This window comes from Typopeltis vanoorti, chromosome 8 (assembly GCF_054136105.1).
Source record: "Typopeltis vanoorti isolate ZY-2024b chromosome 8, IOZ_Tvanoo_1.0, whole genome shotgun sequence".
Taxonomy (NCBI): domain Eukaryota; kingdom Metazoa; phylum Arthropoda; class Arachnida; order Uropygi; family Thelyphonidae; genus Typopeltis; species Typopeltis vanoorti.
In genome coordinates, this window is record NC_143556.1 from 54,469,341 (window position 1) to 54,757,698 (window position 288,358).

Here is a 288,358-nt window from a genome sequence, read left to right on the forward strand (position 1 = left end):
ACTCTTAGAGACACTTTGTCTCTAAGTATAAACAACCACACCGCTTAGGCAAATGAACTCAAGAATCTGCCAAAAATATTCCATTGGGATTCTCGTCTGACTCGATCATGTTCCGTATTAACTTCTCCTACCGCATGCCACAGATGAACAATTGTAATGAGACCCGTGAATCTGAACAGTGAATATGATGAAGTCCCATTCGTGTCCTTGGAACGTTCCGAACGGTCTTCGTCTTGTAACGAAGTGCATTATACTGTAGAAATTGTAGAAAGTAACCATTACTAGGTGGATAACAAGTGAAAATGAAAAATAGCCTTCAAGGAGGCTGTAACATTCATAAATTACTTGATGGATTCGTCAGACCTAATTTGAGCCATGCAATTACTTTCTCAAAAAACTCCTGTTGTTATCCTTCCTGTAGTGCTGCCACAAGGATGAACCTATTGATTTACGCTGTTTCGCCATACTGTTGTCCTGCTGCCAGCGTGAAACAGTTGAAACTGGGATCCGTAATTCCATACTTGGCCATAGAACTATTATTGGCCAGATATTCTGGAAATGTTAGACCATTTTAACGAGCTTGTGACAATATTAGGCGCACATGAACTCCACTAAGGCAGCAGTTTTAATGAATCTTTTAATGGAACGTTTGCCGCCAACTATTGACATAGGATTTAGGATTGATTGTTTAAAATTAAAGGCCATTGGGCTAACGTAGAATGTTGTAATTCGTTCTGCCAGCCACTTTGTATGTTTTGTGAATAAAAAAATTTACCACCTCCATAAGAAATTATAAAGATTCTTCACACCTTAGAAATGATTCAAACCTAGGTATTTCCTACTGCAGGATGGCTGTTATGGGCGTCCACGCGACTAAGATATGAAGATGTGACATGGATAATAGAAGTTTGTCGTTGAAGATGATTACAATTTTGTGAATATTCGGGTTGTCACGATGAGAGAATGTCAAATATTAGTAATAGAAATGTCTTTGGTACCGTGCAAAATAAAAAACAGTTACCTTTTTAAATTTTTTTCTAATGCTATACAATTGAATAATCCCATGCCAGGACTAACGGGAGCACTTCGTAATGCTGTTCTTATCTTGCTCTTAAAGACTGTTCTTATCTTGAGTTCATAAGAGTTAGCTAGTCCACAGATGTTTAATATTTACATCGTATCTGTTTAATATTCACATAATATTAGTTTTAACATAATAATATACTTTAAGACTTTTCTTGATGATTTGAACTACTGGAATTCACTCTTACAGCTAAAATATTCTGAGTTCACAGTTCTTGCAACGAATGTTTTATTTATTTATTTATATAGAAAGAACAAAGTATACTCAGATGTTAATTTTCTATGCTTTTATGTTTGTGACAACGAACAAAGTACGTTGAGCTTTCTGCAATGTGGAAGGAAAAGATAAATCGGGAAGTGAGCTGAATAAATGTTATGATCCTTAGCTTTGCCATTCTTGGAGCAATGCCTACTAACGTGTTGAGTAGATGGGATCTCATGTATTAGATTCCCGATACCACGACAGTAGTTTTAAAAAATATTTTATTGTCAAAGTTTGAGTCGGAAAACAGTAGAACTTCGGTTCTCCCATCCAAGATTAAACAAAGCTGCTTTTTATGTATGACTTACCAGAAACCTTGTAGAAATTTTTAAAAGTTTTAAAAAAAATTTCTACAAACATTCTTGATGAGTGAATCAAGAATGCTTTTAATATTCTCCGTTGTATGTAGAAGAAAATGTATGGATGGGGTAACATAGATCTATAAGCTCTAATCATGGCAGTAGGGTAACAACAAAAGCCGAGCCGCAGTTAAAACTTCATTGGCTACAGCAGTACCATCCATTACCCTCCATGGGTACCCATTTTAGTTGCCTCGTACGACATGCATGGGCTACAGTGGGACTATGTGTAAATAAAGCCCTCTCTAAAAACTAAGACGATCCCCGGACCACTCCATTAAATAGTATTAGTTTTAATCCATAAATAATAAAATTATTAAATAAAACACTTATTTCATTTTTAATGTACGTTTTACAACACTTCTATATATGTTTAATTATTTTCTGTATAGTAAATTATACATTTTTGAATATTTAAAACATGACTTTATAATTCAATGTTTTCAAAATTTCTTTATAAAGACAATGAAATATCTGAGGCCACATTTTTAAATTATTAATGCATTTGAATTGGCATTTGTATAAGATTTATTAATGCGTTGCAACACTATTATTTAAGAGAGTTTTCGATATCCACATAATGCTTCAAGTTTTTGTGACGTTAGATATACAATATAAATCTAAAATCCTTCTTTCATACTTGCTGAATATGTTAAAGAGTTGCAATATACGCAAATTATACTCTCATTTATATTTCAGAAAATGATCTCATGCTCTGTTTATCTTCTTGTAACAAACTTCAGATTCCTGAAGCAAAGATCTCAACTCCACTTGACATCCTTACCAATTAGTTCTACAAATCTTACTAATGAAGGTTTTAACTTTAATGAGCAGCTAAGGAAGATTATTTTAAGTAAAGAAGTATTTTTTTAAGTTCAAGAGATGTGATACGATAGAGAAAAACTGATAAAACTGCAGGTAAGTTTTCCATTACGATTAATATTAACGAAGGTGTAATCATAATTATGCTTCTTAGCGGAGCATTAAATAGCGACAGAAAATTGCTGAAAAAAGAAAAAAAAATAAGAGAAGGGGGGGACAAATAAAACGGTCTTCAAATTTTCATTTTAATTAGTAAACTAAGAATTAAAATTCATTGAGATTTCTGTGGAGATGTTTGAGAGATTTTGCGGCTATAATAAAATCTCTCCATAGTAAAAATGTAGCAAAGTGTGTGTGTGTGTGTTTTCCTTCTTTTTTTTTTTTCATTCCTTCTAATTATTCAAGTTTTACCTGCGAAGCTGTATGAGGCCTTTCATAACTAGTACTCACAAAAAATAATTAACTAATTTAAGGAGAAACATATATAGTTGTGTTGGGCTAGTCAGTTAATATTTTAAACCTATTTTTTTTTAACTTATTGAAATTGAAAAAGAGAGAAAAGTGCAAATATAGCATAAGTGATCCCCTTCTTATCGCAAACGATGCCGTAAGTTTTCAATTATGACTTCTAACTTTCAAACAATAAATTTCAGAATGTGCAATTTAATTTACAAGTAAAATTTAATACAATTAAATGTATCATTAAAGTTAATTAACAAGTTAAGAAAGGCATCCTTTTGGATGCCTTTTTCGCAGTTTATTGTCAACTCGTGTGGATAAACCAAATACTTTGGAAAATGTGGACTTTTGTAAAATAAGGAAAGCGAATATTAAAAAAAAAAGCATAAAAGAAATATTTAATGTAGAAAGTTATATTTAGTCTTTATTAACTATAATTAACAAAAAACAGATATCTGGATTATAAGACCAAAGGTTTAATACACATATGTACAAATTCGTCGACTACTTTCGCTAGCAAAACTGACTAGCTTTGTCAAGACTAAACGGTGAAAAAACTAATAAGTGCAAAAAAAAAAAACACGAAAGAATGCAGTAACGGTTTACAACAGTTAGACAACAAAATTGGAAGACACCGCGTGACATGGCATGCGTGAAGCGATATACTTCAGTCATTGTTATAAATACGCGTTACATAGTTTTTGGCGGACTGTAGTTCCGCTAAACTTAATGAGTTAATAAGATTTTTCCATATGTCCTTTAATATTACCCCTTGGTTTCTATTAAGGTTGATTCCTGTTCGTAGCTTCTTTAAATATTCGGCATCTGTAATCTTCCTCCATGTATGGCATAAAGCTCTTATCCCAATCTATAGCGTGGTTTGAAGTTGAAATATGCAGGTGTTTACAGCATACCTTGTACATGTGGACTATCATGCATAGGCCAAACTTCGAGAGGCTTAGAAATTAGACAGAAGGAACATGTCGGAGACGTTAACCATAACAGAACAGACCCCTCAGGTTTGGCGCATCACTTCTCAACTTCAAACCACGCTATACATTGGGATAACAGCTCAATGCCTTACATGGAGGAAGATTACAGATGTCGAATATTTAAAGACGCTGCAGTGGTCCCTACGAACAGGAAACATTCTTAATAGAAAATAAGGAGTAATGTTAAAGGATATATGGAAAAATCTTATTAACTCATTAAGTTTAGCGGAACTACAGTACGCCAAAAACTAAGTAACGCGTAAATTAAGGATATAAAAATCCCTTATTTTACAGCCAGTATGCGAAACTCTGAGATCGAAAACTACGATCTAAGAGTTTCATGCCGAAAAACTATCGCTGAATCCAAGCGTAAGTGAACACCTGGTAGTACAACACCAAGGCAACTCGAAGCAAAGGTGGTCCAATAATCCTATGCCTCATGAGAAATGCCTCATAATGTAAGGCAATATTACATCTCCTAGAAGCTGTTTTACATTATGAAAAAATATCAAGGATAGTGAGGGAGCTTGCTCCACCTTTGCTTCGAGTTGCCTTGGTGTTGCACTACCAGGTGTTCACTTACGCTTGAATTCGCCGATAGTTCTTCGGCATGAAACTCTTAGATCGTAGTTTTCGATCTCAGAGTTTCGCATACTGGCTTTAAAATAATAAGGGATTTTTATCCCCTTAATTTAATTAACTTCGCCAGAAAAAAGTCGTTTAGCTTTTTATGTAACTCGTAGTTTTTGGCGTACTGTATACTATAACAATGATTGAAGTATCTTGCTTCATGCATACCGTGTCACGCAGTGCCTTCCAATTTTGTTGTAACCCGTTACTGCATTCCTTCGTGTTTTTTTTTTGTGTGTGTTTTTTTCGCATTTATTAGTTTTTTTCACCTTTTAGTCTTCACAAAGCTAGTCACTTTTGCTAGAAAGTAGTCGACGAATTTGTACATATTTGTACATATTAAACCTATGGTCTTATAATCCAAATATCTGTTGTGTTAATTATAATTATGAAATATTTAAATTTAAAATAATTAAATAATGACAAACTAGCAAACGAACAAATTTAAATCTACTTTATTTTAATTTCATTTTATTTTTATAAAGTATCTATATGTTTCTTTCCGTTTTAAGCAGTAAATATAAAGTTCTTTCTTATTATTCGATGTTTTTGATGTTACCCCAATATCCATTTAGAATATTTTTTTCTCTGAACATTAATATGAATTGAGAATTTCATTTATTAGTTGAGAATTAATAAATACAAATGGCATTATAAACTAAATTGTATAAAAATCGAAAAATTGTTCACATTTCAAAGATTGTAATAATTATTGAATGAATTATATCCATGAAAACAAAAAGGAAAGAAATTATTTCAATTATTATTTCAAAAGAAATTATTTGAATTTATAACAAACGAAATATGTATTTACGATGTCGTTTTTTTACAAATGCATTTATAATTTTTCTTATTTTACCATTGAGTTAATAAGACAATAGTTCAGCTAAATTTTTGTCTTTATTGTTGTTAACATCAGTAATGCTGAAAGCTAGAAAATGACGAATCACAGAAAGGAAGCAGATTAAATAAATTTCATAATGTTTTAGTTTACATAACAAATAAACGACGTGTACAAGTAAATGTATAAAACATGAGATTCGCTGATCAAATAGGTAGAACCTGAGCTCAAGTATATCACGAATAACTAACATTAAATGAATATCGTTTTCTTGCACAGTTCAAATATATTAATTAACATCTCATTATATCAGTTAAATGAAAACACATTGATACACACCTCAAATTACTTCTAGCAATGCTTTAACTTTACTGACTCCAAGGGTGAAGCAAGATGCTTTTCATATTTCCCGCTTTATGAAATGGGTACAGTGATGGAAAAGGTTTATGAGCAATATGATCGCCCTGAGAGGGCTGGATTAACGATTAACATTTCTGGCATAAATGGTGAAGCAAAATGCTTTTCATACTCCCAGCTATCTGAGTCGAAAAAGATTTGTGAACCAACTGCTCGCCCTGAGCGGGCTAGTAGATTAGATATCGGGATTGGAGGTTAAGATGGATTTTGGTCTTTTATGTTTGTAGTAAACCTTTTCGTCGTAGTTCGCAGCTAGTTGAACCAATTTATTGGGTTGTACAGATGCTTTTGAAAATAATTTTGTTGCTATAGTCTGCAGGAATGTATAGATAAAGAGGATATCTGTGTCCCGGTGTAGTTGCACATTTCTTACGTACCATGGTGCGTTTAAGATAATTCGTAGACTTTTATTTTGCACACGTTGTAACTTGAGAATATTAGTGTCAGCGGTATGACTCCAGGCTGGAGAAGCATATGTGAGTATAGAACGAACCTTCAGTTTGTAGATGAGTAATTTGATTCTGGTGTTCAGCTTACTGTTCCTGTTGATTAGAGGATAAAGCTGGGCAATGGTTTTGATATCTTTCACAGAGAGCCTTGATATGGCAGCTGAAAGTTAACCTTCTGTCCAGTTTTACACCAAGGTATTTCATCTCTGTTTCCCACGGGATTTTTGTGTTGAATAGGAAGATGTCTCCTTTAGGAAGCATCATTCTTCTGGAGAATAGAATGGCTATGCTCTTCTGAGGATTCACTTGCAGCCTCCACCTGGCGAACCATTTCTCAATTAGTAGTAGGTTTTCTTGCAGTTTCTTGGTGGCGAGAAGCGGCTGTAGAGATCTGGATAATATCGCTGTATCATCCGCGTAAAGGGCTTTGATAGATGAAATTGGATTGTGTGGGATATCATACAAGTATATGAAAAACAGAATAGGTGCCAGTAAGGATCCTTGTGAGACTCCTGCGAAGATGCGCTTTTGTGCTGATACCACGCCTCCAATCTTAACTTGCAACCGCCTGTCAGACAGGTATGATTTATTTAAGTGAACCATTTTCAATGGTATTCCAGTTGAGATAGGTTTATGTAGTAGAGGGCAAGTGTTTTTTTTTTAATTTTATTTTTTTTTAGCTGGGCGAAGCAAGAATGCTTTTCATATTCCAAGTTATCTGTAGAGGAGAGTGTAATGAGGGTGTTATTGAGCTATGAGCTCTGATCATGCAGGATGGTAACAGCAATAGCTGAGCCTCAATTAGAACTTCATTGGCTACAGCGTTGCCATCCATTATCCTCCCTGGGTACCCATTTTAGTCGTCTCGTACGACATGCATGGGCTGCAGTGGGGCTATTCTTATCCTGGTCACCACACGGGGAGGGAAAGTGATCCTTATAAGGACTGGCTTAAAGGGGCGAAGCAAAAATGCTTTTCATCTTCCCCGTTATCTGTAGAGGACAGTAGCGATAAGGTATTATTGAGCTATTGAAGCTCTGATCATGGCAGGAGGGTAACAGCAATAGCTGAGCCTCGGTTAGGACTTCATTGGCTACAGCATTGCCATCCATTACCCTCCAAGGTTATTAATCACCGCATCTCACGGCTCCTCCCTCAGGGCAAGTGGTATCTTCCATAAAGTTATATAAATCATAATTAAACAAAAATAAAAAAGGTGTATTGTACTTCAATTTAACTGCAATAAGAAAAATTAACTAATAATTAATCTAATTCAGTAGTACTAAAATAAATATTTTTTTTAGAATTAGTATAATATAAAACAAAGCTAATGATAGTTTAACAAGTAAATTAAATATTGATTAGTTTTTGTGAACGCATAACTGATTAATAAATATGCATTTATCTACCCTAGGTGATGTGCGGTGTTTATGCATATATTGTAACAAAAAAAAAACATGCAATACTTTTACTTTTAACAATTTGATGGGTTATTCAATAAAAATACCCACTCTTTTATAGATTTATTTTTAATTAATAATTAGTAATAATCAATAATCAGTCAATCAAGAACTGACAGAGAAAAAGTAACTTACAATGGCGCGAGAAGCTCATAATATATAAAATGACCTTGGTAGACAAAGTGGATTACATGTTAAAGATTAACATGAATAAAATATAAAAAAAATAATCCTACAGAAATTATGGTCACTAGGTTTATCTCGGATAATTAGCTTTAAGGAAAAACAAGATAAGGAAATAAATGGAATAATCACACTAGAAAATAAAGTATCTATTAGAAGAGTTATTTGCATTCTTAAAAAAGAAATATTTTTATTATCCTTTTTCATACGGTAGTGATACTTGTACAACGACTGAAAACAGGAAGATAGACTGAGTGTGGTCCAAGGAGTCTTGAAGAGAAGAATGGTCCACCTAACAAAACGAATGGGAAGTAGAATCAATAGAATTAGAGATGACTGGAGTAGAGGATATTGTGAAGTAATGTAATGCACGAAGTGGCCATATTAGTAGATTAACAGCTGAAAGATGGTGAAAATTACACAATGGATATCAAAAGAGGAAATAAGAAAGAAATTAACCAAAGAACAGAATAAGATAGAAGAATGATCTGTAAAGGTTTGACATGAGATGGCAGATAATAGCTAAGGAGAGAAATAACTGAATATTTATAGAGAAGGCCTATATCTAGTATTGGATGGAAAGAGACTGAAGAAGAAGAAAAAGATAAAGAAATCTAAAACTGATTTTCTCATGCAAATCGTTTTTGTGATTATCCTGCAGCTTTTGTAGCAGAAATGTTTTCCTCTTTTTACTTTTTGTTATCGAAATTTTTTAAACAAAAAGTCTAGGAACAGAAATTAGTATGAATGTTTTAAAAATTTAATCAAACTATCTTTAATACTAAATAATACTAAAATAATAAAATGAAAACGAAACAAAATTTAAACCATGTATTAATTCGAGAGAGAGAGACAGAGACGAGAACACGTGCATATTGGAAGAAACATAAAATGCAATGAATATCAGATGAAAATCTTTATGAGCCTTCTTCGGCTGTTTTCTTGTATGTGTGCATTATATGGGTTACGAGCTACGTGATTCGTGATCGGAAAAATAGCCGAAAATAAAGCGTGCTGGCTGTCATAATCGATGACATCGTGAGGCTTTATGATCTCTCTCCGAGAAGCTGCACTTATCATTGAGGCAGACAAAGAAACAATACTGAAAGTCCGGAGAGTTGTTTATTACAGCAGGTCTTCGATAGGAGACGGAAAATTGATTAATCTTCACAAAGAATAATATCATTTCGTCATCTAAATTATCACGATAACTCTGGAATGATCTGTTAATAGTCCCGTTCCAGGAAGCTTTATTATATCATACAGAATCATTTCATATTTTAACCCAAAACTTTCTATAGATATATAAACCCCATTCATATATACATTCCTGAAGAAGAATCATAATTCTTTAGTACTTAAATTTTAATGCTTGCCGATTAGTTGGTAGTTGGATTTATTTTCCCTTTCAGAACTCCTTTGAAATTGATATACCCGAGAAGGTTAGTAAATTCAGAACATTAAATAATAGAATAGAATTACAGTGCTAATTCATAGCATAGAGAGAGAGAGAGAGAGAGAGAGAGAGAGAGAAAACACAATCATTTTCTGTTCGGTGTATTATCAAATGTTGCCTGCTGCAATAAAATTGAAGTTATGACGTAACGAACTGCAACGTCTGTTTTTTTATCTGATTCTGCAAGAAGAATGAAATCATCATAAACCTCGTTTACTTACTCTCAAACAGCTTGACGGTTGCTGGTTCTTTACCCTAACATTTACCATAAAGTTCTGGATGCGTTCCTTAAAATATATCAAGCATTGATAGAAGCAGTGAACAGGATGTCTTATATTTGACAGGTTGTTGAATTAGGCTATGGATGGTTACAGAGTTGTTCAATGACCAGGTATCACTAAGCTTCGTCATTCTAACTGATAAGCATATAAACGGAATACATAAAGTGCATATACACTATCTGTACAAAAGTAATGACTATTACAGACTTTGGACTTCTACACTGAAGTCTAGAAATGCTATATTTCATGCAACAGTTTAGACAACTCTTCCAACGATAAATCTTGTAAGCCACAGATTAAAATTATAGAATGCTTCTATTGTGTATATGTTTCTGAAGATTCTACATTTCCATAGTATTCATAGGAAGGTTTGACTTAACCTGTTCTCTGAAAAATTCTTTAACCTTTTTAGTGGAATGGATGAAAATGTTGACATCCAAGAAGATGTCAAAGAATCACTTGTGAGGGAGAGATGCGATCAACCACAGATCGTACGCTGTAGAATAAAAGTTGCAAGGTACTTTTATGATGTTATCAGACTATCAAACAACACGCTATTTTTTTTTCTTCAAAACCATTTCACAGATATAGCTGATAATAGATTCGCCAACGGTTTAAACCTAGAAACAACTCGTTCTGAATTCAATTGTTACCCATGCCAATCATTATCGATCAGAATTGTGGTTTATCAGTCACCTCTCTTCGTTGAAATAACAGTTCAATATCTGTGCGCCTGTTACTACTTTAGGTGTCATTTAAACAGTTACACTGCTTTATCATCAGTATAACGACTAGAAAGACAGAAGGTAGGAGAGTTATTTATTTCACTATACTCGCCTTATGATATCTTTAACTCAAAAGCCTTAATTAAAAGCTATCTTATGGTTCAAAAGAAATTTATTAATTCTCTGACCATTCTCTATTGGTGATAAACTGGAAATGATATTTCATTATTTTTAAAAGCTTTTCATCATGCATAGCCATAATATTTATATTAATTAGTGATATGTAAACATTAAGATTTGCTTCTTAATTCAAAGTCTGTAAACTCTAAACTTATTTTATGAGTTTTTATCTGCTGTCTTTCAAAAATAATTCTTTCTGAAGAAGACTAGTTTTGACTTCAGTTTTTATTACAGAAAAGTTAGTCGACGATATTTATGAATGCAAGTCTCATATTATTATTATTATTTGATTTGCTCCAAAAGTAAATAAAATGATTTAAATCTCGCTTGCAATTCATGAACTATTCAACGATTATTCTGTTAATTTGTGAATCTAATCCTCTTTGGTTGAAAAGAAAGTGAGTTCAATTCCCATCTAACCCATAGAAAGTGTATGGGTTTTTCAAACTAAGGTCAGTTATTTGGGCTCATGTGAAAATAGTAGGGTTTTTCTTTGTGTAAATCGGAGTTTTGAAAGCACAGTCATAGTCAGACTTACTTTGGATTAACTCTGACAATGACTATGCTCAAAATTATACATAAACAACTAGCACCGACCCTTTTCCACTATTTTTATTCCGCTGTTTCGAAAAATATTTACTGATATAAATCTTTGTGATGTCCAAAAGTATTTTAGTCGAATTTCGTTCAATGACCTCAAAATTCTTTTTTTTTTTTTTTTGTGGAGAATCAAAGCTGATTAATATGGAAGTTACTGTGCTTTCGTATTCTGCTTGCTGTCTTTTCAAAAATATTGGAAAAATACGATCTGTAAATCGACGCTTCATCCTGATGAAGTATCTACTCCTCCATACTGGTTCAACTAAACTGCTCAAAACTTCAACGTAAAATTACTTTTTGATTGTTTCCATTCCCTTCCCTGTGGACTACCTTCATGGTGCACAAAACCTTCACGAATAACAAAAAATTGAAAAAAAGCAGCATGTCTTTGGTGTTGATATTCCCTCATCATGTTGTATTCTGGTCTTGTGGAAGATGGATCATTTCGAACTGATGATGTTGCTTGGTTGCGGAAAGTTTTCTGTCCGTACTCTTAAAACCCAAGTCTTATCATCTATCAGAATCTTTGTTTCGTTATTAGGTATGCACTGAAAATATCAGAGCCCAAGAAGTAAATTCCTCGTTATCTCTCTGATAGCAGGCATTTCGATATTTCTGTCCATTGTTGATCTACTGTAGAGCATTTGGATCACTCTCTATAGAGATTGTGATTTTCTTTTTTTGAAATAGCTGAACCGCTCGAAATACTTTTAGAATTCTGGTTTCTTATTACAATAATAAATTATTATAATAAAACACAATCAAAGAATGTTACAATTTTTATAAACCATACTGTGATCAATATTCATCGATAATCGACAACCTATATTTGGATAGATATAATTTAAAATGGTTTTTTATTTAAATAATTCGATACGAAATTCCCCACATGAATCCTTATCCATATCGATTGCTATCCAATTTTCGGTAAAAATAATACATCATGTCATGCAAAAAAATAAATAAATAAATACATAAAAATAAAACCTTTCGTAGGCTCAAACGTATTTCTCAGATTAGAAATTAATTTAATATTCACGGACAACACCAGAATTTTTCCATTTGTTAAAATTTCCAAATTTGCATAGAATTCAGTTCCTGCCCTTTTATTCAGAGACACACGCGATTTATAAACCTTCTGGTTTACAGACATTAACAAAAATGTAAGTAATCAAGTTAAAATGCATTTCTGATAATTTTCATTTAAAATTTTTGTTGAAGAATCTGATTGAAAATTAATTCCTGCTTTAATCGAAGTAGATATAATTTATTTAGATTCCGGCTTGGTAAAAATTAAGACTGTTTGTATAACAAAGCAAAAACATTACAAATTTCACACAGCAGATTATAGTAAAGTCCAAATATTTCGTCTTCGCTATCCACATACTGAATATTTTGATTTATAGATGGATGCTTTCAATGAAATCAATGCTTCCAGCAAATGCTTCCGCATTTTTCTTCCAGCTTGGTCAGTGGAAATGAAACTGGGGGATCAGTTGGAATTGTTGATATTAGACAACGACAAAAGATAAATTCACCTTTTGGTAGTAGGGCTGCAGAAAATCAATAAAGATAAAGTGTCAAAAGAGGTCAGGATGATTTTCAGAATCTAGATAGGGGTAAGATAGCAAATAAATTATTCAGAATGGAGGAAAATGAAAAGAAAAGGTTTTGTCACAGAACAGCTATAAAGGTGTATTTTAGAGATAGAATTCTCTGATAGGAAGTACTGGATCATATGAACGAACATGTACAATACTAGTTGCGAAAGCATCATTCGGATATTCGTAATGTAAACGAACTCGTACATTTTTTATATTTCTAATGCAATAAACAGGGAAATGTAAGTGCAAGAATAGTTTTTCTTGTTGGATTTTATGGTGTTTTTTTTTTTTTTTGGCTTTGATATTGATTTTAAGTGAGAAAAGTTTTATAACACCATTGTAATTCTATTAGTATATGCTTTTTTTCATGATTAGTTTTAAAAAAGAGTTAATTAAAAGTAGAAAAATGCAGTGAGAGAGGAAAATCTCTTGGATGTCTCTGATGCAGATACCACCCCAATTTTTTTGCCATAACATGTCCTCGACAAACCTCTCTACATTTTACACTACACCGCTTCCTCCAAGTACAGTCAAGCAAAGTAGATGGAAGCAGGAGTTTGTGCGCTATGTAATCTATACAAAATTGATGTGCAAATATTATAGATAAAAGTATTCTGAAAGAACGTACTTGCATTAAACCTCAGTTTTATCCTTATAATTTTTAGTTAATAGTACTTTCTCAAAATAATAAATGAAGTAAATCCATTTAATCCATTTATTATAATTTAGTAAATCCATTTAATTCATTTATTATTATTTAAGACATTATCAAAGAAATGAATTTTTAATTATGATTTATCTTTATGATTTGCATTTTGCGGGTAAAACGTTCAACATCCGCTTGTGAATTGCCTTTTTATATCCTTGGTAATACTCTGATACGGATAACGTTCTTCGGCACATGTTTTGGCAGTTAATCCAAACGACATGTAAAAAAATAAAAAAAAAAAATAAAATAAATAAAAAAAAACGCTGACTTCAATGCATCAGCTGTTTGGATTTTTCGTTACAAAACAAACTTGTTCATAGAGAATACACCGCATGCATTATCCGAATTCTACTCCGTCAAACAGAAGAGAATTCTTTGTGAACAAACTAAACATGCCATTTAGGATTAACCATGAAGCCATAAAAAGCAGGTGGTGACTGTAACCATAGTAACAAACCGTAATATAAGTTTTACGTTCTCGGTGTGGTGCACGTTAAGAGAACAGATGTGTGAGTCAAGTAAAATATAGATGTCCTCGAAACAGACTGCATGGAAAAGCACAACCTTTGAAGCGTAGAAAATGTTTGGTATATGCAGAGAAATTAATCGCAAAGTTCACAATTTAAACATTCTTGACAGCTGGTAAGTAAAAAAAAAAAAAATCAGTTGAGCAGCCATCCAGATTGGAAAGTGTCAGTTGAATCATTTTAGACATCTGAAATGACTGACATTGCAGTTGTCCCTCTATAAGTAATTACAGAGTAAGACATTAGCCTCTATAAGTAAGCTGCTGTCATCATTCATTTTTGCTCAAATCTGTTATGTTGTGTAGGCAAATAGCGAAGTGAACAAATAAAAAAAAATTTAAACCGCGATGGTTAAGGTATCTGGAGAGTAATGTATAACGTCGAAACTGAATATTCTCCTGAAAACGAATATAAAGATAAATATTAGAGAAACTGTTAATCATAAATCATTAATCTCATAATCGATTCACTGGAAATCCAAATTTTGCACAGCTATGTGCTTCATCATCATAGTAATTATACGCTTCCATTTAGTGGTATACGTCTTTCATTTTTATCATTTTATGTAGTTCATAGGCTTCAGGATTCTCAGTTTAAGCTGAAACTGAACATTCGTCAACTTTATTCATTTTATTAGGTAGTGGATAAGACAAGATATGTGATGAAGATGGGAGGGGAGGGAACTCGAGTTCCTTTTTTTTGGGGGGGGTATCATCATCAAAATGTGTTTTCCCTGACTAAATTCAGCGATTTCAGACATGTTTTCTTTGCTTTCAATAGATTTATTGTAGATCTGTTTTTAAAAGCCTACAACTGTCATGTTAAGTTCCATTGTACAGGGTTGTTTATAAGGAACGAATGGGATTAAATATTAAATAACTTTTATTTATTAATGATTGTTATTATTTTTTGTTACAGTGAAACAGAATCTGGAGATTTTTTATTAGTTATGAAAACCCACATCACGTGAATGCCTTCGATTTTCGGCTTCAAAAAGTCAGGCTTTTTCTACGGCATGTTCCATGAGACAGCTATTAATGTTTCTGGCTCAGCGCACTAATTTCTGCGCACTAATTAAGGATGTTCTTCAGCTTTCGGATTGTCTGGGGTTTGTTCACATACACATTTTCCTTCAGGTAACCTTTTTCCCATAGGAGGAAGTCGGGAGCGGTGAGATCTGAAAAAATAAAATTTAAAAAAATTAGTAATCCAAAAAGTAATTCACATTTTTAAACCTCTTCATGAATGGGTCACCCTGTATATCCTTGACAACTTGAAATCGTTTCCTCTTAGGAGTGTTTTCAGTCTAGGGAAAAGCAAAAAGATCGCAGGGTGTTCAAGAAGGGTATAGGAAATCATGGAAATGGTTTGGATACTCCAGTCCACATGGCACAGCACAAGGATAAGAAACAAGACCTTGAGGACCATTTGGAGGCCACTTCCGACGAAATGCATATCGACATGGAGAACTGTCATATAGGTAGATTAGTTCATATAGGGGCCTAGTCTAAAAGAAGGAAATAAAAGTCTAGATAAAACACACCATTCTTATCAAAGAAGCCGATCCTCATTTTGTTGACATTTGACTGGGGGAAGTCTCAATTTTTAAAGCGAGATCGGAATTCTCCTTAGCACTTAAATGCAAATTTTAAAATGAGAGTAGCACTCAAATTTTGAATTGATTACTGGATATTTCCTCAATTGCTTTATGACTATTTTCTGTTCGTTACTATGATGGTCTTACCAAGTTTTCTGCAGAACTTTATACACATGTGTTGCTTCATACACACACGAAGTATTATGAAGCACGTACATTTTTATGCATCATTCGTGATGCCAACTCTTATCACAGATTCTTTTGTCGAATTATCCCACATTTTCCAAGTAATCCTATATCTTCTTGTGTACAGAAAACTACAAAAAATCATCAACCCGGATATTTTGACCAATCTCAGTATCTTGAATCCCAATATTAATAATATTTTTCTGCTTTTCTTTCCTTCATTCTTTTTTTTTCCCTTTCAGTACGTTGAAGGTGCTAGATAACTAGAAATTTGTAAATCTATCATATTTGGGTCTACGCTAAAATTGAATATAAAATAAGAGTTTTAGTTGTTCATTCACTCTAGCTCTTCGAACTAAACCACGTGCAGTTTTATCTGTACCCCTATGTAATCCATGATAGACGTTATAAAAAGAAACAATAAATGGTATTTTTAAATAATGACCCAAGTATACAAAATCTACTACAGAATTCCTTATCACTGTCTGGATAAAACTTATAATGTGCAGTTTCCACTTGATCATTCATGCGAAACCAAATCTTCCTCTTCAAAGTAAAAAGTAAAAGGCAAACTGACTTATCTCGTAAACGGTGGAAAGTCCAAAGGAGTTTATCCTTGAGTAGATATGATTAATGCATTTTGAAGATACTGAAACATAAATCTTTGTAACATTTTGTAAAACTCTTCAAACATTTGTATTTAAAGTAATGAAATTACTTTCGATAAAATCAGAACAAGTAGAGCATTAAAAAAAAAAACTAAAATTATTTTTCTGTCAGAAAACATGAGCATGCAGAATGATGTGCCATTTTTATTTTTATTTTTTAATTTTCATCGTAATTATCTGTAAGTCAATAGGATGGGTTTAAGGAATAATAATAAGATAGCGTATATGATCTTTTCATTATTCAAAGCAACGTTTAGTGTGGTAAAAACGGAATTATTTCAAATTTTAATTACTAGTTTAAAGGACAACTAATCTGTGAAAACTAAGACGGAAATAATTTAATCATATGTATAAAGTTAACAATTAAATCAGAACTAAGATTATGTGAAACTCTTTCCCGAAGTATCGAGAAAATGCGCCTTAAGTACTCTGATTTTATATGTTTTAAGCCTATAAAACTTCGATTATATCATTGTTTGACCATGGTTAGAATAATAAACTCAACTGAATGCAGACCAAGTTTTCTTCGTTATATGAAATATATGTAAATTGTTATAAATATATGTAGAATTTATTTAAACAATAGATTCAAACAGGTAACTAGACCGAGTCTCATTTGTGATTATGATATGCTAAAATCTTCTCCCCAATAAAAGAATACTCTAGCACTTATTTGTAGCTGACACATTTAGTGCTTCTTCAGCACACTAACAGCATTCCGTTCACTACAAAGAAACCCTGCATGTCGCTTCACTTTACAAAAAAAAGAAGACGCAAAAGATGTGACAAAAAGGAAACTCTTTGCTTGGAAACTAATTAATTAGTTTCGTCTTCAAAAAGATAGAACGAAAAGGTTAAAGATTCACAGCATTTGCGGTGTTGAAGAGAGATATGAAACATAAAGGAAATTACAATATACTCGTACATATATAAAAATTTACGAGAAGAGAGGATCGCTATAGAAAGCTATAGCAGGGTATGTTATAAACTCCAGCATATTTGAAGAAAGGATGGCCATCTTTTGGAGATGGTCATCCTTTAAGAGTTGTCTAATCGTTTCCGTAGGTTTGAAAGTCACCCTTATTCTATGGGGTTTGAGGAGTCTTGCAACCTTATTAGAAACTATCCCCACGTATGGAATGACGATTGCAGAAATATACTGTGTGTCGTCTCGTTGTCTTTGTGGGGTGGGGGGTCAGAGAAAAGTATCTTGTGGACGAGTCTCCGAGGGTAGCTATTCATGGTGAGGTTGTTAGATATCAGAGATAATGCATCCTGGAGATCTTGTTGATCTGTTGTAATGCGGAAAGTCTGTTTTTTTAGCATGTATACAATGCTAAGTTCTTGAGAAATGTGGTGGGAGGAACTAAGGCAAATAACGTCCTGTATTTCTGGGTTTCGGTCAACTAAGAGGCTGAGACGACCATTCGTTTGCTTCTTAATTAGGGTGTCCAAACATGATAATTACTTATCTTTTTCAAGATCTAGAGTGAATTTGATTGTATGGTGTAATATGTTGATCTTGTGTAGAAAATCAAACAGGTCCTTTTTTGTGTGGTTCCAAACAATGAAAATATCGTCTACGTATCTCCACCATACTGTGGGTTTAGGGTCTACTTGAGATAAAATTTGCTAATTATAGAACGTTCCTTCCTAAATAACAACAAGTGAAAACATACAAGCGCTATGCATGTATCGTACGCGTTCTGTTTTGTCAAATATAATTGGAATCGGTTGATTTATAGTCTGTAACAGTTTTTAGCTTTAAGTGCCTTATATCAGTTATGTACCCTGAAGATGCCAACAGCCTCAGTTGGTGAAACTAGTTGGTATAACATAGTTGTTCTAAAAACATACTTGATCAATAAATCCCAATAGAAGTTATTTCCATAGTTTTCGTGGTCAAGAAAATAACGTTTTAACATAGACTTCAAACTGTTATGGTGTAGTATTGTTTAATAAAGAAGAACAAAATTTTCACCATTGAAAATCTGTTTCCCACAGTGGTGACAGAGTTTTTTCCTCATGGAAACTAGGTTTATGTTTCTTTTTATCCCGAAAAATAGGCAAACCACCAAGAAAAACGCAGACAGCAAACAAACATTATACATTATTCGCACAGTCGCTGTGAGAATGTTCGACTGCCATTGAGCAGGAAGCACGCAGGCTTAGGCTGCCATAGGAACATTAGTGTAATTGGTCCTTACAAAATCTGCTTTAGATTTGCTTATGATTTTGACAGTGCTGATGGGATGTAGTATTAACTGAGTGAGAAGCTGAAGTTTTTAACTTGACCCATTGAATTTCTGCTGAGGGTATGTCTTGGATTCTTTGTCAGATTAGTTATATATATATATATATATATATTTCACGTAAACCTAAATACTGCGTTTATAAGGCCTCTAATTCTTAATAGTCTGCGGTACGTCAATTGTGGGGGTCCTGTAGCCTTATTTCATGATGGGAAAACCGAGTTTCTGGTTGGCGAGTTCCAGCATATAGTTGTGAGATCGGTCAACTGATCAGATGAAAGGCCCATAAGGGAGTTTTTTTTTGTTCTAGATTTTAGAATTCGATCCTGGGTCTTTCCAATCAAAAGATATTATCGCTATCAACTGAGCTGCGAAGACCAAATGGAAAAATCTGTATTCTGAATATATGGATGAGTACCACCATTCTCCAATAATTTATCTGCAGTTATTTAAACAAAGTGTCAGAAGAAAGGAAGAACCAACAATAATGTTTAGGTTAGAAAGAACATAAAATTGATCTGGTGTCCGATTTCTAACGCAATCTCAAGTTTGCCTTGCAATGCACAGGAATTTGTATGAGCTTAGCATAATAAAGGCTAACTGATTTTTCATCTGCATCATGTGTTCAATATTTTGCTTGTTGCTGAATTTTTTTGTTATCAGTATTATCCATTTAGCCAGATGTGAACGACATATTGTCGATCCGATGTAATGTGAAGTCGCAGTCGATGGTTCGCTTCCAGTTTGTGTCTTTAAAATTATATAAATCCACACTAGAGGAGGAGGGATAAAAGGCGAAGCTAACCTACTGCAAGCAAAGAGCAACTCTAATGCTGGTGAAGGTCTTTAGTGAAAGATGATCAGCACAGTAAAGAATAACTGCTGATCAACACCATGTTCAGAGGGTATACGCAAGAGTTTCAGAAGCAACACTGATCTTAAATGAAATCTTCAAAACTCAAGTTGAAAAATTAGAGATCGCTAAGATAAAACGACTTATCTATTACAATTAAAAGTTATCATAAAAAAGTCGTGTACGTTAACCAATATAAGACTTTGTTATCCAACATGTTATAGTTATTTACAGATGATAAAATATTTGTTGAGTATTTTTTCCTTTACCAAATAAATTAAAACAGCTCATCTTACTCGCTAGATGCAGATTTATGAATATACTTAATCATCAAACGCCATTTATTATTTTCATCACACTTTTCATATAATAGTGTAACGTTTCGTTGTTGTATTAGTAGGCGTTAACCTGCAGGAAAGTACAGCTGAAGTAGACTTAAAAATCAACAAAAAATACATAGAAACCAATATTATTTTCAAGTGGTTTAAATGTTTAATGTTTTGGGAGACAAAACTGAAAGAAAATTTCGATGACAAACATGAACAAAATTGCAACTCCAAATTTCTGAGAATGAATGAATGAAAATGTTTCACCAATATTATTAAGGATTATTAGTGTCGTAGAATTAATTCGTTATCATCATCATCGTCATCATCGTCATCATTATCCTGTTTCCTGAACGTATTTGATTTGATGGTCTGTCACAGTCAAATAAGTTGGTTTTACACAAACCTTAATTTTATAATAGTGCTGTTAAGCCTATATACATTTTTGCATATGTTAATTGCATCAATTTTATCTTTAGGTTTTGTGTTTGTTGGGATGGAAACGTAAGATTCAGTGATGTAAAATCCTGCCACTTCCCATATACATCTATTAATTCAAAGTCCGTATAAACTTTTTCGCATTCTTGACGGATTCGAACCTGTGTCTTTCTTAACAAAGTGTATTGATGCTGAGCAGCCACTGAGGACATTTTTGTAGGAATACTAAAAAATACTAAAAAATAAATGAAACATTATGTCCAATTCGAAAATAGAAAAAAGACAGCTTTTAATGCTCACAACAGAATAACTCAAGGAAAACAAATTGAGATGTCAAAAATAGATTTTTCACGACTCGTTCCGATCGCGCATCTAAATAGAATTAGAATTCTTTGTCGTTTATCAGAGCATAATTCCTTCCGCGAATTTATTTCAGTGTTGCTACATTAATCATCAGTTTAATAAAGTTACAATCTCTTTCTCTTTAGATTCTTTCCCGGGAGGAATATAAACCTTAAGACCGATATTGGCACTAAGTACAATACCTTTGATCTCGCTCCTTTATAAAGCGACTATCTCTATTGGGTATAATAATGTTGTTTGTTAGGAGTCTCAGTTGTGTTCTACCGAATTCCACCAGAGAATAGTCTATCGTAGTAAATGTGATGACAAGTAAATTAGCTTCAAGATATCCCTCGTGCAGTTTATTAGATTTTATCTCCATTTCCTTGTCGCAATTCAATAAGGACGTGCAGAGTGATATTCTCTACAGCGCGGCTGTTCCTTTTAAGCTACTCAACAAATTCCTCAAGAATGTCTGAAATATCCAATTGAACACAGTTGTTCCATTTTTTTCTTGGAATTCGAATGATGAATACAGTCACTATACTGTAAACAGTTTTATTTATTCATATGGAGTTTCCTCCCTTTTCTCTTCCGTCCCTATTGGGGAGAGTTGAGCCCCCTCATGAGGGGGTTAAGTATTTATGGCTGTAGATCCGTGTGTGTTCACGGGGCCGGGTTGCCTGCTTGCGGGATGAAAAATCCCAGATAAACTGGGGGAAAAAAAACCTGCTGTCCACGCCCAAGACCCGATAACTTGGCTATGGACGAGGAAGATCCTTAAGCTCCTCACGTCGTTGACGGGAATCGAACCTAGGCCACTCCTTCCCCAGGCATATGGTTGCGAAGCACAAAGCCACTAAGCTAACCGCTGTTAACTTAGTGACCTACTGTGAACACTGAACTGCTTTTTATCATGCATGCTCATTGATGTTGGGAGGAGCCATAGCACTGGAGGAAAGTGGTAATAATCCCCCCCCTTTTAATTTGTTCAGATGTGATTCATTTTCATTTTATTTCTACAGAATAGGAAGTTCTACAGAAGTAACAAGAAAGTTGCTATTTCCATGCGTTACTGTTATTCAGAATCCCAAATTTATAACCACCTACGAACATCTCTATTATACAGTCGGGGGGGGGGAGGCGAAGGGAAACACCTGGGTTCCGATTAGAAACATTTTATAAGGACTCGAAATGACAGTGAGTTATGCATTCTCATAAAGGAATCGAAGGGATTAATCATGCAAAATAAACAAATCAACTGAACAATATACTTACTTATGGTTAACCGAGTGATAAGCGTATCCGCTCTGCAATAAGAAAACAAGCTATGGGGTTCAAATCCCATCATAGACGTTGTGATTGTATTTAGCTTGAGGATAAATTTAATCCCCTGGTGCAAGATCGCTGATCCGTTTACTGGAGACTGACTTGCAAATGTTTCATGTTTGGTCTCTAGAGCAAGGCTTTCGGACACTAAAAATACGATACTTATTTTACAAACTGTAAAATAAGTTGCACATTCTACAGTTGATGACAGTGTGACATCATGCATTTCATAGTGTAAGTGCTATTTGGAAAATTGAGGAAAATGATTCTGAAATGTGAAAAAAGATAGCTTTCCTGGATAGAGTTCCGATTGCAACCGAATAGAACATATTCAGAAAGAATTGGAACTTGGAGTCAGTACGAGCCAGACCAGTTACGCCAATGACGGCGCAAGTAGTGGTTGCGCCATCATTAGAGCCAAAGGAGGATCCCCATTTTATTGAGGCATGTGAAAATTAAGGATCCCCAAATATAGTCGTATCCCAATGTTTGTTGTAATATATTAAAATATATTACTTTTGAAAATGTATTACTTTTAATTATAAAGCATAATCTATATAAAATCAAATAGTAATATAAATAATATTTTTTATTTTTCATATTATTTTTGATATACAAATAAAACAATTTTTATAATTATGCAAAGACTGGAAATGAAATCGCATTAAATAATTTTATAAAATAAATTTCATGTGGAGAACTGCTTGATTGTGTTCGTGTATGCTTTCGTTCTACAACTTAGAGCTGCAGAGATGCGAGCTACTTATCTAGTAGTTCAATCTTTCTCTCCTTTTAGTGAGAGGGAGACCGTGAATAAAGACCGTGACCGTGAGACGGTGATTAATACCCTTGGAGGGTAATGGATGGCAATGCAGTAGCCAATGAAGTTCTAACTGAGGCTCGGCTATTGCTGTTACCCTCCTGCCATGATCGAGCTTTAATAGCTCAATAACACCTTATCCCTACACTGTCCTCTACAGATAACAGGGAAGATGAAAAGCATTCTTGCTTCGCCCCTTTAAGCCAGTCTTTATAAGGATAAGGATTTTCTTTTTAGTACTTTTTTTAATATCCTATTAAAACATACTTAATGGTGCTAGAAAAGATGACCTTGAATAGAATAACCTTTAGAGAAACCAATATTTCTATCATGTAGTCAGTCGTAATGTTTACACTTTAAAAGTATTATCCGAGTCATAGCATCAGTATTTTTCAAAAGGATATTTCTGTAATTCCTATGTTAGCTACATCCCTTTTCCATCGATGCTTCATACATTGAGGCTACTGCGTAGATAAATTATCAAATTAAATTTATGTCGAGTCATTTTTATTTTACTATTAAAGATTTCATTATTTTAATAACGTTATCGTTAGGTTTTTACTCCACTTTTAATAATTAATTTCAAGAGTTAGTTAAGCGAGTGAAGCATTGTTTGTGTACTTGCATATATAAACACGAATACAGTAATACAAGTGAAATAAAAAGATACATCTCATGAAATAATGAGAATCACAACATCCAAGAAGCATAAATTGCATTGTTTTATCTCAGAAGTATCTTTGCCGTCCACGTGCATAGATACTTCCGCTAGCAATGCGAAGAGATGGATCGATAACAGCAATTGCTTAACTTAGGCTTGCGTCAAGAAACATTTGCAGATGAAATGACTGCCTGGGATTAGCAACAACAAATTCCAGCTCTCTCATTGTGCATCACAAAGTAAACGTGAAGTGCTTGTTTACGCGCTCCAGGTTGAATGGAGTTCACTAGAAGAGTACATACCTTCGCTAATGAATCTGAGTCTCAGAGCTATCATTAACATTCGGTAGGTGCATAATCGACTGAGATGCTCACGTCTTCCAGCAATGTTAATTAAAAGAAGATCAGAAATGTACATAGCAGCATTAGTCCTCATTCTTTGGGAATTACACCAAAATTAAACTTCCTAAACAGCTGCTGACCTCGTTATGAGGTTTCTTTATATAGACATAACCAGTTGCAAAATTTTCTTCTCTGTTTTTGAACTGAGTAACGCTTTTTTTAAAACACTTTAAAGTAAAGAAAGCCAAGACATGAATGGTAATTCACCCAACTATGTTTGCAAAGTTGGGTGAATAAACGTGTTTAAAATTACTCTAGGGTATAGCTATCAGCACAGAATAAACGAAACATGAAATTAAATAATAATTATAGTTTATGTGGTAACGAGATATTATCTAGTTTAACTGGTAAAATTTTGATATAAGAATTGCTGCTTTGCACAATGAAAGCTTTTATTATCGCTACTATTACTCTGATAGAATTTGCTTTCGTGATATGGCCTTCGAATGCTTTTCAAAGGCAAGTAAAGCTCTTCGAATATCTTTTTTTTTAATTGAACACTTTAAAAATTATTCATTTTATATTAAATGCAATTAAAATTTCAAAGTATATTGGAAGAAAATATTACATACACTATTAGCCCAATTACAAGCCATTGACTAGCAATCTGATTGTATTAACACAAATAGCATAGGATGAACGTCTGTCCCGATTTGAACAGGATAGTCCATTTTCAGCTAAATTGTTCATGCGGCCTCAGAAATGCTTTCAGAAACCCAATTTGTCTTTTTTTTTAATATCGATTTCCAAGATAAAATATTTTCATATAAATTATTCATAAAGCAAACTGTTGTAGAAATAAATAAAAAAAGATTGTCATATTCTGATAATTTGTATGTCTCATATGGATGTTTTTCTGTTAACAAAATGTTAACGTTTTTTTTTTCTTTTCTTTTTTGAATGGATGCTGCATTCAAATACGTTCAGTAATTTTCGTTATATTCAACAATCTCATAGATGTACGTTGCAATTCCTAAAATGATTTAAAACCAATGGAGGGAAATAAACATGCAGATATTGCGGTACGTTTATTTCCCTCCATCGGTTTTAAATTATTTTAAAATCACGGCTATGTAAAATCCTAGCAGTAGAAAGTCATAATAGATGTCCTTGCAAATGCTTAGAAATACTTAACAAATACCTAAAAAATACTTGGAAAAGACGGGAGTGTTCTCACGCTATGCCATTATCTAAAACAGACTGTAAACTTCTCTTTACGCATATGATAACTATGAGTTGTTTATTATGATACATTTTTCTATTCTTTATTTAACAACTCTTAGTTTCACAGTCTGCAAGGACATTTATTATGCCTTTCTACTACCAGGACCTCTTTCTTGTCATAGCTGTGATTTTAAAATAATTTAAAACCGATAGAGGGAAATAAAAGTACAGCAAATCTGCGTTTATTTCCCTCCATCGGTTTTAAATCATTTTAGGGACTCCAATGTACATCTATAAGATTGTTGAATGTGTTCGTTTGCATCTGATTAGCCAGCCTGGTTGGCTGAGTGGTTAGCGTAACCGCTCTCCAGCCAAGAGGCTGCGGGTTCGAATCCGCAGTGGATGTTTGTGATTGTTCTTTACCTTCATGCATTCATTCATCTAAGTATATATATATATATATATACCTCTCCCAAGATGGACTGGGTCACCATGGAAAAGTAGACCCAACCATTCCGCAATGGAGAAGTCTTCACGCTGTAGTGGGTGGAAAAAGACAAGCTGATCATCATCATCATATCTGGTTTATTCGTAAACAGTTAGAATATTACAAGTTGTTTGAAATTTACCCGTTTCGGTTGCTTAATTTTCATGGAAGTGATCATGGGATAATTTTGCAATATTATCATGTTGTAGTGATTCAAAAAAATGCAATGTAAACCTGCCTGGTTGGCAGAGTGATTAGCCTATCGACTCTGCAGACAAACGGTTGCAGAGTCGAATCTCGCCATGTGAAAGGATGTTTAGAATTTCTTTGCAAGGGAAATAAGTTCATTCATCGCCGGTTTGAGATCATGGCTGCTCTGATTAGCGGCCTGATGTGGCTTGAAAAGTTCAATGTTTCATCTCTAGAAGAGTTTCCGGACTATTTAAAAATAAATGAAGCAATAATAATAATAACAAAAAACAATCCTTAGTCCATTCATGGTACTGATGTATTAAACTCATACAACCTTCTATGAAGAGGAACCACCGAAAAATCTGCTGCTTAGCAGTGGCTAAATGATTTAAGGTACACAGAGTTGCAAATCAACATCGTTCACTGCTGAATACGAAGATCTATGAAGAAAACAGCATTCATTCCTCACTGCCGAGGACATTGTTAAACAAACACGAAGATATTAGTGAATGTTTGGAACAGACTGAAAGCCCGGTTATTAGTGAACCTAAAGTTTAAATAGCTAACCAGTTAAGAAGAACAGCTTACTCAACCTAGAACCCTGTATTGGTACCAAAACAGCACATCTGTAATTAAAATTGCCATATGCCAGAATAGAACTAAATTCAATTACGTACAAAATGGATTTTCCTACTTAAAATGCAACACAAATAATAAATCATTGTATATAGTATCTATTAACAGTTAAAATCTTCGAGTGTTTCTGCTGAGTTCGCTTGATTTTTAAGAGCAAATGCAGATACTAAATTAAATAATTTCATATTTGAATGGTCTACGATGAAGCATGTTAGATTCTTCCATTTTATTCAGTAGGTGGTGCCCAATACATCTTCGCTCTACCTAATTGTCAGTGAACGTGAAGTAAATGATACATATTTTATGTTCCGTCAGCGAATGTTGGTAGATCTTCCAGTCTTTCAATGAAAGTCTACCTTACAGGAACAAACACCTTTACACAAACCAGGAATACAGCAAGAAAGGAATTGTTCATCAGCGAAATGGATGAAGATGCCCAGTTCCAAGAGATATTTCAAAGCAGTAGAGAGAGAGATTATATTACTTTACGATGTTTCAGATGTACATTGCCCTGTTATTAGGAACAGGGAAAACACGATTGTAATCTACGTATATAGAGAAGGTTGTGGATTTGGGGGAGGGTGGAAAATTAGGTATTTTTAAATTCTATTTGAATTGTATCCATTAGATAAGACTACACCACGCATATGGTTACGTTCAGCTATGAAGAATGGCTGCTTATATCAGAAACTGGGGTAAACATTGCTTGGAGTAGTAATGAAGATGAAGCTTCTCAAGTTGTTTATCAGCATGCATGAGTAGGTTTTCTGTATACTGTTCAAGAAATGTCGCAATTATAATTATGTATGAAGTGTCAAAGGAAGACAAATATATACTTATTTTCATTTTTATGGTAAAAATGATTCTTGAAATGGAGGAGGAATGAATTTACTGTCTGGTCATGAGGCAAAATTGAGAACTCGTCATATATATAAACCCTTAAGAGAAGCTGTGTCAATGGTTGGTTGATTTTCCAAAAGTCTACGTCTAAAAACTGGGAGGGAGAGGGAATCAGTAGCAGATCCCTATCTGCTTCTATATTTTGTATTTCAATAATGGATTGGTAATATTTTATCTTTAAATATTTTAAAGATAAAATATTTGTATTATCAGGTGGTTCTTTTTATTTTAAGTGATAATATGTTATTCAGGTGAATATTGGTAAAGAGAGAAATAATTTAAACACTGCTCATAATTATCGGAATTACTTAAATTGGTAATTTTTATTTTTCTATATTACGCCAAATATAATTTTTAAAGTAAGAAAAGGAATGTCAGTAAGAAGAAGGGAGAGGAAGGTAGGAAATTTACTAATGGTTGGGTTAATCTGCAGGAGGAGAAATCAGAAGCACCCGTTGTGGTTCGGCAAGGATTAATAGATTTGTAGAGTTTAGGTCATTCACAAAACTGATAATCCTGTGTAGTATATGATAATAAGATGGTTTTTTATTATTTAGGAAGACAGGAAGAAATTTTTTTGAAGTTCTTTTTAATTTTTAACAGAGGGCGCTTCCCAGCAAGTACACTATTTTTTGTTCAGTTGCACTTTGTTCTGTGCTGCATTGGGTATTTGTTAGAATTTATTCTCTACTGTTCTCCTGAATATGTTGTTTACTTAATTACTTATGCTATTTTCATTAAATTAAATGAGCAGCATCAGTTTTAACCAGCGCCAAAGCCAAAGCCCGGTTGTTTTAATCTTTGCAATTAAAAGAAGGAACTTGCGACTCGACAATAAACTATGCTGTAGTCTACTTGGCCGGAAACTGGCGGTCCTCTGAGATACTCGATTAAAAATGAATAAAATTGTGTTAATATATTTTAAGAGAATTGTATTATGTTTCATCGTATATAATTTATATACTTATTCCAGAGATTATTGTACCGTGAACGTGTCTTAGAGGTAATTATGCAGTCGCGGTTCTGTCGAGTTCAAAAGGTCGCGCAATCAATTTCATTAATCTGTCCTTGTCTTTGCCAATTTCCGAAACCATTAATTTTGGATGAGGCCACCTGGTGTGTGTTTGATTTACGATGTTTATACAAATCTTATGGACTTAGAAGGAAATTCTGATAGTTAATGATTTCGTTCACAGGCTGAAAAATGCTTAATCCCAAATCCAGGAATTATCGTATAAGTGAAAGAGGGCTCTGATAGGAATTTAGCCTTCAAAAATATTGGTTGTTGGGGGAGTGAATCCAAAACTTCAATGATAATTCAACTTCTGTTAATCAGGTGCATGTGATGTGAACCGACAGCGAATATACGAAGTTAACTTTCTTATAAAGGAGAGAATTAAGTCGCTGATAAGATGATACCTCTTTCCGGAGATGGCACCAACGCTAGTGGAAGTCTATTGTCAAAATCAGCATTATATTATTTGGATGTGTAAATTAATTTGATATCTTTTACTGATAATGTATGGGATAATGATGATACTTTTTACATTTCAGTGATGCTCTTTTGAAATGTTTTGAATACTTTTTTAAATTTTTAATGATACTTTTTTTTATTTTTTTATGAGAATAATTTCATTGCCAGGGTTGAGACCACCTCCCAGTATTTGAGGCCGAAGTATCTTGCAAATTTCGAGACTATGTAAATTATAAATAAAAATACTAAAAAAATGAAATAATGAAAAAGTTAAACTTTTGATTCCGTTCACGTAATTATGTACATAGGAAGAAGACACATAAATAAAAACAAAATAGAGTATACAATCTTTTTTTTCTCGGTAATTTTATAGAATGACAAATAACTATATATAGGGTAAATAATAAAATTAGCAGATATAGCAGACTATACGGATAGGATTGACTGCCCTTTCAAGCATTAATTACATTCCTGTAAAGCCAAGTTTTTTTATGAGGCAGTGGCAAGCGATTGAGAAATGGGAAGATGAATAATAGAGGAAAACACATTACTGGAATAGCACGAAATGAACATTAATATTACAAATGCATTTATTTTTAAGGTGCAATATTTAAATAATCATAAGGAAAGTTCAATTAATAATCTAAACGAATGTACAGATTTTGTTTCAAAGTTATAACAGTTTTTATGAATGGGAGAGAGAGAGAGAGAGAGAGAGAGAGAGAGAGAGAGGCACACTCCCATGAGCAAGTTGCATCGTGTCATGTAACGAGTCGCGCGGATTTGTAGCTGGTATAAATTAGAGGAATATGATGCTCCCGGTTCGATATAACTGTGTCCGGGTGAAATGGCTGCGTGAAAGGAATTGACGGAGTTTGAAACACGTGTTGTTATAGGAGGTCATGTTTCAAGCCTAAAGTTTTGATACATTGGGCCATCCCAGGTCATCAGTCAGTGATATCATACGGTGATGGACGCGCAGAGAGTTAACTGCAAGTGTTATCCGCAGTGGACTACTAGCCATGCTCACCGATCTTGACCGTGGGGCGCTACAAAGAATAATATGTCAAAATCGTCATTTGTAGACCGACACGTTGAATGCAGAGTTCCGGGCATCGACTAGAATACGAATCTGCACAAAAGCATTCAGAACCGAGACTCACAACATGGGTTTCTATGGTAGGACCGCAGTTGGCAAGATCCACATTACCGGAACCAACATGCAGCTCGTGGTCAGTGGTCGAAAGAGCGCGTACAGTAGGAGGTGGAAGCTTGTAAATTTGTTTCATGGAGGGATTAATTAATCTTCACGCTCCTACCAAGCAGATGGAGGTGTGTGGGTGTGACACATATGTAGTGAACGTCTCTTACCAGAATGCGTAATAATCCCAACTATGAAATTCGGAGGTGGCTGTGTAACGGCATGGTTCAGTTTTTCCTGGTTTGGCCTCAGACCTCTGACTGTGGTGTCATGCACATTGAACTCCGATAGGTATCTGAATATTCCGGGCAATGTAATGTTTCATACTTCGTGGTGTAGCTACGAAACTGAACCATTACATCTTTCATCAGGACAATTCACCTTTTATAAGGCTTCTGCTGGTTTGTGAGCATAATCATTACTATATTTCACTTGCCTACACAGAGCCCTGATTACAACGCTGTGGAAGATTTGTGGGATGAACTGGAGCATCAGAATAGATCAAGGGACATCTGCCCCTCACAAACGACCACGATCTCATTACACACACAGAGGAAAAATGGTCCAAAATTCCAATTGATCGCCGTCGTAGACATGTGGAAAGTATATGTCGTAGTACGCAGTCATCGCAGCGAAAATAATGTCGTACATTTTATTAAGGTGTACGCCATGCCTATTTGTTACGTACACTATGGTGTCCTTTGACTTCTTTCCAATTAGTGTATATTGTAAGAGAGTGCAGGTAATTATATATATGGACATCCTGCATAATCTCTAAACCAATTAAAAGTGGAGCACAACTTTTGGTTTTATAAGCGTCATGGAGAGAGTACGACATATCACGCCGCATCTCGAGGTTTGAGGACTAAAAGCTATATCTTATTGTCTGAAAATAGTGGAACTTCTGCAGTCGATTTCTTTTACTATATATATATATATATATATATATATAGGATGACAGGACATTTGAAAATCATCCAGATTATCGAAACTGCCAGCAACGTTAGTGATTTAAGATTGTTCTTAAAGGAAATCATCGCTGATGGTCCTTACGGGTGAAAATATTTTTCATTGTCATCACAGAAATCGCGCGCACACACACATATTCCTACGCTTCCCACAGAATTGGTTCCGTTAGTGGCGCAGTTCGCATCCAACATTTGTGTGTTTATCTATCTTGTCTATCTGTAGTTGTCAATCTGAACATGCAGTGGAAAACTTATGAGAACCGTGCAGCTGTAATAGCACTTGACAAGGTTGGACACGCTTGATACGCTAAAACACTCGAGATCAGTAGAATGGTTGTGTGTGGGACTATTAACCGTTATAACGATACAGGAGACGTATCTGATCATAACGATAAAGGAGACGTATCTGATCATCAAAAAACAGGTTGAACATGCAGCGTTAGGACGAAACAGCTTATAAGGTCTGTAAAGACCCGCCTCCGACATAATCCTGTGAAAACGCAGAAAGGAATGTCGTGAGAGATGGTCATTTCACAGAGAACGATGTCACGTGTACTAACTGATAACCTGGGGTGAGGGCCAATCGTCGGTTGTACTGGACACTTTCTAACACCACAACGTATGCGGCAGAAGGTGATATCATCAAAGGCACTTCTCCAGGGGGTACGCGAACAACACACATACAGAAATATCCTCTTCACAAATGAGAAGATTTATATACTGAATAGTCGTTTAACTCGCTAAAACGATCGGTATATGCTCCGGATGATCGCACAGTACGTATATCACTCAGGACTCATAGAGGTCAAGTGACAATTTGGCGGGGGAGGGGGTCGCGTATCAGGGGAGTATCCAAGTTGCATTTCTGCGAGAAAGGAATAAAAACTTCCGCCAAAATGTATCAAGATAGTGCATAAACCTGTTGTATGGCCCCTGAATAACGACTTGTTTCACGTCAGGCGGTGGACCTTCCAACAGGACTACCCCTGCGCACAAGGAGAGGACCACACAAGTAGGTGGAGGCGAATGTGTCCGATCACATGTCACCATTTGATTGGATGTCTGGAAATCCCGATATGAATCCGTTGGATTTCAAATTGTGATCAGAACTTGCGAAATTAGCCTGAAAGAATCGACACCCCAGCATCACTATCCTGAAGGCGGATTTGGAGCGAGCAATGGCAGAATTTTTGTCGGATGTTGTGCGTGCCGGCATCGATATGTAGCCTCATAACCGTCTGGCGTGGGTGAAGGCAAAAGGGGAACATTCTAACATCGAGTGCTGCTATATGCACGTTATACATGTGGTTTGTATGTGTTGAAAGCTATAAATAATCTACTGATAGATTAAAGGTCTATGCGCTGTTTGAGTGTAATATTATGGCTAGACTAGGTATTTACATTTTCAGATAGATTTTCTTATGATGAATTAACGCCTTAACGCAGCATACCCGAATGCATCGTTTACTAACAGAAAGAGCACTGGTGCTCTGGTTTGCCTATTAAAATCTCAGTGCTTTCTTGTTTCGGTAATTTCCAATATCGAAAGCCAGATATCTGTTAAGTATAACAGATAACTGTTACTTCGAAGTAACAGTTATCTGTTACTTAGTAACAGTATTTGTGTCTTGAATTCCTATTTCCTTAAGAATATTTCTGGAAAAGAACAACGTGAAATAAATGTTCGAATTTTAAATTTGCTCTGTATTAACATTGAAAACTTTGAATTTACTGTTTCTTAAAATTTGTTCTCAATATAGAACACTATAGGGCATTGCAAATTGTTTGTTTGAGATGAGAGAGGTATAACCTATTAATATTAGATATGCGGATTTCGTAATTTACCTTATTCACTGTCTCTGATCATTCTGATCAGTCGATATTTCTGTGTGTTTGTAATTCAGTGTATGTACGCCTGTCTATGTTTGTCTGCATATAATGTATTTGTAACTCAAAAAGTACTAAATAATAGTAACCAAACGTTAACCTAAAATTTTCAGACGATTACACATGAATGCTTATTTGGTTCACTTGGGTAACATCACCTCGAGGAAATTTTTATGCAGCGTATGTAACATATCGTGTTAAACATTTTCCCCCCAAAAAAACTGTTGATCTATTCGCATGCAAAACTAGTATAAGAATTCTGACTTTACATATTCCTCTCTTTTACTGGGAAAGCCGTTGGCTATATCTGGCGGTTGTCTTGTATAAATGGATCTATTTACCATAGATGAATGCGATTTAAAGTTTTCTTTCTTTCCTTTTAATTATCTGTCAACTGATTAATACAAATATCCAGATGATGGGGATAACCTTAAATAATTCAACAACTGAATGAATTAGTTTTTGGCTGGCCTTTGAAGAGAAGCAACTATTTTGAAACAGCTGTCAGCCCAGAATAACATTTATAAAATGCATTAATAAAAGGCGAATATACGAACGCCAGTACAGCGCTCGTGTCTTTTAATTAATGCTAGTGAAGGCAAACCCGATACCAAGAAGTGTATTTTCATTAGCTCCTCTGATCAAAATGTCGAAACTTTCAATTATTTCTACATATATTCCGCTTTCAAATAACGATGACTCTTTAATATCCCCCATCATATTTTCATCGTGCTGTATAGTGGATAAAAGGAAACGGGAGCCTAAAACTATTGTCAGAAAGAATTAGAAAACGTTTATTTCTCCAGGCTACTGCAGACGTCGCATATGTTTGACATGACATATAATAAATAGAAGATCAAGATTATAATAATTTAAAAAGATTAAGTTTTCGTCGTTATTCATAAAGTAATGGAGTATGTTCTTCCACCCTTATCAAAATACTCCCCTATTAAACCGCATAGCATTTAAAATAGCAATGAAAGAAACTACTAAAAATTTTAAAAGAAATGAATTTTCTAGCGAAGTTTTTGAAAAATTTTCCGACTAATAATTTAAATCTAATATTTCTTAGTGAACAATAAATTTAACAAAATAATATAATAATATAACAGAAGTGTAAAAGCTTCATTGTTTAAGGAAATTATGGACCACCAACAATTTGTGACAGCTTGAATGGAAAGGAAAGTAAAGGTTGCCTTTTTTTCTGTAACAGTCATTGGCTTCAAACTCAGCACAGTATTAATTTCATTGCCGTTTATAAATTTTCTTCATCTCATTTTATAAGGAAGAGTTAAGGAGGGGCGATGTCACGAAGAAACATAGGTAGGGAAGGGCAAACATCGAAGCAGTCGTCAATTTTTTGGCGCCAATCACAAGATCGGTTTTTGGATTCTTGTTTTTTAGTGGTTTTTATTCTGAGTTATGCTCTTACTTTTATATAATCGTGATGTTTACATTTAATGTTTTAATTTTTATTTCCTGTCTACACTTTATATATATATATATATATATATATATATATATGGTCATTTTGGATTTTTCCATTGAAGTTTCAAACGACAGTTTCATAAGTAATAAGCTAACCATATATTAATATAATTACTAGGATATTAATCGCTCATAGTCCAGAAAATGTATTTCGCATGATATATTCAGAACATTTTATTTTTACTCTAAAATCACTGAAAAAGATTTCACGAAATGTTTGATGAGATTATTTTAAAGCAATGAAGATTATGAAGCAAATGCATTATTTGTGTAAACCGCTTGCTGGTGCTTTGGTCACTTTTCATGTTACACGGCTTAATTTGAACCAGGTGGTTCCAACTAAGGGCGTTCTGACAACTATACTATGGAGGCACTCTATTTGTAATATATCAGACCGGAACTTCATATAAGTATATTCGTAAGTTATTAAGTCTTAATCAGTTAACAGAGATATAAATGTATCCCTGAAAAAATTATAAAGACTTTCGTCTTATTCTTCAAATGGCCTGAATTGTATATATGTAAACACGGTGTATAATAATAAATTATGATATTGATATGGAAAAAAAGATTATGTACATTTATATCAAAAAAGAGAGGTGGAGAAGTTTAAATACCTTGGGTCCGTATTCACGAATGATGGAAAATGGGACGTAAAGCTAAATAATCGAATTGGCTTAGCAAGCTCAATATTGCGGGAACTTGGTCGTTCGGTAGTATTGAAGCGGGAGTTAAGCCATAAGGCAAAGCTGGCTGTCTTCAATACACTCTGTCCCCATCCTCACCTATGGTCATGAGAGTTGGGTAATGACCGAAAGAATGTGGATACGAATCCAAGCGGCTGAAATGAGGTTCCTTCGAGGGGTTGCAGGGCTGACAAGATTCGAAAGATTCAGAAGCTCTGCAATTCGGGAAACCCTCAATACTCAACCGCTGCTTCTCCGTGTTGAGAGATCACAGTTACGCTGGTACGGGCACCTGGTCAGAATGCCACAAGAGAGGCTCCCTCAGCAGGCCCTCTTTGCCAAGCCAGAGGGTGGAAGGCCACGTGGAAGGCTAAGGACTCGCTGGATAGATTATATTCAAAACCTTGGGTGGACACGTTCGGGATTCCCACCAGAACACCTGAGCTTGGTGGCAGAGGATCCTGACCATTGAAAGTTCCCCTTGCAGCTGTTGCCCCCACAACCCAATTAGGAAAGGTGGGCCTTGAAGATGTATGTATGTATGTATGTATATCAAAAAAGAAAAAGAAAAGAAAAGAAAAAAAAATAATGTAATCTACATTTTTGTAATAAACAGAAATCTAATAATACGTTTTATTTGTATATATGTAAATATATATATATAGTGTATTTGCATATATACAAATGTATATACGCAAATGTATAGAGTGTAATTTTATTATTCAAAAATAATGAAACAAACAGTGGTGGAGTGTTGTAGTGTGAGTATCCTCCCTCGATGAGTCTTGTCTTTGCATTCCCCGTTATGGGAATGTAGTATGTATATTTACCTAACAATGTACTTTTTACTGCATGTTTGTACAAAAACTGAAAATATAAAATGCGAAGGACGAATAACAATAGGATTCCCAAAATAGCATATAAATATAAACCTACAGGAAAAACAAATCGCGGACGTCGCGGAATTAAGACTAAGATGGAAAGATGAACTTCATCTGCAGAGCAGAAACAGGACATAAAAAGCCTATACCTGAATTACTCAGACGACGACGATAAAATGCGAAGTGTATAAATGTAAATATTCTGTATGATAACACTTTTGGGAAATCTAAATAATGCACCATTTAATCATATCATATTATCTGTCTTGTGTAGCTGTAAACTATAATTGCAAACCATTACTGTGTTTGTGATTATTCTGTTATATGAATCGTACATTGTGCAAAAAAGTATTATTGCTTAAAATTTATATAATATGATGAATGTAATTTATTTGAGAGATAATAAAGTGTTATTAATAAAATTATTATTATTAATTAAAGTTACAAAGAGACATCAGTGGTGCATATAGGTTATGCTATTTTGAAAGAAATTGGAATATTTAAAATGATTAATTAATTAATTTAATTGATTGTCTTTTGGTATTACTTTGCAAAAGAGAAATTGCGATACAGAATTATATCATCAAAAATTACCTGGTGTTGACACCTGAAGATATATTTCAAAGTAAGCATTACAAATGCTAGCCGCAGCTTGATGTGTTTATCTTAAAGCAGTTTTATCAATAATTCCATATCTAAATTGTCTTAAAAAGTCGTTGATTAAACTTGCATTTCTTTATTCATTTCTTTGGTAGCTTATTTATATTGTGCTTAATTATTTATATAATGCTTCGATAATATACAACTATTGGTAAAATTTTTATCACGTAATACTCATTATTGGCATTTAAGAACCTAAAATAATGAGTTCTGCAAACTCTTATATAAATGTCAATGTTGGCCTTATCCTTTCTCCCTTATCTACGCATCGCTCCAATAACACTGGCTCTTTTTCATATATTGGATCCATTAAGCCTTGTGTACAGAGTTCAGCAGAGGGTGAGCCTCAAGTACATTGTCCCGTAATAAAACAGCTTGGTACTACTGACAGATGGCTAGTTGTCAAATAAATCTTTTTTTTTTCCCTTCCCTACTCAGATAGGAACTTACGAACTCACTATCGGTTTGCTATAAACATGAGAGAGATCACCAGAAGAAAAATATGTATAGTTCGAAAAGAGTCAGACGTTAGTTATCAGCTATTGGTAATATTGTTTTAATTAAATTTTTTTTCCTTATGATGTCAAAAGCGCAAATTGTGAAATAGCAAAGTAAAATAGCAAAGCATGAACATACTTGTTGTTTATTTTGCTAAAATATAATAATGAATATTTATTATCCTTTTAATATATAATTTAAATAGAAAATAAAGCCTTTTCTGGCTTTTTTTTAAATTAAAGATAATATGTTTTTATGCATACGAAATGTACATTTCTTAGCGTTATTGATAGAATCTACCTATTTTGCTCACTGATAGAAGAGTATGTGATCCAACAAATATATATTATATTTTATTTACTGGTGTGTGAGCAGGAAATTATGATGATCTTTTTTCATGTGACCCTTCCTATTATATCTGTACCTTCATACTTGTTCTTCCAATTCAAAAGAATTTGTGGTGTTACTTCGTGGCAATACTTTGTTTGAAAAACAGCGGACAGTATTTTTACCATTTAGCTACAAATGCGGTATAATTCATTCTTCTTGTCAGAATGGGCCGAACCTGCTGTTCCCACGGGAACAATATGTCTTATCCGTTCCAACAAACACATGAATATCTCCTTTCTCGCCCTACTGCCTCGTTGTAATCAGCGTTTTACATGTGATGGTTCCACTACCAGTATACCTTCAAAGTTTTCTGTGTCTGTAGATTGTATGATCGCTCTGACAATTATGTATATTTTCCGAATTAAAAACAGTTTCCGAAAGTTCAAAGTGTACCATCTCTGTATAACACTAAGTTGCCTGTTTTGCAGGATTAAAGACTCGGGTTTTCAGTAGGAAATCTCTGCCACCTCTATGCTCGACCCTATAGACAAACAAGCTTTCTTGGTGGAATTCCCATAAAAATACTGCTAACACGTTTATAATTTGACAATTTTCTCTATCACGGTTCGTTTACGGTATTTTGTTCACAGGTCTCTAAGTACAGATTAATTATAATTATAATAAGCTGATTATAATAGTTCAAATGGTTGTGAGATAGGCACATGTATACAGTAAGTCTAGGAAAATAGTTACATTGCCTGCAGAAATTGTTCAAATTCTTTGCTAGCAGCAGCGCAGTAGCCCGCTATCTATGACCTATTTTTCGGCCGGTTGTAAAAATAACATCTTTAGCCTCGAATAGCAGCATTTTAAACCCTGAATCCCCTCCCCTTCAAATAATAATAATAATACGAGTGCTTCTGTTTAACTTTACGAGATGGCATAATTTCTCTGATACTCCCTCTGAACGCCTTGATTCACAAAGAGCTTGAGCTCACCATCAGTGAGGGTCGAAGGCTGAACACTGGTCACCCTTTAAAGTTGGCATTATATATGCCATTATATATAGCAGCTACAGATAATTAGAATTAATTTTTAAATTAAATAAACTAACTAGAACTAATTAATCAAAGTTTGATGAAAACTTTTATAATTCAGGCAACCAAAGATTTATTGCAATTGCAAAAAACTAAGTATTTGCTACTGTTCGGATAAACAAAGATACTGAATACTGTTGAGTGCAATTAATAAAAATAGATAAATGAATTTAAAAAATATTAAAGGCAACGGTATATTTCAATGTCTAATCTAGATTGAATCTAGAATAATGAAAGCTCAGGGAGTTTGACTTGAGATATCGAGTTTTATTTTTCGCTTTATAAACACGATTCAAAATTAGTTTACATTTAAAAAATAAAATTAAATAAAAATAAAATAAAAGCAAATAAATCCACTCGCACGGGCTAATTTCATGTTCGGGATATTGAACTTTAATATATTTTAAAGAACTAATAAATATTTCTGATGTAAAAAAATATTTGATGAAGAGAAATAAAATGAAATAAAATAAAATTCTTTCATTAACAGAGGAGTTTTCCCCATATTTTATACGCTGTAATCATTCCGTATAATTAGAAATTGGCAAATACAACATTCCCGTTAACAAAAGTTGGTATTTTACGCCTAAGAGTAAATTTTGGTAGAGAATACAGATCTGAAACGGAATTTCGAAGATTTACCTGCTCTGAAGATATTCATTTTAACCATGAAAGGAAGAAAAATAGAAACGCACATAGCTGACGATGGATGGTTTTACTTGATCTTAGAAAGCAGTTGTCAATATACACTGCGTGGAAAGAAGTCAACGGACCCTCCCCCCATCAACAAGGTGCACCATACCATATAACAGGTCAGGAAGTATAGATTGCAGGAATAAACTGCTCCCAAATCAGTGCAACTGCGCCCGGGTAAAATGGCTGCCAGAAGGTAATTGACAGAGTAAAAGAGGCGTTGTGATAGGATTCTATATTGCAGGCCTATCTGTTCGCAAATTATTGACAAATTGGGCCATCCCAGGTCAACAATTAGTGATGATATACTAAAATGGAAGTGCAGGGATTCGTATCAGTGACTGTGGTGGGTGGACGACCCACCACACTCACTGAACGTGACAGTAGGATGCTACAAAGGAACACTATGCAAAAGTTGCCATTCGTAACCGACACATTAAATGCGAAGTTCCTGGAATTCATTAGAACACGACTCTGCAGAATTATTCAGAACCGAGGCTCACAACAAGGATTTCCATGGTAGGACCGCAATTAACAAGTCCCACATTACGTGAATCAAACATGCAGCGTCGACTTCAGTAGTGCAAGGAGCATGCACATTGGGACGCGAAATGCGGAAAACTGGTTTTATGAAGCGACGAATAAATGACGCTATACCATCTAGAGAAAGGTGTAGATGGACGGGTGGAATAGGTGAGGCGGATGCCTGGTGATCGTCTCTTAGATTGCGTAATCCCAGCTATGAATTTCGCAGGTGTCATAGTATGGGCCTGTTTTTAATGGTTTAGCCTAGGAGCTCAGTTCGTGTGTTACTACGATCATTGAACACTAAGAGGTATCCGAACATTCTGGACAACGCACCTTCAGAGGGTCAGAAACTCAATCGATGAGTTTCTATATATATATATATATATATATATATATATATATATAGCTTATGCCTTTCTTTCGATTCTGCTGTTCGCCTTATATACCATTCGTCTGAACTATCTTAAAACTTTAAAGAAGTTTTGGTGACATTTTGTTAAGCGTGTGTATAGTTCAGAGCATCTGAAGAGATGCTTGTTACTCTTGCCCTGCTAATAAAACTACAAACTTTGCAGTCATTAATTTTGAAATGGAAGAAAGTCATAAGCTGTTGATAGAGAAACTAAACTAATGTGGATTGACTTAATATTAATATTTCTCAAATGCAATTAATATTTTTATATAATCACGGATTACTGTATTACTGTAAAATATACCGTGTGAAGGTGGGGTCAAGAATACAGTAATCCGTGATTATGTGTTATTAAAATAGTGCATCACTGAGGAATCCGTACAAATTTAAGCATCAAATGTATCTGCTGTCAGTTGTGATGACTAGGATTTCTGTCATCCAGATTATTTAACAAATACTGCTGAACCGAGCTCGTTAAATATAACGAAATTACACCCGCAGCAAATAGATAGTTATTTTTCTCCAGAAAACTAACAGAAATGGTAGTTATCTACTGAGGTTCATTATTATTCGTTCTGTTCTGAAGAGTGAACTGAACACAAATGATAATGGATATCATTTTTCCCACGGCTCTGTCAATACTTTATTAAATATACAATAAAAATATCGGATATCTAACTTACATCTATTTTGAGAGACGTAACAAAATTTAATTCTAGAAATCTGTTGCTAAACTAATAAAATTCGTACCAACTGCATTTCAGGAACTTCATATCCGTTTAAAATATTAATGTCATTTAAATTTAAAAGTGAGTCATTTATTACATAACTATGTGAACTAGCACATATCACCTGTTAACTAGCATGTCGTGAGAGTGTATTCAACCTAGCAAATGGCGAGAAATAGAGATTGGCTGCCTATATATTTTCGATAAAACGTTATGGTAAACGAGGACCCCTAGTCTTGAGGAATGAAAAGAATTAGAGATTTTTTTTTATTATTTATTTATTGTATCTCCTTTTGCTTACACTGATAAGCAAGAATAATATTCAAATAGGTTCCAATATTCTAATATTCAAATATTCAAATATGAAAGCATCCTTTGAGGATTTTAATGAGAAATTGATAACCTGGGAAGCCATATTATCTATAGGAGGGTTGCTATGGCGAGCTCTTTTTTTACAATATTCCAGACTAAGTGACTTAAAATACATTGCATTTTTGAAAATAATGCTAAATTTAATTCAAGCATATCAGAATCCTTTATAAACTGATTCGCAAAGATCTGTCAATTCGACATGCTCGAAACTGTCTGAAAACGATATATTGTATTCGAATTTGCACAAATCTACCATCTGAAGTATGCACGAGTTTATTTTATTTGTGTCTAATATAGGGAATTTTTCCTTCAAACATGTTTCACAGTCTGGTAAATTGTGTCACTTTGTATTCAAAACAAATCATGAATTTATACATTTTAAACTTTCAGAGAGTTTTACAAATATGGAATTTATGATTTATCGTGCCAAAATATATTACCACAAATTGAATGCTAGAAACTGTTAACATGGTGTCATATCATTGAAAACATCTTTGAAGGAGTGGGCAGGAAAAACTTGAATCTCATTATTCGCTGAATAATTAATAATGAAAATAATTACGAATAATTAAATAGATAATATTCAACTAGCATCTACCTGAACCACTAGTGTGATTCTGTGCTTACGTGTAAGCTTCATTAACTTTAACTTTAAAAACATTTAAATACTGGTTGACTAACTGTTTGGTCATTGAAAGAGAAGAGTCACTCAACCCCTTCCCTTCTTCAGAACCTCTTAAAATTCAGGAATTACATTAAAATGGACTATCGGGTGGAATGATGGATGTGCTGACGACTTACTGCATGGATTTCGATAAATTCGGTAAGCAGATCAATTTAATAAATTATACGACTTCAGAAAATTATACATCTAAATATATCACTACGCTTATAAAAGCAGTCAGTCGATATTAAATGCAAATTATTTGATGTAGCATATTTACTTCTTCAATAGACCAGAAGACAAGAAAATTCATTCTATCAAAGTATGTGTTTTTCGATTTTAATCTGCTGAGTAGGGCTACTTATGCAAATCTTTTGAACAAAAATTCTCTCTTCGGCTTTTTAAGACTCAACAAGTCATTTTCGTCATTTTTTAAACTCGATTACAAAAAAAAGGAAGAAAGGGTTTTATGTTTTGTTTTGTTTTTTGCTCTCTCACAAGCTTAAATTTAGCAACTTACATTATGTAAAGATTGTTGGGAATTTAATAATTTCCAAGTTCTCGGAAGTTCTTAATTAATTCCGAATAACGAAAAAAAAACTGAATTAGAGAACTTTGGTTTCCATTTAAAAGATTTTGTTCGACAGAAGAAATAAAAAAGGGATGAAGTTTTTCAAACTCATTATTATCGTTTAAACAGATCAAGCGGAATTTCAATAACCGTAAGGGCATTAATTATTTCCACATGACTTGTTCTTCAATTATAAGAACTTCCTTATGAAGTAAACGGGGTGGAATAATATAAAAAATATTTTAAACTACAACACATAATGCATCTAAAAATTCGAACATTGTTGTTTAAATTTCTCATATATAAATTTTTTTCTGATTGTATTAAATAAAGAAAACTGAATAAATATTAAACTGTCAAGAACGTTCGCTTTCTAATACATGAAATCTGTTCAGAAAGTTTTTGGATATAATTTATTTCAAACATATAAAAAGCTTATGAGCTATATGGATATCCGCTTCGAAATATTCCCCTTCTGCGTTAACTCAGTATTCCCATTTGCAATAATAATGTTTCATTTACCCTTTGCCCGCGCGGTTAGCCTAGTGGCTTTGCGCTTCGCAACCATATGCTTGGGGAAGGAGTGTCGTAGGTTCGATTGCTCGCCGACGTGAGGAGCTTAACGATTTGCCTCAGCCATATCCAAGTTATCCGGTCTCGGGAGTGGACAGCAGGGTTTTTTTCCCCCAGTTTACCTGGGATTTTTCATCCCGCAAGCAGGCAAACCGGCCCCGTTAACACACACGGATCTACAGCCATAAATACTTAACCCCCCATGAGGGGATGAACTCGCCCCAATAGGGTTGGGGTAGAAAAGGGAGGAAACTCCATATGAATAAATAAATAAATTTACCCTTTCGGCAGTAGCATCTCTGGAACTGATTTGAAGAAATGGCTTTGAATTCGTTCTCTCAGATTCTAATTTCAGTTACTTCTTGACACCTTCCTCCTTTAAGGAAATATTAATTTAGGAATAAAACGAAGTTACATGTGGGCCAAATCTGGTCAGTAGGACAGGGGAGATGCGACTGTGAGACGATGATGTTCTATGGACATCTTTAATCAAAGTTCGATTACCTTTAAATCATTTGAACCCGTAGAATGTCTTTGAACGAAATTGGGACATAAAAAAATAAAATAAAAAACAAATAAAAACTCATATTAATTCATAGCAGGTGATTGAGTTGATTTAATGAGTTCGAGCAGATTTTTTCATTTGTTGCATAATGAAATCTGTGGAACATTCATGACCAAACATATAAACTTAACAACAGTAGTAAGATTTGCTAATAAGTAAATATTTCGTCCTAAGTACTTAACTGTAGTGAAGATATATATATATATATATATATATATATATATATATAAGAAATTATATAAGTTACTTAAGTATAAAGAGCTAATAAGCTTCATTTCGGCAATGAAATCATTACTTAAATGAGTTTCTTATTCGATTTTAAAACTATGTGGGATTTAATATCCCGTTAATTTAAGTAATGTTTTCATTGCCGAAATGAAGCTTATTAGCTCTTTATACTTAAGTAATTTGATGGTTGCACCTGTTTGGAAAACTCGTTCGCAGAGTACATAAGTCCTTTTCGCTATACACTTTGGTATTAGGTCTAGCTACTCACTGATGAAGCCTCAAAAAAGGCTGAAACCGGTCTGGGTAGTGACCTCCCTCCATAATGTAATAACAGCATACATTTCCTAGGAAATGTGTTTTTACATTATGGAAAATACCTACGAATAGCGATCTGGACTTCCCCCACCTTTGCAACGAGTTGCCCGGTATTGTACTACGTACTAGGATCACTTGCATTGGCTAACGCCAATGCAAGTGATCCTAGTTTGAAGGGGGTAACCATTAAGTTGTACAATTGTAATGATAAACCACATTTTTTGCAACCAGTCTTGTTATTTAACAGCCACACCTCGTATACTTAGTTTTAATTCTTTACCCGAGGAAGCAAAACAATGTTTTGCTCATGAAATATATTCATGACTGAGCTACTTGTTTATATGGACTAATGACTTCACATCACATTCTTAAGTGTGTGTCCCATAATGCAACGCGCACACACCTTTTCAGACGTGTAAAATGATATGCATAATGGGACCACTACTCAGACCGGTTTCGACCTTTATTGAGGTATGTTTAAGTGCGGGGATACCTCTCCAAAAACTGGAGAGATCCCTGATAAAATGATATGCATAATGGGACCACTACTCAGACCGGTTTCGACCTTTATTGAGGTATGTTTAAGTGCTGGGATACCTCTCCAAAAACTGGAGAGATCCCTGAGATTTCCCAACAATGAGTTACGCGAAGAATCATTTAACTCACTGGTAGTTCCACTCAGTGACAGGCTCACCCCACCACCACCAAGAAGAAAAATCATCATCCGTAGCTCTGCCCAATGTCAGGCTCACTTCCACCACCGAGCAGAACCGCTCACATCTCAGAGAAAGCGACCACTTCAATGCAAAAATATATCACCATCTATATCATCATCTAATCCAGACCAGAGAGACATATATATACAAAATCCTTATCCTTATAAGGACTGGCTTAAAGGGGCGAAGCAAGAATGCTTTTCATCTTCCCCGTTATCTGTAGAGGACAGTGTAGGAATAAGGTGTTATCGATCAATTAAAGCTCTGATCATGGCAGGAGGGTAACAGCAATAGTCGAGCCTCAGTTAGGACTTCATTGGCTACAGCATTGCCATCCATTACCCTCCAAGGGTATTGGATTGAATGAATCAATCCCCTTCACAACCTCATATACAAAATTAAAGTATTGAAGATGTTATATATATCTCATATGCAAATTGCTAAAAAGGTGCTAGAACTTATTAATAAGTATCTCTGGATAGGAAAAGAAACTATTTTTTTTTTAATTTATTTCTACTATATATTAAAGATATCAAGAAATTATATACTTGCTTTTAATCTTTGACTTAAGAAAGCAAAAGAAAGTTTTGAGCATGAAATTGGTTGGTTTGGCTTTTTAAAAAAGCTTTGATCTTTCTCTCATCCAGTGACTTTTATTAATATGGTCTAGCTCCTTTTGGCTACTTATGCATGAGATATATATGACTTCTGCATTAATTTAAACTTGGTATCTCTCCCGGGTCTGGTTCCCACTGATGAGACCTCAATAAAGGTTGAAACCGATCTTGGTAGTAGCCCTTCCCATTATGCATACCATTTTACACGTCTGAAAGGGTGTGTGTGCATTGAATTATGGGATACATACTAAGGCAAGTGATGTGAAATCATTAGTCTTTATACACAAGTAGCTCAGACGTGAATATATTTCATGCTCAAAACATTGTTTTACTTCCTTGAGTAAAAGATTAAAACCAAGGATATAAAGTATAATTTCTTGGCATCTCTAATGTATAGTAGAACCGAGGTAAAAGAACTTTCAACATTATATATATATATATATATATATACTATAAAATGATAAGCTGAAATTGGAAACGGATGTAGGCTGTAACATTTTTATGTAACGTTTTTGTGGAACGTTTTTGTGTAATAACATTTTTGTGAAGTTATTTGAAACGTTTTGAAACTCAGGGGTTACCCTGGGTATCGAGTCTTCAAAATTCGATTCATCAGAATTCAAGGAGAACCGGCCTACCAGTCCGGAACACGGGGGGAGGGGGGGGGCCGTATACGGAAAGAATTAAAGTACGCAATATATTCCAAGATATTCGCAAGGTATGCTGCTGACACAAAACACTTCCTGTGGACTCCAATAAACGTCTCTCAACTTTTCTAATTATTATGTCGACTTCCTACTAATCTGTGTTTGCAATCAGGTGTGGAAAGTTAATTCATTTTCGATATCCTCATTTGTTTCAATATTAGCATGTTTCTGGTAAGTGAGATAAGTCACTTCTTGTTGTCAACTCCAGTTATGCAATTTAGCATTATTTTTTGTTGGTGATCTATTATTCTTGTGACTTTTGGCACGAATTTATGATGTATGTATATTGTAATATTAAAGTGGTGTCATTTTAAGGAGCTAAATTAATATTACAATATCTCAACCAATATATTAGGGAATGAAGTGCACTAAAAACCAAAATTAGGAGTAACAACTAATTATATCTAGAAAAAATATATAAAATATATATTATTTTATAATAATAATAATAATAATAATAATAATAATAATAATAATAATAATAATAATAATAATATAATTGAATTAGAATATAATTTTTCAGCTGAACTTTAACTTCAAATAGCTGCTAAAATATTGAGTTGTGAGTATTTGAAGGCTTTAAAGATAAAAATGGAATTATTATTTATTTTAAAAAAGATAGCCCGAATACTGATTCTTAAAAATGAACATTTTCCTAACATTCTTCTTGCACACACGTAGTAAAATAATCATAATCGTTAACAGAATCCATATGAATATGTCAACTCTTATTTGTCGATCTATTTTGGAGATTAGCTTCTCAGAGACTGTCAATGGTAATACGAATTTAATATACAGGGGTGTTTTCTTTGGAATAGTTTTTTTTTTTTTTTTTGTATAAAAATCCAATGTTTACAATGCGAAAAAAAGTCCTTCCTTTCTTCTGCAGCTAATCAATAGGCTGTTCTATTCTTACTGAAAATGGATTAAAAAATTCTTCCTTTCGGATGCTTTAATCATTCACTCATGAAAGACGCCTATAAAGATCTAATACAAATTCTCTGTTTAAAAAAAAAAAAAGTGATCCAAATACTGTGGAAACAGGAAATTACGAATTTTATCAGGGAATTTACATTCTCAAAATTACTATTACTATTATTACTATTATTACGGGCAACTCCAGGGAGTCATTGGACTCATCGAGGGAGGCCCCAAATCATATTCATCACAACTATTTGACATTCATACAGTATCTATCATACCTCGCCTTAAACTCATTCACTGTCACAGCATCCACCACAGACTCAGGGAGCGCATTCCACTCATTCACTACTCTAAAAGTAAAAAACCAGCTCTAACACCTTTACTAACCAAACGTTTGCCCAGTTTCCATGGATATCCCCTAGTCCTCCCACAACCAGCCCTGTTCTCAAAAATATCTTCTGAATTAATTTTATAGAAACCCTTCAGTAATTTGAATGTCTCAATCATATCTCCCCTCCTCCGCCTATCAACCAATTTTTGCAACCCACAAATCCTCAACCTGTTCTCATACGGTTCATTCCACAGACCTGCTATCATCTTGGCCACTCGCCTCTGGATCCTCTCCACCTCCTCCCCATCAAGAAGAAACCTAGGTGACCAAATCTGAGCACAGTAGTCTAGATGGGGTCTTATCAAGGCTCGATACAGAGGAACAATAACCTGCTTGTCTCTGCTTGTCATCGTATTCTTCAGCAACCAAGTGATTTGATGAGCTGTTTTGGTCACTTTTGCAATGTGTCCCCTAAATTTCAATTCCTTATCTACCAACACTCCTAAATCTCGTGCCTCATCAATTTCCTGGAGCACGGTTCCACCAATGCAGTAAACTGCCGCCAATCTTTTCACCCCAAAATGCATAACCTTACATTTTGCCACATTAAACTGACATCCATTCTCCTTAGCCCAGACCTCCAATCTATCCAAATCATCCTGCAAAATTTTGACGTCATCTGCATTCACTATTGCCCTACCCAACTTCGCATCATCCGCAAACAAATGAACTGTTCCTCTCAGATCATTTCCTATATCATTTATGAACAAATTAAACAGCAGTGGTCCAAGAACAGATCCTTGTGGCACACCACTAGTCACAGGCCGTCTTGTGGACTCTACTCCCGAGTAAACCACTCTCTGATATCTCTCCGTCAACCACCCTCCTATCCATCTCACCAACCCTATGTCCATTCCCATATGCTGCAATTTACTGATTAGAATTCCATGTGGAATCCTGTCAAAGGGCTTGGCAAGGTCCAGTAGAATCACCATAAACCCATTACCCTTATCCAGTTCAGCCGTCACTGTGTTATAATACGTGAGCAAGTTACTGAGGCATGACCTACCCTTCACAAAACCATGCTGTCCCCGATACAGTATCCCATTTTCTTCTATCCAATCTTGTATTTTCCTCTTGACTATTTTCTCTAAGACCTTGACAATGATTCCTGATATGCTAATCGGTCGGTAATTTACTACAGCAGTCTTGGAACCACCTTTATGCAGTGGAACTATTTTCCCCTCTTTCCACCCGCTCGGGACTAACCCAGACCTGAGACTCAAATTAAACAAAATGGTCAAGGGTACTGACAATTCTTTAGCTGCTTCTCGTACAACACGAGCTGGTATACCATCCAATCCCACAGATGTATTGACATTGAGGTTATGCAATAGACTACTCACCTCCACTTCATTAACCACAATTCCCGTATAATCTACTGGTTTATTCGTTTCTGCAATGTCACCACCTGGATGATATACTTTTGCAAAGTGCTCACTCAGTAACTCAACTATCTCAACTGATTCAGTTACCTCCCTACCATCGGCATTCTTTAAAATCAATCTGCCATGTACATTTTTCCTTTTACTTGCTACATATCTAAAAAACTGTTTAGGATTCTCTTTAGCCTGCATGGCCTATGTTCTTTCGTAATCCTTTTTTGCTTTTCTTACCACACTCGTCACCCTTCTGGTCTGTGCTTTATACCATTCATGTGCCTGCCGGTCACCCTTCTCCTTAAATTCCCTCCATAGTTGTTTCTTTTTTTGCAACTCAAGCTTAATGGTGTTATTCATCCATTTAACCCCTACTTGATTTATTATTCGGACTCTAGGTATACAGTCAGCCATTGCTTCATGCAAGCACTTCTTAACTACCTCCCATGCACTATCAACTTCTAGTCCTTGCAGTTGTACATGCCATGGCACTGAACCAATCAAACTCCTAAGCTTGTCATACTTTCCAGCCCGATAATTCCACATGTACCCTGTCTTAATTGAAAATTCTACACCTTTAGCCACCTCCCAAGTTAAGACCCTATGATCACTCTCACCGATTGGTGACAATGTGGTCATATTTGTTACAGCCAAATCCTCAGATGTAATTACTAGGTCAAGCACTCTCTGACCCCTAGTATTTTCCATTACATGCTGTCGCAGATAGTTATCCCTTAATAACCGCATAAAATCCAGTTCCTTCCTTCCGTGTGTCCTCTCCTCACTCCAATCAATGCGACCATAGTTGAAATCTCCCATAATAATCACCCTCCTTCCACCCATTTCTTCTATTTGCTTGTGCATACTGTCACCACCATCTTTTCCATCACCTGGTCTATAGCAGCACCCAATTGTATATTTAGTTCTGCTAGCCACAGTCTCACACCAAATGGCCTCAAATGTGCTCTTTTCTCTATCCTGCAATTCAACTTCTATTCTCCTTGGCTGGAGCTCATCAGCTATCATCAACAATACTCCTCCCCCCATTTTATTCTCTCTGTCATTCCTGAACACACTATAGCCATCACATTCAATCCCACTAGTTATATCATCTACAGTCAGCCATGTTTCACTAATACCTATAACCTGTGGTCTGGAAGTGCCAACCATGGCCAAAAACTCTTCCTTCTTGTTCCTAATACTCCTAGTATTAGTGTACATGAATTTAAGACCCCCATTAGCCCCAACCCTACCTTGATGCCTTATATTAACTATCCCACTCAGATTTGTTGTCCTTATTTGCTCTGGCATATTATATTCATTCTTACATTCAACTGCCTCCATAAGGACTGTATCTCTACTCCCCCCCCTAACAAATCTAGTTTCCCTGAGTTTGCACATCCACTACATTCAGCAACACTTTCTCAAGTCTTCTTACACCGTAACCATTCAAATGCAAGCCATCCATCTTATATAGATCCTTTCGCCCATCAAACTCACTCCACACATCCACAAATTCCACACCACTCGTCATACATAACCCACGCATAAAGTCATTTGCAATTATAGCCCTCCTTTTAAACATTTCACTGTCATACCGTGGCAAAAGACTAATCATTCTAACTCTCTCACTCTTTTCTTTTGCTACCTCAAACAATTCATTCAGGTCTTCTATCATTTCCATTTTATCTCCTTTCAAATCATTCGTACCTGCCACAACAATCATTTCTTTCACCCTTTCCTTTTGCTCTCTAATAGACGCAGTTACGTCCTTTATGGTCGCACCAGGTTGGTACGATTTTGTCAAATCCTCTACTAACACACCTCGTACTAACGAGTCTCCATACAGCACTCTATCCTTCATTTTGTTCATGTTCACATTCATACGTCTAGTTTTCCTGTCATACCTTTTATTATTGGTTGGTTCATTCAGTCTACTTTTGTTCATGCACTCTAGCTGCTGTTTTGCTCTTTCTATCGCACTATTCAACAACGCGATCTCACTCAATGTATCTATCTCATCTTTTTTGTTCTCTGAGAAACCATTTATACTATCATTCACACTCTCACAATTTTCATGTACAACCTTGCCGTTTCCTGTCATATCCCTGTTTCCTTCATTCTGAAGGTTGACAAAAATATCACACTCACGATCCGAAATACATTTCAATTCCGCATTCTCCCTACATTTTCTACACACATTCAATCCTTTATTATCATCTAACCACACACCGACCGCACTCCTCAAAGCGTACATTTCACAGCTAGTACACTGACTCATTTCTTTTATGCTACCGTTCTTTGATAACGATGGCGAACCTTCATTACTGGCCGCCATTTTCCTTCGCACAGGTGCCATTATTATCTGTGACGTGTTTTGTCAAATTATACCCTAATCTTTAATAATTATTCAATTAATAAATAAGAGGAAAAAAAGTACAAACATCAGAACATTTAAGTACTAAATATAATTAAATAAAATGAAATATAACTAAATACAGTAACTTAGCTTCGTTTTGTCTTCCACCGTTACGCGTTCGATTCCGACGGTACCAAAATATATTATATCGCGACAGCAACTAACTTCCAAAAAACAACCACTGAAGTACACTCGTATTCAGAGAAACAATTTAGCACTCAAAAACGTAGAAAAACGGGGGGAAAAGCGGACTATTCACCGATTAAAAATCACTTTCTTCTGAGTAGGGGAAATCACAAAAATTTCTTTATATTTTAGTCTGAAAAGGGTGATTTTTATTGAGGAACTTCAGGAATGTAAGAATCAATAGTAGTCATCGAAATCACAAGTTCCATAACGCAACTTGTGGAGACGCATTTGAGAAGGAAGAGGAGAATGAAAAGGGGAAAAACAAACTGAAGAGGAAGAGGGAAAATAATAAGTTGGAAATTTTCCGATATTTTCAGTTCTTTTTTTTTTTAGTTGTATTTTTATACAAACTTAGCACGCAGCATTTATCTAAATACTTATGCCAAGTAAAGGAGGTGGATTGATAATATTAGAAGTAAAAACAGGAACTAAACAGATCGAATTCTCGAATCGGTTATTAGTGATTATTTTAATAAGAATGGTCAAAGACTTGTAATACCTGTCTCAGAGTCGCAGCAACAGTTTTAGTAGCTAATACTAATTTTTAGTGATAAAGTCTACGCTGTCGTTAATTACGCGATTTCAGGTCAATTTACGTCTTTGGTAGGAATAATGAATGGGAGATTCTCGATTAAAAATCATGAGACCACAAACTGGTATTTCTATAAGAATGTCTAATAAACTTATTCCTCTCTATGATTTTTTTTTATTTATTTACTAATTATATGAAGATCCAAAGGCTTCAATTCGGCGACGTGAAATCATTTTCATGCCGATTAGTTTCTATATTAGGCATGAAACAATATGGGATGTAATATCCCTTAACTAAAATAATTTATTTATTTATTTATTAAAGGAAGTGAAATTACACTTTTTCAGAGTTATTGAAATAAAACAAATTCTTTAGTTAATCGTTTATAAGAATCCCAGCTGATTCAGTGGAATACTTATGTAATCCATGAATAATAAATTATTATGAACGGTAACTATACCGTAATCGAAATTAAACTAAAAAAATTCGTTAAGTGTATTCTACTTGCCTGCCTTAATTATGTTCTCAATAAAGAAATCAGTAATGAAAACCCAGCAAGGAAATTGCAATTATTAACATCACAGTATATTATAATTGCAGATTTTTGGAATCATTGCCATCCCTAAAGTAAATTTGTCGTTTGGTTCATACACACTGTCATCTGTTGCACTTTCCTTGTTGTTATATATGTCAAAAATGATTCAAATTGACAATTATTTCTTAACTTCATTTTTGTGTACCATATTGCGTAGTTATTTATACATTATGGTCAACAGAATCCACTACAGAAACAGACATAAAAGTCGCATTGCGCTATGGAAGCGGACAATTCCAAGCCTGTAAGCAACTACTTGCGTCAGTTTTACTCAACCAGCGAAAAAGATAAATGCTTTAATTGCTAAAATGCAGTTCGTATCTGAGATTCTTTTATAAACTGTATAATCTACTACATTTTCCACTCAGGTTTAATATCCTTTAAACTATTTTAGCATTTTAACTGGAAAGGCATTCGAAAATGGGAAATTTGATACTAAATCTGATTTCCAGATTCTTTACTTTGCTTTTAATGTAAAAGTAAGTAGGCTAACAAAACATGACCTAAAACGTTCGTTGGAGGTATTAAATGCTAAGCATTTTAAAATATTTATTATTTTGATGTTTCTATGATGCATTTTCTATAAAGGCTTATGCCTTTATATTTATGTAAATTGTATTGCAATCCGAAGAGAGATAATTCTAAGTTCGATTCTAGTTGACTGTGAATTTAAATGATGAATAGTCAATTATATTTTGATTAATGCGTGTGTGATTACAATGCATATAAAATTATTGGACTCATATCACGAGTATTATTTGGTTATCTGCATATTCTTTCCGATATATTTATTTACTTTTAAAGAGCACTCGTACGGCACTAAAATAATTATACCAATATAATTATTTACATAGAACAAAATTTAATTCCAGGAATAAAAAAGATGAGAGCAAAGAAAAGAAATAAATTGTTTTGCTAATGCTATTCAGAAATTAACTTTCCACAATTTTGGCTTTCCGATACAATCACTTCCCAAATAAGAGTCCTTGCTATGATTCAGATCAGCATTCTTTCCAAATAAAGAATCTTGTTCCAACCTCAGTAGATTTCAGTGTAAACACTTTTCAGAAAAATTACTCTACTTCAAAACGTTATCCACGAAGAGAAAATACTTAAAATACGAGTGCACTATTTACACCCCTCTTAACAATTCCTTCATTACTAGTGATGTAAGTTCAATTACTTCTGTGTAAATACAGTTACTTTCTTGTCTTAAGTATTCTCTAATGCATAAAATATAATGAAGAATACTGTTTAGAAGAAAGCACAACTTCTGCTTGATAACAAATGTTCCTTCGTCGGTTTCATCCTTGACAAAAACAAATGAAGGGTTAAATAAACAAATGCTACATCAAAACTAGTAACGGTCTTTAATCTCATCGATGATTATTATTCTTCCAAAAGGGGGAGAAAACAATATTAGAGCCTTTTTTTTATACTTTTATCTTCTGATGGTCGTACACTATTTGTAAGAATTTATTTTCTGATAAACGTATAGATTTCCAAAGGCGTTAGTATAATTCTTTCTCTTCTCTAAACAGGAAACCATATTCTCATTCTAATTTCCGCAAAGAAGACAACAGAAATAGTATAAAATAAACAGATAAAATAAACGTTTTAGATAAGAAAGGCAGTTTTATTATACAACTGTTTTTTTTTAAATAATGAATGATAATTCCTTGATATGATATTAATCGGCCAAAATTATGTACAGTTCTTGAATTTGAAATTTCTCTGTTCTATGCGTTGTATCGGTTGCCATTAGAAAACGTTGCCAAGTTTAGCAATAATTTATAAGATAAACTAAAGTTACAAGAAAGTCTCCAAGGAAGCATTCAAAAATATGCATTCTTTCTCAGCACACGTCCGTGACTCAAATACAAATTATCAATGAGTTTGGTGTTAGTTTGAGTACTGGTAATGCGATTTTAAAGAGGTTAGAGAGACAGCTACCTTTTCCTCTAACAGAAAAGGTTAGAGGAAAGGTTGGACTTAAAAGAAAAACTACAAGTACTCAAGATCGTTTACTAATTACGAAAACAAATATGAATCCAAGATTGTCTGCTGTAGACTTAAATAAAGACTTGGCAGCTAGTGGGATTAATGTTTCTGACATGACAGTCCGTCGAAAATTGTTGAAAACAGGGAGGACAATCCACAGACCAAAAATAAACAACTATTGACGAAGGCTATGCAAAAGAGAGGCTTTAGTGGGCAAAAGTGTACAAAGATTGGACTGTTGAAAAGTGGAAGATGGTGATATTCTCAGATGAGAGCCATTTCTTTGTCCAAGGAGAGTGAGTACCGTATGTCGCAAATCAAATCAGCAGCTGAGAAGACTTCTCCCACCCACCTTTAACTAGTTGCTAAACACCCAGCTGTTCTGGGATTGTTTTACACATAACGATCCAGTATCACTTATGCCTGTTACAGTATGATGAAAATTGATTGACCGATACATAAAAATATTGGAGAAAGGAGTGGGTCCACAGATCTAGAAAATCAAAGAACTCATCTTCCAACAGGATCTCACTCCATTCCACATTTCAAAAAGTGAAAGAATTCCTCAAAAATCACAACATCCAATTGCTTCAGTGCCTAGGTAACTCTCCTGACATTAACCAATATAAAATGCGTGGGCCATAGTTACAGTGACCATATTTTTTTGGAGAAAAATAAATAAAATTTAATTCTGATACTTTCATAAGAATGAACTTTTTTAATAAATTAGGTTTGTGTTTTAAAAATTCATAAAACTGTATTCAATTCATGTCAAAGTTGCATATGGTATAAATGCATGCTTTCAATGTTTCGATTTTTAATTGGGTATTTTCACTATTACTAATGAAATTAGTAAACAATATTCAGTGGGGGCATTAGATCCAGGGACACATAAGCATAATTCAACAATTTTTAAAATGTTTTTAAAAGATACGTGTTTACATTCACTTACTCCTACCACAGCTTCTACACTACACACACACACACACACACACACAGTGTAGGTAGTGTAGGAGTACGCAGCTATATATGCCGCGCCGCTAGCAAGTACCGGTGAAATGACATTTTCACCGGTATTGGGGCCGTGAGCTGCATCCCAATATTCAGTTTACTATTTCTTTTCACAAAATAAAGTAAAAATGCCATTTTAGAAAGAAAAAAAAATCTAAAAGACAGAGCAGTGAAATAAAGAACTGTCCTCTTAAATAAATGACGTATAATCATCGTCGCTATAGTGAAAAATAGAGTTGGAATGTGGTACAAATGATAACTTAATACAATTCATTATAAAAGTATGGTTTCGAGATGCAAAAATAAGAAAAATGCGTTCTACGTTGGTAAAGTGAATGCATAAGCGAATTAATGAACTTATTAGGAACACACATAAATTATTAGGTAAAGTTGGTGTATATTTTTGGTATTAATTTTCTTGCAAAATTAAAATGTTTCTTTGAAATGTGAATGTTCGGATTAATTTGTTCGCTACTTTAGGACTAGTAAAATATACAAAATAGATAATTTCAGTTATTACCAATTCTCTATAAATACTATTACAAAGTTCTAGAGGGAAAATAGATTACCGTTTTTATATAATTGGATTTTTCCATGAAACTTCTTTAGAGTAGATTTAACAGAGATATGGTTATGAAACATTAACCTGTTGTTACGAACGCTATATCTGAGCTGCTGAAATCCATGCCAGTATTAAATGACAGTTCCCAGTTCCACCAGTAATTTAAAATTTGATGCAATATGCTGAAATTCCATTTATCCACAAGTGTAAATACATCGAGCCAGTTGTTAATTAACTATTAAATAAATTTCGTCTGGAATTAGCACGGTGGGCTCTCTCTCTCTCTCTCTCTCTCTCTCTCTCTCTCACACACACACACACACACACACACACACTAGATACTTTGTAGAATCTACTACATAAAAATAATAATTTATTTAGTGGTACATTAAAATACTTCTTTATTTATTAGCTTTATACCTAAAGATCAATAATAAGTGCCATAATATTTATTTATATCAAAGAACCATCATACCAACTCTGAGATTGAATGACGTAAACCAACTCATAAGAATTATGTAGTTTCAAAGATTGTGAATGAAGAGAGTGTCATTGATTCTGCAATCAGAGAGTTTTCCGTCTGTATATTAGGATTAATCCTGACTTTATTATTTTGAATTGAATTACGCCGTTATCGATAAGTAAGTTATTATAAAAAAGAAGTCAATAATAATAATAATATTAGTAGAGTTACTATTAAAAATTTATGTGTATAAGTCAGAAATAAGATCTTATTTAATTAACCTCTTAATAAACACATGAAAAAATAATAATAAATAAACTTGGAATAAATCCAAAAGATAAAGGATAATAAAATTCCCAAGGTCTCTTCCACCTGGAAACATTAATTTAGGTGTATGGTCATTAACCTAATGAGAGATATCGCATGATTTTTCCTATTTTATTTGTTAATAAATATTCATCTAAACTTCGCTTAAACCAATGGGAATAGTAATTGCTTCATCTCAGTTATTTGCAATGAATATCACCTATTACACTCTAGTGCGTGCGTGCGTGCGTGAATCGATGTTTATAGGTGTTATTCTCTTATGCAGCCATTTGGACTGTAAAATCATGTTTTAGTTCTGTGTGTTTCACTAAGGAAAGCCGAAAAAATCTTTACTTTTTCAGATATCCTCATCTTATTTCTAAAAGGGCAAGCGTCCATTTCTGAGAATGAAGTACAAAATACCGTATTATAAATTAGAATATATATATATATATATATATATATATATAACTTGGTAATTTCGGTCTATAGTCAACCATACGTATGAAAATTTCAAGCCACCTCTGGCCTCCAATAAGTGGGATGATGATGATGATGATGATGATGATGATGATGACGATTTCATAGCGCGTGATGAAAGACATCTCCCGATGAAAGGCATTCACATTAACAAACATCTAAATTAAAGCGAGATTCAAACCCACAGCCTGTTACCTGGAGAGGGAACTCTCCATCCGTTGTTGAAATAGCAAGGGTGGCTCGTTCAAGGGTGAATGAGTCGCCATTGGAATTTAAACACACTTAAGGCATTCCTGAGTAAAATATATCATAATGTAGACAACAAGCTCCCGCTCTCTTATATAGTACTTATAACATTGAGTCTAATAATAGACTTATGATTACGGTAAAAGCATTATCGATAATTTTGTCGCCTTCTTAGCGAAATACTTAGTAATATCCTGGTACTAAAATCATAACTGCCAGCATACATACCATCCTTCTCTATCTCCTGCAATATCCGACTTGAATTTCAAAGAATCATTCTCGTTTTCGATAATCCTTTATGGGAAGGTAATTTATTTGTGGCAATTTCTAAAATGTTCATCATACCTATTAGATTCTGTTAAATATTTAAAATCTTTTCGTTCATGTCAAGTAGTTGTCTGTAAATAATTATAATAAAAAGTAATCATCAGTGCTCGTATTCCTTAATAATTATTTTTTTCTATAAATCACATTACTACCAATTCCTTAATAATGAACCAAAACATGAAAATGCTAAATGTTTATTTAGCATTTCGTGAGGTAGATGTTTTAAAATTAACAACACGTTACTTGCTGTTCGATGAGTCAATTTACATCAAAATTTCAATATTGCAGAGTTGTGCAGGCATCCGCATTGTCTGCGAATTAAGCTCATGTTTAACAGTTAGTTCTCTATAGCCAAACTAGGACTGCAGCAATTACTATGTGGGCATATCTGCATTGTGACTGCAACACTGCATTAGACGCCGGTTACAATTTGCTAATGACTATTAATAACCTGCATAATGATTTATTAGTATACTCCTCGAATATTAAGCACGTAGGACTATAACATTCACCGTGTTTGAATAGATCCCAGCAAAGCCCAATATGATATAAAGTGGGTTCCTCTACTCAAGTGTAAAGCTTCCAGAGCAGTGTCTAGGTTCGTGCAATTACCGGTTATTTTCTATCACGCATTTAAATTAATATTTACTTAATAAATAATGTAATAATGTGAGTTTGTGATTTTTAATATATATATATATATATGTGTGTGTGTGTGTGTGTGTAAATAATTTATTTTGTTATTCAATTCTTCTATCATACATACAGATGGCGTTACTGGTACTTGAAAAATTTTAAATTACGTAAGTAAATTAAAATTACGTAATTGAAAAATTAAGTGCATATTATTAAATTAAATTAAATGTTTTAAAGATCCACCGTAACTCCTTTTGTGTTTGAAAAAGAGAGAAATTCAAATATGCTTTTATCATTTATTAAAAATTATTGACATGTTTAGTTGCTTTTCGCAAAACGCATAAAGTACATATTAGATTCGATTATCCCCCCCCCCCAAAAAAAAACTGCGATTTGATATTCGGAATCGTGAAATACACCATTTGCAGGGGCACAAAAGGGCAAATTCGCGTCGAAATTATATAAACATAATATCTTATTATAAGTAATAAGCCCTTACTTTTATTAAGCAATTATTATACGTATAAGATGATATCCATGTTATTCAATTTTTGTTTCATTACAATAATTTTTATTGCCTAAATCAGTTTGTAGAGTGTGCTATGAAATACTTTGAGGACACTACTTTGCTTTGTAATTTCTAACATGTTCATAACTGCAACATGACAACTAAAATATTTAAAATAATAAAAAAAAAACTATTTTGATTTGCCCTACTTTCATATCTATGGTTATGTTTCACATAACCATAGATATGCCGATATCATCGGCAACCTCTACAGTCATATAGTAACCGGAGTAACCCCGTCTGTAAGAACGGCGAAGTAGTTCCACAGAGTACACTTTGGAGGGGAAAGATTGAAATGAAGTCCGTAAATGTAGGAATCCGCCTTGGATGTAGGCTAAGGTCGCTTTGCATTGCAATTTTTTTTTTTCGCGCTACTGAGGTAGTGAAGTAAAATGGATTCTGTGATTTGCTGATTCATTGAAAAGTATTTAGAAAAGTTGTCCTTGCTGGAGACGGACGTGGGAGAGACACAAACGAGTGAACGGTGTTATTAATCTGAGAAAGTTTGGAAGTTATAATTATATATATATATATATATATATATATATATAGAAACATATATATATATATATGTAGAAAGTATTTTACCTTGGGTATAATAAATGTTAAAGATACCAAGCTATTTTAAACCTGGATTTTCAAAACTTTCATATACTCCTTGCCTCAGCAATAAAATTCCACATTGCTCTACCCCCACTTTTTCTTAATCCTCCTCCTTTTATAGCAGATCAATATATATATCGCCACAAGGTGGGATGCTGCTTAATAAGAAGACAGCCAGCAACATCCTACAAAGGTATGTCCGAATTTTCCCTCTTATATTCTTCATGTATCTATCTATGTAAAGGCGAATAAAATATATAAAAGTGAATAAAAACAAATGACATTATAAAAAGGGAAACTCCTAAACAAAAATAGGCTAAATAGCCATAAAATTAATATTTACGTAGAGGAGTAACATGGGAATTTTTCCAGAAATAATATCTATAATAAATGTTTTTGTTTTAAATTTGTATTTAGTTAATAAAATGCATTAATAAACTATGTGGTTTTGAATATAATTAGTCATAAATAAAATATATAAATTGTATGTAATATTCTTTGTAGTTCGTTTGATTAAAGACATAAAAGTCTGAAGTAAAAGTACGGGTAATGTTTATTTTATTTTAGTGCTTTCATGACAGCTAACGCCTTTTTGTTCCCGTATAGGGAGTAGGCGAAGCCGTTTTAGCCCTATCTAACTTTTGCAGACTGTGTGGGCAGTTCAATCTCCACTGGTAGCCAATCCGCGATAGCTGGCCCAAGGCCATCACTAATTAATTGGTACGCAGTGAAGAAGGGACTAAAAAGTGTCGCCATCTCATGGTCCTTAACCCTAACACAATATTTTTAATGTTTGAAAATAGTGTGAGTTCCACGGCCCATTTTCTTGAGTTTATGGAATTAAAAACCCGAGTTTCCGGGAGAAAATCTCGCTTGCCTGAGATCGACTAACTAGGGAACCGATCGAAAACAGGCTTCGAAAAATGTTCCTCCAGTCAGCGACTAGACGCGATCATATAATTCTTTCTTCGTGCGGTCAAGCGTCATGGAGTGCAAACGCCACTTCTACTGAGCTACACATGTCTTTTGATTTTTTCTGGATTTTAGTCTTCACTATTTATTATACATTTTTGATGTTCTTTTATACTTTATTCCATTTGCACAGATTAAGATATTTCCAGTATTTTTGTTATCTTTTCAGAGTGAAAAGTAAAACGACGTTTTAGAAGTAAGTTTTTCTGAAGGAAAATCTTCTGTTTATTATGACACCTGAAAATTAAAACATTTTTTCCTCAAAACTGAAATTTAGAAAATTATGCTTAATTATTTTGGGTAACCTATCATGAAGAGAGGACATTTTGTAATTACATTATATTACAATTATCATAATTTTTCTGAAACTTAAAGATTATCTTAGAGTAGAAGGATTTGATAGAAAAGGGAGTTGTTTCAATATATCAGTCGAATCTGTTTTTAACCCTGACGAGAAAAACCTGCTCTAGTTACTTTACTCCTTTATCATTTTGTTATACTTTTCCTTTTTCCTATTATTTCCAGAAATTTTATAAAGCTTAGTCCTTATAGTCCTTATAAGGACTGGCTTAAAGGGACGAAGCAAGAATGTTTTTCATATTCCCCGTTATCTGTAGAGGACAGTGTATGGATAAGGTGTTATTGAGCTATTAAAGCTCTGATCATGGCAGGAGGGTAACAGCAATAGCCGAGCCTCAGTTAGAATTTCATTAGCTACAGCATTGCCATTCATTACCCTCCAAGAGTATTGGATTCCAAAACGAAATCCTCCTTTATAAAGCTTTTGTTACTTTTATAAAGCTTTTGTTACTTTTCGGGTTGCAAGTGAAATGCCAACAAAATAGAAATGGTGTGATAAACAATTCGCAATACTTTTAAAATAAACAAAGAATCAATTAAATTTTGAAAAAAAGTACAAAACAAAATTAAACTTACTATTATGTTTATTAATTAAAGGTAATATAAATGCAAAAAATTAGACTGAAACAGTTCATTCACGTATACAATTTTGGAAACTGCACTATACAGTACAGTTTCAGTCAAAAACTTACTCGGGAGTTTCCTGCAAATAATCTGCCGGTTATCCATAAAATATCTGAAGCAATTCCCCGAAACTATTTGAAATATGCTAAGAGAGTACTAGTTGGATTTATACGGAGGGGTGGAGGCTAGAACGTACAAGGGGAAAAAAGAACTTTTTAGATGATATTTGTAGATCCAACGGTGTTTGAAAGGATTTATTGCGATGCCTAAATATTAAGATAATACACGAAATTTGATGTATTTTTATGCGACACGCATCCGTTTATTTCATTAAAAGAGGAAACTTAATTTTAAAATAAATTCTTATGTTGACTGGCAACCCACCATGTGCAGATTTCAAATTTAAATTGGAAAATGGAAATTGAAAGTCTCTCAACTGTAAGATGAGTGAAAGCAGTTCTGCTATTTTTATTATTTAATTTTAGCCAATACTGTTTTCAATCACACGTCAAACATGAGGTGCTGTTAAACTTTATGATGCGTTGTTCAAAAAGTTTTCTGTTTGCTCTAGGTGAACATTTAGTATGAATAACACACGTTGATGAGTATACACGCTCTTGTACTGTAAGGCAATCTCTATTTCAAAGTATGAATATTTATTATTTCGTTTTGTTAGGTATCCTTGGATATATGAACTCACTGCTAGACAAGATAGCAAGTTTCATTGATTGCCTTGCGAAAAAAGGTACACGTCGCGATCAATACAAACAGTCTCTTACTTCCGTTAGGATATTCATTTCTGTCGACGGTCCTTGCAAAGAAGCAGCTGTTTCCGTTCCATATATAGAAACTGATTCTTGACTGAGGTTCAGAATTCGATGTGAGGAAAAGCTTTTCGTATGATGGACACAAATGTTATATTTAAAATTACTCATTACTAACATTGAAAATCCATAAATTTCAATGTTAGTAATATAATTACTAACAGAATAATTTGAATTTTAGTAGAATGATTAGAATAATTTGAGTAATTTAAGCTTTAGTAAGATACCTGAGGCAAATAAAGCTCAGTGTCTAATAAAGCCCGTTTTTAAAAAATCAGATTTACTGTAAGTTGCGCCGATTTGGTTTTTTACACACACACACACACACACACACACACACACACACACACACACAGAGAGAGAGAGAGAGAGAGAGAGAGAGAGAGAGGGCGCAATAAGCAATGGCAAATCAGTAGCGCCGTATTCTGTAGCGACTGTATTGTATCAGTTTGACCTAGACCTTTGTGGGAGGTGGTTGTGTCTTCCAGTTTAATAATATTACGCCGCAATAATTCGTGAATTTTAATTTAAAATATTGTTCTTTTCGCATTGTTTTTATATTTAAATTGTTCTTTCAACATTCAGTTTTATGATAAAAAATGTTTTAAATGATCTGAATTCATATTTTACGTGAAAATAGATCTGATCTAATCTACTTCGCGGTTAATAAGGCCCAGTACATTTGTTGATGGGCCTTATTAAACTGCTATAATTTATGATTTTATTTTTTTGGCGATTTCTCATAATAGTTACTTATTTTATTGATAAAGGCCTCTGAAAATGTCAGAAGTTAAGAAGAAACGGAGGCTTTGGACTGATGAAAGATTAGAATCAGCTATGAAAGCTGTACAAAGAGGACAACTATCACAACGTGCAGCATCAGAATGCTATAGAGTACCTAGAAGAATATTGAGAAACCATTTAAAGACAGTGAAGACGACGAAAAGATTAGGAAGAAATACTGTGCTAACAAAAGAACAAGAGAGGAACTTGGCAGAAAGAATAGTAAAGTTTGCTTCAACTGGCGTCCCTTTAACTCCAAAAGCTATACGCAGGCAATCTTTTATATTTTGCGAAAGAAATGAAATTAGGAATAACTTCAACAAAGAAAGTGGTCTATCAGGAAAAGATTGGTTGAAGTTATTTTTAAAGAAAAACCCACCAATTTCTAAATGTAAAGCTCAATTTTTGGAATCCTGCTCGAGCTGTAAGAACATGTCCTAATCCTCTATCTTGTGATTCAGATAACTCCGATGATGAGATTCCATTGGGAAATCTAAAAACCAAGAACTCTTTAAAGCCATCGTTTCAGGGGTTAAGCCAAATTATGCAGTTTTAAAGGCGACACCAAGAAGAAAAGCGTTAATTTATAAGGGCCAGGAAGTGACCAAAGATCTTTTCAAAGAAAAGGATAGTAAGAAAGAGAAGGCTGCCACTAAAAAACAGGAAGAATCAAGAAACAAAATAAAGGAACAGAGTGTCAAAAGAGGTATTGTGTGGTATTGTCATGGATGCAGAGAAGAAAAAGGTTGCTGATATGAGGAAATGCACACTGTGTCTTAAATGGTACCATGAAGAGTGTGTTGGTCTCACCAAAGAAGAATATGGCTTATTTGTATGCCATTATGACTGTTCTTAAGCTAATAATTACGATTAAAATTATTAATAATTAAAAATAATTGTTATATTCTTTTTTAAATATTTAATTTTGTTCAAGGGCTTTATTAAACTACTATGGTTTAATAAGGCCATTTTTTAACCAGGTCTTTAAAAAATACAAAGTGTTTTTTAAAAACTTGGTTAAAATATAAATTACTGCAAGAATTGTTCTTATTTGTGTTTTTTTTTTAAATTAGTGATAATACAAACTTTAATATGAACACTGTTGTTTCAATTAATCTAAACAATTGTCTAACTTATTCAAATTTTAAATAAGGTGGGCCTTATTTGCCTCAGGTGCCTTAGATATATCATATGTGCCAGATATACTTACCATTTGATTAATGTTTACATGACAGATGGTTTTCATACCATGCTGAAACCACCACCCTGCTTAATGGAAGTTGGAAGTGGCTTGAAAACATACCATGTTCCCTCTATATTTTCAACAGATTTTATGACTCATAGATAATCAAAAGAACTAATATATGCATTTTTCATCTCTCTTTCAAGACTGGATTGTCATTAAAGAAAAACTTAATGTTTGATGGTCAAGTTGGCAGATCGTATTTTTAATATTTGCAACAAATATCAACGATCTGTTTTTAAAGATGAGCTATATTTTGTGCCTTTTGCGATTTCGTAGAAAAGGTTAACCATGTATTTTTGAAATGTAACATCGTTTCATGAAATGTAGTATGGAAAAGTATTGTTGATATGGCGTAAAATATTTAATTTCTCTCTTAAGATCAGAATCGAGATAGTACACCTGAGTAAATAAGAAAAAAATATTCATTTTTTATAGTAGGTTGGCAAGCTGAGCTATGAAACATCTAAACAATTTCAAAAGTGATAGATGGCTAACTTCCACGGTATACGAGTTGCATAGGATTCATATTGAAAATATACGATCTCCGAAAATTCTGTATTTTTTATATAATGCTTTTGATTAAAGGTTTTACTATCTAACGCTATTTTGAACATCTCTGTTTTGTTTTGGTGACTGAATGATCAAAGGGATAAACGTTTTCTAAATGAACAGTGCATTCCATTTTAAATATGCAATTGGTACCAGCATAAACCTGTTCTAAACATAAGACAAACATATAAGTTATTCGGAATGAATAAATTATAACCAAAATGTATTTAAATTCTTCACTCAAGGATTCAGCTCATGAAGAATGTATGCAGATATACGTATGTAGGATCTAATAGAAGTGGCGTTTCTTTGCTACTGCTATCTATATGAAGGTTTTAATCTTAATATGAATCCAAGAAAGGTTGTAACTTTTCTCTATTAAAGGGATTGTGATCAGGAATAGAATATAAAAAAACTCGAGATTCGCATGGATGTTACTTTTGCAGTACCTCGTACTGTCCATTGTTTGTGTAGATGGGTGAGTGGCTAGGCGTTTGAATCATTACAGCGTCAACTAAGATTATCAGGAAAGATATCCATCTTATCATGAAAACAGTTTTTTTTCTTACTGATTGAATGAACAAGAAGAATATAAATACTACTTCTTGAAGAAAAATTCCTTACATCATCGTCTCGGATCAGACTAACCCAACTTCAGACAAAAATACAGAATGTTCTTCTCGTTCTTGAAGGGATTATAATATGTCTTACCCGTGTCCGGACAATTCATCGCGACGACAAATCATATCGGGGACAATTCACCGCAGGGACAATTCATCGCTGAGACAATTCAACCGTTATACGAGGATAAGGTGGTTGGCCGTATTCCTCCCGCTGTATCTTATATCCGTAGAAGCGTTAACTTCTCAGGATCCGTTTGCTGTTTGCTTGCGGGAGGAAAACCCCCACATTAACTGGGAAGAAAAACCTTCCAGTCCTCGCCCAAGACCGGATAACGTGGCTATGTCTGAGAAAGATCCTAAGCTCCTCATGTCAGCGACGGGAATCGAACCCAGGACACTCCTTTCCAGGCATATGGCTGTGAAGCAACCAGTCACTCGGCTAGTTGCTTCACTGCGCGGACTGATACATAGATACATAATAAAATTATATTTTATGAAATTTATCTTGCACTGCATTTAATTTATATATATCGGTATCAATGCAATTCATTTCAGTTTTCTAGCGAATAACATTTTCAGCGAATTTGTTCAGCGATCAATAGTTCGGCGATGAATTTTTCTATGATGAGTTTTACTTGCGATGATTTTTCTTTGCAATGAATTTTCCTCGCCATGAATTTTCCCTGCGACGAATTATCCCCGCGATGAATTGTCCATGAACCTGTCTTGCCAGTTAAAGTTGATGTGCCACTATACAGACTTCGCTAAGATTCCTCTTACGGAAGGTGTTCGCTATTCAGAAGAGCCGACTGATGTAATCCCGTAGTCTGCGATATTCGGATATTATTACAAGAGATCTAATATGAATTGATTACAACATATACAACATAATTGCAATGCTGAAACGAAAGTTCACATGTAAAAATAAGGATGTTATTTTACCTCTTTATATGGCCTTGATAAGACCTCACTTGGACTATTGTGCGCAGGTCTGGTCTACTGGTTTCCTTTGTGATTCTGATATATTGGAGAGAGTACAAAGGAGAGTGTTAAATATGATATCTGTATTATGGAATACTGATTATGAAGACAGGTTGAGAATTTTTAGACCGCAGACACTAGCAAACAGGAGAAAGAGGGGGTGATATGATTGAGACTTACAAACTTCTGAAAGGGTCATACAGGATATCAATTAACAGGGCATCCTTGGAAGCTGAGAATGAAGGTCTCCATGAAGGGTGTGAGGGCTAGAGTTTTCTCTCAGAGGGTAGTGGGTGATTAGAATGGGTTGCCATTGGATGTTGTGAGTGCAAGCAGTGTGAACGAATTCAAGAATAAGTATGATAGCTGGTGTGTGTAGTACGTGATCTCCCTGAGGCTCTGGAAGTTCACTGACTTCCTAGAGGTCTCTCTTAATAATAATAATAATAATAATAATATTCGAAAATTAATAATTTTGTCATATTTCATTTCAAAGCCTTTTAATCGCCTTCAATTCAGGTATATTTCTCATTCAGTAAACATTCACTCGATATTCAATTTATGACTACAGTGAGTCTTTCCTTTAATTGTTCTGAAGCATTTATTTTTTATTATATAGACAGTTCTTAATGCATCTCTCTCTCTCTCTCTCTCTCTCTCTCTCTTCAACAAAAAAAATAAAGAAAAACGTTTAATGGAGTTCACAGATCAGCAATAACTTTCACATTTTTCGATTTGATAACCACAGAATTTTGCCCCTAGAGTGGAAAACTTCTCTAATATTTACTCTAACATTGACATAGGGCGTTAGCTTTTGAAATATTGGCGTCATGTTTTGGCGTCGTCACCTCGATTGAAAAACAACAGACCTTCCTAGTTGAATGGCGTTAATTTGCAGAGAGATATGTTTCAATAAATCATGCTAAATTTCATTAATATTGATAAAAAAAATGCTATAACGATTTTGTTTTAATTTGATACAAACATTTATGCTTTGAATGTTGTTCACCACTAAATTTATCATCAGCTATTAAGTTCTACAAATACAACGTCTTACTAAACTGGAATTTGAAATGAATTTATTAGTAATGAAAAAGAAATCAATAAATTCGACTAATGAACTTACTGGTTAATATATATACGCATTTCTGTGTGACGTTATCCCAGGGCCTCTGACTCCACGACCTGTGATTGTTAACCTTTCAGAATAGTGGAGATAACAACGGGAATGCATATAACTATTAAAATGGAAGGAAGGAACCTTTAACATTTTAGGAAATTTTATCTCTATGTATATCATTATTTTATGACACAGTATGCTTCAAAGTATGGGAATTTTTAATAACTCTTTATTGAATGAAACAAAAGCACGAAATCAGCAGTTATGAATTTGACATTCTATTTTCGCGAGAAATTCTGTGTCGTATCCCTTCATAAACTCTTAGTAGCTACAGCCATAATTCCTTTACACTGTCACATAATGTCAGCATAACCTAATACGTTATAATGTTCGGCGCCATGAATTTTCTGATTATCGGCTGTTCGCAAGCTGTCAGTATTGATACATTCTACTTCCAGCACATGACACTAAGGTTCAAAGTCTCTGTGTTTATCGTAGAAAAGAAAAAACAAAACATTTCGTGCTATAGCAAAGTTAATAAATATTAATGATACAAACTCCTTAGTTCTTTTTTCGAAAACATGGAAGTCTAGAATACACAAACTACAAATTCAATTCGAGAAAAGCAAACAATTCGCTTTGATAACATATATATATACAGGGCTCGACAAATCCACACGTACACTCTCGCCTGTGACTGGTAGATTTTGCCAGCTGGAAAGTAGCTGTAGATCGGACAAAACAAAATATTTTTGTTTAATTTAATAAGAATATCTTTCTAAAAATCATTTTTAGCTTTAATAAAACACAGAAGAATGTGTGTAATATCGAGAGCAATGCTAGAAACAAACATCAATGTAACAAATTATATTTCCAAAAAAACAGAGTTTTGTTTTTACCGTTCTTCCAATTCTTATATTATTTATTAATTTCTTGTAGAAATGGTTTGATACACAAAAGAAATCTCCAACAGGATACAGCACTGCTAATGACGTTATGAAATTCTTATTGACGTATTTGGACACAGCATAATAATGTTAAAAAATAACTTTAAAAGAACAGTACGAAAATAAATATTTATTCACACAGTATAATATTTCATTAATACTCTAGAATAAATAAATTAATAAAAGCCAAAATGCGAATTACTAAGTATTTTTTTCATATTTAGCTTAAATGCCTAATTGTTAATTAATGCAATTAAGTATTTTATATTCATCGTAAATACTGAATTGTAAATTAATGACATTAGATGTTTAATATTTCTTATATTTATCTTAAATACAACGCGGTAAATTATTGAACCTTTCTTATCTCGTATTTGAGAAAAAAAATACTTAATGATTTTAGATAACTTATTTTGGCGACATGAACTCGACACTCAGAAACGATCAATGACAGACTGAGATGAATTGTGCTTGTGATATGTATGTTGTATTCATTTTATTTTTGTTCCTTAAAAATAATAAAGTATAAGGGAATTACACTATTTTATAAACTTATTCATCAGAACTATTTGACCTGAAACAAAAGCTTTTTTTTGTTTTAAACAGAACGAATAAGGAAAAAAAACTCAATTCGGATTTTATTATAAAATTATTATGAAAATGTTATGTAACAATTTCAGTAACATTAAAAGAAAAAAAATCAGAATTAAATTTCGCAAAAAATTAAAACGCAAACAAGTGATTTAAATAGGAGACATTTGCTCGAAAGGTTGCTCAGTATCTGTCATGAGACTATTTTTTTGAATCCGGTAAGCGATGATTAACTGCGTCAATGAATAAATTACACAAGTATACCAGATGATAATTAGTAAAAATGCATTTATGACTAAATAAAGAAGCACAAACAGTTCTTGGAAACAAAATAATAGAATGAGCAGTGTTACATTGGTTAAGGTCACAAGAGCATTGTGACGCAATGAATTTCTTTGACTCAAGCAAATTCATTTGAAAGAGCAACTAAGTGGCTTATTACGTCAAAAACAGAGGTATGGCATAAAATCAATTCCGTGCAGATAGTAAAATGAATCTCTTCTTTGCCCTTGACTGGTAAAAGAAGAACACCGACGCCTGTATGGTGTAGCAGTAAAATGAATTCATGGTTTGAACTAGGGATCTGAATATTCGGTGTTTTTTGTTTTTCAGTTATTCAGCGTCGACAGAATCAGTAGAAAAAGTCAGTATTCGCCTTGTCGAAGGAGAGAAAGTGCATGCGTAGTAATAAACGAATCCAATCAGGAAAAGTTTCTCTTCATCTTCCGTGCCCGTATCAATTACACCTGTTTCCAAGACTAATGAGAAACATATTCCACACTGTAATTTCTCAGAAAACGTTTTTCGGTATCAGCTATCAGAATATTCCCAGAAAGAGTTTTTTTCAAATCGGAAGTATTGTTCTAGTTGATTTTTGAGAAGATGTATGCTACTCCCAAGAATACTGAAAAAAATATGACTTAATTTAAATTCTTCATAAGTGATCTCTTGGTGAGTGCATAATTAAATATTAAACAATAAAGGTGCCTATATTTATCTTATCGTATCTTATCTTACATAAATTTTATACATAATTATACAAATACATCCATATTTTATAATAAATATGAAAAAAAAAAACAAAAGTAAGAAACGTATAAAATTTTTTCTTACTTTCGATGATTTACTAGAAACTTATGAAAAGGCTATGTTCTTAAAAACCGTCTGATAAATTTTCGAAATGCTTAAGTTTTCTTTTAATTTTTCTATAAAATATGGATGGATCCATATTATCCATTATTTCATTATCTCACTTATTTCAAATTGAGGCTTTTCGGCTCTGTACTTTAATATTTCAGTCAAGATATGTAGGGAAAGCAAAGTTTATTTTTCTTCATTTCAAAGAATATCCTAAAAGTCTTCATTTTATAGAAATACGAAATATTAAAGATATTTCGTATTTCTGCACGTACCCCTTGATGACATAGGCGATGGAAATCATACTTTCATTGCTAAAAAGTAACTTTATAAAGTCCTCTTGACTCTAGTTGCCTTCACGATGTTCTTCAATCTCCTCTCTTGCAGCGATTATTTTGAAAGCTCCGGTTATTAGAATACTGTCTCCCTACTCAACTAACAATCGCATGAGGGCATTTTAATGCCTTAGCTATAAACTGCTGAGTTTGGCTTCTTTCTGTAGAGACACCATACGAAACTTCTTATCTTCCGATATGTCACTCGTTCGACCCATGTTTAGCAAACGATTGCCTGAAATCCACGCGCAAACGATTCCTCACTCACGAATCAGTCCCGCAGCTACTGATGTGTATGCTATGTCTATGCTCTCCTCAAAACCAATCGGAAAAATTTGGAATAGTCTAATATTTTAAACCATGTTTAAAATTATTCTAATTTTGTGAATGATTTCGAATAACAGCTTTCTTATAATTTATATTATATTTTTGTTTTTAAATGGTTATATAATTTACAAAGTACGTAGATTTAGATTATGCTAATTCATATTTGGTAATAATTATTTTCTATGCAATAAATTAGAATTGCAAATCATTCAACACATTTTCTTTCATTATTCTAATTTGTTTTGATTTGAAGGTGTAATTTCGACACTAGTAGAGTGTAATTTCGACCCCATAGCACAGCTTTTGAAGTTTTCACATCTCACCGCACACATTCTTTCCAGTGGTGCACTAAAGACGACGCAGCATGTTGTTTCAGGTAATGTGACGCTTGCATATCGCTGTCCTACCATGGAAACGCATGTTGTGCGCATCGACTCTGAATGTTTTTATGCAGATTCGTGTTTCAGCGATGACCAGAACTAAGCATTCGACCGACGAATAGCGGTTTTTACATATTATCCTTTGTCGTACCCTATGGTCAGATTCGATGATTGTGGTAGGTTCTCCACTGCGGGTAGTACTTGAAGTTGACTTCGACTCCCTGCGCTTCCGTCTCAGTATTGTATCAGTGATGGGCCCAATTTGTCAACAATTTCGAGAACAGATAAGCCTTCAACATGACATCCTAATCACAACGCCTCTTTCAAACTCCGTGGGTTTTTATTGGCACAATCCACCTTGCCCATAGGGGATTCCCGTTGATTTCTTTCCAAGCAATGTCTTTCCTCTATAGGATTAGGACTTTTAAAAGAACTTTATCTGCTTCCTTTCATTATATCTACTAATTTCTTGATTGAAACATATTATGATTATTATTATTGGTTACACATCTCCATGGTGTCTCCAGGACGCATCTCTGAAGGTCTCCACTCCACTGGGAAATCGCAGAACACCATCTCATCTTTTAATTTTTTATTGTTGTTGTTTTTTAAATTTATTTTTCATATTCGTTTGCCTCATTATCTGGAGGAAATCCTTATATTTATGGCTTAGTTTGGTTAATTCACTATCAGTTGAAAAGGGTCTTATAAATCTGTCTCACATCATGACGAGATTCTATCACAAGTTCTTTCGACCAGATAGCGGACATGTCGCATCGTTCTTACAATCCTCTATGGATATTATAATAAAATAAATATATCGGTTTCCATTTTAATCCACTAGGTGTGCGATGATCCAGATACTTGAATTTCCTCCTGTCGGAAGTTTGAATTCCTCCGGAGTACAGATTTCATGATACTTTCATTTTATTTTCTGTTAGTAAAATCATCTTACAGTTAGCGATGATGTTTGCCTGAGTATTTCCTTAAGAAGTGTAGAGAATGGTATATCGAATATTAGAGCCCCCTTAGCTCAGATGGTATAAATAAGTCCGTTTGTTGGAAAGACCTGCGTTCGTATCCCGTGTATGGCGTGAGGAACCTTTATCAGAGCTTTCCATCAAATTTTTAGTCGTTTTCATACGGAAATGGATGATTTTGTTCCCGGAAAATCAGGTATTTCATCCCTCAAAACATGAAAACTGTTCCCGTGCACACAGATCTATAGCCAAAACCACTTACATTTAGGAAATGCATCTGAGGAGTGGTATAAGTTGAAATATATCTCATAAATCTGTTTAACATCATGACAAGATTCTACAACACGTTCATTCGACCACGTAGCAGGTCACATCGTTCTTAAAACTCCCCTATGGATACTTATAATAAAATTTAGATATCATGGCTGCATTAATTTGCCTAGAAACCCCTAATTAGGGAAGGGGGCTTAACCCGTCTTTGTCGGATGAGAATTCATAATGACATAGAAAATGTTACATGATTTTTAATTATGTCTTATTTCATAAATTTACTCATTTAAACAAATATCAACTAATTCCGAAGAGTTTAATGGTAGCATCCGAACCAAAATTCATGAGATAGATTTTACGTGTTAGCTTACATTCTCACCACAATCGCATGAATTAAGGATTATCCAATGTTTTAACATCAATGTTAATATCTCGACATATTTAAATCTATCTTGTCATATTTAAATCATTCCTTTCTTCCTGATTTACACTTACGCGTAGAGCTACACCCCCACGTGAAGGTATCCGAAAACGAAATTTGACCCAATAAGTTGTTTAAATCCTTATTTCCGAAATGTCTTATGTATGTATTAAAAACACCTAATAAAGGGCTTCTATGGCATTCAAACCCTGGCCTTTACAAACAAAGGATTAGTTTAAACCAGTTGAGACACAGAGCCTCATATTTATATAACGTATTAAAAAATAATATATATAAATTTTTGTGACCGCCTATTTTTCTTCCCACTACACGGTGAAGGCCTCTCCCATTGCGGGAGGTTGTGAGTTTCCTACTCCCATGGTATATATATATATATATATAATTTATATATATATAATTTATAAAATTAATGTTTAACTGTCTAGAACCCGAGAAAGTATGACACAAAAAACTTTAATAAATCACAACCAGTTTCATCGGTGTTCCGACTTCTTCAGGTGAGTAAGAAATAACATAAGACTTATAAAAATAACAAGGTAAAAACATGGACTTTCCAGCTTAATAAAAAGAAGCAGAATAGTATAGGTCATATTTGAATTGGTGACCGCGTGTTATTGTTAGCATGAGTTGAAAGTGAGTGACAGCTAATTTTAGAGCGCCAGTACTGGATTACTGCGTTATGGGAATCAGGAAAATTGCAGCTTAGATTGATGTTCACGTGTGAAGGTTCCTGAACTATTTCTTTGGATTCTACAATTCGTCTTTCAAATTCATCTTTGCATATATACATGATGTTGACGTTCTTCGAGGTTAGAGTTGGCGGAGAAAAGAACATGACTGGAAAGGGCACTCGCGTTCTACTGTAGGAGATATCACGTATATGTTCCTCAAGACGTAGTGAAATAGATTGATCTGTCAGGCCAAAATAAGGTCGACCACAGTCGCACATAACTTTATAAACACCAGGAAAATGCAGCTGGTTGTGTTTTGGTTTTGGTCGTCTCAGAAAAGAACGAATTTTGGCAGAATAGTATAGTCGGTTTTTATATTGAATTTCTTCATAATCCTAGATAGTTTTGGAGTAAGAGAGCTAATAAATGGTAACTATTGTGAGAGATAGGGTTGGATTCATCTTCTTGTCGAGGCTGTTGGCGTGATCTCAAACGTTTAGTGATGTTACGAGATGAATATCCATTATTTAATAAGATGTTTTTCAGGAAGTTAAGTTCTGTTTGAAGGTCTTCTTCTGTGGAAGTAAGACATCTTGCACGATGGGCAAGGGTGGAGATGATGCCAAGTTTTTGAGGAGGAAAGTGATGAGAAGAGGCATGCAATATCTATCAGTGTGGGTGGTATTTCGATAAATTGAAAATTTACTACAGTCAGGTATTCTACTATTCTTTAAATCCAAGAGGGGGAGAACGCCGTTAATCTCTATTTCTGATGTGTATTTAATGTTCTGATGTTGATTATTTAAATGGTTTAGGAGGTTTTGTACTTCCTCTAAACCATATAAGGAAGACGTCATCTATGTAACATAACCACAGTTTAGGTTTCAAAGTAGCTAAAGCAATAGCTCTCTCTTCAAAATCTTATAAAAAGATGTTAGCTAAGATTGGGGATACAGGGCTGCCCATAGCTAAACGCTTATTTGTTTATATGTTTTATCTTCGTAGCATATGAAAATAGCCGGAAGTAATTCAGTGTGTTAGTATAGCAAATATTTTCTTAGAAACCTTGTCCTTAAGAAGAGTCAGAAATTCATCTGTTGGTACATTCGCAAAAAGAGACACGATGTCAAAACTCACCATTCTGTCAGAGTCTTTGAGATTTAAATTTTTTATTTTTGAGATGAAATCTTCAGAGTTTTGGATGAAGGAGGAGGAACTGCCAATAAGATGTTTTAAAGACGCTGCAAGATATTTAGACAGATAGTAATAGGTGAGACAATACCTTCCACAATATGTCTTAAAGGAGGGTCAGCCTTGTGGATCTTAGGCAGGTCGTACAAACGAGGAAAAAGGGAATGTAAAGAGAGCGGAGAGATAGTCTTGTGTGTCTAGGAAGTTCAGATTTAAGAATATTGTTTGTACAGTTATGAAGTTCTCTTGTGGGATCACTTTCTAGAATAGAATAGGTATCAGAACTTAATAAGTTCTGATACCCTTTCCAATCATGTTCTTTTCTCCGCGAACTCTAACCTCGAAGAACGTGAACACCAAGTTGAATAGGAACGTACAACCAATTTATATATATATGCAAAGATGAATTTGAAAGACGAATTATAGAATCCAAAGAAATAGTTCTGGGCCCTTCACACATGAACAACACTCTGAGTTACAATTTGCTTGATTCCCAGAGCGCAGTAATCTAATTCTGGCGCTTCTAATATTAGCTGTCATTCACTTTCAACTCATGCTAACAATAGCACGCGGTCACCAATTCAAATATGACTGTTACTATTCTTCTTCTTTTTATTAAGCTGGAAAGTCCATATTTTTTCCCTTCTTAGTTTTATAAGTTTTGTGTTATTTCTTACTCATCTGAAGAAGTCGGGACACCGATGAAACTAGTCGTGATTTATTAAAGTTTTTTGTGTCATACTTTCTCGGGTTCTAGACAGTTAAACATTAATTTTATAAATATATATATTTGTATAAAGAATTGAAAGACTAAAACCGAGATTTAAATAAAAAGGTTTTAATATAAAAAAAAACACGACTAGTTTCGGCTTGTAACAGCCTTCATCAGGTGGCATTATAAAAGAAAGAAAAAAGAAAAAACACTAAAACACTGAAGCTCAAGTAAACTATGAACATCATAGAGAGTCTCCATACATAATTGAGATTAAATCGTTGTGGTTGTATTTAAAGCTGTTCTTTCGTTAGTTGTATTGTCGGGAATGTGCGTGCTAGTAGCATCTCATGAATGAACGCCAGTGCATGATTACAGCTGAATGACTATCTGGGAGGTTGTAGCTCAAGTTATTATTTAGATGAACAGGATTGAAGATTATTTCTCTAGATTCCACGATTTTTCTCTCTAGTTCAGTAAAGATATCTGTTGGTATGTGTGGACTTTCTATATATCGATATTTTGTGTTTACCAGAAGAGCGAGTCAGTTTGACATCAAGAAAAGGCAAGGAATTATTCGTTTCAAGCTCGGCAGTAAACTTAATACTTTGATGTCGGCTATTGAGATGTTCGAAGTAAACCATAAGGGAATCATGTCCATGGCTCCAAATAATGAAGACATCATCTACATAGCGTTTCCAAACTTTAGGTGGAAACGCTATGTAGATAATGTATCTCTTCCACGCTATGTTTAGGTGGAAGGGATAGCCTTTGGTTTCAAAATCCTCTAAGTAAATATTGGCGAGTTCAGGGGATAAAGGATTACCCATAGCCAGTCCATGATTTTCCTTGTATATAGTATCTTGAAATTTGAAGTAACCGGACCTCATGCAATGTGTAAGCAAGACTAACATATTTTTGGATCACTTGTCCTTGAATAATGTTAGGACTTCGTCTGTTGGGACATTACTGAACAGAGAAGTTTTGTCCAAGCTAACCATGAATTCATCTTTATTAACTGTAATATCCTTGATGTATGTAACAAATTGTTAGTGTTCTTGATAAAGGATCGTGACCTTGCCTGTAAAACGTTTGAGGTATTTGGCAAGATATTTTGAAAGGTTGTACGTCGGAGAATTGATACCTTCTACAATGGGGCGCAGTGGGGTGTTCTCTTTATGGATTTTACGAACACCATATATGCGAGGAATTAACGGATGGAGAGAGCGTAGAGATAAGCGAACGTTTCGGGATAATTTAGTTGCTATTTTTAATAAGTACGATTTTGAAGTTCACGAGTTGGATCTCTTCAGCTGTAATCATGTACTGGCGTTCATTCACGAGATGCTACTAGCATCTCGTGAATTTTCCCGACAATTCAACTAACGAAAGAACAGCTTTAAATACAACCACAACGATTTAATGTGAATTATGTACAGATACTCTCTATGATGTTCATAGTTTATTTCTTCAGTGTTTAAATGTTTTTTCTTTTCTCTTTCTTTTATAATGTCACTTGATGAAGGCTGTTTCAAGCCGAAAGTAGTCGTTTTTTATATTAAAACCTTTTTACTTAAATCTCGGTTCTAGTCATTCAGTTCTTTATAAAAATATGTATGTTAACCGAGTTAATGATCATTCTTTCATATATATACCCTATCCGTAATAATGAATAAACAAGAACGTATATTTGTTGTAACATCCCGTATCAAAGGAGTGCGATTTAATGAAATCAGAGAAGGATTTACAAGGAAATTTCACAGAACTGGTCCTACAGACAAAGCGATTCGTGAACTTGTAAACAAATTTAAAAGAACTGGATCCGTACACGACGAGGTGGGAAGAGCACGCCCAAGGACAGCACGTTACAATATCGAAGGATCACATTCAGGAACTGCCCTAAATGAAGAGGATTGTCCAACTCGAGCAGCAAGGTGTGCAGAATTAACATCTTATTCAGTGATGAGGCGCCTTTCCACACGTGTGGTAAAATCAGTCGACAGATGTTTCGTATCTGGTCCAATGAAAAACCATCTGAAGTCATAAATGGCAAAGAGACTCTCTGAACGTTAACGTGTGGAGAAATTATCAGAAAGCAAACTACAGAAAGGGGGGGGGGACTGGAAGGTTTTCAAGATTGGCTCACGTATCCAGGATTTTAGGATAAGGTAGGCTTATGTTTAAATAAAAATACACACACACATATGTTCTCCTAACCTCTGGATGAAAAACTATTCCACTGATAGCTCGTCTTCAATATGAAAGCCAGGATGAAAGTTCTTCACATCTCCAGAAGAGATTCAAATCTACGTCTTTAAACCAAAAGGCATCTTGGGAACTCAGTAAGCCACGTAGAATTTATTAGAACGCGATATGCTAAAATATTTTATGCTAAATATCAGAATATAACAATTTATGATCATTAGAATAATGTATAGTATAATATCAGGAAATAAAAATACAAATTTAATGTACACTCTATAGGATGCAAGGGTTACATGTATTAATTTCTTCCGTTTTATTCAGTGACGTCTTTCTTAAAGTGTAATTATTTTTCTTCCTTTTCAAATGAGTTCTTCTCATGCGTATATTAAATAAGATTTTATTTGCTTGTTAATTGTAAAAGGAAATATTCAAATTTAAAATTCATGAAATACATAATCAAAAAAGAGTACTTTCATATGATATTATTCTTGAGATTTGTTTTTTAATTTGTAAAACATTTTTTTCAATTAAATACGTTGAGATTTCTTATTTCTTTTATTAAAACAAGAGTAGAATTTATGGTTTTTTCTACACTTTCGTTCCGAACTAAAAGTGGGCATAGCTGACAAATTCTATCTCGTTAGTTGAGACAGGTATCCTGGTATTAGGTTATCTTCAGTGATTACTTTTGTTCCCGTGTTGCCTAGGAAACCGCCGTTCATTTACTTTGTTGTGGATTTTTGTTTTATGTATTTAGTGTTTGGCGAGTTACCGAGAAAATCCTGAAGCCTTCATAATACGTGACGGTTAAGTTAAGAAGTTGAAATTTAATTCAACTTCATTTTAAACTGCGGAAGTTTCGTAATTGGAAAAGAAAGAAGGAAAAGCCGAGTATAAAGGATGAGCTATCAAATCAAATTTCATTGGATGATGTTTACGAATTTCATATTATGTTATTTTTGTTTGTGATATTTGTTTTATTACTGCACTAGAAGTTTGTCGATTGGAGAGGTATATTGATGAATTTTATTTCTTTCAATATTTAGTGCACCAATATGATAAAAGCAAAAAATACTTTTTTATCAGATATACAGGGTGTCCCAGAATTAGCTATTTCAGTGAAATGGGACGAATGTTTTAAAAACTCATGTTTATTGATGTTTGTCATGTTTAATAGTGTTACAAAAGTAAAAATGTCGAAATTGTTTCAGAATTTTATTTTCATTTCCTTTCAGAACTCTAACCCTAATAAAGAATGCACAAGATACAAGGAAATCGGACAAGGAAATCTATTAAAAAGTGACATAATTTCATGTTTATTACCTAATTATGATGCAAAACCAGATACAATTAATCATAAGTCAAATCTTTACTGAGAGCTTTCAATATGTGCTCCGTCTCTGTATCCCTGCAAATTTCAAATCTATCCTTAGCATTGATAAACACATTTTGGAGCATTTCAGGAGTTACGTGCTCCACTGCCAACTGAATGGGTTCTTTAAGTTTAGCTAAACTATTGATCTTCTGGCGATAAATCTTTATTTTTATGAAACCCCATGCAAATAAATCCAGGGGTGTAAATTAGGAGAACGCGAAGGCCAAGGTCGAGGTCCTCCACGTCCAATTCACCGATTCGGAAAGAGTCTGTTGAGGTATTCTGGCACAATTAGTGTATAATAATATGGTGCTTCATCTTGTTGAAACAACAATATTATCAAGAATGCCATCAACAAGAAGCTGTGGTTCTGATATTGAAGACGAGCTATCAGTGGAATGGTTTTTCATCCAGGAAATTGGAGTAATTCATCCTGAGAAGAGGTTAGGAGAACACATGAGTGTGTATATTTGTATTTAAACATAAGCCTACCTTATCCTAAAATCCTGGATACATGAGCCAATCTTGAAAGCCTTCCAGTCCCCCCCCCCCTTCTGTAGTTTGCTTTCTGATAATTTCAGCGTACAAATTAGCAAATACGTTTTTGTATCATCAAACCCAATTAGTGTTAATTGGGTTTGATGAATTTTGAAAGAATGAAATTCTTTCAAAAATTATGAAGAAATACAAACTTGCTACTACCTACTAACCAATCAACCAGATCTATAACTTGTTACCTTCTCCTGAAGACAAACTCTCACCTCTGATGTTACCTGGCGTGTACGAAGTTCCATGCTCCTGTAAATTGTCTTAATATGGACAGACAGATAGATCTGTTCATAAACATATTTCGGAACATCAAGACCATATCCGTCTTATCAAACCGCGGAAATCCGGCCTCATACAACACGGAGTTAAAAATCCAAACCATAGGATCCATTGGAAAAAGACCAAACTTCTACATTCTTTATATAGACATGAACGTTTATATAAAGAAAGTGCTGAAGCCCTACTTCACAGACCAAATCTAAACCGTAATGACGTTCTCGCTGTTACTTAATAAAGCATGGGAAATTGTCATCTAAAAATTGTGTAAAATAATAATTTTTATATATGTTATCTTATTTTAATGTAATCTATTTATTTCCTTCCAGATATATTTCAATTTAATTCTATAACACGCTACTGCACACATATTGGAATTCCATTATAATCATGCTCCCTAACTGTATGTTTTTCCTAGTATTGGTGGAATTAACTGTACTGTCCTAAGATACTTAGGATGAAGTATTTACTTATTAAAACTTATTACTGTGGTTATTACGTGTGTTTGTTTAGTCATGAATCTTCCACAGGTTTCATTGTACAATAAATGATCTGAAGGAGGATTTTTGTAATTCTATTAAAGATTATATTTTATATACCAAAGTGCGACGCTTCAACTGTTTTGGTGTACTATGCATGAAATGAAATTTTCCCCCAAAATAAATATGGCAGTTTCGCAATAAATAAAGATAGGAACTAAAACTAAAGGAAGAAATGAAAGTATAATCCATATGGCAATAGCCAGTGAATCCAACGTGCATACTTTGTGAAAATTAGATTCACATAATATTAAGCTTTCAAAAAATATTGTAATGTAACAGGCACGATATATCATGAGCACTATTTACTGTAGAATAAATTCATTTTATTTTCCATAAAAGTTACACATGCATCGCTATTAAAAAAAGAACAATAGAAATACCAACAATGCTCTTCACTGTGGAGTTTTTTCATCTTGTAAACAGATGTAACACACGATAATGAGGTAATAAGCGGTCTGGAAGTATTTCTTAGGAATAGGGCACTAGAAAATCCAGCAATCTCTCGCGAGAGTTATGTAGGCAGAAACCCTTTTCATTCCCTTATTTACCAAAGCAGAACCGCATGAAATTTTCTCTGATATTCAGCATATTTGTGTCTCACCTAGAAATAAGAAAAATGACAAATCTGATAAGTAATAAAATAGACCTAAACCATTTATCACTCTATAAATGACAATGAATCAACATTCCGTAGATCTTCACTCGAATGAAAAATAATTCAGAAATATATTTATTAAATCTGCATCAGTTAAAACATTTTAAGCTTCCAGAGGAAGAAGTTGAATTCTATGACAAAACAGTATTGGGAGATATTAATGCTCTACTAGGAAAGAATGAAAATGAAATTGTAAATGCATATAGGAAAATGGAATAAGGGAAATAAATGAAAGCCAAAATATGCTGCTAAACTTTATGATGAGAAACCAGTTGCATGCTATGAAAATGGACATGGTTAAGTCAAAAATATATAAACACAAAAAAGTGAAATATATTATATTTTATCATCTCATGTAAAACTATTTAAAGATGTTTCAGTGTTTAGTGAAATCAAACAGGCATGGGACTAATAGAATAAAGGGAGTAACAGTTAAAGCAAAAAATACAGGATGAAAGAGAATGAAACAAAATATGTCATGGAAATTAACGATACATTGACAATTGTGTGTATATATATATATATATATATATATATATATATATATATATATATATATATATATATATATATATACACACGTATATTCAAAGTAGCAACATGAACGAAAAAAAACTCAAATGAGTAATATACAGGAAAATCTTAATCTAATCATTATACAAAGTGCACGTAGAGTTGCAAAAGACAAAACAGGTTAAAAATAAAAACCTCACAGTGAAAACAAAAAAACCTGTTGTTTTAGAGAAGGAAAGAAATAGATTAAAACTTATAGAAATATATAAAAGAATTAGAAGAAATATCAAAAGAGATAAAACAAGAAAATATAAAATGATACAAGAAACAATAGATAACAACAAAAACATTAAAGTCACCTTTTATATGAATGGTGGCTTTCGTAAGAAAAAATCTCACAGTAGGAAAACATCTCACAACGAAAACTAGTAATAATACTAGAACACGAAATTGGACGAGATATCAAAGATAAGAAAAGCGTACTAGAAGGACTACACAATGTTTTGAGAAATGTATACCACCACAAACCCTGTTCAAAACTCTATTAGATAGAAACGAGAAGAAGAGGAAGGATAGCAGAAACAACATTTCGAAATACGAGAGCAATGAAATGTGTAATAAAATTCCAGGAGAAATGAAATTACAATAGAAATCATGAAAGTAGCAGAAAACAGAAAAACTAAAAATCTGATTAAGAGATGCATAAAAGTCAAGAATATACCAGATATCTTGAAATGCTCTCATGATCGTTTTCTACGAAAAGGTAATAAGAGAAATATAGAAAATAACAATGATATAAGCTTGCCGTCAAAAGTCTACTGCTTGGAAAGAAGTCAACGGACACCCTATGCGAAAGCCGCATCGTGCCATGTAATGAGTAGCGTGTTTGTAACCGGTATAAGTTGGCGGAATATGATGCTCACAAGCCAGTAGAACTGAGTCCGGGTGAAATAGCTGCGAGTAGGGAACTGACAGAGTTTAAAACATGTGTTGTTATAGGATGCCATGTTTCAGGCCTATTTCATCACTAAATTGTTGAAAAATTGGGCATCTCAGGTCAACAATCAATGATAGCATACTGAGTAGTAATAAGCGTAAGGAGTCAACAGCAAGTGTTACCCGCCGTGGAGGGCCCACCACATTCACCAAAGGTGATCGTAGAATGCTAAGAATGATAATATCTAAAAACCGTCATTACATTGAATGCGTAGTTCCGGTCATTGGTTGGAACACGAATCTGCACAAGTACATTCAGAACCGAGGTTAAAACATGAGTTTCCGCTCATGTACCGCAATGCCCAAATTACCTGAACCAACATGCAGCATCGCCTTTTGTGGTACAAAGTGCGTGTACATAAATGTGCAAACTTGGAAAACTGTGTTATGGAGAGAAGAATCGCGCTACACCGTCTACCAAGCAGATGTACTGGTGTGGCGGATATTCCGTCACTGTCTCTTACCAGATTGCGTAACCCCACTATGAAATTCGGAGGGGGAACTGTATATTAATTATTTATAAAAATAATAACAAAGAGAATGCCAGGTTATTATTATGGAGCTCACCCTAATAATGACAAAGTTGAATTCAGAAACGGATTAAGCTCATTCAATCATCTGGAGACATTTAGTAAACTGTAAGAGAAAGCAGAAAATACAGCTTACCATTTTAATTTGGTAAATTCCAATATATACAAGCCTTTGAATCGGTTGAAAGTCAAGCAATCTTAATAACGATGAAAACAGATGTAACAATGAAAATTACGTACAACTAATAAGCAAAATACATGCAAAAAAGAAACTGTTACTATCCTTATATATGAACAAAACAGTACATTGAAAATTAATAAAGGATTTGCAAGGAGATCCTATTTCACCAAAATGATTCAAGTCCTACTCTTCGCCATTTTAAAATTGAAATGGAGACGGAGAGGACACATTGTATGGATGAACTGCAATAGATGGACAAATGCCCTCATCAAGTATTTGCAAAGAGAGAGAGAGAGAGAGATATGAAAGAATGACCTAGTGGAGATTGCAGTAAAATTTGATATTGGAAAGCCTTCAACAGAAAAAGATAGAAAGAAATCTAAAGTGCTATGACCAAAAATATTCATAAAATTGCTTAGCAAGAAGGTGAAAATTTATAGCAATAATTTATAATATTAATTTATCTTATTTATGATAAAAAATTAAAATTATGATAATAAGTTATCATTTATTATTATTATTATTATTATTATTATTATTATTATTATTATTATTATTATTATTTTATTCATATAATTGATACACAGTCAAAACAAGATATCATATAAATAAAAATTTGACTGGTGATTCAGAACAATTCAGATTCTACCCAAGAATCTAAGAATAGTCCTTCAGGTAGCGTAGTAAAATGTGGACTGTTCTAAGTGATACTGTTTTTTGTAGGTCATATGGGGTCACTTCATTGATTTTTAATTGCTTGCTGTAAATAGTTGAATAGCTTCTGTGAAGTTGCACCAAGTGCACCGATAACTATTGGGATAACTTTAGTGTGTTTAAGCCACAGTCGGCCAACTTCGATTGCCAGATCTCGATATTACTAATTTTTTCCAGTTCTTTGTTGTTAATGTTATCACTGGGTACTGCAATATCGATAATCCAAACCTGTCGATGTTCGATAATTGTGATGTCAGGTCTATTGTTTTCCAAATGCCGATCAGTTTGTATTCCAAAGTCCCAGAGAATTAGGAAAGCCACATTTTTTGCATACCTGCCAATGAACAATTTTGGCCACTTGATCATGGCGGTATTTATTGTCCGTTTGGCTATTTTGCTGCAGGCACTGATTAGATGTTTTACAGTCTCATCTTTCTGATCGCATAATCTGCATTTGCTGATATTATTGATGTTGAAAATTTTTGCTTCGATTGGATTAGTTTGTAATGCCTGTTCTTGAGCTGTTAGAATAAATCCTTCTGTTTCTTTTTAATGTATCCGTGTTGTAGTCATTGCCATGTCTTCTTCACGTCAATGTTGTCCTCAGTATCTGGAAGAAATTGGCCATGAAGAATTTATTTTTCCAGCCGAGATATCGGGTATTTTTTTGTTCCTTTTTGTAATCGGATTTGTTTCCTGTTGCTTTTAGAAAGCCCTCTTGTGTAATTGCTTGAAGCATTGGCTCAGAGCTATTGTCGATGTAATTATTTAAACCAATTTCCTCTTCTTCCACAGTTTGTCTCACTTGCAGCAGACCCCGTCCACCTATTCTCCTCGGTAGGTACAACCAGTCAACATCACTTCGTGGATGCAATGCCTGATGCATAGTCATTAGTTTTCTAGTTTTGCGGTCTAGTTTGTCTAGGATTTCTTTTGTCCAATTTATTATGCCAGCTATGTATCGGATCACTGGTATAGCCCAAGAATTCATTGCTCCAATTGTGTTTAACCGCTTAACATACAAAGACGTCTGTGACAGGTCTTTTATTTATTGCACCAAAATTGATTTTGAATTTTGGTTTCACATATAAATACAACCGAATATAGACGCTAGACAATCTTGTGCTTATTTCCGTTCAGTCGAGAAAAGTTGCCAACGGCGTGTATCGGCTATTTCGTTTGCGTTTGCACACATTCGTCATTATTTTTCAAATAATGATGAATTTGATCCAGCAAATCACCCTCGCCCAAAACTCGCCCAAAACATTGGCAGCTGCTTTCTGAATTTTAATTCGTACGTTAAGGGGTTAATCCATTTAGTTTTGTTTTAAGAATATTTCTAACTCTTTTGATGTATTCTGATGCTGCCTGTTGTTTAGCTTTCGAGTGGAGAATATCATTGGCTTCTAATATTCCAGGTGTACGTCAGATGAAATTGATTTTATATACAGGGTGTTCGGGATAAATTTGACATATTTATAATTAATTATATTTTTCCGTAAGTGACATGTATTAACACACACCTCTCTTCATTTAAAAGTTTGGACCCTTCTTCATTCATATACAAGATGTCAGAAAGGATGGATAGCTGGAACCCACCTGAATCATGGAAGAGAATAACTTGTATCATGATGATTCTTGCCCGCCATCAAAATAAGGATATTACGACTGCTGCCCAATGCTCCCTGAATACAGTAAAAACAATCAGGCATGAACTAGAGACTTGCAATGGTGACTACGAGGATGTAGCAAGAAGAAAGATCCCTAGCAGACGATCTGATTGCGTTCGTACAGCAGAATTCCTCGCAAATCTGCAGGAACAGGTGTTGAAGAACCCTGGCATTGGAATTCGGGCTTTGTTCGTGGAGTTGCTAACTGTAGTCAAGCCGTGGATAACAAGGGTAGCCAATGGAGGCCGTATGTATGGCAGCAGGATTCGGCCCCTTGCCACACCTCTGGGAAAAGTCAAAAATGGTTGTCTGAAAATTTCTACGACTTCACCAGTCCAAATGTTTGGCCTCCAAACTCCCCAGACCTTAAAACCATGGATTATTTTGTATGGGGCGCAGTTGAAAAAGACACCAATCGCACTTCCAGTAATACAAAAGCCCAGTTAATGGATAAAATTAAAACAGTTTTTGCGGCCCTTCCCAGGGAGACTGTAGCATCAGCTTGTTCGAGGTTCCGAAGCAGAATTGAAGCTGTGATCGATGCTAATGGTGGTTATTTTGAGTAAATCTTGTTGATAGTATTGTAATTAACTCTGCCTGTAATGTTTTTTGTCAATTCATTAAATTTAATAGATACAAAGAAGATTTTCTTTTTCCTTACGAAACTGTCAAATTTATCCCGAACACCCTGTATTTCTCTTGATCAAAATTCAAATTGCTAGTGTGCTTAATTTTTCCTCGTTTAATAGATAAAATCGTTCATTATTCACTGTTAATGTTGTTTTCCATGATTTCATTGCAGCAGCCAGAAACGAACATATGTTTTTGTTAATTCCAAATATTTTTATTGATTTTAGGATTCAGGAGTGTGGGAGGGATTTTAGGAACCAGGAGTGTGGGAGGGAGGGAATCGAAAGCTTTCTTCTAGTTTATCCATGTTATGTTTAAATTAGATTTTCGTCTTTTTGAGTTTCTTGAGAATCATTTTATTAATAAGGATCTGTTCTTTTGTTCCTCTGGATTTTTGAAAATTGCCTTTTTGTTCAATCGGATAAATCTGATTATCTGATAGGTAGTGGTATATGGAATTTTCTGTGATTGCAGTGAACCGATTAAGCATAGTTGTTATGCATGTTATTGGATGATAGTTACTTGGGTCTGCATCCTTATCCTTATCTTTTATGAATAGAAAAGTGGCCCAGATATCATCCAGTGTTCCACTGCTCCTGACTACAACAAATACTTAAATTGTTCTGCCATTCGATCATGTAGACTGGTTAGATGTTTTAACGAAAATCCATGTAGTTCGTCTTTGACAGGTGCGCTACAGTGTTTTTGATTTTCTAGCTTGAGCACCGACCATTACTTCAGTGATAATGACATTTTGAATTTGTTATTGTTTCTGATTCTATTTCTTTATTTCTGATTTCTGATTCTATTTCTTTATTTCTGATTTCTGATTCTGTTTCTTTATTTCTAATTTCTGATTCTATTTCTTTATTTCTGATTTCTGATTCTATTTCATTAATCCATGAAGCATTTTTATTGTGTATAGGATTATCCCAGATTGACTTCAGAAATTTGAGTGTTTCTTCTTTTCCTGGTGAATGATGGTTTGCATTTGTATTTCTCTGGAGAGACTGGAAGAACTGACGTTGGTTTTGTCGAAATTGCATATTTTGTACATATTGGTTTATTCTTGCTTCATATCTTTTAATTTTCTGTGCAGTCACTGTAATTCTTTGTTCAGCTCTTCGGTAACTTCAGCAATTGTTTTGTTGGCCAAATTATATGTGTTAATCAGTTTGTTTTTGATGTTATTATTTTTCAGCTGTTCTTCTTTAAAACTCTTTAAGCTGCTTAGATCAGCACGAAGTTTGTTGACCTTTCGTTCTAACCGAATTTTCCATGGTGCAGAGTGTTTCATCCTCGGATTTTGCTCTTTTGGTTTGCAACCAAGCTTCACTGAAATGATGCTGTATAGGAGCTGATTTTTTTTCCTTTATACTGTTGGTTGTGATGGTTTCAATTACAGCATTTTCAATTACAAGAGGAGCTGTTTTAGCTTAGATTGTTGTAAAGCTTTTAATGGTGGTAGTCTTATACGATCATTTATGGAGTTCATATGTTCCAATATCCCTGACTTCATTTTAAATGCCCTTCTGTCAAAACATTCTGAGGTATGTCGTCAGCTTGATGTTTACTGAGTTGAATTCCAAGGTTTTTGATGTAGCTACCTCCTGATGATTTTCTGTTACTGGAATTGTTGGTTTATTACGTAACTCTTGGAGCTCAAGTTCAGTAAGTATTTTGTTACGGAAAATGAAATTCTTTTGGTCCATAAGTCTTTGTTCTCTTATTGCAGATTCTGGGAATTTGTGTTTCCAAATTAAATGCATACGCTTTCTTAAACCTCGTTTTTATGGTGTTGATCTGTAAAAACATTTCATAACTTCTCTGGTTTCTTCTACAGTCCATTTTTTACGTTTGGTTTCTTCCAATCGCTTTTCAGCTTCCTGCCTTGATTGCACAGCAAGGAGAGCTGGGTCCTGTAGCCCACTTGTCACCTGATGCCCAGAATCCCCAACATCTGACGCAGTTCTTGATGACCCGGCGTCGACTGATACGGTATGGATCTCTTCTTCCTTTTCACCATTAAGATGGCGGATGGAACACTGTTAGTCTGGCCTGGCTCCTCACTTCAGACCTATCTGACAAGGCTGATCCTGCTGGAAGCTATGCAACAGCCAGAAAAGCTCTCAACATCGCTGAAGCACGCAAGCCCCACTCAAGGCTGTGTTCCTTCGGGGTTTTATTATTATTATTATTATTATTATTATTATTATTATTATTATTATTATTATTATTATTATTATTATTATTATTATTATTATTATTATTTCAGACTCCATACAAGAACTATACAGAAATATTCTCCCAATCACAAAACGTGATCGTCCACTTGGACTACAATCAAAACAGACATTATGGTTCCCAATCATAAAAGAAGCAGAACTTCTCCCTGTAATACATCAAATCAAACCAAACAAAGGCCCAGGAATTGATGGTATAAGACCTAAGGATATCAAGCAATATGCAACTAGCTTAGGTCTTATCCTACTAAAATTAATAAATAAAATATTTAAAACAGGACAAATACCAAGTATGCTAAAGACCGCCATAATCCCACCCATAGACAAACATGAAAAAAGAAATTTAATCAGCAATTACAGACCCATAGCAACATTACCAATTATCAATCAAATTATGGAGCGTATCGTACTGAACAAACTCACAGCATATACAGAGACTTTTCATATTATCCCCAAAACACAATATGGTCTTCAGAAAAATAAGGGAACAACATCTCTCTCGGAAGACTTTACAGACGTAATTAATACCGCCTTAAACAAAAACAAAATTGCCATCGTATTTATTGATCTAACTAAAGCATTTGATACACTCACACATCAAACTTGTTAGAAAAGCTCAGGCATGTTGGAATAGACGGGCCTCTGCACAGGTGGTTTACAAACTACCTCCAAAATAGAGAGCATATCACAGGTATCGGGTCAAACCGAAGTAGAGAGCTACCAGTAATCTGTGGAATGCCACAGGGAGCTGTGGCATTAATGATATTCAGAAATCTACTGACTCGACCAGTTGATAACAAATATATCACCATCCAACATCCACTCTCCAACGTAAAAAACACACAGAAAACCACTACAATCACTCAGATTGAAACAATACGATACTTGGAATTTACCTCGATGCAGATATGAACTGGAACATCCACATAAATCGTCTACACAACAAACTCCGAACAATAACTGACAAACTCGACAAGTTAAACGATATAGTTCCCACACACCTAAAAACACTAATATACAAAGCACTATGCCGAAATATACTAAGATACGCTGTAACAACGTATGCTTTCTGTGCACCCTACAAACTAAATAGATTAATGTCTTTACAGTAAAAAATGATAAAAACTAAATCTTTTGGAAACGAAGAGACAATAACGACTTTATAAACACTGCAATGTCAGAACACAAAATACTGACAGCAAAACATTTATGTCACTATGCAGCTTTGCTAAAACATTATTTCGATGCCAACTACAGGACAGCCAGAAATACATACCGTATAACAAGACCTCAGACAACTAATTATATCACATATAAATACAATAATCACCACGCTAAATTTCTACATCCCAGACATTTGATAAACAAATTACCTTTTGAATACAGAATCCTTACAAACTACAATAACCTGAAAACAGCTCTAAGGAACTATATGAACAAGAAACACGCACCCAAAATGCCATACAAACTTAATGAAACACAACATATTCGTTCAGGCTTCCAGTTCAGAGACGCATCAATATATTCCAAGTTTCGTGTGTGTGTGTGTGTGTGTGTGTGTGTGTGTGTGTGTGTGTGTGTGTGTGTGTGTGTGTGTGTGTGTGTGTGTGTGTGTGTGTGTGTGTGTGTGTGTGTGTGTGTGTGTGTGTGTGTGTGTGTGTGTGTGTGTGTGTGTGTGTGTGTGTGTGTGTGTGTGTGTGTGTGCGTGCGTGCGTGCGCGCGCGCGCGTGCGAATTTCTCAATCATAGATTTCGTAGCTTCCCAACACAGCAAACAAACCAATAAATAATAACCAACTGGTGTCATTCTCAGATAAGCTTACAAATAAGCTTCGAGGATGAAAGCTGAGAAATTACACCTCATCCAAGACAAAAAATAATAAATAAATAAATAAAAATTTTATTATTATTATTATTATTATTATTATTATTATTATTATTATTATTATATTGCGTGACATCTGTTTTGTCCATACATTAGGGTGATGTAACAAAACATAATGTCCATACATCACCCTAATGTTTAATTTTAGTAAAATGCAAATTTTAAATTTGCTGATTACTTACAGACAAATACAATTAATGGATGTTGGTACATTGTTAAAATTTAATGTATTTAAATAAGTATTTTATTACTGAGCTGTGTGGCGAAAAGAATCGAACTTATACTAGCCTTTTTTCATGCTGCCTATGGATATGAAAGTTAGGAGCAGCCGCAGCAACACCAATTCCAATTAAGACTATACGCGAATTAATGTAGTAAATAAAGCATTCGTTATTCTTTTTTTTTACATTTCTTATAGTCTCGAGTTTTATAGTTTTATAGTCTCGAGGCTTCTAACCATTCCCATTATATTACTATTTATGAACCAGAGATGGTGCAGCTGCCCGAAATCGGGCATCACTACAAATTAAAGAACAATCCCTGCTAGACGTTTGCGAGCTGTATTAAACTGTCAACGTCAGTTGACTTGTTCGGGAGTAATACACACACCGTACGAACTCCGTCCTTTCATAGGATGCATTAGTAACGCGGTCTCCGTAATTATTGCGAGAGCATCCTTCTAGACATTTCCCAGACGTGACTACAAGGAATAAACTAATACTATCACTGATTTCTCGGATTTCCCAGACGTGACTAGAAGGGATAAACTAATACTATCATTGATTTCTCGGATACTAGTTCTTGAGAATGTTTCTTTGCCCATCATATACGATATTTCTATCACCGATCCGTCTCCTCAACACCTCGCGAATTCCCTCAACGTATTGTTTTTCAATATTACTTATGGAAACACATTCTTAGAAGCCAGCAGTTTAAGATTTTAACATAATCTCTTCTTCTGAGGTTTCTGTGTCTGGAGGCATTTCTATGTTTATTAAATTTCAGACAACACCTGAAATTTGACAAATACCTTCGTAATACGTGACATTTTCAACAAAAAAAAGGATATACTATTGGCAAACTATATGTGTTTAATTCGAAGATAGTTAATTCTTCAAAAAAATAGCTTCTTTGAAATTTCGCTAAATACAAGAATTATAATTGGGAATGATAATGTTCCGTTTAAACCACAACCCAAACAACTAGGATGCCAAGTTTCGATATTTTTAATTTTTTCCAGTTCTTTGACGTTGATGTTCTTTAGTGCTTCGCTGATGTGTTGTCACTGCATAGTCCATTTCAACAATCCAAACTAGTCGCTGATCAAAAACATCAGGTCTATGCTTTCGAAGACCAAAAATCCACAGACACTTTTTACACTTTCTTTTTCTAGTATCGTCACGATTTCGTGCTGCAACCTGTGATTGATTAGAAGTAAAACAACTGATTTTTTTACAACTTCCATGGAATTATCTTGATCCAATACCAAAGATTTGGGAATGACCTTAATTTGTTCAAGCTACAACCAAACAATTTTAATTGTAAAATCTCAATGTTCTGTTATTTTCTTCTCATGCTGTTTGCTGCCGTTGTTGTTGTTGTTGTTGTTGTTGTTCTTGTCACTAGGTAATGTGTTATCAATCTTCCCAACTCGCTAATGTTCAATAATTGTAATGTCAGAACTACTGTGGTCTAAAGGTCAATCAAATATTCTAAAATCCTCCTAAACAATTTACTGCATTAATGAAGGTTTATTTTCTTGATCTTGAGAATTAGTAATAATATTTTTGGTTTATAGATCAAGTGTTGATCGATTTTATTAACATAACCAACTAGTTTCGTCAAACTTTAGCTGTTGGCGTCTTCAGGGCACTTACATATAGGCTGAAACAATCTCACAATTATGTGTAACTATAAAACTGACAAGAATAACTGAAACACTCTGACTAGAATAATTACAAATAAAATAGTATCGAACGTGCGTTAAATACCTATCGCGTGTACAAAATTAGCTAGCTGTTGCTAAGGAACTTTCTGTAGTTTGTATTAAAGTTCCTTTCTTTTGTTTTTAAGCATTTGATTAGGGTTTTCCATATCTCTGGAAGTATTAGGCCTTGATTTCTGTTAAGGTTGACAGTAGAACGGGTGACTGGCTGTTTCTTTGAAAATTTTTGAATGGTAATCTTCCTCTAAGTAAGGGGAACAACTTTTGTCCCACTCGATGACATGGTTAGTTGCAGAGAAATGAGACGATAGGCCAGAAATGTCCTGTCTGTTGTTTTTGACATAGCCAATGTGCTCTTTTTGCCTGATTTCAAGGCTTCTCGAAGTCTGTCCGATGTAACTAGAGCCACACGAGCATGGAATATTATAAACTCCAGCATATTTATAGAATGGGTGGTTGTCTTTTGGAGTTCTTAGTAGTTTACGAATAGATTCTATTGGTTTAAACGTTACTCTTATTTTGTGTTGTTTTAGGAGGCTGGCGAGTTTGTAGGAGATGCCACTTACAAACGGAATTGCAATAGTTTTTATATATTGAATATCTTCTTCTTCTCTTTGTGGTGGTTCAGAGAAAAGGATTTTATTGACTAGTCTTCTTAGATAGAAGTTCAAGTACAGGTTGTTGGAAATTATCTTTAACTCATCTTGAAGGATCTTGTTTTCTATTGTGTTGTGAATAGCTGTTTTCTTTAACATGTGTACAATGCTGAGTTTATGTGAGATGTGGTGAGAGGAGCTGAATTGTAGGTAGCGACCTGTATTGGTCGGTTTTCTGTACACCGATAGATTTATACTGCCATCAATTTGTTTTTTGATTAAGATGTCTGAAAACGGTAGTTGTTTTTCTCTTTCAAGTTCCAGAGTAAATTTAATAGAATGATGGAAAGAGCTGATCTTTTTGAGAAAATCATATAGGTCATCTTTGCTGTTGTTCCATACGATGAAGATATCGTCCACATATCTGAACCAAAATTTAGGTTTGGGAATAATTTGGGATAGGATTTTATTTTCTACGTCTTCCATAAAGAGGTCCGAATATGAAGGTGAGAGTGGGATCCCCATCGCCAAGCCTGTTAATTGTTGGTAGATCTTATTTTTCCACGAAAAGTAGTTAGAATTTAGGCAGTGAGCAAACATTGAGGTTATATCTTGTGGGAACAAGGTACTTAAGATGCCAATGACCTCCACTACAGGAACGTTTCTAAAGAGAGATGTGACACCTAGGCTGGCTAGAAGATCATTATCCGATATGTTGATGTTATTTTTTAGCTTTTCCACAAAATGTTCGGAGTTTTTAATGTAACTCTCTGAGTTGTGGATGTGTTGTTGTAAGAGTTTCGAGAGATGTTTTGACAATAAGTAGGTAGGAGAGTTTATTGCGTCAACGATTGGGCGTAAAGGAATACCATCTTTGTGCATTTTTGGAACGCCATAGCATCTCGGAGTTAGAGGATGCATGGATTTTAGTTTTTTAATCAAGTCTGTTGGCCAGTTGGATAAATTGTGTAGTAATTCATTGGTATCATGGTGGTTTTTTAATGTCGGATCTTTCGTTAAAAGACGGTAAACGGATAAGTCAGATAGTAGATGGTTTACTTTGTCCTCATTGTCCTTTGAGTTCAGTATTACAGTACTGTTTTCTTTATCTGCTTTAAGTATTATGATGTCCTTGTTGGTTTTTAAATTACGAATAGTTCTTCTATCTAATGAGAAGAAGTTTTGTTTTGTGGAATAGGGAGAGGAAAGTATTATACAACTTTTTAGTCTTAGATCATTGCTGTGTGAGGCGGTAATAATGAGATTCCTTTTTCTAGACTACATATCAAATCCACCTTCTTGAGAATAGCGATTTCAGGTTTCCTTAAGATGTGGTTTGAGAAAGTAAGAATAACTTGGTTGTCCGGTAGAGAAGATTTAGACTCATTGTGGATGGTATAAAGGTAGTTGAATTTTTTAATCTGGGTCTGTCTGCGTTTGTTGAAAGCTTTGGCGAAACTGGTATTAATCATTCTATCTACGACTTGCCAAATTTCCTCATCTAAAGAGCTGGAGAGATCCATGAACAGTTCATAACATTGTGAGTCAATTTGACTAAGCACAAATCTTGTGTGATGTAATCTTTCACGAATGAGTAATATCGATGCCTTGAAATAAATATTTTTAGCTTGTCTAGTATTGAAAAGAGGTTTAAGAAGTAAAAACTTAGGAATTATACAGTTTTCTTGGCAACGTTTTAAAAAAGTAAGTGGCTTCTCCTACAAACTCGCCAGCCTCCTAAAACAACACAAAATAAGAGTAACGTTTAAATCAATAGAATCTATTCGTAAACTACTAAGAACTCCAAAAGACAACCACCCATTCTATAAATATGCTGGAGTTTATAATATTCCATGCTCGTGTGGCTCTAGTTACATCGGACAGACTTCGAGAAGCCTTGAAATCAGGCAAAAAGAGCACATTGGCTATGTCAAAAACAACAGACAGGACATTTCTGGCCTATCGTCTCATTTCTCTGCAACTAACCATGTCATCGAGTGGGACAAAAGTTGTTCCCCTTACTTAGAGGAAGATTACCATTCAAGAATTTTCAAAGAAGCAGCCACAGTCACCCGTTCTACTGTCAACCTTAACAGAAATCAAGGCCTAATACTTCCAGAAATATGGAAAACCCTAATCAAATCTTTAAAAACAAAAGAAATGAACTTTAATACAAACTACAGAAAGTTCCTTAGCAACAGCTAGCTAATCTTGTACACGCAATAGGTATTTCACGCACGTTCGATACTATTTTATTTGTAATTATTCTAGTCAGAGTGTATCAGTTATTCTTGTCAGTTTTATAGTTACACATAATTGTGAGATTGTTTCAGCCTATATGTAAGTGCCCTGAAGACGCCAGCAGTTAAAGTTTGGCGAAACTAGTTAAGTTAGGTTAACTTAAGTTAAGTTAAGTTAGGAAACTGGTTAGGTTAAGTTAATAACATTGATCACCACTTGATCTATAAACCAAAAATATTATTACTAATTTATTGCATTTTCGTTTTTCAATATTGTCTCAATTTTAGGTTTTCACCAGTTATCAGACGTAGGAAAGCATGACTTATCTTGGCCATTTGATCACGTATGTGATCAAATGGCAGTATGTGTAATCAGTGTCAAGAAGTTTTCTGCAGTTACTGGGTAGATATGTTTCAGTTTCATCTTTCAGATGGCATAATCTGCACATACTGCTTCACCGATGTTCTTAATTTTGCATTAATTTATAATGTCAGTTCTTTCGCAACTATAATACAACTTTTATTGTATTGCAAGTGCTATTTCCGAGGGTTTATCTTTTGTGATTATATTACTATTCTTCCTCGTAATTGAATTTATTTCATATGGCGTTTCAAAAATCGCGTGAAATGTCTTGTGGCATTTGCTGTATGCTGTTGCTTATTTCTTTCTTCTTTTTCTCCTGCTTCGACGTTCTGTCTCACTTGCTGTAGATCATTCGTATTAGTAGATACAGTCCCTCAACATCACTATTCGGATATAAAGAGCGGTGCTTAGGCATTACATTTCGAGGTTAATGTTTAATCTAAAAATTTCTAACTGTGCAGTCTAATAAATGAACTGTTTATCTGATCCCATGAATCACATTATAGCCGAAGACTTCATTGCTGGGATTATGTTCAATCAATTAAATGTTGTTATCAGAATATTCCCGACTCTTTCGATGTATTCAGTAGCTGCTGTTTGTTTATCTCTTGATTGGAGAATATCACGGGCTTCTAATATTCCTAGATATGTATAGTGTTCGTTTGCCGAAATTGCTTTTAGACATTTTTCGTACTCAATAGTAGGACTGTTATTGTCATTAGTTTTTCCCAGTTTAAGAGATAAAACTACGTATTTATCGCAATCGAATTTAATCTTGTTCTTCTGACTGAGATCCAAACCTATTCAGTGATGGAATCTGCTTGTTGTGCCGATTTTACAAATAACTTTGTCATCCATATTTTTATATAGTTCCTACCCATGAAAGGTTATTAGTAAACTTACTAATACATACACACGCACATACACACACCCACATACACACGCTGCTCTGAGAACAAACATGTACCTTTTTCAAGCTACTTCAGGCTTCCAATAATCGGGTAGATGATCTCACACCAGGCGAATCATGATTCGAACCTGCCACTTGTTGGTTGAAAAACAGGTACAATAAGTATGCAGCGAATCAGGCCGCTACTACACAACAGACTGAACATTTTAAAATAATATACAAAGGTATCAACAATAAATATATTGCAGAGTAACGGGGATAACGTATCCCTTTCAAAAATGTCATTTCTAATGCTAACACCTCAGAAATTTGTTATTGACTATTAAATTAGTTTTCGTGTTTTCATAGCAGCAGACAGTAAACAAATGAACAAATGTATCCTTATCCTTATAAGGACTGGCTTAAAGGGGCGAAGCAAGAATGCTTTTCATCTTCCCCGCTATCTGTAGAGGATAGTGTATGGTAAGGTGTTATTGAGCAATTGAAGCTCTGATCATGGCAGGAGGGTAACAGCAATAGTCGTGCCTCAGTTAGAACCTCATTGGGTACAGCATTGCCATCCATTACCTTCCAAGGGTATTGGATTGAATGAATCAATCACCGCATCTCACGGTCGATTGATTCTCATTCTTGCTAATTCCGAATATGTTAAGTAATTGTAGGATCTATGAATGTGTGAGAAACTCGTCTTCTTTCTTGTAGCCTTATTTTGTTTTTTTTTATTCATTTAATTAATAAAAACGTCAGTTTTTATTTATTCAGTTTTATTTTTAAGGATTTAGGTCCTCTAGCTCTTTAAAGTTCCCTTTTGTATAGTTGGATAAATCTGATTATTTGGTAGGTAATGAAGATTTCACTATGATTTCAGTCAACAGCTTAAACGCAGTGGCAGAAGATATTACTGGAAGATAGTTTACATCCTTGGTATGTATTGTATGAAGATAAGAGAAATACGCCCATATATCATCCGATTTGCGATTGATCCTCACTGGTACAAATAATTATGGGATCTGCCATTCTATCATGTGAATTGGTTAGACTGCTTTGACTAAAATCCATGCAATTTTTCTTTGTTAGATTCGTTATAATTTATAAATTTTATTAAGTGGTAGAGATAATCCCAGATTGCCTTCCTAAATTCGAGTGTTTTTCCTTTTTCTGCCGATTGATTGTTTGCATTCGTGTTTCCCTGTAGAGATTGGAAGAACTAACATTGATTCTACACAATCCAACATTTTGTACATTTTTGTACTAATATTTTTGTATAAGGCTCTTGATGTTAGTAACTTTTGTCACTTAGTAAAATTCATATGCTCCACAATATATACGAATTCAGTTCACATTACATTTCTCTAAACACAGCCTGAGGTTATTTCCCCATGTTGACAACCACTTAGTTTAGTTTCTAGTCTAGGTACAGCTATACCCAGATGATTTGTTATCATTATAGCAGCTTCTTTATTACGGAATTATTCCAATTCCCATACAAAAATTAGTTCCTTGCAGTTAATGAAATTATGTTTTCTATTAAATCCATAGACGCTGTGAATTGCGAATTTTTGTTTCAAACTGATGTGCGTAAGCTTTATTTCTTATTATTATTTTATTTTTTATTTTTTTGAAAATTTTCGATGTGCATTCTTTGCATGCCGGAAAAGTTGAATAAAACGATACCTCACCCCGTATATCACGTGTTCAACCCTAACAAAGGTGCAGGTACGAATCTTCACAAAAAAACCACTACATGGAAATAGAACCATCATGTGTTGGAGAATTAAAAAAAAAATTATATTTTTAATTTGTAGACTCCAAAATTTCTATAATCCGACTGTTTTCATTCTCGTGTTTATCGAACGTACTTTTAGCGTTTTTCAAACAATATTATACACTAGCTTCTAATGTGGAATGTGACGTCATGAAATGGTACAGTAAGAAGTCGGTTAGTATAGATAATGAAGTAAATGTATATACATTGCCATTACTTATGAAAATAGGCACATTTTCTTTCTGTGTCACGTTGGTATTTAGCTACATACGTATTACGTATACATTTTAGCAGTGGCAGGCACGATATTTGACCATAATTTTAGTCGTAAAGCCTACGAGCAGCTCACATGGTGCTATAACATCCTAATTACGTTGTCTTTATATCACAAACTACCCGCCTATTTTATGTGCTCGCATATCTATTTGAAATTTCATATTAAAACTGCTAAAAGCATTCTAACTATGTAGATTATGCACCCGTATTCTAGGGAAATTCCAGCACTACAAAAAGCATTGATCAATCAAGATTAATTTAGAACTTCACTTGTCAATAATTAAAATTTAATTTAAAAAAAAAGTTTCCGAAATGTTTAAGAAGTGGCATGTAATTAATATACGCCGATTTTTGTGTTGTTTACATGCGCTGTTTTTCGTTCTGCCTCCAACTAAAATGTCCGATAAATACATATTCGATTTCGTATTCAGAAAAATCTGATTATCGCATTGATGTTTTGAATAAATGTTTTCTCCCACAAATAAATGAAAATTCTAAGCTAAGATAACAATGATCGCGGTGTTATGTTAGGTTAGGCTTGCCACTGTATAATAAATAATAATAAGAGTATGCGGTAAGAGAACAGTGTTGATAATCACGCATAAATAAAACTATTATCCAAGGAAAATGAATCAAATGAGTATGAGTTTTTAAAATCGAAAATGAAAAAATATGAAAACTAAAAAAATTGGAAGTTAAAAATTTAAAGACCAAAAAAGGAAGAAAAACTGGTAAAATACATACAGGACCAGCAAAATGAAGACACTGCTGATCGTTTCGTGATAAACAATTTAAAACTATAACCTGTAGTGTGGTTTAGGAATATCACAATCTTTCCTTGCAAAAACACTTCACTATGTCGAGGTCTTTGTTTTTCACAATTTCTTTTAGTATTGCTCCTGTCATATCTTCTGCCACATCCAGACTTGAGCTTTCGTCTGAGTAATAACCAGACAATATACCAGTTATGGCACTCCCATGACAATTTTGAAATGCATTCGCTTGTTGTAAAGTTTTGATAAATCATGATAAAAGTACTCTATTTCTTTACGGTATGATTGTTTGTGCGTAGACCTGGATAACTTTGAGTGAATCTTTTTTCTTCTTCTTCGGATCTGTACAAAACGAGGATGTTCTGAAAAGTTCTCGGCCTACCAATGAAAAAGCGAATTTATAATTTCAAAATTAGTTTTATTTTTCAACATAATCTCCCTTAACACTAATACATTTATTCCAGCGATGCTCCAGCGGCATTATCCTGTCCCTGTAGCGGTTCTCAGTAAGATCTGCAAAATATCCCTCTACAGCTGAAATCACCTCTTAATTCGAAGAAGAACGCTGACCAGCGAGGAAGAGATAGAAGTCAGAGAGAGCCAAATCTGGGGAATAGGGTGGATGTTCCGACAATTCATAGCGCAGATCCCTTAATTTTCCCATTGTCAAAACACCTTTGTGGGCAGGTGCATTGTCCTGTTGTAAGATGATTTTTTTTTTCTGCAAACCGGGTCTTTTCTCACGAATTTTTTCGTCTAGTCTGGTTAAAAGATCGGAATTATATTCCCCGGTTATTGTTTTCCCTTTCCATGATAATTAATAAACAAAACACTAGCATTCCAAAACACTGATGCCATGATCTTTCCTTCTGATGGAACCGACTTTGTCTTCTTTGGCGCTGAACAACTGGCTTCTGTCCAGTGTTTTGACTGCTGTTTGGATTCCGGTGTGTAATGGTGAATTCCAGTCTCATCCATAGTAACAAATCGACGCACAAAATAATCATTTTTATTCTTCTTAAAACCTCCTAGCACTGTTCGGAGATTTTGAAAATATCTGAACAGTTTTAGGAGGTCAAATCAGGAGATCAAAAATGCGAGTGCGTTTTTGATCTGCTGTGAGCAAGCGCGGCTCCCCTCTTGCGCAAAGCTTTTCCATATACAATTCTTCATGCAAAATATATCCTACACGTTCTTTTGAAATGCCTATAGTCTCAGCAATTTCACGAAATTTGACTCGTCTGTCATCCAATAACATATCATGCATTTCATCAATGATTTCTGGTGTTGTTGCACTTTTTGGATGTCCTTCACATGAATCAACTTCAAGGCTGGTACGGCCACGTTTAATCTCGGCAGCCCCTTTCTTAATTGTCGACAACGAAGAAGAAGAGTGCCATAAACATTTATGAACTTCGAATGAATTTCGTTTGGCGTTACACGTTCTATTACAAAGAATTTTATAACCGCACGATACTTATTGTTATCCATTTCAAGGGATACAGACAACACTGTTGCTTCAGACAAACTACTTAATAGAATGACTTGCCATTTCAAATCGGTAATTTCACATTATGACAGATGTACCAATACCAACTTAGAAAAAAAAAAACTCTTGCCGATAGTGTTGCCATTTATGGTCGAGGCCTAGAACTTTTCAGACCATCCTCGTACTTTCTATTTGATCAGATATACCATGAAATTCTAAGATGACAGTACTTTAATTTTTTTGTTGATCACGAAACCAACTTCAACTTTTACTGTCAAACATGTTTCCATTTTTAAACTGATGAATTTCTTCTGCATAAGCTATCACTTTAATCCTGAAATGAAGGTCATTTTATTCTTATCCGATTCAGTTTCGAAGTAGCGGCCACAGTTCACCATTTCCTAATATAACACGCGCACAGATTAGATAAATTTTATTTTATAATTGAAAACGCAAACATTCTTTATGATATTCGATATTTTCGAAATTCACAGCAGAATTGTTTTCTATTCTTCTGTGTGGCGGCACGTTAGTTCCGGTTTTCCTCTCGACGCGGGTCGATTGACCAGCGAACTCACTTGCTGGACGTCACAGACGTTGCTCTATCACACTACGTCACTTTGTTTTTCTTACTTCACGGCTATCGGAAAGTAATCTATCTTCGTATACTTATACCAATTCTACATGGCCCATTATGAAATTATAATTAATAAATAACTTCCTACACTGCGAACTGAACCTATCGCTGTTTTGAGCACAGCGCTGTAAACAGTAATAAGGATGCACAGTGATGAACTGGATAGAAAGTTACCCAACTGTATTTCTGAGCATGAGCAGAAGGAAAAGAATGCTTTAGGATCCCGGTAAGCGTTCAGCTTTTCGGTCGGAGCAAAGAAACACAGCAGGAGGAAAATTGTGGTGTGTGCGTTCAATATATGAAGACTGGGAAGAAATTTGCATAAAATTTAGAAATGGAAGACTAATAGACAGAGAGAGAGGGAGAGAGAGAGAGAGAGAGAGACAGAGGTGGGTGTTTCCTTTAAAAAAAAGACAAGTGAAGTTTATGTAATCAGTGCATACAGGATTTATGCTGAAAGAGACTTTATTGATTGCCACTTTATATGAAAATGGATCCACTGAAGATTATTTGGCATTTTCGGTCTTAAAGGCAGTTTAATGCTGTTGACATATTTTAGTTAACAGCATTAAATTTAGTCACATTTCGTTCTTAGAGAACGAAAAATTGTTCTAGAGTAAGAAAACTACTGATAAGAGTTTTATTCAGTGAAGTTTTTCTTCATATAAAAAGTGGTTCAAGTTATTGAAGAATCTTGGATGAAGACATTTTCTTTAGTGTTTCATGATTTGAGAAACAAGAAGAGTTTGATTTTTTCTACTGTGATACAGAGAGAAGATTCTATGTTAGCCTTTCTTCTGTGTGAACACAAGAACGAATGAAAGCTCTGGAAGTGGTAAGAGACTAAATTTTCATAAATTTTATCCCCAAAGGATAATAAATGTTAAATTATGTAAATGAAAAGGAGGTGGTCATATTAAAATGTTTTTCGTTTTTTAATCTGAACAAAATTGCGCTTGCATAGTTAAGATGTATTCATTTTGTATTGTATATATTTCTGTCATTTTATGGATTAAATTTTTTTTTTACTTTGATTTCAAGGTGTCTGATGAACCAATCTCTTAAAGAATTAAATGGATATCAAGGATAATTAAGATGTTAATTTATATGTGTGTATACTTGGATTTGAATTTCTGTGCAAGTATAGTATTTAATTACAGTTCAGTTTCAGCTGTTTTCTTTTTGTTTTGAAATTATGAGTTGGAATGGAGGAAATAATTTACTAATCGGAACAATGACATGATTAAATGCACAAACAAGAAAGTACAAAAATCTGTTTTTTCTGTGGTAGTAAGAGAAGAGAAATTAAAGGTTAACTAAACTTTGTTCTAATCCTTCAAACGTCATTTGCATAACACACAGCTGCGATTAACATCTCTAATTGTGACAACAGTTATAATATTGGTTTTCAGCTTCATAATTGATCCATATAGATGATTAATGATAGTACAAATAACAATACCCTTGTGTCATATATAGACTTGTATCTGCTCTTAAAAATTAAAATGAAGTTTGATCCTACTAAATAATACAGGGTATTCTATTCTGGAACAGTGGGGTTAGGGAAAGGAAGGATTGGTTCTATTACCCCATGGTTCCATTAGATGTTTTCTAAACAGATTTGTTAATAAATCGGATTTGTTAATAAATCGGATTTGTTCATAAATAATCGGATTTGTTAATAAATCCGATTACTCCATAACATATATCGTTGTTGTTATTCAGTACTGTTTTTGCGCCATAATGTACCTTGGAAAGGATGCGCTGGTGGATAATGGAAATGATAACGGAAATGACTCTACAATATCGATTATGAGCAGGATAGACAGAAGCTATAAGCTACACAGTTTGCTGGATAGAAGAAAAAGAGAGCATATTGAGTCATTTAATCTGTTGAATAGTTATTATTGGATTGATATTGGGAAGTTTTACATCTAGAAGAATGAAGTAAAGGGAAGAGGACAAGGAGTCAGTAATCCCTAGAAGTTGCAATAGTGAGTAGTGAATAAGAGGTTAAGGAGAGCGGTCGTTTTTGTATTTTTGCATCGAGATAGCGATTGGAGCATGGAACACATTTCCTGACAGGGTACTAAAAATGCATATGGGGGATAACGTTATACAGGATACAGTAGCCTGTGCTGTCTACCGTTGACCCTTATAATGAGTCTTATGACTCCATGGTGTTCAGGCAGTTGATACAACAATTTCTGGTAACTGGATCAAATAATAATAGCTTAAATAAAGTATATATAACATTAATAATGTCATTTGTTCTCCGAAAGAAAACATTTTCAATGAAACCATAAATTCTTATAAACTTCAATTATTTTCCTTACTTTACCAGAAATTGTTTTCTCATGTGCCTTATGCCAGGCAAAACTGCATTTACTCTGTTTATTCTCTGACACTTTTCTCGCCTCTGGTTAAAATGACAGATGTCACTTTCCCCCCTACGGTATAAAAATTGTACCACCTTTGAGAAATTCCAGGAGTTACGCGCAATATTCCAAAATGTTTACAGTTAGTGTTTATAAGGCAAACTGATAGAAATTGAACTTTATTGAATTTTCAAAATATAAATGCCAACATTTCAAAGAAGATGGAGCGCATATGTTGACTTAAGTTTTCATAGAGAGAAAGAGAGAAATAAGATGTGTTTTGCCATTTCTGACTGGTATATTTAAAATTCATATTGGTGTCAAACAAACCACTAAAGATGGAAATTTATTTCCTCTCCAAAATAAATATGCAGATAAAAAATGACAGTAGTATATTTATAATACAGCGAATTTTTTATCAATACGTTATATTTAACTTTTAAGGATCCAAGAATTCCGTCTCTCTCTCTCTCTCTCTCTCTCTCTCTCTCTCTCTCTCTCTCTCTCCCTCCTGACTTGGTATTATTTGTAGGAATCCCATTTATCTTATCGCTGATCTCATGAAATAGAAAGATAGCTGAAGTACACAAAATAAAGTATATGCAGTAAAATATTAATTGCACAGCGATGCATCACCGTGTTGAAAACTGAACTATCGAGAACGTATAGCCAGTCCTAGGAATAAGAAATAAATTTGGGTTAAGGACACGTTAACAGAATTCTTTATGGCAGAATTTAGAATATTTCCATATTCTCTATTCCTTTGTTCTTCGTATAGATGGCTCAGAGTAATGAATTTTACTCTGAGCCATCCAGACATTAAAGCCAATACGAATTCAGCAAGGTCTTGAATTCGTATTGGCTTTTACTTTATGCTAACTAGTAACAATCCTTTTAGTTACTTTCTAATTGATAAATAAATCCAAAACTAGATAAGGAATCATCATCATCATCATGAGATTGAATCATCATCAGAACCATCCAAAAACTTAGGATGGGTCTAATGAGAAGACACGATTTTTCAAGGTTTTACTATCTAATTTCATTTGAACAATTTTTCAGTAACTTCTGCAGAAATTACTTGAATTTGTAAAATTCAAAAATAATACTGTGAAAGGATAGAAAAACATGTTAATACAACATGAAGAAAGGGTCTCGTAGGTCAAGGATTCCGATGTTTGAACAACAGCAAATCGTGAACAGGATTGATCTCCTATCACCAGCGGCATATAAAAGTGAATTTTACCTTTAACAAGGGTTAATAAGAACGTTTGCTCTCTGTATGAATTGACCTTCATTGTGTTTTCATTGCAGCGTTGAAGTCCAGAAACATGGTATCAACGAAAAAGAAACTTTTCAATCAAATGGGTATACAGTAATAAATAAGAATTAATATATTTTAAATGGCTAATTATATTCATATCTACCTATCTGATGAGCAGCTTTTTCCATGTTACGATGGTTTGGAGTGGAGAAAGATACTGTTTTTCAATAGTTACTCTTGGGTGATCGAAAATGGGTTATTTTCATTGGTATATACAAATTAAAAAACGAAAATGTAATTAGTTTAAAGTCGTTAAATCAATGTTATAATTAGTGTAAATATACGATAGGTTTCGTTTTTTCGAAGATCAACCTTGTGAGATTGTTTTAACATATCAAAAGGTAACATATTCCGGAAAGAGTAGAATTACTTAGGATGCTTTCTGTATTGTATTATTTATAGAAGAATCGGCTTTTTTATGCAATTCAGAATACGATGGGAGACTGGAAAGTTCTAATAAACGCCTATGACAAAAATATTAATGCAACTGACATAACCACAAAAAAGAACATACTAATAGCAGAGGTACGAAGGTAACTTATGTTCTTATATTCTTATATCCTCTATGTTCTGTCTTGTGGTTTTATCAGTTGCTTAAATATAATTTTTGTTCTAGGTATTTATCAGATTTTTCAGTCCTTGTCGTGTTTGACGTTTTAACTCTGTAAGGTTATTTTCCAAATACCTCTTCGTTTCTCTAATTGAAGAAACGTTATTTGAAAGTAGGAGCATATCTTTACCGATTTATTTATAACTAGGAATGAATTAGTTTTTATACCTCTTTTCATGAATATCGCTAATTTATTTTACTTCATAGGAAAAAAACAAAGGGCTTGTTTGAATGAATTCGGTGTCTCAGTGCATAAATTTCTTAAATTTCTCCCTGAAGTGTAATTTGTATACATATTTCCTATTGATGAAAGAGAGATGTACGTGATCACAACTTCTACAAGGACCGTAAAATGGACTGCAAAATGCCCGGATGAATTTTGTATATTCGCTTTGTATACTAAATTGCTTCCGAGAAATTTGCAGCGTATTTTTATTACAGTAATATACTAATACAAGGCTATAGCAATACAATACATAGAATACAATAACAGAGGAATTCTTTTGTCACGCGGTCAGAATAAGGTGGATTAATTGTGGATAAATGATTCTTGCTAGAAGGAAGAAGTGGTCGGGTGAAGAATGAGGATAAGTAGTGCTGTCTAGCTAATATGTTACTGGTAAAGCTGATTACATCCCAAGAAGGTGAGAAAGAGAGATTAAAAGTGAGTGAAGCAAATATATTTAGAACACTATGCGCCTGGACGCCAGCACTGCGGTGTCAATGAATTGGATTTTGCAGCGCGCGCATTGATGTCCGTGTATACGTGATGCTAAAGAACTAACTGTGCCATTGATCTAGGTGTCTAGTGAAAGCTTTGGAACTGAGAAGTTGTTAAGAATTGGAAGAAGGATAAAACTAGTGTCACTGTATAATAGTGGTGATAAAATAGAGGAATCAAACTAAGGACCGGTTTTTATTTCTTTTATGGATGCCAATATTTTAGAGAAAAATTGGTAAGTGCTGGTGTATAAATTTGGGTAGACGAAGGCAAAGTCATCTGTGCATGTTAATGTGGATCTGTTAAGGGCCACTCATTAGCTCCTAGCCAAGAGCCAACCTGTATGTTGGCTCTTGGCTCTTGGGTAGCATTTAATATTTTTAACTTTTTACATAATCCAGAACCCCTTCTCTAGAGACCAAATATGGAAGTTTTTGAAGCTCTTTCCACTTCAGACGTCCAGTTGGTTATCTTACGCGGGGCGAAAATATTCACCTCCCATCTAAAGTACATCATAAGCATCCACGCTCATGGTGCAATTCGAACCAACAGCATTCTTAAAAGAGACAGGGTACGTTAACTTTTCTTCCAACCAGGATGAGTGTTAAAAGTGATATGAAGCGAAGGAATATTATCAGGCGTACAGGTTCTATGTCCGCACACTTAGCCTAGTGGCTATGCGCTTCGCAACCATATGCCTGGAGAAGGGGTGTCCTAGGTTCGATTCCCGTCGACTATGTGAGGAGCTTAAGGATCTTTCTCATCCATAACCAAGTTAGCTGATATTGGGCGTCGACAGCAGGGTTCCCCCCCCCCCAGTTTATCTGGAACTTTTCATCCCGCAAGCAGGCAAACCGGCCAGTGAACACACAGGCTACAGTCATAGGATATAGTATGGCAAGGAAGGCAACGGAAATAACCACCTTGCTCATAGTTATTTCCCTAGATAGTGGCGTATATATAGCTGCCCGTAAACAGCCGAAAGGCTATAACCACAACCACAACAGGTGAATTGCTTCAGAAAGATCTGAATATGCGAATGGAAGACAACAGCTTAAAGTCGATAAGTATGATTTGAAATTTGGAATCCACAGATGAAAGATCTACATATTACTTTTTAGGGGATGATGGCTAATATCGTGTGTGTTAAAAAAGAATGAGAGATTTAATAATAATAATAATAATAATATGACAACATCAAGAATATTATATGTGCTTTATTGACATAGCAATACTATGGAATGATACATCTGAAGAAAAATCGCATGAAATTTGACCAAATATAATGCTCTAATGGAATTCAAAGAATTTGAAATAAAAACAGCAACAACGATTTTAATCATCATAGGAGCACTGGTACTGTTGCAAGAGAATATGTGAAGCCCATGAAAATCTGCGCTTCCCAGAAATAACACAATTTCATCTCCAGAAAATGGTACTACTAGGGACATTTCACATTTTACAGGATATCCATTCGCTTTCTAGGCCTTCGGATAAGTCTGGAATTGAACACGACTACCAGTCTCTAAGATGTTTATGTTGATAGATGTTTCTTGTATTATTTGAGTATGAACTCTGTTAATTGAATATAGAAATAAGAGAGCATATTTTTCTAAATCGGATATTAGGACTTTTTTTTTTCTATCCTCTTTTTTGAAGGGTATCATTAATATTTCGTACTGAGTTGGCGCCACCAATTACTGAATTAATATTATTAAACCAGTAATTGTTAATATTAAAGTAATATTAAGCACCATCATTATCAAATTTCTCATTATCAAATGACCTATGGGGGGGGGATATATAGGATAGGTACTACTGTAGTACTACATGAAACGTTTATATTATTATTAATAGCCTATCATTAGTATACTGATGATGACCTTGGTAGTTGGCTTCTGTTTGTCAATCAATGAAGTAAAGTCTGGGTTTTATGGATAATGTTGTAGAATTTCAAACTGTAATAATATTGCTTGGATCATTTCACAGTCTTACCGTAGAATGGAAATAAAGTTTTTTTTTTTTTTTTGCTTTTTTTAAAGCAAACCTTGCTATTAACAGTATTCTGGGTTTAATCTAAATCAGGCGTGGGCAAATTTATTCTATACGAGGGCCAATACATGATTAGTGGTTAGCATCACGGGCCGCACACTTTTAGACAGAACTTAAAAATAAAATGGAAATAGTAAAACGCTACCATACCACAGCCATAACTCTTCTATGATTTCCTTGCAGATTTCTTCCTGTCTTTAATAAATTTGGTTGGCACTATGTAATTAGGAAAAGAGTCCCTGTTTTTTTTTTTTGTTTTTTTTAACGTTTGTCATAGTGTATTAATTTCTAGAGGCTGGAAGCTAATCTACTCTGACTTATAGATTATTTCTCACTGGCAAACATCGATTGATATTAACGTGAATGTCATCTCTTTACATACCCGTGTCGATTGTGTATTTCTTTGTATTAGTTTTATTAGATATGAAAATCGAATATATTTGCTACTTAAAGTATGACGAAGCCAACACAAAATATGTGTCCTGCAGACATTTTAATGAAATTTTACAAAATAAAGATTAAGATTAAAGATAAAATTTAGATTTATTACTGCCATTTAAAATTATTTAAAAGATCCAATTTTACTAAATAATTAATAAAAAAGTTTAATTTTTTTTTAATTTTGAAAGATTTAAAATTTACCTGTAAATTATTTACATAATACTCTAATACATGGGTGTAAACCTCGCTGCTCTGGAGTGTTAGTAATGCGGCCCATAAGGTCTTAAAACTTTTAATATTATTATGTGGTGCGAAAAATATGCTGCCTTCCTTTCAGTTTTGATACAGGAATTTCAGAATAGGTTTCAAGATTTCAGAAAATATTATCCATTATATATATATATATATATTTGCGACTCCATTTTCAGTCAACATAAATACATCACCTTCGAATTTTTAAATGGAATCTATAGAGTTGCAATCAGATATTCAACTCAAAGAAAAATTTGATCATGTCTCTTTGCTAGATTTTTATGAGATCTATCTTCCCAAAGAAAAATATCCTTCGCTTCACACTCACGCTTTATTCATGTCATCGCTTTTTGGTAGCGCGTGCATTTGTGAAGAACTATTTTCAAGAATGAAGCATACGAAGAATAAAGTTCGATCCAACATTTCTGACGAGAACCTTAAGAGCTCACGACAAATTGCAACCATTTCCATCGAACCAGACATTGATGCATTGGTTTCACGTAAAAAAGGTCACATATCTCACTATTTTTGTGTTTATGATTCCCTCTCTTTTATTGTTATAATACGTTTACTAAAAAAATAAGGAAAGTTTTATTATGCATTTTATGTGCGGCCTAAGAGAATTCCTCTTCACACAATGTCGCCCAGGCAAGCCAAAAGGTTGGACACCCATGCTCTAATATTATTATAAAATCAAATATGCTCTTCAAATTAAAATTTAAAACAATTATTAAATACGATTTTAAAAGTAAATTAAACGATCCAATGATCTGGGAATAATTCCTCACAATAAATATAACTAAATGTATTTTGACCAGAAAATAAATCTTAATTTTCTCTTTGTGTGTGGGTGTGAATGTGTGTGTGGGTGTGTGCATAAATTTAAATGATTCCCACTCGCGAAAGATTGTAAACCTATAGGGCATTATTAGTACCTTGGGTAAGCTAAGTTTTTCATCCGTATTTACATAATTAATCCGAAAATCTGCTCTAGCCCAAACACAGAATTTTTGAATCAGCATCAGGCTACCGTTAGCGACAATGGTCTCGCATCCGATAATGATGGAATTCACTTCCAGCCTAAAGATATTCATTCACAAGCGTAATGGCCACAACAACATTATTATGAACGCTTTCGCTTATAAGGAATTTCCACTAATCTCTGAGTGATCAGCGGAGTTCTTTCTCGTAGTTTCTCGTAGTTTTTTGATAATAAATTTTGTTTGAATAGTTGCTATGAAGAGGATAAGTTCTGCCACTGAATAGGAAATTTCATGAAGAAAAAACTTCTAAAGTTATTGATGTGAGTATGGTTTTAGTGTAGATTGAAATGGTAAATATCTTTTATATTTAGCTACAAAAATTATTGAAGAATGATGTTATTTCAACCATTCACGGATTTCTGACAGATGTTAACATAACTCAGACTGTTTTAGAAATACTTACTATACAGCGGAGTAAGGAGGACCATAAGCGTTATTTCTCAATGGATAAACGAGGACGACAGAGGATACAAGAAATGTTGAAATGTTATATTTCATATTTGAGGTATTACTATACTCATAAAAACCTCTGAGGGAAAAGACGAATGCAGCTGACCGAAATAGGAAGAGTATTTAACACAAAAGATATTTTGGCGGACCTAACAAGCTTATGAGGGGAAAAACAATTATTCTCTGTTTCTAAAAGGGCTCAATGGATGTTTGTTGTTGTTGGGGGGGGGGGGGTATCATCTCGCTGGTTCAGATAGGGTAGACAATGTTTAATAGAAAAACGTTTGATTTGATATATCGTCAGGAATTTAAGAAATGAAGTTATAATTAATTCGTCAAAAATCCAACACACGAGAATATCATGTTTGACCTAACTCAACATATTTTTACTGAAAATTTGGAAGTGAGATTTCTATTAGCTATCTTAACATATGAAAAAAAATCATATAGTTTCTAAGTAATCTGTCTTATATTTCGAGACTTAGGTTTCTATCTAAATTTGTTTTATTCTTGGCGAGTTTCACTGACAGAGCATCAGCGATTGATCAGGTTAACGTAAGCAAAAGATCAAAATAACAAGTCTCAAGTCACTGCGATCCACGTTGTGTTGTTATCAAAATAACAGCACTTTTCAAAACTTTGCAGGCGTTTAACATGAGGTAGTAATCTAAGCCACCACTTCATGTTAGAGTACCACTTCTGTTAGCTTTGAAGTGGCTTGAAAATATTCCATGATTGGTCTCAATTTATTGAAGAATTATTATCAAATTAAAGACTGAAATTATCTAACCATCGTAACGATGTATGATAGGTTTACGAAGGAGGATAAATTTCGCATAAAATAGATACTACACTGTATTATTTATGCTACTTATTCTATAATTTTCAATTATGCTTTCAAAAGTTTACACTTCCATTGCTTGTTTTACTCGTATGAACAGAAAAAAATTATCATACATCTAACAAATAAATAACAAATATCTTAATATTGTAATCACACAACACACATAACGAAATTTACTATTTATGTGGAAAACTGGAAATATCAAGAAAATCCTTAGAACATATAAAAAATTTAATAATCAAATTTTAAAATATCTATAAATTACGTCTACAATTACAAAATATTATGATTATTATTATTATGAAATATTTCTTATTAGGACATTGAATTTAATCAATAATTAATTGATTTAGAAAAATAATATTTATTTAACGAAGACAATCTTGTCCAGAAAAAACTATTTTAGACAGTTATTTATTTCTCAAATAAACTTCGAGTTTGGTGGCGCCACTGGTATATTACGATGTAGCTGTCTATTCCCATGTTTTTCATGAAGTAGAAGAAACTGATAGCTGCAATTTCGAGTATTAAATCGAGGCATAGAAACAAGCCCCAAAAGTCAGAAATGCTATAAAGCGAATTCGTACCGTAATCTAGATAATGCACACAAAAAAGGAAGACGGTTCTAAAATAGCAATACTGCGAATATTTTTTCAGATAAGAATTGTGCAGTAACGTTATGTAGCGCGCGCGCGAGAGAGAGAGAGAGAGATGATATATTTCATTGGTTCAAAACGTTTCTTTTCTTTGAAATACAGTAAAATATAACTGAATATTCTTATAAGTCCACAGCAACTGAATGATGAAAATAGCACACTGCTATGACGTTTCTTTTATGAATAATCTCCCGGACTTCCAGTTTAGCATATTACAATATATTGTAAATATATTGTGATTTTTCTGTGGTGTATTTATATTTTACGTTTATATTTATTGATGACGCAATCTAAATATCACTCATGTAAAGAAAGCTGAAATTTCCAACTTCACCTCTAGTAGAGAAAAGAGAGATGCAAAGTTCTATTGTAGGTATCGCTTTTGTAATGTCTTTAGCTCAATCGGTATAAACGAAGCTCTTTGATTGGAAAGACCTGGATTCGAATCCTGTCTAGGACATGGAGAACCTTTATCGGACCTTCTCAACTGGAGGTGAGCTAACCGCTCTCATACGGATGTGGAGGTAATTTATTTCCAGAAACTCGGTTTTTCATCAGTCCAGCAAAACACACGCACTTTACAGACAAAAATATTTATATCAGATGGGGCTGATAACTTTATCCTCGAATTATGCGAAAACCATGGATGCTTGGTAGATCATGGGCACTTAAGCTCTTGTTAGCACCACCTATGATGAGGATGATGTTCGCTTTTAAATACCCTTACATGATATATTATGTATATATATGAGGCATAATATTAGTCATTTAAATATTTTACATTTAATATTTCAGAAGCGGAAAATAGTTTTTCAGAGTTTGAATAAAGAAAATCTTGCTTTTGTACTAAAAAAAGAATAGAATACAAATGACTCAGTAAGAACCTGCTGTTGAATAAAGAAGTTTAAAGAAATACGTTTGGCTAAGAAAAACAATAAATGATTATATTAACGAAAACGAAACACCCACTAACAGCAGATGCATCATTTAATTATATTTTAATTACTGGCTACTGCTAATTTTTATCTTCTCGCCCCTTAATGAAGCATTGTGGGACTTCTAAATTTATTTTACCTTTGAAAGTCTATTAAATCAGACTGTAGTGAGTTGTTTACCTGAAGCAATCGTTTCATTGTAAATTTGCAAAAAGTCATGTAGTTTATAAAAGGATGCTAATTTAAATTCACAACCGAGCCTACTTTCTTAACAAGTAAGGAAAATAACTAGGTAATTATAAAGAGGTGCTTTTCTTTCTTGTAGAGTGACACTATCCATTACCGTAACAATTGAACTAGAACTATTTCTGCCGTATATGTAATTCAGGCATAATTTTATTTTGCTTGAATTTGTGATTCAAATTCGAATAACTTTACAGATTATTGAAATTAAAAAAAAAAAAACTATATGGATATGTTTTGTGTGCGCATCTTCAACGAGAAATTTGATTAAACTCCATACAGCAGGAGGAGAATTATTATAAAATATAATTTCGATATCTTTTGCATCTTAGTGCTACTGAAAGTGATCTTGCATTACATCATGCAAATTGGATTTCTGGCTCTAGACAGAACATCTAATTTATACTTTTGCAAATGACAGTAGACTAACCTCCTGTTTTTATTTGACGCAATATTCATTTCAAAATTATTCACAAAAAATTCTGTTTTCCTTCTTACCTTCAATGTCATTTAAATTCCTAAACTAATAAGAGTTCCTTCCTAGAAATAACTTCAATTTTTATAGAAATAAAACCATCAAAAGAGCAGAATCCTCCACAAAGTAAGTAATTTTTCTCTTTTGTGCCAGGCATTGCTTTTCTTTACTTTTCAATAACTATAAATCATAAACAAATTGCAGATATCTTCATGAAACATTATTCTCATATTTGCAGTGGTTCCTCTTTGATAGCTGCTCAGTACTTTCCGTTTCACGTTCTTTTATTTTCTTTTATTTATTTTTTTTTGTCCATTATGTAATCAATTTGCATGTATACATTGCACTGTAGTGTAAAAAAAGCTGGATAATTATAACAAAAATTTTAATGAAAAATTGGGTAGAGAAAACAGCCATATACTCACCCTTTCCCACTTCTCAATATGATATAAATTCTCTAAGTATCCAAAGAGTTCACTAAATTAAATATTAAATTGAATCACTCATCCGCTTTTAGTAATAAACTTATTCAGTTTCGAAATCTCAAAATAGGCAAAAGTTGCATACATGTACATTGTTGTCCAAAACCTAGGATGAACACTATTTGTGATGATTACAACAGCAAATTCATGCGAATCATTTTGTGGCAAGTTGTGTAACTGATGATTTCGACTAGAAAGCGATTACTCAGTCAAATTTTTGAATCACGAGCAAAGAGTTCACGTGATATCACGGAACAGTATAAAAGGAAAAAGACTGAGCTACGCATACTGTGTTTGAATGAAGCTCCTTTTGTGAAGGATAAAGTTTCAAACTTCGATGTCTGGTAATGTCTCAAACACAGCATCTAGATGATTATACATGAGAAAGAATTATTCGCAAGTTAAAGAAGGCTACAGAATTACTGATAGTCTCAGAGAGTTTGGATTCTCACCTAGCGTTGTATCCAGACTCTGGTCAGCGTCTTGGGTATGTTCAAGACGTTCGTAAGAGGTCTCCCTCAGTCTATCACGGAGCATAAAGACAGGTGTTTGATTATAGCAGCAAAACGTAATCGACGCGCAAGAGCAGGTCATCTTCGAAAGTTGGCTCCATTCAAGTACACGTACGCAGATATCTCTAAAATCTATTTATCCCTTTATTAATTATTATTTATTATAATTTATTATTAAACAATATCTCCCTTTATCTACAACTCGTCGTAGAGCACCTTTTCAGTGGTGTTACATCCATAAAAATTGGACAAGACACCAATGGGATAATGTACTCTCTACAGGTGAGAGTTGTTTTAGTCTTTCCTCCGATTCTAGACGACACTTGATCTGGCCTGAAAGTTGGTACTACTTACCATTGCGAGAATGTTCTTGAAAGAGATAGATACTGCGGTGCTGGGGTCATGGTGATTGGAGGCATTATGTTTAATGGACTCACCGAGCTACAAGCGCTGGAAAAAGGGACTATGAAGGTGAACAATATTGCAACGAAGTGCTTCAACGTCATGTTCGCTTGTTCCGTGCTGCTGTAGACGAAGAATTCATTTTTGTGGATGACAATGCCACTCCACTACCAACCAGCGCATATACTCCTGGAGATCACGCTTCCCAGCTTTCAATCAAATAGAACCCGTTTTTGATGGAATACGGAGCGGCACTGCTGCTCGAAATTCGCTTTCAGTGACCAAACACAGTCTTTTCCTTAATCTGAAGGAGGAGTGGCTGAGTTTGACTCATCAACTCCTAAATCACTTGGTGCTAAACGTGGGAAGACGGTGTAAGAACTGCATTGGTTCAGGATAGGCGGCGTATTCCATACTGAAATATGTCTCCGTATGGTTTATTTATCCACTGTACATTATTCCTTAACTACGAACTTTGTAACTCTTGTCAAACACAAATTGCAGCTTAATTATATTTACACATTAAAGTGTAATATAATTTATTAATATGCTGGTAATATATTTATGTCCACATTTGACTGTAGTCAATTTTTTTCATATACTGGTAAAAATGTAGTTCGTCCTTAGCTTTTAGACACCAGCGAATATCTGAGTGCAGCCTCTCAACTGATCATATTATGCGATATATTATGCTATCTCGCATAATAGTAGACGAAACGTTGATTTGCTCTTTTCAATTAACCGTAATTAAAAATAAATGTAATATATATAAATACTCATCATGCGAATAAAAGTTTTGTAGGATTCACAAAAAATACATAGATTGTACATCTGTGTTTATTATTTATTTTATGGCACGGCGGCATTTGTAGGATTTCCTGCTTTACTTTCAAATACATAAAGCATGTCATTAATAGGCGGTATCAAATTTCACTCTGATGACAATCACATGGTAATGGTAATCCTTTAGTAATCACAAGTGTTGAACAGTAAATATAATTCTATTTTTACTAAAATTAAAAGCTTCATGTCGGCGATACAAAATTATATGAATTAAGTGGATATTAAATCCAACATCATTTCAAATCCGACGACAGAAACTATAGAAGTTTCGTACAAAAATTTAACCAGAGAGCTTACGGTAAATATGCTCGCCGCCGTACTACGAGTTGCCTCAGCCGAACCTGATAGGTGGCATGTACGCTATATAGCGTCCACATATTCTCCTCCTATTGGTTCATTTTTATAGGTTTCACTGACCCGACAGCTGCTCCAACTCACTGGTTTTCGTCAGGGATCAAGCAGAAACGAAGAGAGCAAAAACTCTCAGTACTAAGAAACTCGAAGCGTCGGAGAGATGTATTTTTCAGACTTTCGGTCGGTGCAGTACATAAAGTATTTTATAAAAATAAAGAGCCAAAGTCTTCATGTCGGTGATGCAAAATTATACGAATTAATGCCACCTATTAGATTCGGTTAAGGCAACTCGTAGTATAGCGGGGAGTGTATTTACCGTAAGCTCTGTGGTCAAAGTTTTGTACGAAACTTCTATAGTTTCTGTCGTCGGCTTTGAAATGATGTTGGATTTAATATCCACTTAATTCCTATAATTCTGGTGACCTACTTGTGATATTAACATTGTATGATTGAAACCAAATGTGAAATGACCAACATTTTAATACATTTCTTTTCTTTATATGAATCTCACTCGCGACAAGCTTCAAAACTGTCGTAAATTTAATACCGTAATAAGAGTTGAATCCTGGAGTAATATTCTAGAGACAAGCAGGGTACTTTAAATTAAATTAAAGGTACCAAGAAATTATATTCTTCGTTTAATCCTTCATCCAAGTGTAAGCAAACAAAGTTTACGTGTGAAGTATCAAGACTAGTCTATTGTATGTATAGACTAATAACTTCATATCAATTGTCTTAGTATCCCATAATGCAAAGCACACGTACGTTTGGATGTGCATAATTGTGTACTTTATGCACAGGGCCACTACCCAACCCAGTTTCGACCAATAACGTCTCATCAGTAGTAAAGATACGTCATGCGCAAACATTGTTTACTTGTACTAAGAGGAAGAATTAAACCTAAAATATAATTTCTGGCATCTTTAATTTAATTTAAGCAATTAAGAAGCTAATTTAAATATCCTCGGATATAGAGTGTTTTAATAATAAGTTAATATATCTTCTTCTTTTTTTTAACTTGTATATGAGAAATATATGACTTTTACATTACGTCGTCTTCGGTAGTTTTTGGTTTGGCTCCCACATCGAAATGGGGTGGCCTGGAATTGCGGAAGAGGAGAAAGAGAGAGGGGTTGCTTTTTCTCTTCGCTTTTGCCTTGGGGAGCTTTTGAACATGCGGAGATTTGGATCCGTTAAAGTGGCCTGTAACGAGGTTGTCTTTCCATGGAACATGAGCGACTCTGCTCAGTTGTAGGGTAAGCAAAGCAAACTCTGAGTTAAATGATCCTTCAGATCGCTTATTGTTGAGCGATCTGAGAGATCGACCGAGTTTTTGGATACCTGCCAGCACATAAACAAACCGGGGAATAGAGAGGTTTGCTTGGTAGGATGAGCCTGTCCCCGAGTGCAACTACTGCTGAGTATCTCCAATTGAGTTCAAATCATCCATCGGCTTACTAATTGAGTTTAGAGTGATCACCTAGTTTATGGGGAAGAACCTTTACTTATACAGAAGTTGTACTTGTGGGCTGGCCTTTGCTTGTTGCTGAGTGGAACTACCGCTGAGTTTCCTGTCCTGGAGTGATGAATTTAGTAGTGATCCTTTAAGGTCACTCAGTGAGATTTAGAGTGATCTTGTAGATTACTCAGCGTGTCAACAAGCATGGTACTTTTCCAAATCAATAGCGGGATATAAAGCCCATCGGTTGCAGTTCAGGTATTCTATCCGGTCTACATCCAGTAAAGCACATATTAATCTTAGGTTTAAGGTTTCTGGATTCGAACCACCAGCCTATTGGTTGGAGTGTGGATACCCTGTAAATTCTACATCCAATCCAGCAAACATTAATTCACTAAATTCCAGCCAGAGGAATGGCTACCATCTTTTAGCGTTTTGCAAACACCATATTATCGAGAGAGAAAAAAAGAAATAATAAAGAATCATTAATCAATCCACTCTTTTAAATCGACATCTGAGAATTCTTTATAATAATATGCATAATTTAATCATAATATTAGGATAAGTAGTTAAATCTTAGGTTTTGATGTACACTTATGAGTTCTCTGGAGCACTTTGCCTGGTTAGGCGATAAAAAAAAAAAAAACTCGTTTCTTGTAAAAAAATAAATAAATAAACCTGCCTGCTCATCTTCCGTAGAGAAGCGAACATGAAAATTACATAAGTACTTAACCGAATTTGAAACCACGTCTGTCTTAGCAGAAGGAATCTTCTAAAGTGACTGTACTACAAAGATTCGGCAAGAATACACTATGCTGCATTTCAGAATTAACAACTTATGATTGTTAGGACTATATAGAAACTAATATTCAGAAATATATTTTAATGCATTATCTACAGGGGTCGGCAACGTTTTCAAACTCGCGGGCCACATTCAACTTTTATTTTTAATAATCAGGCCGCACGCGTTTAATTATGCGAAAATAGTGAGTGAACAAAATACTTAATTATCAATTTTTATTATATCAATCTTAAAAAAAAAACACAGAAAACACGGTTGACTTCGGCCAAGTTGCACAGCGATATCACGAAGTATAGATATAAAATAATTTTTAATTTATTATTCATATTATAAAATGTATTACTTAAATAATTCAACATACGAGCCGCACGTTTGGGCAGAATACGGCCCGCGGGTAGCCGATTGCCGACCCCTGAACTATAAAATGCATTGGCCACATTAATTTATTTTTTATTTTATTTTTTTCGGTGACTAACAAAATATGTCAGGATAAACTTCTGATTCAGAAATAAGCAATTATCAATCAGCTATACTTATCTAAACTATAAAAATTTCTTCCGCCTCAAATGAGTTCTTTGTAATGTGCATATTAAATAAGGTTTTACTGCATGTTAAGTGTAAAAAGAAATATTAAAATTTATGAAGTAATTAACCAAAAAAAAAAAACAGAATTTCCATAACAGGTTATTCATGAGAGTATTTTAATTTGTTATACATTTTATTTCAATTTAATTGCTTCAGCTTGCTTTTTTCTTTTTAATAAAACAAGAGTTGAACTTGCGAGTTGTTGTGAGCACTTTCTTTCCGATCTAAAACGCGCAGGGTAATCGACATCTTCTGCCTCGTTAGTTGATGCAGACCTTAGTAGGATACTTCGTTCGATGAGGAGTTTTGTTCACGTGTTACCTTGGAAACCGTTCATTTACTAGGTTGTGGATTTTCGTTTTATATATTTCGTGTTTGGCTCGGTACCCAGAACGATCTGAAGCCATCAAAATACGTGGCTGCTTACCTTATCTAGCAGAGATTTAATTCGACTTCGTTTAAAACTGCGTAAAATTCGTAATTCGAAATGAAAGAAACGCTGAATTTAATATGAACATTTAATATATGTTCACTTTAGAATAGTTTTATAATTCAGTTATTAATGTTTATTAATATATAACAGGGATTTATATTTTCAGAATAGATGGAATAATATGACAACATTATTCATTATGAAGAAAACTAAAAAGGTTATGGGTTAAAGAAACACAGTTGCTCGCGGTAGAAAACTGAATAAAACTCAAGTCACGTTAAACAAAAAATTAGAATTCTGTTTATTCATCTCGCCGCCACATTCTTTACTTGATAACCTAATAAATGAATTCTAAATGAAGGGAAACATTCTTCACGTTCTTTTTGTTATGTGTACTCTTTTCATGGACAACATATAACGTGTTGTAATATGTTGATTTTTCGACCAAAAAACTAATGTAATAAAAAATAACTAACACTGGGTTTATATATAGGTAGTAGTAATTTATATAAGTAATAATAATAAAACCTACTAGTTTCTCCACTTTAGCTACTGGCTTCATCTTGGTTAGGATGAACACATAAATATGCAACAAGCGTTAAATATGAATCATTACATAACTAAAAACACGGCATGTGTAGGAACTGTTACACAAGAATACAAATAAAAGAGAAACACGTGGAGCGTGAAAGCTGGCACATGGTCATTCATTGTTCAGCAGGTGTGCCCGATAGTTTGCATAAAAATTAAAGTCCGATGTGTTTAAAGATCTGATAAGTGACTTCCCAATGTCATGCAAAATCATTCCATGGTTTCTGTTGAGAGTGCCTTTTGAGTGGATTACCATCGTAGCCTCTTCGATGTTGCGGGCATTCAAGTTATCTTCTATGTACGGCATGGAGCTCTTGTCCCATTCTATGTTGTCGTGAGTATGGGAGAAATGGAATGCCAAATCTCAGCTGTCTTCTTGATGTCTTCTAAACTTCTCAATGTTTGCCCGATGTAATGCTGGGGTGGAGGATGGGAAGAAAGAAGATTTGAAGTTTCCAAGGATAATAATATGATAATACGATCATAATATATTATTATTATTATTATTATTATTATTATTATTATTATTATTATTATTACATAACACCTCCAGGGAGTCTACAGACTCATCGAGGGAGGGTACCTGCTCTACAACTCTCCGTCTCCATCACTCCACTACCTTCATAATATACACGAGCTCCATCTACTGCTGACCACCACCACCACTATTTTCACAGACAATTACAAACATCCATGCCCACGGCTTGTTTCGAGCCGTAGCTTTTTGGCTGAAGGGCGGATAGACTAACCACTCGGCCAATCAGGCCGGCTATATGAAAATGAGCTTTTGTAGTATTATTAACTTTTAGTAGCAATTCACTTCAAAACAGTTCCTAGATATTCTCAATTGAATACTCACACACACATAAATTAAATAATTCTATTGGAACGAAAATTGTAAGATGTCTCGTCTTAAAAAAAGCAAAGCATACGAAAAGAGAGAACAGACAAAGTAATCCTGATCATTTCTGCACCTTTTTGGAAAGTTCATTGCGCCCTATTATCTCTCTCTCTCTCTCTCTTTCTCTCTCTCTCTATCTCCCCTTTTCAGTACTTGAACATTCCCATATTTACGATTCTCTACAACAAGTGCTGTAAAATTTAATCTCCTCTTCTTCAATGAAGTGAGAACAACCTTTCCAAATTCATTAGTATCAAAACCTTCTCAAAAAAAGATTCCCTCTCTCTCTCTCTCTCTCTTGGTTCGTAAAGCAAGTCAGATTTCTGTTCTTGGGGGGCAAAACACAAGTCTAGCATATCCTCTAAGAAAGACATCACATTTATATCTACGTCAGTTGACAAAAGCATTGGCCTATTTTTTTTTTAGCTGAAGGTATTTTCGGTTCTTAATAAAGGCTGACATATGTACCAAAAATAGAATTAATTAACTTCAATCTATTTTTTACTTTTTTTCAAGAACATCAACGGAAGGAGAAAATTGGTTGACAATATTCAAAACATGGCTCACGAAACAAGAGTCACGTGGTATCTGTTCAACTGTTCTGATCTCATTTACATTTCACTAAAAAGCAGAATGAAGAGTTATTCGCAATTATTTCCCAAAACTTTGAGAGAAGCATGCAATCAGAGTAGCACGATTAGGATAAGGTCCCAAATTTTTACAAGGGACTTTGGGACCTTATCCAGTTTGTTTCATTGCATGGCAAGCAAGGCTAGACTTTTTAGATTCTAAGAATATGATGTAGTCCTGACAAACTGGATTCAAATCTCAGCAGAACATTGTCTATTCGTTTAAAATAAAGAAATCTACAAGAATAGAGTACTTCATAGACGCTACATTCCGTACTGTTTGAGTCGATGTTTCCTTTAAGGTACTGTATGGAAATTCCTTTTACATCAGACTGTAATTTCTTTGGGTGATGATATCTATAAATACTTTTCTGGAATGCAGCTTGTATATATCCCTTAGTAAAGACGCAATGTTTCTTTTATTTAATTCATCTAACATAAGGGAATTCCAAAGAGAAGATTATACGAGCTCTGTGTATAAATTTTAGTAATATCTGTCTTTTTTTCCTAAGATAAATTAAACAAAAACATTATCAATTTTACATTGACTACTTATATAAGTGAAGCAGTCATCTAGAAAATTACTGACAGATATCATCCTTTAATCAGACCAAAACTTTTCGGTGATATCAAAGAAGTCCAGACGTTACTTTAAAATTAAATTGAAACAGATAAACAGGGTTCTTCACAAGTCTGAACTATATACTACCTTCAAACCTGTTCAGATATTATTATCTTTTCCACCATCTGTATCTATCAAGTGCCCTGTTACTGCAACTTAATGGTGTTCTAAATTGAACGTTTCGTTTATGCATTTATGATTTATGAAATTTATGATAACTGCAGCAATTTTACAAAACGTACATTCCACAAGCGTACGACAGCGATCAACGGGAATTTTGGACCATTCTTCCTTTAGACATGAAATGAGGTCCTGGACATATAATGAGGTTTGTGGGACGAATGTCCCTTTAACTAACCGGCTCCAGTTCATTCCACAGATATTCAATAGAGTTGAGATCGGGGCTTTATGGAGATCAGTCAAGTGCTGCGACGTTAATGTCCGCAAACTACGCATCCTTATGACACAGTGTGTCATACGTCTTGCTGGAAGAGACAATGGTCAGTTCCAAAATGTTCAGACACCTCTCGGAATTCAATATTTGTGGCACCACAAACAGAGGTCCAAGGCCAAACCAGGAAAATCTGGACCAAACCATCACACCGCCACGTCCTAATTTCATAGTTGGTGTTTTGCACCCTGGTAAGAGACGATTTCTGAGTATCCGCCAAACTCACACTCATCCAATCTGCTCATTAGATAGTGAAGCATGGTTCCTCTCTGATAGAGCTTTCTTAGCCTCCACGTCCCACTATACACGCCCTTTGCATCACTGAAGGCAACGTTGCATGTTGGTTCGGGTAATGTGGTGCTTGCATATTGCGGTCCTACATGGAAACCTATGTTGCGAACCTCACTTCGTAATGGCGGTATTACGTATTTATCCTTCGTAGCACCCTACGGTTAAGTCCGTTGAGTGTTGTGAGTCGTCCACTGCGGGTAGCCCTTGCAGTTCACTCAGTGCTCTTCCATCTTAGTATGGTATGACTGATTGTTAACCTGGGATGGCTTAATTAGTCAACAATTTGCCGAACAGATAAGCCTTCAATATATCATTCGATCACAACTCCTCTTTTAAACTCCATTAGTTTCCTTTCGCAGCCATTCCACACGGACACAGTAGCACTGACTTGGGAGCATCATTTTCCTCCGATTCATATCGGCTTCAAACACGTTACTCGTTGGATGACACGATGACATTACCGAAACGAGTAACCGTTGATTTCTTTCTAAGCAGTGTATCTACATAATTCGTTTTCTTGCATAAGTTTTGTATTCCTCAATATCTGCCTTTCATAAAACATCCAGTGACGTCAAACAAAGAATTCATTATAATGTATGCTGCTTAAGCACCGCGTCCTTCTGTTACCAACAAAGGACAAAGAAGACATTCCTTTTGCTATTTAACGGGAATTGATTTTTGTGCAACACTTCTGTTTTTGACGTGATAAGCTACTAAGCAGTGCGCTGCTTGTACCGAAGAAATGCGTTGCATCACTGGTGACCTTGTTAACCAATAAATTGCTATTCATTTGATAAACTGCATTCATTTCATTATTTTCTTTACAAAGTCTATTTAGCTACTTGAGTTAGTCACATCTCACAAAAAACATTTTTATTAAAATCTCACCTGATGAAAATATAATGCAAAATTCTGCGTAAAACGTTCTGTATATTTTACTCACTGAACTAGTGTTAATGATCACCTTCCAGGATTAAATACAATCCACTTTACAGAGTACGGATGAAGGAACAGTTTTTTATGCAAACTAATCCGATTTACATTCATTCGTTTTCAATTTTTCATAACTGAATTCTGCTTTTTTCTATTTACTCGTCCTGTTATTATTTACAAACCTTTGTTAATCCTGGCATCAAATACTTGTTTTTCTAGCATCTTTTCTGTTTACGTGATAATGCATTCTTAGATTTCTACCAGTCATATACTGCAAGAGTATATGCTATCATTGTGATATATTATTATTGGTAGCATTTGTTAATTCATATTTTTTTCCGAGAATTGATATCCGTGCTCAGTAACCTATTGATACAATTCTTTTTCACTCATTAAAAAATTCCTACATCTGTTATGCAACATAGAAATCAATTAGATCATACAATTTCCGAATCTGAGCTTAAATTTAATGTACTTAGTTTATTTTATTAAAATTATGGTGTTCTAAATTGAGAACATATTTTTTCGTTTATACATTTATGATTTTGAATTTTATATATATATATATATACATACATATATATATATATATATAAATATATATATATATATATATATATGTATATACATATATATATATATATGTATGGTTCAGGACACAAAAGTATACAGAGGATTTGAAATAGGAAGTGATCCCTATTCAATTTTGAGTAGGACAAGTTAGAATTTCATGTTGAAAAGAAGAGAAATAATGTGTGTAATAGTAAAAGCAAGTGTAAGAGTAAGTGTGTAAGAAAGTTTTAAAACGAATCAAAGTTCATCTGCTTTCAGAGGTGAAGTGTCGACTCATATACCCAAATCTTATTCAAGTTAAAATAAAAGGGTTTGACAACAAGAACGAAAGGTTGAAATGACAAAGAAAACATTGATTCAGTCAGAGAGGAATATGGTGAGGTTGTCTGAAAGAATAGAAAAATCAGAACTCCATGGTAGACACAGGACGTTACAGAGGCAGCGGAGGAATAGAAGAAAGTATATCGAAAGTCCTTGCCAAGTAAGGTAGCTTTTTCTCTTTAAAATACAGAGGGAATATTAGAATCGCAATTACATCAGTGTAAGAACATAGAAATTAAATGTCAGGAAGGTGGCAAAATACCCTGAAAGCTATTGAAAAAAGCTTAGAAAGGGAGGAAAGAGTACCGTAAAAGGAAGGAATCAGAGATGAGAAAGGTGACATGAAAACTGAAGATAAAGATATTCTAGATGTCTGGAGGAATTACTTTGAAAGACTGCTAAATGAAACATATGACAATCAGTGTCAGTATAGTGGTAAAATCACTCAACAGGTATGCAGTCAGAATACATATCCATATTTGAAGTATGGATATGTATTCCTGAACCGCATTTAGATTTATGATGACAAAAGTCATCATAAATCTAAATGCGGAAAGGCAGTTAGTGTAGATGAAATTCCACCAGAATTGCTCAGATATGGAAGTTTAAAAGTTTTACAGTGGCTGCATTGAGTAATTCAGAAGACTTGTCAGAGGGTCGAATTTCGGATTATTGGAGCAGAGCTCTCATATTACCCATCTATAAAAATGGAAATAAAATTGAATGTTACAATTACAGAGGTGTTTCTCTATCGAGTATTTCAAGTAAGATTTATGCAAGTATCCTTTAAGACAAACTATGCAAGGCAAGTTTGGTGAACAACAAGATGGATTCAGGCTAAATAGAAGCTGTCAGGATCAGATTTTCACTTTATGACTGATAGGTGAGAAATCATGGGAATGGAACAAATATCTGAATTTAAGTTTTGTTGATCCGGAAAAGGCATGGTGACAAGATGCACAGATGAAAGCTCTTCGAAATCTACAGTTCTATGGTGTAAATGGGATATTGTATCGAGCAATACATAGTCTTTATTTGAGTCAGCATTTAGACTGGAAGGAGGTACATGAAGATGGTTTAATAGATCACATTATGAATGCAAATGGTATCAACACTGGTGGTGTTAATCGTAGCTCTTTAGTTTATGCAGATGTTGTTATAATTGTTATAAATCAGAACAAGTCTACAAGTTTCCATGAGTAAACTGAATAAGTGTTGTAATAAATTTAATATATGAATCGGCAATAAAAAAAAAAGCCAAAAATAATGAAAATAGGCAGAAACATTGAAAAAAGCAACTCATCCTGAATTGTGAACCTATAGAAGAAGTAAAACATTTCAGCTATTTAGGCACAATTTTTAGTGAAGATGGCAAACAAAATATGGAAATAGCCCGAAATTATTAAAGCTGTGACTGATAATATTGGAATCTTGACGGGCAACAGATTAATTTGAAGGAAAATTGTTGATCGGAAGTTAGTAATGGTGTAACTTTTTCATGTGGTACTATCACAATTATCAATAATATCCTAGGTCTCCAGATGCTTCTGGAGAACTAGGATATTGATCGATTCGCGTAGGCAGCATGCTCCCTAGATCTGAATCCATAGAACACGTCTGGAACATTGGAACACAATATGGCACTGCTGTTCGAAATTCTCTTCCAGCAAGCAAACAAGGGCTTATCTTTGCTCTGAAATAGGTGGCTAAATTTGGCTCAAGACCTCCTGAATCACTTGGTTTTCCAGCATTCACAATATTGTATACCATATTGTGAATGCTGGATCGCACTTCGCGGTGTCAGTATTCCGTACTGAAATGTCTCATTGCATAATTTATATGCAACTTAACTACCTCTTTCGTACATTTGTAGCTTTTTCCCAAAAACATATTGCAATTTAATTTCTACCAAATTTATAATACATTTTTTGGATAAATAACAGTGGCAGCTCGTTCATGTTCATAAGGGCTGCAAGGTTGCATTGAATGCAGCTCCAGTGTTGAGTATACTAGCCAGTACTACTCGCTAGTACACTGAACGCTGGAGCTGCATTCAATGCAGCCCTGCAACCCTTATGGACGAGCCGCCAAGACCGTTTTAAGGTAAGGGAGAACCGCAGCCGCCAGGGTCCCGCTATTTAGGGGGCTCCTCCGGTCGCGATTTGAGTGCATCCTACGTAGCAGTCACGAGTTTCTGACCAACGCATTGTTGATAATGTTTATGTGCAAAAGGTTTGTCCGCAAAAGCCCACATAACGCATATCGAACCTTAGAAAATATACCGGCACTTCTAATTTCTATTTCGAGCACTGCGAAATATAACACATAAATTAATAGAAACTTTTTTAAATCTCGAACAACTTTCACAGCTGGAATGCCGCAACAATGAATGAATCATCTCGTGCAGCCTGCAGGTGATTGTTGAGTACCAACCGTAATATATCTACATCGCAGTTTCAGGTCCAGCTTTCTGCTTTGCAAGTTTAAACTAGTAGATAAGTATATTTTGTTATTGTCTTGGTCTAGTTTGAAAATAGTTAAAAGTTATAGGCGAGTTATAGAGATATTAGGGGAACATGCTTCCCCTCAGTATGAAACGTTACGAAAGTGGTTGTGCCAAACGAAAGAAAATGAAAGAAAAAGGAAAAGGCTATTCAAAAATTCCAAAACTAACATTTTTAAGAGGCAGTGAAAATGAAGTTGTGGGGGGAATGAAGCGTAGGGAAAGGGAAATGGATTCGCCAGCAAATTCTGTTTCAAGCAAGTCCTTCTGCAGTAATAGCGTACCTGAATAAACAACCTCCGCTGGTGCTAGTAGCAACAAACGTAAGTACAAAGAATGACAATTATAAGAGTTCAGATCCCTGACTATGGCCAATGGCAAATCAGGAGTACTGGGTTCAAAAAAGGTCCATCCGAATGCCAAAATAATCAGTGTAGCTTTAGTCAGTCAGCCCGAGATTATATGGTAAGAAGTAACAACTCAGATAAAGAAACTAGGTACTTAACACCGGCAATGTTTTCGCGACGGTTGTCGAATGGAGAAACTCAACTTCGAGATCTGCTTATTTATTCTCCCACAAAAGGAAAAGTATATTGTTTTGTTTGTAAATTGTTTTCAACTTCTGATTTCCCATTTAGAATGAGGGGATTCAATGACTGGAAACACGGAATAAAGGCTATTTCATATAATAAAAATGGGGCGGAACACAGAAAATACATGATGGCATACTGCAGTCGTTTTAAAGTGCATGGGCGTATAAACACACAATTGGTAATCCAGTTAGACAGTGAGCGTCAGTACTTACTGAGAAGAATAATTGCAGTTATAAAATTCTTAGTGTCTAGACTCTAGAGGCCTGCCGCTACTGACATTTATAATAAGATATGTTTCTGGAGGTATTCCTAAAGAGAGATTTTTACAGTTTATTCTCATTCATGATCATTAAGCAGATATTGTCGTTGACGTAGTCACGACTTTTTTTGGATCAAAATAATATACCACTAATGAACTGTATAAGTCAGTCCTATGATAATGCAGACAATATATCAGGGCATTATTCAGGATTACAGGCTATAATTAAGGAACGAAATAAATATGCATTGTATATACCATGCGCAGGACATTCCTTGAACCTTGTAGGTGTTCATGCAGTAAATAGTACCTTAAATGTCACCATTTATTTTGATTTTGTTCAAAATCTTTACAATTTATTTTCATCTCCGCCTTATCGTTGGAAAATAATGGTTTCGCATTTGGGATCTCTGGCTTAAAGTGTAAAGCAATTGTTAAGAACTCGATGGTCTGCACATGTAGATGCAGTAAGTATTCTATACGAAGGTTATGAAGAAATCAGATCGAGTTTGGATGATTTAGGAGGGAGTCAGGAATCATCAGAAACACTGCTTATAGCTCAGGGTTTAAGAGACAACTAGACAAACTAGAAAAAATTTTCTGACTATTTTTTTGGAATAACATACTGAAATGATTTAACAGTGTGAGCCAGGTCCTCCCGAAAGAAAGCATGAACTTATCTACTGCTATGAAATTTAGCTTACAGGCATTTGTAACTGAGAAAAGAAATTGTTTCGAAGACTAAGAATCCCAAGCGAAAGAAAAGTCACGGGATAAGAACTACCAGGATTCGTATAAACGAATAAAAAAACGCAGCAGCACTCTAACATTTGTAGATGGTGGTAGAAACATAGACGACTCAGACGTGCAACTTAAGGGCAGCAGGAAGTTTAGAGTGGACACATATTTACCGATCATAGATTCCTTGGTAAATAGTTTGGATACGCGAGAAAAACAGTACGAAGAAATATTTAATAAATGTGGCTTCTTAGAAACTCTTCCTACTTTAGATGATCAACACATAAAAACTCACTGTGATGATGTCTCCACTTTAGGTCACATATGATGATGGATATGGAGTCAGTGAAGAAAGCAAACGTAGGTGATAAAAAACCTTAACCACAAATGAAGAAGAAGACTGTGTTACCGTTAACAAAATATACGCTTATATGCATAATGAACATATATTTTCGATATTTCCTAATGTGGAAATCTCTATGAGGATTTTTCTTTCAATGATGGTTACTAATGCCTGCGGTGAACGTTCATTTTCTAAAACGAAATTACTAAACAATGAATTAAGAAACAGCATGGCACAGTCACGATTAAACCACCTAAGTTTAATGAGCATTGACATTGAGATTTTACAAAATATTAACTTTGATGATCTAATACATGATTTTGCCACATCAAAATGTAGAAAAGTTACTTTATAATGTTAGTTTTGCTATGGGGAAGCATGTGGATGGGAAGGAGTGAATTATTGTGTTATTGTTTTGAATATCGCCTTCACATCCATCTGGAATTACTTCGGACTTCAAAATCAATGAGTATCTTATTATTATTATTATTATTATTATTATTATTATTATTATTACTGATCATCAGGAAATGTGATAGGGGCCGCAGATTTCTCTTCCCTCCGGGGGCACAAGAAAGTGTTGATTCGAATCAGCGAGTCGCCACTGGTAAATAGTATGTTGGTATTATATTTATGTCGACATTTGTCTGTATTCATGAATTTTGTTTTTTAAATGACAGGTAAAAATGTAGTTCGTCCTTAAGTTTTTGGTCATCAGTGTAGTTTTTATATCGCAGGTTTACATATGAATTGGGATAATTAGTGGAGTTTTGCCCTTGTCACCTTTGGTGGACTTAAGTCTCCTCTCCTGATGTTCACATATATTTATAATGTTTGCAGACATTAATGGCAATATTACTGAAATTGATATTTATCATGCTTATTTATAATATTATAGAAATCTAGTAAAACGAAATTTAACAAATAAAACATTGTTTATTTGTTTAAAAACAAACTAAACTAAACAAAAAAATTGACAGCAAAGTAAATAATTTCATGGATACGGGTTTTTAGAGGGAACGAAATTGATAGTGATGACATGTTTCAAAGCAGATTTGAATTCATAAAAAGAACCACATACTTCAAAAGAAAAAAAAAAGATAATGTACGAACATCTAATAAACAGTTTAAAATTCACCTCCTAGAACAGGTGAGTATCAGAAACTTATATAAAAGCAGAATAAGAGAGAAAATAAAACCAACCATAAACAGTATTGAAACTGACTGGAAAAATATAAAGGAGTCTCTAAGAAACTACTAAAAGCAGCAGAAGAAAGTTTAGGATAAAAATCATGGAAAAACAAAAAATGGCTCAGAACTTGAAATAATGACTTAAAGGAATTAATCGAAAGGAAAAAAAAAACAGGCTTTTAAAATCTATCTGCAGAGTAAAAACACTGCTGACTGCATAGAATATAAGAAACTATTGGCTGAAGTCAGAAATCTTTCCAGTGATATATGCAGAGAAAATTGGAGTAAATATGTTAAATCATTAGAGAAGGATATCACTGGACCACAAAGAATAGGCTTTAAAATTTTCAGGCAACTGCAAACAGCAGAAAATTACCAATTAAGAAATAATCTCATTTCCAAAGCGGATTGGAGAGAACACTATAAAACATTGTGGGATGAAAAACAAGAAATACAAAACAATGACAAAACTCACAAAATTGAAGATATCAATACACAGGAAAGTACAGAAGAAATAAAAATGGAAGAGAAATGGAAGATTAGAAAAGGAATTTAAAACTCAAAAAAATAGAAAAGGCCCAGGCCTGGATGGAATATGCGTTGAGCTCTTTAAATACGCACACATTAGCTTAAAGGAAAACCTAATTAAACTCTTCAATAATATCTGAAATATCTGGGAACTGGAGTAGTAATAAATATTCACAAAAAAAGGTCCCAAGGATAAATATGGAAATTACAATTCATTACTCTCTTAATAACAGCATCTAAACTATATGCAAACATTTTAAAGAACAGACTAATTAAATGTACATACAATTATTTAGAAGAAGAACAGCGTGGTTTTAGAAGAAGACGGAGAAAATGCAAAGATGCCTCTTTCACAATGCAACAGATCATAGAAAAAATAAAATAATTTAATCTGCCCACTTTTCTTCTATTTATTGACTACGAAAAGGCATATGATAACTTGAACAGAAATCTGCTCTGGAAAATATTATAAGATGATAAAATACTTCCTCAATTAATTAATGCAATAAAAAGTCTATACACAGAAACAAAAATTTATATCAAATTTGCAGATAGAACATTATCACAATCTATAACTATAAATAAGGAGTAAGACAAGGTTGTGGCTTATCCCCAATCCTCTTCAACATTTATATAAACAGAATCCTAAAAGAATGCAAAACAACTGTCAAAGATAGAGTTAAACTAACAAATAATACACAGCTAAGTACAATGCTTTATGCAGATGATCAAGTACTAATTTCAAATTCAGAAGATAAACTCGAAATTGCAACTTACCATCTAAATGAAATAACAAAAAAACATTTAATGAAAATCTCTGAAACAAAAACAAAAGCTATGGCAATGTGTGGAAACACCACTCAAAAAGTCAAAATTATGCTTAGCAATAAAATAATAGAACAAGTTACAGAATTCATATACTTGGGAAATATAATCTCGCAATAGAATACTGATTCACAATTGGAAGCAAGATTACAAATTTACAATAGAATGAATGGCATAATTAAAAGACATTTTGGAAAACAAATGACTAAAAAAACGTATTTAAGATTACCTCTAAACCATGAACTCATGACCTCTAAACCATCTCTCAAATTTGGAAATGAAACTTTGATTCTAAAACAAAGAAACAAACAAAGACTAGACGCAGCACATATGAAATTTCTAATACCTATCCCGGGACATAAGAGGTTACATAAGAAGAAAATACAAAAAACATCATACAAGAAATAGAAGAATATCAGCAAAATTGGCTACACTACATAGAAACGATGAATAACAATAGGATCCCTAAATTAGCATATAAATATAAACCTACAGAAAGAAGTGATCGTGGACGTCCAAGATTAAGGTGGAAAGATCAACTTCATCTGTAGAGCAGGAACAGGACATAAAAAGCCTATACTTGAATTGCTCAGACGACGACGACGACAAAAATTGTTAATATTAATTTTACTATTTTTCTACACTATTATTAGAAATTCAGACTTACTCAGGAAAAGTTAGATGTCATGCATTCTTATGCTTATGTTATTAATACCCTATAGTTGTGCATCGCGGCTTATGTGTAAATCCTAAAGGGGCCTGTATATATATATGTGTGTGTGTGTGATCATAGGCTTCTACTCGGCTGTTGTGATACGTTTTAAATATAGATTTAATGACTTGAAAAAAACCGAGATAACTTATAAAGATTTTAATGAGAATAATACAAACTAGTTTCGGCTTATAACAGCCTTCGTCAGGTATTCATAAAGGAAGAGAATAGTAATAAACTTTGAAGTATCTAAAAAACTGGAAATTACAGGTAAAATTGCCACACATAATTGATACATACAAAACGTTGTATTTTTTCAAGTTGTTCTAACAGGCGTGCCAATGTTTATTGCAAGTGTGCGTGCAGGCTCACGTGAACGCCAATATTGAATAACTGCAGCATGGCTATCAGGGATGTTATAATTCAAATTGTTGTTTAAATGGACAGGATTCAGCAGAATTTCTCTTGATTCTACAATTTTTCTCTCAAACTCATCATTACAGCTAAAAATATTTTCTGATCTATTCCAGCAAACTGAGTTTATATATATATATATATATATATATATATATATACAGAGAGAGAGAGAGATGAAAGATAATTTTCACATTATTTCAAGCTGGTAGGGTCAGAATTGAACCACTGGAGCGAAAGACTTCTCAAACATTGGCACGAGGAGTCAGCTTTTGAAATAGTGGCGTCATCATTTGACGTCGTATTGACGTCTTCTTTGAAAAAAGCAAGCCTTACTAGGTTATATATTGTTAATTTACAGAAATATATAAGATCACAATATCACGGTAAATCGATTAATCTCGGAAAATATAAGGTTCCCTATTCATTTTGTGTAATTTTCTCTGCAATGCTGACACCTGTTCCTCTAAATCAGGGGTCGCCAAACTTCTTTGACCGTCGACCCCTTTAAGAGTTTCTTGACTTTTTATCGACCCCCTCTATTTTACTATTACGTAATTATGACAGAACAAGCAAAAAAAGACGCTTATGTGAGTTTTTAGATTGTTTATTTTATAGTTACAGTGTTTCTTGTATGTATAATATAGTAAATATTATTATATTGGCTTAACGTCAAAGGGATACATTTTTGTTTTTGACGTCCTTATTAACATTACATATTTGATAGGAGGGATAAAAATATATAAAATATAAAATTTAATTTAGATAACAAAATAATAATAATAGAATCTTCCTGTAGGTATATATAGGATGTTCCACGAGCGGGAACCACGGACATCCGTTTATTGGTAAATACGTCATTTTGGCGTACATGATTGGCCTCCGTAACTATTTTCATGACCTTGCTCCATCTTACAAGTCCTATTCATGTCACTGTTCCGCCGATTCACTCTTAATTGCGTTGTCATTCAGGATGGAGGTAATCCAAATTAACCGAATTAAATATTACCAGTACAATGATGTCTTATATTTTTCTATCAACCCCCAATCGACTCCTGAGCACTAAAACCGACCCCTAACAATGTTATATAGACCCCCTACAGGTTGATATCGACCATTTTAGCGACCACTGCTCTAAATCATGAGGATTCTTTGAACTCTTAAATTCTAAAAATGCGTCATCTTACTAAACTGGCATTGGAAATTAATTTAAGCGTTTTAAAATATAAGGTAATTTAATAGTGCCATTAATGTATAATATATATATATATATATTTTTTTTTTCAGAATTCATTTTTATTCGGTTGGAATATTATGAAAAACGTTTTAATGACTGATACCGAGAGAAAAAAAGATGACATGGTATATTTGAGAAAATACTACTAGTTTCGTTGAATTGATCAACATCTTCAGGAATCACAATTCAAAGAAATATGAAGAATTATAGAGACTTAAAATTGTAATAAAAGAACAAGTACAAAAAGACAGTAGCGTGTTTGAAAACAAAATGCGAGCTTGACTTCCAAACAAACGTATACTACGCGCTGTCGCGAGTGCGCCAATACTGAACAGAGGCAACGTGTGCGTCAGAGAGAGATTGAAACTTAGACTGTTATTGATATGAGAAGAATTTAGAGAAATTTCTCTAGAATCGACAATCTTTCTCTCGAGTTCATCATAGCACATATGAATGTTAGAAGTTTCAGTCCAGTTCACAATGTGTTGGTGGCCTTCGTCTGGGTTAAATGATAAGAGAACATGGCTAGAGAGAGCGCTGGCTCTAGTCCTGTTATAGGAGATATCTCTACGGTGTTCTTCCAAACGTAAAAGGATAGACTTAGCAGTCTGGCCATAGTATGGCTTTCCACAATCACATAAAATCTTGTACACTCCTGGAAAATGAGTTGGAAGATGTTTCTCTTTAGGTTTACTAAGTATTGAACGAAGTTTTGGGAGCGTAATGAAGCAAGTTCTGAAGTTAAACTTCTTGAGAATTTTTGCCAGTTTTGGTGAAAGAGAGCTGATGTAAGGCAAAGAGATGAAGGCTCTGGAGGAAGAAGGATCTTCCCATATCAATAACAAAGATTCTTCTCATATCAATAACAGCCTAAGTTTCAATCTCTCTGACGCACACGTTGCCTCTGTTCAGTATTGGCGCACTCGCGACAGCGCGTAGTATACGTTTGTTTGGAACTCAAACTCGCATTTTGTTTTCAAACACGCACTGTCTTTTTATACTTTTTCTGTTATTACAATTTTAATAACTTGTTCTGTTATTACAATTTTAAGTCTCTATAATTATTTATATATTTCTTTGATTGTGATACCTGAATATGGCATCAATTCAACGAAACTAGTAAAATAGTAGTATATTTTCAAATATACCATGTCATCTTTTTTTTTTTCTCGGTATCAGTCATTAAAGCTTTTTAATGACTGATACTATATCCATCATTATAAATAATGATGGATATAGGAATTTGAAAGGGTTCGAAATAACATATAAAGAAACTATAAACATAATGAATATGTTGCATTCATTAATGTTAGAATAACGGTCACGATATTAGAATACAGCACACTGGAGGATTAGAGCATTCTGCTCCTTAGAATAAGGAAGCCTTTCCGTCAGCCTCATCTGAGGGAAGTCCATAGAGTGGCATATCTCCTTTAATTAGTATGACAATCTAGAATTCCTTCAACTAGAGGAACTGTTTCTGTATTTTCATCTGAAGTTGATTTACCGTGATCTCAGACGACAATGGAAGGATTTTTTTTCTTGAGAAAACTCGATTCATCTATTTCTGGAAACAAAGTAGAAAAAATGGGGAACACGCGACCTTGATAGTTCTATTATTTATGTTTGATATTCATTTTGATAATTATAACTTATTCAAAATCCTTCATCCACTCACAGAATTTTAATAATCAATAAAGGATAGACCAGTATTTTAGACCAGTAAAAGATTACCAGGAAATTGTGAAGCTAAACTAATGGAAAATGTGTACAAGAGAATATGTTTTAAGTTATCATAACTTTTGCTACTCTTCTGTGTATTAATTCGGTTTGAGGGAAGGGAAAAACTAACCTGTAATTCTAGCAAACAATTATATAGTTGGATGTTTAATATTTAAATTACTTAATAACCTTGATAGTTTTAACATAAAAAAGTTTGCTTTATTTCATAAAATATTATACACTTAAAATCAAACATTATTTTTCAATGATACGTATATTATTCTTGATACACAGACTATATTGTATGAGATTTGGGAATAACTTTCATCTTTTAATTTCCTTTGTAATCAGTCCTTCATCTGACAGCACGTTTCTCTTTTATAGAAACAGCTGAAACAGTAAGACGTCGTTTGGCACAAGAATATTGTGCCAAACATATCTGAATTTCACTATCATCTCCTGTCTACACACAGTCACATGTAAATAAAGAAATTTGAATCGAAATGCTGTCTAAGGAAGCAAACTATAGACCAATTTTTTATGAGCGGTACCTACTTTTGATTAGTCCTGTGTTATTGATGGAATCCCATTAACATGGGAATGTCTGAAAAATTTTGTGCGTTGAGTGTATACAAATTGAGGTAATTGCAATTGTTTTAATTTTAAATATTATAGATCAATACGACCGTTAGATTATATTTAAAATTAAAACAATTGCATTTACCTCAATTTGTATAGACTCAACGCACAAAATTTTTCAGACATCCCCATGGTCGTATTGATCTATAATATTTTCTGTTCAATTTTCTAGTCAAAATCGCAATGTCTACCGTGTACAGTACTAGCGGATTTGACACAGTGAATTTACGTAGAACATAGTAATAATATAACTTTAATTAATGGATTAAAATTTTTGGTGTGTTTCTTCAATTTAAGAAATTAAAATGAATTTTAAGTAAATACTAAAATAAAGATCTAATTTCGATTTAAGTTTTAATTTGTTTTATTTTATTATAATTTTAGATAATTAACTCATTAAATTAAATGAAATACACCTTTATTTATTTATTTTTGAAAGGCCATTGAATCATAAAATAATTAATATATGATTCCTAAGAACTTTTCTATTTTTAATACCAGTCGCTCAGTATATTTCATGAAGAACAATTATGTATGCTTTATAGACGTTTTAATTTTTGTAATTGCTCACATCATTTCATATCATCTGTGTTATGTTCGCTTTAATAATGAAACCTGATAGCTTGTAAAGATGGAGTGTGGTGGCTTTTAAGATTCAAGGTCGAATTTAATTTCGATGGAAAATTTAATCTTGGAAGTAAAGTGAAGGGAACAGGTAGCTCCATGCTTTTATTCTTAGGTTATCTGTCTTATAACGAATGGGTATGCTTAACGATGTGCCTGTTTAGTTGTACGAACATTTTTAATTAATGTGAGAAAGAAACTATTGCTTTCCTTGCCAGGTAGTTTATAGAATTACCTACCTTTCTCACAGAAAGGATTCCAACGTCACTTTTCTTTTTTAGGCAAGAAACACCAAAAAGATTATGCCATCACAGAAGCTTATACGACATCAATAATATTAGTTTTGCATTGTCAGCCATGAATGTCAGCTGATTAAAGTTCAGTGAACCAATGATAGTGAATAGGTGTACTTCAGGAGCGCATCTCTTGATCACAATGAGTGGAATTCCATCAAGACCGGCTTCCTTTATAGTAGCCAAGTTATTCAAGATTCTTAGGATGTCCTTCTGGCGGAAGATCACAGGAGGCACGAGATGCAATGTTCTATGCAAGGAAGGAGGTTATTTGCCATGGTCATCTCTATGCAGGAGTTGGAAGAGCAGAACAAAGCCAAAACATCAGCCATGTCTTTAAATGATGTCTCACTGCCACCGTTTGGGTGATTTAGAGGAGGTAGCACAGATGGGCAAAGTTTTGCCGATGGTTTTGGAGAGGAAACAAATCGCGCGACTTCCAGTGGCACAAACATAGAATTTTCTACATTTATTCTTGTTGAATTTAGACTTTGCCTTCTTGACTGTGGTTATAAAAGTGTTGCAGGAAACTGTTTAGAATGTGAATGAAGCTGGTATTTTGTTCTCAAGCCACTTGTGAAAGATTGTTTGCTTTTCTTGTACAGGTCTGGTACACATTTTGGAGAACAACGGTTTAGATATGTGTTGAGAAATTTGAACAGAGTGAGGAATGAAAATTTTCGTTCCACAACTGTCCACCGAAAGCCGCTATGACAAAGGGCGAGCAAATGAACATCAACATTCGATATCGGAGAAATGGATAAAGGACGCATGGCTTGATGCATATCTAGATAGTCAATAGCGCCATCTTGTTTGCCCATGGGTAATCAAAGGAATATCACTCGAGTCCTGGTCTGAGAAATGTGACTGGCATTCCTTAGATTGCGTAATAGTAGTCGAGGCTGATCGGTACGTCTACCTGAATATCTTTGAGCAAGTAAAGTAATTCATGCAGGCTATTTATTTTCCATGTTACTACGACTTTCTCCCTCAATCATTAGATCTCAGTCCCATTGAGCAACTCCGAGATCACGCAAAATGAGATTGTCGTGAAAAGGATTCACCGCTAGCAAATCTGATTTAAATGTGGATAATCATCATATTGGACACGATAACTTATAATCAACAGGTATCTTGAGGAATTGATTCCCTGACATATTCGGAATGTTTTAAAAGTTCGTAGAACATGCAGTTCGACTGCAAAATTAGTAGAACATGCTGACGGTTTACTGAATGTATTTATTTGATAAGAAACAAACTAAATTTTCTTGAAATATTTAATAAAGAGGTGCGAAAAATTTATATCAGTATAAAATTTGATCTGTTTGTGTGTTCTTAAATTTGTAAATAAAAGTATTCTTTTTTTATTTTATATTATAAAATATTAATAATTATATTTTTAATTAATGTCCTTTTTTGTTTCACTTTGTTAAATCTGCAACGCAATCTTGCATAAACTTCTGAATTTAAATGTAGGGTTTGTGTCCATAATAAAGTGCTTTTCTCCAATTCTGAACAACCTCAGTCAAGAATCAGAGTTTCTGTATATGGAAAGGAAACATCTGGTTCTTTGCAAAGACAGTTGAAAGTAACGAATCCACTAGCGGAAGTAAGCGACCGTTTGTATTGATCGCGATACTAAGCTTCTCTGAAAGCCATCAATGTAAAGTGCTGACTTGTCTAGCAGACAAGAGAGTGTTTGGACTTTAGTTTCGAAAGATGCATCAGAAGACCTGTGGCGGTGGAATTCGGTGAATGTAGAGAGGATTACAAATATATATCATGATATATACAGGGTGTTCGGGATAAATTTGACAGTTTCGTAAGGAAAAAGAAAATCTTCTTTGTATCTATTAAATTTAATGAATTGACAAAAAAACATTACAGGCAGAGTTAATTACAATACTATCAACAAGATTTACTCAAAATAACCACCATTAGCATCGATCACAGCTTCAATTCTGCTTCGGAACCTCGAACAAGCTGATGCTACAGTCTCCCTGGGAAGGGCCGCAAAAACTGTTTTAATTTTATCCATTAACTGGGCTTTTGTATTACTAGAAGTGCGATTGGTGTCTTTTTCAACTGCGCCCCATACAAAATAATCCATGGGGTTAAGATCTGGGGAGTTTGGAGGCCAAACATTTGGACTGGTGAAGTCGTAGAAATTTTCAGACAACCATTTTTGACTTTTCCCAGAGGTGTGGCAAGGGGCCGAATCCTGCTGCCATACATACGGCCTACCATTGGCTACCCTTGTTATCCAGGGCTTGACTACAGTTAGCAACTCCACAAACAAAGCCCGAATTCCAATGCCAGGGTTCTTCAACACCTGTTCCTGCAGATTTGCGAGGAATTCTGCTGTTCGAACGCAATCAGATCTTTCTTCTTGCTACATCCTCGTAGTCACCATTGCAAGTCTCTAGTTCATGCCTGATTGTTTTTACTGTATTCAGGGAGCATTGGGCAGCAGTCGTAATATCCTTATTTTGATGGCGGGCACGAATCATCATGATACAAGTTATTCTCTTCCATGATTCAGGTGGGTTCCAGCTATCCATCCTTTCTGACATCTTGTATATGAATGAAGAAGGGTCCAAACTTTTAAATGAAGAGAAGTGTGTGTTAATACATGTAACTTACGGAAAAATATAATTAATTATAAATATGTCAAATTTATCCCGAACACCCTGTATATGGCTAATTATGATGGTATAGTTAATGAATTGTGCACATTACATTGCGCTGATCTTGACCATCAGTTCTAACGCATTTCTTTAGGTTTCCAGTCCAATGGTGGTGGTGTATGTTAATGAAGCTGAGACAAGGGACTGCTTCTTCAATTATATTCAGTGTTAATAAGCAGCTACTAAACTTTATACTGAATGGTTTGTGTATGCTTCACCTCTTTGTCTACTGCCAAGTGAATAAAAGTCGATTTACTTCTGAGGAATTACCAATTTATGGTTTTCAGAAGTTTCATCCACCATAAACGGATCCTATCATACGTAACTTTTAATTAAATATAAATATTAAACTAAATTAAATTTAAATTATATTGTTTGCTTTTCCTTAACATACATTCGAATATATGTGTATAATTTCAATACATTTACGTCAATAATGACACATCTTGTTTGTTTTATAAAGAGGCCTCAAACTGTTTATGATATCATATGAATAAGCTTAATAAACAAAGCACTTCATTACATCTTAAGTCACAGGGCTTTCTCAATGTAATTTATGATTTTTACGGAACAGCTTTTCTTAATGATGTTTTTCTGAAGAATCAGTATTAATAAGATATCAATTCTATCAGGTATAATATACTTTAAACAGGTTAGTTAAACAAGTCACTTGATAAGAAATTGCATATTTTTATCTAATGTAAAACAGTTGCACTTGGAGTCACTTCACGACTAATTTACTTGTATAGAGCCAGATGATTTCACAGATAATTGCTCAGTTATTTTTGAACGATAAGAACAAGAATATAATTCTTGTTGTCAAGTGTAATGAAAATTCTTAATATTTTAGTAAAATATTAAGGAATAAAATAACATCAGTTCTTTGATAGAAACGAAGAATAGTACAAATGAAAACACGCGCGTAATTACAGAGACGTATTGAAAACAGAAGAACAAGAATATTGCAGACCACCGGCAAACAACTAATTGCACAGTTTCAGACTGAAATAAATTTCATATTTAGTGCCATATGCACCAGTAAATCAACGCAGTATCAAAGAATAACCAGCCGCAAAGACTGTGACAATGTTTAAACAGTTTGATGGTTTAGAATTTTCTCTAAAACATTGGAAGTTCTGTTTCAGCAGTGCAAATTACGGAAATAGTTGTTCGAGTTGACAGGCTCTGCAATCCAATATACTACGGATTTAAATTTCAATTTATTTTGAAACACAAAATAAATTGAAATTTAAATCCGTAGGATTTAAATTTAAAGTTGGTGGTCTCCTTATGGAAACAAGGAGACCACCAACTTGAAAATGTATAGGACTCAATGCTTAAAAAAGTCCACATTTCGTTTTAAAGATTTTTGTAAACCTTCAGTACATGTGTCATGGGACTAAGAATTTTTTCCTCCATTTTTATTAATTTTATACACTTTTGTTTATATACAGGGTGTTCGGGATAAATTTGACAGTTTCGTAAGGAAAAAGAAAATCTTCTTTGTATCTATTAAATTTAATGAATTGACAAAAAAACATTACAGGCAGAGTTAATTACAATACTATCAACAAGATTTACTCAAAATAACCACCATTAGCATCGATCACAGCTTCAATTCTGCTTCGGAACCTCGAACAAGCTGATGCTACAGTCTCCCTGGGAAGGGCCGCAAAAACTGTTTTAATTTTATCCATTAACTGGGCTTTTGTATTACTGGAAGTGCAATTGGTGTCTTTTTCAACTGCGCCCCATACAAAATAATCCCTGGGGTCTGGGGAGTTTGGAGGCCAAACATTTGGACTGGTGAAGTCGTAGAAATTTTCAGACAACCATTTTTGACTTTTCCCAGAGGTGTGGCAAGGGGCCGAATCCTGCTGCCATACATACGGCCTACCATTGGCTACCCTTGTTATCCAGGGCTTGACTACAGTTAGCAACTCCACGAACAAAGCCCGAATTCCAATGCCAGGGTTCTTCAACACCTGTTCCTGCAGATTTGCGAGGAATTCTGCTGTACGAACGCAATCAGATCGTCTGCTAGGGATCTTTCTTCTTGCTACATCCTCGTAGTCACCATTGCAAGTCTCTAGTTCATGCCTGATTGTTTTTACTGTATTCAGGGAGCATTGGGCAGCAGTCGTAATATCCTTATTTTGATGGCGGGCACGAATCATCATGATACAAGTTATTCTCTTCCATGATTCAGGTGGGTTCCAGCTATGCATCCTTTCTGACATCTTGTATATGAATGAAGAAGGGTCCAAACTTTTAAATGAAGAGAAGTGTGTGTTAATACATGTAACTTACGGAAAAATATAATTAATTATAAATATGTCAAATTTATCCCGAACACCCTGTATATATATATATATATATATATATATATATATATATATATATATATATATATACTGTCTGGAAACCCTACTCTAGAAACTAAACATGCAGTTTTCTAAGCAACTTCAGGCCTCAATACTTCAAAAATAATTTGATTGCCCTTATTATCTAACCATTGTTACCTTTGCTGAAAATAAGATAATATTAAAAACCTTTCGTGTGTATGCAGATTTTAATGTTATTACCTGTCATATTTCAGTCGCATTTATAGAGGCTGTGTGCGTATTGGTGGGTACGATCTTCCATCTTTTTCTCCTGTTTACTTCTTGGAGTCAATCGTTATTTACTTAATGATATTGGGATGCACGGTAATAGATTGAGACGTGGAATGGAGTATTTAGTATATCTTCAGTACCAAACGAGATGGGGACTTAAACTAGTGATACCACATGTACCAGACAGAGCCCTTTGGCTTGAAGTAATTCACCTCTAGAGTTTGAACAACAAATTCCTTCTAACAACTAAGATGACACGTTTGTGGCATAGAGAAATTGTTCTCGCACACATGTTGTGGCCACAATTAAAGAGAGGTGTTCAGAGCCCTGTAGCGGAAAAGTAACAGGCCTGCATTGATTTGCCTCACATGCTGCATTATTCTGTCTTTCAAGGTTGCTAAATCAGGAACATGTCCTTCATACATCACATTTGGATCGCCCCTCAACAAAAAATCACAGGAGTTGATATCAGATTAACGAGGTGGCTATGATATGGGAAATACTGTGTTCTGTGAGGTTTTTTCGTAACATTCGCGGTACCATCAATCTAATGTGAGCTGGTGCTTCATCCTGCATGAATATGATAGATTCAAGGCATCTTCGCTCCTGCAGTTGCGGAACAACAAAGTTGCGCAGCATCTCTCGATACCTAACAGCAGCGGCGATACAAGTCACTGGTCCTGTCGGGGGAAGTTCTTCAAAAAAGTACGGACTGCTAATAAACGATACAGTGAAACCACACCACACTGTGATGTGGTTTCAGTTATGTTCACTTTCGGTGACATAAAGGGATCTGATGGAATACATAAGGGTTATTTGTTGCCCAAATGCAGCAATTGTGTCAGTTAACACTAGCGTTTAGATAAAAATATGCCTCGTTACTCCATAGATCTTCCACAGCTATGCATCATCCTCCTTCATTCGAGATAAGAAAGTCAGGGCAAACTGCAGTCGAGTTTCCGCATCACCATGAAGCAAAGCTTGAGTATGGGAGATCTTGTAAGGTAAGAACCTCAGCATTTGACGGAGGATTTTATGCTGAATATTAAATGCTGAGTATGGCATGTCCAGTTGCCTTGACATTGCCCGAACACTACTGGACCCTTGTGCGTTCTTCATTCTGTGTTCCACGATGGCAGTTGCAACTTCGTCAACTTGCTGCTGAATAATCCGTTTGCGCCCTACTTCTGACCTCGCTATTACGCTACTAAAAGTACGCTATATTCAAATCGTAAAATCATTTTTCAAAGATTCGGTTTCAAAGACTTCACGATCCAGTAAGGTGAGATCCATAGTACTTCAGTCTTATAAGAATGACGCGAATTCGTTTGGCTATTCCTTATATCCACCAACTCGTCAGCAAGAACCGTGAGATTATGCAAATATCAACGCGATTATAGCGCCAGTTGTTCGCTGGTAGCAGAATTTTGTACTTTTTTTCCAGTGTATATCAAAACACATGTTCCAGAGTGCACTTACACCAAACTTGGTTGAATTTCGTCCAATACATTTTTCGCTAGAGGGTCTGAACACTTCCTCTCGTATGACCATCCTGTACAATAGTAAGGAAATATAGAGACTCACCTGAATTAGTCGATTCAAAGTTAAATCACAAATTTGAAATAATATTATTTCAACGTTCTTTGAGCAGAAAAACGAAACTCAGAAATACATATCCTTAATAATGTGTAAATTCCAGGAACAAATATCCTATACAGTAAACCCTCGATTTAACGGAAAAAACTTCCGGTCCGTATGTCACATGTGAAAATTAACATCCTGTTAATTTTAAAATGATTTTAACCAAGATTTTCTTATACTAAAATTAACAGGTTATTTTTTTATTAATTTCCTGTTATTTTTAACAAATTTTGGCGAATAGGTCATATGTTGGAAAATCCGACCATAATTTGTCCGAGCATAAAACATGTTCGGCGAATGATTAGGACGTGATCACACCAATCGCACTGTAATTGGTTCTTTTGTCGCGTAGCGTGACTTTCTGGGGAAGCTTTATTACACACATTTTTATAATTTTAGGGAGTTAATTATTAAAAAAAACCAGCAGAATTCAAAAGTTCAAAAAAAACTTGATAGTTTTTTCAAAGCAGGATTACCTAATCCAAGCGTCTCAACATCGAACTTTAACTTCACATTAACATATCTAAAAGTGTGAAAATTGTGTTAAAACTGTGTGTAAAACAATTTTTTTTGTTATTACAGTGTTAATATTGATAAAATTGCAGTATAATGTTACACATATTTTTATTTTAAAAAAATTCGCGATTTAACGGACACCCCTTTGCCCCTGTTAGTCCGTTAATCGAGGGTTTACTGTAACGTGCACATTTAAAAGTCAGTCACCTGACTGAAAAAAAATACTGTAGTATTTTTTTTTTTTTTTGGAAAATGGACTGAGTCTTTGACTCTTCGTCCGATTGAAAAAATCTGTGTGGATGGGGTGTTATTGAGCTAAAAGCTCTTGTCATGACTGGATAACGGAAATAGCCGAGCCTCAGTTAAAACTTCATTGGCTACTGAATAAGTAAAGTAATCTCTAAAAATTGGGCGATCCCCGGACCTCCTTACAAGTGACTGAAAGACCGTCCAACTCAGCGTTGGTTCTGCTCAGTGCCCAGCACTCCCACAACTGAGCAGAACCCCTCATATTCCAGGGAAAAGCATCCACCTAAAGGGCCCCTCACGGGCCGCGCCAGAGAACACCCTCCCCAGAGACTCAAAATGCTCTCTCAGGGCAAACTCCCGAAATCTACGCCCCCCCTCCTCATCGGGAGCAAAATTTCGGAAGAAACTTAAGAGAGTGAAACTCTACGTCTCAGGGTAAGGCAATAGCCGAGCCTCAGTTAAAACTTCATTGACTACAGAATAAGTAAAGCCATCTCTAAAAATTAGGCGAACCCAGGACCACTCCCTACGAGTGGTCGAAAGACCGTCCAACTCAACATTGGCTCCACTCAGTGACGGGCTCCCCCACCACCGAGCAAAACCGCTGATATTCCAGGGAAAAGCATCCACTGACACAGCCCTCACCGGACCATGCCGGAGAACACCCTCCCTGGAGACTCAAAATGCTCTCTCAGGGCAAATCCCCCGAAATCTAAGCACCCTCAGCTGGAGCAAAATTTCGGAAGAAACCTAAGAGAGCGAAACTCAGAGTCCCAGAGTAACGGCAATAGCTGAGCCTCAGTGAAAACTTCATTGGCTACAGCATTGCCATCCGTTACCCTGGATATCCACATCTCTTCATTCACGTATAGTAGAACGAAGAACTTGCTGATTTGATGGGTGAAGCATAAATGCTTTTCATATTCTCCTTTTTCTGAGGGGGAGCTCTTTGAGTGGAGAACTATTAAGCGTTAAACTCTTCCTGCAAGGGCAGTAAGATTAGTTGTGTCTAAGCATAGAAGTGACTTGGGTCTTTGGTATTTGTAGAATTCTGTTTCATTGTAGTCTGAATCTTGCTTGATCAGCGAGTTTGGGTGATTGTTTGGGTGATCGTTTGTCTTGGTGAAGAACTTTTCTGCTAGGTCATGGAGAAGGGATATGATGTAAGGAAAGTTGACTTCTCTCTGATTCTGGGAGTTTCTCATAAACCATGGGGCATCCAAAATCATTCTCAGGCATTTCGATTGTATTCTCTGCAGCTTTGGAATATTTGTATTCGAGGTGTGGCTCCATGCAGGAGATGCGTAAGTGATAACTGGACGTATTAACATCTTGTATATGGGTAGTTTGTTCTGGGTATCCAGTTTACTTCTTCTGTTGATCATGAGGTAGAGCTGAGCGAATGTTTTGGATGTCTTCGAGCTTATGTGTTTTATATGATTGGTGAATTGGAGTTTTTTGTCAAGCATGACACCGAGGTATTTGACTTCATTCTGCCATGGGATCTTGATACCTAGCAGGTGTATGTCTTCCTTATCTGAAGCTTCTTTTTTGGTGAACAGGATGGCTGAACCCTTCAGTGGGTTTGCTTGGATCCTCCAGTCCATCAGCCATTTCTCCAATGTATAAGTACTATTTGTCTTTTGACAACTAGTTTGGGACTGAGAGATCTTGCTAATAAAGCGGTATCATTCGCATATAATGCTGTGATTGTTGAACTTAGATTTTGAGGAATATCAGCTATGTAGAGAGAAAACAACAGGGGAGCCAGAAGAGAACCCTACGGCACACCTTCCAGTATCTTGCATCTGGTTGATACAGTTTCATTTATTTTTACTTGCATGAATCTGTTTTTAAGGTAACTAACTATCTATGCTTATTATTAGATTAGTTGGCATGTTAAATTTGATGACTTTGTAGACAAGACCCTGATGTCACATCAAAGCCTTCGCAGCGTCTATAAACACTGCAGCAGTGTGGAGGTTTTAATTGAAACTTGTGGTGATAAATTCAACCAGTCAGTGTATCTGTTGTGTGGTGCTATAGTTTCTTTTCCTGAATCCGAACTGCCCATTAGGGATAATAGCTAGTTTATCTGTTGCTGTTGAAGCCTTGTAAGGATGAAGTTTTCTGCAACCTTACCCAGGCTGGGCAGTAGACTAATAGATCTCTGGCTTTCGGGAAGCTGAGGGTTTTTCCAATCTTTTTGATTGATGTGATGTCAGCCGTTTTCCATGTTAAAGGAAAATATTTGAATCTGAAGTTAGCATTGATTGACTAGGTGCACAATGGCTTTTCTGGGGAGTAATTTGATTGTTCTATTTGTGATTCCGTCTGGACCTGGAACCTTGTTGTTATTCAAATTGGTTATGATATTCATAACTTCTGCTGGAGAGGGTGGGTGTGATGGGTTCTGCTTTCTCCTTTTGTTGTGTTATGATCTGCTTGACTCTGCGGTGAATCTTGTAGATTAGATTGATGTTTAGATTCTCGTAAGAGGGATTACATTGAGTTTCCAAATTGTCAACCAGAACTTCTGCTTTTTCTTGGTCAGTGTGAGCTGCTCCATTCTTGGTCTGAATTGGGGGTATGAGTTGCCTTTTAGTGCAGAGGGTTATCAAGAATTTCCAGTTGGAGTTATCGTCTGGATTCAAATTGTTCAGTTTGGTTTCCCATTCTTTATTTCGATGTTTTCGTAGAGCTTCCCGGACTTGTTTATTTAGATTATTCAGAGTTGTTTTATCTTGTGAGGCTTTTGTGTTATGGTACCTTTTTCTGGCTCTGTTTTTCAAGCTGATCAGGTTCATAATTTACTCAGTGATCCGACCACTGGAGTGAAAACCTGTGGTTTGTGTGACTGAACTTAGTGTTTTTTTTTTTTAATTTGGTCAGTGAGGTTGTTGACAGCTATATCTATCTCCTCCTTGTTATGAATAATGGATGCTGGGCCAATGTGGTCTGAGAGAGTTTTGGAGAGCTTTTCCCAAGATATAAAAGAGTGCGGAAGAGAGAATTGTTCTTGTGTATCGAGCTTGAGCAGAATGAGGTTGTGATCAGATGATAATTCGTTTAGCGTTTCCAGCTGGTATCGGTATCTGATGTTTCTGAGAATTGCGATTTCCAGTACGCCTGAGCTACCATTTGAACTGTGATGAGTGGGCTCTGTGCGTCCGGCTATAAGAATATAGTACGCAAGACGTTACTGTCTATAAGGGTGAAGCAGAATGCTTTTATAATCCCTGCTATCTGATAAGGTTACTGTGTAGGGAAAAATTCATGAGCTAAGTGCTCTGCGCAGGTGGGATGTAACAATATAGTTTTTTTTTTCATAGTTCTTATAAGGACTGGCTTAAAGGGGCGAAGCAAGAATGCTTTTCATATTCCTCGTTGTCTGTAGCGAATAGTGTAAGGAGAAGATGTTATTAAGCTATGATCATGGCAAGAGGGTAACAGCAATAGCCTAGTCTTAGTTAGAACTTCATTGGCTACGGCATTGCCATCCATTACCGTCCCTGGTACCCATTTTATTCGCCTCGTACGACATGCATGAGCTACATTGGGGCTATTCTTATCCCGGCCACCACAGGAGTACAACAATATAGTCCTTATATCCTTATAAGGACTGGCTTAAAGGGGCGAAGCAAGAATGCTTTTCATCTTCCCCGTTATCTGTAGAGGATAGTGTAGAGATAAGGTGTTATTGAGTTATTAAAGCTCTGATCATGGCAGGAGGGTAACAGCAATAGCCAAGCCTCAGTTAGAACTTCATTGGCTACAGCATTGCAATCCATTGCCCTCCAAGGGTATTAGATTGAATGAATCAATCACCGACTTTTGTAAGTAAAGGTGAAATCTCAAAACATCGGACGATCTCTAGGCCACTCCATAGTGGGCGAAAGACAGTCTATATCTCAGCGTTGGTTACACTAGTGACGGGCTCCCCCACCACAGAGCAGAACTGCTCAAATTCCGAAGAAAATAATTCACCGACAAAGCCCCTCAGCGGGCCGTGGCGGGGAACACTTGCCCTGGAGACTCAAAGTGCTCCCTTAAGGCAAAAACCTTAAGACAGCGAACTCAAAAACTCTCGAAAGTCATCACCCAAGGGGGTAACAGCAACAGCCGAACTTCAGTTAAACTTCATTGGTACAGCATTGCCATCCGTTACCCTCCAAGGGAATGAATCAATCACCGAATATGTAAGTAAAAGTGACATCTCAAAAAATCGGACGATCTCTAGGCCACTCCATAGTGGGCGAAAGACTGTCCATATCTCAGCGTTGGTTCCACTCAGTGATGGACTCCCCCAACACCGAGCGGAACCGCTCAAATTCCGAGGGAAATAATTCACCGACAAAGCCCCTCAGCGGGCCGTGCCAGAGAACACTTTCCCCAGAGACTCAAATTGCTCTCTTAAGGCAAAAACCCTAAGAGAGCGAACTCAAAAACTCTCGAAACTCATCATCCAAGGGGGTAACAGCAACAGCCGAACCTCAGTTAAACTTCATTGGCATTGCCATCCAATTATCCTCCAAGGGTATTAATGAATCAATCACCGACTATGTAAGTAAAGGTGACATCTCAAAAAATCGGACGAACTCTAGGCCACTCCATAGTGGGCGAAAGACAGTCCATATCTCAGCGTTGGTTCCACTCAGTGACGGGCTCCCCGACCACCGAGCAGAACCGCTCAAATTCCGAAGAAAATAATTCACCGACAAAGCGCCTCAGTGGGCCGTGCCTGAGAACACTTTCCCCGGAGACTCAAAGTGCTCCCTTAAGGCAAAAACCTTAAGAGAGCGAACTCAAAAACTCATCGCCCAAGGGGTAACAGCAACAGCCGAACCTCAGTTAAACTTCATTGGTACAGCATCGCATTGCCATCCATTACCCCCAGGGCATTAATGAATCAATCACCGACTATGTAAGTAAAGGTGAAATCTCAAAAATACGGACGATCTCTAGGCCACTCCATAGTGGGCGAAAGACCGTCCTAATCTCAGCGTTGGTTCCACTCGGTGACGGGCTCCCCGAGCACTGAGCAGAACCGCTCAAATTCCGAGGAAAATAATTCACCGACAAAGCCCCTCAGCGGGCCGTGCCGGAGAACACCTTCCCTGGAGACTCAAAGTGCTCCCTTAGGGCAAAACCTAAGAGAGCGAACTCATTAACCCAGGATAACAGCAACAGCCGAACCTCAGTTAAGCTTCATTGGTTCAGCATTGCCATCCGTTACCCTATATGGGCATCTCATATATATAAAATCAATCCCCGTATGTGTAAGTAAAGGTGATATCTCAAAAATATCGGACGATCTCTAGGCCACTCATTCGTGGGCGAAAGACCGTCCAAATCTCAGCGTTGGTTCTACTCAGTGAAACTCGAGTACCGAGCAGAACCGCTCATTCCGAAGAAAATAATTCACCGGCAAGTACCCCTCAGCGGGCCGTGCCGGAGAACACCATCCCCGGTAACTCAAAGTGCTCCCTTAGGGCAAAACCTAAGAGAGCGAACTCATTTACCCAGGATAACAGCAACAGCCGAACCTCAGTTAAGCTTCATTGGTTCAGCATTGCCATCCGTTACCCTATATGGGCATCTCATAAAATCAATCCCCGCATCTCACGGTTGATTGATTCCCCCTCCCGCTTCTTGTTGAATTCCGCACATTATACAACATTGTATGATATTATAAAGATTTTGTGGTGTATCTCGTACTTTAACACGTAATATTCTCTATAATTAATTGAAGTATTGTTTTATAAACCAATTTTATAGCTTTTCACTAACTCTATTAAGTAGTATTTTGTTGTTGTTTTTTTAATAAAATAGTATACTTCTATCTATTCTGTTTTTCTTTCTTATATATTTTCTTCTATTTTTGGTGAATCAGGTTGCATTCTTTCCCAGTTAAGTTTCAGGCATGTAATTTTGCTTTAGTTTTAGAAATCTGCCTTTATAATAACTGTACATACCTCTTATTTTGGAAGGGGCATCTTTTTTTAAAATTTTTTATTTAAAATTCGTTTTCAGTTATTGCAATAAAGTTTCAAATTCCACATGCGAATAAGTATTAAGAGAATAATTTATTCCGTTCAGCTTATAACTAAATGATGATTTTAGCTGTGGTTCTTCTTTTAATAACGTTTTCTTTGAGATGCAGTAATGTACTATATAACATTTCTTAATAACATTTCATACATACTTTTAGTGTTTCAATTTTTAATCATTTAATATTATTGAATAACTTTTAATGCATATGTACATGTTTTCATTTTATAAACTATTTTGAATATTTAAATTATTTTCAAGTCGTTTAATAACATTTTATGCAAACCCTTATGTTTTAATTTTTATACATGATACTATCTCACTTTGAAATCGTAAAGCTATAATACTCAAGCAATTCTTCATTCCATTTTCATTTATTTATTTCATTTTCCTTTGCGTGTTTTTTTTATTATTATTATAATTTGTATTGTAAAGTACTAGACCAAAACTTTAGTATATCTGTTTAGTTATCTGACCCCAAGTTAAGTCTAAAACTTTTTCCACTCTTGATATTGCAGTGATAGTCATAACACGTTCAACTTACTGGATGCAAAAAAAAAAAAATTAAAAAAAAAAATAATTATTATAACTAACAAAAACATAAAAAATAATAATATGAATGGGGGAAAATAAAATGATGTACGGATGGTTGGTACAAGTGGTCCCTCTCCCCAGGAAAGAAAATCGCCTCGACTGGTATATTGAAACAATCTGTCTCCTTCGCCTTTTACTATAAAATAATACTGAAGTTTCAGATGAGGAATGATAAAGCAATATAAGTAAGATGATTCAAATCAAATATAATGAGTACTGTCTTCAAGAAAAATATCCGAAGAAAATTGAGCATGAGTTTTTGCAGAGTTTTCATAAATTCCATTCAGTAGGCGTAGTAAAGAGTGGCAAGGATTTTCTTTCAGACAACTTGTCCCCAACTTCAACTTAGCAAAAAAAAAAAAAAAAAAAAAAAGTCGCAAACCGGTCCGAAAAACGCAGTCAAGCAAATTACTATCATTATGAGATCTTCAAAAGGACGAAAGCATGCTGTCAGAAGAATATATTTTTTTTTTATTTTAAATCAATGAGCTGTCCTTATGTTTACTCTCAGAAATGCGGGTAACATTCTAAACGTTTACGTGTACGTTTTACTCATATGGGGAATAATGGTCGATGAAACACAGAAACACGAAAACTTAATTGAATAGGCCTTTAAAACAACCTAACAACAAGAGAAAATAATATGCACTTTAATATATTTTATTTATAATTAATTATACTTAAAAATAAATGGTATCTTAAAAAAATTTCAGCTTTGAAAACACTAAAAATAAAAATAATTTCTAGCCGATTTTAAATATAACGTTCAAGTTTAAAAGAAATTGCATTCCAATTAAACAACATATCATAACATAATTGGATATTTTAAAGGCAATAACTTTAATGTGTTGGCACTTACTTTCGTAGTCTTTAATTGCATTGTTTTCCCAGTGCTATATTTTTAATTTACTTCCAAGCTAACTTAGAAGAATGCATTACTTTCATGCTAACGATATTCGGCTATTATAAGTGACGCGATTTGTCATTCTGTTGAAATTCTTCTGAAATACTAAACCCTTTCAAGAAGATCGGACGACTTGGCAGATTTCACTTCTTTGCGCAATAACGGAATATGCAAATCTATAGACCGCTGATTTTCTTGGACAGATGCATTTGTCGCTGTTCGTTACACAAGCATATTGGACACGCCACAAGAGATGCAGAATAGAACGCAATTCTTTTCATAGTAAACCATATCAATTCTTTTCCGCTACGTAAGGAACAGATAATCTTTCTAGTCACGGAGATTTTTTTAATAACGACTTCGTTCCTTTGAATTCCTCTACCATCCCCCCCCCAAAAAAAAAATAAATAAATGATGTGTATGCACACTGACATTTAAATTAAAGTAACTTTAAATAGATTTTATGCTAATATCTATATACATTATAAAGCTATCTAAATGCAAACTAGTTCTGTCATGCTATCTAGCGCTTCGTAATTAATGAAATGCGTAATCATAGACAAAATTTTAATGCCTTATTATAATTTCATCGTAAAGTTATTATTGAAATATTTTAATGAAATAATCTGATTTACAAATTTTATAACATGTTTTCTTATCTTGCGTTTATCTTAGTATTGAATCCAGAATATTTTTCGATGTTCTATATAAAATTATAAAAATATTAAAAATTACAAAAATATTAAAAAGCTTTAGATAAGGGATGAGTATAACCAGCTAGTGATGCGTTCCTGAATATTTGTTAAGCGGAAGTCAAGGAGAATAGATCTAGATGCTTCCAAACTCTTGAGTACATTGGCACACAGGGCCTTAGGCGTTTAACATTTAAAGCCTATCAAAACTTCCTACAATGATTTCTCCTGTTCCATTAAATAAAAATAAGTTAATATCGTTATTCTTTTTTGGGGGGGAGGGGGTGATAAGCTGAACATTTGCTCTTACTTTTGATAACAAAATACGAATATAATATTACTAGTAGTAGTAAGAGAGACCTCCAGGAAGTCAGTGATTCATAGAGAGAGCCACTTATCGCCTGCACAAGCTGATCCATTTTCTTGAATTCAGTCACACTACTTGTACTCTCTACCTAAAAAGCAATCCATTCAATCATGCACCACTCTATGAAAGAAAAATATACCTCTGACCTCCTTCTTGAGTGCATTCATTGTCAACCTCAATGGTACCCTGTCATCCTTTTCCTGCTCTCCATAAAATGAAAAATTCCGTCTATCAGTCCATCACCAATTTCTCACATTGATAGCTATTTCTGGTGACATGCCTGGCATAGACTTCATATCTTTGAGAAACCTAGGAGACTAATGATTTAATTTAATATATGGTGTTTCCCCAATATTTTCCCCAATGCGAACTAAGAAATAATAAATAAGTCTTAAGAAATTGGCACATTATAATTGGGTTTTGCTGACAATATAACATATTATATTGGTCGGATTATGCTACAAGAAATTGATCACGTCAAGGAATTTTAGTCGATAGGATGTTGAAGTTCAAGTACCATATAGCAAACAGTGCGAACACAACTTAAAGATTAATAGCAACGCTGAAACGAATCGTGTCATGAAACGATAAGTAGGGAATTTTGGCTCTTTACGAGGACTTGATTCGACCTCACTTGGACTATGTGCGCAGATCAAGTCTCTTGGTTTTAGTAATGATGGTGATACATTGTAGGGAGTGCAAAGAAGAGTGTAAGAGATGATATCAGGATTGTGGAATACTGATTATGAAGAGATTGAGAAATTGTGGACTGCATACACTAGCGAATAGGAGAAAGGGTGATGGTATGATTGAGACTTACAAACTTCTGAAAGGGTTATAGAGAATTTCAGTAGATGGAATTTTTCATTTCATAGAGGGTAGGAAAAGGATAAGAGGACACCCATGGAGGTTAGAAATGAATGCATTGAAGAAGGGATCAGAGGTAGCTTTTTCTTTCATAGAGTGGTGCATGATTGCAATAGACCATTCCCTTTGCAGGTAGAGAGTGCAGGTACTCGTGGTGTGAAAAAATTCAAGAAAAGGCATCAGCTTGTGCAGGCGATGGTGGCTTCCCTCTATGAATCATTGACTTCTGGAGATCTGTCTGACTACCACCAGCACCACCACCACCACCACTACTACTACTACTACTAATAATAATAATAATAATAATAATAACTACATTTATAATCAAGTCGGTTTAATAATTCTTTCATGACAGCATTAAAATTAATTCACTTATAAATCTTGTAATTATTTTTATTATTTTTTCAAATAGTGTTTCAATTTATTTTCCAGAAGGATTGTGTAACTTTGAAAGGTGAAAAGGTGAAACTAACCTTTGCATATATAAAGCTAGGCCATGGCAAAGACACAGTGTTCTAAGTTCAATTCTTGTCGCAACTAGAAGAACTTCGTCTAACACTTTCTTCAATCAGTTTTATTGATCTCTGACACGGGCAAGAGCGCTTTTTAATTCCTGGAAACTCGAGTTTATCGTCTGTAAACTCAAAAATCAACCATATAATCCACACTATTTCAAAAGAATAATACACTGCGTTATGGGTAGGGAACACCGAATGAGGGCACTTGTTGGCCTGTCTAAACCGGGTGCTGTTTAAAATCATGGACGGTTTGGGCAAGCTGTCTCTGTTAACTAACGGTGGTGATTTTATATCATTAGTCTTCAAAAGTTAGATAGGGGTAAGACGTCCTTGCCTACTCCTATGGAGAATGAAATGGGTCAACGTATTTACATTTCATTTATTTATAGTTATTTTCCATTTCATTAATTTCATTTTCATAGTGTATTTATATATTTAGCCTTCCTATTCATGATTACATGTAATCGTGTGCTTTATGTGGAATCTATTTCCGAAGACTGAATTTATGCTTTAATTTTGGCAGAAGCAACTGAAATCTTTTGACAATATTTTAACACAGAATTAATTTATAAATATAATTTATTATTGCAAATAAAATACTATGAGTAATAAAAGAAGTTTTCATTTGTTTAAGAAAAAATCAGAATGTAATTATATTGTATTAAAACACACTCCTTTTTCCTTCTAAAATATTCCTTATAGAATTATAACCTATACTTTCAAAAATGGCTTTAACATGTTAAAGTGATAAATCAATCATGACATTTTCTTGACATTTGTGTTTTATTTTAAATATTCTGAAAAAATGCAATTTAACAATTTTATGACGAGGAGATCACGATGTATGTTATTCTTGTTTTTGAGCGCTGTATAATAAACAAAAGTGTGTGATTTAATAACAAATGCCTCTTAGAAAGACCATATCACACTCGCGCCAGAACAAAATAAAAGTAATCAGAAAATTCGCAAGCCTTATAACAGTTAATATACATCTTTCATCATAATGATTCCTTTACATTTTTGGGATGTTCATAAATGTTGACGAATGTTATAAAAAGTCGTAAGCTTCATTTCATATTGAAGTTTAGGGAGTGCTAAACTTCAATATGAAATGATTTGATTTTCCTACTGTAGCAATAAAACGTATATTTATTTCCGTAGTGACATTCATAAACATCAACAACTGCAGTGGAAAGCGAACACGCATTCTTTGCAGAGGATTGGAGGTACCCTGTAGCACTCGACTGACTAGACCAGTTGTCTCCAAAGGGGTCGATATAACATTGTTAGGGGTCGATTGGGGGTCGACAGAAAAATATAAGACATCATTGTATGGGTAATATTTAATTCGGTTAACTTGAACATGGAGGTAATGACAACGCAATTAAGAGTGAATCGTGGGATCAGTACCTCCATCTTACAGGTCCATGAATAGGACCTGTAAGATGGAGAAAGGTCATGAAAATAGTTACTGAGGCCAAGGAAGTAGGCCAAAATGGCGTATTTACCAATAAACGGATGTTAGTGGTTCCTGCCGGCCGGCGCAGTGGAAGCGAGATTGCAACACATGCGTGGTTCTTACTTCTCCCAGTCTCATTTTTGCGCATCGACATACAAGTGAGCGTTAATGTTCTAAAATTCATCAACATACATATTACAATTCAATCGGTATTCATTCACGAACTAAACTTCTCTATGTTGAAGAGTTGAGCAGCGCTGGCAGTAATACCAGTGATATTAATACCAGTAGTTTATTAATATCACTAGTAATACCAGTGATATTACTAGTGATAGTAATAGTAGTAGTAATAGTAATATAATAATATACACTATATTATACGTGGGCTGTTCAATAAGTAATAAGACTAATTTTACTGTGGCGAAACCACTCATCACAATATTAATTTCTGTGGAATAAAGAAATGTTGCTGTCTGTATTAACAAAAGAGGTTGATAGATGGCGTATACGGGCTGATGTGCCAGAGTTTCACGTGACTAAACGCAAGCTTGTTTCGGAGCGCTTTCGAGGCGTGACCAGTCTTCGAAATGGAAGCGTCCTTGGAACAGCGTTATGCGATTAAATTTTGTGTCCGTTTGCAAAAATCGGCATCGGACACTTTTAACATGATACGCGAACTTTCTGCGATGAAGCAATGTCGAGGGCAAGTGTTTTTCGCTGGCATAAAACTTTTAAGGAAGGAAGGCAAAATGTGGAAGATCTTGAACACGTGAGGGAAGACCTTCAACGTCCATCACAGAGACAATGATCAACACAGCAGCGATTATCATCAAGCACGTCAAAAGGAAGCGTCCATTGCTGAAGAATGGCTTCTTATTGCACCACGATAATGCAAGGCCACATATTGCTGGTTGTGTAGTGGATGTTTTGTAGAAGAACAACACAGATATCCTACCACATTCTCCATACAGTCCTGATCTCGCACCGTGCGATTTCTGGCTGTTTCCTCAGCTCAAGAAACCACTAAGAGGCCGCCATTTCGAAAGCAACAAAGCATGTGTAAAAGATGCGGAGGCCGGTTTGAAAGAACTCAAAAAACGGACTTGCACATGTGTTTAAGTAGTGGACGCAACGTTGGGACAAATGCATCGCGTCTCACAGTAGTTACTTCGAAAAAGACCATGTAAATGATGACGATTAAAGGTAATCTGTTTTCTGTATAAATATAGTCTTATTACTTATTGAACAGCCTACGTACATACAATAAACACTGTAACTATAAAATAAACAATCTAAAAACTCACATTATCGTCTTTTTTTGCTTGTCCTATTATAATTACGTAATAGTAAAATAGAGGGGGGTCGATAAAAAGTCAAGAAACTCTTCAAGGGGTCGACGGGCAAATAACTTTGGCGACTCCTGGACTAGACCATTCTTGGTTTTACAAGTTTTTTTTTGTGTTTGTTTTTGTTGTTCTTCGATGTTTTACTGTGAGACCAAATTATAGTATTTCGGGGCTGCCCTTCGGGTTGTAGTGTTCTTGTTCTCTTAGCATTTGGGGAATTCCACAGTGGCACATTATTATACTTTCAGCCGCATAGCGATAAATAAACTTTTTGCTAAACAAATTAAATTCCACAGGATATGCATAATTACGTTTTCACATCTTGAGAACCAAAGCCAACTTGTACTTATTTTAGCAAGTGCTATTTAGATGCATCACTGACAAATGAAGAACATTGTTACATTTTAAAGGGTTTGTAATTTACAGTGGAATAGTCCATCGGCGTATAATATTATAATATTATACGCCGATGGAAATCTGCTTTCATTAAAATGTTGTTATAGATCTTTTATCTTTTTCTAGTTAAACAGAAATTAAACAGTTTTACTAGAAAGTTTATGAATATACGCACATCCCTGCGACTGAAATAGAAACTATTATTTAATACCGCGTTGGTTTTCCTTATCCGCAATTGCAGCACATATGTAGTTTAGCATAGATTCCACAATGGGTTGGATTGCATCTACGTCTACAACTTCCACGCGTTCGCCAGGTAGTCTTTCAGCTGATCCACATTTGACGCAAGATGACGTTTCTTCTGAATCTGTTTTTCTAACATGTCCCAAACATTCTGGATCGCGTTCAGAACCGGGGTTTGTGGTTGCCTGTAAAGGCGGTGGACCTAGATGAACCACTGCTGAACAGTTCTTATGTGATGGACAGTAGCATGGTCGTCCATGAAACAACGTCAACTGCTGAATAAAAAAGTCAACACTGCAAGATGGACTTGATCGGCAATAATATTCATATATTCCCTCGAGGATACCAGACATTTCACCAGAAGCAGCGGACCCCGTTCTCTAACAAACGAACACGCCCCCTCTATAACACCACATCCTGAACATTGAGTTGTGTTTACAAGGCAAGCTTGGTTCTTTTCTTCATGGGGCCCACGAGAAACTCGCTGGCTACTGTCAGTGCAGAAACAGTGGAATCGCGACTCGTTGGACCACATTATTTTTTTCGGTATTCCGGTGTCTAGTCACGACGGTCGATCTTACCCAATTTTCGCAGAAATCAGTTATTTCGTCTGGGCATGTGACTGCTAATACCGATTCATTTCAAATCCCTGGGTATAGTTCGGTGAAATATGGTCGCGAACAGCCTTTTTTAAATTCTTTCGTCATTTTCTGCATGCAGGGAGTTTTGTTTATTCGTACAGCCTTTTCAAGATGAAGGCCATACAGTTCCTGATGGCTTGTTTAGGACCAGAATTATGTCTCTTAGTTCACAAACATAAACTACTAATTCAAATAGAATACACATTTTTTGAAGATGAGCTACCTATCTCACTATCTCACTACCTATCTGTGATTAGACCATCCCCTTTCTATTTTTGTTTTTCTAGATATTAAAATTATTTTCTATGCAAGAAACCAACTTACCATTTTCTATAATATATGTTAGTGAGCAGAATATGCTTATTCTCTTAACATTTGAGGAATTCGATTGGTAGATTCTTCAAAGAATGCTACCTGATGTGTGTATATATATATATATATATATATATATATATATATATATAGTTGATATATATATATATATATATATATAGTTGATATATATATATATATATATATAGTTGATATATATATATATATATATATAGTTGATATATATATATATCAACTATATATATCAACTATTTTATCTGCTTCTGTCACTTACTGACCATCAGCACTCATTACGGTTAATCTTCCAAGTCATTGTTCCTCTTAATTGCCACGTAATGAAAGAACTCTTTGGTATTTCTTACCTTGGCTATGCTGGCTTGGCTAGATTCTTCTTGAAATCTGATTATGCCTTCCTTTCCATGTGGTCACCTTTCTCCGTATATACCATCCACAGCATTTTCTTCTTTTGCAGCCCATGCTTAAGGATATTACTCATCCATCTAAAATCTATCTGATTAACCCTCCTTATCGTAGGTATAAAATTTAATATTGCTCCCTCTAGATGGCCTTTAATTATCTCCCATGCATTATTAACATCCTTCCGTAGTAGGGTTTTATGACATGACAGCATCAAGCTTACTCCTAAACTTGTAATAATCACCTGCCTTGTATTTTCACACAAACTCCTTCTTGACGGATTATTCCTCGTGTTTTACAATCTCCCAAGTCAAGACCACATGATCACTTTCACCGATTGGAGGCGACGTGGTTACATTGGTTATGGATAGCTCTTTTGATCCTATGACCAGGTCCAAAACTCTCACAACATCTAGTCTCCTTCCATCACATGCTGACTCAAGTAATTATCTCTCAGTACGTGTATAAATTCCATTTCTTTCTTGTGAAGTAAACTGTTTCTTTCCAATACTAATTTGCCGATGCATATCTTCCATATCATCCGTGTAATCCCCTGGCACAAACTCACTTGCCTCCACCTTAATTGCTTAAGTTTTCTTGAATTTGTGCTTCAGCATTCTCGATGAACAAAGCTCTCTCTAGACACCTAACACCCATTTAGTTGCAGTCCATCAGTATTATACAAATCCTTCTTTCCGTCAAACACAGACCACAGCTCCACAAATCCTACATCATTCCTTCTACACCACCTACACATTGATTCATTTGCTACCAGCGCCCTCCTCCTCCTCATCTTCCTCAGTCGCCTATATCATGGTGTGACAGAAGACTTACAATCTTCACATTTTGGCTCTTCAGTTTTTCTTCTTTTAACTACTCCTTTACATCTTCCCTCATAGAATACTTCTTACCTCTCAAATCGTTTGTGCTAACAACGACAATTAGTTCTTTCGCCTTACTTTTTTGCATCCGATTTGCATATTTGTTGCCGAGTGTTCGGTAACGTTTCAATGAACCACCTTTATTCGATATTTTAAATTGTATTATTCATAATTTTACTATATTATTATTGGTAAGTAATTAGTAAAATATTTATTTCATAGTAACAAAAAACGTTTAGCTGTTGAAATGTTTCAGCAACTAAATTATCGAATTAAGTATTAGTGTCAAAATCTATTTAATAGGCAATTCGTGCAGTAACAGAGAAATTCGTCTGGAATGTGATGTGTGCCTTTTTTTCCCTCTAGCACTATTTACTTTTGAATTCTAACTAGGGCCATTAATATGTACATTGTACCTTCTGTCCTATAATTTTGTTCGGGACAAAGGATTCGTGATTATGTATGAAATACGATAAATAACAGGATAAAAGCAATAATCAAACAACCAAAAGATATTCTTTACGTAGTTATATCTGCTCCTGGAATTGGTTCATACTTTTTTTCTTTTTATTAATAATGGAAACTCTAATTTCTTTGCTATGGATTTCCAGTAATATTGCAAATATCTATCCAAATATTTCTTAGAAGTTAAGTTAGCAATCGTAGTATTATTTTATTACTTGATGATTAAATAGTAAATGAAGTATCTGTCTGCATTACCCTGGCGTTTTATCTTGCAGTAATTAGAGATAATAATATTCCGCAACTTTTCTTCGCTTCAAGAGCACTTCTATTCACAGAGAGCGATTAAAATACAAGTAATTGAATTTTAACGTATAGTGATGAGATAAATGTGCGAGTAGAAATACAATTAACGAAACATAAAAAACTGTAAATCGAAATAAAACGAAGAACTAAACGAATTAACTGTGAACGCGAACTGAAATATAAAATAAGAAAGAAACGGAATAATTCAGCTAATTTGGTAGGAACAGAAATAAAACTAAAAATACAAAAGAAGTAAAACTAAAAATAAATGTATTTTTAATAATGTCAAGATACTGATATCCAAGTAAACTATTAAAGATATCCAAATTACCTTATTAACAAAATCCATCCTGAAAAATGAAAATGCTAAAATAGTTTGAAAAATGTTTTTCATGTTTTTAAAAACAAATTAAAAATTAAAAATAAATGTCTTTCGGATATTTGTTTTTAATATTTGAATATACAGAACAAAAGCGAATGAAGTAAATAATAATATTATTGATTTTTTTTTTTTGCATAGAAACAAAATACGTGAATTCAATTTTAACAAAATACAGGATTCGAGGCCACTCTGAATAATATAATTCATTCGTGATATACTAATCATCTGTTAGAGGTAAGTTCCGCTTTTCGCTTCATGATTTAATTTTGCTTTTTATTTACATGTTTATTATTTTTTACGCTACAGACAGAATGTCCGGTAGTTGTGTGCCAGTTCGCTAAAATTTATTCCTGTGATTATTTCCCAGCCAGTAATATTTATAACAAATCTGATATCCGATTTTTAACGACTTAAGCTTTACTTACATGAAACGTAACTTGAACAAGCTGATATTTATTGATAGAAGAAAACGAAAACATTTTTTTATTGTGCAGTTCAGCTTAAAAGTAGTTCAAAACAGCCGCTGATACATGAACAACGCATCCAGAACTCGTTATTCGGCTACGACAATTAAGAAGAATAAACCAATTATGAACGCATATGAAAGCATTGAAAATTCTCTGAACTCGTTCATCTCTTGGATCTACCATGCATCTGTGCAGCATGCATTTTCAAATTATTTCCGATATTGGAAGGGAATTAGTTTCGCTAACGATTACAAGGGAGTTCTACAAGAGATTACAAGAGAGTTCTATAAGAGATTACAAGAGTTCTATAAACCACTGCTGCTGGTCTATCAGGGAAATACGTATTCAAATATAGCGTGATTCCTAACGGAAGGTCTATGTAATGGTATTTGCAGATGAATGTTCTTTCAGAGGGATGGCAAAGGATGTAGCAAAAATTCGAACATCACTGTTACATTAATGGAGCTTTGCGGAAAATATGTGATCCAGTCCGATTTTCACTCTTGATATTATCTAAATATTTGCAGAGTAATCTTCATGTTTTCAAATGCAGCTTATTTTTTAACCCGTAGCATAGAGCATCGGTTCCCAACAGGTGGTACGCGTATCCCCGGGGGTACGTGCTGAGTACACGAAACATAATCATCAATGGCGGAAAAACAAGTAAAGTAAACTATTTTACATTAAGATAGCCACTGAACAAAAGTGTCATTATTTAAACACAGCTATTTTAAAAACAAGGTATACAATTTATAGAAATGAGTTTAAAAGGGGGTACGCTAGTAGAAAAAGGTTGGGAACCACTGCCAACGCAACCGAACAGATGTTTATAGGGCGTTTGTGACTGGGCATTGGATACAGAAATAATGTCGTGAAGTTTTGATATAACGTCTCCAAGACACCTGATGAATATACCTACCTGAGCAACTGTCTAAGAGTTTTTAATATACAGTATATTATAATTTTTGTAGCTAGTGAATACTGTTCTGTATTCATGTAGTCATGAACTCTTTGCAGTCTGTTTTGGCAATTAGAGAAGAAAAACAGCAATAACAAATACAATCGAAGATCACAATGAATAAAATAAACATAAACTGTACCTTTTATACTCACAGATGACAACAAGAATTCGGCTGAAAAATATGTTTCCTTCTTATAGAAACTGCACTTAGCTTGAAGCTTATAAACTTTAGCAATGCTGCTTACTCTTTAGAGATTAAGCTTTAAAAAAAGTCAAGCCCGAGGTCAATCGGCATGCGTCTCTATTCAAGAGGAAAGAGAAATTAATGACTTTACGCCAGGTTAATGTTCCCGCAGAAACTGGTACCAAAACACGAGTGTGAAATGTTCGATTTTTGAAACGAAGTCGCAAATAAGAGAATCAGAATCTCAGTTTGTCATAGGAAAGAGAGAGGAGTGCGAACATTGGATAATATTATGTTTGGATTTGTCCAACCATAATGTTCTCAATTGTTTCGCCATATTTCTCTCTTTCTGACGTCTCTTTCCAGCACGCGCCACTTTTCTAAACAGTTTTCAACTATGAAAATCACTGGCAAAGTAGGTGTGTGTGTGGGGGGGGGTCATAAAATCAGAAAATCCACTTCACCTGATTACCTCAACAGCGTGAAAAAAAAATCTCCCAAAACGGATTTCAGCTCACTTTAATGGTTGATTCCAATATTTATGAACGACTCCGCTTCGGATTTCATTTCATTTCATTCTCTCTCTCTCTCTCTCTCTCCCTCCTTCAAAGTCGAGTCTATAGCACTACTTTGAGTTTTCTTACGAGTGGTGTCACTCCAAGCACTATTTTGTATGCGTGGGCGTAAATAAAAAAAAAAATTAAATAGTAATCCCATAAGAATAGATATGAAACTAGGGTCTTCTTCTTCTTCTGCAGCTTCTCCCACTTAAGTGGGGTCACTGTTTGTTATGAGTCTCCTCCACACCTTCCTGTCTTGGGCTGTCACCACATCCAAGTTCTTCATCTTCAAGTCCTCTTCTACCAGCTCCCTCCATCTCTTCTTTGGCCGCCCACGCTTCCGCCTTCCTTGCACATCCATCTGCATGACCCTTCTTCCCACATATTCGTCCTCCCTCCTCATCACATGACCAAACCATCTCAACCTAGATATGAAACTAGGGTAAAGTAGAAAAATTAAAAAAAATCATTCTTGTCATATTGCAGTTATAAACATGTCAGAATATGAAGAGTAAATTCATTTCGTTAAACTGTTTTATACCAAAATCTCCGAACTGTGATGTGTGTGCTATACTTCTCCGAATTTATATTACTATTAATAATAATGTTTCTGTCATATAACATGATGAGATGTCTGCTAATCTGTGGACTTAGGCTTGCAGCCATTCTTTGCAATACCAAGATACCAATTATATCTTGAAAGATTCCATATAGACTATTCGAATCACGGGCAATATCGTTGACGTTTGCATGGTTTTGCTTTAAATCGCTGAATGTATGAGAACAGTATTGCCTGAAGTAGTCCAAATTATTGTTTTTGATCAAGATCCATGCCTCGCTGATTTGCTCTCAGTATTAATTTAAATTACTGTTCAGTGAATAGAATACACAGGAATTATCACGTTTATCGTATATAGCAGACTTCAATTTCTGAGGGGTTTTTTTTATATTTTTTTTAAAAAAAGCTTATGCGATGTTTAAGCAACTCGGATAAAGTGAAATACATTCTGTATGGCTTTTTATTTATGAAATTTCAGATGAAAGACATGAAGTGTATAAAAGTTCATTTATTTCTTCATTAGTTACATTAGTCCGCGCGGTAAGCCTAGTGCGCTTCACAACTATATGCCTGGGGAAGGAGTGTCCTAGGTTGGATTCCCGTCGGTGACGTGAGGAGCTGAAGGATCTTCCTCAGCCATAGTCAGGTTAGCAGGTCTTGGGCGTGGACAGCAGGTTTTTTCCCCAAGTTTATCCTGGGAGTTTTCATCCCACAAAGCAGGCAAACCGGCCTTGAGAACTCAACACTACAGTACATAGGATACACCGGAACGTAGGGCTGACCACCTTATCCTGTGAACGGTTTGAGGTCCGATGATTAATAAAGTCCTCGACACCGCAAGGTAAAAGAGGGAAAAAAGGAGGATGAGATGAGATGAGATTAGTTACATTAGACAATTCGTTATCGCTGTCTGTCATATTCGAAATAAAAATATGCTCGTTTTCACACTTGAATGATCTTCAGGCGAATAAGAATGATCTGAAGGTTTATATTTAAAACTTCTACGATAAAATTCTAATCCGTTGTCAATGATCAATAAACGCATATTCATTTGATAATGTAATTCATTTAATAATAATTTTACTTCATTTTTAATCCGTTCATTGATTATATTGGTTATTTTTCTGATACAACTTAATCTGTTCAACGATTATTTAGAAATATGTTCCAAAATAATTCCAGACAATAACAGAAAGGTGATATTTATTCATTATTACTATTAAACACCAAGCAGATTTTTGATGTTTCGAAGCTCAAATTTACTATTCTTCTAATTAGTTTTAATTAGACCACTTGCAAATATAGAAAGGGGGAGGAAATGTGATTAAGTTATATATTGCAATAACTATGCTCTCGATATATATAATTCAATAAATTTTAGTGTTTCTGGCACTTTTAACTAAACTGGATATATAGAATTTAATTAAATTTAGTAATGTTGAATTAAATTTTCTATTCTAAAATAAGGAGAAATTATTATAAATGATTATTAATTTTGTGGATATTTTTTTTTCACCCGGAAACTCAGGGTTTTCGTCTCCTAGAGCAGTAAACCGTCCCCGTGAACACATACACTGTTACAAACAAAAACACATTCCACACACAACGGCAGACTCGCTGACAGGCCAGTTGGAGTTGCTTAAAGTTGCAGTATGTACGAATAGTGGACCGCCTGCTTCCTGCGGGATAAAAAATGAAAACGCTAGAAAGAAGAAGTTTTATATACAATAGATTTTGTATGGGTGAACATTATATTTTCGAATATCGATTTTTTTCATTGTTCTGGCAAAAACTATAATTTTATCTGTGAAATATTAACGATATTCAAAGAGCATTATGCATTGGGGATGGTCTTAGTACAAGTCCGATTAGTGTGTCAAAGGATAAAACGAGTTTTAGAAATATCCGCTTAGCATCTAATGTTATCTTGCGTGATTTTGACGATAAAAATGATTGGATTGATATACAAAAATTGAATAACATGCATATATTCTTATAACTATTATTACGCGGCACCTTCAGAGAGTTCATAGACTAAATGTGGGAAAGCACTTGCTCCACAAGTTTCTGGATGCACCAACCAGCGAACTGCAACTACTTCAACGCCATCTACTGCTCCTATCCTTCTCGTCCATCCTAGGACGGGTTGATCACCTCCTAATGAGGGATTAGTGGCTTATTAATGCAGCCGGTTCGCCACTCCTTTGCCGCATCCCCTAAGGGCGATATTCATGATTGTATCCGTGTGGGTTCACTGGGCCGGTTTGCCTGCTTGCGGGTGAAAACCCTGCTGCCCGGCTAACCTGGCCATGGCTGAGGAATATCCTTAAGCGCCTCACGTCGTCGACGGGAATCGAGCCTAGGACACTCCTTCCCCAGGCATATGGTTGCGAAGAGCATAGCCACTAGGCTAACCGCGTGGATCTACTGCTCACCCCACTAATACTTTCACAGACAATTACAAACATTCATGTCCACTGCGGGATTCGAGCCACCACCTTTCTAGCTGGAGAGTTAATGCGCTAACCACTCTGCCATCCAGGCCGCCAAATAGTTATAACTAAATTCTTATTTTAAAAGAACTTCTTATACGTTATAATATACATGTTTTTAATAAGGGAAAAATATTTTTAAACATCTCCCTTTTTCAAAAAAAAAACGCAGCATATTTATAAACACACACACAAAAAAAAAAAAAACTGCTCTCCCATATACACCAAAGAGCGTTCCTAATTTATGGATTTCTCCTATAAAACAAAAATTAAATCTAAACTTGATCTGCGTGAAGCAGTAGCACCATCTGTAAGTTGAATATGATTTAGAATTACATAATAAAGTAAATTATTTTAAAAAGATACAAATTAACGTTATTATTTAATTCATTAAGTTCATGTTAATTAAATGTGTAATAGAAAAGAACCAGTCATTACAAGAACTTGCAACCTGCTCTGAAAGCTTTAAACTTGAATCCACTTTAAATCATGTTAGGCTTTGCTGGCATCTTTTCAAACACAGTGGCTGGCGTTCTCCTTGGTGTTTAATATTCGAAGAGTACACCAATAAATCATTATGTAGACTATTAACAGTCATCAACAAATTCTAACGAGCTCCTAATGCAGTGTTTCGGTGATGATGCAGCCACACACACTCTCAAGCACGCGCGCACGCACACACACACACACACACACACACACACACACACACACACACACACACACACACACACACACACACACGCACACATATACACACACACATGCGTTGTTGCAGGCCAGGTGTAGCTGGTGCGAACCAACTGTTCAAGTTGAGTTTAAAGCGCACAGATTGCAGCTATAAACGTTGCTCGCATAACTACGCAATTGCAATATTAAGTTTTCATATGAAATGGCTAATTTTACTGAAAACAACGTATTAGGTATTACTTTTATATTATAGTAATGCAGCATGTCCTAGTTAAAAATCTACTAAAAAAAGATTATTAAATGTTTTCAGATTTTTAGTTCTTTTAAGAGGGACCAATATGATTTATATGTATAAGAAAATAATCATTAAGAAATAGAGACGCTAACAATAACTTTTAAATTGAGAACAGCTACTTAACATCAACTGAAATGTTTTAAATAGTTATCGGATTAAAAGACTCTTGAAAATTCCTCTAATTAAAAGTTGGAGATAGCAAGTAGATCAATTCTAAAACATGATATGGGTGAGGGCGGTTAGAAAATCCCAAATTATCTAACAAATAGAAGACTATTCATATGGCATTACTATTTTGGTCTAACATAGAAAGGTAACTTGGGGGATAGAACCAGCGAGGAATAGTTTAAAAAATATCTTCCTTGCATGGATTGCATTTAATAGAAAAAAATAACGAATTTATAACTATTCTCCACATATGGCAACAATTCTGACAATATTAGTAGGTACGCTAAAACTGATCGATAACGTATTTGTCTGATCATAAATAAAATGATCACTGCACTCAAAGTTGTACAAAGGTGGGTTTAGAAAGTTCTGATAAACGCCTAGAATAAAATTAATATTAAAGTAACTGATATAACCACAGAAAAGAACATACGAGGATATAAGAATATAAAAACATACGTGGGTGATCCGAAAAGTTCTCGGCCTAACAATGAAAAAACGAATTTATAATTTCAAAATTGTTTTTATTTTTCAACATAATCTCCCCTAAAACTAATACTTTATTCTATTGATGCTCCAGCGTCACTATCCCGTTCTTGTAGTGGTTCTCAGTAAGATCTGCAAATTACCCCTCTACAACTGCAAATACCTCTTGGTCCGAAGAAAAATGCTAATCAGCGAGGAAGAGTTTTAGGTTTTGGGAAGAGATGAAGTCAGAGGGAGCCAAATATGGGGAATAGGGTGGATGTTCCAACAATTCATAGTGCAGATCCCTTAATTTTCCCACTGCCAAAACACCTTTGTGGGCAGGTACATTGTTCCTGATGAAAGATTATTTTGTCTTCTGCAAACCTGGTCTTTTCTCACGAATTTTTTCTTCTAGTCTGGTTAAAAGATCGGTATAATATTCCCCAGTTATTGTTTTATCCTTTTCAAGATAATTCATTAGAAAAATGCCTTTAGCATCCCAAAACACCGATGCCATGACCTTGTTTTCTTTGGCGCTGAACAACCGTTTTTAGTGTCCATTGTTTTGACTGCTGTTTGGATTCTGGCATATACTGGTGAACCCAAGTCTCATCCATAGTAATAAACCGACGCACAAAATCAGTTTTATTTTTGTTAAAATGCTCCAAGCACTTTTCAGAAATTTTCACGCGAGTGCGTTTTTTTTTTACCTACGCAGCACTCATCTTGCGCAAAGCTTTTTCATTTGCAATTCTTCATGCAAAATAAATCTATCCTACACGTTCTTTTGAAATGCTCGTCTCAGCAATTTCACTCACTTTGCCTCACCGGTCATCCAGCACCATATCGTGCACCGATCAATGATTTCTGGTGTTGTTACACGTTTTTGGACGTCTTTCACGGGGATCATCTTCAAGGCTGGTACGGCCGCGTTTGAACTCGGCAGCCCATTTTTTAATTGTCGACAACGAAGGAGAAGAGCGCCTATAAACTTTTATGAATTTCGCATGAATTTCTTTTGGCGTTAAACCTTCTTTTACAAAGAATTTTATAACCGCAAGATCTTCAATTTTATCCGTTTCAAGGGATGCAGACAACACTTTGCTTCCGACAGCTCTATAAAAAACAATATTTGATAGAATGACTTGCAATTTCACATCGATGCTTATGACAGATGTACCAAGCTAGAAAAAAAAATCTTGCAGTTAGTATTGCCATTTATGGTTGAGGCGGAGAACGTTTCAGATCACCCAAGTAAGTTATCTTCATAACAATGCTACTAGTATATTCCTTCTTGTGGTTATATCAGTTTCTTTAATATTATTTTTGTTCTAGGTGTTCATCAGCACTTTCCCGACCCTCACCCTCGTAGAAGTGATCTGTGATAGAGAGCACGAAGTTATTTGTTTGTATTATGTCTTAAGTGTATTTAAATAGTAACACCTGTTCTTTGATACCGGGATGGCGACGTTCCTTCCCAAAAAATATATCTTGGGTTTGGTTGCCTCTATGACTTTGATGTTTGTTAATGTGAATACCTGAAAGACGATTTTCAACACCATTCGTTTAGACCACAACCATCCTGCTCACTGGGGGCCCATGAAAGGCTTGATAAAATCCAGTATTTGGCCTCTAGAACGAGATTACTTACTGGATTATTTAATCCTTAACCTATCTGCAATATTGAATGTGATATGGGTTTACAACTAACACCACATCAAATCATGTTTGAAAAATCTGAGTACTTAAAAAGTCATAATTTCGTCTACTCTGTAGAATATGTAAAATGACTAATATTCAGGTTTAAGTCACCAAGTCTTTAGATTACGTTAGGAATTTTAATCTATTTACTCTTTTACATTAAAATTAAAGTGAAATCATGGAAATCAAAGATGAATAATAATAGTTCCGATGTGAATACATTTTCAATAATGTATTCACATTATTGAAAATGTCTTTTGAATAATAGTAAAACCGAGTGGAAAATATGGTAAGTTTTACGGTTTACAAAAAATGTCAGTTGAAGTGCATTTTAACAACGAAACCATTTTATTTTATCGCGGGAATATAACTGACGCAAGGATTACTTGTGGGTCTTTGATTGCTGACCACTCCCTGGAATGAGATTCATTTTGGAATCAGCTGTGGGCTCGTTTGATCATAATGTGTCAATACCAATGAAATATTCATCTAAAATGAAGCTAAGATTAAGAATATTGTAAAAGCGACTCACTTTGATATGCTGAAGGCATATCAAAGTGAGTCGCTTTGGATGATTTTCACAACATATTCTTGGTTTTACGGTTAGATAGTCCTAACAGATAAATATTGTTTCTTTCAGTGAAACTATCTGAATAAAAACCTCCTGGGAACTTTTAAAAAAACCTTTAATTGCAACACCTTCTTTGCTTAGAAATTTCTTGGCCACTTGCAACTCAGTCCTGCTATGAAGCAGGAAATCCTGATCAGCAACAACTAGTAAATTCAAAGATATTGATTGCTCTTCAGCAAGTCAGCAGCTGTTATCATTAAATATGTTGTTCTAGTCACTCTGGAAAAAAATGGTAAATTGTAAAATTTTTATCTACATCGAAAAACAGTAAAACCAAAATCTACTACGATGAGAGTTGGGGATAGTGTTTATTTTTCTGATAAGCAACTACAACAAAAATGATATTAAAGCAACTGGTATAATCATAAGACAAACCAAATATTAAAACTCTTTAACCGCCATGATTCATCAAACTGTAATAATTCGGGTTTTCTTTTTCTTTTAGGATATATAAGAAGACATCCGTCATGGTGATTATCACAACTTTTTAGCACGCACACCCTCGTACGTGCAGTATCATCTTGTGATGATAAATCCTTCACTCTCTTTTATGATTTATAAAGCTTTTAATGACAGAGAAGAAAATGGAATAACAAAAGAAAGTAGTTAAGGAAAATAGATAAAACCAGTGAAAAATTAAGAAGAAATTAAAGGAGTTTCAGCTTTTTAGATCAGACCAGTTGATCTGAATGAATGACTGTGTGTGTGTGTGTGTGTGTGTGTGTGTGTGTGTGTGTGTGTGTGTGTGTGTGTGTGTGTGTGTGTGTGTGTGTGTGTGTGTGTGTGTGTGTGTGTGTGTGTGTGTGTGTGTGTGTGTGTGTGTGTGTGTGTGTGTATCAACAAAACCATAATTCACTCGAGGGATGGAAATGATTCAAAAACTGTTTTCGGTTCCAATTGCAATGTACTGCTGATATTAATTCAGTTTTAATTGTAATATCCTTGCTTGGTATTCGGAAGGAACGAGCTTAATGATATCTTTATTGAGAAGATATTTAAGGTAGGAGAGAGTAGAATAGGTTTAATCACATATTGCCTAGTTTTAGTTTTGATTACGGTATGGTTACTGTAGATTATTAATAATGGAGTTTATAATTAGCCTATTGAAATAGATAATACAGCTAATAATTATTTTTATTTGAATTACTAAGTGTAAGTTTCGTTTCATTTCTTGGAACAGCTAAAAACGCCTTTCTCAGAGATGCGAAGAAATCTACAAGCATTCTTGCGGAAATTTTAAGTTAGTGATCTTAGACGTAAACAATGTCATGCTGCCTTTTCATCTAGAATCTCCGGTTGACCATTTCTACCAAACAAAAAAAATGGACCTGAGAAAGCATGCGACGCCTATAGTGCAGACCTCATTACACTAATTCAGAGTTAGAGAATGAGAAGTTGCCGCTACTCTAAAACACATACTGTGGCTCTAAGATAAGTGTTGTGGCAAATCGTTGACTATAATTATTACAATAATCATTAGAGACTAAATTAGATCTGTTTTAAGTTCAATATTATTAATTAAGCCATTATTTTTTACATAACATTCCGCTGACCACACACACACACACATACACACGCGCGCGCGCAGACACACAAATCTAGATTACTTTGAAAATATCGAAAACTTCAAAAAGCGCTGTATTTTCATTTCTACTTCTTGTTCTTCTCTTCGTTTTTTTTTTTCTCTAGAATGTTTCTCCACATGTTACATCATTCAACTAATTTTGACGAAATCTGGAATACTGATGTTGCTTACGTCATTGTAAAACTAAAATGAATAACCAGTTTTTGACTCACTAACTCCCCTCAGAACTATAAACCTTCAGCGGATCAAAAGTTCGACCAAATTTGGAATGTAGATTTTTTTTATATTCTTCCAACAATATCCGCATAATTTGGACAAATTAGAAGATAGGATTGGGGGTACAAATATAACATCGTGCAATTCTCAATTCTATTTCAATTAGCCATCTATTCAAAGTGAAAGAAACTCCCAGAAAAATGACGTTTGTTGCAACTTATAATTGCAGCAAACCTGGCATTATTATTTTAATATTGAGAATGTAAATTTCACTTTTGAATTTCTAGCTATACCATCAACAGCATCTTGAACTAAGAGCAGCTAATAAAAACATAATAATATCAGAGAAGTAGCTGAAGCCAATTTCCTTCTTTCAGAGTACTTGACTTACTTTTCCCCCCATCTTTGAGACCGAGTGATATAAGCATTTGATATGAGAAACGTTTAGGCTATTCTTACTACAAATAAAATAACTGGTGTTAGCTGGAGAAAGAATGAAGGAAGGAAGAACTCTCGTTCTGTTATGTAAATATTGGATTTTCACAGAAAGCACTCATCTGCATCCGCAGATTCTTAAAGCATTCGAGGATTCTGTGAAAGCACTTATCTGCGGATGCAGATGAGTGCTTTAAGAATTAATACATCCAAATGCATTATTAATGATTATGATAGGTTTCTCCTGTATGATAGGCGATATGATTAGTAGATATATTCATTTTTAGGAATCAGTCCTATCAGATTAACAACTAAATAGTAACAATTTAATTTTTATTTTTTGAAAGCCTTCAGATATTTACAAACGGTCTTGTTGATAAATAAAAAATTTAAATAACCGCCTTAAAGTAAATTGTTCTGATAAATTAATGTTGAAATCGATCAAATTGTTATTATATCCGCCTTCTACAGGAATATAAATCCGTCTATGGGAGAGCAATTGCATAACTACCAATTATCCAAATACCCACTTATCAAATTTTACTGTACTTGAAAATAACAGAATGTGTTCGAATTCAGTTTTCTGTTTCGAAGGAGAAAAACTAGAAAAAAGAAAGAAACCAGTCCATCAGAACTTCAGCTTCGAGATCTCCCTTTCTAAATAATAAAATTCGACGTAACTGCAATAAAATGTCGGAATAATATCAAGTAAATAGTATATATATATATTCCAAAAAGCTTATGAAGATTGGAACTTGAATACGTTTTCAAATCTTCTCCTTCACTGAATAATGGAATTTTCAAAGAAATAGTGTCTCGTTTCTTCCTTATTCACTATGCCTCACGACATCAATATTAAAGCATGTCCTTCCGAAGAAAAATTATTTCCCACGTTGCTTAATTTCTTCCCATTTTAAAATATCGAATTTCAAGTTATTGATTTTCTGAGAGTGGATTCTTTAATGTATATCATGTTCTCGTACCTTTTAATAGCTCATCTACATCGTTTGCTCTTTTCTCTTCCATTTCAAACTTTTTAAACTTTTCTTTTTTTTTTTGCCTCTTTGTTTATTCCAAGCTGTCATCTCCTAAAATAGTCATTACTTACCTGAATAGCGAAGAAAATGTTGTAGTGTAATTGCTGCTCTTCCTAAAGAGAGCTAATGGGATCTTCTGATAGGCCGCAGGTACTAAAGCGTGGAAGTGATATCGTGGATAGCTAATGGCAAGTGAATGGTAAATGAAGTTGCCTTGTTACACAAATTACCTATTTAATTTGCATATGCAGAATACTGGAGTTATAACTAGTAAAATTGGACAGGAAATATTTTTCAACGAAATGATTTCAGTCCTAAGTGCTTTTCAACCGAAGGCATCATTGACCCCTCTGTGACAGCCATAAATAATTTATCACACAACTATTTCATACTTTGATTTCAACAGGGAAGGAAGTCGTGGCGACATTTTTCGTGACCCTTGAGGAAAAGCATGTGATAAAAATACATAGCAAGTTTACGTGCTTATATTACTTATGTGTGCGTGTAAGAGTGGGTTGTAGGTTGCCAATGGTGATAATAACTTAGAATAAGAATTCTTCAAACATTCTCACTAGCCTAAGAACTACTAGCATTTTTCCGTGAAAATCACCATATAGGAAAGTAAAGTTGAAGCATTAACAGCTGTAAGAAGAGTGTGATCCTAGTAAAGCGAACAAATATTATTCATTAGCAAAAAAAAATAGTTGGGTCACTAAAATAAGACTATATTAACGTAAAAATCTTAAAGGAGTTATTGTATTTTTTTAATATTCGCACAAATGAAGATCACAATGTATTATAATTATAAATATATATACAAAAATCCCGACTTTCTTGTACAAAAATAATTCAATAAAACCTTCACCTCCCACTGAATGAAAAGCCCACATAAAGAATGTTCTCTCGTCCTAGAACAGGAAGTCTTTGAACACCTTATGTGCTATGCAAATTTAGGATCCTACCACACGCAAATATTCAAGGAGTGTCTGCGTAAGTCTGGTAATAAATTGTACGATTCGCTACATGTTTCCCACTGTACTCGATGTCAATATACCACATTCAGAACTGACAGACTTCCAACGTGGAGTAGTAGTTGGGTGTCACATCAGTAATCTTCCTGTCAGTGAAATTCTTACCAGTCTCAGTACCGAAGTCCACCTTTGTTTATGCCATTCCTAGTTGAAAGCTGATGGTGTTACGACAGTAGGAAAGCGCACTGGTAGGTCACCGACACTTACTGACCGACATTGATGAGCTCTGTCTCGGAATGTTCGAACATCTCGCACATCATCAACTGCGGACCTCGCAGTCAACCTAGAAAATTCTTCAGGGAGTCTGTTAGCACTACAGCTCTTCACATGGAGTTGAATGTCTAAAGTTACCATGGCAGAGGTGCTGAGAACATGCAACTCATTCCATCCCCTCAACGACAAACAGCGTCTGGACTGGTATCTTTCGCATCATTTCTGGACCGTAGTTGATTGTCGTTCAGTGAATGGAATGTGTTGCATGTTCCCAGCACCAAAGCACAACAGCCGTCATTACATCAGGAATGGGGGTATTTTTGCGCGAGGAATGGAAAAATATCTTATTCTTCCAACGTATCAGAAATTGGCTGAAAGCATGCCCTGAAGAGTGTTGACCTCATACTGCCAAAGGTAATCTCACTTTGAAGTACAGATGTAATTAAAACGGATTTTTTGACAACAAATAAGTGAAAATATACTTTGGCCAATATATTGTGTATATATGCTCTGCTTGAAAAGAAGTGAACGGACTCCACCATGGGCAAGGTACATCGTGCCATGTAACGAGTCATTGGATTCTAACCATCTAAATTAGAGGAATATGATGCCCCCAAGTCAGTACAACACTGTCTGGATGAAACGGCTGTGAGACGGCAACTGACGGTGTTTGAAAAGATGTTGGGATAGGATGCCATGTTGCAGGCATATCTGTTTGGAAAATTATTGAGAAATTGGACAATTCCGGGTGAACAATCACTAATGCCATACGGAGATGGAAGCGAAGGGAATCAACCCACTACATTCACCGAATGTGACTGTAAGGTACTGCGAAGGATAAGAGGTAAAACCCTCTCTTCGTCGACCGAAACGTTGATTGTAGTGGTTCTGGCATCGACTGGAATACGAATATGCACAAAAACATTCAGAACCGAGGACGATAGCATGGGTTTCCATGATAGAACAGCAATATATAAGTTCCACATTGCCAGAAGCAATAAGCAGTATCGTCTTCAGTGGTGAAAAGAGTGTGTACAGTAGCACGTGGAAGCTTGTTAAGAGGGATGAATCACTCTCCTTCCTCTACGGAGCAGATGGAGTGGTGTGGGTGTTGGGGATAATGGTGAACTTCTCTTACTAATGTGTGTAACCCCCAAGTATGAAATTCGGATGTGGCGGTGTGATAGTATGGTTCTGTTTTTTCCTGGTTTCGTCTCGGCCTTCTGTTTGTGGTGCCATGAACATTAAACTGCGAGCGGTATCTTGATATTTTAGGCAATGCAGTGCTTCCCACTTTTTGGCGTTTCTATGGAACTGACTATTGTCTCTTTCAGCAAGACCATGCACATTTCATAAGGCTGCTGCTCTAACTAAAATTGTGGATCGTGCGGTTATAAAATTATTTGTAAAAGAAAGTTTAACGCAAAAAGAAAATTCATTCGAAGTTCATAAATGTTTATGGTACTCTTCTCCTTCGTTTTCGAAAATTAAGAAATTGGGCTGCCAAGATTAAACGTGGCCTTATACCAACCTTAAAGATGATCCACGTGAAGGACTTCCAAAAAGTGTAACAACACCAGAAATCTTTGATCAAGTGCATGATATGGTATTGGATGAACGGCGAGTCAAATTGCATGAAATTGCTGAGCCTATAGGCATTTCAAAAGAACGTGCAAGATATATTTTGCGTGAAGAATTGCAAATTAAAAAGCTTTGTGCAAGATGGGTGCAGCGCTTGCTCACCGCTGATCAAAAACGCACTCGCATGAAAATCACTGAACAGTACTAGGAATTTTAACAAGAATAAAACTGATTTTGTGATTCGATTTATTACTATGGATGAGACTTGGATTCACCATTACACACCAGAATCCAAACAGCAATCAAAACAGTGGACAGAAGCCGGTTGTTCTGCGCGAAAGAAGACAAAGTCGGTTCCAATGGCAGGAAAGGACATGGCATCAGTGTTTTGGAATGCTGAAGGCATTTTTTTATTAATGTGATTAATGAGGCTTGCTCATATTCTAGTGATGTGGGAATATAAGTCGAGTACATCGTTCCACTCAAGTCATGCTAAATTGACTGCGATCATTAAGAAGTAGTTCATAAAGGATCGCAGTACATGTAAATTTGAATTAAACTTAGTAGTCTTCTTAAATATGTCATGCATTTTAAGTCACTATAGAAGTTTGTAAAAATTATCTCTTTTTTTGTATTATGAAAAATCCAATCATGATATTCGTATAAACTTGTTTTTCTTTTACGCTCATAATTAGCTCTTGTTAGCTCATAATTATTTGGAGCTGAGTATGATCTCATCTATAGGTAAGCAATAACCCTTCCTAGATTATCATTTTCTCATTAAAATCCTGAAAAGATCCGTACCCCGCTTCCACAGAACCTACCTCAATACGACATTAATTATTAATGCCTAGCAGTATGGTTTAAAAACGAGTTAAAATAAATTAATTTAAAAAAAAGTAAATAGTCTTCCTCCTTTTGATTCTTCAGGTGATTAGGGATCACTCGATCAGCCATGACTTTTTTTAGTCAGAAGCAGCTGGTTTCAAATTATAACCATCACCAAGGTTGAGTGCATTCCCAAGTATCCAAGTTAAGAAGTAATGCATACTAATTTACAATCGTGTGGAATGACTGATCTACTTTTAAATTTAAAACCGACTGAATATTTTAAACTGATACCCACTTCCTAAAATGCAATTAGGGATAAAATGCAACAAAGCATTTTTATTATAGTATTTTTTTTTAGAATAACTTTTGTTACATTACTGAGAAACAGAAGCTATCTGAATTACACATTTAAATGAAGTACTGAAAAACTCGTAGACATTCGTTATTATATCTACTCATATCAATTTTCAGAAAGAGAGAATAAAAAGGAAATAATAAAATTTAAGAAATCTGAAGATATATAAAAATTCCTATATGGAATCGAGACCTACCATATCATTTCTGTTAGCTTGTTGCAAAAACCTATTGATTTACTGCGGTTGTAATTTCTATTTTAATTGACGAGCTAGTTCAACAGTACTTGGCAGATAATTTGGACGTCAGTATAAAAACTTAATGTCACTGACAGGTACCAGTCCCGGTTAGAAGCTTAAATTATTACGGATTCCTCAATGAGGGACTGTTCTATTGGTAATTCCCTTTGCATTTGAAATATTAAGCTAATCAGCATTAGTCTGGTTTCTCTGTCAACGGCTTTTGACTTTGTCCATTTCAAAAGCAATGAGCGTTAGAATCTTTTCTAAAGTTGTATTACATGTAACAGTGACATTCATTCAGAATTCTACACTATACAGGCATCTCTCCCTATAAAAAGCCTCGCTGAATCATTATAAAGCTTTCCATATATCAGTGATTCTCAACCTATTCTTCGCATCCCCCCCCAAAGTGGGGGGAGCGAACAAAGCGAAACAAGTGGAAATTAAAGGAAAAACTAAAAAATACTTTATTGAAACAAACAAAAGCGTTTAATGAAACTATTTATTGACACGAAAACAATATAAAAACAAAAACATAAAATACACTCAGAAAATAAAATAATAAAATGTATAAAATCCACTGTATTGAATAAAATAGTTACGCTTACGGGAACATATCAATATTGCAAAATATACCGAGCAACTAATTAAAACTAAACAATAACAATGAATCTAAAAATTAATGGCTTCCTTGGGCCTGTTTTGGGGAGCAAAGTTTTCATATGATGGTGATACGATGGAAATTGACACTCTTAGTTCTCTTTCCAAATTTAACTGAGATCTATATTTTCTTTTTAAGGCAACTACTGCAGAAAACCCGATTTAACAAAGATAAGATGTTGGAAATGGCAAAAGTGCACTGTTCTTGACTTTAGTGCAGAAAATTCATTATCAAAACCGGCCCAACATTCAAACAGCGATTTAGATGCAAATTGTCTTTTGATTTTGCCGCTTGACGTGAAGTCTATAAATTGTTCATCTTCTTCAATTGAAAAACCTTCAGGGGTAATTTGAAATGGATTTCTAACCAACTCGTACATTGCCATTATGTTGTTGTCGGTTATAAAATAGTTTCTAAAATTCTTCGTCAACATTGTTAAATGATTTTTAAATTATCACAGTCGTTGCGAATAGGAGTAAAATAACGCCGACCATCGACCTGTCACTGTTGGTCACTGTTGCAATGTTACTGCCCTCTTGCCATTTCAAGCCTTATTTATACTCGCGGAAACATTTCCAGAACGTTCGAGACTTTCCCTGATGAAAACGCGAATGTTTCCGAGAGGCCGATGCAATTCAACGGTCTGTGTAGTAATGCAATTATTATTTATATTTAGTTCTATACAATTTTCGAAAGATTTGATGCAAAAAAGTTCGTATGAATATTTAAAAATTTTAATTAATTCCTAGTTTGTTTGTTTTTGTGTTGTTTTGTTTTTGTTTCGCTAACTTTTTTGGTTTTGTCAGTGTCTCAACACAAGAAATGCAAGGGGGAAGGTGGGGCACTACAAAAACTAATATTAAAAATTGGGGCACACACGAGAGGGGGTTGAGAAACAACACTGCCATATATTGATCAAATGAGTGTATACAAGATGAACGAGTGGAGTTGATAATCACTGTAGAAATAATATGCGCAGTTATTAAAATCATTAGGGCAGCGCCGTGCGGTTGTGCAGATTGTGCCCGGCACAAGGTCGCTTGGGGATGAGGGACGCCATTTCACCACGGGAAATAATAAAAAATATATAAATTTTCTTATTCTTGAATTATATCGTACTATATAAATTACACAATTACAAATTATAGTTAATACAATAAAAATGAAATTTAAAATCAGTCAAATTATTATGAATTCTTAATAAGCTAACAATATTTTTAACTTAATACATCACCATTTTTATTATAATGTGTTTGAAGTGAAACGTTATCAATATTACCACAGATTTTATTTCACAGAGTAAGGGTCGACTCAGCAAAAATTGAGTAAATAAAAAAAAAATAAAGCAATACAGTCACTTAAAAATAATATCAAGGAAATTATTTGATATAAGATAAAACTAAAGATATCGATTCTAGAGTTCAGACAGACAACTTAATTTCAAAGATTTATTCGTTTAAATTTATTTGCTATGTTCATGTTTGGTACGAAATCTTAGTGTCGTAAATGTTGCAAGTAAAATAATGCAGAATCCGACATTTGATATAGGAAAAATTACAAAACATCTTGATTATGTTATACAAGAATTAATACTCGCCGAACAGACCAATATTATTTTGAAAATATTATTAGAACTGCAAAAGAAGTAGCAAACGATCTTAATATTGATTCCAATTTTTCCAAGACATTCTCAAAGTAACAAAAAAAAAAAATGTTTGGTTACGAAGCATCAAATTGACAACGCATGATCCTGAACAAAATTTTGAAATAAATTTTTTCTTCGCGATTTTAGACACGACAATAACTTCAGTCACGGATAGATTCATACTCTTAAAACAACATAGCGAGGACTTTAACGTTATAAGAGACATTAGCAAATTAAAAGATTGGTGTGATGAAGATTTAATGAAATATTGTAAAGATTTGCACACTTAAAACTGAGCGACAATCAAGATTCCGACAATCGTGATATTGATGGTATGACTTTATTTGAGGAATTAAAAACGTATATATATATATATTGTGTGTGTGTGTGTGTGTTAACAAAATGAACATTTTCGAAAATTTTTATTATTAAAATTTCCTTATTTATGAATTTTAGTGATTACAATATTCTACTATTGTTGAATAAAATTTATTTTTAAGTATGCGCATAAATTGTTTTGTACTTTTAACAAAGTAAAATCTTTCGCAAAACTTTTTCTTGGAAACTTATTTTATGGGGACGCTGAAAACGTTTTGAACAAGGGCGCCTCCTACCCACGGCGCAGCACTGCGTATCTTAAATTGAAACAAAAAAAAGTGATAAAACTTATATACGCAAGGACAATATCCACTGCCAGCTTATTCCCTTCATGCACCATACGTATCTCATACTTCCTTCCTGATACTTTCCTTAGGAACTTCCATGAATGGCTCAGATTTCTTTACATCCCCTTCCAAACACTATGAGCTTCAAAATTCCCTAGTATGCATCCTTTAAATCCAACCAGATATCTCTATCACATCTCTCTCTCTCTCGCTCTCCTCTTTTCCGTCTATAGTTCGAACTTTGAAGGTCGCATTTTTCTTCATATACAAAGTTCCCCAAGCCAGAAATAATTTCGGTTAGCCGGTGCTGAACTTTCGTAATGTTTATAAGGCTTGCATCATATCAAATTCTTATAAAATTGGTAAATGACTTCATTATTCCTGAAATTAATTTTCTTTTCAACATAATCTTATAGCACTCTGCCATCCTCGTATAGTGAAATGCTAATATCACGAAATCCTTACGCAAAGATCTAAATATCAGATTACAGAGTTAGAATAATTTGAAAATTAATTAAAGTATATGTTTCATATTAAATTTTAAACGTAGTATAATTAACGAAGTAATTTATATATTAACTAAATTAAGTATATAAGTAAATATTAGTATTATATACTACATATTATAAATAAACACATGTATGTTAATTAAACTATATATATATATATACCTTATTTACTAGTAAGTAGCTGTTTCTTCTCCACAATCACGCTTCCATTTCAATATGATATCGTTGATTGTCGAACTTGTATGGCCCAATTTGAAAACAATTTTCGAACAGATAGGTCTTTAGCATAGCATCCTATGTCAACGCCTCTTTCAAACTTCTTCAGTTCCATTCTCGCAATAATTTCACCCGGACACAGTTGTACTGATTTGGGAGCATCATATTCCTCTATTTTATACCGTCTATAAACACGTGACTAGTTACGTGACACGTTTATATATATATATATATATTTTTTTTTTTTTTCAGTGACTGTCCTTATATGGGAAACGTTGCCTATTCAAGTATAGTTTGGTGTCATCAAGAATATGAAATTTTGGTGTGATCAGCATTGTAAAAGAGAACACATAGCATATTATGAAACATTGCTATAACAAACGTCAGTTCACTTTTTCTTTGTTTGTTATAAACACGCGATATTTTGGTGCATCTTTCAATAAACATAAAAGTGACAGATTAAATATTTATGGAAGTTTTTTCACTTGGCCATGCCACTAATTAAATATTGGGTTTTATCCTTTATCCAAGTTAGCAAACAACGTTTGCGCCTGAAGTACTTTCAGGACTGGGGCAACTCGTGGTAAAGGTGGTATAAGTTCTCATCACCTACCTTAGTATCTCCTATAATGCAAAGCACATCTCCTTGCGGACATGTATGCCGCTATTAAGGGAAGGGCCCCTACCCAAACAGGTCCAAGGTCGGGAGAGTAAGATAAAAGGCAGAGATTGAGGGGGCCAAAGGGCTTTCGCTCTCGCTCTAGCTCTCGCCTGGAAGTGGTTCCTGTGCCAAGCTTTTTCCAAGGATGGGGAGAGTCACGTTCCTGCCAGCAAACAGTTCCGACGATGATGGGAAGTTAGATATCAGCGGAGACGGTCCTTTCGAGAAATCCTACCGTATAATCCTTTGATGATCTACGTGTGTGCTGTATAATTGTTGTCGTAAACTAGTACGCGATCGGAAATTTTTCAGAAGAAGCGGAACGTGCCCGTATACCTTTGGATCAAGGACTATATGTAATAAGCTGGCAAGATTGTAAGTGAGTTGTTTTATGTAAAATTTCTAGATTGTGAAATTCAAGCGACGGATGTTGGTTCTATTGTCTATTAACATAGAAAGTATTAGTGAAGTCAGAAAGCCGTACTTCTGTTTGAATGTGAATAAGCAGTATATAGAGTTTTAAGGAATTTGCTAATGTTGTGTAATGCAAAAAAACCTTCCAGCAAATCCTTGGGTTTTATGCAGGGTTTTTCTGCGCCACCCACGCTATAGTTGAGTTTTGGCGGGAAAACTCGTAATCCGGTGACCTTCGCTATTTTCGCTAGCCTTAGATCTATTTATCTAATCCTGTCTGAGTTTATTCTTTTGTTTTAACAATTCTAGTGGCTCTTATTTAAAATATTCTAACACTTTGTTACCAGATCTAATACAGCAAAGTGAGTTATTAATTTAATTACAAGCATTTTATGTAAATTTTATTTCCCATGTAAAATCGACATAGAGAAAAATCACTTCTAATTTTTCTCTATAAAAGATTTTACAATATCTCTTTCTAGACTTGCATTACAGATAGACCCCCCCCCCATTCTTATCACGATTGCTGAGTTTCTTACAACTCCACTTTCGTATCCGCTATATTCGATTTCAAAGAGACAACAGGAGGACTGACTCAAACTTGAACATATTCAAAGAAGCCGAAATAAATAATTTAAGCCATAAAAACTGGAACTTGTTACTTAACTTTTCAACCAATAGATATTTAACCCTTTTTTTAAAAGAGAGAGAGAGAAAGAGAGGGGGGGGGGCTTATAAACTTGAGTTTATAAGGGAGGCCTTATAAACTAAAGCAGCTATAAAAGCTCGTCTAGAGTGAATAATGTTTAATCTCTAAAGCATGGTTTCTGGAAAGTGTGAAAACAAATAAAAATACCAAAAAATATTAAAAGTAATAAAATAAACTGAAAAAAATCTTCAGCCTGTCCACTGTATGAATGTACTATAGGTCTGTAGCAAAACATCTCAGAGGCATTTGTAAGAAAACCGAAACAGGAAGGTAAGGTATGTGTTCCAAAATTTATCAACTTAACACTAATTTATCTCGGTATTATTCAACTGTTTGAATTTTAATTCCATACCTTTAAGACGGTCTCATTTTTACAGTCTATGAAACTATATATTTCCTTTCAAGGTGAAAATTATGAAAACTTTGAGTGTGTTATAGATCAATCCATATTTATAGGCAAATATAAAAATGCATTTTTAAATACTTAAGATATTTTCTATATAAAATATAGATAGATCTCTAATATCATCCATTTTAATGCCATATTGACTCAAAATGAAGTTTGTTAACTCAATACTTCAGTAACCAATAGTTATATTATTTACATGCAATAATAAAATCAGAATTGACATAGGAGCGGAAGAAATGTAACAAATTTGTAAGTTATTGTGAGTACTTGAACGGGGTATCCTGCTCTTTTTTAGAGAAATGAGATGAGATGAAAATTTTCATCAATTGTGGAGCCCGTTTCAGACATTGTTAATGACTAATTCACAAACCACAGAAAGAGTAAGAGAATATCTCCAAAATCGTAAAATAAAATGATTAACATAAAAAAAAAGGGAAAAGGAATTTTTCCTTTCAAAGTTTTATTAAGATTAAATAAAACATCCATAATAAATTTTCAGTTTCTGAAAATTCAAGAGCCATATTTAATTTATTACTATTTTTTATTTATACTATTTTCCCTGGCATCCAGTCCACTGGTTCCATCAAGGGGCGCTAATTCCCCAAAGAGTAAAATTTGGAAATTTTAGAGAAAAGGGGTGTGCTTGGATTTTAAAGTCGTGAACCATTTCGAAAAGAATAATAAAATAAAATAAAATAATAAATTAAAAAAAACGTCGTACGTCTTTAGTACTGGTCGCTGCTCCACGTGATGCGATTTTGAGCTGTACCGCAAGACCAGTTAACATGTTGGCTTGATTTTTTTAATAAGCAAAGTGTATGGTATTTACATGCAGTTGATCTTACGATGCTTGAATACACACTCTGGTAATTCTTTAAGGCCACTGCTTTTTTAAATGTTTAAAAAGTGTCTGAGTTGACTACTGGTAAATTGTTGTCCCACATATCAATTGACAAAGAGGTAGAGAGGAAGAGAGAGAATGCGAGATGAGATTAAAGGAGGTGGTAATTGCTCAGAAAGACATACATTTAGGCTCAAGACTATTAGGAATCGCTGTTCTGGTTCCCAACATACCTAATCACTGTTCAATGGACAATATACACGTCTAATCAAACAGAGCTATGTTCGTTTATTTCCTTAATTCCATCATTTGCAAACGACTAAACAGTTTCTGTTCCCCTCGCCCACATACACATCAGCACCTCACCGATCAACTAAAATCGTCAGCGATGTACATTTTATGCCTTTCTAACTTTTAGAATTAAAATGAATACTTTCAGATAAAGTAGATCCTCAGAATTTCGTTTCACACCTGTACTGTACAGCAAAATTTACTTGTATTTCAAGAATCCCAATATTTGTTTAATTAAATGTTGTATTTCCGATTGTCTAAGTATATGGACTGTTTGTGGCATATAAAGTTTGCTGCAAACTATCTCCGTATCTTAAGTTAACTTTGGAAGAAAGTTCACAAATCGTAAATTGCAATTCCTGTTCCTTCCTTATAATAATATATTATTTTATTGTTGTTAATTAATTAAATTTTATATATTAAACTTTACAGCTTAAATGATTTATTCTTTTGTCGCCTTTTATTGCAATCAGTTCTTATTGCTGGTATAAACCCTCGGTAATCCTTACAGTTTCATTAGAACCAGTCGAAAAACATTAAGAATTGCAAATGAACAATAGCAACATCAGGCAAATTGTCTTATATATCAACTCGGGATGCTATAACGTCCCCTTAAGATCATTACCCATTGAAAGAGGGTTAATTCTGTGTTGGGATAATCATTCGCTGGAAACTTTCCATGTCTCTTGTAAACATGATTTGTTTTATTGGCGCTGTACACATTTTGTACTCTCGTTACCATGATCTCTCTCTCTGACAGTGATTGATATTTACATAATGCTCTGGCAATAGCTCAATTAATTTTTCTAATGCTGATCGCAAATTTATAGTACTATAGAAAAACATTAAAGCTTTTTATATTAAAATATCAAAGATATAAAAAATATTCAAATACTTTAAAAATTAAATTATTAAAATATTAACGATTTTTCAGTAGAAAATAATAATGTCCCTGTATACATGAAATCAGCGAGCGTGAATGCTTTTATTAATTTAATTTTCATTTTTTTGTGTGTTTTAAATCAACAAAGTTTAAAATGTGTTCACAGAAGAAGGTAAACTCGATATTTGAAATCAAACGATCCGAAAAAATGTATTATTAAATTATATATATACATCATCATTATAAATATACATAATTAAAATACTTTTTCTTTCCATATTTGTTTATTCTTCAATTGATTTATATCGATTCTGTATTAATTATAGTTAACAGTATTCAGTATTACCGTTCATTATTGTTGCAAATACTTCGTTTTTGTAAACGCAACAAACCTTTTGCAATGTGAAATGTGAAACTCTGTCACAAACCTAAGTAACCATTCAAGAAAATTGCCTCTCTGATAATATATGGAGTTTTTACAGATAAATTATAATTAATTTTTAAAACCTCATTGTGTGAAAAACCTTATCCCGTGAAGTTCAATTCGAGATCCTTTCTTTCGTGATTGAAAAAATCGTCATGAGTTGTTTGATAGCCAGCCCTAATTAATATGATCACAATCATGGATCCGATTTTATTCTGAACCGACTTGTCCATAAACATGTTCCTTCCAATCCCTTCATTATTTCTTTGGGCATCATAGCATTATGGAAGCAAACATCATTTCTATAGTGCTACACAGGTGTCCCTCTTAAGACAATGCAAAACCGATAATTTGTATTACATTATCTTACAATCAAGTACTGGTTCATCATAATTATAATTATATTAATTATATTATATTTTATATTACAGTTTAATATAATAAAATTATATTAAATTGTCTGAGATCTGTGGGGACAATATCACAAAATTTGAACTGTGATAGTGAAAAATATGTCAAAATTATAAAAATAATAGCAAATGTTTATGTGAATTTCGCCCACGAAAGGGATTTAGCTTTTATGGTCTAATAAGAGATGAAGAGGACTGAGTTCTTCTCTAGGAAAATTGGATCTTGCTTAATGCAAAATAGGCAACCAAGTTTCATACAAAGTGGCACGCTTCACCTCTTGGTTTTTACTCCTTTAAAATACACAGAATGGTCAGTAAATTCGAACAGTCTACGGACACAACAGATGTGCTGGAGTAAAGTGATACTATGACATGTCAAACACCCTCACTACAAAGATGCTAAGTTGATTTGTTTGACAGAATTGATATGACGTTTTGTTCCTCTGAATTCTGCTTATGTCGACAAAAATGAAATACGCACGTTTATAACTGAATGGCAAAAATACTCTCCGCTTTTTAAACAAAATCTTCCACTAGAGTGGAACCTAGCGACATTCTTTTGAATCAGAAGAAGAGTGCGAAGTTGAAGATATTCTACAAAAGGCTGATTGAGAAAAAAAAGCATTATGAAATCCTGTGCTAATACACTATCATATCAAATAAAGTATCTTATTGTATCACATTCACTTCCAGGAATGATTAAAATAACTATAACGCCAGCAAGTTATATATTGTATATTGATAAACGCTTTTTTCATATAAAAATTCAGAAACGGATTTAATATGAAACTTAAATTAATCATGAAAAAAGGTTAAAATATTCAAATATACAATAAAAAAGCTCACTAAATAAATAAACACTAAAGTACACTTTTAATAGAAGAGTCCTTTACCTGACATATAACGTACAAATGAATTCCCTATTACGGAAAAAAAGTTTATTTGACAAATAGCCATCTGCTGGAAGTACGCAATTAGTTTCTTTATAAAGAAACATTCAACAATGGGGGCTCTTTCTCAGCTGTGCTGAACTCTTAATGGATCCAATATATGAAGCAGAGCAATAGATTGGGGCTTGTTTCTTTAAAAAAAAAAAAAAAAGCATTGTGTAGATCGGAGAGAAAGGCTGAAGTCAATATTATCACTTATCTAAGAATTGGCAGATAGAATTCATTATTTTTAGCCGCTCCAAGACTAAATCAGTAATCAGTATTAAATGATAAAAGTGTACTAAGATTTATGTGTTATTTGATAATTTAGTAAGCAAAAATGCAAGTAAACTACCAAAGAAATAAAGTACACTTTTAGTTTTGCATCTATTAGGAAACTTCCACATCGATCGCTTATTTTTCAGAATATCTAAAGTATCAGCAAATTAATTTCATTTCATCTCATGTTCCTTTTACCCTCTTTAACCTTGCGGTGTCGAGGGGTTATTAATCATCGGACCTCAACCATTCTCAGGATAAAATGGTCAGCCCTATGCCCGGTGTACCCTATGTTCGCAGTGTTGAGTTCTCAAGTTCAACATATTAATTTTTGATGATAATTAATTCTGTATGGCAAAATAATATAACAAAGAATAATTATATTAAATCGATCATTTTAGTTGTTTCCTTTTAAAATATCATTGGCGTATTTGAAACCACTTTTGTCCCTATAACTCTTGAGAAATGCTTTAGAAATTCCATTTTTTTCCAATGGTAATAACAATAATATTATTAATACTATTGGACGAAGCGAGCCAATGAAGAGCCTACGCAGCTAAGTTAATTTAGACGATCCTTAGAAGGCTCTGGGTTCCAACCCCGTTTAGATACATTATAAAATTTTCCAACTGTACTTGAGTATGCGATCTTGTATGGAAATGAAGGGTTGTTCTTCCTTCTGGAAATTCTGGTGTTTCATTTTGAAAAATAGACAAACTGGTCTGGAAAACACATGTACCTTGCACACAAATCAAATGGGATTATCCGCCCTATCTTAATCTGCATTCTAAGAAACCAAGTTACTTGACTTTGACAGGCCATTGAGCCTAACATTAAAGCACTATAAATTAAATAAATTGTGTTTTCCCTTTATGACACCGTACTGGGCTCATTATTGATTCATATTAATGTATTATCGAAGCCTGTTATTGGCGGTATTCTTTGCATTATTATTTTTTTTTCTCGAATGCTGAGAGATTGAAAACTGTCTGGTTGTTCATGTCCTTATTCTTTCCACTTTTACAAACTGGACTAATAATAGATATCATTAGATAAATAGGACTATTTTCTGCTCTTCATATTGCATTGCATTGATTATCTTGTGAAGAACCAGGGGCTGATTTGTTTTATTGGTATTTCATTTGCCAACGCTTTATCCTCCATTGTGACTGAAGGTAAAATCCACGCAAGCTTCTCACTGCGGGAAGCCAACTTGCTCATATGAAATATTTCATGTTGAATTTCTTTTTATTTTAATGCTTATATAGATTTTATATCCTCAGTTTCTGTTTTATTTTCTAATATGCTATTTGTTTGCATTCTTACGTCTTGTAGGTTTCTGTTCCATTGCGGCTATAATAATAATAATAATAATAATAATAATAATAATAATAATAATAATAATAATAATAATAATAATAATAACTTGCCACTCATAGCACCGCACCCAAAATTAATTGAGTTGTTTAACAGGGGTTAACAAAATAAATCGAGAAAATGACCATACCCAGACATTGATTATCATTTCTTGTGACGTATCTGAATGTTCTTATTAAAAAGAGAAGTCCCATATGGTTTGATGAAATTCATTATTCACGCGCTGTTAGCAATTAGATTTTTTATTGATCTTTCGGTTATTACTAAGTGCAACTTAAAAAAATAGCCCGATGCTAAAGAAAACCATTTGGGTTCATACACCTTTTTTTTCGTTAATGGAAAATTTATTCCACTGTCTTTTATTCGTTCTACTCGCTGTACATCATTACTCACACATCACATTTATTGATGAATCCATTAACTTTATTAAATATACTTCCTCAATGGGCTCTCAAGACGCAAGATTTAACAAATTCTCTATCTCTAAGAAAGCTTACTTCTTGCAGATAATCCGAACTGACATAAAATTAGCTTCATTTTTTCGGCTTTCGTTGTTTTCTATTTTTAATATTATACTTAGTCAGTGAAACTCTTGTCTATAAATTGATTATATATGCGAGAGAATTAAATTTTTACTGAGTGGTATCATGCGTATTTGATTTCTGATGCTTTTTTGTAGCGCTGTAGATGTAGCTTTGCAGTAAAATTACCGGCCTTGTTGGTCGACTGGTCAAAGCTTCTTCTCGGCGATCAACGTCTTCTGGGTTCGAATCTCACCTGGACATAGATGTTTTGTAAAATGTCTTGAGACGGTACGCAAATTGAATTTCATTGCCAGTATGATAAAACCGTTATCATTATTATTACGTCTTCCCTCCAAGGACTCATTGCTGAAGAGGACACTTCACCACCTATATAAATCACGTCCGAACTACGTCATCCACAAGAAAATAATACACCACATTATCCACCATCACACACACACACACACACACACACACACACACACACACACACACACACACACACACACACACACACACACACACACACACACACACACACACACACACACACACACACACACACACACCACTATATATATTGCCTACGAATAATTGAATATGTTTCCTGACTGATTTGCCGGTATGAAGGATGAAAAACTCGAGTTTCCTGGAATTAGAAAAAAAAAAAAAAAAAAAACCGGCTACCTCCATATGAGGTCGACTAACTCACCTTGAATTGAACTAATCGATGTGAAATATTGTTTTCATCATGATGATAATCAAATTCGTATTTTAGTAAAATTTAGATAAAAAAAAAAAAACTAATGGATAACTATGAGGTAAAATGTGAAGATACTTAGCCGAAGTCAGGTAAACCGAACTTAATATCATTCTTTATTTAGCATTTACCTTAATCATGTCTTGCCTCCCTGTGGCATACTGTGTTTGAATTAGTACAAACTCTTTGAGAAAAACTAGGAGAGGTTTTATAATTATACTTATAAGTATGTGTATAAGTATACTTAAAGTATGTGCAAGTTATACTTGCACATATTTAAATACAATCCATGAAATGTTATAGGTCGTAGGACTTAAATTAAAAATATATTAAATAAAAAATAAAATAAAAAATCAATCCATAAAATATCTCGCCATGACGTATTTATATACTTCACACTCCGCTTTGCAATATTCAAACACACACCACCCAATTCGTTCCATAACAAATCACTTCACTTCACTGATTTATGACAGAATACCAACCGTTTGAATATACGGACTTAATTTTTTTTTCTGTAATAGTTTTATGTATTTCCCACTCTGTAAATGAACAATTTCTCTACCTGGGGAAGCAATTCGATATCCGGTTACTCCGGAGACGCTGGTTTCAGGTGATAAGCAGTACTGCAATCGTTTTGGCTTAAACAGCTATTCAAATAACATCCGAAATCGTTGTTGGGAGAAGTACGCTTGTTAAATTTTCATAAGCTTCCTCCATCTTTTGGATTCTATTTTATGAACAGAACTAGGTAATAACAACGCTTTCCGAAGCGAGTGGTACGTGATCATGTTACCATTTGCGCGCAACAAAAATCGATACTGAGAAATCTCAAACATCATTCTGTAGGCCACGTAGCCAACGGCGTAATCTTTTTTACTCGTCCAATTTTCTTTCCCAAAATGCAGTATATTTTCAACTTATTTTCTTCAATCTAGTTTAATGTTGATATTAATAAATAATGATGTCAGAAGATTTTTTTGCAAGCAGCGAACGTTATATTTGTGCTTTCAATACTTTTCATTGGACCGTAAATAATTTAAATATTTTTTCATTTTTGTGTAAAACAGATTAGATTCAAGTTTCTGACGTATCTCCTCGTGTTTATCTAATTTTCTTTTATTTCAATTGGTCTATTTCAATTTCACTTTATTTCGTATGGAAAATGATTAGACCCGCATTAAACGGAAACACTCGGCCTACAGTGCAGACTATGCTACAATAAATTCCAGCAACAAACGCAAATCAGACATCGCTAAAAATAGCTGCATCGATCCATTACGTTCTCATCTCCATTACATCAAGTAGGTAACAAAAGTTAACAAAGCTATGCAGCGTTAAACAGAATAACAAAGTTTTCTTAAAACCTTTCTAAAATAATAAATGTGAACATGAAAAATAATAAAAAGGGATATAATATTTTATATACAAAATGCTTTTATCCATAAAACTAAACGCATAAAATAATATAAAAGAATGAAACAGTTTTGGCGGAGACCTTGTACTTATGCTTCAGAAGCTTGGAGATTAACTCAATAACCAATCAAGAAACTTCAAGCATTTTAAATGAAATGCCTCAGAAAAATTAATAACACCCACTGGATGGAACACAAGACTAATGATCAAGTCAGAACAGATTTAAACTTCCCAGATAATATAATAGATACAATCATTAAGCATCAACCGAGATGGTTTGGTCATATTCAGAGAATGGCCCCTCATAGACTCCCATATTTAGCTCTGAATGGATATATAGGAAGAAAAAGACCTAGAGGCAGACCAAGAAGTACTTGGATAAAATTACTGAAAGAATATTCCCATCTACCCAGCTATAGAGTCATGAGTGAGATGGCTAAAGATTGCGATAAGTGGAAAACCTTTCTTCTTAGTGGACTCAACCCATTATCAAATGGATGAGATGAGATGATGATGAATGCATTTGCCTTTATAAAACTTCGATTTTCTACATTTTAGCTTTATAAAACTTGGCCATTTATATATTTTTTATAAATGCTTTAAGGTCCTCAGCGAAGTTGCAATCTGGTGTTATTCTATATATGAATTTCCAACCATGCCTTCTGCGTAAACCCAAGTGTTCCATGCGGTAGTCTCAGGTATAGTTAGAATGTGGTTCTGAAATTCAAAATAATTACATTATTTGGCTCTGTGCCATCTTGTTTGGGTACAACAGTTTTGGAGATAGGACATTGTGTCAAAATTGTGTCTTGCAAAATGGACTCTCCCGAAATGACACCATAACAGTAAGTATGGTGTTATTTCTGCAGAGTGACACCATAACAGTAATGACACCATAACAGTAATTAGTGAGCATGCTTGCGCTAATTGTAGCCTGTATGGGTTGTTAACCGTTTGCTTCTTGAGTATAGTTCCACTATATCGGTTACAGTTGGCTAAATATCGAGAATAAGTAACCAAACACTGCAAAGAAAATTATGAAAGTATTATTATTTGATTTTTCTGCTGTTTCGATTAAAGGTTCCCCCAAGAGAAACAACAAATGCTGGTTGGGTTCTATTCGAAATATGGTTCTACTTGGGATGGGGATTCTACACGAAAAGAAAGTTGGGAAACATAGTTCTAGATAGATTTAAAAATCAAAGTAAAACTACGCTTGCATCATTCTAAAGTGAAAAGAAAATATTAAGTGCAGGGTTAAATCTCTTTGTATTAAGAGCACGTGACTCTCAAGCCATAACAGTTTTATATTTCTGTGTGACCTATATTGTGTACTCCTAGGACATAATTTTGAAAACTTGTGATATTTTATATTTTGTTATCTGAAAATCATAAATTAAAGAAAAATTACTTTTTTGGTTTATTGATTAATAAAAATTAATTTTGTTCATTACAAAAATTTATACGTACGTTTTAATACATACTATTTAAGGTTTTTTCATCTTATTTTTTAAACAGCATAACCTTCAAAATGGAAAAAAAGCATTTATGCAAACAGAAACGTCAATGACAAATGGAGGCAGAATGTTTTTCTACCGTAATTTCTGGATTTTCATGCCGCATACCGGCAAATTGGTTAGGAGAAACACGCAATTTATGGACAATAAATACTATTGGTGGACTCTATATGCTGCTGTGTATAATTGATGGATTCAGTGAGTAGAGGAAATGGTCAGTCATGTACAATACAGTAGAATTCCCTCCCATCAAGATATTCTCAAATGTATTCCTTTTTCGAAACCGAATATCTCAATGAAATGAAAAATTATGCCGAACATTTCAACCCCCACAAATTTTATCTGTTATCCAAGAGGTGTTATGCCTTTTCTGCGATCGTATCTCGCAGTTAAAGAATTTAGAAAACTACCACAATAGCCTCTGAGTTCAGTTTACTCTGAGTGAAGCCAGTGGATTGAGCCTTAGAGATCGTACGCTCTAAACGAAGTATCATTTTGTTTGCACTTATAACCTCCTGGTTGTTTGTATTCCAATTAAATACATCATGTGATGAAAACAGATGATTCTGTCTTCGAGAATAGCAGCAGCATCCATCAAGATCAAATGTGAAGTGATTAGTAGAAGAGTACACGTGGTAGTCGGTATCGACTAATTCTTTTGGTAAAAAAAGAAGGTGGAGTATTATTAATGACTCCTTTCGTATTTATTTTCTCTCTATTCATTGCTGTGCAATAATATTCTGAAATATCTTAGGCTATAGTGAATGAACATGGATCGTTTTTTCCCCCTTTTTATTCAGGAATATATTCAACATCAAATATTATGTATGTATATATATAAATGAGATGGATTATGTAGAACTTCAAGTAAGAATTCCTAAGATACCTAACTGATATTTTTCTTCATGTTGAAGTTTTTCAAAAGGTTATTAGACTAATTTTAATTACCGTATATCCGTCATTATTATAGCCGTGTTGATGGACGGAAAGTCGCTTAACATGTTGTACCCTTGTCATTAATCGATCTTCTACTTTCCGACATGAAACATTATGCGAATTCAATGTTTACTTTTAGTCCTTATAAGGACTGGCTTAAAGGGGCGAAACAAGAATGCTTTCATCTTCCCCGTTATCTGTAGAGGACAGTGTAGGGATAAGGTGTCAATGAGCTATTAAAGCTCTGATCATGGCAGGAGGGTAACAGCAATAGCCGAGTCCCAGTTAGAATTTCATTGGCTACAGCAATGCCATCCATTACCCTCCAAGGGTTTTTATCATCGCATCTCCATTACCAGACCAAATTTACTTTTGCTTATAGTCCTTATAAGGACTGGTTTAAACGGGCGAAGCAAGAATGCTTTTCATCTTCCCCATTATCTGTAGAGGAAAGTGTAGGGATAAGGTGTTATTTAGCTATTAAAGCTCTGATCATGGCAGGAGGTTAACAGCAATAGCCAAGCCTCAGTTAGAACTTCATTGGCTACAGCATTGCCATCCATTACCCTCCAAAGGTATTAATCACCGCATCTCACGGTCGATTAACTTACCTCGATCAGTTTACTTTTACATAACATAACATCATTGGCCAGAGGGGTGAAGCAAGATGCTTTTATTCCCCGTTGTCTGATAAGGAGGATGAATTGAAGGAAAGATTTATGAGCTGAGAGCTCGCCCTGGGGGGGCACGGAGATTAGTCATTGTTGCAAGTATTTAGGATGGCTTTTGGCCTCTTGTATTTGAAGAGATCAGTCTCTTCATAGTTTGCTGCTTGTTTAACTAGATCGTTGGGGTGTGTAGAGATCTTTGAGAAAAAGTTTTCTGCTGTAGTTAATAGGAAGGAGTAGATGTAAGGGATGTTTGTATCTCTATGTAGTTGCACGTTCCTTACAAACCACGGTGCATCCAATATCATGCGTAAACACCTATTTTGCACTCTCTGCAGTCTGAGGATGTTGGAGTTGGATGTGTGGCTCCAGGCTGGAGAGGCATATGTCAACATTGGGCGGATCGAGTTTACTTTTTTCAGTAATAAGTAAATGATATAGTAACAATATGTAAAAAACAAAAAGGTATATAAAACATGTCCGATATATAAAAAAGTGTATATCGCTTATGTGACTTGAGATTAGAGTTTAAGATTAGAGCCAATTTTTCAAAGGTCGATTAACTTACCTCAATCAATTTACTTTTCTTATAGTTCTTATAAGGAGCTTTCAGTAATAAGTAAATGATATAGTAACAATATGTTACTATATACAAAATTACAGCAAATCTTTCAAATGTCATTTCGATTCAGTGCTAACCATATGCAAATTGCTCTATGCTAATATATATATATATATATATATATATATATATATATATATATATATATATATATATATATATATATATATATATATATATATATATATATATATCCAATTAAGTTTGGTAATTTGTATATTTCATTAATCTCAACTCACGTTCAAGAAATAATAACCATTACACAAATTAAAATTAAGGTAAATGCTATTTATTCATTTAAACACAAGTACATATAAAGATACCCATAAAGTACATATAAAGTCAGGAATAAATAATTCCTAAATGAGGGATCTCAGCAGCCTATGGAACTCAATGACGAATTCTGAAGCTTTTTTCCAATTTAGCAAGAATCGTTACGGAATGTTTTGCTTTTCCCCAATTTGTTGTTTCTCCTGAATATTAAGCTAATTATCCTTATGAATTTGATGACCGGGAAGAGAGGAGAGGGGGTATTAAGTCTGAATTATTGTCAAAATCTGTGTTTACAAACACGACGCAGCTTTTACGATGGCTGAGAAAATTCTATTTCTGCTGTAATCCAGTTTTTCCATTTCCAAACTGTACTATACTTTGGAAATCATTTTGTTGATTAGATATCAATTGCTTATAGTTGAAATGACACCACAACGTAGATTTTAAAAGTAAAACTGTAGTAGAAATCGATAACAATGTACGTTTCTTTTATTTTATTTATTTATATTTCTTTCTTTATGATATTCTAAAGCGAAGTTTGCAAGAGAAACTTGCACAACTGTGAGGTTGCAACTTTCTCTTGCAAACTCGATAAATTAGGTTATTTAGGAGCATCAAATCAGACTACTCATTCCGTAAAACAAGCAAAGCAGGCAATAATGAGACCACTTAGTTCACAGACATAATAAAATAACTTCATAGCCCATGGTACTTCCATCGAAATTATTAACATCTGTCCAGTAGTTTATTAGCAAAATTCCTTCATATGATTAATTGTACTATTAAAAAATCCATTTTAATATACAAAAGAGAGAGAGAAAGAGAGAGAGAGAGGCAAGCTATGAAGTGTTATTAAAGGTGGAAAAAACAGAAATCTGGATTTGAGAGAAGAACTTTAAATTATTTATTTATTTTATTTTATTATTTATTATTTTTTTTGCCATTTTTAACAAATGTATCAGATCTGTTTAAAACAATAGACAGAATCAGATATTTCTCTTTTTTTAATATATTATTATTTAAAATCATCTCTTTATCTAATTAATGTGTAAAGAATGAACAGACGTCTTAAAATGTTTATTATAGATGTAATATTTTTCTCAATGAATTGATGGATTAAATATGAAGTGTTTCCTTCATATTTAATTCAACAATAAATTTTTAAACCTTCATATTTCCTTCATAAAGGGGCCAAAAATGCACAAATTAATAGTGCATCTATTTCAAAAAAAAAAAAAAAATCATCTGTTATCATTTGTGTTCCATTTTTCGATAGAATTTGTAAATATCTGTAAATATTTTAAGCAATTTATTAACAAAGTAAGCTCATTAGCAAAATAAGCAAGTTGTGTTATGTTGATTTCGATGCAAGTTTCTTAATCCATCATTAGTATAATAGATGAGAAATGGGAAATTAAAAGAGTAGCAGTGTAGATCACATGAAGAATGTTATCTTTTTTTTGTTGTTGTTAATGTACAGTCGCTAGAAAGAGCCAAGCAAATGTAATACTATCAGAATTTTAAATACAGATGCGTGTGGTATTCAAAATAAATTCGCCGAAAACAATTCATCGCAAGAGAATTTATCGAGTTACAATTTACCTAAAGGCAATTTACAGAAAAAAAATCAATTAATCGAAAGACATCGAAAAAGAAATTAATCAAAAGGCAGTTCAGTTACTCAATAAAAGGAATTAATCGAACGGCAATTAATCAAAACGCACTATATTATAATTATAATTATTATTATTATTACGGGCAACTCCAAGGAGTCCTTAGACTCATCGAGGGAGGCCTTGAACTCATTCACAGTCATAGCACTCTCAACAGACTCTGGCAGCTTATTCCACTCATTCACCACTCTAAAAGTAAAAAACCTAGCCCTAACACCCTTACTAATCACACTCTTGCTCAGCTTCCATGGATGGCCCCTAGTCCTCTCACCACCAATCCTGTTCTCTAAAATATCCTCTGAACTAATCCTATAGAAACCCTTCAGTAATTTGAATGTCTCAATCATATCCCCCCCCTTCCGCTTATCAACCAATTTCTGCAACCCACAAATATTCAACCTGTTTTCGTAAGGTTCATTCCATAGACCTGCTATCATCTTGGTCACTTGCCTCTGGATCCTCTCCACCTCCTCCCCATCTAGAAGAAACCCATGCGACCAAATCTGGGCACAGTAGTCAAGATGTGGTCTTATCAAGGCTCGATACAGAAGAACAATAACTTTCTTGTCTCTGCTCGTCAATGTATTTTTTAGCAGCCAAATGATTTGATGAGCTGATTTAGCCACTTTTGCAATGTGTCCCCTAAACTTCAACTCCCTATCCCAAATCCCTGGTCTCATCAATTTCCTGGAGTACAGTTCCACCAATGTGGTATACTACTGATAATATTTTCACCCCAAAATGCATGTCACATTAAACTGACATCCATTCTCCTTAGCCCAGTCCTCAAATCTATCCAAATCATCCTGAAAAATTCTCACATCATCTGCATTCACTATTGCCGTACCCAATTTTGCATCATCAGCAAACAAATGAAATGTTCCTCTCAGATCCTTACCTATATCGTTAATGAACAAATTAAATAGTAGTGGTCCAAGAACAGAACCTTGCGGCACACCACTAGTCCTGTTCTCTAAAATCACAGCCCGTCGTTTGGACACTACTCCTGAATAAACAACTCTCTGATATCTCTCCATCAACCACCCACCTATCCATCTTACCAACCCTATATCCATCCCCATATGTTGCAGTTTAAGGATTAGAATTCCATGTTGTATCCTGTCAAAGGCCTTAGCCAGGTCCAGCAGAATCACTGTAAACACATTACCCCTATCCAGTTCACCCGCCACTGTATTATAAAACGTGAGCAAGTTACTGAGGCATGATCTACCCTTCAGAAAACCATGCTCTCCCCTATACAGTATCTCATTTTCATCAATCCATTCCTGTATTTTACTCTTGACTACTTTCCCGAACACCTTGACAACGACTCCTGATATGCTGATCGGTCGGTAATTTGCAGCAGCTATCTTGAATCCTGCTTTATGCAGTGGAACTAGTTTCTCCTCTTTCCAGCCCTTCTGGACTAAACCAGACCCGAGACTCAGATTGAACAATAAGGTCAAGGGCATTGACAATTCTTTAGCCGCTTCACGTAAGACCCGTGCTGGTATACCATCCAATCCCACAGATGTATTCATATTAAGGTTTTGTAATAGACTATTCACCTCCACTTCATTCACTACAATTCCCGTATAAACTAATGGTTCCTTCATTCCTTCAATGTCACCACCTGGATGATATACTCTTGCAAAGTGCTCAATCAGTAATTCCACTATATCAACTGATTCAGTGACCTCCCTACCATCGGCGTTCCTTTAAATTATTCTGTGGTATACAGTTTTTATCTTACTTGCAGCATATCGAAAAAACTGTTTGGGATTCTCTTTAGCTTGCATGGCTAATTTCCTTTCATAATCCCCTTTTGCTCTTCTTACCACACTAGTCGTTCTTCTGGCCTGCGCTTCATACCGCTCGTGAGCCTGCAGGTCACCTTTCTCCTTAAATTCCCTATACAGTTGTTTCATTTTTTGCAGCTCAAGCTTAATGGTGTTATTCATCCATTTAACGCCTACTTGATTTACTATTCGGACTCAAGGTATAGAGTCAGCCATTACTCCTGCAAACTCTCCTTGACCACTTCCCATGCTATCAACATCCAGCCCTTGCAGTTTTACATGCCAAGGCACTGAACCAAGCAATCTCCTAAGATTTTCATACTTACCTGCACGGTAATTCCACATGTACTCTGTCTTAATCGAAAATTGCACACATTTAGCCACCTCTCAGGTTAGGACCTTATGATCACTTTCACCAATTGGTGGCAACATAGTCATATTCACTACAGTCAAGTTCTCAGTTGCTATTACTGGGTCAAGCACTCTCGAACCCCTAGTATTTTCCATTACATGCCGTCTCAGATAGCTATCCCTTAATAACTGCATAAAATCCAGTTCCTTCCTCACATGTGTCCTCTCCTCCTTCCAATCAATATTACCATAGTTGAAATCCCCCATAATAATTACCCTCCTTCCACTCATTGCATCAATTTGTTTATACATGCTATCTCCACCATCTATTCCATCACCTGGTCTATAACAGCATCCAACTGTATATTTTGTTCTGCTAGTCTCAGTCTCACACGAAATAGCCTCAAATAAGCTCTTTTCACTATTCTGCAATTCATCTTCTATTTTCCTTGGCTGCAGTTCATCAGCTATCATCAATAACACTACTCCCTCCATTTTATTCTCTCTGTCCCTCCTGAACACACTATACCCTTCACATTCTATCCCGCTAACTATATCATCTACTGTCAGCCATGTTTCACTAATGCCAATAACCTATGGCCAGGAAGAGCCAACCAAGGCCCAAAAATTCCTCCTCCTTCTTCCTAATACTCCTGGCATTAGTATACATGAAATGCAGAGGTCCATTTGTCCCACCCCTGTTTTGATGCGTTATACTAATTATCCCATTCTGATATCTTGTTCTTCGAACTAGCTCAGGCACTTTATATATATTCTTACACTCAACTGCCTCACTGATGCCTGCATATCCTCTCCCCTTCCTCCTAAATATCGAAAAGCAATTAGTTGAAAACCAATAATTCATCAAAAAATCACAATTTGTCGAAACTGCAAATCATTGAATGGCAGATCACATAAAAATGAATTATAAGAAATATAAAATGCATTTATAAAAACATAACTTCAGTTTTTATTGGATTAACTTGTGACGCATTTGAAGCTTAGAATATTTCTTAGCTAGCTTAGAAATATGTTTTGAAGGGATATTCTTTTCTGTCAATATATGTGTTTTCGTTGTTGTTGTGAAAAAAATTAGGTAGACCAAATGTACATCGATTTTTATGTTATTAACAAACCTTGAATGGTCCATAACTCCTAGATATAGTGACGTAAGGATAGTCAATCTGTAGAAACGTAGCGGAAACAAAACACGTGCATTCGTATGATATTCAACGCTCCATGAGGGATGCACATCGTCACCGAGAGTCAGATATCCCAGATGTCGCAATCTTCTTACGCGAAACGGTCACAAATAGTTTGCGACTGCACCTTCACACTCTAATCCATATATCCTCCAGGTAGTCGACTACGACGAACACGTCTTCAAAACACAAAAAACCGCACTTTGCAGGTAGATATAAAATACACTGCTATTCAATCCACAATAGGCAAGTAGTAGGCCAATTGCTTACTAAACAAACCTAATTAATGTTTTTGAATAAAAAAAAAACCGATAACGGAATAATGAATCAAAGGTTGAGCCCATCTTGCCAAAAGCATTATCCGTTGAAACTCTGCAGGTGAAAAATAGTTTCGCCTGGAGAGTTGTGAATAAATGGAATGGGTTGCCATGTGAGTTGTCAGCGCTTTATCTGTTGATGAGTTCAAGGAGAGGTGTGATAAATACTGTGTGAATAGTTAGGATCTTCCGCGATGAGTCTCCAGACTTCATGGAGGTGCCAATACAATATATATATATATATATTTTATTTACATATAATAATTTTTATTGATCTTTCAAATATTTACATATACTGTATGCAATTATCACCTTGAGTAACATTCAGTATGTTATTTTACACTGTTCAGTACCAAGTGCTGCATATAATGAAATTTCAATAATAATGATGATAACATAGTTTTTTTGCTATCTTTTAAAATAACAGTCACAGTAATAATTTACAATTATATAGTTCGGGTTACACAAGTTATATAATATTACATGTAGTTTACTATTTTTTCAAAGTTTGAGAAAGAGTGATTATATAACAGTATTTATACATATGCACTTAAAATATTATATTTCGTATTTCTCACAAACATACAAGGTAAACGCATTATCTATATATTTTTTAATGAGAAGAATAATTTATTACATTAATTTTTTCATGTTACATAGTAATATTATATTAATGATATTATCACATAATAATCAGTATCTTCGGTATCTTTTTTATTGTCATGTAATTTACTGACTGATTTGATACATTTCTGCATTTGATTATAAGGATTACGTGTAGATGGGTGAGGCAAGTTAATCCCACCTTCTTCGAAGCTTGGGTTAGCTTTTATCAAGAGGTGGGATTTACCCTTCACTATTTATGTTGTTGTTACTGTTTATGCATGGGATGTAAGCATGGATGCTGGTGATTTGTAATGTGTATATTACCTTCGTTGGTATATTTTCCAGAGTTAGCGTTTCAATGTTCTGTAGTTATCTATGTGTTTTAAGTTTCTTGGTAGGTTGTTGAGTTGCGTGGGTATCTGATGTGATCTCACAAAAGAACCGTATGAGTTGTTGAAGGGTGTAGGGATGTAGAGAGTTGTTGTACGTCGTGTTATACGATATGTGTCTCTGTTGTTGTTTCGATAGGTGATGTTGAAGTAATTCCTTGTTAATGTCATGTAGTGTTTCAGGTTTTTAATGCTCAGGATACTGTGTGTCGCCATGTGCTGGTCGGATATTGGTTGTTGCATGTAAGGTGTCCAAATCACTGTTGATCAATTTTCCTGTGTAATGTTTCTAATTTTGTTAGATGACTGTTTGATGTGTTTGCATAGACGTTATACCGTATCTGCGTATGGATTCACAGAATGCTCTGGAGTTTGGTATGTAAGAATTCTATATGTTTTGTCCATATCAGGTGGGAATCTATATAGAGACCAAGGTATTGTGCATGTGTTACAGGTTTGATTTCGGGACAGTGGCAGGCAATAGTGGTGCGGGGCGCATGATTCTTGGGTTGTGTATTATCACCATCTTGTGTTTTGGTGCCGTTGATTAGAATTGCGTTTTGGTAGAAGTATGTTGTTTCATTTAGGTCTTGTTGTGCTTTGAAGAGAGCCGTGTTGATGTCTGTGTGGATTGCTAGTAGTGCGGTATAATCTGTGTACTAAAATACTTGACTTCTTATGGCCATTTTATGAACATCGTTAATGTATATGTTGAATAGAGTGGGTGTTAATATGGCACCTTCAGGAACAGCGTGTTTTATTTGTATACCCCGGCTGTGACATGTACCTATTTTTTTACTTGTGTTCTGTTTGAGAGGTAGTTCCTGAACCATGTATGCAGTGTTCCTCTTATACCTATTGAGTATAGTTTGGTGAGTAGCATGTCATGTTCAAGTGTATCAAATACTTTAGTTAAATCAAGCAGTATAAGGAAGGCGTACTTGTTTATGTGGAGAGGAGCTTTGTTTATTGAGTCGGCGATGTCTTCTAGTAAAGTGATGGTGCTTTATGTTTTCTGAAAGCCGTATTGGTTTTGTGAGATGATGTTGTACTTCTGTAAATAGTTCTGTAGTCTGGTGTGTGTTATGTTTTCTAGAATTTGTGAAATGACTGGTAAGGTAGCTATTGGTCTGTAGTTCTGAGTGTCGTTTCTTTTACCATGCTTGTAAATTGGCGTAATTATTGCAGTTTTTAGTTGTTGTGGAATAATACCTGTGGCGAATATTATGTTCAAAAAGTCTCCAAAGTATTGGATTTATTTGTTCAAAGTGTGTTATAAGGTCTGTGAGTCTTATTTTGTCTATTCCTGGAGTGGTCTTTGGTTTTAGTTTTAGGAGTGCTTCTTTCAGTTCCTGTTTTGTTACGGGTGGAAAGTACATCGTTTCTTGTTGACTTTTTATCGGTAGTGTTTTGTTCATCGTTGGTAGTTTGTCTTTTTTTGAGTTGTGTCATATTATTTGTGAACGCATGATTGAATGAGTCTGCTAGTTCCTCTTGGTTTGTGTCCTGACCGAAGCTTTTTGCAATAAAATCTTGTGCTGAAGTTTTCTTTTTTAGAGTTATTAATTCGTTGAGTGTAGCCCATGTTTGCTTACTGTTGTCGTTGTATTCCATGAAATTTTGGAAGTAGTGGTGTCTTTTTGCCCTACGAATTTTTGTTGTTAGTTGATTTCGAGTGTTTTTGTATGAGGATTGTAAATATGTGTTACTGGGTGACTATTTGAGTATTTTCCATAGATTTCTTTTACAGTAATACTATTTAATATAGTAATAATAATAATAATAATAATAATAATAATAATAATGATAATAATAATAATTTCACATGTTGTGCGCATTATTTATTCCTCCCTCCCCACTCTCCAAAGAAAAATCTACCAAAATACGCAGAATTTCTTTTAGAATTCCATTTAAAGTATTTACACTTTGCATTTTGATTTAGACCGACAGACATAAATGCATTTTTCAGTTTGCCTACCATATTTCTTAATAATCTGCTGCGTAATGATTTTAATTTCGCATAAGATTGCAGCTGAGAGATATTCTTCATTCAGTTCTTTATTCAATAGAGAACTATTATCAGTTTCTCAGTAAACAAGTTTATGCTATTATCCAATAAAATTCATTAAATTTAAACCAGTTTCAACAAGGAAATAATGTAGTTTTAAACCCAGTATTGTATACACGTATTCATTGTTTAACAACATATGCTATTAAGTTGCTCAATATATGCGCCTGCGCACTAGGGCGAACAAAATGATTCTTTAGATTTATAATTAGCGCTTAAGTGTTTCAAATTACCGCACAAACTTAATGGCTTTGAGGGCACCTTTCATGCGCCACATGGAAAACTATGTTACTTCCCATATTCTCTAATTAATGGAGATCGTTTACTTCAAAATTAGTTCCAGTATACAACATCCGAATATAATTATCTTCACCGGTTACAAGACCAATCGGAATGCATTCATAATTCACAATCATTTGGAGTTTCTAATGTTCCTAATAGCATCTGGTTATTTGAGCTACATGAGTAGATCTTTAAAGTAATTCAGTTCGTAATTTATTGAACGATATCTGTTGGGTATTTAACAAACTAACGTTCAATACTATTAATAACACAAAAGTTTTCTAGCTCTGTTTGCTTTTAAAGGTTAAAAAAGGAGTTATATATAAGACAATACGAAAAAAAGAAAAAAAGAAAAAAAAATCGAGAAGACAAAGCCAAAGGTGGACATACCCGATATTAGGGTTCGCCTGGTTGTATCAATTCTAAATTGCTAAAATGTATTAGATGATAGTATATATATATATATATATATTTTTTTTTTTTTTTTTTTTACGAATTCAGTTAGTAGTTTGGAAATAATTCTTGATTTAATTATGTGTTAAATAGTACTGATAACTTAATATTAAAAATAAATTATCCTTCATTAATATATTACTAATACTATGTTAATAAAGAAAATACTATACATTTCATTGTTCCGTATAATTTTCTGTTGTCTAATTCATTACGATCTATATTCTATTAATATATAGTACTTTTGAACATCGTGAGACCATGAGACTATCTCGTAAAGTGATGAGATACTTATGAATATAAAGCTATGTATTGTATTAATATTTCTATTAATATAAAACTATACATATATATATATATATATATATATAATTTTTTTTCTTAATAATGGTGAAAGGGAATGAGATAAAACACGGTGTATAGATAGACCCATTAATAACGTTCAAAAAGACCGACATTGCAGTGTGGCGTTACTCGTGAAGTTGTCCTTCTTTTGCAAGCAAAATTATATATCAATTATATATATAATTTTTTTTCTTAATAATGGTGAAAGGGAATGAGATAAAACACGGTGTATAGATAGACCCATTAATAACGTTCAAAAAGACCGACATTGCAGTGTGGCGTTACTCGTGAAGTTGTCCTTCTTTTGCAAGCAAAATGGGCCTCACCAAGTGATATTCATAGCGAATTAGTTGCTGCGTATGGCGAAAAGGTGATGTCAAAGAAGCAGGTGTGTTTTCAGAACAATGAATTTAAAGCGGCGTGCAGGACGTCATTGAGAAAGACAGAAGACAACATTTCGCGCATTAAGGGCATCGTTCTTGTAGACCGGTCAGTGAAACCATGAAATATCATAAACGGTGAACTTCAGAAGTTCACTGTTTAAGAAATTGTTTACGATGCCCTTGGCTTCAAAAGATGTGCTCCCGTTGTGTTCTCTGGGAAGTGTCAGAAGAACACAAGGCAACACACATGATTTCATATGTAAAGTTTCATTTTAAAGCGCTTTTGATTATAACCCCAATTTTATAGGGCCGAAATACTTTTAACAAAACTGGTTATCATCCTGTTTCTATCCACCGCTCAATTAATTAAGACGTTTATATGAAAATTCAACGATCTTTCATCTCTGTACTTGTAAAACTGAGGGAAAGATATTTCAATGTACGAAACATAAAATTGCTATTTTTAAAAATTATCCGGAGAAAAATAAATAAATATTTTAGCAGTTATATTTTTGTGTTAAGTAATAATACGTTTATATGAATTAATAATGAATTTTATTCGAGATTTGTGATAGTATACTTATTCGCATTTTGAAATGAATACACTAAATACCGTTTAGATCGTATAATGTTTGTAACCTATCATAAAATTTAAAACTTCCAAGCATATAATCAGTTCATTAGGTATTTTAGAGTTAACGTTTATGAAAGGCTGCAAAAATTACATAAAATCTGCAGTCCTTAAAATTATTTATGTGTAATATGTATAATATGGAAATAATATATAATGTCTGTCTACTTACCTTTCAAAAGAATGAAATCACAATTAACATTCTTGATACATTATTCGTTTTTAAGTTGTTAATTAAAAGCATATGTTATGAAATACGCAACATGTTGCATTCTCTCAAAATATACATTACGAAAGGTTATTTTTCCCAATAACATAAAATGGCTATTACTTTCACTGTTGTTAGATTAAACGGTCTCCATAATTAATTTATTAAAGAAAGTAAAAATAATATGGAAAACATTCCGTTTCTGCATTTTCATTTTCTACAGTACAGAGATGAAAGATATACATTTACATAAAACTTTCTGTGGGATATGAACATATCCACTCCTATATTAAAAACAAATAGCTATTGAAATTTGTCATATGCAAAAACAACTTGCTTGCAGCTATTTATTTGTTCATTCAGCGGTAACATTGTTCGTAAGGTTTGTGTTGTTAAAACTTTATTTGTAGTTTGCAGAAATGTATTGGTTGTATTTTTGATTTTTGTGCAGTGTTGAAGTAAAAGTTCGTTACACGCATTAGGTGCAACGAGTCTTAAGGTGTCTGTTTTTGTTCCGTTTAAAAGGTGTATAATGTTGTCAGTGAGGAGTTCTTAGTGGTTGTTAAATTGTTCGCGTTAGTGTGTGGAGTAAGTGTTGATAAACGGTAATTACTATTCATATTTGGTCTAATGTGTTAAAACTAAGAATTTTTATTGTTAAAATACCATAAGATTTAATGATTACAAATACAAAGAGCCAACAAGTTTCACTAGCCACTGCCTAGCATTTTCAAGGCTGTACTTGTGAAAACAAATGCATCAAGTTACATGAAAACATACACTTTTGTAACTGCTGGGCAGTAACATTTGATAATTCGTGTTTGATGGAGTGCATGCGTTCGAATGCTTCAGTCAGAATCCGGGACATGACCACGTGTTGTGTAGTTTTTCGCATATTGTAGTTCTGTTGAGCTGAGAGAATTAATGAGATATTTCCATATGTCTTTAAGAATAGCACCTTGATTTCTATTTAAATTATTGCTATCATTAATTTAACTATCATTATCATATTTTAACAATAAAAGTTCTTAGTTTTAAACGGTAACCACGTTTGTATAAATTTGTTTGTCGTTTGTTTGTTTCGTGTAGAATGTGTTGAAGTGAGTGCTTCCATTCCACACGTTAGGTGCAAGGAGTGTAATTGTGTCTGCTTGGTCTTCTTCTAGGAAAAGTGTATTAGGTTGGAGTGTTGTTCTGTGATGGGTCATCTTTGAAATGAACAACATTATAAAATTAGACATAAAGATATTTTTTGATATCTGGTGGCAATATTTCATTTTAATTTTAATTAAAGCGGTAACGTACAAATATGGATCTTATTTTTATATACATTTTTGAAATATAAAATTTTAAACTCAAAAGTACGTATGTAATTTATTTTGAAAGATCAAAATTTATTTATTCTATTAAGACAATATTTTTCTCTTTGCTCACTGAAATTCATGCTGTGATAAAATTATGGCACACAGAACCAGATTTCTTTTGATATTGGATATATCAAATATCATCATTTTATATTAAAATTGTTATAAATTAAAATTGAACTGAGAATGCCTACTCATCACTGGCATATTAAAAAAAAGATTTACCTGACTTCCTGAGGAGTTCTTGAAGTTCTTATTTACTTAAGTTTCTTCATTATAAAATTCTTAAAGTTCACAATTTGTTAAATGTATTTTATTATAAAGGTCATATAGTTCTGTGTATGAAGTTCTGTTCAGAAATTTTTGAAAGATATGTATATATATAAATAAATAAATATATATATATATATATATGTGTGTGTGTGTGTGTGTGTGTGTGTGTGTGTGTGTGTGTGTGTGTAGGAAAAATATATAGATGAATAAAATACGTCACTTTAATTTCCTCCTAAATTATTTCGAATTAATCCGCTTATCTTAATTCAGTAATGATGATCATAATTAATAATCCTAAGAATGAATGAATATTAATTATTATTTTCGGTTATGCCTTAGATATATACCGGTTAAAATAACTCACAATAAATTACGTTCTTAATAATAAAAGACTTTATAACTGCAATTTTACTTTTAGGTTAATTTGTAATTGAAATTCATCGAATTTTTAAAATCTTAACTTCACTGTTTCTAAATAATTTAGTCCAATCAAAACGAATAAATTATTCATAAACATGATAATAAGTGCTTTTCGTTTTATATTAGTCTACAAAAATTCTTATAATAAGCGGATAACTCTAGCAATAAAAGAAGCAATTATTCATCACATTAAATGTTGATGTGACTTAATCACTGCGCGTTTGGTTGGTTGGGGTTTACTATTTTTGGCGAGAAACAGAATCGTCAACAATGAGTAAGGCTTCTGTCTGCATTTGGTAAGAGTAACAGCAAGTGTTCGATATTGTTTGAACCTAACAATAAAATTATTCAGGAGTATCTACAGCTTGACTATGTATATTTTATTTATATAAGCAGTTGTTCTAAATCATTAAAATAAATTCAACTAACTTTTCAATTCTTAATTTTTCATAATAAAAAAATCCAAATGAATAGCTATCAGAGTGCTATCCAGGTTAAAAGCAAACTTATTTTTGACATTCTCTACTACATGTTCCAATAACGTTGTCATCTACTAATACAGATAGCTAATAAATAGTTTAAACGTTTGAATTTTCGAGGTGAACATATTATTAAGATATATAGTTTTGGCGCTTATTTACGGGAAGAAAATTCAAGTTTCGTATTTGTCTAAGATTATTAACTTAGATTTGACTGAAACGTCGAGAACGTGCCTAAAATCAGAAATTTGACACCAGGCTGGCACAACAAGGAGGATCTCAGACATTTGCAATTCGCATTGAATTCGAATCCTTTCTAGGACTTTAAAAATCGTTATAAAGGGCATGGTACAAAATCCAAGGATTTTGTATCAGAAAAATCACACAGAATTGCCTCACCTGCTCCGCAGAAGTTGTATTTATTAAATCAAATCTGAATCAATTCAGAGGACAGATTCAATTAATCTAAACATAATAAATATTTCTGAGTGATTTAGAGATTTAAATAAAATTTAAATATATATATATCCACATCCACTGAGCTTGTGTAGCTCAGTGGATGTGGCGTTTCCACGGCGCTTGGCTGCACGAAGACTTGGTTTCGAGTCTAGTCGGCGACTAGAGGAAATTTTTCTAAGCCTTTTTTCGACCGGTTTCCGAGTTAGTCGATCTCTGGCACGGGAAAGCGGTTTTTTCCTCCCGGAAACTCGGGTTTTTCGTCCCGTAAACTCAAGAAAATCGACCGTAGAACCCACATTATTTCAAACATTAAATATATTGTGATAGGGTTAGGGACCACGAGATGGCGGCACGTTTGAGCCGTCTCTCTGCACTGTGTACCGCTTAATTAGTGATAGCCTTGGGCCATCTATCTCTGATTGGTACCAGTGGAGATTGAACTGCCCACTCAGTCTCCAAAAAGTCTCCAATAAAATCTATTGAAATCAATAGAGGTTTATAAGCTAGGTCTTCGAGTCAAGCTACACATGCACACATTATGATCACCTACATATTAACGTGTGGGCCCTCTTTAGCTCGAGATAAGCGCTTGTAAACATCTTGGCATTGACCAGGAGACTAGGCAGCAAGAAATGCAATCGAAATACTTGGATATGCTCATCACATGACCACATTCATATAGAAGAATACCTGGTCCGAAACATTCTCCACGTAAGAATTAAGATCAAAATGTGTTCAATGAGGAAATGAGGATCCAGCCTTGTCCATGAGAAAAAGCCCCATACTAGGATGCCACCACCTTCGGATTGTTTCTGGCCAACCGTGCACTCTGGTCGAGATAGGCAACACTTCAGTGTTGGCAATTCTCAACTGAAATAAAAATCATACTTTGGCGGAAGAATCATATTATTTCAAAGTTCGCTACATTTTGGTTTCTGATTAGATTTTCTTCTGTAGGAAGTAAGATGCAAAATATAAATACTACTTAAAATAATAAATAATACTCGTATACTTTTTTCATTGATTTCCAATTTGAATTTGAAATTTGTATTCAAATTTCAGTCTCCATTCTTTTTGGCTCTCTGATAATTTTACCTTTCTATTAATACTGATGCTCATGTCTTTTTTTTTTTTTTTTTGATAACTTTACAACTTTTTCTATTGCTCTGAAGTTTAGACAAAATTTTCCTCATCCTCATGATGTCATTGGAATTCCGTATCCACAAACAGTATCTAAACTATTGCCTACATGCGAAGAAATTCTAAAGGGAATAAATTTTTTGAAAATAGATTTGAAAATGTCAAAAAATTCAATTACAGCATTTCCAAATAATTACACAAGCCAAGCATTTGATGATTTGATGTACTTTCGCATTTACTTTATTTTAAATCTGCATACTGCAATGAAAATATTGCGATGGCAAATAAAATTTTCATTTCACCATCAGGTAGCACAAAACTCTATCCAGATCGTCAGTTATCATAAATATTTCAACGCAATATAGCACCGACGTCTGTACAATTGCATCATAATTTGAATGTAAATATTTGCTTAAAGTAAAAAAAATGTAAGATTTCGTCAAATACAGATTCTATCTAAATGCAAATATCCATCTGAATTCTAGATATTTTTATATCTTCGAGATTGTTTCTTCATGCAAACCTTAAGCTGAAATAGTGAGCAAATCAATAAGAAATTGATATTAAAAAATCCAATTTCTTTATAAAAGTAAAACTTCATTTTTCTCATTATAGACCTTTACATGAAACTAAATAAATAATGTTTGGTGTATTTTACTTATTTATAGGTAATATATTGTAAAGCAGATATATACATATATATATATTTTTTTTTAATTAATTAATTATTATTTTTTTTTTTTTGAAGAGTAAATTTTAAATGACTTTAAACCAAGATAAAATATTAAATTTAATGATAATGATACAACTAGTTTCAGTCTTTTACAGCCTTCTTCAGGTATCCACTAAAGGTAGAACACAGTAATAAAAATTGAAGTTACAAAAAACTGAGAATTATAGGCAAAAAATGCAATACATAATTGACACAAAAGCGTTGTATTTTTCAAGTTGTTCTATCTAACGCGCGATTATTTGTTGCATGCGTGCTTGCAGGTTCTCGTGAACGCCAGTATTGAACAATTGCAGCATGGCTATCAGGATTGTTGTAACTCAAATTGCTGTTCAAATGTTCAAGATTAAGGAGGATTTCCCTGGACCTCATGATTTTCCTTTCAAACTCATCACTACAGCGAAAAATGTTTTCGGATTTATCCCAGCAAACTGAGTGACTCTGTAGATCGTCATGAGGATTATTAGAGAAAAGAACATGACTGGATAGCGCAGATGCATGTGATCGTTTATAGGAGATGTCTCTCTTATCCTCCTCAATACGCAGTTCAACAGATTTGTTAGTCTGTCCAAAATAAGGAATATTACAATCGCACCATAACTTGTAAACACCTGGATATTTCAGGATATGATGAATAGGCTTCGGATGGCTTACAACAGAACGCACTTTAGGGAGTGTACTGAAAAACGTCCTGATGTTGTATTTTTAAGGACTTTAGCCCATTTATTTGAGACTGAACTAATGTAAGATATTGAGATGCTACCTTTAAAATTAGTATTTCCGTAGTACGTTGCCTAGGAGGATCCAGAAGAAATTTCTTACTTGTTTTTTTCAGAATATCCATTTTATTTAAAGATAAGAGAAAGTTGTTATCTTATGTTCACTTATATTGTTAGCTAATATAGGAGACAGGGAGCTTCCCATTGCCAATCCTTTATTTTGTTTGTAGATTTTCTTCTCATATTGAAAGTAGCCGGAATGAACGCAATGTGATAGCATGGAAAACATCATTTTTGAAATTTTGTTCTTTAAAATATCGAGAACCTCTTGAATTGGTACGTTTGTAAAAAGAGCCACCACGTCAAAGCTCACCATGATATCTGAATGCTGGAGTTTGAAATTTTTGATTTTCGAGACGAAATCTATTGAGTTTTTTATATATGAAGAAGAATTTCCTGTAAAACCTTTTAAAGATGAAGCCAGAAACTTAGATAAGCTGTACGTAGGCGAATCAATACTATCTACTATTGGTCTCAGTAGGTAGTTTTCCTTGTGTATCTTTGGCAGACCATATAACCTTGGGATGAGTGGATATAAAGAGCTAGCGGCAAGGTGTATGTTTCTTGGAAGTTCTGTGGCTTTTTGTAAGAGGTTGTTTCTTTTGTTATGTATCTCCCTTGTTGGATCTCTCTCAATTTCCAAGTATGTATCTGACTCTAATAATGCCAAGATTTTTTCATGGTAATCTGTTTTATTTAGCACTACAATTGCGTTGCCCTTGTTAGCTTGTATGATAACGATGTCTTTGTTGTTCTTAAGACTTTTTATTGCAGCCTTTCGCCAATGGAGATGCTATCAGATGGAGGTCTTGCATTATTAATCGCAAGTATTGCTTCCATGCGAAGTAAACTGGCGTCTGCGGCAGGAAGTAGTGATGCAGCTTTCTCCATCTTAGTTAAAAACATTTCCTTGGGAATAGTTTTAGGCGCAAAGACAAAATTAAGACCCTTTTTAACATGTTCATTGACAACCACGTGATATATATCCGCGATGCGAGCTCACACCAAACGGCCGATCACGCGTTATCGCGTGGACGTCGCTACCTAAATAAAAAAATAAAAACAATTTGGCCACCACACGAAATTCCAATTTTCAGCTTGGGAATGAAAGTGTTAAGAAATTGTTCTTAAAAAGGTTTAAGAACAAAATTAAGAATTAAAGATTTTTGTTATACTTTCTCGGGTTCTAGTCTGTTAAATTTATTTTTAAAAGTATATATATATATATGTGTATGTGTGTGTATATATATATATATATATATATATATGTAATACATTTTTTAACTTGGAGATATTGTATATTAGGATAACCAAGTAATTTTATAAACTTGGTTATTTTAACTCCTAATCCCAAGTATGCAAACAATTAAGTTTGTGCTCAAAGTTCAAATCTAAAGATGATACAACACCAGAGCAACTCATTGTAAAGGTAGGTAAACTCCGATCACTATTCTTAGTATTTTCCCATAATGTAAAGCACATCTCACTACAAGATGTATACTGCAATGCATTATGGGTGGGGTCACTACCCAGACCGGTTTCAACCTTTTTTGAGGTCTCCTCAGTGAGTAGCTAGACCCTAAATACCAAGGTTTTAGTAATACGGAGCCTTATCACCTTTACCTATAGATGTTGCAACAAGGTGTTCTTATTTTTAATAAAAATCTCTGGAGGAGATATAGATGTAATATAATATTGAGGAGACCTCAAAAAAGGCTGAAACCGGTCTGGGTAGTTACCCCACCCATAATGCATTGCAGTATACATCTTCTAGTGAGATGTGCTTTACATTATGGGAAAATACTAAGAATTGTGATCGGACCTTTACCCACCTTTACAATGAGTTGCCCTGGTGTTGTATAATCTTTAGGCTTGAATTTTGTTTCAGGCGCAAACTTAATTGTTTGCATACTCGGGATTAGGAGTTAAAATAACCAAGTTTATAAAATTACTTGAATATCCTAATATACAATATCCCCAAGTTAAAAAATTAATTACATCTATATCTTCTCCAGAGAATTTTATTAAAAATAAAAACACCTTGTTGCAACTTCTATAGGTAAAGATCATAAGGCTCCGTATTACTAAAACCTTGGTATTTAGGGTTAGCTACTCACTGAAGAGACCTCAAAAAAGGTTGAAACCGGTCTGGGTTGTGACCCCACCCATAATGCATTGCAGTATACAACTTCTAGTGAGATGTGCTTTACATTATGGGAAAATACTAAGAATAGTGATCGAAGTTTACCCACCTTTACAATGAGTTGCCCTGGTGTTGTATCATCTTTAGACGTGAACTTTGTTTCAGGCGTAAACTTAATTGTTTGCATACTTGGGATTAGGAGTTAAAATAACCAAGTTTATAAAATTCTTTGGTTATGCTAATATATATGTGTGTGTGTGTATATATGCTAATATATATATGTGTGTGTGTATGTATATATATATATATATCTGCTTTACAATATCTTACCTATAAATAAGTATATAAATACACCAAACCTTATTTATTTAGTTTCATGTAAAGGTCTATAATGCGAAAAATGCAGTTTTACTTTTATAAAGAAATTAGATTTTTTTGATATCAATTTCTTATTGGTTTGCTCACTATTTCAGCTTAAGGTTTGCATGAAAAAACAATTCGAAGATATAAACATATATAGAATTCAGCTAGATATTTGCGTTTAGCATAGAATCTCTATTTGACGAATTTACGATCTTACAGGCCTCAAATAAGCAGGCCTACTCTCAAACCGAGCGATGAAATTCATCTGATCATAAATAAATAAACTAAGGTTTATAAAAATGGTGAACATTTGAGATTGCTAGGATCGTCATTTTGTTTTACCCCGTTAGGCAACAAATTGTATTATTCTAGGTTTTTGCACTGCGTTGTAATCTGAGTTCATTTTAAATGACATTATTGGTCTCTTACTAGGGATAAAAATGATTCGGTTCGTTCTAAATTTATATTTTACACTTATCCTATTTCCCATTTAAAGCGAGATAAGATTGGTTAGATTAATATATTGTACACTATAAGTAAAATAAAGCAGGTGTCATGTAACTAAGAATTTAAAAAAATTATTATTAAAACTTACATAAATATCACTAAAGTTTCAAATAGTTTGATTAAATGTTCAAAAAGTATTACAGACTTTCAAGAGGGTATTAGTTTAATGTTTAAAAAGTACTATTTTCATTCTCTCCTATATTATCTTGAAAATATATTCAGAAATTAATTTACACATCGAAACACTGCAAAGATGTTTTGACAATAGTCTTGAAGTAGAGTTGGCACCATCTCAATAAACTGAGGAACCAACTATTCCATCAAGTTAATTCTCTCCGGAGTTGGCTGCGTATTCGCTGTCTATTCAAATCATGTACACCTGACTAACTGAAGTGCCGAAGTTTAATCATCGCTGAAGTTTTGATTTCACACCCCGACAGCCAATATTGTTGAAGGGTGAATTCTTGTCAGAGCCCTCTTTCACTTATACGATAATTCTTAGAGTTGGGATTAAGGATTTTGCAGCCACTGTGAATGAAATCATTGACTATCAAGATTTTCCTTCTAATTCCGTAAGCTTTGTATAGACGTCGTAAATCAAGTACACACAGGGTGGTACCACCCAAAATTAATGGTAGTGGAAACTGGCGAAGACAAAGATGGATGGATAAAATTGATTGTGCGACCTTTTGAACCCGACAGTAGCCCGATTGGATAATTAAAACTAAGACACCTTCGCGGTAAACTTATCTCTGGGATAAGTAAACGAAGTCTGTAACACAGTATAAGATGAAACATAATACAGCACCTTTATAAATATTATGAAAGTTTTATCCATTTATGTTCAAGTGTCTCGTAGCAAGGAGCGTTTTTGACTAAGCATACCACAATATACGAAGTTTATCTCAAGTCAAGTTACGAGTTTATTGCTTTAGTTGTAAAACTTACGACATAGGGAATTTAGGCTCAGGCGCTTGATAAAACTCATTCAGCTTTAATGGAATAAAAACCGCACAAGGAATTAAATGAATACATGTAATTAAATGTTTGATGTTATTTCATCTCTGCAGAGAGCTATATCTCCAGAGCAATTAGTATGCAACTAATTGCAATGAACGTAAAGCAATACACAAACACTTATAATACGACACAACCGCTCACGAATTTTGTGTGTGTGTGTGTGTGTGTGTGTGTGTGTGTGTGTGTGTGTGTGTGTGTGTGTGTGTGTGTGTGTGTGTGTGTGAGAGAGAGAGAGAGAGAGAGAGAGAGAGAGAGAGAGGACTGTTTTTTCCGGATTGAAATCTTCTATGCACAGTCAACAAAGGGAAGTTTTGGATGCATCTCCGCAAGTGTGAGAACACTGTTCTAAAGTAGATTGAATTTGGGTTAATGAAGTGTTAGGAATTAAGGAGGACAGAAATCCAGTTTCTAAAGAAAGAACCACCAAGTTTTTGGAGGATGAGAAAGTTATAGAATGGCATATGTTTATATGTTTTTGACAGGATGAACCGGATGAGGACGAAGAAGAGAAATGTTTGAGTAGAAATGAGAGCATTATCAAATGTAAAGAGAAAGTGAAATAAGATATTTCTTCCAGATAATAAGAAAGTAATATGTCTTGATATAATCGAAATTAACTAGAAATTGTTCATCCCACTTGAGAATGGTGAGGATATTCCTGTTTAAGACATTCGTTTTGGAAGATCTTTAATCCTCTATCATTCCAGTGCCACAAGTTTTTCAATGAAGAATAGGAATGAGAAACACTATTATCAGCAAAGCTGTGGATAGGATTTGAAGTGAGCGAGAGAGAGTAGGTCATTAACATCTGTTTTTCTTCTAGTCTTCTAGTTGTTCATGACAGCACACACTTGTGTGCTAGCTGAAGATTTTTTTTTTCAAATTAATGTTACTGTACTCTCTCTCTCTCTCTCTCTTCTTTTTTGAAACATTTCGCTCACCTTTCAGTGGTTCCACTTTTCATCCTAATAACAGGAAACTGCAGTCGTAATATTACCTGTGTGTGTGTGTTGTTAGAACTTCTAGGAATTTCCATTGTCAGGTGTTAGGACTTTATTTTTCTAGAACACGAGTATCTGTCTGATTCTTCCAGGTCCTGGGAAATATATTCTGTTCAAAGCAAGCTATAGTTTAGTCAGAAATCATTCCCTTATTATAATGCTGTTAGATTATTTCAAGATCTGTTCAATACTATGTCTATTTATTGATTAGGAGGATAAAACTACATTTATCAAGATGTGTATATGAACTCGAAAAGTAAAAAAAAAATATTAATGTAGACTGATTTATAAGTTATCTTACAGATTTTAGATAACAAAAGCAGAGTAATTGCATACAACCATCTTTGCTCCACTTGGAAAAAGTGCAATACAGGTTTATACGAACAAATGACATGAAACAACAGAAACACGCAATAACTCACCCATTTTCTATCAATACTTTCTGCTGCCATTATGGAATGCCATGTTATTGTAACAAAGGATATATAGTGAAGTAGTAACCACCTTTTGTTGGTTGGCGTGGAAGACGTAAAAATCGGTTAGGTCTTTTTTCCGATCGAATTCATGCATCCATCCAGCACATCTGCTACAGAAGGAACTTTTTTGTGAGTTTTCTCTGATAACACATACAGTGTAATATTTTGGATGCAGGTTCGCGATATTGAGAAGAAAATATCAACTGTTTCAATAAACGTGTGTGTTGTTTGTGGGTGTGGGTGTGGGTGTGGGTGAGAGAGAGAGAGAGAGAGATTAATTTTAATTTGAAAAAAAAAAAAGAAATTTAGTTAGTCACTTGCACGTGCTCTCATGCTCATCGATAAATGAAACAGACAGAAAATGTTTCATAAGAAATCAGAATTAACAATTGTTGAGCAAAGTAATGAAAGTGTGTTATTGTTCAATGCCTTTATCATAGTAATGTAGTAATTAGAAAGGTTACATGAGTTCCATTTAGGATGGTAACTTTTTATAAGAGCAATTTCTGTTCTTTCAAGAGTTCGCTTATTAAAAAGGCTTTATAAAAGTAGTACCTCTTACAAGATAAACATTTATAAGATCTTTTCGACTAAAGATGAGGGAGTTGTAGGAATTCTTTTTGCTGCATCGTAAAACAAAGATACAAGCCTGTTAGAGAATGTAATGCAGATAACAGCCAGCCATTTCTTTGCCATCATCGCACTGGTCGTGATTCATTCCATCCACTCCCATTCCATAATAATTTGTTCAAAAGTATAGTATGAACTTCATCACATATGCTTACGAAAATTACAAAGTTGCAATTTTTTTTTGTTTCAAATTCTGTCGTTATGATTCTCTGATCGTAAATACGTGCCAAAGGATTCTTCTCCGTTTAAATAATCTTGTACAGTAGTATGATTTGGTTTGGAGCATTTCTCATACGTAAAGCATTCCAAATATGATATCTGTTAGGGGCAGTTTTCATTTGGAAACATTTAAGACGCTGATATATCGCTGTAACACTTCTGAGTTATTTTCCTTCCCATCTTATTTGTTTACAAACATTTTATATAGTTTCGAATCAACTAACAACTTGCGGATTCAAATCCCGTCGACAATACGGATATTAATTGCTAGGAAGTCTGAAGTTTCACGTTTTGGTCTCCAGTTGTCAAGTTATCCTAATTATGTACAAAATAATTTTAAAAATATCAAAAAAATATATTATCTCACCAGCGGTACGATTGCGCTAGGTTTCCAACTTTTACAACTTTTCGTAGGTTGGAATCATAAAAATGAGCCCCAAAAGTTATCTGTGTTAAAATCCTCCTTTAGTAATTCGATGTAAAATTATTTTAGAAATCGTAGGAATAACATAAAAGAAAGAATGACTGCGTTTTTGATTTAATATTATTTAAATATTATAAGTACATTCACCTGTCATTACAGGTGAATATATTAATTTTAAAGGTGTAAACTTAATTTTTTATAAAAAAAAATATTAAAACTTTTTAAAACTGTTTATAAAATAAAAACTAACCAAAATGATGTATTCGTTTTAAAGATAAATGTTAGAATTAATTTAAGGGGCCTATTTTAAATTTATAAATAGAAATTATATAAGTTCAAGGTTATATCGTAGTGTGTAGTGTTCGTGCAAGCTCCTGATAACATAAGTATTATTTTCAGTTATCGTTGATAAAATTACTTAATATTGTGTAGTTTTGTTTGCCTTGCGTATTTTAGTGCGTCTGTTTGTGTGTTTTTGGTGTGTTATAACTTATTATTTGATAAAACACGTTGCAATAATTATGGCACCTGTACGAAAGAAAATGGCGGCCAGTAATGATGGTTCGCCATCTTTATCAAAGAACGGTAGTATAAAAGAAATGAGTCAGTGTACTAGCTGTGAAATGTACGCTTTGCGGAGTGCGGTCGGAGTGTGGATAGATGATAATAAAGGATTGAATGTGTGTAGAAAATGTAGGGAGAATGAGGAATTGAAGTGTATTTCGGATCGTGAGTGTGATATTTTTGTCAAACTTCAGAATGAAGAAAATAGCGATATGACAAGAAACGGCAAGGTTGTACATGAGAATTATGAGAGTGTGAATGTAGAAAGTGTGAATGATAGTATTAATGGTTTCTCAGAGAATAAAAAAGATGAGATAGACGCATTGAGTGAGATCGCGTTGTTGAATAGTGCGATAGAAAGGGCAAAACAGCAGCTAGAGTGCATGAACAAAAGTCGACTGAATGAACCAACCAATAATAAAAGGTATGACAGGAATAATAGCCATATCAATGCGAACATGAACAAAATGAAGGATAGAATGCTGTATGGAGACTCGTTAATACGAGGTGTGTTAGTAGAGGATTTGACAACATCGTACCAACCTGGTGCGACCATAAAGGATGTAACTGAGTCTATTAGAGAACAAAAGGAAAGGGTGAAAGAAATGATTGTTGTGGCGGGTACGAATGATTTGAAAGGAGATAAAATGGAAATGATAGAAGACCTGAATGAATTGTTTGAGGTAGCAAAAGAAAAGAATGAGAGAGTTAGAATGATTAGTCTTTTGCCACGGTATGACAGTGAAATGTTTAAAAGGAGGGCCATAATTGCGAATGACTTTATGCGTGGGTTATGTATGACGAGTGGTGTGGAATTTGTGGACGTGTGGAGTGAGTTTGATGGGCGAAAGGATCTATATAAGATGGATGGCTTGCATTTGAATGGTTATGGTGTAAGAAGACTTGAGAAAGTGTTGCTGAATGTAGTGGATGTGCAAATTCAGGGAAACTAGATTTGTTAAGGGGGGGGGGGGATTAGATATACAGTCCTTAGGGAGGCAGTTGAATGTAAGAATGAATATAATATGCTAGAGCAAATAAAGAAAACAAACTAGAGTGGGATAGTTAATATAAGGCATCAAGGTAGGGTTGGGGATAATGGGGGTCTTAAATTCATGTACACTAATACTAGGAGTATTAGGAACAAGAAGGAAGAGTTTTTGGCCATGGTTGGCACTTCCAGATCACAGGTTATTGGTATTAGTAAAACATGGCTGACTGTAGATGATATAGCTAGTGGGATTGAATGTGATGGGTATAGTGTGTTCAGGAATGACAAAGAGAATAAAATGGGGGGAGGAGTATTGTTGATGATAGCTGATGAGCTACAGCCAAGGAGAATAGAAGTTGAATTGCAGGATAGAGAAATGAGCATATTTGAGGCCATTTGGTGTGAGATAGTGGCTAGCAGAACTAAATATACAATTGGGTTCTGTTTTAGACCAGGTGATGGAAAAGATGGTGGTGACAGTATGCACAAGCAAATAGAAGAAATGAGTGGATGGATGGTGATTATTATGGGAGATTTCAACTATGGTTGCATTGATTGGAATGAGGAGAGGACACACGGGAGGAACGAATTGGATTTCATGCGGTTATTAAGGGATAACTATCTGCGACAGCATATAATGGAAAATACTAGGGGTCAGAGAGTGCTTGACCTAGTAATTACAGCTGAGGATTTGGCTGTAACAAATATGACCACATTGCCACCAATCGGTGAGAGTGATCATAGGGTCTTGACTTGGGAGGTGGTTAAAGGTGTAGAATTTTCAATTAAGACAGGGTACATGTGGAATTATCGGGATGGAAAGTATGACAAGCTTAGGAGTTTGATTGGCTCAGTGCCATGGCATGTACAACTGCAGGGACTAGAAGTTGATAGTGCATGGGAGGTAGTTAAGAAGTGCTTGCATGAAGCAATGGCTGACTGTATACCTAGAGTCCGAATAATAAATCAAATAGGGGTTAAATGGATGAATAACACCATTAAGCTTGAGCTGCAAAAAAAGAAACAACTATGGAGGGAATTTAAGGAGAAAGGTGACCGGTAGGCACATGAACGGTATAAAGGTCAGGCCAGAAGGGTGACGAGTGTGGTAAGAAAAGCAAAAAAGGATTACGAAAGAACATTGGCCATGCAGGCTAAAGAGAATCCTAAACAGTTTTTTAGATATGTAGCAAGTAAAAGGAAAAATGTACATGACAGAATGATTTTAAAGAATGCCGATGGTAGGAAGGTAACTGAATCAGTTGATATAGTTGAGTTACTGAGTGAGCACTTTGCAAGAATATATCTTCTAGGTGGTGGAAGATAAATTGCAGAAATGAACGAACCAATAGATTATATGGGAATTGTGGTGAATGAAGTGGAGGTGAGTAGTCTATTGCATAACCTCAATGTCAATTCATCTGTGGGATTGGATGGTATACCAGCTCGTGTTGTACGAGAAGCAGCTAAAGAATTGTCAGTAACCTTGACCATTTTGTTTAATTTGAGTCTCGGGTCTGGGTTAGTCCCGAGCGGGTGGAAGGAGGGGAAAATAGTTCCACTGCATAAAGGTGGTTCCAAGACTGCTGTTGTAAATTACCGACCGATTAGTATATCAGAAATCATTGTCAAGGTCTTAGAGAAATTAGTCAAGAAAAGAATACAGGATTGGATAGATGAAAATGGGATATTGTATGGGGGACAACATGGTTTTGTGAAGGGTAGATCATTCCTCAGTAACTTGCTCACGTTTTATAACACAGTGACGGCTGAACTGGATAGGGGTAATGGGTTTACAGTGATACTACTGGACCTTGCCAAGGACTTTGATAGGATACCACATGGAACCCTAATCAGTAAACTGGAGCAGATGGGGATAGATATAGGGTTGGTGAGATGGATAGGAGGGTGGTTGTAGGAGATATACCAGAGAGTGGTTTATTCAGGAGTGGAGTCAAAAAGACGTCTTGTGACTAGTGGAGTGCCGCAGGGCTCTGTTCTTGGACCACTGCTTTTCAATTTGTTCATCAATGATATTGGAAAGGATTTCAGAGGAAGTGTTCACTTGTTTGCTGATGATGCAAAGTTGGGTAGAGCAATTGTGAGTGCACAGGATGTCAAAATTTTACAGGATGATTTGGATAGTTTGGAGGACTGGGCTAGGAAAAACGGATGTCAGTTTAATGTAGCAAAGTGTAAGGTTATGCACTTTAGGATGAAAAGAATAGCAGCAGTAAATCGCATTGGTGGAACCGTACTCCAGGAGATTGATGAGGCCAGGGATTTGGGAGTGCTGGTGGATAGTGAGTTGAAGTTTATGGGGCACACTGCAAAAGTGACTAAAACAGCTCACCAAATCACTTGGCTTCTGAAAAATACTTTAACATGCAGAGACAAACAAGTTGTTGTCTCTGTATCGAGCCTTGATAAGACCCCATCTGGACTTCTGTGCCCAGCTATGGGCACCAGGGTTTCTTCGTGATGGGGAGGAAGTGGAGAGGGTCCAGAGACGAGTGACCAAGATGATAGCAGGTCTGTGGAATGAACCTTATGAGAATAGGTTGAAGATTTGTTGGTTGCAGAAATTGGACGATAGGCGAAGGAGGGGGTGATATGATTGAGACATTCAAATTACTGAAGGGTTTTTATAAGATTGATCCAGAAGATATTTTTGAAAATATGACTGGTGGTGGGAGGATTAGGGGCCATGCATGGAAGCTGAGCAAGAGCGTGGTTGACAAGGGTGTTAGAGCTAGTTTTTTTACTTGGAGAGTGGTGAACGAGTGGAATAAGCTTCCAGAGTCTGTTGTGGGTGCTACGACCGTGAAGAGTTCAAGGGCAATTCTGAATAGGGTATCTTACATGTATCTTTTTCTGTTTTCAGTCTGTAATTTTCTTCCGAAACCGGATATCTGATTTTTTTAATATTTAACTCATCATTAGTAATTATATTTAATGAGTGTACTGCTTTTTTAGGTGAAATGACGCCTAAAATGCATGAAATAATCATAAAAAAGTACTAAAGGATAATTTTCAGCCAAGAACATAATATAAAACAAAATATCTGTTCAATTAGTGATATTTACTCAACATCTAGTATATTAATATCATAGAGAATTATGAAGTACAGAAAACAAAATATACATGTTATTGTTATATTTGGATATACATTGAATGTATCGCTGTTGCCTAAATATTCTGTTCAGTTTCGAATCGTTTGGATATTTTATAGAAAATGACACGACTATAGTTCAACTTGAGATGACTAAATCTTTGTGAAGATCCTGATTTCAAAAGTTGAAAGCTATTCCTTCCACATGAGTATTAAATTGTATACGTGCAAGTAAAGTGCACCTGGAAAAAATCTATCTGATGATAGTTATTTTCTAAAATGAATCTAAAATAAAATACTACACCGTCCGAAAAGCAATTTCTGCGCTGTAATCCTGAAATAAGAAATTAAAAATGTGAAATACGAGAACTCCTCCGTTCTCTCATTTCTTGGAAATGATCACGAATATCATATAAAAGTTATTTATATAGCGGTAGATTATTCTTCTTTCAAGAACTTAAAATTAGATATCACATGTATTTTTCTTTTTACTTTTACTTTAGATCTCTTTGTTTTTGAATGTTGTGTTTCAATTTATTTATTTTCTTTATTTTATTTTTTTCAACATATTTATTTGATAATATTAATTTACAGAAATTATTTTCTTATAACATTATGCTTCTGCTAAAACAAGGTGAAGGTGCATATTTATGCATTGTCATAGAACTCCAGTAGAATTAATATATGTCCCTCCAATTCTACAAGTAACAAATTTTTCTTTATCTCATCTCATTTTCCTTTTCTCTCTTTTACCTTGCGGTGTCGATGGTTTATTAATCATCGGACCTCAAACCGTTCACAGGATAAGGTGGTCAGCCCTACGTTTCGGTAAATCCTATATCCGTAGTGTTGAGTTCTCAAGGCCGGTTTGCCGGGCTTTGCGGGATGAAAACCCCAACACCGGCTAACTTGGCTATTGCTGAGGAAGATCCTTCAGCTCCTCACGTCACCGACGGGAATCCAAACAAGGACATTCCTTCCACTGGCATATAAGCGCGTAAAGCGCACTAGGCTAACTGCGCGGATTAATGTAACTAATGAAGAAATAAATGAACTTTCATACACTTAATGTCTTTCATCTGAAATTTAATAAATAAAAAACCCATACAGAATGTAGTTCACTTTATCTGAGTTGCTTAAACATAACATAAACTTTTTAAAAAAAATATATTAAAAAAAAAACCTTCAGAAATTGAAGTCTCCTATATACGATAAACGTGATAATTCCTGTGTATTCTATTCACTGAATAGTAATTTAAATTAGTACCGAAAGTAAATCAGCAAGGCATGGATCTTGATCAAAAACAATAATTTGGACTACTTCAGGCAATACTGTTCTTATATATTCAGCGATTTAAAGCAAAAACCGTGCAAAAATCAACGATATTGCCCGTGATTCGAATAGTCTATATGGAATCTTTCAAGATATAATTGCTATCTTGGTATTGCAAAGAATAGCTGCAAGCACAAGTCCACGGATTAGCAGACATCTCATCATATTATATGACAGAAACATTATTATTAATAGTAGATATAAATTCGGAGAAGTATATCACAAATATCACAGTAGATTTGGAGATTTTGTTATTAAACAGTTTAATGAAATGAATTTACTCTTCATATTCTGACATGTTTATAACTGTAATACGACAAAAAAATGAATTTTTTCACTTTTCAGCTTTATCCTCTAGTTTCATATCCTTATGTGATTAATGTTTTTTATTTTTTTTATTTACGCCCACGCATACAAAATAATGCTTGGAGTGATACCACCCAAATGCTATAGACTTGGCTTTGAAGGAGAGAGAGAGAGAGATAGAGAGAAATGAAATGAAATCCGAAGCGGAGTCGTTCATAAATATTGGAATCAACTATTAAAGTGGGCTGAAATCCGTTTTGTATTGGAGATTTTTTTTCACGCTGCTGAGGTAATCAGGTGAAGTGGATTTTGTGGTTTTATGATACCCCCCCCCCCACACACACCTACTAACGAATTGAAAATTGTTTAGAAAAGTGGCGCATGCTGGAAAGAGACGTCAGAAAGAGAGGAATATGGAGAACAATAGAGAACATTATGGTTGGACAAATCCAACCATAATATTATCCAATGTTCGCACTCTTCTCTCTTTCCTGTGACAAACGAAAATCGAACATTTCACACTCGTGTTTGGTACCAGCTTCTGCGGGAACATATTAACCTGGCGTAAATTCATTAATTTCTCTTTCCTCTTGAATAGAGACGTATGCCGATTGACCTCTAGCTTGACTTTTTTTAAAGCTTAATCTCTAAAGAGTAAGCAACGTTGCTAAAGTTTCTAAGCTTCAAACTAACTGCAGTTTGTATAAGAAGAAAACATTCTTGTTTTCATCTATAAATATACGGTACAGTTTATGCTTATTTTATTCATTGTGATCTTCGATTGTATTTGTTATTACTGTTTTTTCTTCTCTAATTGCCAAAACAGACTGCAAAGAGTTCATGGATACAAGAATACAGAACAGTATTCACTAGCTACAAAAATTATAATAGACTGTATATTAAAAAATCTTATACAGTTGCTCAGGTAGGTATATTCATCAGGTGTCTTGGAGACGTTATATCAAAACTTCACGACATTATTTCTGTATCCAATGCCCAGTCACAAATGCCCTATAAACATCTGTTCGGTTGCGGTGGCAGTGTTTCCCAATCTTTTCCTACTTGCGTATCCCTTTTAAACTCATTTCTATAAATTGTACCCCTTGTTTTTAAAATAGCTGTTTTTAAAATAGCTGTTTTTAAATACTGACACTTTTGTTCAGTAGCTATTTTAACGTAAAATAGTTTACTTTACTTGGTTTTCCGCCATTACTGATTATTTTTCGTGTACCCCTGAACGGCTCGTCACGTAACCCCCGGAAATACGCGTACCACCGGTTAGGAACAGATGCTGTATGCTACGGGTTAAAAAATAAGCTGCATTTGAAAACATGAAGATTACTCTTTCTAGATTAACATGGCGTAAATTCATTAATTTCTCTTTCCTCTTGAATAGAGAAGTATGCCGATTGACCTCTGGCTTGGCTTTTTTTAAAGCTTAATCTCTAAAGAGTAAGCAACGTTGCTAAAGTTTCTAAGCTTCAAACTAACTGCAGTTAGTTCCACTGCACAAAGGTGGTTCCAAGGCTGCTGTTGAAAATTACCGGCCAATCAGCATAACAGGAATCATTATCAAGGTCTTAGAGAAAATAGTCAAGAGGAAAATACAAGATTGGATAGAAGAAAATGGGATACTGTATCGGGGACAGCATGGTTTTGTGAAGGGTAGGTCATGCCTCAGTAACTTGCTCACGTATTATAACACAGTGACGGCTAAACTGGATAAGGGTAATTGGTTTACGGTGATTCTACTGGACCTTGCCAAGGCCTTTGACAGGATACCACATGGAATTCTAATCAGTAAATTGCAGCATATGGGAATGGACATAGGGTTGGTGAGATGGATAGGAGGGTGGTTGACGGAGAGATATCAGAGAGTGGTTTACTCAGGAGTAGAGTCCACAAGACAGCCTGTGACTAGTGGTGTGCCACAAGGATCTGTTCTTGGACCACTGCTGTTTAATTTGTTCATAAATGATATAGGAAAGGATCTGAGAGGAACAGTTCATTTGTTTGCGGATGATGCGAAGTTGGGTAGGACAATAGTGAATGCAGATGACGTCAAAATTTTGCAGGATGATTTGGATAGATTGGAGGTCTGGGCTAAGGAGAATGGATGTCAGTTTAATGTGGCAAAATGTAAGGTTATGCATTTTGGGGTGAAAAGATTGGCGACAGTTTACTGCATTGGTGGAACCGTGCTCCAGGAAATTGATGAGGCACGAGAATTATGAGTGTTGGTAGATAAGGAATTAAAATTTAGGGGACACATTGCAAAAGTGGCCAAATCAGCTCATCAAATCACTTGGTTGCTGAAGAATACGTTGACAAGCAGAGACAAGCAGGTTATTTTTCCTCTGTATCGAGCCTTGATAAGACCCCATCTAGACTACTGTGCTCAGATTTGGTCACCTAGGTTTCTTCTTGATGAGGAGGAGGTGGAGAGGATCCAGAGGCGAGTGACCAAGATGATAGCAGGTCTGTGGAATGAACCGTATGAGAACAGGTTGAGGATTTGTGGGTTGCAAAAATTGGTTGATAGGCGGAGGAGGGAAGATATGATTGAGACATTCAAATTACTGAAGGGTTTCTACAAAATTAATTCAGAAGATATTTTTGAGAACAGTGCTGGTTGTGGAAGGACTAGGGGACATCCATGGAAACTGGGCAAAAGTGTGGTTAGTAAAGGTGTTAGAGCTGGGTTCTTTACTTTTAGAGTAGTGAATGAGTGGAATGCGCTCCCTGAGTCTGTGGTGGATGCTGTGACAGTGAATGAGTTTAAGGCGAGGTATGATAGATACTGTATGAATGTCAAATAGTTGTGATGAATATGATTTGGGGCCTCCCTCGGTGAGTCAAATGACTCCCTGGAGTTGCCCGTAATAATAGTAATAATAATAATAGTAATAGATAATATCAAGGGTGAAAAGCGGACTGGATCACATATCTTCTGCAACGTGTAATACGCTCCATTAATGTAACAGTGATGTTGGAATTTTTGCTGCATCTTTTGCCAACCCTCTGAAAGAACATTCATCTGCAAATACCATTACATATATACTACAAACATGAGAATCATGACCTTCAGTTAGGAATCACGCAATATTTGAATACGTATTTCCCTGATAGACCAGCAGCAGTGGTTTATAGAACTCTTGTAATCTCTTATAGAACTCTCTTGTAATCTCTTATAGAACTCTTGTAATCTCTTATAGAACTCTCTGGTAATCTCTTGTAGAACTCCCTGGTAATCGTTATCGAAACTAATTCCCTTCCAATATCCGGAGTAATTTGAAAATTCATGCTGCACAGATGCATGGAAGATTCAAGAGATGAACGAATTCAAAGAATTTTCAATGCTTTCATATGCGTTCATAATTGGTTTATTCTTCTTAATTGGCGTAGCCGAATAACGAGTTCTAGATGCGCTGTTCATGTATCAGTGGCTGTTTTGAACTACTTTTAAGCTGAACTGCACAATAAAAAATATTTTCTTTTTCTTCTATCAATAAATATCAGCTTGTTCAAGTTACGTTTCATATAAGTAAAGTTTAACTCTTTAAAAATCGGATATCAGATTTGTTATAAATATACTGGCTGGGAAATAATCACAGGAATAAATTTTTGCGAACTGGCACACAACTACCGGACATTCTGTCTGTAGCGTAAAAAATAATAAACATGTAAGTAAAAAGCAAAATTAAATCATGAAGCGAAAGCTGAACTTACCTCTAACAGATGATTAGTATATCATGAATGAATTATATTATTCAGAGTGGCCTCGAATCCTGTATTTAGTTAAAATTGAATTCACATATTTTGTTTCCATGAAAAAAAAAAAAAAAAAAAAATTAAGCGCGGTTAGCCTAGTGAAGCACATTCTAGTGGCTGAGAATATGCTTCCCCTATTTAAAAAAAGATACACATTATCATTAAAAAATTAAAAAGGGAAATTAAACAAATATGAAACAACGCATGATATCAAAGATCTTTAAAAAAATAATAATGAGCCGGTATATCAATAATTTGTATATGATATTCAATATCCGGTTTATCTTTCAGTCTCACCGAAGAAAATTAGTATCTACGATTTTAACACATATGCGTTTGCACTGTCAAAATCAAAATATCCCAAGAAGTGACTTTCGCGGATTTGTTTAATATATTATATCGCACGACGCATAATCGGAAAATTAGACATTTCATCATATAAACACATCAGAGTCACTTGGAAAAATCAAGACGATTGCTGTATTAAATTATAGAAAATGAGCATATGAATAAGTAATTAAGCTTATCTGAGGTACTAAAGGTTCGCAACATTTCGTGGGTAGGTGGGTGACATAAAAATGACAGCTCAATTTATGTTACAGTTTAACAGCTTGTTACAATGACCAATCTAAAATAGTTGAATTTTTTTCCAACATTTTTGGCATAATATATGTTATATATTTATGATGGTACGTTTATTCACAATATAAATGAAAAAAGGAATCCAAAGCATGAGTCCTATGGTTCCTTTTCCGGCCTACGAGTTTTACATCATTTAAACATTAGACCATTCTTATACTTGTTCGCTAGTTAGGAACAATTAAAATATACACCTGCAATTCTTACAGTGTCAAAATGTTTTCATTAATTAAATTATCTTCTGTTAGCGCTCTTTATACTGAAAAAGGTTATTTATGCCAAAAGATACTGCGAACAGTTCAAACATGAATGGATCCAATGAAAATAGGTCTAGTTGGCTAAGAACTTGAGAACTAAAAGCTATGCCGGATGTTCTTTTCGGGACAACAAGGGAATTCTTTGGGCTTAATACCTGCCCACAGGTAGTATTATGGTTTCGAAACACAGTATAAATGTTGCTTACTGCGAGATAAAAGATACTTCACTCTTTGAAGTGCCAATATCTCCTGCATTATGAAAACATCCGACTACACACAATCGCATTTTATCTTGCTGAACAACACCTCAATTGTTAGGGATGATATATTCTTTCTTTATTTCCCTATAAAGAAATGAATACATGTTGCGTAGTGTGCCATTCCGAGATACAGTGTTCGCTTATGTGGACGATAAAAGAGGACACGCTTGATTTAATGACAAAAACAAAAGTAACCTTCTAGTTCGTTTTTTTCTTGATCTGATTTTATAACAAACGAAATTTCTCTTTAGTAGAATGTCAGTGGAAGTTTCTCACATTACAGACATTATTTATGACGAGATGACGTTTTTTTTTCTTGATCTGATTTTATAGCAAGTGGGTCTTTGACTCAAGCAACTGAGGTTTGTTTTTCGTTTTTCGTGAAAAAAATTCCTTTGAAGCGAACAACTCAGAATCATTGACTTCAGAACACACCCGAGTACACACAAATAAATACCAGCCATGATGAAGAAAATTACCTTTTAGTAAACGTGGCGTAGTAATGAACCTTCCCAATGATGAGAGGCAGAGGTCAGATGTCCATTGGTTTCCAAATATAGAGAGCTAAAGCAGTACAGCCAATTAATGAGTACCTGGAACAGAAAGAATGCTGACAACAAGATTTCCTCCTAATGTGATGTATAGTTTTTCTAATGCAACATAATATTAGATAATAACAACCTTTACAGTCTGATGTTATTCTTCAAGTTTAGTTTAGTTTATCACGATTTATTTCATTACTTTTATCTTTTCATTAAACAATTGCTGCCTATGAAAATTAAACTACGATTATGGAGAGTAAACCTGCGGCAAAATATTTTCCCCATTACTTTTCATGAAGATGCAACTTGAAATCTCCTGTATACTCCTTTATATTTGAATACATATTTCAACACAAACCGACTGAATATTTTGTTGTATTCATTTTTTTTTACAGAGGGCTGAATTATTTTGTCATGTATTTCTTCAACAATACATTGTAAATATATTATGTAGCCAACCACTTGTGTAGCCAATATTCATGATTTTATGCGAACATTTTTATTTTAACACGTCCTTTAGAGAGAGAAAATAATATTTATCATATTATCTCAAGAATCATAGAAAAAACATTTCTTCCAGATTAGATTTTGGTTAATTTCAGATTTTGGTGTTACATGCACTCAAAAAAAATCGAGTATTTATAAAATACTCGTATAATAAGCATTTCGATAACACTTTTATAACAGTTAGAATTATCCTAATAATTTTATTTAGCAGCTATAATAAACTGTTCAACTTTCCATTTATCCAATACAGAGAAGCTTACAGGTTAAAAAGATGCTAAATAAATTATTTTTTTTATTTATAAATTAATGAAAGTAGTGGGAAACTAGACCTAAGTTGGCTATTTTCATCAATAAAAGAAAGGATATTACATCTAGTATTTCTAAAAAATAAAATAATAAAAAAAATAACAAAAAGCTAAACGAATCGTTTCTATCTGTCTTAAACATCGTTCTACACACCTGGAAAATCTGGTTTGATTACACACATTCAATATAAAGCTTATGATCATAAATATGAAACCTTTATTACCGCTTTGTATCTGTACGTGTGGTCAGTAAAGGAATGATTATGAGAAGAAAGTAGAATATTAATATTTTTAAAAATATATAAAAATCAAGTGGATATTAGATCCAGCTTTACTAACTAATTTTGCATGAAACTTCCATGGTTTCTACATTCGTCTTTGAAATAATGCTGGATCTAATATCCACTTGATTTTTATATATTTTGCATCTGCGAACTGAAGCCTTTTGGCTGTTTATTATAGTAAATACTTTTGTATTTACTAAAATAATCACCGACCGAGACTTCGCTTACGAAAAATTCACCTCTCCGACGTTTCAGTTCCGTAATATTGAAAGAGAGTTTTTGCTCTCTTAAGGTTTCTTCCGGAATTTCGCTCCCGGTGAAGGCTTAGATTTCGAGGGGTTTGCCTTGAGAGAGCAATTTGAGTCTCCGGGGAAAGTGCTTTCCGGTGGATCTGTGTTGGCGGGTGTTTTCTTCTCGAATTTGAGCGGTTCTGCTCAGTGACAGGGTGTGCCTGTCACTGAGTTGGACGATCTTTCAGTCACTCTTAGGGAGTGCTCTGGGGGAACCGCCTAATTTTGAGAGAGTGCTTTACTTAAGTATCTGCCTCGTCTTTGAAGAGAACGAACCAGTTTGAAACAGCTGTCAGGCCAGTGAAACCTTATCACAAAATGGACCAAATTAGAAAGGGAATATATGGACGTCTGGGCAGTGTTCATGTTATGTAAAGAGGTCCGCGCTAAGGAGACTCGTAAATGCCAGCGGGTGTATTTCCGTAAGCTCTCTGGTCAACTTATTTTTACGAAACTTCCATAGTTTGTTTCTACATTCGGCTTTGAAATAAAGCTGGATCTAATATCCACTTGATTTTTGTAATTATCATTGTTTAATAAAAACACACTTAGCGCAAATCTTTTGTAGGCTTTCGGCTAGACAGCTTGAAAGTCAAACGAATAGCAACCGGTCAGTCCATATATCCTAGGAGTGCCTTCACTTTGACGTCATAGTTTACAGTTATACTATAAGGATTCTTCTCTTTCGGATGAGCATAAATAGCTGGCAGCTAAATTTAAAATATTGTCATGAAATCTCCCTTCTGTTGCCAACTCTAGGGATACTTCAGATAACTCATCAGCAGTATGCAGAAATCGCATGAAAAACTTACACGGGTGTAATGGGATGTCCAGCTTCCGTTTCTTTGTATCCTTGGTTTGAGACAAACCTTGATCCTATAGACAGTTTCTGACAGTTATTATTCATGATAACGTGCACCAGCATTGCGTCTCCATAGAAATATAATTCCTGTTCTAAAACTGCCTCCAGTTCGAGAGGACCCTGACTGAATACAAATCTTTTACTAAGCAAAGCACTTGGAGGGATTAAGGCGAAATGATTCTTAAAACAGGCATAGTTATATTAATTAACTAGCGTGTAAATAATTAATTTAAAAATTATTTCCTTATAAATCTTTTTTATAAGGTATGATTTGCCCTTATTATAATCCCATTTAAAAGATATAAAAAAAGATAAGATTACGCTATAAAACGTACGGTACTGTTGCATAAATTTTATTAAGTACCTAAAAGTATATTTGAAAGTTTCATTTTGTTCACAAACTGATTTCATCTTTTTATGCTGCTTGATAAAGAAATCCAACTAGTTTTTATACTAAATTAAAAACACTTCGATCAATATTATTTAAGGATACTTTATCTGAGTGAAAAATGTGCTAATGATTATTTATTCCTATTATTAAACTTATTTTGTAAAATAGAAAAAAATAGCACTGCCGTTTTAAATCTTATCATCATTTTGGTAAAATAAAATAAAAGAATCCCTTTATCAACTGGAGTTTCTAAGTTTATTTTTAAAGCCTGATCATAAAGAACCAAACACTAAAAGGACAGCGATATTTGAGTTTGTTCTTGGAGTAGATTGTATTTATATTTATTAGGACTAGGGAAATCTCTTCTCAGATGAACATTTGGCTAATATTAAGACTCAAGGACCCGCGCTCTTAAACTGGGATTTTGAACCTCGTTATCTCGGTGTGAGTGGGGTTGATGCTGACGCCCTGGTAGAGTCAACTAGTAGAGTAAATATATGGTTTAGTCATCTGTCCAGTGACTAGCCATATATTTATGGCTAGTCACTAGACAGAGGACTAGCCATAAATATACTGAAAAAGATTCTCACAACATTGGAACTTAATTTATACTCTATGTCGGGGGATGACGACGACAATGCTCCAGCAGATGAGAGGCGAGACTTAGTAATCTCCGCACCCTCAGACTTCACGGAGGTCCCCTCGCGCAAGAAGCGCAAAACCAGGGCCTCTAAACCGCCAAAAGTGGATGGAAAGGAAGACGATGGTCCCGTTTCGAACTCCTCTGCCTCCACTAGAGAAAATATACCTCCGATTATACTGCGCGAAAAACAAAGGTGGATGTCTCTAAGGGCTATCATGTCCTATATACAGATCTCTTATAACTACGCAAAAAATGTCACTGACGACATCAAGATTCAGCCCACCACAATCATGGACTACCGAAAACTCACAGAATAAATGAATGCCAGAGGCATTCAGTATCACGCTTTCTCACTTGACTCAGAGAAAAATCTGCAGGTGGTGCTCATAGGAGTGTCTGAAGACATATCCACAAAATAAGTGGCGGTTGATCTACACCATCATGACCTACCACCCATCAAGGTCAGCAGAATGACCAAAAAAGACAAGACTCCAATGCCACTAGTATTAGTTGAGATCAATCAAGCTGCTTAAAAACATATATATGACCTCAGGTCCATCTGTGGACTTAAAATTAGCCCAGAACCCTTAAGGAAAAGGGCTTCAACAAGTCAGTGCCACAGATGTCAAAAATTTGACCACGCCCAGAAAATGTGTAAGGCTGACTTTAAATGTCTAAAATGTGGGGACAACCACCCAACCAATATCTGTACAAAGCCAAAAACCGCCCCGGCTAAATGTGCCAACTGAGTGGGCTCCCCCCCACACACACAGCTAACTACAGGGTATGCATTCAAAATCCAAAAATATAGAAGATCGGAAACAGATAGACAGGCACTCTTTCTCCCGCAGTAGATCCATGCCAGTGGCCTCAGCTTCATAGCCTCTCAAAGACCAGCAAAAATTGTTAGAAGCCCATCTGCTGCAGTCAAAGGCCTTTAAAAGAACAGCTCAGCAACGACAGATAAGGACATATGCGGATGTAGTCCGTTATAAACTGATAACTCATGAACAGGATCAGCTAGTTCCACACACAAGCCTGACAGCTATCATAACCTCTTCTCTGGCCAATATGCTACTAGACTCCAACAGATCCAACCCTACACCGTCCTATACTAAATGATTCCTAAAGGATACACAAACTATCCTCACAGTGCTCGATCATCAACAGGAATAAACTAAATCCAGACTCACTGCAGATTATCGCGCGGAACGCGAATGGCTTCAGAAAACGTTCTTTGAGCTCCAAGAGTTCACCCAAAGACATCAACAGGATGTCTTTGGGTGAACTCTTGATAATGGCTTGATAAGTGAAACGCATATGAGATTATCGGACAATCCCAAAATCAGGGGATAACATCTGTACAGAACTGACAGGCTGACCGACAGAGGTGGTGGCACTGCCATTTTAATCAAGAATTACATTAGTCATCAATCTGAAAATATCCCACCTACTACTATTCTAGAGGTTACAGGTGTATAGGTTTTCACGAGCTCGGCTGGTAAACTAAAAATCCATGCAGCACACAATCCTCCATTAAAAACATTACTATCCTAGAATTTGGACGCCGCCATCTTGGGCATCAGAGAGCCTGTCATCATTGCCGGTGACTTAAACGCCAAGCATCCCGCCTGGAACAGTCGAACTATAAATACAAACAGCTACATACTTGCTAACTATACGAGATCCAACAACGCGGTTGTGGCAGGTCCCACTGAACCTATCCATCATAATGTGTATGGCATTGCTGATGTCTTGGTCATACTGCAGAATGTGATACTCCAGTACAGTTTAATGGCACTAATTGATCTTTCATCGGATAACAATCCAATACTGCTACAGTTGGGAAGCTAAGAAAAACTATCTCCCCGCCCACACTCATTCATATCATTGGAAAGGCTGACCAAGCTACTTCAGTCCTAAAAAGTAGCATGATTTCTGATAGCGGACAAGAACTTTTGCGAATAAGAACCTCGGAACAGGTTCTTTTGGTAGAAGAATCCGATCTTAAATTAATCGCGCATAATTTAAAGCACATCACACTAGAAGATGTATACTGCAATGCATTATGGGTGGGGTCACTACCCAGACCGGTTTCAACCTTTTTTGAGGTCTTCTCAGTGAGGAGCTAGACCCTAAATACCAAGGTTATAGTAATACGGAGCCTTATCAACTTTACCTATAGAAGTTGCAACAAGGAGTTTTTATTTTTAATAAAAATCTCTGGAGGAGATATAGATGTAATAAATTTTTTTAACTTTACAATGAGTTTCCCTACAGTTGTACCATCTTTAGACTTGAACTCTGTTTCAGGCGCAAACTTAATTGTTTGTATGCTTGGGATTAGGAGTTAAAATAACGAAGTTTATAAAATAACTTGGCTATCTTAATATAAAATATCTCCAAGTTAAAAAATTTATTACATCTTTATCTTCTCCAGAGATTTTTATTAAAAATGAAAACACCTTATTGCAACTTCTATAAGTAAAGTTGATATGGCTCCGTATTATTATAAACTTTGTTATGGTGAGATGCGGTGATTGATTCATTCAATCCAATACCCTTGGAGGGTAACGGATGGCAATGCTATGGCAATGCTATAGCCAATGAAGTTCTAACTGAGGCTCCGCTATTGCCGTTACCCTCCTGCCATGATCAGAGCTTTAATTTAATAGCTCAATAACACCTTATCCCTACACTGTCCTCTACAGATAACGGGGAAGATGAAAAGCATTCTTGCTTCGCCCCTTTAAGCCAGTCCTTATATAAGGACTATAAGGAACCTTGTTATGGGGAAGGAATAGAGAAAAGTTCTTTTTAGGACTTCCAGGGTAACAAATGGCAATGCTGTACCAATGAAGTTTAACTAAGGTTCGGCTGTTGCTGTTACCCTGATGAGTTTCGAGAGTTCGCTCTCTTAAGGATTTTGCCTTAAGGGAGCAATTTGAGTCTCCGGGGAAAGTGTTCTCCGGCACGGCCCGCTGAGGGGTTCTTGTTGGTGAATTATTTTCTTCGGAATGAGCGGTTCTGCTCGGTGGTCGGTTTCACTGAGTGGAACCAACGCGGAGATTTGGACGGTCTTTCGCCCACTATGGAGTGGCCTAGAGATCGTCTGATTTTTTGATGCTGTAGCCAATGAAGTTTTAACTGAGGCTCAGCTATTGCCCGTTACCCAGCCATGACTGGAGCTTTTAGCTCGATAACACTCCATTCACACAGATTCTCTTCATTCAGATGATGGGATAAAGAGTCAAGGACTCAGTCCATCGCCCAGTTCTTTTAAGAACCTTGTTATGGTATATATATATATATATTTAGGGTCTAACTACTCACTGAGGAAACCTCAAAAAAGGTTGAAACCGATCTGGGTAGTGACCGCATCCATAATGCATTGCAGTATACAACATCTAGTGAGATGTGCTTTACATTTTTGGAAAATACTAAGAATAGTGATCAGAGCTTTATCCCCTTTACTTCGAGTTGCCCTGGTGTTGTATGTTGTATGTTGTACCATCTTTGGACTTGAATTCTGTTTCAGGCGCAAACTTAATTGTTTGCATACTTGGGATTAGGAGTTAAAATGACCAAGTTTATAAAATAACTTGGTTATCCTAATATATATTAGGATTTATATATATATAAAGGAATCAGTTTAAAAATAAATAAATAAATAAAAATTGCAAGCTCCACTAGTCAATGACTAGATTCGACCTACAAGTCTTTCTCATGCAGAGTTTGCGTCATGAGAATCACCACGAGACTATGCACATAATCTGAAATATAATTACGAATAATTTTTGTACTGATTAATTACTGCATTCAAAGAAACGAATAAAAACTTATACAACAAATACTTTAAAATCATAGGTCAATCCAAGGGGACTATCGGGGTATACCCTGGCTGGAATGAGGAGCATATCCAGAAATACGAACTGTGAATGGATAAACTTCGTTTCCCAGTTTTCCAATTAAACTTTGGGATTTTTATTTATTGAAACAAAAAGAAATATTTTAATATGAATAACAATGTGTCAGGATTTCTTCACGAATCAAAATAAATAGAGTACTATGTTAATTCGTTCTGAGTTAACATAGTAGAGTTAACTTATCAAAAAATCAGATTTAAGTAATAATTCATATACAATAATATGTAAATTGTAATATTATAATAAATAAAAATTAATTTTTAATATATTTTATTAATATTTTCTGTTATTATAAGATTTATTTTAATACACTCATTTATTTCTTACTCTTATCTTTTATATAAAAAAGGAAACGTATTTGTATGCTATATATGTATATGTATGTTATATATTTTTCAGAAGAATAAATATATCGTTTATTAAATATGCTATATATTTTTTATTTTTCAGAAGAATATATCGTTTATTAAATATTTTTTATTTTTCAGAAGAATATATCGTTTATTACATAAATACTTGATTTCAGTTTCAATATGCAATCAATTTTTTCTCTGCTCCATAATAAACTTTATACTGAGGCAATGAAACTAAGCAGTAATAAATTCAAGAATTATTTATTATTTCATATTTCTAATGTTTTTATTATGAGAGTACTTCCATCTATCACTAACAGAAGTTCGATGATCTCTACAGAATGTAATTTTTCTTTCAGTATAACTTTTTCACGAAACAGCAGCATTCGTTAAATAGCTTCTGTGACTTTTGCAAATATAGACGCTGAAATATAGAATTAATTTACTCAAAAGGTTGAAACCGCTCTTCTATTGTACCCGTATTTTGTTATTGTATTACAGAATTTATCTGCATTATACTTAAACTGCAAGCGTGTCATCACCAATCAAATTACGCAATAAATCTTCAACTGTGGCAGGTAAATATTCTTCGTTGAAACTCTTTCATTTTGTTAATAAAGATTTCAGTCGCAGCTCTTGATTCAAAGGAGAATACCGCTTGTCTTTCACTTCTCTGAAATATGGAGGATAGGAATTAAGTTTGAGAATATAAGAAATGAATTAATTGAAGTGAAAGCGGATTTCTTTAAACAAATATTAATCTGGTCTGGCTGTTATCGATAGAAGAAAAATATAATCGACCTTTAAAGCACTCTATATCTTTTTCCGATGAAGGCAATAAAGTTTCCGTGCTTTTCCTCTAATATAGTCTTTTATTCTTCAAAAAAGTCATAAAACGATTTTAGATGGTAAATCTTTATGATATAAATATGGAAATGGTGATACCATTTTGCAAGAATATTTTGAAAGTCGATTGACAAACAATCTTCCGTAGTTGACATGGCATTGTGTATGATATCGGCTGCACACCCTAATCTAATGATGTCTCTCTTGGTAGATTCCTGAATTTTTACACACACTTTCTTCTTTCCTTTGCAAGCACCACAGTATTGGTGCTGTCATCTGAGAAACCGTGAACAGCTATTGATTTAATGGGCAATTTGAATTTTGGTGCAGCTATAACAATAAACAATAACTCAAGAAAATATAAAAGTATAGCATATGCTCTATAGCATAGATCATTAATACTGTTAGCAACATTTCATTATCTACGCGTCGCTATAATACGGTTGATACCTAACTGACACATTACGCAGTACAATTCTCTCCGATAAAGTGCATTGTCTTTATTATGCCCAACAGAAATAACACTGTTGGCTCTTACAGTTAAATAAAGCCAAAAATTTTGATCATATAAATAAATCCACGTGGCTTACGAATTATCTGAATCAGTGGCGGCTCGTCCAAAAGGGCCGCAGGACTGCATTGACTGCAGCTCCAGCGTTGAGTATACTAACCAGTACTACTCGCTTAAAAATCCAAAGGGCGGCCCAGAATTAGATGGATAAACAAAATAAAAGAGGACCTGAAAACCAAATCACAAGTGACACCAAACTGTACAGAATTGTTCGGACTCACCAGGGATAGACAGAAGTGGAAAGCGTTCATTCGGCCTCATCATCATCCACATAGATGATGGAAGAGAGAAGAAGAAGAAGAAGAAGAAAAAGAAGACTATTCGCTAGTATACTGAAGGCTGGAGCTGGATTCATTGCAGCCCTGCAGCTCTTATCGACGAGACGCCACAGAATTCTGAATATGCATCGATGTGCTTTCTTTCTGCAACAGTTGCTTGTTTCATGAATGTTAAAATAAAAAATTAGATATCTTTTTTTTTTTAAAAAAAAAAAGTAATATTTGGAATCCCCAATGCATTTCTCGAGACACCATGATAACATTTTTGAAAATTGAATGGATGGGCGCAGATGGTATTCGTATGAATATTTAGTTCCCTAATTAATGGCTAGCAGTGCGGTAATATTGTAGGATGGTTAATCAAGTTCGTAATATTTTCTTTCAATGTAAGTTAAAAGTTTCATTTTTTTTAATGTTAAATGAATATTTTAAAATGTTCAGAGAAAAAATAGGAACAAATTGTTTTTTTTTTTTTTTTGCGAAAGCAACAAGTTATTCATATCGCAGTGAGGTGTCGTACTCTTTTTTAGTAGTGTATTATGTCAGGATTGAATGATCTTCCGTTTCGAACGACATTAGCGAACATCCTATCCTGATGAAATCTGACGAATTTATTCACGCCAATAACTGAATTAATTAGGGTCACTTTCTGTAAGCTTTGTACTGTATTAGGTAGGTATTTGTACTGTGTTAGGTCGATTATTTGCGTCATGTTACATGAAACTCGATTAGCGTTCATGATTCCCTGTTTCGACTTTTTTTTCCAAATTGAAGTCTCTCATCCAGAGAGTCGATTATTTTGATAAGCAGAAGGCCAAGGTGGATGCAATTATACAGGTCGCCAAAAATATTTGTTTCCAATCAGGAATTGTTTGAAGATTATGTACTTCCCTTTGTAATATATATTTTGAATGCGATCATGTTACATTGGACAAAAGCAAATTTTATAAGAATGATGATAATGATAATAATAAACTCTTTGATATGAAACGAGTTCATTCTTCCATCAGAGTTTTAGTTGTTTCATAAATAGTCAGATAAACTATAATTTATATTTATTTCTATGTTTCTTTTATTTTGTGGCCTTAAGTCTATTGAAGGTGGATAATAAATTTGTTTATAATAAGTTTGCAAACATAACTGACTGATAATTGCCTGTATAATTATTTCATTTCTTACTTTCCATTACTTTGAACTTGTTTAAATATAAATAATACGTAATGGAGTTCAATAAGTGAACAAACGGCAGCTGTTTGTGTCCAAATAAAGAAACTTCATAACGAGGTCAGTAGCTGGTTAAGAAGTTCAATTTTCGTGTAATTATTTCAAAAATGAAGACGTCTAATGCTTCTGTAAACATTTCTGATCTTTCAATTAACATTGTTGGAAGACCTGAGCATCGCAATCGATTATGTACCAACCGAATGCTATGATACCTTTGAGACTCAGATTCATTAGCCATGGTATGTACTCTTCTAGTGAACTCGACATTCAATCTGGGGTTTGTAAACAAGCATTTCACGTTTGCTTTGCTATACACAATGAGATGTGCAGGGAATTTGTCATCGGTATATCTACTTGTCGGTCAAAGCAACTGTGAATATCTCTTAACTAAACTCTAATTCATTTAAATTTAAAGAGTTACTTTTACTGATTCATCCCTTCTTACCGCTAGTGGATACATCTATGCAGTTGGAGAATCAAGATACCCCTGATAGTTAAACAAATACGCAAATTAATTTTGTATTGGTTTATTTTTATTTTATTATTAAAGGTTTCGTTTCTTTAATATCCCCATCGTGATATATTTACTCCATGTTAGTAATTAACTTCAACAATTAGTTCAATGAGTAAAACATGATTTGTATATTTGCAAAAATAACACCATTACTGGAACGTGGATAAAAAAAGATTACCTGTAACAGAATGAGGAGATATTTGCTTAGCAACAAGGCTATCGAATGTATGTGGCTGAAAAATTGCCGGTTACGTTTATTAAATGAACGGCGTAGAGAACATTTAGCCGCGGTAGAACAATATTGGAAAGTCGCAGGTCTACAGCTGAGAAGATAAAATTCTGGAGATCAGCATGATCAGCAACTAATATTATAATTATTATTATTATTGCGTGACACCTCCAGGAAGTCCAAAGACTCATCGAGGCAGGGTACCCAACTCTACAGCTCTCTGTCACCACTACTCAATCCATCAACCACAACGAATCACAAATGCCGTCATCATCTACACAAACGCCATCTACCGCCCACCACCACTGCTATTTTCACAGACAATCAAAAACATTCATGCGCTTGGCGGGATTCGAACTCGCAGCCTTTTAGCTGGAGAGCGGATACGCTAACCACTCGGCCTAACCAATTCGACAAAATATAGTGATACTATTCGACTTTGTAATGAATTCTGGATACTTTGTTTGTCAAAACAAATTCTACAGCCAAGTGGAAGAGACGGCCATCGGAAATCGACTCTCCCCTACTCCAGTCAACTTTTATTTAGAGCATCTAGATTCACTTTGTGAATCGTTTCCATAGGATATAATGAAATTATTCGACTTCTTAATGCATTTCCGATACTTTGTTTGTCAAAACCAGTTATATAGTCAAGTGGAAGGGACAGCTATGGCCTTGTTGATAAGCAAATCTCTGCTCATTCTATTCTAGATAAGTAGATAGTTAACATCTCAGACACCAGTTCACTGAGAGCGAAACACTTGTTCTTTCAAAGTGACATGATTTCGCCATAGTTCCTAAAATGATACCATGTTCAGAGTTCCTTTTTAACATGGGATGAAAGTTAGTCCATCTAGTGAAGATGCTAATAATCTACTTTTGAAAGTTTCATCTATCCTACTTAAATACAAGCTTCCACAATCTAACATCTCGTCTGCAGAAATGAAAGCTTCATATTCCCTAAGACGTAAATAGTCACCTTATTATTACCAAAACTGGCAAGGGAAAAACCACAGTAGTCATGGATTCGGAAAATTACAAAAGCAAAATTTCTCTTTTATTACGAGATCTTTCGAGGTACCAGGAACTAGATCATAATCCCACCAGCAGACAACTTAAGAAATCCAACTTACTTCTAGATGAAGTTATAGTCTGGATGCAAACACCATAGAAAAGCTGAAAACTGATTTTGCAAGAACACCGAGGTTCTATGGTTTAACTAATACTCTATAAGAAGGACACTCCACTCCGCCCAATTGCAGATTGTACAGATTCTCCCACGTATCGTAGCCAGATGTTTAGCACACCAACTGAAATCTTGTATTGGAAAGTTCCGCAGTTTTATAAAAATGGTGAGCTTTGACATAGAATCCCTGTTTACCAATGTACCTCTTAAGGAGACATTGCAGCTACTTTTGGAATAATTTCCACTGGATATAGTGAAATTATTCGACTTCGTCTATGCGCTCCAGATACTTTTGTCAAAACAAGCTCTACAACCACGTGGAAGGAACGGCCATGGGAAGACCACTCTTCCCTTGCTCTCGCCAACTTTTATTTAGAGCCTCTAGAGGACATCCTTTTTGCATTCATACATCCCTAACCTTCGATTTTGGCTCGATATATAGATGAAAGTTTGCAGTATGGCGCGACAAGAAAAAAAATTTACATACGTTTTTAGCTAACACAGATATTCTTCTCACCTTCTCACTATCAGGTGATTTAACTATAATCATTGTATCGAAAGCCCACTTTCAGTGGACGCTACATCCTTCAGCAATTCGCTCACCACCTTCTCAAAAGACAGGGATTATAAAAACTTTATTTTGACGTGGTAACACTATTTGTTCTACTCCGCATAAATTGCAAGAACCCTTGAAAACCAAACCGCATATGCAATTAATTAACTTCTCTCAAAGAGAGGTTATTAGCTATTAGAGGTTAATTATAATTTTATATGAGCTCTCAAAAAAAGCTTGTAATGTTGGTGCTGTTTATGCATAAACAAACATGGTTTAGGAAATAACTAAGTAAACGAAAGTTACCTCTGTAATTCACGTTGGGTGAATATTTAAATTAGCTTATCTCAGTGTATAAAGGAATGTTAAATGAGGAATTATTATAATTTCTGGCTGTTTCCGTTTCATTACACAGTTAAATTAGATTAACTTTCCTGCACTGTGAAGAAGGAACTTCGTCGTTTCAAGCCCAGTGTTGGAAAGCAGAAATGGCAATACACGATGGTCGACCTGAGAGAAGGTACTCAGTTGCGAACCCGAGCAAAACCTGCAACAATATAAAAGAGGAATTGCCTCTTTCCTCTAGTGCTGTAATACCTCGCTAGGTAGGTCATTGGGCATGCAAGATGAAAAGCAAATTCACCGCTTACAGTATTGTATTCATCATTTGAATTTCGAGAGAAATGAATAATAATTTTCCTTTTGATGTTCTGTAGATCAGTAAGGAGCAACTGTAGCATTCTGATTAGTTTAAAATGAGTACCGGTCCTATAGAAGATGCCACACTGCACGCCCTTACTATGTTGTGACAATGAAACGGTGATAAAATCTAATAAACAACACAATATATATCTGGACAGCATAACAAATAATGCTGTTAATGATCGTGCCGATATTAGCCGGTCTGATAGAATCCAGTAGCGCACAGCTGAGACACTTAACACACACACATTATTATTATACCCACTAGGGATAGCTACTTTATAAATGAACGAATGAGATCAAAAGTACTTTCCAATAGTGAAAGTTTTCCGTTTCGATGTCTTAAAGAGAAAGAGATTGATAGTAAACCGATTAGTGTAGGAAAACTTAAATACGTTTGCGGAAGGAATTTTGCTGAGATAAATGATAAAGAATTATGTTTAGCTAAGCGATCACAATGGATCCTTAAAAAGTTATTTCGACATCTAAAATTAATCTACTGTAATTTTTCTTGAGATACTCTGTTGTCAGCATTAAAAGCAGTAGTCTTAGCTTATCTACAGATTCCACACAATTTTATTTATTGCCATTAGTGAATGAATGGCCTCTATGGTCACCAATCTGTTTTAGTTAGAAAGATGCATGTTGGCATCCCATCAAGAACACGAGGAACTTTATAAACTTTTCAACTGAAAGTGACTTAGCCAGTATACATAGGAAGTTGCGGTATTTCTCTCACGGAATTTCAAGTTTTCATCGCGACAAACACAAACGCCGACGAGAAAATTTCCATGCAACTGACTGAAGTAAGGCAATATAAATATAATTAACTGCTCGATCACAGTATTAGGAAAGTTTATGTGAAGACATCTTATTAAGAGGCTGCGGGTTCGAATCCCTCCGTGGGCATGGATGTTTGTGATTGTCATACAAACTTTGTCGGGAAAGGGAATCTGCGACCCTACCATTTATTCTAGCAGAAGACATCATTGCCAAAACTATGTGAGGTACGGCAGTGACCATACAGCGTCTACGGACGTCAAATGTGAAAATTTTAATTTAAGTAGTCAGTGGTGTTCATCAGAACCCTGCACGTGTGTTATTCTACTCTGACCAATACTGGAGACTTGCAACTATTAGTCGCAAAAAAGAGGAACAATCCGGACCTGAAGAACATGCTTTCACAAGGACAGTAGGAATTGATATTTGCGCTACCTAAGATCTAATAACTAAGCTTTTTGAATATATTTAAATGATGTCCCTAATTCTATTTCTTCCTTATAACATATTTGTTATATAAAAATGTTAAAAATGTTTTAATTATTCATATTTTACAATTGAAACACTATATAACATATTTTTATAAATTTTGAATAAAATATAAATTGTATTGTTATTTCAAAGAAAACCTCGGATAATTAATCAGTCAGGTTTTTTTTTAATATTTTACAGAGAGAGAGAAAAACGTAATTATTAACACAAATCGATGGTTTTGTTCGTGTTGTAATCGCTAAATACAACTACTTGCAACCCCAAACCCTAATAGCTGCTAGAAAGTCGCAAAAGAAAAGTTAAGCGCTCTCCGTTTTGAAGACATTGTATAAACAGTTGATAGTATTGCACAAAAACGGATACAGGCTCTGTCTGCTGAAGTCTAAACTGTGAACGTCATGTTTTCATAACACGTCTCAGTCAAGAATGCAGAAGAATGATTAATGGTCTTTTAGAATGCAAAATTAATGAAGACAAGTGAAGTCATTACCTGTGTTTACCGGACTTTTTCGGAGAGCTTACGTAGTTATCAACTGCTCTATTCTCTCTGAGGGGGATTATATGAGGACGCATGTGCATTTTGAAGGGACTTATTACCCATCGCTATGCTGATGGTGTGGTTGTATAGAACATTAAGAATAGAGTTGACTATTAAAATATTCCTCATTGGAAGATAAAGATATTGATTGCTTCGCTCACATCCTCGCCCCTTAATTATCTAACAGTATCTTCTGGGCTTAAAAGCAGCTATTGAAAGTATCAGATAATGCAGACACGCAATCGTGCAATTCGATGATAGACAACCTTTTAAATTAACAACAAAGAATTTGTTTTAGTTTATTACTTTGTTTATTGTGCTTTAGCAGTGGATAAGGTAGCGTATGTCGCATAACAAGCCTCTGAAGCATATTATTCAAAATGCTACTTCAGGTAGTGAAAATAGTTTAATGGCCCATACATTCAAAATTAAATCCCCAAAGGTTGTAAAGCATATCGATGGCCGCTGGAAGGTTGAAATTCCATATTGTTATGAAGACAGATGAGTAAAACATCCATGAAGTATTCAAATTATTCCTTAATACCACATTCGCGTTCACTCACAGAAACAGTAGTAATCAATATGATATCAAATAGCGATAAAAATGAAAGAGCGTGTGCGTGTTCTCGGTCCACTGTTTGTTTTACGGTGGGAAAACAAATAAAAATCCAGTGTACAAAAAGAACTCCTTCTGATCTCGATGTACGAAGATCCTTCTTTAATTTTAACAAAGCACTTAAATTTAAAAGCTACAAGTTTAAAATTCTTATCAAAATATCGAACATAATCATTTGCTAATAACATAATATATTTACTTAAAATATATAACATAATATATTTACTTAAAATATATAACATAATATATTTACTTAAAATATATAACATAATATATTTTAAGTAACAATATTTCAGATTCTACTTTCTTCACACGATTTTTTTTTTAATATTAATATTTAGTCGAATTATAACTTATTTTTTTTCTAGATGAAGAATTAGAGGTGGGGGCTGAAAAGTTCTGATAAACATCTAGAACGAAAATGATATGGTTTGTGCAACAAGGGAAAGACTTTTTTCTCAGAGGATTGCAAATGATGCAGCAGCGTTGTAACAAGTTTATAACTCTTCACGCAAAATGTGTAGAATAATTTCTATTGCACAAACCATATGATCTTTGTTCTGGTGTTTGTTAATCAAAACTTTTCCGCCTCCTCTCGACTTGTAGTACATATTAAATTGAACGAACTCGAAATTTCTATCAGTACAGACGAAGTAACAATAATAATATTCTGGTACAATTAGCCGTTTAAATCTTGTAATGACACATGATGAACATCAGATATTTATTGTTAATTTTTCAACATGTCTTTCGAGGTTTTGGTAGGTGACCTCCTTTAGTTGTTTCTATCTATTACAGTTCAGATCAAATCATACCTCCCCCCCCTCCCTCACAAACATATTCAAGGTGACACCGAGGTGCTAAGATCAACTTCTAATATCTTTTTTAGGCAACGATCTGAGCGCAGTGAACGAAGGTCAGATTAAAAGATTTCTTTAATATGATTTCGTACGCTGAAATTTATTTCTCTGGTGATTCTCCCGCATCGTATCTTGTGGACTTGTATGCTGAACGAATGATTGTAAAGGCAAATTCTGTAGTGATTCGATCAGCTATGCTAATTGGATCACCACATAAATTCGTCTTCGCAGAAAAGCGGCTATTTCAGTAATTTGGTTCCAACATGGAAAAAAATTAAATCGTGTTTAGTAAATAATTTACAAAGAGAAAATAGTCGATGTTCGAGAAGAATTGAGGAAATAAATTCCATTAGCCATTATTATAGGGTCGACAGGTTCTGTAATGCATATTTAAATAACAAATTCAAAAAAAAAAAAATTTCATTAGACTAAAGTCATGTTTTTATCATGACTTCAAAAATGAACACTGAGATTATTAATTACTACAAAGTTATAAAAAATTATGCAGTAAAAATTTTAATGAAACCAGAAACAAAATAAAACGTCTGTTTTTATTTAATTTTATTTTTAGCTCACAACGTCAGCTCATGATTTCCTAAATATACAGATGATTGTTTGAAAGTGCCTTTCCCTTAGGGAAAAACTGTGAGATGTCGATTATTTGTTCCTGACTTATAGAACATCACCTTCAGTTTAAGGTTTTGCTATGAAAAATACCGATCTTCTTACTGTTGGTTGAAATTAGCCGAACAACTTTCATCTCTAAAAACAGGGATTTCCATGTTTTGAGGGATGAAAATGCATAGTTTACGGAAGGACGAACCTATTGCTGCTGTATCCGTGATGCGGTAACTCATCATGAAATTTTATAACGAAATCCCTTATGAAACTTCATTGTTTTCAATGAGATTCAAATTCAGGTCTTTCCAATCTAAGGCATCGTCCTAATTACCTTTTCAAAAGAAAAGGTAATTACATTATTACGAAAGAAAATATATTTCAGAATAACGATGTGTTAGTAATGATAACTTAATAATGAATAATGAATCTTAATGATAACTGATTCGTTTTATCCATATAATAGTGTGTCTTACACTGGTTAGACTGAAGAAATTTTATAACTTCATATTTTTTAGCGATCCGCCAATAAGAATTTCTAATCTATAGCACATTAGGACCATGAACATTATAAGTATTAGATAAATTGACTAGAAACTGTGTCTAGTCAATTTATTTCTCTAGTTTACGGATATTTCTCTAGTTTACATAATTACTAAGATAAAGAAGCACGTAAATGTGGAAGATTTTGATTTCCAGTGAATCGACGATGAGATTAATAATTTAATTAACAGTTTTTTCTGATCTTTATATTCGTATTTAACGAGAATATTCAGTTTAGGTGCTCTCTAAATTCCCTAACGCTCGCTATTTAATTTTATTATTTTATTATTATTTTTAATTTGTCCACTTAACTATTTGCTTACAAATCTTTGCAGCAAAATGTGTTGACGATACCAGCGGGAGTTCTTATTTTTCGTCAGTAATGATTACTTTTTTGTAATGTATGAATAGAATTAGACATACATACGTAGCAACTGTTGTGTAGCGTTATTCAGTTGACCAACAGATGGCGCTGAGTGTTTCATGAAAAACCTTGTTTTCTTTTATTTGAAATAAAACTCTTTTTCTCATTATAAATTGGTTGTTGACCTGCTTTTGTATCACGTTTCTTATCACAAAAAAAAAGAAAAGAAAAGGAAGATAGCAGAGCACTGACATCTAATTCAAAAACAACAGAAACGAATTCTATGATATTCCGTAATCGAAATTGAAAACCAGGCAGCGAAGAGAGGATCTATATCACAATAAGCCGGGATCTGTGCTTCATCATTGATAACTTCAAGTTTTCCGAAGCTATTTCCTACTGCAATGACAACTTCTAGTTTCCATTGTCAATAATCAATACAGAAGTTCTTATCCGAAATGACTAAAACATTACAGCTGTCTAAAATGATTGAACTCACACTTCGCAATCTGAACGACTGCTTAACTGATTTTTTTTTCCTCAGCAACTGCCAACAATGTTTTGATTGTGAACTTTGCAATTCATTTTTCTCCATATACCAAATATTTTCCACACTTTCACGGTCGTAATTTTCCCATACAGTCTGTTTCGAGGATCTCTATATTTTTCTACACTGTTCTCTTGACGTGCACCGCGATGAGAACAAAGAACTTATAGTACGGTTTGTTACTATGGTTACATATTTAATCTCAAATGTCATGTTTAATTTGTTCCAAAAAATATTTACTGTTTAAAGTGATGCAATTCGGATATAGCATACTGTTTAATCTTTATGAACAAGTGCTTATTTTGCAATTGAAAATCCAAACAGCTGACGCTTTTAAGTTTTTCTTTTCTTTCTTTTTTTTTCGTGCGCAGAAGAGCCTTAACCTAACAAAGCGTTAATAGTGGATATAAATGGTAAGTCACCAACTGATGATGAACATTTTTATCTGAAAAATGCAAACCATGCAGATAAAACCATAATAATAATAATAATAATAATAATAATAATAATAATAATAATAATAATAATAATAATAATAATAACAAATTCTATACCAATTCTAAAAAATCATCCACTCTTTTCACTCTTTATTCATAAGAATGATTTCTCGCGGTCCCACTACCCAAATGGTAAATTCATCTTCATTGGTTATTTGATATCAGCTGTTGCAACTGACCGACTCATTCTAATTCCACTGACCAAGACGGCTAGCTGTAAGCGATAATAAAATACGTATCGTAAAATACTCATTATTCACTTTGACTTCATTATGGGATCGTACTTAATGAATTTTAATCTCAATGAATGCATTGATACAGTGATAGTATTTCCAGATTTCCCCTTTGACAGACGTTTGCTGAGAAATGGGTCTAATTGATAAGGTAACGAAACCATAGGACAGGTATTAAATCCGTGCAAATTTAGCAGTTTTAATATATTGGAAAGTTCCGGTGTTTGTATGAATATTAAATTAATTTCCAAACTTGGAAATACTTTGAACCTATGAAGATTTTTTTCCCATGACATCATTTATTTTAGCGATGGATATGGAAATTATATACGAAAATATTTTAAAAAGTCATTTTAAATTAAAATATTTTTATCATAATATCGATCGATATTAAGCATAATATGAATTATAAAAAGGTATAACATTGAGTACATTTATTTTATTAGACAATAAAAATGAATTAGGATAAACCGAAGGAAAAAACAACAACTGAACAATATGTATTCAAACAACACAGCCAGTTCGTATTGTGTATCACATGACAGTCCTCTATAACGCAAATATTGTTTTACTTATAATAAAAATTAATAATAATGATATCAAATAACTTTACAATTGTATTTTTATTTATTTCTGATATGAAAAGTAGTTTGAATTTTAATCAGCAAGGTCGGTATCCTGCGAATGTAAACAGTGTCTTGTTTACATTCGTAAGATATACAAGGCCATAAATGTAAACAGTGTCTTGGGGATCTTTCGATGTCTAAATATAAAGGAACCTGCTGGAATTAAAAACTGGTTGGCTGAAACAGCTTATGTCCCTGCTGCTGCTGCTGCTTCTGTAAGATGCACAACTAGTCTTTCGAGTGATTCAGCCAAATCAGAGAGGACAGAATTACCTCCATCGAAACAATCCATACTCTGGATCAGCAACAGAGAGAAATAATTCAGGGTCTGTTAACAGAGAGGACTTCACCCTCTTTGGTTTGTGTAAGTGCAACCTAATCCTAATAAGAAAACAAAGATTTCTTATTAGGTTTATTGGTAAGATCCCATAACCAAGGAACGATCGTCAGTATGAATGGGTCCATCGTCCGCAAGACCAAAATCGATTTGCCAAGTGCAACAAACACCGAGGTAATGCTATTGACTATTTTATGACGGTTTTGTATACCATGAATGTGTTTCATAGGAGAAAAATACAATCAACGCGAAATTTTGCCCTGAGATTTTCAGCCGTTTTGGTGACAGGTTAGAGGAGCTGATGATGATTCAGCAGAATAACGCATCTGTTTGCACATCTCAATTCGTCATAATCTTTTCCGGCTGAAAGACCAAACAAACAAACAGTAACTTCCATATTCACCAATTTTGTCTCTCGGCTAAAGTTTTTCTCCTCTAGAATAAAAATAAATATATGTGTGTATGTGTGTGTGTGTGTGTGTATATATATATATATACACAAATAGTTGAAAGGAAGCTATCAGATAAGGAACATGAACTCACACCAGGTGAACAGTAACCAGGAACGAGTTAGGCTTTCGATATTGAGACAAGTACCTCAACAAAAACTCAAGGAACTACTACAAGAGGCCAATAAGCTGCAAGGGATATTCCTACTGGAACCATTGGGCAAACGAATCAACTTATGTACTCAATAGCCTACGTCGTAACATCTGAATTAGGATATAAGATTAGTGAACCCAAAAGCAGCAAGGCTCAAGAACCAAAATGGAAGCATCGACTGTAGAATAAAATGCTTAAACTCAGAGAAGACGTGAGCAATTTGAAAAACCTTAAGGAAAAGAAGCTGAAAAACACAAAAATCCGAAATAACCTCATAAAGAGATATAATACTGGAACACGACCTATTGATGAAGTATTAGAGGAAGTGAAGCAAAAAATAGTTGCAGTTGCAGCTAAAATAAGAAGATACAGTGCACGCATTGAACAGTACAAGCAAAATTCGATGTTTCGCGCAAATCAGCACCAGTTTTACAAGACAATTGATTGCTACAGGAATGATAACTTGAAAGAAAATATAAATATAAATACCAAAGACAAAGAAAATACATTAAAGTTTTGGAAAAACCTATGGGACAACCCTAAGAGGCAAATAACAAGGCAAAATGGATTGAACAAATTACGAATGAAGCTCAAGAACGAAAAATGGACCAACAAAATAACAACTGAAATGGTTCAAAAGCAAGCAAAAAAAATAAAAAATTGGTCAACACCCGGGAAGGATGAATTACATGGCTACTGGTTGAAATATCTAACAGGCTTACATGAAAGACTTACTAACCAATTTTATGATGTTTTAGAAGGAAAATGCAAAGAAGAGTGGCTCACAGCAGGGAAAACGTTTTGGATCATAAAGGATAAAGAAAAAGGTCCAAACCCAGAAAACTTCCGACCAATAACCTGCCTGCCAACAACTTTTAAGCTACTCACAGGCATACTAGCTGATAAAATATACAGCTATCTTAAAGCAAATTCTCTTCTTCCAATTGAACAAAAAGGTAATAGCAAAAATTCAAGAGGCACAAAAGACCAATTGCTGATTGATAAAATGATTCTTAAAAATTGCAAACGTAGAAAAACAACCTTCATATGGCTTGGATAGATTATAAAAAAGCGTTTGATTCGGTGCCTCATAGTTGGATTTTAAAATACACAGAACTATTTGGTATTAGCGAAAACGTGCAAAACGTTTTGCAATCCAGCATGAAAAACTGGAAAATAACGTTGGTTATAAATAGAGAAGAAATTGGAGAGGTAAACATAAAAAGGGGCATCTTTCAAGGAGACTCATTATCTATTGTTTATATTGTCATTGATCCCCTTAACTAGAATTTTAAATAAAACTGCTCATGGTTATCAAACTGCGCAAAAGAGTGCAAAGATATCTCACCTTTTATACATGGACGATTTGAAGTTGCATACAAAATCAGAAAATGAACTCAGATCATTGCTAAACACTGTGCACATATTCAGTCAAGATATATCAATGGATTTTGGCTTAGACAAATGTGCAATTGCTGGGATAACAAGAGGAAAGTTTGAAGATATGAATGAAATCGAGCTGCTCAATGGTGAAATAATCAAAGCAATAAAATTCGAAGACAGCTACAAATATTTGGAAATTTTAGAAGCATCACAAATTCTGCACAATAAGATCAAAGAAAGAACCAGAGCAGAATACATAAGACGATTAAGAAAACTCCTTAAATCAATGCTTAATGCTGGAAATTTGATAAAATCAATTAATATCTGGGCCATACCTGTTCTGAGATATTCAGCAGGCATTGTTGAATGGACCCAGCTAGAGATAGAAGATTTCGATCGAAAAACTCGAAAATTAATGACAATAGACCATGCCCTCAATCCTCGCAGTGACATTGATAGGCTCTATCTATCACGCAATAAAGGAGGTAGAGGATTATTACAAGTGAAGCAAGTTATTGAAGAAGAAAAACGAAATTTAAATGATTATCTGCATCAAACAACGGAAGAATTTCTAATTGAGGTAAGGAAAGAGGGTTTATTTAAACCCATATAGACAAAATTGGAATACAAAACCAACCAAGTAAACATGAGAACCGAAAGATGGAAAAATAAGGCATTGCATGGAAAATACCTTCACAGCATAGAGGACAGCGCTGACAGCAACTTGACCTGGCAATGGTTGAGAAATGGAGCAGTAAAGAAAGAAAGAAACAGAATCGGTAATTTTTGCAGCACAAGAACAGGCCATTAAAACCAACGTTATGAAGATAAAAATAAAAAAAATTCAAGAAGAGAGTAAATGTAGATTGTGCAAAGAAAAGGAAGAAACAGTAGACCACATTATAAGTGGATGCAGCAAGATCGCACAAATTGAGTACCATAAAAGGCATGATAACGTAGCTAAGATAATCCACTGGCATTTATGTAAAAAGTATGGGTTTGAAGTATCTAAAGATTACTGGAAGCATAAAGTTCACCAGAAAGTGGTTGAGAATGAAAAAGCTAAAATACTCTGGGATTTCAAAATCCAGACTGACAAAAGCTTGGACTGTAACACACCCGATATCACAGTGGTTGAAAAAAGTGAAAACAAGGGTGTTACGTTTATCGAAATATCAATACCAGGAGATAGTCGGATTGACAACAAAGAAAATGAAATAATTACAAAATATCGCGATTTGCAAATCGAAGTTGAACGAATCTGGCAAAAGAAAACGAAAGTTGTTCCCATAATAATAGATGCTTTAGGCGCCATCCCGAAAACATTGAAAAAACATCTAGAAGCACTCGAGTTAGATGGATTAAAGATTGGGGAGCTGCAAAAGGCCGCTTTGTTCGGCACAGCGTTCATTTTCAGAAAGTATTTCCACAACTCATAGGCCCTTGGGTAGGGCCCTAATTAGTGGAATATAACCAGCCTTTTCTTAAGACTGAGGAAGTAAATCAAGCTTTGATGAATATTATATATATATATGTACATTTGTATATATGTACATTTATATATATGTACATTTATGTACACATATAAAAATGTACATACTTTTTTTTCAATATCAATATCATAGCTTATTATTTTACAGTCTATTCGCATAAACACAATTTATTTATTTATAATATCAGTATCTTCATTATTATTATACTACTTACTGACAGTTTTGTTACATAATCTGCAGTCTTTGATTATGGGGATTTCGTGTAGATAAATGAGGCAAATCAATCCCACCTACCTGGATTAGCTTTTATGAAGAGATTGGGAAATGCCTTCACTATTTAAGTTGTTACTGTTTATGTATGGGATGTAGGCATTGGATGCCTGTCATATGTGTATATTAATGGTATTTTAACTTTGTTGGTATATTTTCCAGAGTTTGTGTTTTAATGTTCTGTAGTTATCTATGTGTTTTAAATTTCTTGGTAGGTTGTTGAGTTGCGTGGGTATCTGATGTGATCTCACAAAAGAACCGTATGAGTTGAAGGTCGTGTTATACGATATGTGTTTCTGTTGTTTCGATAGGTGATGTTGAAGTAATTCCTTATTAATGTTATGTAGTGTTTCAGGTTTTTAATGCTCAGGATTCTGTGCGTCGCCATGTGCTGTCCGGATATGGTTGTTGCGAATAAGGTGTCCAAATCACTGTTGACGCAATTTTCTTATGTAATATTTCTAATTTTGTTAGGTGGCTGTTTGATGTATTTGCATAGACTGTTATCTGTATCTGAGTAGGGATTCGCAGATACCGTGATATAGGATTTTATTTATGTTGGGTGGAATAATGTCTTTAACTTGGAAGAGTTTTGCTTTGATGATCCAGAGTTTGGTGTGTAGGTATTCTATATGTTTTGTCTATTTAAGGTGGCAATCTATGTGGAGACCAAGGTATTTTGCATGTGTTACAGGTTTGACTTCGGGACATTGGCTGGTTTTTTTTTGTTGTTAATGCATCGGTATGTGTGACAGTGTATCGATAGTGATGCGGAGAGCATGATTCTTGGGTTGTGTATTTTCAACATCTGTGTTTTGGTGCCGTTGATTACAATTGCGTTTTGGTAGAAGTATGTTGTAATTTCATTTAGGTCTTGTGGTGCTTTGTAGAGAGAGCCGTATTGATGTCTTTGTGGATTGATAGTAGTGCAGTGTCGTCTGCGTACTGAAATATTTGACTTCTTATGGCCATGTTATGAACATCGTTAATGTATATGTTGAATAGAGTGGCTGATAATATGGCACCTTGAGGAACACCGTGTTTTATTTGTATACCCAGGCTGTGACATGTACCTATTTTTGTTACTTGTGTTCTGTTTGAGAGGTAGTTCGTGAACTATGTATGCAGTGTTCCTCTTATACCTATTGAGTATAGTTTGGTGAGTAGTATATCATGTTCAAGTGTATCAAATGCTTTGGTTAGGTCTAGCAGTATGAGAACAGCGTACTTGTTTTTGTCAAGAGCTTTGTTTATTGCGTCGGCGATGTCTTCTAGTAAAGTAATGGTGCTTTTTGTTTTCTGAAAGCCGTATTGATTTTGTGAGATGATGTTGTACTTCTGTAAATAGTTCTGTAGTCTGGTGTGTGTTATTTTTTCTAGAATTTTGAAATGACTGGTAAGGTAGCTATTAGTCTGTAGTTCTGAGTATCGTTTCTTTTACCATGCTTGTAAATTGGCCTAATTATTGCAGTTTTTAGTTGTTGTGGAATAATGCGAGTGTGGAATATTATGTTCACGAGTTTCAAAAGTATTGGATTTATTTGTTGAAAGTGTGTTATAAGGTCTGTGAGTCTTATAATAATAATAATAATGTTATCAAGGCCACTGAATGATATTTTGGAAAAATATTTTTGGACATTACAAACACTGATGTTAATAAATAATTTCCATCTGTCTCTTTCCTTTAGAAGCGAATTGATTGCATCTGTTTTTCAAACAAAGAAAATTGGGTTCATTTTGAAGAATACTTACCGAATCCTATGTGCAGTCAAATTAGCAGAATATTCTTTGAACAGCCTTTGTATTCCAAGTGAGATTTGAGTAATTTTATTTACCTCTGGGAAGAAATTACAAATAATAATAATATGATACTTATTATTATTACCAAAAACAGGCTTAGTAAAATTTATTTTTGAAAGACAGAAGTCGTCTTTCTTCTTCCATTCACGTATTAGGCCTAGTGGTCTGTAACGGGGCTATCCTTAACCCTTCTAAACCGTACCCGTTCCTAGGATAAGGTAGCTAGCCCTAAGCCTCCCAGAAGTAATAAACATAAATAAAAAAGACAGAAGTAATAAACTTATAAAAGAAAGTTAAAGAGCTTACAAACTATGAATCTAGTAGGAAATCCCACTGATTACATATCACTAATTAATATTAATGTTATCGTTACCCTCGATGAAAAGCGTTTAAAAATAGTAAGATTTCTTTCACAATTTATTTCATTGCCAAGAGAAATCAAGTAAGAGTCAATAAACTATTTTAAACATAGGACGGCTCTTAATGATGCTATACATAACATAAACAGATACTTTCTCTAGGTTTGGAGAAATCATTAGAAGAGCAAAGTGAAATGAATAATGCGCATACCTGCACTCTTTCTGTGCATTATTAGGATGATGGAGAGCTGTAAATATTTGAATCCAGCCCAAGTTGTTCTAGGGTTTAAAGCAGGAGAGAATGCTGGTCTTGAAATTCACGCTTCTCCATGCATAGCAAGCATGGAGAATTCGCCCCTGGTTTAAAGCGGTAATGGATCTGTTATTACCTGTAGCAGTGTGGACCCTTTTGGGAAAGGCAGTATGTTGCTTGACAGTCGTGTAAACAAAAATTACTTTGCGGTTCCAATTCTACTACGTATATGATCTGTGATTGATTACAATACAGTTTCTCAAAGGTGATTTTGTCTTCCAGGACGACAGCGTTTCCATTCTTTCCACTAAAAAGGTTCAAGAATGGTTGAAAGAGCAGATCTATAAAATTAATCTGTCATATACAAATTTATCTTTAGAAGAGTTGTCTAAATTGTTGCATGAAATGAAGCATTTCTCGACACGGCGTTTTTAAGTCCAAGGCTGTAATACCCGTTAGTTTTGTACAGATAATGTACACGTAATTTATGAACTGGGATTTTACGCTTCTCAGTGAAAACAAGAAGCCTTAGATGATGCCTGGTCATTGAAAAAAACTCTGTGACTATACTCGTAGAATAATTCATCGCACCCTGTCAAATAAAAGACATCCTGTTTTCTGAATTCTATCTATGTTAGACATATTTTAAGGACCACGTAAAGAACATTATGGAAAATGCTGGTGTGAATGAACTGCAACCGTCAAGCTGTTTGAGGGCAAATAAACGAGATTTATAATGATTTCATTCTTCTGAAAGAATAAGATATAAAAAAAACAGATGTTGAGGTCTCCCATGTCTTAACTTCAGATTTAATACAGCAAACAACATTTGATATACTGAATGAAAAATTATTGTCTTCCCTCTCTCTACCGCAATACAAGAGCACCGCCATGCTATTATTTAAAGCTCTGAAATGATTAAACTTTTCTGGTCAACTTCAAAGGGGTTCTGAAAGGCAAGAAGATAAGGAAAAACAAATCCAGCTATTCGATAATCTGCAATTATTAAAATTGCCAATTTAAATACAAAAGAAAAAATATGATCCCAAAGAAAGTTCATATTTTATGTATTTTATATTTCTTCTTATTATTATTCCAGGTTATAAATAGAAGTGGTGTTTATATATCTAAAGGTGAAGATTTGAGTTTGAAACATGAGATAATTATGACATAATTCAGCTTCCTGGAAAGGGACATTAAGCAGATGCAGATTGTTGAGAAATCGTGAGAGTTTAAATGGAGAGATGATACTGTTCGTTTCAACCTTTTGGAAAATTAATCAATTTTCTATCTTCTGCTGTAAACCTGTTGTGATAAAGAACTCTTGAGAACTTTTAGCATTGTTTTTGCACCTGTCTCAGGTTGTAATATATTATGATAGGGCACACTTTATTTTCGGATATATTTTTGATCAACAATCATGTACATACAACGCATAAGTAAACTATAGAAGAAGAATCACAAAGGTTATCATTAGATAATCGTTGCATGACATGTTTCTTACAATATATACAAGTTCTCATTTCGCTTCCTTACTCTTTCTTTCTGTGTATGCTTTTATATTAATGAGTTACTTTTGAATGCTTTTATTTTCCTTTTTCGTTTTTTTCAGTAAAAGATAGTTTGAGCAAATTACGAAAATTTCCTCCTAATTCCCTTTCCTCAGCATTTCGTAAAAAATAAAATAAAAACCAAATAAAATAATTTAAATTAAGGGATATTACATCTCATATTGTTTAACAGCCGAATATAGAAACTATATAAGTTCAGCGAGTCCAAGCGTAATCAAATACCTGGATAGTGCAACACCAGGGCAACTCATAGTCCATCTGGTTGTGCAACGGGTTCATCTGGTGTTCCACTACCAGATGGACTATGAGTTGCCTTGGTTTCAAGCTATAGCATCCCTGATAGCAGTATAGCTATCAGGGATGTTATAGCTTAAATTGTTGTTTAAAATACTAAGAATAGTGACCATATTTATTATGGTCAAACTAATAAGTCTATTGAACTTCGTATGGAGGAACATAAAACAGACATCTCCTATAAAAGATCACATGCCAGTGCCTTAACCAGCCATATTCTCTTCTCTAACAATCCTCATGATGATTTTCAAGGTCACTCAATTTTTTGGGATAGATCTGAAAACATTTTCCGCTGCCATGATGAATTTGAAAGAAAGATAGTGGAAATCAGGGAGATCGTCCTTAATCCTGAACATTTAAACAACAATTTAAGCTATAACATCCCTGAGAGCCATACTGCTGTTATTCAGTACTGGCGTTCTCGAGAGTCTGCTACCACGCATACAACAAACAATGCACGTAAAATAGAACAACTTAAATGTTAATACAACGTTTTTTATTTCAATTATGTACTGCAATTTATCTGTGTTTCTCAGTTTTTTAGAATCTTCAGTTTTTATTATTGTTTCCTCTTCCTAAAAAGGTACCTAATGAAGGCTGTAAAAAGTCGAAACTAGTTGTGTTTTTTATCATTAAAGCCTTTAATTAATTCTCGATTTTTTAGTCATTAAACATCTTTCTAAACACACACACACACACACACACCCACACACACACACACACACCCACACCCACACACACACACACACACACACACTCACACTCACACAGTGTTACTTTGCATATTATGGAGACATTTTATTATAGTCGCATAATCTTCAGAAGCCTTAATGAGTTTTAATTCTTACTTTACTAATTAAACTGAACATATAAAGACCATTAGATTTCATTTTTCACTAGTTTTCCCCCCTCTCTTTTCTTTTATTTTTTTTCAACAGTTTTCGTTAGCCATTTAATGCTCCATTAACAAACATAATTAGGATTACGACTTCGTTAATATTAATCGTAATAGAAAGCTTACCTACAGTTGCATGAGCTCTTCTCTAACGTATCAAATATCGTGAATTTTTTAAAACAAGAGTTCTTCTCACATAATCTTCCTTAGCTCATTAAAGTTAAAGACTTTGTTACCAAGATTTGTGGAACTAATTGGTAAGGACGTAAAGAGTTGATTTGTGATCTTTGCCTCTAGAATCCAAGTTTGTTACAAGGAAGATAAACAGAGCATGAAACTATTTTCTGAAACACAAATGAGAGAGTAACTTCCCACATATTGCAACTGTTTAACATATTCATTAAGTACGAACGACTTTCGCTACCCAAAGGATTTGAGTGAAATTGTATTTGAATTAATGTCATCAACATTTTATGTATGTTAATTTAAGGAGATTACATTTGAACATCTCCTAAATAACAGCGATCAAATGCATTCAAAAATCTTTCATTAATGCAAAAGTTATCTTTAAAAATGAATTTTGAGCTAATTTAAATATATAAAAATATGGCTGCATTAGACAAAAAAAAAAATTAAACATATACAATAGTATAGTAAAAATTGCCTAAATAAGATATATAAAGATTTTTTTTTTAACAATTTTATTCTATGTGGATTAAAACTATCATTAACTAAGATATTTATAAATTACACCACAGAGAATAGCATATCATATATCTTTATTTCCAAAATGTTTCGGGATATCATATATATATAGGGAATATAGGGAAGGTATATAGGGAAGGTACCTTTTTACGACTTCCAGGGTAACAATTAGCAATGCTGAACCAAGGAAGTAAACTGAGGTTCGGCTGTTGCTGTTATTATGTTATCCTGGGTGATGAGTTTTTGAGTTCGCTCCCTTAGGGTTTTTGCCTTAAGGGAGCACCTTGAGTCTCCGGGGAAGGTGTTCTCCGGCAGGGCCCGCTGAGGGGTTCTTGTCGGTGAATTATTTTCCTCGGAATTTGAGCGGTTCTGCTCAGGAGTCGGGGAGCCCATCGGGGTGCTAGGATGGGGCGGCCGACACTGAGTGGAACCAACGCTGAGCGGTTCTGCTTAAACGGGGAGCCCGTCGGGGTGCTTGGACGGGGCGGCCGTCAATGAGTGGAACCAACGCTGAGACATGGACGGTCTTTCGCCCACTATGGAGTGGCCTAGAGATCGTCCGATTTTTTGAGATTTTACACTTTACTTACTAATCAGGGTAACAATTAGCAATGCTGAACCGAGGAAGTAAACTGAGGTTCGGCTGTTGCTGTTATCCTGGGTGTGAGTTTTTGAGTTCGCTCCCTTCGGGTTTTTGCCTTAAGGGAGCACCTTGAGTCTCCGGGGAAGGTGTTCTCCGGCACGGCCCGCTGAGGGGTTCTTGTCGGTGAATTATTTTCCTCGGAATTTGAGCGGTTCTGCTCAGGAGTCGGGGAGCCCGTTGGGGTGCTTGAACGGGGCGGCCGACACTGAGTGAAACCAATGCTGAGCGGTTCTGCTTAAACGGGGAGCCCGTCGGGGTGCTTGGACGGGGCGGCCGTCAATGAGTGGAACCAACGCTGAGACATGGACGGTCTTTCGCCCACTATGGAGTGGCCTAGAGATCGTCCGATTTTTTGAGATTTTACCCTTTACTTACTAATCAGGGTAACAATTAGCAATGCTGAACCGAGGAAGTAAACTGAGGTTCGGCTGTTGCTGTTATCCTGGGTGTGAGTTTTTGAGTTCGCTCCCTTAGGGTTTTTGCCTTAAGGGAGCACCTTGAGTCTCCGGGGAAGGTGTTCTCCGGCACGGCCCGCTGAGGGGTTCTTGCCGGTGAATTATTTTCCTCGGAATTTGAGCGGTTCTGCTCAGTGGTCGGGGAGCCCGTCACTGAGTGGAACCAACGCTGAGATATGGACGGTCTTTCGCCCACTATGAAGTGGCCTAGAGATCGTCCGATTTTTTGAGATTTTACCCTTTACTTACTAATCAGGGTAACAAATAGCAATGCTGAACCGAGGAAGTAAACTGAGGTTCGGCTGTTGCTGTTATCCTGGGTGTGAGTTTTTGAGTTTGCTCCCTTGGGGTTTTTGCCTTAAGGGAGCACCTTGAGTCTCCGGGGTAGGTGTTCTCCGGCAGGGCCCGCTGAGGGGTTCTTGTCGGTGAATTATTTTCCTCGGAATTTGAGCGGTTCTGCTCAGGAGTCGGGGAGCCCATCGGGGTGCTAGGATGGGGCGGCCGACACTGAGTGGAACCAACGCTGAGCGGTTCTGCTTAAACGGGGAGCCCGTCGGGGTGCTTGGACGGGGCGGCCGTCAATGAGTGGAACCAACGCTGAGACATGGACGGTCTTTCGCCCACTATGGAGTGGCCTAAAGATCGTCCGATTTTTTTGAGATTTTACCCTTTACTTACTAATCAGGGTAACAAATAGCAATGCTGAACCAAGGAAGTAAAACTGAGGTTCAGCTGTTGCTGTTATCCTGGGTGTGAGTTTTTGAGTTCGCTCCCTTAGGGTTTCTTAAGGGAGCACCTTGAGTCTCCGGGGAAGGTGTTCTCCGGCAGGGCCCGCTGAGGGGTTCTTGTCGGTGAATTATTTTCCTCGGAATTTGAGCGGTTCTGCTCAGGAGTCGGGGAGCCCATCGGGGTGCTAGGATGGGGCGGCCGACACTGAGTGGAACCAACGCTGAGCGGTTCTGCTTAAACGGGGAGCCCGTCGGGGTGCTTGGACGGGGCGGCCGTCAATGAGTGGAACCAACGCTGAGACATGGACCGTCTTTCGCCCACTATGGAGTGGCCTAGAGATCGTCCGATTTTTTGAGATTTTACCCTTTACTTACTAATCAGGGTAACAAATAGCAATGCTGAACCAAGGAAGTAAAACTGAGGTTCAGCTGTTGCTGTTATCTTGGGTGTGAGTTTTTGAGTTCGCTCCCTTAGGGTTTCTTAAGGGAGCACCTTGAGTCTCCGGGGAAGGTGTTCTCCGGCAGGGCCCGCTGAGGGGTTCTTGTCGGTGAATTATTTTCCTCGGAATTTGAGCGGTTCTGCTCAGGAGTCGGGGAGCCCATCGGGGTGCTAGGATGGGGCGGCCGACACTGAGTGGAACCAACGCTGAGCGGTTCTGCTTAAACGGGGAGCCCGTCGGGGTGCTTGGACGGGGCGGCCGTCAATGAGTGGAACCAACGCTGAGACATGGACGGTCTTTCGCCCACTATGGAGTGGCCTAGAGATCGTCCGATTTTTTGAGATTTTACCCTTTACTTACTAATCAGGACTTTCAGGGTAACAAATGGCAATGCTGTATGCTGTAGCTAATGAAGTTTTAACTGAGGCTCGGCTATTGCCGTTACCCAGCCATGACTAGAGGTTTTTAGCTCAACAACATTCCATCCACACAGATTGTCTTCATTCAGATGACGGGATAAAGAGTCAAGGACTCAGTCCATCGCCCAGTTCTTTTAAGAACTTTAAGAATATCATATATAGGTAGTTCGGAGAAGCCAAAAGTCCTCTTTAGGACTTCCAGGGTAACAAATGGCAATGCTGTAGCCAATGAAGTTTTAACTGAGGCTCGGCTATTGACGTTACGCAGCCATGACTAGAGCTTTTTAGCTCAATAACACTCCATCCACACAGATTTTCTTCATTCAGATGACGGGATAAAGAGTCAAGGACTCAGTCCATCGCCCAGTTCTTTTAAGAACTTTAAGATATCATATATAGAATAGCATAATCTACCGTGAGATGCGGTGATTGATTCGTTCAATGCTGTAGCCAGTGAAGTTCTAACTTTGCTGTTACCCTTCTGCCATGATCAGAGCTTTAATAGCTCAATAACATCTTATCCCTACACTGTCCTCTACAGATAACGGGGAAGATGAAAAGCATTCCTGCTTCGCCCTTTTAAGCCAGTCCTTATAAGGATATTTTAGGATATCTTTCGAGATATTTGAATTGGAATCGACCGTGAGATGCGGTGATTTTGGGATATATTTCTTGAGTGAAGCGTATGTTATGTCTACATAACGAACTTTCCGTGTAATAAGAAAATCGATGCAATGCCGTTGTAGAAAACGACGATAGAGAGTGTTTTCCTATTAACCAACTCAAAAATCTACGGCAGATTTTAAAACTGCCGTGGTGGTTCGGAAATGTAATATATGACAGCCCCATATGCTCACCACAGTTAGTGGGCGTTGCTCCAGGAATAGCATAAACCAAGGATCTTAACATCTGTTCCACACACTACCCCATTTATCTGTTCGTGCATTGCATAACGCTCAACGTTCACTGACACATACATAAAAACACGGAAATCTAAACATCCTACTAAAATTTCCCTTTCTTTTTAAACACACTCACATACAAACAATTTGTTGCACGAACTGCGAATGTCGGACTATTTTTAGTTAAAAGTGAATTACGAATTATGGTAGTTGGTCAATGATCAGAAATAGTCTTAATGCATATTATTAAAAAAAAAGGTTTTGATAAAAAGTAAAAAACTCGCTGGTAGTGAGTTTCCTAAAAGATATGTTGGGAACAGTAAACATCACTCGACTACTGAACTTTTATCAATTCAGGATGAGAACAGTTTTATTATAAAAAGTAAAAAAAAAAAAAAAAAAAACTTCAACAATTCTCAGAATGGCCAAGTGTTCTCCATGAGTCCGAATATAGGATTATTAAACTCTATAGTATTAGAACAAATATTAAAATTAATTGAATTTTTTATTTTCCAAGGTAGAGAAGACATGCCTTACGAACATTTTAGATTCACAAAACCGTAATCCCCCCCCCCTCAACGAGAAACTTCCATGGTCCATCTCACCCCTCATTAATTTAATCGCTAGGATGTCACAACCTCCGCCCTCCAGCAGGAAATACCTGAGTTTGAATCCTTTTAAAGACATGAAGAACCTTTATAATGACGTTCCACCTGAACATTAGTGAGTTGGTTGTTCTTACCGATGTGATAATTTTCTTGATTCCACAAAACACACAAACTGGCCAGCAGAACGAACTGACACACAGTAAGGTTGCGTCCTTTAATTACAACCAATCCATCCCAACCTAATTTATATCACTTAATTTTTCTGGTCAAATGAAATGCATCCAATGAGTGTGTGTGTGTGTGTGCGTGCGTGCGTGCGTGCGCGAGTGCTCATTCGCGCACTGAAAGCAACAGCAACATAAAGAGTTACAAAAAGAACGACCTAAATTACTTCGAGAGCGATGTTAACAGTCGCCACCAAACGTTGAATTGCAATATTCGTGTAATATCCGGCTAATGACAGTTCTGTGATCAAGAGTAGAACAAGAGTGGAAACTGAAGATTTCAACTGTTTGAAATTCACGGTAGGATAAGAATAATGCGACAGCAACATAAATCAAAGATCTCAACCTGTTAGGTGGCAAAATTGCATGCAGTAGGACACCATCCGTTTTTTGGAAAAGTAGTGTCATGGTTCACGATTGGTCCGACGAATCCATTACTTCCTACAATTTCTACAGGATAATACGCGACTTATAAGATGAAACCATTTAGAATATTTCAAGAACAACACCACTGGGACTTCATCGGGTCTCAATACAGCTTTTTATCTGTGATAAACTATTATAGCTGTTTCTCTGTTGGAGAAATGAATATGATCGAGTCTGCACGGACAAGAAACCCTGAGAAACGCTTTCGGTATTTCCTTGAGTCCGTTTCACAAAGCGATGTCTGAGGGAAAAGTCGGTGCTAAAGTAGGCTGAAGAAATATTGCTGAAAGCTTCTGACTCTCGAGTTCGCAATGAAAAATTCTGCTGTAGCATATGAATACGATAGACAACGGATCAAATGAGACAAGATCTTTGGAATGACTTAGAAGGCTGTGATGTCACATCAGACGATGAAAATTATTGTCCAATTAAATGTGTAGTCTCAGAAATTCTCATTTGTATTAGTCAATGAGGATAATCGTTAACAATTCAAAATGATAAATGCGGCTTCAAACCGAATCGTAGATGATATACTTAGAACTTAAACTAAAGGTAGACACTGCATGCCAAAGAAAAAACACTAAAAGGAAAATTTATTGTAGCTGTAATTTCATTTTTAATGCCAAATTAAATGAAAATTTCAAATAATAAAAATATAAATAAAATTATTAAATTAAGTATAGTGAATTATACTTAATATGTCGTATGGGAGTAAAATTCACATCGAAACTGTGTATGTACTAAAACTAAGATGTACTAAATCATATAAATATAAAATCAAATTTCGCAATTTTAATAATGTTTCTTTATCATGTCAAGCGTAGGGCCCACTTAATGAACTGCAGCGTGATTGTACCCAGCTGACAGAGTGAGCGACCGATATTCAGACACAGCGCATTCTATATATAACTTATTTTATATGCCAGCAGAAGTTGGCATTTCTGTCTGTGGTAATTGGTCCGAGAACACATGCGATTGACAGACATGGCAGATAAAACAAAACAACAGCAGGAGTCTCAATATAAACGCTTCCCATAAAACTGACTATTAATAAATAGCGGCATCGAACTCTCCCGTATGTAGTAGTTGGGTTCAAAAATTACCATAAAATATCCACCTGTCAATAACCTACTTTAATGAGTCATTCTTTATTATCGTAAATAGATCCGTATGTTAAAAATGATTTGTGGAAAACAAAAACGTTTTTAATATTTTTTTCAATAGTATTAAGGCTTCTGAAGGGGTTAACATCAAGTCATAGTAAAGGCTGTCGTTATTATTATCTTGATTTTTTCTGCATGAATTTTATCAGTTAAATAATCAGAAGATGGTATTAAAATGAAAATCATTCGTTTAATTTTTAATTAATTGAAGATATGTTTATTTTTAATTTAAAAATGTTGTAATCATTGTAAATCAACGTTGGTGACATAATTGATATCACTGGTGAAAGTTGCATCTTAGATCCATTTCTTGATTTAAAAAAAACGTGAAATAAATATAGAACATTAACTTCGTTTAACGAAAAAAGAACACAATGTTATTATTAAAGTAAATATACTTTAGCAACAAGGAAAACTGTTAATATATAATATCTAAAACTTGCAAAAGGAAAGAAGGGAAAAATTCCTTTGGAATGTTAACAAGAGAGGCCGAGTACTATAAAATCGTCAAATTTAGAGTATTATCTAGAATCATAGTAGTTCCTGTTTTTTTTCTTCTTCTTTTCAGTGAATTTATAAATGTTAAAGTTTTAAAGTTGTTTCATAGTGTCGAGTATAAAACACCTGTCGGATTCCTTACACGTGTACTATGATCATGGCGATCTAGATTTTCTACGTCTGATTTCTGAGTTTATTGTAAGGCATCCCTTACATGCTACGGTGATATTTAATTATCCAGAATGTTTTCTTAGTGAGCAGTTGATGTTTGCATTTTTGATGTTTTCGGTATTCACTATGATCAAAGCCAATAAATAAGATTACCGTAGATGTGTATAGTAACAGTAATAAATACTAACATGAAAAGATGACTTTCTGTTAGTCAAATTAATATCCTACAAATAATTAAATATGAGTCCGGTAAGTGGTTTAGTTTTGTTTGCATTAAGATTGAAGTAGGTGATGCTATGTGGTATGATACGTTGGTATTACGTCTTCAAACTATGTGTACCTTAAGATCGGTTTACTCATTGAAGTGAGGAAAAAAAAAAACGTTTCCAAGAGAAAAACCTTGCTGACTTAGTATGCGATTGGCTAACTCATTTTTAATTGAAATGAATTAGCCAATTCATAAAAGTATTCTTCATAAAGTTTTCTTCTTAAATAGTGCTTCATAAAAGCACTTTTATAAAGAAAACCTTCATAAAAGTGCTTTTATGAAGGTTTTCTTCACGTCAAACAAGGATTCAACCTTATTTTCTTTTACTCTTTTAGCTGGCAACAGCGATACAGTTTCAACCAAGAGTATCGTTGTTACAAACGATATTCTTTGGTTGAAAACTGTATCGCTGTTGCCCGCTAAAAGAGTAAAAGAAAATAAGCAGTTGACCGATTACGCTTAAAAAAAAATCTCCTTTTTATATGAATCGCACCACAAAGGTTGTAAACCTAAAGTTCATTAGTAGCGTGGTCAGGCTAAAATTTAAATAATCCGAAAATCCAAAGACTAAAAGTTGAAACATTCACGTCACTTTAGACTTGCATTAAGAATTTCCATTATCTCACAAAGTGTGGTGAAAGTCTTAAGAGAATTCACAAACACCTATGCCAGAATAGGATCTGAACTCTTCATCTATTGAGTGGAGAGTGAATACGCTATCCACTCGGACAACCAAGCTAGCAATCTGCTCGTAACTTATTTAAATATTCAGAATTATGATGAACATTGCATTTCGGCGTAGACAACATAAGAAGCTGCTTGAAACGATAAATATTTCGTTAAATGATCTCAAATTCAGAATAATGTTGAGTAATTTATAAATTACGTTAATCACTAGATTAATTCCTTCGCATACTATAAACTGTTCGTAATTATACACCATTTATAGTATTCAAAAAAACGCCACAGTTTCAACATAACAACATATCTTTGATATGTTGCAACTGTGACGTATAGTACAGAACTGGGTTTTATTAGCATTGAAACTGATGAGGTTATCCGAATCCCGTTGTAGAATAGGTTGGCGATCGGAAAGTATAAACACAGGAAACTCTTGAGAGTTACCACTTAAAATAAAAATAACGTTCATTGTATTGGTATATTATTATATTAGAAAATAAATAATTAAAGGTGTATAGAATATTTCTTGAAAATATTATAAAACGTTTAGTTTTATTAAAATATTGAAATATGATTTATAATGAAAATATAATTTGCATTAATATTTCTAAGAAAAATAATTTGTTTTCTAAACTATCAAAAGCATGCATACATCCATTTCAAGTTATTAAACAAAATATTTTAAACAAATATATAATAAATTATAAAAAATTGATCTTCTTATTAACAACTGCTCTCAGGTAGGGACAGATCAAAGATCGTGTTCTTTCTTTTTAGCTACTATTCCAGCTGGAGTGTCTATTTTCTAAATCTTATCTTATTCTTATCGGGTCTCTTTAACTTCCCCGTGGTTTTTATCTTTTCCCCTCAATTTGTTTTCGTACATTCGTCATCTATTGTTTCTAAATTCAATCTCATTATACTTCCATACCACTTCAAGCATAAAATTAGAAGAATTCCTTCAACATTTTCTAGCTGGAATAGAAAAAATCTAGCAAAACGTGTCCACATGTTTATTCTATCTTTCTCTACCTTTCCTTTTGTTTTTGCGAAAACATTATCAAAACTTTCATTCAATAGATTTTATTCTACTTTTATCTTTTTTATCAGTCTCCATGTCTCTGATCCATAATAAAACATGGGAAAAAATTACTTTCCGTTAATCAAAATCTTATTCTTAATTGGAACCTCTCTGTCATAAAATAAACTATTTACACTTTTAAATGAAGAACACGCTTAGTCAACTGTAATCCTCCTTGACATCCCTCTTATTTCAACTTCCAGGTATTGAAAGTAAGTACACTTTTCGATTTTAAAAATTTCAGTACTTCAAGACTTTCCCATTGAGTCTAATAATCTTAATCTGTGTATTTTCTCAGAGTATAAACACCTTAAAAACCAAAGAGAATAATCTTTAATCTACAGAAAGACACAACTATATATAACATTATATTAAAACTTATCTGTGCGTGCGCCAAGGCATTCAGATTACAACAAGAAAAACACTTCAGTGAGCACAGTTTGGTTTCGATAATAAATTAACAGTTGTTATCCTTTAGGGATAAAACTAGTGGAACTTGAGTCCCTTTGCTCCTACAGAACTTTCATTCTTTCTTCAGTCCACACAGGAGAAAGTCAAACACAGAACCTTTTCTGTATATCGCAGCAACATAAGTTTAACTCTTCTTACATCTCAAATTATGAAATACTAATGTCTTCATCCAAGATTCTTCAATACCTTGAGCCACCTTTCTGTGAAAGTAACAGCAAACCCCAATGAATAAACTACTAAACAATCGTATAAGCAGTTTTATCACTTCAAAATAACTGGTAAGCAATAATTTCTCTTTCAGTTTTTACTGAATAAATCCTATATGGATTAAAACATAAATTTCACTTATCTTTTTTTTTTCTTAAAGTATCACCTCTCTTAAGGTTTATCTCTTGGGTAAGGTTTATCAAATGCAAGTGAGGAGTCTAGTGTGCTGTCGTCTGCTATACAGATTTCTAACTCTTTTCAAATTTCTTCTCAGTCTTCATGGATTGATCATAGAAGCTCCACAGTTTCCATTCTGCAATATTACTTTTCCTCCTTCCAGATAGCTGAATGCTTAGCGCCATCCGTTAACTTTCTTTTCTATCTGCAAAAGCTCAGTGTGAAGTCAGAATATTGGCTTTTTCTGTGTGTTATGATGCGATAGAGCTATCTGCGTATGATAAGGGTGGGAATAGTTTTGGGCAGAAGTTACGGCTTATTGCTTTGGCGACAGACCAAAAGGCTCGGTAGACGTTTGGACAGGCTGCTAGTTTTCTGCTTTTTGCTCTTCGAACTTTGTTTTGGAAGCACTTTTTTTTTCATCTATTTCGGGCTTTGGTATAAGCTCTAAAGGAGGATGAGGGTCTTGATTTCAGCCAGTTATACTATGGTATTTCATCTGTATAGCCTTCGCACATCTTTTGGAGAACTAGAGTTTCGTTTGGGAATAGCAGTTCAGAGAACTGTGTGGAATGTATGTTTCCATGCCGGTGAGGATTACTTTCGTAATAACTTCGGTGCATATGTTTGGGTTGGAAGGACGGAAGCAGTAGTCCAACCATGGGAATGTGACATAGAGGTTTCGGAGGCTGTCCCACTTGGCATTGTTATAATGCCAAACACTTCTTGTATGGGGGGGAGGGAAATGAGCACTAGAGTGTGGTCAGAATTGCACAGGTGGGCTCGCTACTTTCACTGTGTATTTGGAGGGGTCATTGGTAAGGAAGTGATCTGGGGTGTTTGAGGGAGTGGTTTGGGTTATCTGGTATTCTGGTTGGCATCTGAACAAGTTGTGTAAGGTCGTTATTGATGGCAAATATTTCAGGATCTCTGCCTGCAAGATCTGTACAACTGGAGGAGGAAAGTCAGCTAGTGTTTTGGACATTAAAATCTCTAGGAGGATAATTTCGCTTTTGGGAAAGTGAGATTGAAGAAAATCAATTTTTAAGGAGAGGAAATTAAAGAGTTCAGAGTGGTTGGTTGTGTTGGCTGAGCTATAGAGACAGCAAATGACTTTGACTGAGTGGGGAAGGATATTTTCAACCAAAGGTCAAAGTTGGGTGATTCTAGGTTGGGTGCTCTCTGGTTAGGTATGTCAGAGCAGATGTATGCGCAGACACCACCCTTGGGACGAAAGTAGTTAAAGAGTGAGTAACATGGAAAGTTGAGATAAATAGTGCTGGAGGGACGTGAGATTTCAGTTTCTGCCAGAAAGAGTAGGTGGGGTTTGGTAGACTAAAGGTGGTAGTGGACATTGTTAAGGTTGGACACATAACTGGCTTTTGCTCCGTACTTAAAACTGCAATAAATTCCAGTTCACAGTGCAGGAAGGTTTATTAATTAAACTTTCGTGATTAGACAAGTAAAATTTGTATAACTCTAAGAAGACAGCCTAATCTCCTATAGCCAAGACGAAATCAAAACCATGTGAATTAGAGGGCGGGGCGTTGGTGGTAGTACAGGAAGTGACATCCCATGGACCGACATTAAAGGCTAGAAACAAATGCACCGCCACGCAAAAGAACAGAAAAATGATCTGACGGTAAATTTCGAAAACATCGAATTTCAAAAAGAATGTTTACGTGTTCAGCTGCCACTTGAACTTTGCCAAATGTTAAACTTTACCCGTGTTAATATTAGGAACTGAAGTTTATTTTTTTATGGTGAATATGATGTCGTATTTTGTTGCATTTTTTGAGGTGGGGCAGGTGTGTGTGCATTTCGAAATTGGAGAATGCTTGACCTTGTTAATATGATTTGGAATGGAAGATGCTTGACCTTGTTAATATGTATATATATATATATATACAGTATATATATATGCACACCTCTTTTCAGGCGTGTATACCGCCTGAAAAGGAGTGTGCTTTGCATTATGATATACATATTAAGGCAAGTGATATGAAGTCATCAGCCTCTATATACAAGTAGCTCAGACGTATATATGTATATATGTTTGAAAGCTTTTAACTTTGGGTGTAAAATACGTTAAAGATACCAAGAAATTTTACACTTGATTTTAATCCTCTTCTCAAATAAGCAAAATAAAGTTTTGCGCGCGAAATATATTCGCGTCTGAGCTACATGTATATAGAGGCTGATGACTTCATATAACTTGCCTTACTATGTATCCCATAATGCAAAGCACACCCCTTTTCAGGCGTGTATAACGCAATGTATAATGAGACGGGTCACTACCCAGACCGGTTTCAACCTTTTTGAGGTCCCTTCAGTGGGAACGAGACCCGGAAGGATACCATAGTTGAAGTAATGTAGAAGTCATCTGTATCTCATATACAAGTAGACAAAAGATGCTTGACCTTGTTAATAAAAATCTCTGGATGAGAGAAAGATGTTTGAAAGTTTTCATACCTTGAGTGTAAAATACGTTAAAGATACCAAGAAATTTTATACTTTGATTAAAATTGGTTTTAATCCATTTCCCAAGTAATCAAAACAAAGTTTTGTCCGTGAAATATAACTTCGAAAAGGTCGAAAAAGAGACCTCAGTAAAGGTCGAAACCGGTCTGGGTAGTGGCCTGTCCCATTATACATGCTGGAAAGAGGGTGTGCGCTTTGCATTATGGGATACATACTAAGACAAGTGAAATGAAGTCATTAGCCTCTATTTACAAGTAGCTCAGACGTTAATATATTTCACGCGCAAAACTTTGTTTTGCTTGGGAAAAGGATTAAAACCAAGTATAAAATTTCTGGTATCTTTAACACACACACACACACACACACACACACACACACGCACGCACGCACGCACGCACACACACACACACACACACACACACACACACACACACACACACACACACACACACACACACACACACACACACACACACACACACACACACAGAAAGTTGTCTATAAGAAGACTGTCTCGCACTTGTATGTTTGTTTTCAGCGCACTTACGTGATAACATAGAAAGCATTTGAATAATCAATAAAAGACAATTCGGAAATGTTAGCATTAGACATGAATTGTGGAAAGTGATTTGTTGTCACCGTTATTCTGCAATATATTGTTGATACGTGTCTCCAACTTTAAAGTTTCCAATCTTCTCTATATGGATATCTAAATTATATGTAAACTCAGCACAACAAGGAGTGTCATTACTGAATAGGTCTTGTATTTTCAGTCAGAACACCAAGATGGAAATCGGTTGAGATAAATGTGAATTTTAAACGAGGAAAAAAAATAATAATAGTTTCATTTTGACGAGGAGAAATGTGTTAAAAACAATTTCGACATTTGAACACTATAAATATTTATGAATATTATATGCCAGTGATATTCTTCAGTCAATTCGAAAATAAGCGAAGTCGGAAATATTTTGAAAAGAAGACTAAACCGTAGTGCTAAACCAGTGATCCGATACACAGCAGACACATTAGATTGCACAAGAGATTTGGACAAATTGGACAGTAAACCTCGAAACTTTATGACTAATCATCATGCTTTACATTCACGTATTGATGTTGACAGAATCTACTACTTGAGAAGGATAGGTCTACAGCAAGTGAAACTCTGGAAGCAGAAAAAGAAGAAATTCGTTTGAAAAATGGCATAAGCAATAGCACAGAGAAAATGCTCCAACTATTTCACAACATTTTTAAATGTGATAGGAAATAAATTCGATTACAAGTAAGATCAGCAAAATAACTGATTTGAGCTCTCGAAAAATAAGCTCTTATGAGGCCAGTATTTTCGAGAACAAAAAGAAAAATCCGCAATATGTACTATATAGAAGTATCAAGAGAGAAACCAAATATTGTATTCTAGTTGCTCAACAACAGACGTTACAAATTAATATAAAATTGAGAACATCGGTGAAGACGTAAATGCAGATTATTCGATCAGAAAGAGTAAACTGTAGAATCTCTATTCGATAGCTGCAGCAAAATTGTTGAAACATAACAAATACTGCCATGTTCACGGTGCCAAAATAATTCATTGGTATTTATACAAAGAATATAGCTTACATTCATCTGGTAACTAGTTAGTGGAAGCGTAAACGCGAGACAGCTTTGAAATAAAAATGTAAAACTTTCTCCTGGAGGATTTTTGACTACAATTGATTGGCCATTGGACCACAATAGTTCTCACATTACCAGTATTGAACGTTAATGAATTTATATGATTTATACCACATTACAAACTTCCAGGCAAAGCAACAGCTCAAATTATTAGACTATGATTAAAAGTTAAGTCATCTGCTTCTGAGAAAAGAAATGCCAGCAATGAACTTTTAAAAAGCACAAAATATCGTGATTTTACAATAAAAATGTGTTGGTCTTGGTTATAACTTAAATAAATCAAGATCATTCCCATTTCACCGGTATTGGATCAAAATATTTCACCGGGATTTATAAAAAAATGCGATTCTCCTACTTCTTTTATTAGGTCACAGCATGAAATTGAGAAAGTATTTGAAAACGAAATTGGAAAAAACTTACGGAGGTTTTACAAAATAAAGTGATCGGTATTTGGAACCATATATCTGCCATTTTTAAACATCAACTAGTTTGGAGTGTTAACACCGCGGTATCCAGTGATAACATCAACAACAAAAATTTTGAAGAAAAAAAACGATACTGTGCAAATTGTATGGTCTTGGCTTAAACAGATTATTATCATTCCCAGTTATTAAGCAAGAATTAAACAGATTTGCCAAACGTATTTGGAGCACATATTACGAATGTATTCGTTAAATTTTAGATCACATCTAACGTCTAACAAATAATTTAACGAATATGCAAATACCGCCATCAAACAACAGCTCGGATGATTAGAGTATGTTTAAACTTCAATTATCTGTTTCTGAGGAAGTTTTTCCATAAGTAAAAATGAAAGTAATTCGTAGCGACATACTTCCAAGCTGGCAAGAAAACAGTGCTCTGATAGAATTGGAGTATAACGGCCAAATATACTCTATCGTGACAAGAACTAATATTCAAAGACTCGCTGGGAGTGATTGGTTTATTTCTTCCAGCCACGTGTGTGAATTGTCTGGAAGGATGCTCTCGTGGTAATTACGGAGAAGGTGATAATAAAGCATCGCTTGATCCAGCGTCTGATACAATGCGCCAACAAGTCAAACTGACGTTGACAACTTAATACTGCTTGTAAAAGTCTAGCAGAGAATGTTTTCGAATTTATAATAAATGGAGCTGAAGTTAGATTTCATCGCCTGTATAATTCCAACCAATTCATAATCAGTAATGGTTGGAAGTTTCCAGACTGATAGTAAATAAAAAAATAATAATAATAAATTCAGGTTTTTTGGGCCAAATGTACATGTATCTATAATTATGAATACACTCGTTTATAATTATGTATTCTCTTGCAATCTTAATCCTAAGCACTATTGCTACTAATATGCAGAATTACTGACAGCCTTACTTTGGAAAAATTAGTTCCATGATTGCTGTCTATAGAGCAATTTACAGATCATTTAAAAATAAATAAATACAACGCAATTCTGGATACAATTAAGAAATGACTGCGATGATTTCTGATTGTGTCGTTATAAACTATCATGAATTCTTTTTGGTACATTTATAATTAATTAGTTTAGAAATTATGTTTGTAAATTATTGTATCTTATTATAAATTATAATTTCTTCTTCTTCTTCCAAACCAATTTTATAACCAACGTTGGTTCCACACCTCCCCTATTTTTCTCCATCTTTCTCCTATGAAGGTTTTCCGATAACAAAATTCTCCGAGTAATTGTCTTTTTCCATTTATCACTTTTATCTTGTTCATCTCCATTTTAATTTTAAATCTTTTCCCCGTATATTCAACACTCTTGTGTCTTTTCTTAATATCTTTCTCTATTTCGTCTTGCAATCTGATTTTTGGATGGTTTTGTCTCCATTCTACGCCCACTTTATCCCATTCTTTGGTATTTGTTTAATTATAGGCCATGCCTCTGATCCATATGTCATACCCAGGTTGACATATTGGATTAAAATTTTGGCTCTGTTTTCAGGTATAATTTTATTACATTGCAAATTGTCAAAAGCCTTCCAGCCTAGCTGAATTCTTATTTTTATAACTTCGTAAATGTAAATTTTCCTCTTGTAAAAATCTCTTTATTCTTATATATAATAATAATTATTATTATTATTATAAAAAACCTTCATGGAATCATCAAAGACTCATCGTGGGAGGCCCATTATTATATACACAGTTTATCATACCGTGCCTTAAATATATTTACTGTCTCTATGCGCTCACCTCGGGCAATGCATTCCAATCACTCACCACTCTCCATTCAAAATACCTGCTCCTTACTCCCTTGTTCACACTCTCCTTATACAGATTCCAAATCTGTGCACAGTAATCCATATATGGCCTGATCAAAGCCTTGTACACAGGAACCATAACATCCTTACTTCTACAAGTCAGTGCCTCCGCATCATTCCCATTATCCGTTGTGTTGTCCTCACAATTTTAGCAAACACGTCCCCAAAACTTTAGGTCCTTGTCTACAATCACTCCCAAATCTCTCATCTACTCTACCTCTTCCAAGATATTTCCGCCGATTGTGTACTTTACATCTCATCTCTGCTTCCCAAATTTCAAAACCTTATACTTTGCAACATTGAATTGAAATCCACACTCATTTACCCATTCAGCCAGTGTATTCAAGTCCTCTTGCAAAGCTACAGCATCCGCTCTAGTCCTGATAGCTCTCCCCAACTTTGCAACATCTGCAAACAACTACATATCATTTAGACCTCTCCAAATATCATTTTCATACATATTAAACAGCAGTGGACCCAAACACAGACCCTTGGGGTACACTACTAGTAAACTTCCTCTTCTGAGATATCGCTCCTCGATGGAAAACTCGCTGTCACCTCTCAGACAGCCAATCTCCATCTACCGAACTAATCTATTGTACAGCCCCATTCTTTCCAATTTAATTACCAGCTTGTCAAGTAGTAATTTATCAAACGCCATAAAGATATATATTTCATGTATATCTTTATGCTTAAATAAACTTCTTCCTAGGACAAAATTAATAATTTCACAAAATGTCAAGTGTAATATTCTCATTTTCTTAGATCATATGCTTTTTACCTATTACTTTCAGATCTTCGTTATTTCTTTTGCCAGTTTCCTTCTCTTCAGCATCCTTCTCATTTCTCAGTGCATAAACCTATATTATGTTTAATTTAATCAGAATATAACTCGCCATTATATTCGATCAATTATGCTCTTCCAATTTAGCAAGATTGTACTTATCTCTGCACTAAATATAAACGCCACTGCACTTTCATGATTTTCATCTGAAACGTTTTAGCTCACTTCTTCCTTAAATATCTATTCTGTACTCTCCCACTTCCTTACAAACGTCTTGTATCGTTCTAGTTTTAATCATAGTTCTAACATTCCATGATGCAACTGATGTTTTCTGTTTATGTGAAATGGTGACTTCATCTGTTTCAAAGATTCCTATAGGCTTTGTTCTTGAAACTTTATCCGGGCATTATCCTCTTGTCAACTTAAATGATGGTTACCAGGAAATTATCATGACGTTTTTAAATTAGGAATTTTTGCGAAACATGAAAGTTTAATTTAATTTCTGCGTTATTTTTAATCGCCTTATGATCTATGAATGGCTTGTTTCACTATAATTTATATTGTGATAAAAACAGTTTTTGGTTATTGGATATATATATATATATATATACATACTCCTTAATTTTCTTTAATATATACTTTTTGTTGAATATATATGCATTGGTAACGTTCATGAGAAATAAACTGAATTTATTATTCAGTGCATGCGACTGAAATATCGTATCTTGCATTACAATACCATTCTGAAAGCTAATTTTGCAAAAATCCAATTTTCACAAAGCATATATGAATGTAGAATTCACTAATTAGATATGACTGCGTCATCACTGATTTTTTATTATCCATTTCGAATCTTTATTTATTATCAGAATGCCAAATTTCTTTTCTGAGAAAAAAGATAATTTCATGCAGTGCGGACCAAAATACTTAAAAGCACTCTGATATATTGAAATAACCTTTTATAAAGTCAAAAAAATCTTCCTTTTTATATTGTATCTTTCTGTCATTCTTTGAAATATTTTTAAATACTACTTGGTCAAAAGTTTGGTAATACGTTGTAAGTTTATTTTGCACTCGGTTAGACTATAATAAATTTAGTTTAATCCTTTACCCAAGTGTAAGCAAACAAAGTTTGCTGCTGAAAATATCTTCAGGACTGAGGTAAGGTACACCCATTGGCAACTTGCAGGAAAGGTGGACCAAGCTCTCACTTCTTGTCTCAGTATCTCCCATAATGCAAAGCACATCTCCTTGCGGACATGTATAATGCTACGCATTATGGTATGCATTAACTTCTGGGTCTGCCTCCCACTGACGAGACCTCAATAAAGGTCGAAACTGGTCTGGATAGTGGCCCTTACCTTAATGCATAGCATTATACATGTCCGCAAGGAGATATGCTTTGCATTATGGGAGATACTGAGACAAGAAGTGATGAGAGCATGGTCTATCTTTGCTGCGAGTTGCCAATGGGTGTACCTTACCTCATTCCTGAAGATATTTTCAGCCGCAAACTTTGTTTGCTTACACTTGGATAGAGGATTAAACTGAATTTATCTGTAATACGTGTGAAGAAGTGTTTGTAGGAATAACATGCTTTCTCGTGTGGTTGTGTTTTACTATACTTTAATGCAGTGGATTCTGCGATGCATTCCACTGTTTAGGAAGGAATTCTACTAGAACATAGAATAGGTCTTTTCTTCAAGGATTCGGCATTTGCTTGTTCCGGCTTCACTGGTCTGTCTGTCCTGTCGCGTGTCCTCCTCATTCTCTCTCTCTCTCTTTTCCTTTAATCTATATCTATCAAACTCGTTTGGTAGCCGATATCTATCCATCCTAAATACATGTTCTTTTCATTTCTCTGTATATTCCATGATCTCTTCAATTATGTTATAAATATCTAGTTCTTTTCTGATGTCTTCAATTGTTATATGATCCAATTTTGTACATACTTTAGCTAAATCTGGAGAATTGTTGGGGGAGAGGTTGATCACATAGATTAAATTCGAACTTAAAAATCTCATCTCCGCAACTTGTATTTAACTCACATCTTTCTTTTAAAACATCCATGTTTCTCAACCATATAACAGAGGGAGTGGGCATTACTTTATAAAAGTTTAGTTGAGTTTCTCGAAAACCAGTATTCCACAGATTTTCTGAAATTTCTTTAATTTTTCATCTATGTATATATATATATATATATATATATATATATATATATATATATATATATATATATATATATATATATATATATATATATATATATATATATATTGATTATTAGAATATGGAAAAGTAAACAAGTTAACAAGGCATCCAGTATTCAATATATTGAATAGAGTTGGAGATAAGCTATATTCATGCGTGACACCCTGATTTATCTCTTCTATTAATTTATCACTTAATTGTAACTGTATGTTTGTATTTTTATAAAAAATGTGTATAGCTTTTAACAAACGTAATGGATATTCATGTTTTTTCGTAATCTTCCATAGTTTTTTTCTGTGTATTTTATCAAATGTTTCTCATAATCTGTCAAGACCATATTGGTCCCTAAATTAAATTCTCGTCTTTTCTCAATAATTTATTTTAACACATAAATATTGTCTACACATGATCTTCCATGTCTGAAACCAATTTGTTATTTTGAGAGCAGATCATTTAGGAGTTTTCTGTAAATTTTGTAACCTGTATTTAATAAACTTATTCCCCTGTAATTTCTACAATCACCTCTTTCTCCTTTCTTAAATATAGATATAATGTCAGGTTTTAATTAATCTGATGGAACCTCATATTTCCTCCAACAGTTATTTATTAATTGAATAATCTGTGATGTAAATATTCTTCGCCATATTTCCAAAGTTCTGTATTTATGCCATCTAATCAGGTTGTTTTTTTTTCTATTTTTTGATGCCTTTATTGGTTCGATATCAGTGCTGATTTCTTCATTATTATTTTCTCTTATTAAATTTGGGTCATACCATAAATTCTTAAAATGTTCTATCCATTTTAAGAATTTATGGTATGACCCAAATTTCTCTTTTATCATGTTAATTTGTGCTGAATCTCTTTCTTCGTTGTTTAATTTCCTTAATATATTGTAGGCTTCCATGTATGTATTCTATTTTACTAATAAATCTGTCCCAAAAATATTGGTGAGCTTTCTGTACTATGGTTTTAGCTCTATTTATTTTGTTTTTGTATGTTTCTTTTGTACTTTGTATGTTTTTGAAGGAGTGATTTGTATGTCATTTGTTTTTCATTTATTTAATTGTCTATATTAGTGGTCCATATTTTTAATATTTTACTTTACTTTCCAAGTACTTCAAAGACTGCATTATGGATTATCTTTATTAAAATGTTTCATTCTTATTCTACAGGGTGATCCAAAAGTAACAGAAAAAGTAAAAATTCAATCATTTGAAAAGTATAGACAGTAGCACGATGCGGTTTTCACAGAAATGCACAGAAAGACATGGGATTATTTTTAATAATGAATAATTTTATTGCCAGAATAGTTACATCAGTCACCGACAGGTGGTGCTGTAGAGGTCCCAGAGTTGCTGCCTGTCGCTATTTAAACAGATCCGGAAATTGTGGAAACCCCTTTACATCAGCCAAAGGTGACAGCGTGTGCAGGTTCACTACATCATTCATTATAGGCCCCTTTTTCTTTGAGGAAGACCACAGTGGTACATTTCGAACTGTTTCTGTCACACGCGAGCGTTATGCAGTGCTTTTAAGAGACAGCATCATTCCCTCCTTGCATGAGAGGCAAGCGCTCCATAGTGTAACATTCATGCAGGATGGAGCACCTCCGCACATCACAGGTCCTGTCCAGCACCAGCTGCAATCGAATTTGGGGATGACCGTGTCCTCAGTCGCTCTTTCCGGCATGAATGGTCACCAGGGTCTCCAGACCTTACACCTTGTGACTTTTGGTTATGGGGCTACTTGAAGTCACAGGTGTACAGAGGTCGGCCGACATTATTGGCCATGTTGAAAGAAGCTATTCGCCATCATGTGACATTACATGCTGAAATCCTCTTCGATGCTGTGCCACATCTGACGGCCGTCACATTGGACATTTGTAATCCTAGTAGCATTGCGAACTGTGCTGAGCCAATGTACAAATTACTGACACAACTGAAGCGCCACCTGTCGGTGGCAAATGTAACTATTCTGCCAATAAATTTTTTGTTATTAAAAAAATCCCATGTCTCTCTGTGCATTTCTGTGAAAACTGCATCGTGCTACTGTCCGTACTTTTCGAATTATTGAGTTTTTACTTTTTCTGTTACGTTTGGATCACCTGGTATATGTTCAATGTTTTGAGTTATTTTTTTCGTAATTGATATAGCATTCTAATGATTTCTTCTTGTAATAGATATATTTTGTATACTTCTTTTTCTTGTTTTTGTTCTCACTTACTTCCTTTCTCCATTTTGTTAGTATTTCTATTGTAGAGACTACTATATAATGATCTGAAAAAAATTTCACTTCCTCTGTAAACATGTACATCTCTCACACGTTGGAGCTAGTTTCTGATTAATAATGATATAATCAATTATATATCTTGTTCCTATGCCATTTCAAGAATATTTATTAATATTCTTTTTTGAAAAAAGTATTGGGTATTTAAAAATTGTTGAAAGTACAGAAGTCTAATTGTTCTTGGCCATTGTTATTCATGCAAATTTCTCTATATTTTTCTAAGACATTTGAGATTGGATTATTTCCAACTCTAGCATTACGATCTCCTCTCAATATATAGTCTTTTTCTTCTTTTTTTTTCATTTATTTAACTGTTTTCCTAGTTCCTCATAAAATTCTTTCTACCTTCTTCAGGGACATATACTCCTATGACATTTAAGTGGCTTCTATTTGTTTTTAATTTAGCTATTATAATTCGATCATTTACAAAATTTACTTTCGTATTCTATTTTTCTATTTATTATCGATTAAAATGGTCACGCCACTAGAAACTCTCATATGTCCACTCCTCTATATAGAATACATATAAGAAGGTGATGCCCTAATATGCTTTCCCTTTTTACCCATATATGCTCTCTCGATTAGGCTAGAAGTCTGTGTTAAAAATATGGATCCGTGCGCTTCATTGTTTCTACTTTATTCTCTTTTTATTCGACCCACGGATATAGAGTTTTGCAAGAAATAAAAGATAGTATCTCAAATTAACACATAGCGCGAAAGGTACAATTGTTCACAAGAGCAGTCTGTTTGCAAGCAGTCATGATTCCATGCAGTAGAGCGAGCAGACGCAACGAAAGAATCCCGCATCATTACACTGTCCTCCATCTTAATCTTTGTGATAACACGTTGAGGCGGCTGGCATATTTGTTCAATAGGTAGGGTTTTCGCTTTCCAAACAACAAACAGTGAGTTCGAACCACACTATAGATAGTAGAGGATTTTTCTTTGGCAAGTATAAGATTATCACCGATGTTTGGTGTCGAGATTTTCGGATTATGTAATCATCAGATCGCTCACGCACGTCACTAACTGTATGACATAGGTTACCATCTTATGGTATTTCGATCTGACAAAAAACAGATCTTATAAGCTTTCTTCTGGCATCATATATACCAATATTACAGGGCTTAACTTGATTTATCGCTCGACAGGATCGATTTCTATTATTCCAGGGCCCATGTTCTTTCTGACTTGGAGCGTGCTAGTCGATGAATCCTACGTATTTTTAACTTCCTAGAAGTCGGAAATACTTTTAGGATTTCACATTTCTCTCTCGCGCCCTCCCATTCAGTATTTCAGGCATACCTGAAATACTGACAATGAGTTCATTATTAATTACGATCCTCCATTTCTTCAGACGCTTTTCCAGTGACATTAAATTTTCCAAATGACTGTAATCTCGATGGACTCAAATATCTCCATTGTTGTAATCAAAATTGAAATGACTGAGTCTGAGTTTGAGATATTAGTAAACAGAACTTTCTTAGAGATTACGTGAATGATTGACACTTTCCAGACATTTATTACTTTAATTCAAAAGCAGCATAATTTCTTAAATAGTTAATTAACCCCATATTTTAAACGAAATGCTGCTTCTTTTTTTAATTAATTATAATTGAAGCAAAGATTCATATTTCTTTATTAGGTTATATGACAAATTGTATGCTGAACATTCAATTATTGGTCTCTCTTTATCTTCTTGTTTTCTTTCTGATGTAGTAATTTAGTAATTCCGTCATTAGCATGTTCGTTTGAGTTTTCCATAGGTCATAAAGGCTATGATGATGAGCTGGTGACGTAGATTATTAGGTTTAGCCGCACCAATCTTCGGCTAAACCTGATAATCTGCTATTCTCCATCATCTAACGGATAATAGAGTTTGTGTATTTTAATGATTCTCTAATCACAATACGAGATTTGCAATTAAAATTTGGAGAAATAAACAGTTAAAAGGATGCGTTTGACTGTCTAGAAAAATTACAAACGTAATCAGAACAGCAGTACATGAAATTAAATTGCTTATGATGGATGTGTGGAGATTTGTAGCTCGTATTTATTAGATACAAGACGTTTTTATTCGAATATGATAAATAAATGATACAAGGTTATGAATAAATTAAAGAGTACGCGAGAAAGTTTTTTGTAAATGGAAGATAAACATATAAAGACCAAGAGTTTAAAACGAAACAAAGGTGTAATCTAAGGTATAGAAGTATAGTTTAATCACGAAGGTTCTAAATAGCTGAAATAAATTACCTAATGGAATTAGCAAGTGCAATCTAAGCAAATTCAAGGAATGCAAGCCATAAAAATGCCTTCGTATTCCATTCTCCAAAACTATTGATTCTTTGTATATTATTTCTGGGAAAACTCCCATGTTACTCCTCTTTATAAACTATTATGATTACAGCTATTTTGCCTGCTTCAGTTTAGGAGTACCCCTGTTTAAATGTCATTGGCTATTTACTCATGGATTCTTAGGGCATTATGAGTGTAGATGTACTAAAAAGTATATGTAGCCTAAGGAATAGAAAATTGCACATACCTTTTTCTTGGTGTTGTGGCTTTTCCTCAGTCTGCGATGTCGAAAACTGCAGAGTGTGTGTGTGGGGGGGGGGTAGGCAGTATGGTAGAATAAGTTAGAAAAACCCGGTTTTTTTTCGTAACATATAGAAACATATAGGGTGGGGAAAAAATGAAAGGGTTAATTTTTAAAATAGGGAGGGGGAAGGGGAAAGGTGGTTGACGGGGTGTGGACCGTTTCGACTATTCGTGGTCGTCATCTGAACACATTGGGAAAGTGGCCATTTTCCACTTTCCCAATGTGTTCAGCCACTTTCCCAATGTGTTCAGATGACGACCACGAATAGTCGAAACGGTCCACACCCCGTCAACCACCTTTCCCCTTCCCCCTCCCTATTTTAAAAATTAACCCTTTCATTTTTTCCCCACCCTATATGTTTCTATATGTTACGAAAAAAACCCGGGTTTTTCTAACTTATTCTACCATACTGCCTACCCCCCCCACACACACACACTGCAGTTTTCGACATCGCAGACTGAGGAAAAGCCACAACACCCAGAAAAAGGTATGTGCAATTTTCTATTCCTTAGGCTACATATACTTTTTAGTACATCTACACTCATAATGCCCTAAGAATCCATGAGTAAATAGCCAATAACATTTAAACAGGGGTACTCCTAAACTGAAGCAGGCAAAATAGCTGTAATCATAATAATAATATTGATTCTTTATTAATAAATATTTCTAGCCTCACGGAAACGTCATGGCATTTGAGAAATATCTGGTATAACAGAGAATTTCTGTTTTTCCTGGTAAAACTTCAAGAATGCCACTCTTGAATGCTTATCTTTTGACTTTGTTTTGAGTACTGGCATTAATTCTTTGTAAGCACGCCTTTCTGACATCAGATTCGTTTTTTATTTATACTAATACAACACAGACTATAATGATTCCAGAGATTATAATTCCTCTGTAGCAGCTGAGTCATTTCCTATGTACCAACTGTTTTATAGCTCTCTCTCCGTAGGACAATGCAAAAACGTAAACAACAGCTGCCTCGAGATTTCTTCTTTAACAGCAATTTATAAAAGCATGTCAGGAGTAAGTTATATCACTTCTGACATTGAGATATTCTCCTAACTTATATTTAATATTGTTTGTGTATGGTGGCGAAAATGATAGAAAAACAGTTTCTTCCAGCAATTTCCTGCTGATTAATGACATGAAAACATTTCTTACGTGTGGTATGTAAACACACATATTAAAAAAAATTCAACAGTAGAGTGCCAACAATATGTGTCCAAAAACACAAATAATATGTATCCTATCCTTTATTAAACACTTAGGGGTATTTGTTGCACGTATATTTTTTGCTACAAGTATTTTAATCATTCAGTATAATATTCTGATAGGTGGAATGCTTTTCTCAGTATTGTCTAAAACAGAATGAGATAAATAATTTTGACTGCGTAAGAAGATAAGTGTTTTTAAAAAGAGTAATGTAAGATGTATTCCAACAATAGTCTTCTCCTATTTTACATCGCTAGTGACAGTGATAGTCATCATTTTAAGTTTATTAGCAATATTGATTTTAACCCTGCGGAAGTCGAGGTTGGAAATTTTGCAGCGTAGGTCGCGTGTATCTGAGAGATACATTCATTAGCAGTATGTGCTAAATGCGATAAAACTAAAAAAAAAAAAACTACAAATATAATACTCGATGGTTTATTTAATTTCGGTTACAATCTAGAAATTATTGAACAAAAAACAAAGAAAGAAAAACAACTAAACCAATACTATACTGACATCGGAGTTCGCGGTATCTCTCAGATACAATTTACTATGAAATATCACAAATCTTTACATAACATGTGTGAAACCAAAACTGACCGCATAAACAGCGTAGAATATTACTCGTAATATACGCATGCGCAGCTATTCATGACTTTCAAGCTATACACTGGATATATGTAA